Genomic DNA, 273,160 nt, shown 5'->3' with positions numbered 1-273,160 from the left:
GTTATATAGTTATTTGAATCAGCTAGCCATACCTGGGAACCAGCATATGATTTTATGTGTTATTAATCTTAAATGAATAGAAACTGTTGGGGATGCATTCCTCTGTCACAAAACAACACCCCCAAAACTCACAAAAGGCAAATCCAGACTCTAGATTCCTTATGAGAATCAATAAGATCCTTTTAAGAGGTTAAAATCAAGCTGTGAAACACATGGTTTTGGCTATAGATAAATGCAGATAGCATGCATTTTAGGTGCTTTCAAATTCCATTGCTAATTTTAATGCTTTTATAGAACTGTTTCACAGTGAGATGTTTATTTTTATGTCTTAACTGTTGTGTAATTGAGGAGAAGCTCTTTTCTATCAATTGCACGTGTACTGCCAGACCCTCTGCCCAAATCCTACAAAGGAGGAAACCTAAGCTGGATGTATTCTTCCCAGACAAAAATCCACCCATGTGGGGTGTGTGTCTATGTCCTCCAGCCCATGGCTCTTCAACCTATGTAAAGTGACAGATTATATTTTGTAGATCTTTTTAAAATCCATGGACAAGCTTATGGAGACAATATGCTGGTCTTCAGTTAAAACCAAATTAAGTTAGTTTAAACTTCTTATGTAATTTTAGTGCTTTACTTCTTTTGTCCTATTTGCTTGTGTGCTTGCCTGGGAATGCAAGCATATCCAATAATATCCAATAATCAAATATGTTCATATTTTGTTATTTTACTTTTTTTAAATCCAGACTATGTTCTTATGCCTAGTGATCTTTTTGCTACAATTAAAGAGCCACTAATATGCAAGTGCTCTTCTTGTCACTAGAGAAGAGAGGCTGAGGAAGGCTTTGTGTTTTCCAGGCACTCAGGAGACAATGAGTTGGGACCCATCATGGTTGCTTCAGAGACATCTTTGTCTTTCTCTAGTGAGCTGCCATATTTGAGAGTAGGCTGAAAAAAGAGGTCCAAAAAGAATCTGTCCTGAAGTACCAATATATGTGTAATGATTTCCCCCTTTTGCTGCCTCTTCTTTAGGTCACAAGAGCACCATATAAGGAGGCTATTTGCTCACTGATTACTATTAATATTTGAAGCTTCTGCAGGGGGGGGTGGACTAGGTGATCTCTAAAGGTCCCTTCCGATCCCTACCATTCTATGAATCTATGAAGTTTCTCATTTCTGAGCTAGCAGCTGTCAGAATCTACTCCTTAATCAGCTTTTAATTACTGATGTCTGAATCATAGTATAGCTAGATGACATCTGATAAGGTATAGATCAAATTCCAGAGACAGGCAATTTCTATCATTTAATAAAAGATCCCAGTGACAGATCTTGCCCTTTTAGCTACCTTTTTATTGACACCATTGAAACCTTGCCCTGTAAAATGTAAACCAGTACTTTCTGTTATGGCCCTAAGAGATGCACTGTTAGCTTAAGAACACAGGGTAAAGGCTTCCTTACATTAGTCTCATGAGTGCAACAACACTAAGCACTTTATGGCAACAGGGAAGAGCTCAGTTTCATTGCAAAGTGGAAACACACTGGCAAACAAAACCACATTCCTCTTGTAGCAAAGAAGTGCTTTCTTGTGATAGCTACCAAGCCAATGGACTTGACATGGTAAGGACCTTTCCAGAACAAACATCTGTCTTCTTTTTACAGTCCCTGTGATGCACAGTGATGCACTTCCAGAACAAAAATGCAGGCAGGCAAAACTCAAAAGCTAGTGCCAAACCCTACAAGCATCTTAATTTCACAGACTCAACCAACTGTTAGATTCCCCTCTAAGTTCTCATCTTTCTGCAATTGATCTCCTTCAGACGCTTTGCAAGGCATAGGATACTTTACTGCGTTGTTAGATTGTCCTGCCTGTCAGGCAGAGCTGAGGCACAATGTGAGCTAATCCCTTGTTTTCTCCATATTCAGGGCTTGCAGGAAGGCTCTGCTATGTGGTAGCACTCCTGGAGAAAGAAGGGTAAATTCCCAGTGTCCATTCTCCTTTACACTCCCAGAAGGGGATAGTCTTGTCATTTTAAAAGTTAGACCCCCAGCCATAAGAAGCCTTTAGTGTCCTCTGCTCTCAATAACTTCTGACATGAGAGTCAAAATATGTAACAGGGTGAGCAGTGCTGTTTCACCTTTTGTCAAGAATTAATAGTAGGATGCTCGAATGTTTCTTAAGTTAAATGATAGGACCACAAGTGATGATCTGAATTGCAGATGGTAATGGTTCCTTCCTCTCTGATTTGGCTTTGATAGTTGCTTTGATGTAGAAGAACTGTGAGCTTAATTTACATGACATTACTCCCACTCCTATCAGTCTGTTGATGAGCTATCTTTATTAAATTTTTCACCATTTTGGGATTATTTACATACTTCCTGATTTTATAATGAGATCCTGCTTTACTACACAGGGAGCCTACTGATGAACATCTGGTACCTTATGAGTTTTGATACTCTTAGCATGGTATTTAAAATTTAGCTCCTGTTACAAATTATTCCCCTCCATCAGAAATTACTCCCATTCTTAATTGATGTGCAATGGCTTGTTGGGGAAATGGCAACTGGAGATGATAAAATGAGTAGAAGGAACAAAATGAACAAGTTCAATTGCTGGTTTTGCCTTTTATCAACAGAAACATATGGGATATTTTCCAAATCAAACATGAAAAGAAATATGTTTGTGTTTTAACAAATACTCTTCTAAGTTACAATGTTCAATTTTATTCTAACTCCAGCTTCCTTCCTTGATTTTCTATAGCAGAATGTCTTCTGAAAGAAAGCATTTTTCAGTATAAAGAAGAACCAGTTTTTGTCCAGAAAATAGATCAAGGTTTTTGAAACTGTTAAACATGAAATGCACACATTTACTATTCTTATTTTCATGAATTGATGCAGTTATAACATTGTATGATTTTATTTAGAATACCATGTGTCATCACTCACTTTCCATGTTCTGAAACTTTTTTCTCTTATCCTCTAGCATTTTGTTCAACTTTGGTTTTAGGCAGCACAGTGAGAAAGAGAAAAACAATCCAGATTTGCAAACATAAGAAAGATTACCTTCAACATTTTGGGGTTTTTTTTTTAGGATCAGTTCAGGAGATGAAGTCTAATTTATTCCCCAAAATAAACAATCCTAGGTGCTGTTCTAATTTGATGTGCAGGCATCCCCTCCCTGAGACTGGAGTGAGGGGAGGTGCTAGCACACTCAGCACCAAGGTGTAACGCTGGTTATGTTTTGAGGCCTCCACTGCAATTCAGCTGGCAGTGAGCGTGTTACTTGTGTAATGTGCAACCTATTAAAAACACCCACAAGAAAGAGCTTATTTCGCTACAGATGTAGACAGGTATCAAACCAAAGATTCTGGTCAACTGCACCGAGGAGCTACAAGTTTTCTTTGGAAGTGGAGGCAAAAACAATATCATAGAGCACTCTCTACCTTTCAGAGAACTCTTTTTCACAGCTTGCCATCTTGCCCATCCTTTAAGTTAGATTATCTTGATGATGGTGAAAGTCTGAAAGTGCCCCTTACTAATGAGGTTCTTCTTGCTGGAAAGAATGTACTGGACTCACTCTGAAACTTCTAAAAATTATGCTTTTTTCCCCCTTATTTTAAAGAGCATACCCTTAGAGTTTACTGAATCATGTAAGGCATTCTAGGAGTTAGATACACAGAGTCAAATCAAATGTCAAAAGAATTACACCACTAGCTTGTTTTTAAGATGTCTGCTTTGTGATCTGTAGAGCATGTCCTTGTACAAGTAAAAAACAGTTTATCTGAATCTCTAAATGATACAATCATTTAGCCCAGATGATTTATTTTGATTGGAAATATCTCCTCATTTGCCTCCCTCAATGTAATCGTTAATTTACAATTTGAGTGATAATATGTGGCTAAACGTTAATGTTTCAAACAATTTCTGCATACCTGCAAGGTCTATAATGAGCAGCAGGTTCTGTAATTACAAACAAGACACTGTATAAAATAATATCTTTTAAAATGCAGCACCTTTTAGATTGTACCATTTCTTCTTTTAAAAGAACGCTGGGAATTTTGAAGGGTACAGCGAGAGAATTGCTTCTTATTTGATGAATTGAGTTTATAATAATATGGCTCCAAAGACCAAATAAAAAATATCTGAGATGGCAGAAGGCAGGATATTAATGTACTGATATAATCTGGATAATAATACAACATGTTCCCGAACTTAGAGTTTTTCAGAAACTTTGAGAACTGAAGTCACTGTTTTTCCGGCATCAAAAAGTTACAAAGTCCATTTTCTATTTTAAAAGGTGTACTTAAAAATATGTGATAAATGGACATCCACACTTGTGACTGCATTGCCCTGATGAAGCTGCAGGGTGAATACATAAGGATCAACTGTCTTCCTGAGGGAAAATTCCTCTGGAAGGAATAAGTGGGCCTGCAGGACTCAAGTGGCAGCTCCACACCTCACAGAGCAGGAGCCAATGATGCAAAAACCTCCCAAAGACTGACTGCAATGTATAAACAGCTCAGCTGTCCTCAGATGCCAGAACAGCCCTTGAGGCAGCAGGAAGCTTGTGTTGGTGGCTACATCAGTACATCAAATAAGAAGGTATAAAGTTCCTCTATGTCACCTTTGCCCTCTTTTCACACCCTCAGGCCAAGCACAAGTACAAATTTGTTGGTGCCACATGTTCCCTTTGTGGCTGAGTAATACTGAGCACGTTCCAAAAAAATCTCTCTTTTCACTGTTCTCAAGGGTTAATTCAATCAACAAAACACAATAAAAGCTGCTGAAAAGTCTGGAGCAGGAAGGAAGCTGGCTTACTGCTCCTTGGGTTCCCATGCTGCCAGGGAAATAAATTGCCATTTTCAACAAGGTGGCTCTAGCTGGCTTAGAGTTTATCTTTCTTTTATTTTTTTTTTTATCAGTGAGAACTGATATATCAGACCTAAAAGCATGAGCCCTTGTCGTGGGAGGAGGAGGGGGCAGGAGAGTTCCATTGCTGATGCACTCATGGTGAAAGGATGCTCCTTTGAAAGTGTTATCCGTCTTGGGTGATTGCTGCAGGGTGGAGTAAAACACTCATCCTAAGCAACCTGGTTACAAAATTTCCTTTAATGTCTATAAGGACAGGAATATGGCATTTTAATTTCCAAGGAAAAAACCTGATGGATATTTTTATATCTGCTAATGACACCTTATATCAACTTCTTTCATGCTTCCCAGCTCCCTTGTTCTACCTGGCACTTCATCTTGTCTATAGAAAGGACTTTTAACACTTTCCCCACATGTCTTATTCACCTTTGTATGGTTATGCTTTACCTTTTTTAATTTTTTCCTTTCTTTCCTGTATGCAGTTTTTACTTTGTACTGTTCAGTTGATTTGCTTAACAGGTAAGTGTTTTAAAAAGTGTGTGTGTTACACTGAAACACATTTTTCCATGACCTAGTTGCACTGGTCACTCCATATACTGCCCTCAGTCTCTGACTGCTGTCTAAATGTTAATTAAAAAACAGTTCAAGACAATAGTTGAAGTACAACTTAATTATTTTTAGATGTCAGGCTTTATTTGAATGTAGATTTTCCTGATTGTGGGTATGAGTGAAATGCATGACAACGAAGCAAACAACACCGATTATGCTTCAACCTTTCAGTTTCTGTTCATCTCTGTGCTAACACACAGGCCTGACCTGAGGATGCAAATTCTATGAGAGGATGATTTTTGAAATCTATTTTAACAACTACTCATGCAAATGCCTAATTGTTCACAGGATATTCAAAAGTGTGTTTTAAAAGATACAAGCTAAAATCCCGTTCTTTCTACGAAAGGACTTGTTCCTTTATTCAGCAGATTTTTATACAGTGTAGAAGAGCAATGTCTGCACAGTATTTGTAAGTTAGACCTTTGTTTTACTGAATATTATGTGCCTCTGGGACAGGAAGAAAGCCTGTGCAACAGGTTTCTGCTCCCTTGCAGAACAAAGTAACGTGTTCAGACAAATTAACTTGTCACGACGGGTTTTGCTTCGTCTTCCTGAGAGGAGGCGGAGGGGTGTGGAGTGCCATAATGCTGCCTCACTTTTTCTCAGTGGACCTCTTTGATTTGTAGCTATTTGAATGGACTTCTCCTTACACACGTGGTGTTCGCCCTCCGATCTCTGTGCATGTAATACAAGACTATCCTTCTCCTTGGAGCAGGTACAGCCAAAACAGACAGCTGTTTAGATCTCCCTGGCAAAGCATCGCATCGGTCTCACTCACACTGGATGCACATACGTGATCTTCTGGCTGTCAAACCCATCTGTTGGGATGGCATGGTGCCTATTCTCAGCCTTATGAGATAGATTCACTGCAACACAGATACAAAGCAAGCATTCTATACAGAGTGGCAAATGGTGTCTGTTTTATGGGAGAAGACACCTTTGGGCTATTAGCAGTACCATATGTTTATTTATTGTGTATGTGTGTTATATAGACATGTCTCATGGGCTATGTGGATGCAAAAGACACAAGTCAAAATATTTGCACCTGGAAGCATGAAAATAGACTCCCAAGTGTATATGTCTATGTAGATATATACATATATATACAGACACACATACATGCATGTGGATCCATCCTGGTTTTGAAAGAGCAGAATACATTGCAGTCCCCTGTATAAGACCTGGCAAACACTCAGACCTTCTGAAAACCCATCCACTTGAAAATACACACTTGAGAGAGATCCAGCATGGTGTTCTTCAGCAAGACATTCTCCTTTAGCCTCCTGGTTCTGTTTATGTCGGTTATTTCTGATGCTGCTCTGTATAAGAGAATGCCATGTGGATGTGAGTCTTTGAAGAAACAGGCTCTGTGACCTAAGCACTCTCAGGTAATTCACTGTGTGGAGAGCACTGCATTTATTTGCTTCAAAATTGCTTCTACAGCATCGCTTCACTGGGGCATGGGCAGATTCATTATAACCACTCTCTGTGGGCTCTTAGTGTGAGGTCTTCTGACTTCTGGCTCTGTGTGAGGGTGGGTAGGCATTAGTTGGAAATGTGGGCTTAGTGATGGCAGTGTGCTGGCAGCAGAGCAGCAAGAGGTCTTGTTTATATCCACAGGGACAAAGGTCCCTTTGTGGGAGTGCAGGGGCTTCAAGAAACACTGTTGTCATCAGTTATCTAGATGTTATAATGGAAGATCTGCCACAACACCTACAGTCCCTAATGTCATGTACTTATATTTTTTTGATTATTACACTAAATCCTCTTTGTAAGAGGATTTAACTCTGACTCAGTGAGAGTGTCTGTACACCACGCCATGTAATAAACACGGAAAGTTCTCTAAGTACTATTAAACTTTGGAAGGATATACAAGAGCAACAAAGTAAATGAAAATCCATCCCATACCTTTTGCTGCATATTAATGGAGAAATTCTAATTCTAATATGAATGCCTATTAGACCTCATAGAAATCTCTGAATTCCTGATTATTTTAAGGAGTCCTTTTTGAAACACATAGAGGTCTATTTATAGCCTCAGCATTTATTAGGGGCTACTTCTGAATAGAGGACAGCTACGGTCGGTCACTGGTACTATTCTCAAACTTTTCTCTTTTCCAACATTCATTTAAAAGAAGAGGTTTATTCATCTCTGCAGTTAAATTCAGCAGGGATAGCTGCACAGGAGAAGGGACTGAAAGCCCCAATTCACTTTAATTTGTCTGTTTGCTTACACTCTGTATTGGAATGCAGTAGCAAACAGCCAGAGATTTTTTTATTCATGAACATACTCTTTGAACTAAGTACATTTGAAAAGAACCGTTTAGTTCTCTAACCATGAGTATAGGTTCTGGTTCCAGTTAAAGACAAGCAATGAACTCTATCATAAAGGCATTGTGGAATTAATTTTTTTTTGTGGGCCTCAGTGTGACAGAAAGTGGAAATTTAAAATTCTATGATTCATATCAAGGAGGCATTGACTCCTTTTTGATGTAGCCACTGGGGCTTTGCTCAGAGCTTGCTGTCAGACTGAACTGTTCTGATGGGCCTGACATTAAAACAAATGTTAAGTCTGAGTGAATTCAGTCAGGGCTGGTGCTTAAATGTTTTGCAGAATCATGCTATTCATGCTATATCATCTACAAAACAATGACATCTTAACAATGGAAGTGTGTGGCATTTTTAGGAAGCATGTGTTGTTTGATAATCTCAGGTACTATGTATATATATCTATATCCATCTCTATCTCTATCTCTATCTCTATCTCTATCTCTATCTCTATCTCTATCTCTATCTCTATCTCTATATATCTATATCTATATCTATATCTATATCTATATCTATATCTATATCTATATCTATATCTATATCTATATCTATATCTATCTCTATCTCTATCTCTATATCTATCTATCTATTCTACAAATCTATCTACAAATCTGTCTACAAATCTATCTATAAATCTATCTTTGTCTGTCTTATAGTTCTAGTGTAGTTTTGTTTCATTTTTAGAAGCAAAGAATTCAATTCTTTGTCAATTCAGAGGTCACTGTCTCCAAGAAAGCCCAGAAGTGTAACTTGAAAATACAGTATTTTTCTGAGTACACACTCCTAAGTCCAGGAAGCATCATGAAGGGACAACAATTATCTATCTCAGTCACCCCTATGTTGGTATATCCACCGTGAGCCTGGCCACAAGCAAGACCAAGTTAATTACATCCATGGAAAGGTATATATCTCCTGGTATATGAGAGCGGAACACATATCTCTTAATTCTAATGAATTAAAATGTGAAAGAGACATTTCTTGATGGCAAAGTTTGACCAAACAGATGGTATGCATTCCTTCAGAATTAGCTTAGTTGCCTTCACTACAACTTGTTGGAATCATAGAATCATTTTGGTTGGAAAAGACCTTTAAGATCATGGAGTCCAACACTAACCCAACACTGCCAAACCCATCACTAAACCAAGTCCCTCAGCACCTCAGCTATAAGGTTTTTAATTCTCTCCAGGGATGGTGACTCCATCACCTCCTTGGGCAGCCTGTGTCAGTGTCTAACAACCCTTTCAGTGAATAAGTTTTTCCCAAGATCCAGTCTAAACCTCCCTTATGCAACTTGAGACCATTTCCTCTTGTCCTGTCATTTGTTACTTGGGAGAAGAGACAAACCACCACCTCTCTACAACCTCCTTTCAAGTAGTTGTAGAGACTGGTCATGTCTCTCCTCAGCCTCCTCCAGACTAAACACCTGCTCCCCACCAGACTTGTGCCCCAGACCCTTCACCAGCTTTGTTGTCCATCTCTGGACACGCTCCAGAACCTCAGTGTCCCTCTTGTAGTGAGGGGCCCAAAACTGAACACAGTATTCAAGGTGCAGCCTCACCAGTGCTGAGTACAGGGGCATAGTCACCTGCCTGGTCCTACTGGCTACATTATTTGTGTGACACATTTTATTAATGTACTTTGAATTTTAACAGAATAAATGATGGAGGAGAATTGCTATACAGTGTAGCAGGCATGAAGGATGCTGGAAGGCAGGAGAAAAAAGAACAGGTGGCACAGAAAAATCATTATTTTCTCTTTTTAGCCTATCTTGATAATTGGGTAAGAAATAAGCCCAACAAAATATCTATCCCTTTGGACAAAGACAATCCTTACGGTGGTAAAAAGGGTGATCTAAATTACACCATTGACATAAATGAATCAATGGAGTCAGGATGAAGTGTAAAGACTGTATTTTATGACTACTAGAAATCTGCAGTGCTGTTGAAAAGGTAATAGCAGATACTGGCAGACAGGGTCAGAAAGAGCAGAGCAATATGATTAGTGCCGGGAAAGAAGGTGAGGTTGTCCAGGAGCCCTACATAAAAGCAGCATGCCCATGAAAAATGCAGACTGGGATAACTTCCTCTTTTACTGTCTTTAGAGAATCAGCTTGAGGAAAAGAGATAAAGTACGTAAATTTCTTTGATACAGAAAGGAATGTTTCAATGTTGAAAAAAAAATAGCCATGTTAGGAAGCTGATGTATGAGATATTTTATGTAAGCTATTATTATTTTAGAAGTATTGTCTGAATAGCTGTAACTGCCTTTGCAGCATCACAGCTAAGGGCCTATCACAGCTCTGAAGATGACAAAGTTCCTCTTCTTCAGAAATGTGGAGTTTCCTGGGATATCCCACTTGAGCTCAGAAAGGTCAGACAGCCTCCAACTGTAGCCTGAAGTCCTTGCTGACCCTTCGGTCTTATCCACTCATTTTGAATAGAGATAGAAATTACATATTTTGGGGAAGGAGGGATCATCTAGAGGAAGTTATGGTCAATGACTTTGGGGAGTGTGTGTGGGTTTCCTTCAGTTAATTCACTGAATACACTATATGCATCTAACATATAATTCTGTTATAAAATGAGGAGTTGTTGATGGGTTTCAGCAGCTTTCAGAATTGGCACCATGAATTTTGCAAGGAACAGTAAAAGGAAAAAGATGAGAATATTGACCATCTTGCCAGTTAGGGTAAAGAAATATGATCTGGTTCAGTTAATAAAAAACGGCATTTAAGCAGTCAGTGATTTCTTTCTTACCTGTATCTTTTCTCTGAGATGTTTCTGTTCTGCCTCTTATCAACATAGTAAAATGCCAATAACTGTTTCTCTCTTTTTCAGAGAAGTCAATCACTCAAAAATGTTTGTCTATAGACAAACAATTTTAAGCATATGGCTTTAAAAAGTCCACTAAAAAAAGGGTAACTTTTAGAATATAAGCTACTATGTTTTCTACATTTTATTTTGCTACTTGACATCATTTGCAGTGAGTGACCTTACTACCCATTGCTAGCTTGACTTGTATTTTATGTCAATGTGAACCAAAGTTTCTATTCCAATACTCTTGTTAGGTAAATGTTTCCAAAACAGTCATAAATGCTGTTGGTCAGGCCTTTCTCACTGTTTCACAACACTGTTTTTAAAGTCTGAACTAGAAATAGATGTATCATCACCTGTTCTGTTTTCTCTGTATTTCTCTTCAGTGATCAGTCATGAGAAATTACAGATTGTCTGATAGAAAATTTAATTATTAGCATTTCTAGGTTTGTCCTTTTCCTTACTTAATACCTTTCATCTCTTTCTAGAGGAATCAATCTACTGTCAGGACAGGTATCTGGCATCACAGCAAACACTAAAGCAAATTTGTACTTTAAAACAAGTCTTGAAAATAGTTTGGATTTTCTCTCATTGTGAAGGAATTTCTTTCTGTTTGTGATTTCCTGCCATGAAAGATTTCATGCAGATAATGGCTTTCAAAGAATGCAATTGCTTGTGCAATTCAAGACGATGGCTTACTAGTTTTTTGTTTCCTGTTCCAGCCAAGGAACAATAAGGAAAGCTTAACAGAAGCCTAGCAAATTTTGGACTGCTTTATCCTTCTGTTGCTGCAAACCAGAAATAATCTACTATAATCAAATGTAATTTGTATGAGCTCAGTCAAAATAGCTTTTTTATTTACTGACCTGCTTTCTGAATCTTGCATGTTACAGATTCTCAGAATACATCAGATCCCTGGGTGGGGCTTTGTGTAGTGATGGGGTTTCTAGAATGGTGCTTCTGGTCAGACTGACACACAGAGCCATATGACAGATGTCAGGCTTCAAAATCATTCTGTTTTACAGTATATTTCTGTCAGTCAAAAACACTGCAATAAAATTTTTTTACTTGTACAGTCAGTGTATCTATTGTCAGCTTTATAAATGTACTACATATTGGTATTTTCATACAAAAGGACTTAGAAATCCTGAATGGTTTTGTATTCAAAGCCCATGTTCCCCTCAGTCTGAGGTATTGCTGCCCAGTGAATAGTTGGACATGTGCACCGAGAGGACAGGTGTACTTCTGGAAAATCAAAGAGACTTTTGAAAAGTAATTACCCATGAATTTCAGTTTGGTATTAGGGTTTCATGTGAGTTGCTCATCAATTCTGCAGCCTTCAACTCTTCATTAATATTCAAGAACATTTATACAACAAATTATGGCCTCTAAACATTTTATATGAAATGTTAATATAACCAAACGTCTATCGTTTGTCCCCAGGTTTTATTCTGTGAACATGAAACATGCTGTTCTATTTAGTGGAGTGTTTTATTGTGATGACAGTAATTTCCTAAAGGTATACTGGCATTATTACTATCCATTTGTATTCCAGACAAATAAAGAAGATCTTAGTTGGTTAACAGTAAGGAATGAATATTATACTTACCAAGACTCAATTTTTATTTTCAAAGCAGTCTCAGTTCAGGGAATAACAAATTATTCAAATAGAAAATCAGAAGTGCTGTTAATAACAACAACAACTATAAGGCAAATTGAAGGAACAAATTAACAGATAGAATAGTGGAAAGAATCACCAGTTATTATTCTATAAGCTTTGTTTTGTTCTGGTTATGTGCTTTGCATCAGCAATCCTGAGTACTTGAGCCTGGTGAAATATGCACATTAACAGTAGATTTTCATATTTTTCCAGCTTTCAGGAAAAAAAAAATTCTGGAAATACAAGCTGTAAAGAGGTTTATACACAATTTTACCTTTTGAGGCAGTGTTTTTATGTTCTCAATATAGAAAAAGGTCCTATGAGTGTGGTAACTACATATCAGCAAGTGTTTGATTTCCAGTGTCTTTACAGTTTTGTGGTGTGGAGCATCTCAGATGTTTTCCTTTGAATGGGAACTGTGAAAGATGTGAGGAGGGAAAACTTTCCTTTTCAGCTGATTTTGAATCTTTTATTTCCTCCTCAAATGATTTCCTCCTGTTTGCCACAAAACATATTCTAACAAAATTTCCTTTAGCATTAGGCACGTAGCAGAGGACCTGCCCATCAGCTTTCCTTTCTGCTGGTTTTCACAGACTCCTCTCCTCAGGTCCTTCCGCTGCCATATCCACACATTTGCTGAAGGGAGAAGCTGTGAGAGAAGGTTAAGGGAATTTTTCACTCCTCACACAGTCCTGGAGGAGCCAGAAAGAGGTGTGAGACTGCATAGCCAGCCAGCAAGGGTTTCTATTTGAGCTCCAAAATCTTCTGTGCAAAGGGAGAAGACAGCAGGAAGCTTGAGTCATTTGCTGAGGGACAAAGCAGCCATAGCAGGGGAAACAGCTGCCTTTGGCTGGCTTTCCAGAGGATATAGGAGAAACAGGGGAAGAGTCAACCTAGAGCTTGTCCAAGTGCTAAGTAGATTTACTGAGGAGTCTGAAAGTTCAGGATTATTATTAAGACCCTCCCAGTGGACCTGGCCTAATTGTAGCCTGCGTTATACTGGTTACCATCACTGGTGGGTGCCATGATCTAGAACAGAGGCAGGCAGGACGTGCACATCTGCATGCTGGGAACTAAGAGCTGCCTGCATTCATATTAGTGTTTATTCCCTAGAGAGTCAGCTCATCCTTTTATTTGGAAAGACAGTTACATGTTATAGTCATTATAGGTGAAAACTTGCTGGTAAGCATAGCGTGTTACACGAATCACTGACCATAAATTGAGTTTGCAAGCAATGCTTTAAAGGATTTTTTGCATTAAAACTCACTGTTTTCTAAACCCATAGCTTTCCACAGTATTTATCTTTGAGAGCATCCACATTTCTCAAGGAAAGTTGTGGAGTTAGAGTCTTAACCTTTGTGTTAATTCTGTTACACTAGGGGAATTCAATGGCCGCATCTGAACGGCTTGTGCTGAGCAAAGCTTTCAGAGTTCTGTCCTCTGCTCACTGCCCTGCCTGTGATGTCTGCACAAGGTGGTTAGGGCAGCTTGGCAGCAGCTGGTCTCTGATGGCAGCTCCAACCTCCTGTCAGATTAGAGAGGAGGAGGCTTCTGGGTCAGGAGATGCAGATGAGCATATCTCAGCACAGAGGGATTTTCTACCATCATGGTCAGACAAGGAAAGGGATCACAGACTAAACTGGTTTGTGTTGTATGCACAAAACATCGCAGACGTTGGTGCAGTTTATGTTCTATTAATTTTACAAAGTATTAATCCAAAATGTCTCAACCCAAACTGTAATTCCCAGTGTGCTGAAACAAGAATTGAATTTACATTCTATAACCAGACCAGGTGAATATGGAAACTGTATGATAAGTTTATGAAGAGCACAAACTACACAGCTATTTTCAAACCAGTGTTGCATAATCTCACTGAAGTATATCTGTTCCTTTGATCTTAAACAGCCTGTATGGGATGGGAATCTTCAAAGGATGATTTGATTTTGAAGGGACCTCCAGAGCTCGTCCAGCCCAATGCCCTACTAAAGCAGGTTCCCCTCGAGCAGGGGGCACAGGAAAGTGTCCAGGTGGGTTTGGAAACCTCCTGAGAAGGAGACCTCACACCCTCTCTGGGCAGCCTGTGCCAGGGCTCCGTCACCATCAGCCTCACAGCAAAAATTTTCTCTTTATGTTCAAGTGGATCTTCCTGTGCTCTGGCCTGTGCCATTACCCCTTGTCCTGTCATGAGGCACTACGGAAAAATAACAGATCCTATCCTCTCAACGCCTGAAATTAAGGATTTATATGCATGGATGAAGTCCCCCCTCAGCCTTCTCTCCTCCCAGCTTAACAGCCCCAGGTCTCACAACTTTTCCTTGTAAGAAAAATGTTCCTGTCTCTTCATCATCTCAGTAGCCCTCCACTGGAGTGTCTCCAGAAGTTCCCTATTCAGCAACAGCCTCTCAGTGACCTGTTGCCCTGCCTTTCAAGGCCGAAAGCTGATTCACCTCAAGTCTTTTGTAGGTCTCAATATTTTTGGTGAGTAAGAGAGTCATGTTGGCCCCTTTCCCAAAAGATGCTTTAGAGCTGTCTAGGGGAGGCAAATTGCATATCTTCCATGGCCATCAGAGGCAGGGCAGCATTCCTCTGCTCACAACCCTCACCCATCTGTCCCCCATCAGCTGGAGGATACTAAAATAAATTGGGAGTGGGCCGATGGAGAAGCAGTATTAGAGAAGATATGTTCTCCACAGGAAATGTATAAACAAATATTTAGGAGATCTAAAAATACAAACAAAGAGGCCTCTGTGGCACAACAATGAACCTTAAAAAGTCTACAGCACATGTTCTACATGTAGTTGTTAAATAGGAAAGCCAAACTGCTAAAGTAGTTTTAAACAGCCAGAGCTATAGAGCCTTCAATCTCAAGGTAGCATCCTTAATGTCAAGTTTCTATACTAACATCTAGCTCAGATTTTTTGTAGGCCCTTCTGTGTAAAACAGTGGTATTAGTTACATTAGAAGTATTATTCCAAAGCTTCTAGTAAGAACTTCCTCAGATTTCTGCATAGTGTTCTCTTTTGGCCTGGCCTTTGTTACCAACAAAACATTAGGCTTACATCTGTAATATTGTTCAAAAAGTTTTGGGAACACTGATAGAGATGACTGTGAGTTGTGTCTAGTGTTGAACACTTGCAAACTTCCTACCTCAACACCAGCAGTCCTGCTCCCTCACTGTATTTTGTTAGTAAAAAGTTTGTAAGAAGCACAATGTGGAGGCAGTGCTACATTTTTACTTACCAGTATTTAAAACCACCATTTCTCCCAAATAAAGCATACAAGTAACTCATATCCTGTTGCTCTTGCTCTGCCCAAGACCTTCTGATGTTTATGACTCTTTTTCCATGTGCTGAATCTTTGCCCAGTTATGTGTCATGAGCAGACTCCACTCCCTAACAGCCATGGCCAGAGATGTGCATGCGAGGAATGAAGTCACTCCCAGTCATCACTGGTCTCTGTGGCACACAGCTCTTCATATTTCTCAGGCCCAAAATCTTGTTTTACACTATTGCTTTCTGCCTTTGCTATCCAAACTAATCCTTTATCTGTGCAATAACTAACCCGTAGGATTTTAATTATCTACTTCATGAAAAGGTCTTTGACAAGCTTTTTGAAGAAATTATAAGGCAAAAGTGCCCTAAAGACAAAGTAAATTAGGAGCAGCTATATTTTTCAAAAGCAGTATCATCTGTCAAAGATGAAGTCCTTTCTGTGACTGTATGTGAATTATCTCCAGTTAAATTCTAACTTTCTGGGGAGTTCTTAAGTTTCACTCTAGCTGGTACTTTGTCCTCCTTTCTTTGTTCCAGTATGACCTTTCTTGGCAGCAAAGGACTGAGATGTTAGTGATGGGATTTGTTAACATGGTCACAGCCAGGTAGACATTGAATTTCTTTTTCTTCTGTTAAAATTTTATCCATTTCATTTTTTTAAATGCTTTCTTTAGAAGCTGGAAAACAATCACATGCAGATTCTTATATTCCATAACATTAACCACTCCAGCTACCTGACAGTTTTCCTAATTGAAAGGATCTCCACTCCTCATGAACAACACTGTTTGATTTCAGGGCTTCCTCTCATCTTTCTCAGCATGGATGCTTTTGGATCAGTCTTCCAGGCCCTCTCTGCTGCTCCCATTACCACATCTCCTTCCTCCTGGTGTTGGTGCCTCCTTTGCAGAGAACCAGTGAGAAGAGACAAAAGAATGTATTCCCACAGCATTCCTGCTTCTCTGAATTGTTATCAATGCCTCACACTCCTTCCATATCAAATTTACTCAGCATAGCCCAAACCTCTCACAAAGGGCATGGTGAAATCAGTCACTTGTTCTGCCTTCAGAAAACTGGAATAAATGTTTCATTTGTTGCTTTTTAAGAAGAGTCTGGATTTATGACTCCAACAACAGGTTAGTTTCCCTTTCTCTTCTTTAAAGCATGTTTCATGGGTAATCTCCCTGTCAGCCTAAATTTTCTTCTCAAAAGATCCTGTCTTTCTGAGGTTGCCCAATACACCTTCTATTTCCTGTTGCCACTTCTTGCCCTTTTGATCTGTATCACAGTTGTATTTTCTCTTTATGATTACTGCTTAGACTTACTGTGTCATTTTCCTCTATATTTATTTTTCCTTCTCTGAGAAATACATGTATGCTAATTTTTATTACCTGACAGTCATGCCCAAGGGAATATATTTTTATAATGTATGTTTATATATATAGATGGATTTTTGATAATGTTAATCCCTCTGTAAATTACTGGTTTATCTGCAGGTAGAAAATAAAACAGTTCTGCGAGCTTAAATCACCCAGGCAAAAAATCACAGAAAGATAATAACTATTCAGTTTATGGTGCTTCCTGGCAACTCATGTGGGATGCTAAAAGACACAAAATGTTCTTTCATTTCTTTACCTTGGTTATAATCATTATTGGGATGGGTAGTCAGTCTTTTCAGGCCTGCCATTTCACCTCCCTGGTTGATGGAGGAGCAAGAGAAACCAGGGAACTCCTCAAGCTGGCACATGGATATACAGGTCCGTGCTGGGCTCATCTTCTTTAGTTTTGCTTGAGAGATTGCCTTTCCAGAACTATAATAACATATTATCTCACGTCAGCCTCACAAATGTGCCTAACAAGTTACAATAAAACATAAAGTAATTCCTCCCATAATCAAGGGTGACCATGGATGCCTCAGATGAAGATTTTATCATAGCTATATCATGTTTTGTTAACATCATAGATGTGGATAATTGCTGTCTTCCTCTGCTATAGAGAATCATCAGTCATGATTGCTTGATGATACAACACAGTGTGAAGTCTTCCTTACCTTGGCTACTTTTTTTGACAGTAGCTATAGAGATCCTCTGATCTGAGTGATGCACGTAAAGGTGAAGTGAGTAATATCACCATCATCTTTCACAAATCACTGGGATTGTTTTCATAACTAGTATATCTTGATTTTCTGCTTGGTTAATAAATTGTCATTTGCAGTGTCATAATCTCACTGCTTGAATTTAAAATTTGCTTTCTTATTGCCTCAATAAGGATATTACCATATTAGTGCAACATGTTGTAGTTTTGTGGTCTGTTGAATGGTTGAACTTCCTATGAATTTAAGATTACTTAAAGGAACATCTCCGAACCTTGCAGGCTCAAAATGGAATCACCTTTACAGAGAAATTACCATTTTTAAATGATTTATCGATTACTGGATGAATAAATAAACAGAGCCTTCTAAGGAAAGGCCTTTGCTCTGGCAAAACACTCCTGATTGATCTGCTGGGCAAACAAATAGCAAAAATTTAAATGCAATTCATTGTAATTTGTACAATACTTGTATTGTACTGCAAAAAAAAAAAGAGTAGATTTTGGACTTGTAGTCGTGGTGATAGAAAGTAGTCTCAAATGTAGAATTTCTGCCAGTTAGGATTAAAAGTGTCCAAGTATTTGAGATTATCTCCCCCTCTAGTGGCCGGTTTATGCAAAAATAGAAACCCCGAGATAATCCAGATTTACTATCCTTTTTTTGGGGAGCTGGTGTCATAGAATCATATAATCATTTCAGTCAGATAGAAGATTGTGTTTTTAACAATCTGAAATTCAAAATAGTTTTTAGTACAAATCGCTTTGGATACCAGTTTGGTCATATATTCTGTTGCCAGTTGAGCTGAGGGAGCTGGTGGTGGCAAGAGGTGGCTGCCCAGCAGGTGCACCAGAAATTCCTGACTGCCCTGAGGGTCAGCATAAGTGAGATGGCTGAGAGGAGCTGATTAGGCGAGAGGCAGGCTTGGGTGACTAAGATGAAGTGTCGAGCAAATAACTGATGTGACTGAAGTCACAAGTGACACAAGACAATTAGGGCACTGAAGTGACTGTAGTGACTCAGGTGTTGTGAAGGCTGAGGCTTTCTTAGACTTTTTTGGATGTACATGCCTCTATAGACTCCTATGTACTAAATATAAGTGCTTAATATGTTCATGAAAAAGGATTACCTAATGACATGACTCTCAGTTCTGAAAGTCTGACATTTTTGTGCCTTTGTCATGTTTCAGCACAGATTTAAGGAGGGGAAGTCATGTTTAGTCAGCTTGACAGCCTTCTATAACAAGGTGACTGGTTTGATGGATGAGGGGAGAGGATATTTTTATCTTGACTTTACTACAGATTTTAGTTAATGGGACTGTCTCCCATAAATTCCTCAAAGGCAATTATGGGCTAGACAAATGGAAAGTGAGATGGACTGAAAACAGAGAACTGTCAGGCTTAGAGGGTTGTGGTTGACAGCACAAAGTCGGGGTAGAGGCCTGGCATGAATGCTGTACCCCAGGGGTCAACATTGGTCAAACTCTGTTTAACGTCTTTGTTAGTATTCTGGGTGATGGGACAGAGTACACTCTCGAGGAATAGGCAAGTGATATGAAACTGTGAGGAGTGATGTATCAGATGGCAATGCCACCGTTCAGAGGCATCTTGCCAGGCTGGAGATATAGTCCAACAGAAATCTCCTGAAGTTCAACAAAAAGATTAACCAAGTCCAACACTTGGACTATACATGGGGGAAATAATTCAGCAGAGAAAACCAATTACATCCCAGGCTGTGTTAGGAAGAGTGTCACCAGCAAGTCAAAAGAGGTGATCCTTCCCTTCTGCTCAGCCCCGTGAGGCCATATCTGGAGCACCGTGTCCATTTCAAGTCTCCCTGGTACAGGAGGGTTATGGAGACAGTGGAGTAAGTGCATCAAGGGCCACAAAGATGATGAAGGGCCTGGAGCAGCTTTCCTGTGAGGAGAGGCAGAGAGAGTAGGGACTGTTCAGCCTGGAGAAGACAAAGCTCAGAGGGATCCTATCAATCTCTGAGGGGAGGATGTGAGGAAGGGGGAGCCAGGCTCTTTGCAGTGGTGCCCAGGACAAGAGGCAATGGGCACTGAAACAGGAAATTCCACTAAAGCATAGGAAAATTTACCTTGGCAGTGATTTGCTCAGAGATGTTGTGGAGTCTCCATCTATGGACATATTAAAAGCTCAACTGGACATTGTCCTGGGCAGTATTTTCTGGCTGACCCTGCTTTGAGCAGGGGCTGGACTAGATGATGTCTGGATATCTCTTTCAGCTTCAGCTGTTCTGTGCTCCTGTGTTACAGTGGCACCTTCAGTATGCTTAACGATACTGAAATTTCAGTGAGGTGCCTTTGCTAAGATATGTTTAAAAATAATAGTATAGAGAGTACTAGTGCTAAGGATGAGCAGAAAAAAAATACAGAGATATTCATAATAAGCAAACTGTGGAAGAAGAAATCTAAGGGATTCATGCAGAATGAGCAAAGGAGAAACAAACAGTGGGAAGCCTAGGGAAGACCACAATGCTTACTACATTTTTCTTTGGTCTTAATAAAATGCTACTTATGACATGAGTGTAAAAAAATAATAGAAAGAATAGGAAAGCATCAGATGAAAGAAATACTGTGAAATATTTATATCATTTAGAGCTATTCAAAACAACAGGAAATGAAATATACCTTTGAATGCTGAGAACAATCTCCCAAACAAGGTCAATGTTTGGGAAGCACTAGAAGCACAACTTAATGATGGGCAGTCCCAGGGTCTTAAAGAATATCAGTCTCAGCACCTTTCCTTAAAAATGAGAAGCATCCTCAAGATTACTGGAACAAATTATTATGCCATCATTTTCCAATAGTTCAAAGGACAAGAATGGGAAAGAAAATGTACTGCAGGGATTTAAATAAGATAATTCAGGTCAAATCAATCCAATTACCTTCTCTGCTAGTTTTGCTGCTTGACAGGCAAGAAGTCACCTAGTGGGAACTAATACCTCTAGCACACCTCATTTTTAGCAAAGTTTCTGACACAGCTCTCATAGTTGATTTTTTTGTAGTTAATAATCTTTAAAATAAGCAAGACAGATGTGATCTAAATTACTATAGTGGAGGTCAGCAATGCTTTGAAAGACTGTGCTCAAGACAAGCTGTAAATTATTTTCAGAGAAACTCTATGAAGGTACTACATGAGGTCTTAAAGGAGCCTGATTTTCCAGGACACTGTAAGCAAACTGAGAATTTGCATTCAAATATAGTACCAGGCTGGGACAGCTGATCCAGGTGTGGATCAGAAGATGGGATTGAAACTCAAACTAGTTTTCATTACAGAAGCAGAGCATGAAAGAAAAACTCAGAAATTCTGTATAAGTATTTAAGATAAAAGTATTTAAGTATAAAAGAGAATAAACCTCAATACGCAAAAATGTATCAGAAAATGATATGTGAGATCCCACGGGTGTCAAAGTGAACACTGAAACAATCCACACTAAAAAGAATATTGCCTGGCAGTGCTTTAAAAACGTGTGTACAAATCACCAGTAGAAAGCTGCTCTTTCTGCTCTGTGGCTTCTAAGGCCACTGGAAGAGTTTTATGTCCAGTTTTGTGTATCGTATTTTGGCAACAGTACCAACAAACTGGAAAATCACCAAGAATAAAACTTATGACTTCTGAGGAAACAATTAAATAAATAGCTTTTAGCTCAATTAACTTCTTTCTATGTGAGGAAAAACAGAGGGAAAAAAAATGTTTCCCACTTTGGAGGGGGGGAAGAAAGGAAGTAGTTGTGAGAGGCATAGCTGCCTAGCAGGGTTAATCCACAACAAGCACATTAAGAACGTGATTATAAAGGTCATTTTTTTCTGCTTAGTCACTAAAGTACAGAGGAGGAAAAAAGTATACTTGGAAGTAACAGTTGCTAGTAAAAAAATAATGAAATATGTAAATGAGACCTGAACCATGATCCCTGGGAGTTTTGTGTAGTCTCTGCCTTCCAGAGATTTAAGAGTAGGTCAAAAATTCTGTTAAGGAATGTTTAGGAATTGTTGAGCCATGGAATTTCTGCAGGTCTTCTGCAGCCCTGTATACATATGTTTTCAGAACACTAGCAGGAGGCTCCCTGGTCCAGCGTTCAAATTACATCAAAAGGAGCATAAAAGACCCACATTCCAAGGTGAAATACCTACCTCAAGCCTAGGCATTTGGTTTCTTGCACATTTCTGTAAAGAATTTCAGGTTTTCTTCTCCTGAATTATCTGTGCTTTACTCCTAGTATTTAGCTTTCAAGTTCTCTTGGATGTGTTGACATAGATTCTGGGTGAACAAAAGCCACTGATGCCTCAGAGTCAGGTTGTATGTATTTAGTCTGTCCTTCATGTATATTTAATCTCAGGTAGCTTTCAGTACTTTTGTATATGCATTATAACCCCTTTTCCATAGTACAATTACCACCAACCCTTATGTTCTGTCAGAAGATCAGTAGAAAGAGATTTCCTTTGGGACAAAGTTGTTTATGGACACAATGAAAGTCTGATTTATAGATAAATAACTGATATATCTAACAAAGTGTCGGCAAGCTGTTTGTTTTTCACTGCCACACTTTAGAACTAAGGAGTACTGGAAACTTGATAACAAAGAGATTCTCTGGTCATTTAAGAGGACAGCCCTCACTGTGTTATCCAATTAAGAGAAAGATGTATTATGTGCATCTGTAGCATCCAAGTGTATTAGATTTCATTGCTCTTTTGCCATCCAGATAAAAGCACAGTGTTTGAAGCTTTTACTGCTTTTGCTTCCCCTGGTAATGTCAAGTGCGGGGGCTGCATAAATCCATGCATGTGAGAGTTGCTGAAAACGACATGTTAAAGGTGAGATTATTTTGGTATGACTTGAATACTGAGACTGTGACCTTTCAGGTCTCTCTCCCTAAAAGAGAAAATAAAATAGGGTAGCTGCTGGGGGATTTGGGACAAATATAGGAGAATTTGGGTGTCCTGTACCAGTCTGGGACTTGTCAAAACTTTGTTAGGTTCTGCTTGCGTACCGCATTACCCCGAATGCCAGAGCGAAGCAGGGGACCCCGGGGCCCGGGGCCAGGGCGAGCCAGGGCTTCCTCGGCCGGCTCAGCGGCAGCCTCCGGCATCGGGCAGGGCTGGATGCCCCGCGGGTCTGTGTAACCCGGGGGTTTCGGCGGCTGTTTCGCTCCACACGCGAGGAGCTGGTCGCGCCGATTCCTCTCTAGCGACAACTTAGAGCGATTTCCCAGACCGGAGCTGCAGTTTCCATTGGAAGCCGGGACTGACCACGGCCTGGAAAGGGAAGTTAAAAAACCAACCATCCAACGGCGGGGGTGGCAGCCCCTCGCCATGGCAACGGCGCCGGACGATGGAGGCAGCGGCGGGGCAGCCGCCGGGCCGGGCCGCCTCCGCTCCCGCCGGCCCCGGCGCCCCGGGACAGCCCCCGGGGAGCGACAGGGACGTGCAGGTGCGGAGCCTACCAATCCCTCTCCCCCTCCCAAAATCAAGCGAGGAAGCGAGCGCGGCCGTGGGCGAGCGTTTCAGGGCCCCCGGCCGGGCGACAGCCGGCTCCGCTGGCTGACGGCGGCCCGTGGGGGAAGGAATCCATGCTTTGAGTGGGGGTCTTGCGGGTCGAATGACTTTCCCAGCGCTTGAAACCTACGTGGGAAATGAAGTTTTAGAGCGGCTCTTATTTGGTAACTTTTTCCTCGTAAGATTTTAAAGGGATGGCGTTCGAAGGTCGTTGACACTTAAGTACCCGTTTTGTATAGCACAGCAGTCCCTGGTTGTCTCTACTCTTCTGAAATACCTCTATACTTTGACAAAAGCAGATAACAAGGGGTCATTTCCCTTTGCCGCCTCCTCTGAGAAGTTACTTTTATCTGTGCCGATATTCACAAACTTGTGTTGTTTATAAACAAAATGCGTGACGTTGTTTTTTTAAGAGAGCGATTGTTTTTAATGTGAAGCACTTGACTCCTGGTAATACGTCAGGTATGAAAACAAAGTTCTTTCAGTAACAATGCCAGAGACCCGCCATAAAAGAAGAGGAATAATAATATAACATGCCCTGACAAATCCTCTTTCCTTCCTCATGTTGAATGTCTGTTGCTTTCAGCTCCACTCTGTTAAATATTTCATGGCTAGTTTCATTGAGTCAAAATATACTAATACAGTTTTTTCAAGTGTTAACATTTAATGAAACTTTTTTGAGGAGTATTTATCGGCCCTTTGTTTTGACTGAGTCCTCAGTGTATTCAAAAGCAGGAAAATTTGCAGCATGGTCTCTTGCTATTAAGAGCAAATAACTTGGTTAGCTTTTTTTTCTTTCTGGGAGGAGTGAGCAGTTAGTAGATTGAAGGGATGGCTAGATTCCATTAGATTTCCATCATGTTAGAGCAATATAAATGCACCTCACTCTTAACGTTTGCAGTGGTTTCCAGGACACACTCCAAACCTGATATTTCTGTACGACTACAAATGGAACAAGCTATTGTGCTTAAGTCTTGTAAGGGCAACTTGTTTACCAGGATACTTATCCTACTGAAACATAAAACTTTAAGGTCAAGAAAGTCAGCCTAATGGTGTGCTAATATAATCTATAACAACATATGTTTTCATAAGAATATATTATTTGGGTTACAAAAAATTCATTAAGAAAATATGATGAATTAGTTGAAACGTGGAGCTAAGGATAAAACTCAAGCCAATATCTCTTTATTAACACTCATTTACATTTTGGTCATAACATCATTCAGTTGACAGTTCAACTGCTGTTTTTTCCTTTTGCTTTTGTGAATATGTGGCTGTGAGATGAAGTAGACAGAACTTTTTTTTAAAAAAGGTGTATTCTGATTATTGTTATCATTTAACTGCTTCACTGACTGGAAACTTCTATTCTTGTGTAACTTGTGTAAGTCCAAGTCTTGTGCAAGTCCATGTTACTAAGTATGTGTTTCTTGTCTGTTTTGTAGAATAGGGCTTGGTAATATAACTTCTCAATGGCCAAGACTATTCTAAGTTTTAGAAGCCTGTCTTTTGCAGGGAATGTGATGTAGGAAGATGGAGATGAAGGAGAATTCTTTTCACACTTAAGCAGCTCACAGTTTAAGCACCAAGGATGAGAAAGCAGCTGTGTTAGGGTGACCTTACTGGGAATCTTTATTAAACAGATCAAAGTAGTATTTGTTAACATTTTCAGTTCTACTTTAAATTTGGGGTTGCTGAGGCACAGTAGTCCATGTGGAAAGAAAGATTCCCTTTCTACTTCCTCCCCAGTGGATGTACAGTGGATTTGTAAAAGAATAGTGGGATAGATGTAATGAATGCCTCTCCTGTATTGGCATTTTCACAGGACAACAAAACTAAGACACTAAGAATTGTTCACTACCAGGTGTAGAGCGGTGTAGATAAAGCATTTGATGTGTCAAGGAAAAAAAAGGAAAAACATTTGATGTATCATTGAAAACAAAGGAAAATGTTTAAGATGGTGACAACTGTTTGGCAATAACTATGTTGAAAGAAATAAAATGTACTCTTCTCCAATAAAAGATAAAATTTCAGCCTAATTCTATATGCCATAATTTTGGTGTTGTCCTGATGGGCAATGATCCTTAAACTGTTAGTATTTCTGTTCTGAAACCAAAACAATAGAGAAGGGTCATTGGGCTCAGCTTCTGCCAGAGGCAGTTTGCTGTAAGCCCCAAAATTCACATGCTGCAGCAGTTATAACCCAACAAGGCATTGCTGAGGAAGATCCTGCATTCACCAGTGTACATCAAAATGAACAGGGGCAGAAAGCTGTGTAACTGTGTCTTTCTGAGGAAGCATGGGAAGTTACAAGGAGAGATGGTTCAAGGTGTGGAAATGGGGAGGAAAAAAGTGGATGAAAAGGTGGAATTGCTTCTTTCATGGGAGTTGAAGACAGAAATTTCCTGACCTTTGTGCTTGCATTTTCTGAAGCAATGCTTGGATATCTTTGAGATTAAAAAGTATCCACTTGCTACCTGGTTGCAGACAAACTATTGGATACAGTTACCGAATATCAAAGCAGGCAGCAAATTGCATGAGGCAACTGTTACTGTGGTATAAAATGGCTGTAGTCAATAATGACTGATGATATCTAATCTCCTGGAAGGCAGGAAAAGCTGCTTTTTGTTTTTTCATCACCAGTAGGATACAAGAAGTTAAAAGAATATGCAGCAATGGAAAGAGGAACCAATGTGGTAGCATGAAAAGTACAGGCAGATTTCTTGAACTTTCTAACAGACATTTCTAATCTGAATAAAACAAAAAGCCAAGCATGCTGTCTTGTCTGGAATATGGTGACAGTTGAGCAATATATCAATATGGATTTAGCATTTGCTAAATGTATTTGGACAAAGCATGACATCAACTGTTTAGATAGGAAATGTTTCTTCTTAGTCACTATCAGGCTGTGGCTGGTAAAAGGATGTCACAAATCCCTACTGATTTGACTTTTCAGTAGACAATATAGTTGAAAATGCTGAATAGACACAGAATATGTTTCCAAAGAACTGTGACTGTTAATGAAGGTGTATATCATAGTTACAATTAATAGAAGATTTTCAGATAAGGAAGACCTCTGTTGCTTAAGCTACAGAAATGTGTCGTACTCAAAACGCTCACTTTAAAAATGATAACACTTCATGACAAATAACAACTGTGTACTACAGAAGCAGAAAGAGGTTTAGTAAGGCTGACAGCTACAGGGCATCTTGTCCAGCCTCCTCTGCTCCAAATATGCAGGGGTGAGATGGCAAGCTGAGGAAGCAGCAACTGCACAGTCGCTGTTGCTCAGCAACAATTCCAGCTTTCTGCTGTGTGTATGTATGCAGACAGTGGCAGTGGTGCTGCTTCCAGAAAGGTCTTGGTTGTTGACAAGAAGTAAATTCTATCTGATACAGTTGGAAGGTATACCACATAGGCATGAGCAGCCCTGAAAGCCCAGGATATCTTATAGCTTTCGTCATTCCTGTGTAGTTGAATGGTTTCTGCATTTGTTTATGTAATACTGAAATTTGAAATCTGTACTTAATGCAATGTCAAACTTATGTAAAGGGCAATGCTGGATTATTGGCAAATACAGTTTAGTTTCTTTTCCTGGGTTTCTGGGTAGACATTTAAAATACCTGAAGGGTGGTAGGATGAAGACATAAGGTTGAATAGTGGAGTAGAGGACACGCTGGTTGCCCTCTGGCTTGGTGCAGTTGGACTGCTGGTGGAGAAAGGCTGCAACTGGCCCAGTGTAACTACACAAATGACACCAGTGGTCCTGGGAAATAACAACATGATTCACGTGGTGTTGTGTTTCTGGGATACCCAGTGGATTGTAAGGTATTGCAAGTAGTGGATTAGATGTGAACAAAAAGGCTGAGGGCAGAGAATGGCACTTGTCATTGCTTATGGGTAAAGAAGGGCAGGCTGAGTTACACAAGACTCATTGGGTGCTGTTGCAGGACAAAAACCCCTCACTCTTCATTTCCTCAATATTTTGAGTACAAATCTGCCCTGAAGTATATACTCTGTTTGTACTCAAATCTATTTTCAGTTGGAGCTATCCTTCCTGCTTGGCTGAAGAAGGAGAAGGGAGGTGAAGATGTCAGAGGTGTTCAGGGCTCAGAGAAGCTGACGACACTGCTAATGTATCAGGATGAAAAAAAAATTAGTAGTATATAGTATAAAGAATATAAGAAACTTGAGGTTCCTGAAGCAAGAATGTTGAATGTTCTAATGAATCTTCTAATCTATATACCACAACAGGTTTTTGTCTAGTGATTCCCACGCTGTTCTTGTATTTTACAACCATGAACCCAATAGTGTTGTTTTGGCAGCTTGAAACATGGTCTAAATTGCATGTTTTAGAGTAACTTAAATGATTTTACTTTTCTTAGCAGAACACAGGAGAAGCTGGTATTTCATTACTAAAATATGTGTCTCGAGCCTCTGTATGGTGGATTTTAGTTTATAAAAGAAAATATACCAAGCTTTTCCATCGCACATGTGAACACAGCAAATTTAAAGTATCGTCAGATTTTTCCCATGTAAAAAAAAAGTGGTTTATTTAGCAGACAATAGTGGTGGAGTATCCAAGCTACAGCTGCTAAAGGATTAGAAGATCTTAACTTCAACATGTGATCAGGTGCCAAAAGTTGGAGGCAGTAGGATGTAGTTTCTGTTTCATCACCATTTCATTCCTAAAAATTTATATACCAAAACCATTTTAAACTTCCAGCTTGGAGAGAAAAACATAAAGCCTGTCCTTTTTGAATTGCATCTAGCACATTTTAAGATAGGAAACTGGAAAATGTGGAAATCATTACTACTTATGAACATTTCTAATGACCATTAGGTTGAAAAAGAAATAAAACTTACTTCCTGCTTTGAGCCATTTTCTGTTTTCAGAGTTCTTGACCTCTTCAAGAAAAATGCTTATTATGTGTAATTATTATTACAATTATCAATTGGTAATTAATATAAATTAAGTTGAGAAGCACAGAACTCCTCTGTATTCAAGACTTTCTTTTAATTTCCTATGAAATTTTGGCTATGTTGAATGAAAGATGTATATGTGAGAATTTCATATCAATGAGGATTTGTAGCTGACTGCATACATTGGCCCCAGGAGTGAAAGATTTTGTTAGGGGTGGGAAATAAACATCAACAGAAGGTTGAGGGGGAAGAAGAGAGTGTGCTCTCTACCTCTGCAGAGATGGGTCCCAGCTGAGCTGGTGCCTGTGTGTGCAACATTTGGCAATGATAAAGATTCTGCTGATGACTGTGCCCTGTCTTTTCCTTGGGATGTCTTGAACTTCCTGTTGATCTAACTGCTGATTGGGGTATGCTAATCAAATATACAGGTTGCACATTGGTTGTTAAATCTCTGTGTGTATGTACTATCCAGTAATGTTTTTCAAGCAAAATTTCAAAGACAAAAGGCAAAGAAAGGAAGAAGTGAGGATTTACCAGGGAGAACATCTTCTCATGAGAAGCACATTATACTATTGGGGTTTTCAGGTGCAGGCCAAGGAGAGTAACAGCAGGAGAGCAGCAGCACTAGGATAAAAAAGGAAAAGAACCTATCATGGAGGCTCTGGAAGGCATCTTGGGTGCAAGGTCACAGAGCTGCAGGCAGCAGACCTTTAGCCATCAGAGACATTAAAGCACCTTGAGGTACCATACACTAAGATGCTTTTTGATTTGTTAGAATTTAAAGCCTGAATTGTGCATCTACTGAAATACATCAGGGCATTGTTACAGCCTCAAGGAAAATGTGAAATTCATGTTAAAGGTGGTAGGGTTATTGTATTACCCTCCCAGATGATACCAACTAGCCTCTGGACAATTATTTAGCTGTGGGGAAGAAGTTCCTACTAGAAGCCAAGAAGCTGGAGTTTCATGAGTGTTGGTTTAGCTGCATACAGACAATGCAGTAACTTCAGGGAAAAGCTTTTGGAATCTTGTTTTCTCAAGAGAGCTAAGTAGAAGAGGAATCCTGATACAATAGTGTCATGGTTTAAACAAATGGTAAGTTGGAGAACAGCCTGCAAAAGTGTAATAAAAGCAGTTATCTAAATCTTGTGTCAATCAAATAAACAAACCTCCAGAGGCTTTAGAGCAAGAAATGCCTTGTTAGAAAGAACCAAACTAAAAAATTTTACTAAACAGAGAGGGAAAAAAAATGAGTTACACTGCAGAAAATAGATACAATTTTATGGCCTGTGATTACTACCTTTTTATTATCCCAGAGAAAGAGAAGAAAGTGTGAAAGCAGACACTTTTACATTGGCTATTTGGTAAGCATTATGTTTTTCATGACATAGCTGCTACTACCAAGACTACTAAAACACTACTGAGAGTGGTTTCTGTTATTGGTCAATGAACTGGGTAGCCATTAAATATACTTAGTTATTGCAGCTCTGTTTCATCAAATTTGTATCAAACTTAAATTATAAACCAAATATCTGGAAATAAAGGGAATCTTGTTTGGTGGCAAATAACTATGAATTGTATAGACTGGAAAATGAGTAAGACTTTCTTAAAGTCTACTTGCAAGTAAATGTTAATTAAGAAGGTCATAACCTTATTAAATAAAGAAAAAACCAAAACACTTTCTCCTTCCCTTCACTTTCTAAATTTTCTAATTTATGTGTTGAAGGAATTAATTTCCTTTAATTGTACATGTATTGGTAAATTATGGCTAGGGAGATGAAACACATGTTTTACTTGCAATGTTTCAAAACAAAAGACTTTTTATATGAGCTAGTAATAGACCTGAACAAATATCTCTTTCTGGGTTACTGTGTTGTTTCTATTTTTAGCTAATGCACCTAGCTCTTTTCAAAGATAAACTGATAGGGCCATCTCAAACTAAGATTAGTAGGTGTTATCCAAAGGGCAGCTGGAGGTTTAAGTAACTTTTAAATGACTGGAAAAAAACCACCAAGCTCAGCATAGCTACTGGGCTGTTCTAATGAACATGTTGTTTATAGTGGAGTGATAGAGTACAATGGAAATACCTTTTTTCTGGAAAACTATAATGGTATAGATATGTTGTGCCCAGGTTTTTTGCATCCTGATTGCTATATAGTCCAACTTTAAGGTTTACAGTTGGATTTGGTGACCTTAAAGGTCTTTTTCAACCTAAACGATTCTATAACTTACCCAAGACGAGTACAGCATGTCTTAGCTGCATAACTGGCATCTGTATCCACACTGTAAGATGTGATTTTCTTGTGACCTATAGGTCAGATGAGTTACTCTTGTGAGCTCAGTGCAGCTGTGAGTGGAGTTTTAAAAAGCTTTAGAGCAATTAAGTTCAGCTGTATCGGAACAACTGTAATAGCTGTTGATTGCACAAAAGCACTGTGAAAGATGTGGAGTGAAAAAGCCTTGATTCAGCACAAGTAATCAAAAACTTTAAAATGTTTATATTACTTATTAAAAGGACATAAAAATTCCATCACTGGAATTATTTTACTTCTATGGGGATCCAGTTATGTTTCTGGTGCTGGCTACTGAGCTTGAAATAGATTTGGGCCATGGAGCAACTTGCAGGGCTTGAACCAAATGCTCTTGTGTGATTGCTGTTTATAGTCAGATAAAAATGGGATTTTTTTTTTTTAATTGACAAACCTTTTGCTGGTTATTCCATGGAAAAATTTCCAAGTGGACACTTTGTTACTCATACAAAGCTACTCATAAATACCCCAGGTTAGTACAATCAAGTTTTTATTTATTGATTAATCTCTTATGTGGTTTGTGTATTAACAAAACATCAGGTGTGAGTCTTCAAGGCTTATGTTGCTAAACCCTCTTCCAGGTAAAGTAAAAAGCAATAAAACAGAAAATATGAACTCCTACATGACTGTCTTCACTTAAAAGGGTAACAAAGCAGCTTGTAGGAAGCAGTTAATATCTGTAAAAGTATTTACTGCCTCAGAAAGAGATGACACATATAGTTAGCACACTGATCTGGCAAAATTATGTCTTGATAGGTTGCATAAGGTGAGGAAGCAATTATCCTTCCAAATTTAAAGGCAACTATCTATAAGTTCAGTCTATTTATTACAGGTATATTGCTAGACTGAACAAATACATTTTTTTAATCTTTATAGTGATAACTTCAGTGAAAAAAGTTGCATTTTTCACGAATTTGTACTCACCTAATTTGCCTAAAATGGGAATATTATGATTTTAGAAACTTGTGTCCTGAAATCTTCTATGTTAGATATGATGTCTTCTTAGGCTTAGTGAAAGAGAGAACTAGTGATCCAATGTTAAGACCCTTCTCAAATGTCTCTCATTCTGTAAATCAGCATACTCCAGAGTTACAAAAGGTGGTTAGTATTGCTTAGACTATAAGTTGTTTGAATACCTGTGAAAGAGGCGATATGATCCAAACCAAACCTCTAACAGTTCTTCAACCCTTGACCGTAAAGTTGTTGCACTACTTCTCTGGAGAGCTCTGAAAACAAAAAAGCAACGTTTCTGTAAGGCACAATTGTTCAGGTTGGCACAGCCTGTTTACATCCTACTGGAGAGTCCATAACTTCCAAACCTGAAGCAGACAGAATGGAAACACTTCTTGACTTAGCACTGCATGCTACAGATGATTAGGAATTATTTACATTAATAATAATGATAAAGCCCATAGTTATTTAAGCTCTTTTCTTGAAGGTAAATGTTTATTTACTGTACTGAAATTCTGCAGATGTCTGAAAGGAAACGTTTCATAGCTTTCTAGAAAATATAGAGCAACATCTTCTACTAGTATTGAATTGTTGACCCCACATGGCATGTGACAAATACAAAATTACAACTTCTGCACTTGTGCTGATTAAGAAGCTAAAGTTTTAGTTCTAGGATGGATAGGGATGTACATACAGCCTTTGGGATAGTGTATTAACTTGTCTGCAGAATAATGTGCATGCCAGAAAGTGAGATGGTCAATTGTTATGAACAGTGAACAATGTATCTAAAGGAGGTTCCTGCAGAAAGGATGTTTAGACTGTAATAGGAATAGAGACATATATTTCAGCTGCTGTACAGTGTATAAACCACTCTGATACAGTAATTCACAACAGAAATTTTGCTATCATGGACCAACTTACCTTTGTATAGAATACAGGTGGGTTTATATAGTGTTATTTTTTCCTTTCCATTACTGAACATTGAACAAGGAAGATGTTTGCAACTGATTAAAAAAAATAGTATTTTCTTAAATTCCTCCTGACTTAGAAATATTTGCCTTGAGTTTTGGAGGATTTAATAGAGAAACTGTATTTTTGATGTAAAAATGAATGAATGTCTGTAATACAGAACATGTAGTTTGATGAGAAATGATATAATCAAACTTAATGCTAGGGCATTTGTAGTGAGCTAAGTGGGCAGACTGCTTCTTGCTCCATCAACAGAGATAACCAACCTACAGGGAAGTATTTGTGAAAGGTCTTTATCTAATGCAAATGGCCAAAGTCTCTGGACTTGGAGTATCAAGTAAAATCACTCAAGATGTTATAAAATGTACACGTGAATATGCAGCTTTTTTTACGACTAGCTAATTTTCAGAGATCATCTTATTAACAGTAATCTTCTAATGGTTTTGGAATCAAATGTATGAATATCTTCATCTAGATAGGAAAAGCCTTGCAGAGCAAATGAGACAGCAAACACATCCCCCACCCTCCCAATATTATCTGCTCCAGGACTTGTGTTCTGTGTTGTGATTGCTGGCAAGCTGCTTAGAAACTTTTCAAAGAAGTTATGATTTATCTCAGTTATATCTTCTCTGCTGCAGGATTCTAATTTTGCAGCTTCTGATAGCTGTATAGAGAGCAAAGGGTAAAGCAGAATGAGATATCCAGTTGTTTCAAGAAGGGTACATTATGAATATCTGGAGGTGGTTACTAGAGGTGATTTCACTGAGGCAGTGAAACAATATGACTTGGAGTCCTAAATGGATTGAACAGATTAGATAGTTGCAGTTCTAGAAAGGCAGGTCAGAGCACATGCTTAATTCATTGTAAAACCTTATATTTGATGGCTTATATGCTTTTAGTGTTGCTGTTTGGATCTGGTGCTCAGGTAGTGCTACTTACCCAGCTGTGTAGCTGTGACTGCTTTACTGAAAATAGACATAATGTTAGGCCTTTGGTACAAGAGGCAAGTGAATCCCTTTCTTGGGGACCAAAAGGAATGTTAACAGTATTTTTACTATGAAGTATACATAGTATCTGGAAGCATGGTTAACTTGCTCATTATGAATCTGTGCAGTGTTTTAGTAGGCAGATGGCTTGGATTTCTTGCATGGAACTGCAGGATTTGGATTTTTTTTCCCAAGGACAGGCAACTAAACTGCAGTTTGATGAAATTCCAAAACAATCCTTAGGCAACTGGAAAATCAGTTAAGCTGTATTATAATTTAGGTCTTGCAGAGGTGTGACAATTTTCAAGCTCCACTTACCTTACACCAGTTACTGTGAGAAGTAACTATTCATTTTATTCCTATCCTCTTCTTCATAACATTTGATGGAGTTCTTTATCTCTGCAGGGTCATTTCCCTTCTGCTTTTCCTCAAAGCACTTGACAATGGATCTTTATGAAAGATTTTTGCAAATCCGGGTCAGGTTGATCAATCTTTTTACGCTAATGCTTATTAACCCCTTCAGTGAACCTCAGCAGTTCACGGTGAGTGTTTTTCCTTTTCACAAAAACCTTATTGACTTTTCCTTGATAAATGAAATTACTTGAGCTACCCCTTAATTCTACTCTTTATTCCAATACCTGTTATTTTCCTAGTCAGTCTTTTCTCATCAGTTGTTTTTCCTTCAGCTAGCCCTGAAAGTGTGCATTTTACAAGCCAATGACCAGTCCTCTGATACCAGCGCAGAGTATATGTCACTGTAAGTGGTTTTGCTCTTTGAGCCCCTTCAGATTTTTTGAGTGCCTGCTCATCTGATGCATTACTAGGCAGTGATTAAAACAAAAACCAAAAAATGATCATCTTATAGACTTGTCTTCTGAGCCTTAATGTGTTGCTGTTTAAATTGGAGGTTCCTATGAAGGAAATATTGAATGCATCTGTAGCAAAACTGTATACAAATTTAGTAATCATGTGTTGCATTCTTGCACTATTATGATTGTTTTGGAAGCCATTCTGAAAAGTTCCCTAATTCTGTCATGCACTGTGAAGGAGATCTCATTATCAGCACTTGATATTTCTTACTAGCTGTTATTCAGACTGCATAACCTTCCCTTATCACATCTTTGTCTAAGCTATCAGAGCTTAATTTGTCTGGATTTCCCTCATATCATTGTTATTCCAGCTTTTTGGAGGATACCTTCTTGCTTTTACTCTATTATTTAGCTATGCTAGCTGGATTATCCCTTTTCTTGTCTTTCTTGGTAGAAGCTGTGCAGTTGCTCTGCATTTCCAGCATGATATTCTTAAATAGTTTGTGTGTTGTCTGTAAAGATTTTACTCTTTTGACTGCTTCTTTACCTTTTAGTAGTTCCTCATTTTAAAGCACCATTTATTTGACACTGTTAGGTCTTTAAAAAAATTTGTTAGTGCTGTGAGGTTGTTGAATTTTGTATTTTATTCTCTTCAACATTAGCATTTTAAGCCTGTTATTGTATCCTTTTAGGGCCAATGTAGGAGTCATTTGACCTCTGGTATGTTTTTTTTTTAATGATAAACCTTATATGACTGATAACAATGTTTAAAACATTTAGTATCAGCATCACAATATGAGATGATATTTCCCTAGTGTACATGGAGACAGCTGAAGTTTCTTACTGATACCATTCCCTGCCACGGGAACGTCTCTCTTCACTGTCAGCATGTCACAGTCAATACTTCCATCCTAACCAAGTAGTCAGTAATATCATATGCTATGTCTATCTTGTTTATGACTAAGTCTTCATTCTGTTTGGCTCTGCTTGGCTTGCTGAATTGATTGAACATTGAGCTTTTACAGAAATGTAGGCTTTTCCATATCTCCTGTATAGTAAATAACCTTGACGTGTGGCATAAGGTACCAATGATACCTTCTTTATGCTGCGTTTCTAGTGCTGCTGTTATAACAGTATCTTTATTCAAAGGTAGCATCCCAGTTCTTCCAACTTTGTTTCTAAGACTTCTCCTGCTTAGGTAGAAGCAGGTATGTACTTGTTTTAGTTTTCTTTTTCCATCCACTCTGTTCAAAGGGACAGTATTTGTTCCAGCCATTTGCTATGGTTTGCAGTGTGGCAGGTGGCAACCTCTGCTTTATTGCATTAGAATTCCCTCTACTTCATGCAAGTGATATGTATTTTGAGACCACATTATAGCATTTCCTCAGGCTAGGTTTAAAACTACCTCTCTGATCTTTTTCAAGTGTAAAACCCACGGAGTTTACCTAACTTATGTGCTTCAAAACCTTTCCTTTCATTTCAAGACTGTCCCTAGCTTCCACTGAATCTGGACCTTGTTTCTCTTCTGGTCTTCAATTGCATGTTAAGAATTTACCACACTCTTCACTCTGCATTGCTAATGGCACTGGCAACATTTGAGTAGTGTTGGGAATGCTTGAAATATGCTACAAGGTAGCATGTTTTTGGCTTTGAGCCAAAGCTGATGTGCACAATGTATGATTCTATGAATGTCCACAGAATTGGTAATAGAAAAGGGCAGAGGAGGTGTGAGATTCTGTACTTCCTTAAAATGGGGAATTTGTTACTTGCATGGTTACTGGAACTGAAGATGTCTGTACACGTCTGTCTTGGTAAAGAGAAGGCTAATTGTATATCTGTCTACTTAATATAGTCAGTGATTTATCTTTATATATTGTTTTCTTGGCAGTGGATCAATTAAACAAGAAGAGCCTGAAGAACAAATTTCTTACCTAAAGCAGGACAGGGAATTACAGTAGGACTTCCTACATGCTACATTAATTCTTTAAGCTTTATGCTTCTCAATCTTTCACCGTAAAGGCAGCAAGATAATATTATTATAGGTTAAAATCTTGATCATATGTATTACCTCAACACACAAGTAAGATGAAGGAAAGTGATATTTTTCAACTATGATAGCCTTTTTTTTTCTTCTTTTTTTCTTGTTAGAGCTGATGTAAGACATTAGGTGGCTGACAAATTGTACTCATTAGGTGTTTTAATTGAAATATCTACTACTGTAGGAAATTGCTATATCTGTTGAAGTTTTAGTTTTTGTCAGTGAAGCAGTTAAAAATCCTTTCCTTAAAGGCATTAAAGGCTCAGTGTTATTTGAAAGCAGCTCAAGGTAAGGAAGTCCACTCTTTGCTTTAGTTGTTATTACTGCAGTTGTATGAAGCAAGGACAGCAGAACAAGATATGCTTTTCTTTTAAGTCCCTTCACTTCTACTCAGCTCAGATTTTCATCTGTGATTTGTGAATGATCATCTTCATAAAGGACAACTTCAGCTCTCAAATTTTATGCAGACTTTTTTATTATTTATGCAGTATTTATTTTGTGGTCTTGTGAAAAAACAAGTGTGAAACTAACATACGCTTTCAGCTTTTAACCACTAGATGGTAGCTAACTACTATCTGTAATTACCCGTAGTGCAATAATCCTCATTGCTGAAGCTGTGCAGCATAACACTACCAAGAAAAAAGTCTTTTGACATTGTGGAGTGAGCTTTCATAATTCCTAAACTAATATGACAACTTAATATTTTAATCTGAAAAGTTTTTCTCTAATGCAGTTGATTCTGCACTTCATGGTTTTACTGACCTGCATAGTAGTGACTTATCCCAGATCTGACTTAACTTTTTGTAGGGTGCTGAAAAGGTATCCACAGACAGGGATGATGCAACATCCAGGGATGATGTTGAAGAGCACAGCCAGCCCTGTCAAACCACCTTCCCCTCACTTCTTCCCTCTTCCTGAGCTCAGGACCCTGATCCTGGTATCTTTACCTCCTCCCCATCATGAGCAGCACAGAAGGGCAGGGAATGGGAGTTTCAATCAGTCTTTTCTCAATGGCTCCTGCAGCTTGTCTTGCCTAAGGGCAAGTGGACTCCTTGCCACCCCCTGCTCCACTGCAGGGTCCACTGCTGCAGCTCCTCTCCTCTTCCTGTGTGGGTCTCCGCAGCCCGCAGGCACCACAGCACATCCTGCACCACAGCCGCTGCCTCACACGGTCTGTCGCCCATCTGGGCACACTCATCCAGAGCTGCTGGTGGCTTTCAGTCCTACTGTTGCTGTCCATGGGTTGCCTTCTCCCTGTGGGCTGTAGAGGGGTGTCTGGTCTGGTACTCCTTCCTTCCTCCTTCTCTGACTTTGGGGGCCACACAATTGCCTCCACCTTGTACCACTCCTTCAACCTCTTCCCCATCTTAGGTTGGCCCAGTGGGGCCAGAGGTGAATCCAATTCAGAACTGGGAGAATTTTTGAAGACTGCTTACAGGGGCCACCGTTGTAACCTCCTCTCCCTGTTAGCAAGCAAAAAGCAGTTCCACACATCCCGTGACACAGGATCCCATGAAGGACTTCCCTAGAGGAAAATAGGACTGAGAAAAACTGTTGTATCTGCAAGAACAATATCCTCAGAATGCAAGGATGGACCATTCAGTGCTCAGAAGGAAGAGCAGGTCTTGCAGAAGGCCAGCATGGATGAACATGGAAATGGGAAATGAGAATGGCTTTTCTATGTACACTGGCAGCAAAGGAAAATATAACCCCACTGCTCAGCGGGACAGGAGACTAAGTAACAAAGAACATGGGAAAAGCTGAAGTATTCAGTGCCTTTTATTGTCTATTTTTGTGAGCTGGGTTTGCCCTCTGACTTTGTAGGCCTTCAAGCCTTCTTGCAGAGTGTATGGAAATGAAGGATTACCCATGGTAGCCAAAGATACTTCAGCATTTAAGATACAGAGATACAAAGCACTTAAGGCAATTAGATGTGTGGAAGTCCAGGGGAGCAGATAAGGTGCACCTGAGGGTGCTGTGGGAGGCAACCAATGTCACTTTGAGCCCTCTCTCATCTTTGACGGTCTGGGGAGGTTCCCAATGACTGAAAAAAAGAGACAAGTGTTACACTCATCTTCTAAAAGAAGAAAAGAGAAGATGCAGGAAATGACAGACTGATCAGCTGCACCTCAGTTCCTGGTCAGGTTAGGGGCAAACTCTTCTGGAAGCTATTTTATGACATGTTCAAGGCCCAAGAAGATGACTGCCAACAGGTAGTATCAATTTATTAGTGTCAACTCCTTGCTTTCTATGATGAGATGGCTAGCTATGTAGACAGTAGTGCTGCTTTTTTTTGTTTTGAGTTTAGCAAGGTGTTTGAGGATAAATCCTTAGAGTCTGACTGGTGACATATTGACTGAATAATGGATAATTTGGGTGGAAAATAAGCTGGATAAGTAGGCTTCAAGCCATACCAAGTCCAGCTAGTGGCTAGTTGCTAGTGGTGTCCCTCAAGGACTAATAGAGAGGCTAATACTAGCTTAGTGTCTTTACAAATTACCTGAATGATGGAACAGGGTGCACTCTCTGCAGGGTTGTTGATGATAAACCAGGAGGAGAGGATTATATATAGAGAGGTGGGACTGCTATTCAAATAAACCTGGACAGCCTTGAGAGGGGCTGAAGGATTCTGTTCCAAAGCAAGTTGAATGTGAGCCAAGTGTAATGCACATCACAGCAAAGGATGCTGACCACAGATAGAGCTGAAATAGCCAGCACGTTGACAGAGCAAGTTCATCAATGGGTCATCAAGACAGTTGGGAGGCCAGAGTATGTGATGTATGAGATCACACTTAGAGACTTGGGTTTGTTCAGCCCTAGGAAGAAAAGGCTAAGGAGAGATCTTATTGCAGCCTACGACTGTCTAACAGGAGAATACGAAGAGGACAGAGGTGAGCACTTCATGAAGGTGTATGGTAGTAAGAACCAACATACACAAGCTGGAACACAGGAGATTCCAGTTAGATGGAAGCAGTAATTATGTTGGGTAGTCAAACATTGTTATAGTGCCCAAGAGATTGTGGAATCTCCATCTTTTGAAGTATTCAAAACTCAACTGCACATCTCTGAGCAAACCTCTAATTGTTCTGAATATATCCAGGGATTGACTCAATGTGCAGTGTTTAATAGCATGTTTAACTGTAAAGTGTTCAGAGAAAGCTCTGGCTGTTTACTTTTCACATTGTTTTTCTTTTGTTCTTTCTCTTTCAGACATTTATACACAATCAGGTTTCACTATAGTAGATGGGGAAAATGGTATGGAAAATTTGGATAATATGAAGAAAATGATTCTTATTCAGTGTGATTTTTGTCAACACTGGGATTGTTAAGTGATTTTAGACATGATTCACATTGATGTCAGTGGAAGCAGAAATATTTAGGGGCATTCTAAGCCTGAAATAGCTGCAAAAATTTATTGTTTTTCTTGTTCCTAACATTGGATCATTAGTTTGTTTTTCTTGGCATTTTCAAGAGGACATCAGATTAGATTCTGTCACTGAAGTGGAAAAAAATAAAGCTATTTTGAGAAGAAGAAAACATTCCTTGCCAAAGAAAAATTGCTGTATTAAGCAACCATTGTGCAACTGAAAAAAACCCTGAGACTACGTGTAATTGCATAAAAAATATGAATAGAAAACTTGGTAATTTAGTAGTCTGTAGGTAAAAGCTATTTGAAAGCTACTTGACTGTTGCTATATATTTTAACAATCCTGTGTGACAAGGAAACAAAGGTGTCTGTTGATATGAGGATTACTTAAGAAGGCTAAACACAAATCAGAGAAGCAGTTATAAAATTGACTTTTGCCAATGGTTATGTTGTCCTTGAGCATGACAAATCGTATCGAGTGGTGTTTGTATATAAACAATATCACCTTAACAACACTGGGGTTGGCTGCAGTACTATTTCAACTCCTAATCTATAGGCAGTAAATTCTGGTGGTTAGAGACTTCTAGTTTCTAAAGCAGACCAATTAAGTTTTCAAGTAATTTAAATGCACATTAGAACTGAATTGTAAATACAAAGCTCAAGTTAATAGCTGCCGCTTTTTAGGTCCTTGCTGTAGTTTCTATAGGTTTTTTTTTTGTGTAGGTATTCCAATAGATAAGGAATGAAACAAATATGAACAGAAGGTTAGGGGGAGAGCGCGCAATGCTGAATCGAGAAGTTTACTCCTTGGCTTAGGCTTCTTGGTGAAAAACAGTACTTGATGCTTGTATCAAGTAGCACAATGTTTAGAGCTGGAAGAAAGCAACTTTGGAAACAGAGCATTGACAGAGTTATAAAGGTAAGTAAAACCTGAATTTTGGGCTGGATTGAGACTAGTAACCATATAGATTGAATAAGGGAGGGGGAAAGTATAGAAAAATGTGTGTTTTAAAATGCTGTAAGTGAATGATGTTGGTTTTGCAAAACTTTCTAATTATATAAAAGTGGATAAAGTTTGCCTTTTAAAGCAAAACATATTTGCAATAGCTATTTGTCATGAGAAGTAGTTAATTTGTGTAACTGATCTTATAAGATAATTGCTAGGTTATCAATCAAAGCTTGGTTGCATGATTTGTTTTGAAAGGTAAATTTACACTGAGAGATATTTATGCATTTGACTACTGGTACTTATATCTTGTCTGGATTGTTGCAGTGGTCTGGTAATGGTATAATGTCACAAATGTTACATCTGCACAATAAAAAGCCTGATGATAGATCTGGCAAGAAACCAGGGGTGGGCTGTGCCACCAAGGAAAGTGAAAGTTTAAGTTTACTCTTCCCATACTTTTAAAGTGGGAATAGAATTTTGAGGACAGTGTATAGCATTAAGAAACAAAAATAAAATGCAGATGTAATTAAGACCCTTAGATTATTTTTAAAAGCTACTTATTTGAACAAACTCTTCCTGAATTGTTGTAACAAATGTGGCTCAGATTGATGTTTGAGATGCAAGAGTCAGCTAAGGAGACTGCCCTAATTCTGTAGGGTATGTGGTTTTTTTTGGAAGGGAATGAGTAAGAAGCTGTAAGAAAGCAGCATGTTTGAAAAGTGTAAAATAGTTTGCATTTTACTTTTACAGGGTGATCCATGAGCAATACTTATGCAATATAGAAGCAAGTTAATGGAGAGATGGAGAAACACCATCTTGGTTAAATAAGTTTTGGATAAGATAGTAAATTAAAAATAGAACACTCTTGCTTTTGGACTCTTTTACTATTGAACTTCGCAGTAAAGTTCAAGTGTGTTGTTCATCTGTAAGACTTTTATCTGAACGTGTCTAAATTCAGTGATGCACACTATTCTGACAACCAAATGCATCATTTGCTGGAGAAACTGTGTTCAGGAACAAGTTTTAACTTGTACAGTTATGACTTGCATACTAAATAACATTCATGCTAACTCTAAATAGAGTGTCTGCAGACACATCAGCAACTGCACTCTGTAATGGAGAAGTTGGCAATAGTCAATATTTGGTTTCCAAGGTGGCTGTTTTTAATGAAAGAACCCTGACATCTCTGACTTCTGATCTTTTTGCTCTTATAGTAGTTAGAAAACACTTTTTTTTGGTAAAAATTAATTCCCATTTGTTGCTTCAGGTTGATGGTGTGATGGTTATGGTTCTAGGCATATATTAAGGTTGATTTAGATCTTTCCCTTTATTCTGCTTCAGAAGATATCTACTGAAATTGATTTCCCTTGCTAAATTTTTGGGTTTTAAGTATTAGAAATGTTTAGGCTTTATGCAATGTAAAACAATTAATTTATTATAACCAGATTAACCATCAAAGAAAGACTTTTCAGTTAATTAGTTTAGCTTTGGACTTTCCATCTGTTGTGGGATTGTCTTATAGTGTTTCATACCTCCATAACTAACTAAAAGGGGGAAGAGAAACCCAAAATGAAATGTGGCTGTGTTGTTGTTCTTTAAATGAAGAAGCAAGGTAAAACTGTACTATATAAAACTTAGATAGTCCTTCCAGACATCTTAGTGAAAAAGCATTTATCTCTTATACATGTTGTTCCATCTGGATCCTCCTACATCCTGAAACAATATGAGAAGGCTTTATCGTGTGACCTTGATGGAAATTGCTGCTGATACTTTTCAGAGTTTGCATTTAAGTGTTACTGCATGCACCAGCAGTTCTGCTCTTATCTACGTAAATGATAGCTTATGTGTTTTTAGCAATCCTTCTATTTTCAAATCATACTCTTTCAGTGTACTATTAAATGATGTTTGTTTGAATTACATAAACCTGCCTAGTTTTTAGTGACTTTTTTTTTTGTACAGATACTATTTAGGGATATGTAATTCTGCAGGATGTAAAAAAATGTACAAAAACTCCTGGGTCATGATTACATGGCTGGTTTGAAGCAAGACGTGAGGGTAGTTAAAGTTAGCATCTAGAAAACCAAAGACTGAATTTTAGAACAGATTAGTGAAATCTTTCATTTAATTTCTGATCAATACAAAAGGATTGAAGGCCTGAAATGCACCTCTCTACAACAATTGTAAAAGAAATAAATCTGGAATAGCAATCTACTTATTCCTCCATGAAAATTTGCTCATTTATATCTGACCTTTAAAGATGATGAGGTGTGGAAAAAGGGAAGAATAAGAGGTAGAAATTCACAAGTTTCTTTCTATTCCCAAGATTCCTAATCCTAAGTAAAGATTATCTTAAAGATCTATTCTTTAAATATTATACAAAAGGAAATTCATATTTAAACCAGTAACCAGTCTAGCTTCTGAGTGTTTTAAAATATTTAAATTAATGATTTGATAGTCAAAGCACTGAAAATTAGGTTTCTTCTACTTTTTTGGGACAACTTAATTCTGAAGATGAGGCAGAAGTGTCTTCTAATGTCTGGAACAACTGAGAAGTGAGAATTTGTGATTGAGGAACACTAAATTTGAGGAGAAGAAGTTCTTAGAAATGACAGATCATCAAAGCATGGGACACATGACAGGCAGAGTGTGTTCTTGAATTGTGTTGTAATGACTATCAGGAAAAACATGGATGCAACTTGCATTAATTAGAAAGATATCCACCAGAACAACTCAAATGCCTTCCAGAAGTGCTATGTGATAAATGCAAATGAAAGTCTTCATAAAACTGTAACCTTACTATCTAGTTAATAATTCCCTATTTTCTTTAGGTACAATTCCCTAAGTGAGCTGAAGTTAACTAAACTTTTGAAATTTTGTGACATGAACCAATGCTCCAGTTACTGGAATTAGACATCAGATATTGCCTAATGCTGTGTGAACATGATAGTGGACAGCTATACATGATAGTATCTTACAGAGCTTAACAGACTGCAATTGAGGGATTGGAAAGCATTAAAAAAAAAACTGAAAAAACACCAGAGTGTGATGGCCCAGTTTGAGACAAATGAGGAATATGCTCATGATTTCAGCCTACATGAACAGAAACTCATAGAAGAAATTGAGGCTGTGAACATATTCAGGGCCATTGGTTTAGGTAGAGTTGTGAACTAATAACCAACGCAAGGCGAATACTTTGTGTAGTAATGTATTTGGAGTTCTATACTGGAAGCACAGCACAGTACAGAAATACTCTCTCTATAGCCTGAGTAAAACAAAACGAGCTTTTTGCTGGATTAAATAAAAGCTATCTAATTGGCATTGGTTGTATTTTTTGTTGTATGTTAAAGGTGCATTATCAGTTGTGCTCAAATGACTAAACCAACAGTTTTAGGACTCTAGTGTTATCATCTAATGTGAAGCTGATTCAACCCGAAATGGTTGCTTTTTGTGTGTCTGACTAGGAGGAAACTTACTGTGTTGATTTGAGAATATGTAGGAAAGGTCAGTCCTGTGACTGGACATTTCACTTCTGGGAAATTGGAGACAGTGTTAAGGAATGTCAGCATAAAGTGCATGTACAGATTATTCTGCTACTGCATTCTCCAGGCATATCTGTGTAAAGAACAGGATATGTATATTCATCTTTCCGTGGAAAAATGTGTCTAGTGCATTCAGCAATTACAGAGGCATGATAGGAATTACTAGTTGACCAAATAGTTGAAAATTCCCTCAGAAAGTGGGGAAGATATTTACATAAGGATTTAAAGTATATTATGGAAGTCCTATTGACTCTGCAAAAGCCTGTGGATAAACCACTTGTGCATACTTTATAGAGTTACTAGGTTTTTCATAATCACCAGGGAAATAAAGATTGAATTTACCACCAGTGAAACATAATTCTAAATTTCTTTGGAAAATGAAATGATATTAACTCTTGTAATCCTCAAGCACAATAATAACAGTAACTGTTCCAGAAGGCTGTTTTGTCTATAATGTAATGAGTTGTATTACATATGGGAATTCAATTTAATTAGAAGAATAGGCATACTGCTTGAAGAATGGTATAATAGCTATAGTTAAGCGCATCTGTAAACACTTGTGTACCTTGAGGCTTGTGGTTTGTTTTACTTCTCATTATGTTAAAGAGCTAATGTACAAAACCCTAACTTCCTCCAGCAGCATCTGTCTTTATTATAGAATGCTTCCGATATCTTCCATGAATAACAAAGATGGGGCAGAATCCTGTCTTGACTTGGTCATCTGTGACTAGACTGAAAAACTGAGACTAAGGTCTTGAGGTGTTGAGGATAGCTTAGAGAATGATGGAGCCATACATACAAAATACCTTCTTAATTTGTTTTCTACACAGCCCTTCAACAAATAAATCATGTTGTTCAAAAGACTGATGATAGAAACTTTGTGTTAAATCTGAAAATAGAATACAGTAAGTCAACTGTAAAATCGTAATGGGTCGCTTCTTTGAATTTCATTGTGTGCCATAACCCATAAGTATGGAAGAATGTAATGGCCTGTGCTTTTTAAAAAAAATGTCAGAATTTTCTTTGGTTTAATCTTTAAAATAGATTGTGAATTATTCATTGTTATCTTTGGTTTTTATAACAGCAAAAACTCAAGGAAGAGAGGGAGGCTAAACGTGCTCGGCTGGATGGTAGGCACGAATATCTCCTGGATATTGTTGCCTCTTGTGTGAATCTGGATAAAGCAGAAGTAGAAGATGCTATTCTTGATGGCAACCAGGTAATCTGATGAATTTGACAGCAAAACCCATAGGGTGCTTTGGAACTGGTCTTACTGTTAAAGACTTGGTGACGTAGTTGTCAGACTTTGTGTCTGAGATTACTCAAGTCTTCTCATAAAAAAGGAAATCTTCTCTTTCTGAAGAAGAGGAGATTGAGGGGAGATCTTATTAACATTTATAAATATCTAAAGGGTGGGTGTCAGGAGGTTGGGACATCCCTCTTTTCTATAGTAGCTAGCAACAGGACAAGGGGTAATGGGATGAAGCTGGAACACAAAAAGTTCCACTTAAACATAAGAAAAAACTGTTTCACTGTTAAGGTGAGGGAGCCCTGGCACAGGCTGCCCAGAGGGGTTGTGGAGTCTCCTTCCTTGGAGGTCTTCAAGACCCACCTGGACATCTTCCTATGTGACCTGATCTAGGTGAATCTGCTTCTGCAGGGGGATTGGACTAGATGATCTCTAAAGGTCCCTTCCAACCCTGCCATTCTATGATTCTATGAAAAAAGTACTTCTCAGCATTAATTTCAACAAACGTCCTTAGTTTCAGAAGCTGTTGTTAACAGTATTGTTTTTGAAATGGATTAGAATTTCTACTTTCCAGTGGTTACAGATAGTACAGCGAAACCTGTGACTATATTTTGTCCTGGATCCACAGCGTGGAGTCTCTCAATTCTTGAATACATAGTACATGTAGGTTCAAGAAATATAGATTTCAAGAAGACTTAAGCAGACAGGAAGTAGATCTTGTTTTAATCTCTGACACTGAAGTGAACATGATTGTGTTTTTATTGTTGTTGTTTTCTCTGATGTTCTCTCTCCGTGTACCTTCAATTTATGCATTCTCATATCAGTGCTGATACTGTTGAGAAACAGTGAGAGTCCAGTGGAAGACTACCAAGGTAGTGAGAGACATAGTGCACGTGAAGTATGAGAAGAGATAGAGTAAGAGTGAGGAGCACTCAACTAATATCCTGAAGTTGCTTGAAAAGTAATTATAAAGATGGCAGAGCTTAACTCTTCTCAGTGGCTGCAGATGATATGACAAAGGTAATAGCCACAACTTTAAAATTGAACATTAAGAGACTCTTCCTCATCAGGAGGGTGATGCAACATGAGAATAAGTTAAAGTGAGTTGTGGAATTTCTATCCTTGAGGTCTTTGAGACTCAGCCTAGGCAAAGCACTAGATGACCTGATACAGGAGGATATAGGAAAACAAGCTGTGTAGAACACTGTTATGCAAGTTATAAAGCAGAACATGCTTCAGCCTTTTTGCATTCTATCTCTAAATGAGTTTTCTGGCAAACTATATTGCTGAGAATAACTATCAGTTGAAGAAAATATTGCCAACTGTTAACACTTGGAAAGTGAGAAGTGTAATAGTTGTTTTGACCTCATCTTGGAGGACTCAGCCAAGATTTTCTAGAGTAGCAGTTTATGTGGTCTTGGTGTCACTGAAGCCTGTTATTAAATGGAAGATGGATAAATGCATCTGTCTTCATGCTGATGGGGATCCCTTAGCCTTTTTCCTGCACTAGGAAGCACAAATGGTACCAGCAAATGTTTCTGAAGAATTTCAGAATTAGAAGCCTTTCCCTCTGGAAGACTGGTGTGTAACAATGACTTGTAGATCTAGAAGAATAATGTTTTAAGACAGGATTTCCAGTGTTGAAACACTGATCAGCATGCTAATATGGAGCAATTAACTTTCTTCCCAGGCCTGTATGGCCTATACATGAGATCCTGGACTGCATTACAAATACATTGTTCAAAGATACTTGATGGCAGCCTTAAATTGATGGAGAACTGTGAAATCATCCTGCACTTGAGTAAATGAGGAAATGGCTTGGTCCCTCAGTTTGAGAATCATGTGACCTGGCTATATAAAATGTTGTTCTGTTAATTAGGTCTGTGCTGCTGAAGGACGTGGCGACTAAGTAATTTTTTGGCATGTAATAAGTGAGCCTCGTGTGAATTTGTTATTGAACAATGATAATGTGATGAGTATTTGTCAGCCCTTCATGTTAAAAATCTAAGCCAGTTAAGCTTTTCATAGGGTATTCTGTGCACAATGATCTCACCACCATCTCAAACAGCTAGAGCGCATTGACAAATTCCTGGCCCCCCGAGGTCTGCGTCATCTCATGTTCTACTATCAAGATGTGGAGGCAACTGATACAGGTAAAGCAACTTAGGTTTTCCTGCACCATGTGCCTCACAAGTGTGCAAGGAAAACACAGATAGTGACGTTCTTATAAACTGAGGCTTAAGGCAAGTAAAATTGGGGGGAGGGGTAAAGCCTGGTAGTCTAACCTGAGTTCCCCTCACCCATCCCTAAACTGATCAGATGAGCCTACAGTATGACTGCAGTGGCCTTTGGTCTTTGGGATGTGGTGCTAGATGGAGGCAACATGGAAAGCTGGAGAGAAACAAACAAAATCCAAGCAAGCAAATTCATAGCAACATGTGTATTGGGTGAATAAGTAAAAGTCCCCAAAAGACTATGGGCACTGGAGGAAAAAAGGTTAAAAACATGAACTGATGGTGAAGAAGGCAGGTAAGTGTGAGCTGAACTGAGTGGGTTGGAGGCTGCCTTTTCCCACAGCAAAGTAGTTGTACTATCATCACAGTGTGCAGCTACAGTGGGTACTGTACATTTTTTCTTCTGTTGGAGCAGAAGGGTGCCTACAAAACATTTTGTGTCCTTGCAGAGCAGGAGACTGTACTTCTGAGTTCAGGGAGATATACTCCAGTACTCTAAGCAGTCATTTTAAAGTCTGATTTTGTGCCCATCATCCCATGCAGACTTTTTTTGCAATGTTGGTTGAGAATGGCACTTTTAATGTGTACCTTAACTTCCAGCATATCTTTTCTAAAGAGGAAAGCCCTGAAACAACTTGCTCATCTAGCTTCTATAATTGCTGAAGTACAAGGATAGAACAAGTTTATGTTGCCAATAAATCAAATTAATAAAATTCTCAGGGTCAGGATTGTTTTGTTGATGAGAGGTCTCCAGAGGTAAACTAATACAAAGACTTCTGCAGGAAGGGGAAGGAGGGAACATGTGAGTGGCCATCTGATCCAAAGTGGGGATATCTAGGACAGATGATCGTGTGCCTGGTAGGAAAAAGTGCACGGGACCACTCACTTTTTGAAGTTTTCTGGATGTTAGCCTGTAACTACTGATATTAGCAATTCACTTTTTGATCTTTTTGTTTGTGCAATGTCTCACTTAGATGTGTATGATTGCAATTTTACTGTGAGATAACAATAGAAAACTAGTAAGAGAGAAGTAATGTGGCCAAACCTGCAGTTTAAGAGAATTATTTTCCCCCCCTATTATATTTCCCCTGCTACTACCTCTTGGTGACTCTTTAAAAGTGTTACTGACAGCCTAAACTTGTGAGCTGCATATTCATGTTGAGGAAAAAAGAAAGGACAGGAAAGTCCCTTGTAGCTCCCCCACCTTTTTTGTCTTGTCTTGGTTTGGTTTTGGTTTTCTCCCAAAGCATCCATTGTGGCATCTCTCTCCTTGTTTCTATTTTTTTGTGTGTTAGACTTATAATTACATGTTTTTAAGGAAAGACAGTTGATAATAACTTTTCTGAGGTAAACTATATTTGCTGAACTTGTGTTTTTTAAGCAGTAGAGCATTGTCTGCAATGGCATGGCAGCCATCTAAGAGGACCTTGAGCCTGTACTTTTGCTTAGAAGGAATAGAAACCAAAAAAATAACAGAAATTAAAGGCTTTTTATGCGAGAATGGCCAAAGCAGATAAAATAGTTCTTACTGTGCTATGGGGACTCTGGATACTGTGTACTGTCTGTGAGTAGTATTGTGGGGTGGCTTCAGGGGACAGGGGCTCAGAGGTACACAAATAATGACTGAACTGTTTGCTTATAAAACTTCTGTTGGAATAAAAATACTAGAGTGTTTTTTAAATGTTTCTTTTATTTGAATCTATAGAGTACTTCAGCCTTCCAGGAACAGGAGTAAACTCCCATTTGACGAAGAAGAAGAAACCTAAAGTATTTGTGACAGAAGGAAAAGAAGTTGCTTTGACTGGTGTATGCATTTTCTTCATTAGATCTAGTCTTTTTAAACCCATCACAATTGAGAATATCTATCAGGTGAGAGTCTGTGGCTGCTGATTGCTGTACATAATCTTGTTTAAAATTCATTTTCGTCCTGTGATATTTGCTCTCAGCATGTAAATTCACACCCTTTGACATGGAGGAATGAGGAAAAGGACACAGGTTGGAGGGGAGTAACATTATCCTAGCAGCAGCAACTTCAAGTGTATCACTTGAGGCTAAGGAAGAAAATTTATGACAATCCATAATGACAAAGAGTAATTGGTCAATGCCTGCATAACAAGCTGTTAAATTTCAATAAGTACTATCAAATTCACTAAAAATGACAAAGAAAAAAGCTTTTGTTTTTGTGAGTGTATATGTAAATAACTTTTTGGTGATAGACTCCTTAAATCTATGACAGACTGAAGTGAACAAAGCTGGATCAAATGCCCCAGTAGCAGGGAGCACAGAGTAACATGTAGGGAATTCTACAGTGTTAGACAAACTAATCTAAAGTTAGTGCTAAAGTAAGAATGATAGACTATATAATAATTGAATGTTGTGGTAAACTTTCTATAACTTTCTATAATTACATCTTGTAAATCAGACTTCTTCACAAATAATGGTGTAGCCCATGCCGATAGTAGATAAAGCCTTAGAACTAGGACAGACAAGTTGAAAAGTAAAAATTATGTGTCTGAAATACACTTAAATACATCTTGTTTGATGTTAAATTACATTGCTGAAAAAAATGATTGTGGTGCTTCCTAATGAAACAAAAAATAGTTGTCAGATTCATGTAATTTAGAATGTCTAAAAGTTGGACAGAGGTATTCTTCCTGGACCAGAATCTTTGAGCAAGTCATAATTAACTGTAGTTGACAATTCTTTTGGTATCTGAGCCCTTATGTGCATTGATCTCTGCCTATATATGTGTGTGTACATATATATTAAAAAGAGAATTTTGATAGCTTTAGAAGTCGTAGACTAGAATAATTTTTACTCACTCATATAAATAGAGCTGTATAAATAGAACTCTCTTGTACTCTCATATTTTGGAAGTGTTTTAGATCTCTGTTTCCTGTTTTATATGACAAACTGTGACCCTGTGCAAATCTTGCAGCCCCAGGTAGCAAGAACTGTGCTGCTATTGCTTAAAGAGCACCTGTACACACTGATAACTTTTGAGATGATCAAGGCAATAAGACTGGAATAAATATAATGATGTCAATATTTTGTTTTCTTTTGTAACTTGTGTTTCTTTTCCAGGAAGTGAACTTTAGTATGATGAATGTAGGTCGAGATGGCTTACTAAGAAGTATTGAGCAACTGATATCAGAAATCTTCATTCCAGCCTTACAGACTATGGACCATGGCTTGGCTGAACTTGGTGATCCTCAACAAGCTTCCAGTATTAAGCACAACTTTCTTTGTTCACTTGAATCTTTTGTTAGTATGCTAGCAGGAACACAGCAAAATCTGTTGGAAAAGGTAGTGTGTTTACATGGCAAATGGGAACTGATCTAACTGTGACTGTTTCTTGCTCTGGAGCTTTTGGATTAACTGCTGTTGTGGGATACTCATAGAAATTGCTTTTGTTAAACTGCGGAAAAAATAACACCTTTGTCTATTGCTGTCAGTAACTTGTTTAAGGCTGATCTGTGGCTTTAACAGTTCTGCTTCGGTTCTTGTTTGTTCTGGCATCAATACTTTAGAACTATTAATGACTTTCCAATGGCTGTGGCTACTCATCAAGAATGGTTAATGTATGACAATCAGTTTCTTTCACTGTTAATTTCTACTCAGCCTTTGTGAAAGAAAGGGCATGACTGTACAACTGCCAGACTGGTGAATTTGGATACTAGAGTCTAGTTCTGACTCAAACCAGTTTAATTTAAACTGAGGTGGGAATAGGAAGTGAGATATCCCAAGTGAGGCATCCAGTTACTTTTAAAAGTTCCTGGATTTTTTGTCATGAACATTTTAGTGTCTCAGGGTTTTTTTTTAAACTTGTATTTTAGATCAATCTGAAGAAATGTGAAACATATGATCTGAAAACTCTAAAAGGACCTTCAGATTACCTGATGGCTGCTAACAGCATAGATACTCTCGAAAGAATAGAAGTCTGCATGAAAGGATGGACCAAACAAATTGAACAGGTGATACACTGGACAAATACGAAATATCTGCATATTGGCAGATGATGAGTTTAATCCTATTGGCATAGAGTTACCTTTCCATAAAGTTAGGTGTGATCACTTCCTGTATTTTAAAGTACTGTTGGCATGTTTTGTGTGCTTTTACTTCTCAATGAGAGCTTTTCCCACCTACTAGTAAACAGAGCATGCATAATTGTTTGGCAGCTTAGTCCCCTGTTTATGATAATCACCTGTTCTTAAGGTAGAAAACAGTGATTCCCAGTGGATTTAACAAAAGCAAAAGAAATACAGTAATTCAATGAACGCTATTCTAAGTGGTCAAAATTGTACTTTGAAACCTGCTTTGCAGGTTATTTGCAGAAAATGTAATTGTCTATAGTAGTGCTCTTGAGATACTGCTCCCTCTTTAACTCATTACTGGAAAGGCCAAGCAAAATTAAGATCTCTTATGTAAGGTGGTGGCTAAGTTAGGTCATTAATCATGGGAGGTTAATATTAGGAGTTGAATTCTGAATTAATCCATGCCATCCACGCAGATAAAAAATATTAGCTTAACTTACTAATATTATGGTATGACAAAAGATTCTTGCAGAAAATGACCAATTGAGAAAGGAAGCCGATGACCTTGGACCACGAGCAGAACTTGATTACTGGAAAAAGAGATTGGCAAAATTCAGCTACCTTATGGACCAGCTGAAGAGCTCAGATGTGAAGGCAGTGCTTGGAGTACTCGCTGCTGCTAAATCCAAACTGCTGAAGGTTTCTGTTTTAACTTATGACAGATGTTAACACTAGAAATGCTCTCTATACCCTAGCTCATTTTAGTGATGTATGTAACACTGCTGGCAAGGAAATTATTGAAGAATCTTCAGCTTTTGTTTTCTTCATCCTTCCCTATTTCTCTCTTTGAGTAGATAAAGTTTAAATCTGGTTTAATTTATTGGGCAAAAGATTGGGAATCTCCTTTTGTTTATAGGCTGATAAAGTCCTACATCCACATGGCTTCAAAGAAGCAAATACTTTGAATCTTTGAAAAGTTGATTATTAAATCAGAAAATTGTATTTATGAACCGAATAAAAAAATGAACTGAATTTTAGAAATGAGGGATGTGTTTGTGTTTTCTTTTCATATTTAATGAAGAGAAAATATAAACATACACATCATTTTTTAAACCTCTTTTTCATGTTGTTGCAGTATCTGTCAAAAGTGCTTGTGGTGTCATCGTTTCTGGTATTGACCCATCAGAAACAGAAAAATAAGTGAATAAAACAAACAAACCATCTTGGCTCACCAAAAAGAGAGATATATGTAACAAATACACGGTTGTATCTTCATCAATCCATCAAGCAAAAATAGTCAGCAGATATCTATGTATTTTACAGCAGCCCTGACTTGACACTATTGCTGACAGTTTGTTGACTTGAGTAGTCTGGGCTAGTTATTGAAGCAAAATTAGGACCTGTTGCTCATCTTGGATAAACAATTGTAACACTGAAATAAGAAATCTCTGCTTTCAAATGTGTTAAAAAGCTAATGACAAAACAGAGTGATCTCAAACCAGTTTTTCTGGAATGTGTGGTTTTATTTTCTTTTCAACTTTTTGTCCTTAGAACTGGCGAGTGTTGGACATTCGCATCACTGATGCAGCAAATGAAGCTAAAGATAACGTGAAGTATCTATATTGTCTGGAAAAATGTTGTGACCCATTATACAATAGTGATCCTGTAAGTAGAACTTCTAAATTCTTAAATCTCTCAAGACAAAATGCACAGGTAGTATTTTAAGCATGCATCTCCAGTTCGAGACTGGGTTCAGTTACCCTAAAAGTGACTCTCCTGGTTTCAGCTGTGATAGAATTATACTTTTTTCCTATTGACTGGTACAGGGCTGTGTTTTGGATTTATGCTGAAAACAAAGTTGATAACAGGAATATTTTAGTTATTGGTGAGCAATTCTTATACAGTAGCAAAGCCTTTTCTCCTTCTCACATTGCCCAGCCAGTGAGGAGGCTGGGGGTGCACAAGAAGCTGGGAGGAAGCATGGCCGATTTTCCTGGTTCTCCTCCCCAACTGGCCAGACAGGAGTACATGTGAGCGAGCTCAGTTGCTGCCTGGACTTATACCATAACTGTGGCCTACTGGGAATTTCTGGCTACAAAATAAAGTACTGTTTTCCTTGCTGTGGTATCTATGAAACTTTTGGTCTGATGATGAAGCTAGATTCTATTACAGGAGGAAGAGAATTACTTGTGATTTTGTTTTTTAAAGAAAAAAGAGGAATGACAGTGAACCTAGTGTTATGCTAAAGACAAAGACTGGGCTTTTGTCTTTGTGTTGGTAGTCAGGTCCTGCTTAGCCTAACATTTCTAAGGCAATTTTCAGCTTCTTGTGTTAGGGAAACATAAATATGGTTATGTAAATATTAAGGTGTAGATGTAAATCACCTTCTCATACTGTAGAAATGGAATGATGCAGGCATGACAAGTAGTAAAAAAAACCAACCAGCCTAAAGTATAGGATAGGAGGAAAGGTTCTCATTGTCCAGTTTTTACTAAAGTAGGTGGCAAACAGTTGCTTTTATTAAAACCAGTTTTACATCTGACTGCCTGTGTCTTGCTAGTCAGAGAAATACGACATATATCCATGAAGACTCAAAGCTTTGACCATTCTACCTACCTCTCTCTCCATACTTTTCCCAAAGTGAAATCACTTCCAAAGAGCACTCTGGGCAACCGTGGTATGGCTCTGTTTGTTTCCCTTTACTGGACAGTGTTAGAACAGTGTGTGCTTTCAGTGTTTCTCAATCTGATATTTGAGTCTCACTAATGAAAGGGTAGTATGATAGTGACATAAATTGGCATGTTTGCTATTGGCACTGTGCAAAGTCTGTTGAACTTGGCCTGTTTTGTGCTCCTGATACTGGCTTTCACCAAGGAGGAAATGATGCCAACTTCAGAGGTTAGTTTTGAGAGGATGTAGTACTTGGGGTGGAAGCTATTGTGGCATGCCGTGTGAAACTCTTACCAATGTTTACCTGTAAAATGTTGAGAACCAGTTGTCAATAGAGTAAAAGTGTCATTGCTTTGGAAATTCACAGATGAGGGAGGAGCTGTCTGAAAAGTCCTTGGCAGGACTGTGAGGGTTTTGAAATGACACTTCTCTTCAAAGTATTTATCAAAAAGCATTTTTCTTGTACACAAAGCCTATGGTGAATTCTCTCTCCTTGAGGCTGACAGGGCTGTTTCTCTCCCTCTGTCCCTCAGTCCCTGCTGCTGAGCAGAGTTTTGCCTGCTCTTCCCCAGGCTTTCCCTGAGGCACTCGCCTGCTCTGGGCTGAGGAGCTCAGTTGTGCCCTGTGCTGGAACTGGCTATGTCTGGCACCTCCCCACCAGCACCCCAAAGAACGAGCTTTAAGATCAGCTTCACTCAGGCAGGCACTTCATCTATTACATAGGATTTTTTACCATCTAAATGTCAGTACTATAGGAAAAGTGTTCTTCATAGTTCCTTTATTCAAATGAGTGCAATGAGGCTTTTAATGTAATTTGAAGACTCTTTTTATATGCAAGCTGACATCAGGTTTAGCAAAAGAGTAACCAAACACACTTTTTTTTTGTGGAAATAAGTGGTACTTCTGAAGAGGCCGTCGTCTCTACCAAATTTTACCCTCTGACCAAAATTCTTCCAGTGAACATCCTAGTGAAAATTTTCCCCCAAGCCAAATTGTAGAGCTTGTAGGGTGAAGTTGGAGACCATAAGTCCTGCATTCTCTAATTAGGTGTTGAGCTGAAAGAAGTACTGAGGAGAGTTCAAACTATTTGTTCCTTTCCAGGTATCCATGGTGGATGCTATTCCAGGACTCATAAATACAATTAAAATGATTCAGAGTATCTCTCAGTACTACAACACGTCTGAAAAGATATCCTCACTGTTTGTGAAGGTTGGTGCCACAGTGTGAAGGGAAATTTTTCACAGATTTCTCTGTGTTATTGCTTGAGTGAGAAACAAAAAGCACAAAGGGATGAAGCAGTTGAAGAGGCAGCATTTTGGTCAATTTAATGCTGCTTTTTGAATGTGTGGCGAATTGGAAATAGTGATAAAGCTAGTTCAGAGTTAGAACTTTACTGTCTGTCATTTGGAGTTGTAAGAAATTTTTCAGGCTTCTTGAAGATCAGGGCTAATCTCAACTCTGATGTGAATGGATGGAGGAGCTAATTGTTACAATGAGTTTTACCTGTGGTGAGGTGATTTTTGCAGAATCAGTTGTATTAAACTTATATAGCCCTTAAACCTCTTTATGTTTGCATAAAGAAATGGAGTCGTAAGGACAACCTTTTCTTTAAATTATTACATTCTCACAAGCCCTTGATTTTACCTTTGCTTTCAAAAGTGCCAAAGTCTTATGATTTTGTAGTCCTCAATGTCATTTCAAGCTTGCTACAAGCATAGTTAATCCGCATTTTGGTGGTGCAATCGTCTGTAGACTGGATATTGCAAGGAAGACAGTCTATGTGGCTGGTAATTAGTATTGCTATTTTGCATGTTTTAGGCTGCTAGAGTCAGAGGGATGGGATGAGACTGAAAGAAGGGCTAGGTCTGCTTTGTCTTGAAATACTTTTTTTTTTCACAAAGTTAAAACTGCTTTTAGGTGACCAATCAGATGATCACAGCATGTAAATCTTATATTACAAACAACAACACAGCCACCATCTGGAATCAACCTCAGGAGACAGTTATGGAAAAGCTACAAGCAGCCATTAGACTTAAACAGGTAGGTGGGAAGAGAATGTGGAAAGTAGAATATAAAGTGAGATTTAGAGGGGTATGATTAGAAAAACTTTCTTTTATAAGAAGCAGCAGTGTTACAATGAAGGAAAATGAAGAACTGGAGTGGGAATCTTTGTTAGATGTAACAGGGAATTTAGGCAGTGTCTGTTGACCTCCTGCAAGCAGGATTTTGATGGTTAGCCTAACTTAACTATGCTCCTTATATGAGAATTACTTGGATTTTCATGTCAGAGAGTCTGAATGAAGTTTCTTCTCATGTGATCAAGGTTATGTGATGCAAATGAAAACAGAGAGAGTTACTGAGCTGAATATATTCCAAAGACACATGGACAAGCTATACATTTAGAAAATGTAATTTAAGGAACTGAGAAGAATTCAGCTGTCCAAGTTGTGTAGAATTGTTGGGAAGATAACTGTATTTATTTTTGCAGACACTTCCATGATCATTTTGAGGATTCTTTGCCCCACCCACCCCCATTTTATTTCCCTTTACAACATAGGATAATTCAGCTTGGAAGGGTCCTCAGCAGATATCTAGTTATTATACCATCAGCAACAGGTTTAAAATTTGTATGTTTATATAAATATATAAAAAATTACTCAGTTACTGCTTTAAATATGTGGAAAAATTAGGGTTTTATTTGACTCTTATTAGTTCCAAAAGCTTTCAGCAAGTCAGTAGATTAAAACTTAAAATTTGAACCCCTAAGAACTTAGGAAATTCCAAGTCCCGTGTGTTAATGTCTCCAAATGGAATTATTAATACCTGTATGGGATAAAAAATAATGAACATTGTATTTTAAAGAGAAATTACTCTTGCTATAAAGCATTTCAAGCACCTCTGTTGACTGTGATGACTAGTCTGTCTTTGGGAAAGTTTTAATTTTAGTATGTTTGCAATAAGGTTTGTGCCTGTTTAACAAAGCAGAATGAAAACTGGAAGCTGCTGTGGAGCAGCATTCTAGCTTCAGAATGGCATTTGTGCTGGAAATTGATTTTGGAAGCATAATTGCTTAATCAAACTGCTCAACACACGACCATTATTTTCAGTTTCCAAAAACTGAAATTTGGATTGTCATCTTGGATATTCAGTAAACTCATCAAGCTGTGCTATACAGTGGAGGGAACAGAATTTCACGCTACCTAATGATGGAATGTACAAAACCATACATATGCAGTTCATTTTTTGGATGAAATGTGTGATCATGTAATACCATTCTTTGGTTGGTTTTCAAAGATAAATCCTGCTACTGTCTATGATGTGTATGATTGTTTATGGGTGAAACATCTGCTTGATATCAACCTAGGATAATACCTGTGTGCATAAATTTTGTTCTAGCTGGTGACAGTGCCTTTTATTCTCTTCTTTACATTCCTCTTTTAAATCCTACTCTGTTTTTTAGGAGTATCAAAACTGCTTTCATGAGATAAAGAAGAAATTAGAACAAAATCCAGCTGAAAGACAGTTTGATTTTAGTGAGATGTATATCTTTGGAAAATTCGAAACCTTTCATCGACGTCTCATAAAGATAATAGATGTGTTCAATACTGTGAAAACCTACTCAGTTCTACAGGAGTCTAAGATAGAGGGATTGGAAGGAATGATCACAAAATATGAGGTACACAGTATGTTTTGGATATCATGTCAGTCTGACTTGAACTTTAAACAATAAATCATTATGAAAATTAGAGAAGGATTTATCAAGAGAAGAATTAACTCTGTAAGTTGTGCTGAAATTACTGGGTAATAGCAATGTAAATGCTGTGGAAGTGAGCAGAAAAGATGGAAAGAGACAGGTGGACACGTGAAAGAGCTATGTTAAAATCAGAGTTGCTTGAAAAAAACCTTTTGATGTAGTAACAGGAGTAACTGGAGCCATAGATTTGTGTTATGATCAAAAGAAAATGTGAGAATAGTAACATTTCTGTCTTGACTAATGTTTTACTACCTGTAAAACTGAACTGTGACTGAAATTACAGACAGTCTTCGTCTCTTGCCCATTTTTCTCGGGGTACCTGATCAATGCCTGCCAGTAATGCTGTCTTCATTGCCATAGTGATTGGTGCTTGCTGAAGTCAGATTTTCCTTGTAGCTTAGAGTGAAGCAATCCTCAGCTCTATTTCTGTGCTGTATAAATACAAACAAGTATAACTGTGATTTCTTGAACTAATTTAACAACCCTCAAAACCAAACAAAGCAACCAAAAAACCACTCAGAAAATTGGACTTTCAGAATTAGCAGAAATAACAGAATATTGAGCTTAATTCCAGCAAAATAGGTTTACTAGGTTTACATACTAACTGTATTCTAGATGTAGAGTATGGTAAGGAACTTTGTGTTTTATCAGGGAATAAAGACTTAATTGTCAACTGGTTATTTTTGGGGTGAGGGAGGCAGAGAAATGACTTAGCTGCTTTACTCTGGAAAGTTCTTCAAGTTCAGACATTTTTTTTAATAACAGTAAAATCCTGTTGCTTACTATTCAGGTTTCTTTTCTGGTCCTTTTATGAAGAAGGAATAAGAACTGTAGATTGCTTTTGTGATACAGTGTGATACACACGTGATAGACGTCTACCGTACGATACACGTGATACAGTGGCAGTGCAGGCAAATGTGGCATTGTAATTTGCTTCACCCTGTCCTTGTCCTTTTTGTTGCAACCATGAGTAAATCACTTTAGTTAACTGTAGGGTAAAATGTGACTATTCAATGCACCATCTGGTTTGATTCACTCCCTGTTTCAGTCTGGGGTTTTGATTCCAAGACTCCATTGTTCATAGTAGCCAATTTATTCTCTTCCATAGTCTTCTGAGAAGAAAGGATAGCTTGATCCAAGACTATTCCACATGAGCAGGATAAGTGTGGGCTGCTCTAAATTTTGCTTTCTTCACCAAGAACTGCTCTGTAAAACTGTGCAAACAGGCTTCTCACCAACTTAGATTAGCTGAGGATTTTCAGATCATGCTATGAAGATACTATTTTGGTAGGCTAAAACACATATCTCGTTTATTTGGGACATTTGTATTTGAAAAGCTACCTGTGACCATTAGCTCAGGCTGTGATACAGTCTGCAAACTCTGCACAGATATGCTTCATTATTGACTGCAGCACTCAAGTCCTGAAGTAAAAGCTTTGTGGGAGACCTAGTTAACATGAAATCAATTCCATTTGGGGGTGAGGGGGAGGCAGGTAAGGGGAAATTGTCTATGCTTAGGTAGAAAATACTGCATGGGAGGTTCTGGATAGTCTTCATAAAAGACAGAGGGTGATTGTACTTATTTAACAGTGACAAAATTGAGGTACTAAATAATTTGCCATTGGACCACAACTGTAGTTATGTGATTGCTTATATGTCTTCAGAAGTTTTTACAATAGGAAGTTATTATGTTGAAGTTCTTTATGTTTTACCAATTAGTTGCTCTCTATGATTTCCCCATTTTTAGAGGAAAAGATGGAATTTTTATTTACAGCAAAACAATAAAACTGAAGTTCAGTTGACTTATAAGAGAAAGGTAGATGTCTGCTGTGCTGAAAATACATTGAGCTTTGTAGCTGTTCTGTGTAAACTACTGGGATGCTGAGCAGTGGTAGAACTCCATTAACTGTACAGCTGATGGGAGATGCTGAAAGTTGTACTTTCTTTTGAGTAGACAGCAGCTATGTAAGTGAAGCAAAGAATAACAAGGCCTGGGCTGGTGATGTGCTGCATCTTACTGTGACTTTTCAATAGTCTGTTTTTCTATGGAATCACTTAAAGTCATGGAAAACACTAATGTGAAAATATCTTTCTGTGTTAAATTTTGTTAACTCAGAAATAATGAACCTCTGCATGAGATAGTATTTAATGGGTAAGAAATGTGTTGGAGGAAAAACAAGACTGAATTTTCTGTCAGTTCTAATTGACTTAAACCAGAAGTAAATAATAGAAATGAAATTTTTATGGCCATTACACTAACTTGTTTCTGGCAAATATGTAATTTAAGTAGTTTACTTATATTGCTCGGCAAATGCTGGTAACTAATATCAAAGGTAAAATGTGAATGTGCTCAGCCTGGTGCAAAATATTTTAGTATGGTGGGTCTTTTTGATAAGACAATTTACTTTTGGTGATAACTTTCTTTTTTTTGTGAAACTCTTCAGAGTGTTGTTAACATCATGAAGAAAGGGAACTACAATTTCTTGGATCAACGGAAGACTGATTTTGACCAAGACTATGAAGAGTTTTGCAAAGAGATAAGTGACCTTCATGTGAGTTTTATGGTTCAAATAATAATTTAATTTAGTGATGAAAACAAAAGTACCTCTAGTTGAGTTTTCACCAAATGAATGATGCAATTCTGAAATGGAAAAATTATGCTAATGTATCTTCACTTCAAAAGTTACAGTTATTTTGTAGCTTTCAGATCAGTTTCATGAAACATACCAGAAAGGGCCTTTCTCAACAAAAGGATTTTTCATTACTGAACTTTATTTGGAAGTTGTGTTAGCACAAATGACACAAAAACAGATGATTTTATTGATAGCACAAATAAGTCAGATAATTTCCCAGGGTTCTGAAATCACGAGATGGTGAGAGGAAAGGACAGCTGTAGAAGAAAAAATTAAAAAGAAAAACTTGGCTTGCTGTGACTGCCAAAGAGGTTAGCAAGCACTCTGAGGGCTCTCAGCATGGTGGAATATTTGAGGGTAGAAAAACTTAGGCTGGTTGCACAGCTACACAGGGAACTTGGAAAGAAAATGTCTTTCAAGTTGGTCCTATATTGTTTAATTCCTGATGGAAGGAAGAAAGGGAAAAATGATACTTATTGAGGTTAGTTTCACATAAATTACCTTCTAGTACAATGCATGATAAATCCTGTCAAATAATGCCCGACATTTTTGAGATGTGCACCTTACATGGTTCTCTGCTCTGTAATTATTTGCTGTCTTTCAGGGTCAATTAAGACTTTTCATGGACGTCACCTTTGAAAATATCCTGAACACTGAAAAAGCACTGAGCATGTTGAAGAAATTTGAAAGGTACTATATCCTATCTAGATTACTAGAATTCTGACAGGAGATGGAAATAACAGTTTGAGGATAGTGGAAAGTGAGGGGAGTGGAGCAGAAGGCATCTCCTTAAACATAAACAAAAAACCCTCCAACCTCCTCTCATTAAACTGTTTATCTCTGTTAAGAGATGTCCTCTCAGCAGTGTTGATGAATAAAAGCTGTATCTTATTTGTATCAGAAAATGCAAAATATAAGTGGATTTTGAACTTCATGTTTCAAAATTAACATAAGCACAGGAATACTTTCTGACTGTTAGAATATTTGCCTTAGCTTTGTCCTTGAACAATGACATTAATTTGTTACCACAGTGGAGTTAGGAGAGAAAGTAAAATGCTTTCATTAGGAAACAGTGAAATTCATCTTGATAAATTCATTGTTGTAAAGCAGCCTCAGTCTTTATTGCATCAATTTTCTTAGAATTTTCTGTGTAATGGAGTAGACTGTTAGTGGTGGATTGGTTACAGTTTGCTGCACATAATTTTAGCACAGTGTTTGGAAACAGTGGCAAAACAGAAAATGTGTAGACTTACTTGCAAACTTTTATCATCTGGTCTAAATCTTGGTTGCTCAGAATGAGATTATGACAACATTTGTTCAAGCTTCAGTGGAAACTCTGCCACTAAAGTAGTTATTTCCCAAAGAATGCAAGGGAATCTGGAATGACTGTATTTTCCAATAATATGTCAGAAGTATCAAAGGAACCTTTTTGATGATTATTACTTTTCTAAGCAGATTGCAAATCCCAAATCTTGGCATTGATGAAAAGTATCAACAAGTACTTCAAAACTATGGTCATGACATCGAAACGGTCTGTAAGATCTACACTAGACAGAAGCATGACCCTCCACTGGCTCGTAATCTGCCTCCAATAGCTGGTAAGATCTTGTGGGCACGCCACCTATTCCATAGGATCCAGGAGCCCATGGAGGCTTTCCAGAGGCACGCGACTGTTCTGCAAACACCAGATGGCAAAGGCATAATCCGCAACTACAACAAAGTAGCAAAGGTTCTGATGGAGTTTGAGGTGATCTACCACAGGGGATGGCTTCAGCAGGTAAACAGGACTATTTTGATTAGGATGTTTCTTTTAAAATGAATGTTTGTTGTTGGTAGACTAATAACATCTGGCTTTTCTGACCAGGTTGGATTCCTTTTTTTTTCTCAGATCTCAGTGATCCACTGAGTTAGAGCAGTGTGAAGGAATCTCTGGTTAATAGCAGTAGTTAGGTATGCTGAGCTTTAAACTTAGGATGAGAGAAGGAATAAAAAAAGGTACTTTAGAAGAAAGTGTGTCTATTGATAAACACTACCTGTACTGAGAGTGTCTGTGCAGTGCCTGTACATTATAACTAAGAAGTTACAATGGAAAATATTTATTATGGAAATGTATAACAAAAGTTCAGTGATAGCCTTAGCTGCCTCTTTGTCATAGAATCATAGAATGGCAGGGGTTGGAAGGGACCTTTAGAGATCATCTAGTCCAACCCCCCTGCAGAAGCAGGTTCACCTAGATCAGGTTGCATAGGAACATGCCCAGGCGGGTCTTGAAGACCTCCAAGGAAGGAGACTCCACAACCCCTCTGGGCAGCCTGTGCCAGGGCTCCCTCAGCTCACAGTGAAATAGTTTTTTCTTATATTTAAGTGGAACTTTTTGTGTTTCAGCTTCATCCCATTAACCCTTGTCCTGTTGCTAGCTACTATAGAAAAGAGGGATGTCCCAACCTCCTGACACCTACCCTTTAGATGTTTATAAATGTTAATAAGGTCACCCCTCAGTCTCCTCTTCTCCACACTAAACAGCCTCAGTTCCCGCAGCCTTTCCTCATATGAAAGATGTTCCATTCCCCTGATCATCTTGGTGGCCCTGCACTGGACTCTCTCCAGCACTTTCCTGTCCCTCTTGAGCTGAGGAGCCCAGAACTGGACACAGTACTCCAGATGATGCCTCACCAGGGCAGAGTAGAGAGGGAGAAGAACCTCCCTCTTGGTTTAATTACAGATCTGAAACACAGCGGCATCCAAACTGCTATGAAGAAAATTAACTCCATTCCAGTGAGAGTACAGAGTCATTTTGTTTCCCATCAACCATTTGCTAAGGCAGAATACTTTGTAGCCTGAGTTTACTTCAGAAAACATGGTTTACCTGAAGTTCTAAATCTCACCTGATGGATTTTGCCCTCTTTGTACATCTCTATACTTCCTCTGTACATTTGTGCTCTCTGAATGCCTTCATATTACTTCATATGGCTTCTGCAGGGACTACATTATAGCATTGAAATCTCTGCAAGTTTCTGCTATTTTATTGGGATATTTTCCACCTCAGTTTCTTTGTTGACATACCGAAGAGTAAGTTGTAGAAAAATTTGGCTCAGCATTTCAAATTTCAAAAAAGAGGATCAGGATTTCCAGATTATTGTTTTGAAAGTGGGGGCACAAATAGCAATGCATCTGCCTCCTCTTCTTGGAGCTTAGCCCCAGCTTTTGTACCATGTGTACCACTCTTGTCCAGTGTGAATATACTAAGTTTTCTTGACTCTTTCTTCCCCTTTCACACTCGTATTTGCCAGGAAAGTTTGAAGGATCATTGGATTGGATTGATACTGTAAGTGAGAAAGCTTGTGCCAATTTGGTATATTAAAACAGGACAAGCGACTTCAATATTAGAGATTGTTATAATATACTATATTCAGGCTGCCTTAGCATCTGCATATATGTTATTGATGATTAATCTGGTGTTAACTATCAGTTGGGGATTAAGGGACCTGAAGAGTACTACTTCAACTGTTCTTTCATTATAGATTATGTTTCAGCTACATCAGATCTAAGTTCTGTTGGCCTCTATGTAATTGAGCCTCCTCCTGGGCAGTAATGAAACTTGTCATGGTTGTACATAGAAATGTCTTTGATTTCAGATGCTTATTCTGGTAACTTGAGAAGTCCATCTTTGATTTCATAAGTTCTTCACAGAGAGCTGGTATGGTATTTGTGTAACTCATGTTTTATGAAAAAGGAAGATTTTGGCTCTTGTTTAGTGTTTCTGTCTTGGACTTAGTTTCTGATTTGATGCATGTACTGTGCTGGATACCTCCATCATTTCAAGCATGCTAATGGTAGGTTTCCATGCATTGTACCTGCTGTGGATACCCTTTCCCTGCCTGGAGACTTTTAAGCTGTATTCCCTAACTGATCTATAAAGACTAAGGAGGATGTATGCTTCTTATGAGACTACACCATCTTCTTTGGCTAGATGATTGACCTAGTGATTAAATTTTCTGATGTGTAGCATGTTTTGATGGAGCAGTCAAGTACATTCTTCTTTCATCTTTTACAAAATGACTGTAACGTTCAAGGAATATCCCCTGAACTGGTGCCTTTCTTTGCAAAAGCATGATGATCTGTGATCTGATTCTGATCTATGCTAAAAGCAAGGGTCTAGTTTCTGCTATAGCAGTCTATTGGCAACCATCTAAACTTCCAGAGCCTGCTCTGACCTTATACTCATTAGGTGGGAATAAGGGCAGGTTGATTTCAAGTTTGTGAAATGAGCACACATGCCTTGAAAATACATGGAAAATGTATCTTGCTTTAACACTGATGCACTTTTCTACCATGTATGGCAAAAACTGTGACTACTGTTCAGTAGTCTTCTCTCTTGGCCACTGGAGTGCAGATGGATATGGACATGAGTATCACAGCACACAAGGTGGAGCTCCTGCTCTACTTCTGAACAAAAGAAAAACGAGGGGGGGGGGGGGGAAGCGGGGGACAAGCGTCCTGTGGGAATACTAATGCAACAGAAATAGGGCTGTAGCTCCTACTACTTTTTATTCTCCTGTATAGAGGAAACAGTTAAGCTTAGTGACACTTTCTGGTCTTTCTGAATATTGTTTTCCACTTTTGCCTGTTTGCTACTGGATAGTTACCACCTTGTTTATCCACTTTTTAAACAGCATAAAATTGAAAGACAATATTTTTGAGCTATAGCCAATAATGTTCAACCTGGACATACTAAAATAATAAAATACCAGGAAATATGAAAGTTACTATAATTCTGTGGCAGTGTTAAGATTTGTGCCTTCAGTGTACCCTTTGTTTCTCTTACCGATTGTTGTTTCCATAATAATGAAAACTGCATGAAAAGCACAAATGAGAAAGGAAGAGACTTATAGTGTGAATAATGAGTCTGAAGTCCAAACAAGAGTGCAGTAAGATTTTCTGGTGAGCTTTGCAGAAATAAACTCATCTCCTGTTTAAGGCAGCTGTGCAGAGTGACTTTGATCCTAGTGGGCAGAGCATGACAACTTCACTGGCAAAACTTGATTAGGCGATTTCTTGAAAAATGCTGTGCAAAGTGTCACAATAATATGTGATACAGCTGAAGCAAACAGTGCAGTCAACTGTGGTTTAGACATTGAAAGGAAGTGCAAATGTTCAGTGTGTGTTCTATTAAAAAAAAGAAAAAAACTACACTGAAAAAAATCAATGGGCTATTAAGCTACTGCTTAAAACCAAGCTCCACCTCAATATAACGTGATGCATGAAATTTGAGAAAGGAAATAAAGGACAATCAAATTATGTCAGCAAGAGGACAACTGGAAAATAGGAATAACAGCCAAGATTTTCATGTAGGAAAGTTGTCCTACCTAAGGCATGACTTAGAATCATAGAATCGTTTTGGCTGGAAGAGACCTTTAAGATCGAGTGCAGCCTTTGTCCCAGCCGTATCAACCACTAGACCGTTTCCCTAAGTGCAACATCCAACCGTCTCTTAAACACCTCCAGGGATGGTTTCAGCCAATTTTTCAGTGCGTGGTGGTCTTATGAATCCTCTCCCTTCCAATCACAAGGAGAACAAATGGCATTCCAATATTCAAATAAGGTAGTTAAGCCAATAGTGGGATTAGACCTCCCTTTGAAGAATTTAAAAAAATCTACAGTAAACATTAGTTTAAGTTGTCCTAAAAATTTATGCAGAGGCTGGATATAATTGGGAGTTTCATTAAGACTGGAGTGCTGCTGTATGTTAGGTAGTAGAAAACAAGTGAAAGGAGCAATGTGAATAAGTTTTATTCAAAAAGTGTCTGAAGCATTCAAGAAAACTTTTGTACCTCGAGAAGGTTGTGTGCAGCCTTATTGCTGAATGTACAATAAGTTTTAAGGATGAGAGTTCAGATTTAAGAGGATTGAAGAAAGAAAGTCATAGAATCATAGAATCACAGAATCACAGAATGGTAGGGGTTGGAAGGCACCTTTAGAGATCATCTAGTCCAATCCTCCTGCCAAAGCAGGTCCACCTAGATCAGGTCACACAGGAACACTTAGCTTTTGATGATGGACTGTGGAATGAATGCAGTTTATTATAGCTGAGAACCAGCAGGAAAATGTCTATTGGATAGAGAACAGTTAATGTGACTGCTAAGCATTTGAGTGCATATAGATTGGATTAATAAAATTTCATTTTGGTTTATCCCATATCAATATTTGTCAGTAGTGCCTGATTTCAGTGTCTGTCAAAGTGATATTTATGTCCAAACCAAAGTATTTCATTGTACTGTCTTGTCTGATCAGAAATGCTGACTTTGTTTCCTGCAGGTTGAACTAACTGAAAGAGGACTTCAAGCACCTCTCTTGGTAAAAGATCCAGAAACAGGAGAATTATTTGTGAATTTTGACCCTCAAATATTAACTTTAATCAGAGAAACAGATTGCATGGCTCACATGTGCCTCGAAATCCCACCACTTGCAAGTGTTATTCAACAGAGCAGAGACTGGTATAAGAAGATTATCAGCAAGTTACATGTGGGTTTTTTTTAGTATTTTATTTATGTGGAGTGTACATTAAGATGTCTAGCTTTTAGAAATACAGAAGAGAAAGAAGGAAGATCAGTTATTATGTATTAAGAAAATATTAGCTAATCTATTTTTTATCTCTATGGCTGTCTTGAGGCAGTCTCTTGGCTTTGTGTTTTCTGTGAAGCCACTTCAAAGATGCATGGGTTTAGGGAAGCTCTGCAGAGCTTGTGAAAGCAATGAGGATGGGGAGGAAAGGAGGCTTACAAGATGTCTTACTGTGTTGCTTACTTTCTAAATAATAAGCAATTGATCTCTTACCCAGTATTGGAATCAAAATTGGACACGGTTGGTTTTGAGAGGGTAGCTGGGTGGAAAGAACAGGTCATGTGCCTTCAAAAAATGTGAAGCATCCAGCAACTAGCAGCATAGATCCTGCATCAGTTTTACACAAGGTTGTTTGTGGAATAATCTAAAAGAGCAGCTAAAACTTTCCTTTCTCTCATTTTGTAAATTGTTCGGATCATTTTGTCTGCCTATGAGCAGGCAAGGTTCTCAAGATGAGGATTCAAAGATAGGTGTCCAGAAAACTATTAGCTCCAAAGGGCTGCTTGATTCTGAAATGAGAAAAAGTCATATTGAGTAATAAAGTTATTGCAAAGATTGTTATATGCATGTGAAAAGTGTGAAAATGTATTAGTAGGTTAAAGATGCATTAGAAACCATACAGCTTATTAAAGTTCTGGTAAGACTGGTCTAATAAAACTGCTGAAAAGTTCACTTAGATGCATTTTTTTCCCTATGGGCTTTTTGTCTCCTGGTATATCCATTTAGCGATTGAAATTTGCAAGCGTTTTTCTATGTTGTGGTTTAGTCCTGGTAGCAAGCTAAGCATCATACAGATGCTCACTCACTTCCTCAGTGGGATGGAAGAGAGAATCCAAAGGCTAAAAGAGAAAACTTGTGGGTTGAGGGAAAGAAAATTTAGTTGTCAAAGTAAAAATTGCATGTGCAAGCAAAGCAAAATAAGGAATTAATTTATTACTTCCCATTGGCAGGCTGGTTTTAGTCATCTCCAGGAAAGCAGAGCTGTATTACCATTATTTGGGAAGAAAACCACTGTAGCTCTGAATGTCCTCCTTCCTTCTTCTTCTTCCCTCAGCTTTTATTTTTAAGCATGATGCCATAGGTATGAGATATTCCTTTGGCCAGCTACTGACTGTGTTCCCTCCCAGTGTCTTGTGTGTTCCCAGCCTACTTGCTGCTGGGGTGCTGTGAGTTTTAGAAAAGACCTCAGTGTTGTATGGGCACTGTTCAACAGTAGCGAAAACATTCCAGTGTTACCAGAACTGTTTTGGTCACAAATCTAGAATGTGACACCATGTTAGCCACTATGAAGAAAGTTAACTCCATCCCAGCCAAAGCAGTATAATCTACAAAGATGATATTCCATATGAAGTAGTACTTGCATTATTATAAAGAACAAGAAATAATGAACTTACATAAAAAATAATTGACCAAACAACTAAATTTTTAAAGAATTTCAGTGATGTACAGCCAGAGGAATTTTCTTGATTTGTGATTAATATGTGTATGTCAAGATGTTCAAATCAATGTATGTGAACTAGTACTTTCATTCTCTCTTTCTTTCAGTCGATGCTGGCAGAATATAAAAGAATTAAACTGAAAATACAACACCCTATTGAACAACTGATGGCTCCTCGGTTAGCAAATGTAGATGCTGCCATCCAGCCAGGTCTGATATTTCTGACCTGGACATCCTTGAATGTTGAGAAGTATATTAAACATGTTTCTTACAAGCTAGGTAAGTTACTGTCATTATTTTATACTTGTTTATTTTTACACAAATGCCAGTTATATTATTAAGCTTATGTCATGGTTTAACCTCAGCCAACAACTGAGCACCAGGTACTGCCTGCCTCTCCACCCCATTTCAAGGGAGTAATAACTGGACTGAATTGACACTGTCACTACTCATTAGCCTTTCATTTTAACCTTTTTTTTTTCTTAACACCAATCTCTTTAAAACTAATGCAGACACATCTTGGGCAACAGCTTTAGGAAACAGATGAGCTTGCAGTCTTTTTGAAAGATTACCACAAGATTGCACTGAGATGGATGTTGTTTCTGAATATACCAAGATTCTTTTGCTTCAGGTTAATTACTACATTAAACAGATTTGTTTTTTTGAAATTCTATATGTAGTTATAGTGAGAATTTTCTTGAGTTGAAATGGAAAATAAAAATGCGTTTTAGCTGCTGACTTGACGTTACTCTCAATTGTACTCTGAGTAATTCAAGTAGTTTGAGAATGGAATGAGTACTTCATTGCTATTTCATTTTCAGCATTGGAAGGCAAACTGCTATTAAATTGTGAAAATTCTAATGATTGTTTTCTCCTAACTATTATTTGACTTCTAACAATTTTTGTTAAAGATACGTTTTATTTACCAGAAGTTTCTGTTGCTGATAGATTCTTCAAGTGGTAACTAATTCAAGCTGTAGGATAACTATCTCTGGACCTCAATTCAATTTTAATGTCTTTTGTGTTTGAAAGGAATATACTTTTAAGCTCATTTTATATAAATTGATAATATTTTGTCTACTGTCTTTTAGGATATGGATAGCATATGGTATGCAAAAAATTAATTACTATTTCAGTGGTGAAGCTTGCTAGAAAAGTTTAGATGTCTGAAGTAATCTGGTTAAGATGCAGCATTCATATAAAATGGAGTATGAATAGTTTGCTGAAGTAAAGATTTCAGCAGAACTCTGCACAGACTGTTGTTTCAGGCCTTTATACTTGTCTTGAATCTTCTGTTTACTTCAAAAGCTGGGCTGGAGTTGTTGCTTGATCAAGTGAATGACTTGGTTGAATTTCGAATTGATGCCGTCCTTCAAGAAATGAACAGAGTGACACTCTGTAAGTTGCCAGAAGATGAACCACTGAGCTGTGAGGAATTTCTCCAAAAGACTAAGGTTATTAGATAAATGTTTCATAAAAAAGAGCTCAATGACTTTGAATCAAGATATTTTCCCCCTTTTTATGAGATGAAACCAGTGTGGAGGTAACAGAGCATATAATGGGAAACTGAAGTAAGGAGACCCTCACGTCCTTGGCTGGAAACTTAAGAGGGGATAAAAATACCAAATGCAAAAAAGTCTGAGCTAAGGTGTTCTTTCCTGAGCTTATTAATGTTAAGGCAACTACTATATGGCATTTCTTTTAAGCTTTGATATCCCTCAAATGTCCTTCCTCTCTCACAGTGTCTTTTTAGCCATTGTTACTTGTTAGTGTCTTTAAATAAGATTCTACATGGGAAAGTTTAGAAAATTAAGGAGCACTTTTTTGTGGGAGTGCTTTGATAGAACTAGGCTTTAGAAACATTGATTCATGGCATTAACTGTGAATGAGTCATGACATCTAGGAAACAAGCCACAACAATTTTGAAAGATATTTATGATGTTTTGTTTAGCACAACAAGGAATCCAACAGTCAACAGTTTGGAACAAACCAATTTAAAAATAATGTTGTGTATTGATCTTGTTTTTCACAAATCTGAGGCCTTGACATTTGTCTTAATAAAGGCAGCTATGACTGTTAAATAGTCATAAGGACTGGGAAGATAAGAACATACGTTTGTTTTGGTTTTATAACAGGAGCTCTGTATAAAAGGTTCTCGGACTTTACATTTAAAAAGCTCACTGGTGGAAGATGCTGTTAATGAGCTGATTCATATGTTACTTGACACTGAGGTACAGGTCAATAAAGAAGGTAAGTCAGTTGTACCCACTGGTGAAACAAGGGGAAAAAATACAGGTAAGTAGATTGTGTAGTAGCTTTGTGATTATGTTTCTTTTACATGCTGATAATATGTGTTGGGGGATATTGTACCTTATCTGACTGAAGTATCAATATATATCTAAGAGCTGAAGACTTTTGTTTGAATTTGCCTGGATAATGGATCATCTAACAATTGTTTATCATCTGCAAAAGAAGTCCATATTATCACTTTAACTTGTGTGTTGAAATGTTAATGTCACAGAAGGAGAGACTTAGAGGCCTTGGTTAATTGCTGGGCTTCCTAGAGAAAGAATATGAAATATAACATCCAAACTTGTTGATAATCATGCCAATTTCTACTGAGTAGAGAAGGTGCATAGGAGTAGGACTGTAGAATTTAGTTATATTTTAGACACCTGTGGAGATGTTGCTTTATTGTGTTTTCAAATCCTTTAAGTCACTTTTTCTAATGAGCTTTATGATGTTTCAGCACCAGATGAAGAAAGAAGATCAAAAAGCTTGAGTTCCTCCCACAGTTACAGTGCGATATGGGCTGGACTGTCTCCTCCAGCAAAGAGGAAGAGGGCAGATGTAGAAAAGTTGGAGGAAGATGTCAATGAACTGCTTTCCTACTTCAATCAGTGTAATATTGATGCCCTTTTGAAAGTCACTCGAAGCACTCTGGAGACCATACGGAAGCACATTCATGCACCTTCCATGATCAACTACTTAGGTGGCCATATTGCAATACTTTGCTTTCATAGCCTATAAAAAGAAATATGTAAATGTAAGCCTATTAAAAATAAAAAAAACAAAACAAAAGTAAAACAAAAGGAGTTTGAATAAGATGCCTTGTTAAATCATAATTGATAACGTGGTATATTTCCAAAGGAACTTATTTTTCTGTGAGATTAGGAGTGTGTCACTGTGATGCTCTTTCTCCTAGGACTGACTATCTTGTTCTGAAGCCGGATATTTTGATCTGGACTTGATAAGTGGTTAACTGTTTCACCTTGACTTTTACATAAAATTGTAAGAAAAAACAACAGAGAAGGAGATGTGTTCTCTTTCTCTAACTGATTGCTTTCAGGTCTTTCTATACATTTCTATACACACATTTAAGTGTGTTCTCTTTATATACTTTAAAGAAAAAAATATGAAGACATTTGTATTTGTTTTCTGTAGCATATAAGGCATAAAATATTATGAGATTCTAAAGAGTTTTTGTGTCCAGTTTAACATTCTGACTGGGAGTAAAAGCCAGAAAAAGTGTTCAATTAAATAGAGTTTATTTGCACAGAACAAGTTGAAGAGGAGCTTCATAGCACTGCTCTAGTGTTTCCCAGTTGTCTTGGGAATCTCAACATTAGAATACATATTAGTTTATAGCATTGCAATGCCTGGTTTGATGTCTTGAAAAAAATGTGTATGACCTTGTTTGTTTTTTTCTTCCTTTTTGTTTAGAAAATCACAGTGCTTCTAAGCAGAAAAAAAGTGCTCATCCTATAATTAGGACTAGCATTAACCTAGCTATCCCTAACATCATCATGACACCCTCTTTGGATGAGGTACAGCAGACTCTTAATAAAGCTGTAGATAGTATTGTGAAAGTAATGAAAGGAGTTGGACAGTGGAGCAAGGAGAGAATGTCTAAGGTTTGTGTGTTTTTAACAGCCTTACTTAAAACTGATGTTTCAAAACTACTGGAAATGGACAATGAATTTTTCATTCTTCCCCAGAAGAAAATGTTAGAGAGAAAAGTGGCCATGTTGAACTATGAGAGCAGAGACAGTGATTCTGATGATGGAATGAGAGAGACTGGAAAGAAAAACATCTATGGTAATGATAAACTCTGACATCACTCAATTTAAATGTTAGGTAAATGTGACATACAGAATGCGTTAAAGGATATTAAATAAAAAATGCATTAAAGTGGTAGAATGAAGACTTAATAGATTTTAAACTACCTCAAGGAAGGAATAGGATATCATAACAATGCCAGAGCTTATCTTTCTGATTAGAAACCAAGCTTTCCTGAAGATACTTGTATTTGTGTGGATTTGAGTGAGTAGAATTTTTTGTGCTTCTCAGAGTTACACTGCTTTGGGTTCTACCTCCAGCAGGTGAAAGCTGTTAGCGTATCAGCTTCAGCAGCAGTGTAGATATTGTGAATGAGTTTGAAAACAATTATAGTCACTATTCATACGCAAAAGATCTTTGATGATTTACCAGTGTGGGTTGTAACTTGGCATGTTCAAATGGCATCTTAAACCTTGTGCTGAAATTCCTTTAATAAGGATAAGTTGAACTTAAGACTTGGTATTGAATAGAAATGCTTATATAAATTGCAGTATTGATGGAGAGAGGATTGTATTTAAAGGATTGAATAGACTAAAATTTCTAAAAAGAATCACAGAATCACAAGGGCTGGAAGGTGCCTCAAAAGATCATCCAGTCCAACCTCCCTGCCAGAGCAGGACCACCTAGAGTAGGTCACACAGGAACTCATCCAGGTGGGTTTTGAATGTCTGCAGAGAAGGAGCATCCACAACCCATCTGAGCAGCCTGTTCCAGTGCTCCCTCACCCTCACAGTGAAGAAATTCTTCCTTGTATTTCTTTGGAACCTCTTGTGTTCCAGCTTGTACCCATTGTCCCTTGTCCTATCATTCGACATCACTGAGAACAGCCTGTCTAGGTCCCTCTGTAGGACTTTCCTTGCCCTCAAGTAGATCTACGCATCCACCTAGCTTCATATCATCAGCAAACTTACTGAGGGTGCATTTGATCCCCTCATCCAGATCACTGATAAAAATGTTAAAAAGAATAGACCACAACATTGAGCCCTGGGGAACACCAGTAGTGACTTGCCAACAACTGGATTTAAGTCCATTCACCGCCACTCTCTGGGCTCACTCATACAGTTTTCCACTTAACACAGTGTATGTCCATCCAAGCCATGAGCTACCAGTTTAAGTCTTTCAGATTAGCTCAGAGGCTTATGGAGTCTGTTTAGGTTAACTCCCTCTTATACATCTAAAAAGTAGGAAAATAATACTAGAACTAGCTAAAAAAATGAAATTGTTCTTTCAAAACTAAGAATTTCTGTTACCTGAGATGAAATAGGAAATGATGATGAGTTCAATCTTGTGGGCATTTGCTAACTAATAAATCTTCCCTTTATCTTTCTTCCCTTTTGAGAAGTGACTGTGATCACCTTAGATTTCACATTAATTTGTATTTCAAATTGTCAGTTGTGATCTATCCCACATTATTTTTGAAAAATAAGATAAAGATAATAAACTTATGAATTTATCAATGTTGACATATCAGTAAAATTACTTAGCTGAAGTGGACAAGATAGACCTTGGGGAGGGGTGAGAGAATAGGAAAGATTATATCTGAAAGATTGGAGGGAAACATGTTCCAAATTTGACAGAGTACCTAGATTAAGCAAGTTTCCTAAACTGGAGTGGTTTATGAATTTGTGGGAATTATGTTTGCCACCTAGACTGCAAGTTCTCTTTTTGACTAATAAGAATACTTAACTTGAAAATGCATGTTTATTGAAAAATGAGTCATTAGTTTTTGTCTATAGGAATTTACTTGACCTAAATATGTGTGTTCTAAGACTGCTTTTGTATTTGAATCTGCCTTTATAGACAGCCTGTCAGATGCAGCATCACTCAGTTTGTCTGATTCGGTGCAAAGCCAGAACTACTTCAAGAGCGTTTCAGAGAACAAAGAAATTATTAAATTAGTATCTTTACTCAGCACTGCTATTAACTCTACAAAAAGGGTGAGACAATTGAGATGTTAATTTAATATGACTATCCAAAGGATATTAATGTATTACTTTTACTATCCTTGGGCAATAAAGTGGAAACTGCCTTGCCAGGTTTAAAGTTTTGATTCAGAGCCTTGTAACTTCAGTGGTACTAAAGTATAACTAACAGAATGATGTACAGGCTTGTGCTGAAGTCTGAGGTGCAATCAGTAATGGTAGACAGTTATCTTGGTGTTTTGGTACTCAGTATTTTGTATTGGGAACTTTTATCATTTAGCTTGGTTCAAATGCCTGCAAGCACTATGTTTATCATAAGTCACAATGTGGATTATCTCTAGTAATAGTCACTTCTTATTTGCTTATGTAATTAGCTGAAGTGATGATGATATAACTTCAACGTTTTCAACTCCTGAGAACCGGAAAAAGAACTCTGTTTCACGTTCCTCAAATGATGCTCAACTCAAAGATACCTGAATTGGGTGTATAATTTAACATTAACATGACCAATGTCATATATGTTACAAAATTTATCTCATAACTTCATTATTTGAGAATGAATTGAGTTACTGCTGTTCTTATGAGGTTGTGCCATGGTTTCCATTACTGTATCCTAGCGTCAGGGGATATCCTGTGTCCTAGCGTTAGGGTACTGTATCCTAGCATTAAATAAGTATTTCACTTCCCACCAATTCCTAGGGTTTCATTGACTTAAGAATCACCTAATTGGAAAATAATGATTTGACAAATTGAATGAGAAGCATATGGTTCCTGGCAAGGCTTGTGATTGGTAATGAAACTTGCTTTAGTGTAAATTTACCAACAGCTTTTTGTTTAGTGGAACTATGGAGTTCTTAATGTATTCTAACAGACAGATACTAAGAAATCACAGTTATGCTGTACATACAATGCTGAGAGTCTTTCTTTTAACTTCTACTGTGTTTCAGGAAGTTCTTACAGCTTTGGAGAGTTTTAGTTGTTACCGCCATATATGGCAGAGAGACAAGGAGGAAACTATTGATGAATTATTGAGGGGAAATCCATTACTCTATGAATTTGAATCTGAAATTCTACATTTCCTAGACTTGGAGCTGAAAATCAATTCTGAGCCTGAGTACATCTGCGTGGGAGCTATTGCACTGTACACTGGTAGAGTTCAGCTTTCCACTTCTCTCTAGGGACATATACTTTCTGACTCCTGCAGGAAGGAGAGGTGGTGTTTAGTTTTGGATGGATGAGCAAGGTTAAAGAAGGAAAATAGAAAGAGAGAGAATGGCTGTTTGTGGTTTTGGCTGTAAAGGCATAGAAACAAAACTGTACACAGAAGGATATCTGAGTCTCAGCTGGAGTTTCTTCCCTCATCTAGTTACTTCCACTCGTTTATGGGATTGATGATAAATGTTTCCCTGACCTTTTGTCACTAACACCCATTGGCACATATTTTTATGAGGATAAGATGACACAGTTATGTACCTTTCTCCTTGCCTGGTTGCATGTAATGAGACAGCCAAGAGGCCTTCTATTTAACATAGTTAGCTAAGTGAAACATGCGTGGTGGTGTCAGTTCCCTTTTTGCCATGAAATCCAAGCCTCGAATCTTACTTTTTTTGTAGCTTAAGTCAGGAACTATGATAGATTATAAGAAATGCAGGCAACTGATATAGTTTGCAGTGGATGTGAAATCTGAGGAAGAAGAATGTTTTCTTCATTAGGAAAGAGTGTCAACTAAATGTCTTTCATTATATTGTAAGGCAAAGAACAAGAGAATCCAGGTGGCTTTTGAAACTCATTGGATGCGAGGTAGTTCTAGTATTCAGCAAACCAAACAGATCATCCAGTTATGAGATCTAAGCATGGGAAGAGGCACTGTGTTGAAAGGAATACACACAATCACAAAGAAATCTGCACAGGAAATAGATAGGTAGCAGTTGAACTTGTAACCAGCTACAATTTTATGTACTACTTGTGTTGGTATTGATTTTTTGAGTGTTCTGTTGAGAACTGTGAGGAAGACATTTTAATTTAATTACAGAGCTTTAGAGAAATGGACTGGATTGTCGCAAAATTGGGCAGCAACTCAGAAAGATTTCAATTTTCTATCTACATGTTTGTCACTTGATTCCACTAATGCCACAGATAAGGCTTATGAAAATTAAATGGTTGATGGGTCATTTGATTTCATTAAATACCAGATCAAACTGTTTCTTCACCTTCCATAATCAGACTCCTACTTTCCCCCTCCACATATTTTTTTATAGATTAACTTTTGAAAACATTTTAGACTTAGATAACAATATTAACCAATTTGTTAATTGGATGGAAATGTGTATAATAATAACTGAACAAGATAACAAGTATGGAATTGAGCCTCATCTTTCCAGTAGGAAAAGATGATATATTCTCAGAAGATCAGGAGGAGAACCGTCCTGAATTGTAAGCAATCCTATAAACCTATGAACCACTCAAAGATGTCAACATGATTTTATCTTCTCTGTACGTGGATAGTTAGACTGAAAAAACAGAACTGGGAGTGAAAGATTAAAAGTGCATCTTAAAAGTTATCTAGAATATTTAAACATCTATTTATTATTCAATGTTTTTAGCTGATTTGAAGATAGCACTGAGAGCAGAAACCAAAGCCTGGGTGACACTGCTGGGGTGTCATTGTAATAAGAAGTACCGAACACAGATGGAAGCAGTTTTCACTTTCATAGAGGAAACTGGCAAGAAGCTAAATCGCCCCATCAAGGACCTGGATGATATAAGAATAGCCATGTCAGCTTTAAAAGAGATCAGAGAACTACAGATCTCCATAGACTCCCAAGTTGGGCCTATTGAGGTAGTTAATGGGAATGTTGCATGTATGGGTACAGTTTTAACGGAGCAGTTTTTTTCTGAGCTGAAGCCTAACGGTGCACTTTGAAAAGGTGTGATTTGATATGTGACAGACCTGTTATCTTCATGCAAACCTTCTTTTTGAGTGGAACTCTGATCTTGACTAATGTAAGCCTATAGAAGTGAGAGGTGGTTTAGCGAATAACTGAATAATTTAGGTAAGAAGTTGATGAGAATATGGATATTTAATGCAAAAAAGCATTGGTACTTTGTGGAAGATGTCTGTGTATGAAAAGCATTGATTTTCCTCTTCTTATTGTTTTTTAGTTTAGCCTACAGAAAGGTAAAAACTCATGTTAGGCAAATTGTATGAGAATGTGTGAGAGCAATTGATTTGTCAGTTATAACATGGGTTGAAATAAGTATAAAGAAATTCACTTCCTTGAAGTTCGCTTACCAGAATACACTTGGTGAACATATGACAATGTAGGAGCTTCTGGTCAAATGGCAGAATTAAAACCAGAGAGTAACTATTTCTCTGCATTACTGGCCAGAGTATGGCTTTAAGCATACTGCAGTTTGGCAAAATACACAATTGACTAGACGTTCCTTAGAATATTTTTTTCCCCTAAGTCATGTTAATGGTTCCAGTTGCAACAGATTAGCTGCAGTGACTTTTGATGTGTTTCTCTAATTATTTTCTGTTGAAAACATGAAGTAGGTCTTAAAGATCTTTATGGAATTAAAGCTTGAAGGCCTATGCTAAGATGCTTTCTCATGGCTTACCTCCTATAATATTCAGCTTGGGTCATAGTAGATAACTGAAGGTATGGATCAGAAAAATATTTTCATTAAAATGAAACAACCATCTGTAGACTGAAGAAGTATTTTAAATGGAAATAGTTTTGAGGGAAGCAGATTGCACTGGGATAAATACTCTATCAGAAAGCAAAACACTGTGAAATGTAAGGAAAACTAGATAATTTTCATTTTGATATTGCCTCTAATTTGACATTCATTTGCTAGATTTTGACAATTGCAGTGCAAAAAGGACAGATCTTTTTTTTTTCCCCCCACAACAAAGAATCTGTCTGTTAACATTTTAAAATCTTAGCATACATATGTTATTTCATATGTCAACGTATAAAATAATGTTTGGTTACCTATTTGTGTGCCTTGATCCAACCTCCTGACAGGAATCCTATGCTATGTTAAGCAAATATAATCTACTTGTGGCCAAGGAAGAGACAGAGAAGGTGGATACTTTACACTACTCTTGGGAAAAACTGCTAGTCCGTGCAAATGAAGTGCAGAATGAGCTTGTTACTTTGCAGCCAAACTTCAGAGGAGAGCTTATTAGCACTGTGAAGACTTTTACTGAAGAGTGTGCACAGTTCTATTCAGATTATGATCAGGCAAGTGTTTGTGGTATATTGTCTTAGAGGAATTTTTGAGGAGCAGGAAAAGTTTGTGGACCTGATTAATAGGATGTGCCTCTACTGCCTGAAGAATATTTTTATTCTTGTTAATGCAGTGCTGTGTTTCAGTACAAGGCAGGCTTTAGCTATCTTTTGTATGTGACCAAAGTATGTAATGCCAGTAATTAGCTCTTGAAGATTAAGACTTGAGACATTTAAGGCTTATGAAAAACAACTAGTTAATATGAGCAAATGTAAAGATTTGAATTAATGAGAAATTATGTTACAATGTAAGAAGCATTAGATTTTGGATATAAGTACAAATGACTCAAGCTCTTATATTTCTTCTCAGTAGAATATAAATGAGCCAAGCTGAACCAATCTTGTATCATCTTCAAAGTAATGCAGATTTTTACTTTAAATGGAGATATCATTGCCTATGTTTTACAGTAGTATGAAAGCTTCTCTTTTTAAAAGATAATTAATTATCTTCTTTATTAATATGGTTATTTTTTAAAATAAAGTACTTGTTCTAGTAAGTAACTGTGTTCTCTTGGCTTAGTTGTTATCTGATGTAGGGATGAGATCCTGCACCTGCAAAAATGTTTGAGTTTAGCAGTTAGAAAACAATGACTAGAATAAGTTGTGGCTATTTTCACCCTCTAAAGTCTCTATTTACTTTATTATTTTATTTTTTTTTTAGAATGGGCCAATGGTGGTTGGTTTAGAGCCTCAGGAAGCCAGTGACAGGCTTACTATGTTTCAGGTACTGTTAATTCTAAGATGTTCCTTAATACTTATTGCAAATAAACTAACACCTGAAGGCTCTGAGAGCAAATTGGAGTAGTTAAACTAATTTTCATTGATAACTAGGGTTACAGATTGGGCAAAGTCTGTTATCCTCAATGAAAGATAATTGACATTTTTTTCTATTCATTTGTGAGGAATTCTGGTTAAAATTAGGATTTTAATATCTAAGAGAGAGGCTGCATGTATAATAAGTAATAATAATTGGATTCAAGTATTCAAATGAGAGTCTACTGTCAAGTTTAATGTATTTGGCTATAGGCTGTTACTGTGTTCAATATTGTGTTTTTTTCCTCATGAATAGAATTCTACCTAATCTTCGCCTCTTTTTTTCCCCCTAAAATATTATTCAAGATATTCATTTGAACTGACTATTTTTCCTGTTGAAATGTGATTAATTTCTATTCCTGTAACGATGACTTCAAATGATTTTCCTTTTCTCATAATGCTGTTCATTTGGCTTTCTACTGTGTTGCCTCAGCTACAATGTAATTGACAAATTTTGTTTTGATTTGCTGCGTAAACAGTAGTAATTCTTACTTCAACCCTGCAATAAGTTACACAGCATACATGGAGAGGTAGAATTTGTTGCATCCATATTTCTTTTCTTTGCATGTCATACTCTACCTCCACCTGTAGCATTTATTGTTCTGTCACTGTCACATGGAGTAAACGGCCTCCCTGCAAACTTCTAAAGATGTAGCTCCAAACTAACTAAAAGTTATTGTCCAAACTGTTGTTGATGTTGTAAGTGATGCATCTAGTGTTTACTAAATTTTAATCACTAATGCAGCTCTAACCATGATGCTAGATCTTGAATATGAACTTATTTCATTTAATTTAATCCTTTTCTCTGTCTTTCTTAGAATCGATTTGATAATCTTTTTCGGAGATACCTTACTTATACTGACGGGGAAGATCTTTTCGGTTTGCCTGTTACTCGGTATCCTCAGCTGCTTGAAATAAAGAAGCAACTGAATCTGTTACAAAAACTCTATGATCTATATAACAGTGTCATTGGCACAGTCAGCAGCTACTACGATATTCTTTGGTCAGAATTAGACATTGGAAAAATTAACAGTGAACTTCTGGAGTTTCAGAACAGGTGAGAAACTGCTGTTGTGATAAAGATGTCTAAAACACTTTTGTTCTGAATTATGATTATAATCCACTAGCACCAATAATCATATCTGAGCATGTATTTGTTCACTGAAACATGAAAAATATGAATTTTAATTGAAAAGTATATCCATTACCAACTTCACAAAATAAAGGAGCCTGTTTAGACTCTAAATGTTGAGAATTATTGTTCCTCAGAGAGCTTCTTTGTTAATTAAAATGAGATTGGAATATATGTTAAAAATGCTATTTATTTTGTTCATGAACAAAAATTTCACTTGTTTGCTGTAATATTCATGAGAGACAGATTCACCCTAGATGTCTAAGGCAACTTAATGAATTGCTGAATAGATTTCCCACAAAATGGGATACCCTGCATGCATACAAGATGAGCTTTTCATCAAACAAGGAATCAAATGATTTAAAGAATTAAACCTGCATGTTCTGAGGAACAGAGTTTTTTTTCTAGAGTGCAGAGCATTGCGTGTCATGAGCCTCATCAAAAGGTGAAATCAAGATGTAAAGCAGTTCAATTGTTTTTAAAGGTTGCTTGGAGAGAGTTTATTAGAATTTTGCAGCTACACTCCTTAAGTGGAAGTTGTAGATGCCTGCCCAGCTATGAGTCAATGAAATAGACTGGAAACAAATTTTCTCTTATACAGAATCACACAGAGCATCTTCAATATACAGGTAACCTGAATTTGGAAGGTATGTTAAAATCATATGTTGTGATGAAATGGGTAACAGAAAGAACGTTTCAATCTGTTTGAAAATGGTCACATGATTTCTGTGTAGATGCCGTAAACTTCCTCGAGGTGTCAAGGAATGGCAGGCTTTTTTTGACCTAAAGAAGACCATTGAGGACTTCAGTGAATGTTGCCCTTTGCTCGAGCGAATGTCAAGTAAAGCAATGATGCCTCGGCACTGGAAGCAAATTACAGATCTCACTGAACACAACTTCGATGTGGAAAGTGAAATATTCAAACTGAGGAATATCATGGAAGCTCCACTATTAAGATATAAAGAGGAAATCGAGGTATTGTGTATGAAGAAATGGATGCACCACACAAACCAGTCTGCTCAGTATAGGAGTAACAGTAGTAAGCAGGAAAGCAGAATATTTCTAAAGAAACAACAGAGAAATGGACTATTACTTTAACCTTCTGTATAAAATAATAACACCTATTGATGTCAGCTTATAAAAAATCTTGATCCAGGAGCTAATTTGTAAGGGTGTTTGCTTTGCAACTTCAAAGATACAAAAAGTAACCATATCCCATTTTTCTATTGTATCTAGCAACAGGACAAGGGGTAATGGGATGAAGCTGGAACACAAAAGGTTCCATTTAAATATAAAAACCCCCTCTTTTACTGTGAGGGTGAGGGAGCCCTGGCACAGGCTGCCCAGGGAGGGTGTGGAGGCTCCTTCCTTGGAGGTCTTCAAGACCCGCCTGGACATGTTCCTATGCGACCTGATCTAGGTGAACCTACTTCTGCAGGAGGGTTGGACTAGATGATCTCTAAATGTCCCTTCCAACCAGTACCATTCTATGATTCTATGATTATTCTTTTACTCCCCTCAAAGTTGACCTTATCAATACATGGTATACAGATTATTAGCTATAGTGTTTGTATGTCTAGATATTTCCACTTTATAAAGTGGAAGGCTCGTTGGCCTTACAAGGGTTAAAGAAAATAGGTTTGCATACTGTCAACTTGAGCCATTCATAACTTGTATTAATATCCTATTTATTTAAAAGGATATCTGCATAAGTGCTGTGAAGGAGAGAGACATTGAGCAGAAGTTAAAACAAGTGATAGCTGAATGGGACAACAAAACATTTATTTTTGCAAACTTTAAAAGCCGTGGGGAACTTCTTTTAAGAGGTGACAGCACATCAGAAACAATTGCTACCATGGAGGACAGCTTGATGGTTCTTGGCTCTCTCATGAGTAACAGGTAACAGGAAAATTGAGGTTGGGCGTGATGGGGGAGAGAGAAAAATATTAGCAAGTGGCTTTGTTTTGTTGAACAAATATTGCACAGAAGAGAAGGAGAATAAATACCTGGATAAATACTGAGATCTTGCTTACCACACGTGTGGATGTAGTTCAGACTTCCTGAATAATCAGCTGGATAGTTTTTGTCTGTGCAGGAATATGGTGATGAGCATAAAGGGGAACACTGCCTGACTGTGTCAGATGTACTACAGGCATTACAGGCACTGCTACTCTGCCCCCTCTGACAGATCTCTGCCTTATGCTGAAGGTGCTGAAAATCTCAGTTAAAATGAGCTCGGTTTCTTTGATTTCATGTGCCAAAGCCTGCAGATAAAATAAGGAACACAGAACCTGATCATCAGGCAGATGTTCAAAAGGAAGAGTTCAGTTTATAAGCACCTCTAGGAGTTTTGCAGCTGTCAAGATGTTGCATAGTCCCTTTTAGAAACCACTTTACCTTAAAATGAAATTGAAATCTTGCACTTATTCAGCTTTTGTTGGATCAGAGCTGTGTGTACAAAGCAGCAAGTTAGAGCTGATTTGATTTATAGGTGCTAACTAGCTGGATTGAGTCAAGTATAGTTTTTCATAGTTGCACTTGGCAAAGATACATGTAGTGAAATGATTCCTTATCCTTATGAATAATGTGCTGGCTTTCAAGAGACTTGCTTCCTTCTTCAAAAAAAGCAAATATCTTCTTTTTCTTATAGATACAACACTCCCTTCAAGACACAGATTCAGAAATGGGTGCACTATCTTTCTAACACAACAGATATAATTGAGAACTGGATGACTGTGCAAAACTTGTGGATTTATTTAGAAGCTGTGTTTGTTGGTGGTGACATAGCAAAGCAGCTTCCAAAGGTTTTCAGACATGCTTTTTTTAGTTTGGCTTTCTATGCTTTAAGAATAAAACTTGTGATGTCGTACTTGATGCAGTAACATAAACTTCAGTTTTCTGGTACTTAACAAAATTTATCTTACTAAGGATTGGGTGAAGCATTGAGTTGGAAAGTGATAAAATTTTGTGAGGCTGGTGGTATTTTTATTTCTAAACTGTAAAATTGTTAACCAGTAAGTAGCCTAGTAGTAGCCTAGCCTAGTTGGGCTAGCTTAGTTTTACCTACCACTAGCCTAGCAGCATCTAGGAATCTTTATCTTAAACTTTCCTACATAGCTTTTCAAATTAAAAACTGACTTCACTTTTTAGAAAAAAAAGTCTTCAGGTTTGAAGCATGCAATTCAAACATGAATTTTCTGTCTTTTACTGTAAGACTGATTGAAAGAGTAAGTAAATAACAGACTTGACAGTCAAGTATAAAATAAGCTGCATTGTGTAAGCGGAAAGTTTTATGTTTTTCTGAGATGAAAAATCTTTAGAATTTGGACATAGGATTAATAGTGAGAAGGATATTGGATGCCAGTTCTTCAAGCAGCTTCCTTTTGTCTCTTCTCTCATCCTTCCTCCATCTCTTGTCTTCCACATTGATCGTCACATTTCAACAGGAAGCAAAGCGTTTCTCTAACATTGATAAATCCTGGGTGAGGATCATGACTCGAGCTCATGAAACACCTAATGTTGTTCAGTGCTGCATTGGAGATGAAATCATGGGACAGTTGCTTCCACATTTACTAGAACAACTTGAAATCTGTCAGAAGTCACTTACAGGGTAAGATCACTACAAGACCACAATCTTGTGCAGATGGTTGTGAAACGTGTAACTAGGTAAAGGGCAATTGCTTGACAACTGTCTTGTGGACTTTACAAAGACCATGCTCTTTCTTAAAGAATTTGATTGAATGAGGAAACAAGCTAGCAGAATGATACAACATCTCCAAAGAAATTGCTAAGAACTCACTGATCTGTGTTTAATTTGTGACTAAGCTGTCTCTCACTGTCTCTGCTGAAACCAAAGTTTGTGGCAGCCTAAGTTCAATCCAGAAGGCAGTCTAGAGCTGCATGATCTATTTGGACTTTTCACAGATCTGGGAGAAATTTGGCATGAGACCCAAATAGCAAGTAACAGACATAATGTAAACCATTTTATTTAGCTTTCTTTTCTTTTCTTTTTACTGGGGCTTACATTATAGCAAATTGTAGAAACTTTCCATGAAATGATTTCTGATGCTAAAAGAGTTACATCAAAACAAGTGCTTAACACAGAGGTATGGTGGATAAGATTTGTTGTCATTGTCACTACTAAACCCCACAAAGATACATTGTGAGAAATTGTGTCTTTCAAGAGGAAAGGAGGAAAATATTAACCTAACTCACTTGCCATTTAACTCCCTGCCATCATTTTTTTAAAAATGTAGATACCTGGAGAAAAAACGCCTTCTATTTCCAAGATTCTTTTTTGTGTCAGATCCAGCTCTCTTAGAAATTCTTGGCCAGGCATCAGACTCTCACAATATACAGGCACATCTGCTGAATGTCTTTGACAACATTAAAACTGTCAGGTTCCATGCAAAGGTATGTACTTCCTGCACCTTGATGTTACATTAATAATACATGATACTTGCTAAATAAGAAATGTGTAGGACAATGTGTAGGACATAGAGCTGTTTTACCAAGCTCATCAACTATTTGATGCTGCATAGGCTTTCTTCATTTAAGATATAATTTTCAATCCTCATTTCTATAATAGGGAAACCCTATATCAAATAACAAATGAAACAGATATTTGCCCCAGTCCTTAGGTTTCTGAAAAAAACACCCAGGTACTGAACTTTCTTCTCTGGCTTAACATAGACTATCATCCTCTCAGATAAGCTTCTGATTCTTTATGAGCATATCTGTGTCTTAAGATGACCTGTATTCATACTTTTTCATTCATTTTTGGATTATGTGTAGCTAGTCTCTCACCCCTTTCTGGTTTATCCTTAATATTCCTACAAACATACTGACTTAAGAACAATTTCTTATAACCTTTAAAAGAACAGATGTCAACAAATGGGTTTTTTTCCCCTTGTATGTACATTCTTAGAAATTCATTACCTCCCTGTACATTTGAAATGTCTTTGATCACATTGCTTCACTTTTGTGTGTCCATTATTTCTGATTATAAGGCTATACATTTTCTTAGTATATCAACCCACCAGTAACAGGGGAAGGTTTCCTTTATTGTGATTGTAAAGTGTATGTTATCACTGAAATTAAGTGAAATTCAGAAACTGATGATGTATTGGTCTTTGTCTACTTGATCAGATGACAGTGTTATGTTTAAAGCCTTTCTGCACACCAAAAGTAAAGATTTAATTGTTGTTAAGAGATTGGTATAATGTATTAGTTACCTGAATAAGTTAAATGGAGTGATGATGGGGAAATGGGACAGCTATGGTAAAGGTAACAATAAATCTATAAACACAAAATGCTCTTGCTTTGCTTTTGTTAGATATATGATCGTATATTGTCGATTAGCTCACGAGAGGGTGAGACTGTAGAGCTGACTAGACCTGTAATGGCTGAAGGTAATGTGGAAGTTTGGCTCAATTCCCTGTTAAAGGAATCCCAACTGTCACTGCATCATATTATTCGTGAGGCAGCTGCACACATCCAGGAAACTAGTTTCCAGATGACTGAGTTTCTTTCTACTTATCCAGCCCAGGTAGTATTGATAAATCAGTGAAGAATGTTCACATTGATGTGTTTTTTTTCTTTCTTGCAATTAAAATTGTAACCAGTATCATAATTGGACAACTAACATTTAAATGTACCTAAATCACCTCACTCTTTTAAGTTACACTTTACATATCTGAAGCTAGAAGAAACTTACCCTCAAGTTCTTGTTCAAAAATACTGCTCAATGAAATAAATCAATGCAATGGAGCCAACACTGTTTCTTTACGAGTTTAACACTTGACAACTGAAGGAAAAGCAGTAGAATTATATGTTTATTTATATGTTCTGGAAAACATTATAAATTGCTGAAGATTTGGAGCTGAGGGGAAAGTATTTTCTTAGTAGAAGCTTTTTCACTTGTGATCAGGAATGTTGGAGAAAGAATAAATAATTTGTGAGTTATTGAAAAAAAGAATTGAAGCATTAATTATTCATTGATTAGATGTTAACTGTATTTTAAAAGTATATTAATTACATATAGTATTTATATATATCATAAATTATATTGAGCAGTTGTCTCAGCAGAGCACTGTAGGCAATATCCAGAAGATTGAAATGTAGACTTAATATGTGTTTATGAAAGAAGTAGGGCTACATAAAACAAATGCATGAGTTAAATGTACTCTGTGAGTACATGAAAAACTATATACAAATAATAACAGAATCTTTTTGTTAGTTTATCTGTGTCTGTGAATGTACACTTTAGGTGAAAAAGAAAAGATAACAAAGCCTATATTTTTATGTTTCCCAAGGTTGGGTTGTTAGGGATCCAAATGATTTGGACCAGAGACTCGGAAGAAGCTTTAACTAATGCCAGATACGATAGAAAAATTATGCGAAAGACAAACCAGTTTTTCCTGGATCTTCTAAACATGCTGATAGATATGACAACAAAAGACCTTAGCCCTGTTGAACGAGTGAAATATGAGACATTAATAACTATTCACGTGCATCAGAGGGACATTTTTGATGGTCTGGTAAGTAGTTGAAGTATTTACAGTGAGTTATAAACATAAAAGAATGTGAAAGGACAAGAAGAAAATATTACTACACCTATGAACTCTCTCTTAAGCTAAACATTTCATTATGTGTCCTGGCATATTGTAAAAATAGTGATGTTGCTTCAATCCATGTCTTGTTTTCCCTCAAGTAACTCTGTTTTTCCCACCCACAAGCAATAGCAGAACTTTACAATGCTTTGTGTTGGCCCACTTAAGCCAAATGCCTCTGTTGCATTATCACTTTGGCACTTCTTTTTTGTCATACATTGTGGTTCAAGTAATTGTAATTTTTCCGGACTATGCTGTGAGTTTCAAGGAATATAACAGAATAAGGTAGTACAAGAGAAAGTTTAAAGCTTGTTGAAGTTGTTCTCCCCTCTGTTCTAGTTTCAATAGCATACCTAATTATTACTTAAGGATTTATTTGTTCACTTTATACCTTCACACGCTGCCACAGGATAATAAAATTAGAAAAATTAAAGCATTTACTGCTTAAAAAAATTAAACTTCAAAGCTAGCATACCATTTTATCTATAGGAGGCTCTGGACACGACTGAAATTAAGCTGAGGAAAGAGTTACCGAGTTTTAACTCATTGCTGATAGGCAGGCACCTATCTTTTTATTGCAACAGTAACAGCAACAGTATGTAACAGGTTATATAATAATGTATGTATGTATACATCATTAATATGTATTAGCATCAGTAACCAGGTAACTGATGTAACCTGTTGTTTCTAGTTATAATCATCTTATGTAAAATATAATGGTTAGATATAACCTGCAGGACATCTTTTTAGATGCTGTTTTAATATTCAGTTGGTCAACTTTGAATTACTCTGAGCTCTTTTGAACTTCTTATCTAATACCTGTCTTGAAATATCTTTTTTGCTATTTTTCCTGTATTTTCATACAATTGTTATGGCTTGATTTAAATCAATTATTGCATTATGTGCTTCATATTCATAAGCAAAAATGGAGTAGTAGGGACAAGTAAAAGAAATGTCAGTTTTAACATGAATTGAACTACTTTTGTTTGAGGGTTAGGGATTGTTCATTTGTAAAAGCCTGGAATTCCTTTGCCTTAGTATGTGATTCAGAGACAATGCTGCTTTTGCAGTACTACTTAGATGAGATAACATAAATGCAAAAGAAAATGTTACCATGAATACCCCAGCTTCTTCCCCTCCTCTTTTTTTAGTGTTGTATGCATATCAAGAGCCCTACAGACTTTGAGTGGCTGAAACAGTGTAGATTTTATTTTAATGAAGACTCTGATAAAATGATTATTAAGATCACTGATGTGGGTTTCACATACCAGAATGAATTCTTGGGCTGTACTGACAGACTTGTCATAACACCTCTTACAGACAGGTAAAAAACTCTGATTTTATTGCTTTATTCATTGACACCAAATCTAGACTTTTATAAGATCAATATAGTAATCCATATTAGATGCAAATTAGGTTTCTGCAGAGTTTATCCTTCACAGTCTTATCAAAGTCAGTAATTTTACATTGAATACATGAATATTTCATAATTAGTACAGGCTAGTATAGCTGAGGAACAGATACATCCAACAGAAACACATAGAGAGATACAGGACAGAATTCAGTGTTTACAGGCAAACTAATAAAAACAACTAAGGAAGAATAAACAGGAAGTTTTACTCAACTGCAACAGGCTATAGATGTTTGATCTAGAAAAATCTTGAAAGGATTGCAGTCCTGCTAACGAAGAGGTCTAACTGGCATAACTCATAGAGTACTTTATAAGCTATCATTAGAAAAATAAGGACATTGGATGGTTTACTTGTTTGCTTGTTTTAAAATATCCATCAAATTCTAGAGCTTCTCTTTCAATATAATTGCTAGCTGGGATTTTGCTGCAGTACATGTAGAAGTTTCATTTATGAACATGAGATGCACTGTATGATCAAATTTTAAAGGCAGATAGAGAAAGGAAAGGTTAATTAATTGTCTTTCACAACTGTCGTCCATGTTATAACATAGTTCAGAACTCATTCAGGTAAAGTGATTCGGGATCTCAGCTAACCAAACAAGATTAGGCAGCATTTCTGTATCTGTTTTCTTCTGTTCTCGTGGTTGTTGATTATTGAGGATTATCTTTTCTTCCACTTTATGTATGAGGAGATTAACCTTAATATTACCTGCATCAGGGGCTGAATGAGGAGTTTTCCTGCTTTCTAATTTAAATCATAATTAGAGACATGTCAATTCAGCAGTTTCCTTGTCTCCTTAAAACAGATTTCTTTATGTAACACCCTTGACTAAGTTCATCTGGCACTATACAGGAAAGTGTGTGCTGCAGCCCATGAAATGATGATAGCCTGTTGCCTTTTAGATGTTACATCACTTTGGCTCAAGCTTTAGGCATGAACATGGGTGGAGCACCTGTAGGACCTGCGGGAACTGGAAAAACCGAAACCATTAAAGACATGGGACGGTGCCTCGGAAAATACGTAGTGGTCTTCAACTGTTCAGACCAGATGGATTTCCGAGGACTTGGGAGGATCTTCAAAGGTAAGATGTGAACCAAAGGTAAGATGTTGTGCAAAAGGATCTCACTGTATCCTGGAGTGCATTAAGCACAGTAAAACTAACTGGTCAAAATAAGTGATTGTCCCGCTATACTGAGTATTGAAGTGGCCTCACTTCAAGTACTGTCTGCAGTTTTGGGATCAACAATGTAAGAAGAGTAGAAAAACATTATAATGCATGCAAAGGAGAGCAACAAAGATGGTGAAAGAACTGGAGTTCATGACTTATGAGGAATGACTGAGTATACTATATTTGTTCAGTGAAGTGGTGCCCTCAATGCTTTATATGAATTTCTCATGAGAGGAAGTGGAAGGAAAGGTCTCACTTGATCTCTTCTCTCTAGTGTCTGATGGTAATACATGGCTTAAAGCTGCATCAGGGGAAGTTCAGGTTGGATATTAGGAAAATTTTCTCACTAAGAGTGTGGTAAAACACTGGAACAAGCTCCCCAAGTAAGTAGGGCCCCAAGCTTGTCAATGTTCAAGTAGTGTTTGGCCAACACTCTTAGATATATGGATTAACTTTTAGGTAGTCCTGTGTGGAGTCAGGAGTTGGACTAGATGATCCTCATGAGTCCTTTACAAGTCAGGATGTTTTGTGATGATATGATTTTATGGACTAAGTGAAAGTTACTACACTTAAGAGAACATAGGCCAACACATAATCAGCAGGTGGTTTTAATGTTTTAATAGTAGAAAAAAAATAGTATCTTGTTGTAAATGTAAAAGACATTTGCAGGACTATCACCAAGAAACAGAAGTGTCTGAAAACATAAGATAATTTATTAGAGGATACAGAGAGACACTTAAAATAATCAAGAATTGCCAGTACAAAAATCAAAAGCACTGAAATTTATTGCTGAATTGGTAGTATGTGTTGGATTCTGATTTCAGTGTTTTATCTCCTTTAAATGTCACAGTTCTTAACCATTGAACAAAGTGCATGAATAGCACTATGGATATATATATGTTAAAAACAATTGCCACAGGTCAGTTAAAGAAAATTGCCACAGGTCACTGGAGTTAGATGCAGGCAAAATCTTTTCTTTAAAGCACCTGAAATTGATAGCTGTTAGTCATGGCAGATGTTGAATTAAAGATCAAATAGAGGTCCTTGACTATTGTACTGTTCCATGTGACTGTGGTGATGATGGCTTTTTCTTAAAATTATTTTCCTCTATATATCTGAGGAAGAATGCAGTTCTGGCACAGACCGATCCCTAACTTTTTTCTACGTGAAAGCAACTCTATTGTACATTTTAATCTGTCCAACAAACTACTGACAACCCATCATATTTTCATAGATCCATTACACAGATTTTTTGGGGGGAATAAAGAGGAACAGGAAAACATTCGAGACACTAGGAGAAGGAATGGAAATTGAAGAATGTAATATTGCAGACAAGCTTGAGAACTTTTGGAACTTTGTGAATTCTAAGAATGAAATTCTTCTCCTTGTTCTTTTTCCAGCCCTCACAAATAAACCTATTTCTTTCCGTGGGGTAGATTAACCTGATCCCTGGCTTATGGATTGCACTAAAAAAGTGTTACCAGCATAATGGTTGGATGCTTAGCTGCTTTTCTCTTTGAAGGTCTTGCTCAGTCCGGCTCCTGGGGTTGCTTTGATGAATTCAATCGTATTGATTTACCAGTACTATCAGTGGCTGCACAGCAAATTGCAATTGTGTTGACGTGCAAGAAGGAATATAAAAAAAGCTTTATTTTTACTGATGGAGATAATGTGGAAATGAACCCAGAATTTGGCATCTTTCTTACTATGGTAGGTATTCTGTAATTTTCTAATATGCTGGTGATGATCATACAGTAATTGCTTCTAACCTGGTATGTTAAATGTACTTGGTAACTCTTACATCCCTCAGCTCTTAGAACTCACTGGTAGTTTGAGAACATCGAGCATCACTACAAAGACAGTTTACAAGTTCTTGTTTAAATGACATCAAGCACATGCAACTAACAACTGTAGCCAGCGTTCTAAATATAAGTCATCTCAATGTCAGACTTCTTCTGCATGCTGCATTGTGGTTCCCAGAGTATGGTTTTTTGTGACAAGTACAGAAATATGGCCATAGAGTTATAAATAGAAGTAGCCAGTGGAAAACAGGACCTGTAAGACAAATAAGGATATGAAGTTTTTAGGTGGAATACTTTTCGTACCTCATGGATGTAAGAGAGGCTAAAATGCTGTGGAAATATGGTGGTAAATCTGCAGGACAATTCCTTTCTACCTGTGATCTAAAGCAAAACCAGTATTTTTATCTAGCCAGATACACTTTCCTTTGCTGTTTCTTCTGTTTGTGCAAGGTGCAGCCAACTTCAAAACCTATTTGTCTCTCCAGAATCCAGGATATGCTGGACGGCAAGAGCTTCCCGAGAACTTGAAGATCAACTTCCGTTCAGTGGCTATGATGGTTCCCGATCGTCAAATCATAATTCGTGTCAAACTGGCTAGTTGTGGTTTCATTGCTAATGTTGTATTGGCAAGGAAATTCTTTACACTGTACAAGCTGTGTGAAGAACAACTGTCAAAGCAGGTGATTATTTTCATAGGAGGAAAAACTATTGAAGGGAAAAACTATATATGATGTCACAAATTATTAGCATCCTTGTGAAGAAAATGGAAAAGTTCATGTTCAATAAGTAAGCTAAATGACACTTTCAGTTTAGTTGTGCAACCCTCTGCTGTCCTGGGGGATTAACTCCTGCTACAGCTTACCTATACAAGACTGGGACTGTCATTCAGAAAACTACTTATTATCAAGATCTAGCTTTAACAAATGATGGTGACTGAGGCAAACAAAGGACTTATATATTGGTTAGTTTTATAGAGTGGATTGAGAAGCATTTAGTTTGTGCTGACTGTGCCAGTTTCCAAGGTCCACAGAGAATTCACAAGAATTATTTTGGTTCAAAGACTTGAGAATACATTTCTTTTTTTCTGTTGTGCCTTACAGTTTAACAGTTGGTAGCAGAGGTGGGGAATGAATGTCGGATGTTAGAAGGTATTTGTGTCACATGTACACTTGCCATACATAGCCGTATCTTAAATGATAAGTACGAATTGTTTCATCCTTGTTAACTCAGGGAAGACTTCCCCAGATTTTACATGTCTTCTAGGTGCATTATGATTTTGGCTTGCGGAATATCTTGTCAGTGCTACGTACATTAGGAGCAGCAAAAAGAGCAAATCCCAACGATACTGAATCTACCATTGTCATGCGTGTGCTGAGAGACATGAACCTGTCTAAACTAGTAAGTTTCAAGGGTCTGATGGAGTAAGCCGCACTTTGGAGATATGTGGAGTACTTTTTGGAAATGCATTTTAAATCTGTTAAGATGATCACTGGAAGACTGAATGTGGCCTTCAGACTGAAGCTAGCTTGGAAATGTTCCATTCTCTGGATAGTCTTGGGTACTGGTTTTGGTTGGGCTACAGTTAATTTTCCACGTATTGCCTTGTATGGGACTGGGAAAGGAGTGAACGAGGGACTGTGTGGCTCTTGGCTGCCTACCTGGCTCAAACAACAATCACCTTGAATTGTCCAGATTTTTTCTTACTTATTTCCCCTGACACTTATAGAGGTAAGTGACCAAATACAAGTCTATGCAGTAACCTCTTTAGAACCTTTGACCTAAAGTATCTTGTCTCTCTTTTGAAACAATCTGTTATTTATATTAGTGAGTACCATCTCATGTGTCTTAAATTGCTAACAAAAGTTCTTATATTTCTATGATATTTCACAGAATCATAGAATGGTAGGGGTTGGAAGAGGCCTCTAAAGATCATCCAGTCCAACCCCTCCCTGCTAAAGCAGATCCACCTAGATCAGGTCACACGGGTCTTTTCCATACCTTAAGCAAATAATTTACCATTTGTGTAAAAGTTATTACTCTAATCTACTTTAATAAATTCAGCCTTTATATTGGTGATTTATTTTCAATAACTTTTGATTATTTGAAGCATCATATGTTCTCCCTCTGCTGTGTCCTTTTCTAGAGTGTTTAGCACCTAGAGGCTTATTGTAGATGGCTCCTAATGTTTTCAAGTATTTCTTTAGCTGTGTAAGAGTTAGGGATTAGTTTTTAAGATCCTAGAAGAAATAAAATACATTTTAATCTGTGGGGCTTTCCCCTCTCCCTCCCCAATTTTCACTAGATTGATGAAGATGAACCGTTATTCCTGAGTCTAATCGAAGATCTGTTTCCAGATATCCAGCTTGATAAAGTAGATTATCCTGAACTGGAAGCTGCCATTGACAAACAGGTAATGTTTCTCTTAATCTGTGCTCTGTAGCATAACTGTCATGATGTGACATGTAAGAAAATTATTGGTGTTGAATATATATCCACTGGTAATAATATGTTTTACTTTTTGGAGAAAGAGTAAGCCTTTCCATAAATCTTTATCATTGGCATACTAGTATTAATCTTATTATTAAAGATGCCACTGAATTGTGGTTGTGGCATCCTGTAGTTTTCTTGTGAGTCATTTGTAGTAATGAGTTTGAAAAATGTGTATATATACAGCTGTCTTATGTGACCCAGGATTTAATATTTGCATCCAGTCTAACAATCAGACCATGATCTTGAGAAAAGACTTACCTAAAAATTATGTTTCCTCTAATTCATCTCCCACTGGAATATTTCAATAGGACCAAATTAAGAACATCAGTGTGATACAGAAGACTAATGATATATTCGTACTAAAATGATCACTGCTAGTAAACTATCCTCCAAAATGTCAATAATTCCTCATCTGTTTATCTAACAGTTAAATGGAGAAATAAAAACACTAAGAAAAAGTCAAAAAACCCTCAAAATTTAAAAAATTGGAAAAGAGAAGTACATTTTTGAAGAATTTGAGTATATGACTTCATTTACTTAAATTTAATATGACTACACACAAATAAAGAGATCTGCTTCTGACTTTCCTAACAAAGAAGAGTTGAATCATCAGCTAATGGTTATAAAACTGTTTTGCTTTCTGTAGTTTATACAGTTGGCCTTAAAAAAGACTCACAAATGAAGCTTTTATTAGGAGAAACTATGGAGAACTTGAATCTTTTAAATTCTTTAAATGCTTTAAATTCTCATTTTCTAATAAATTAAAAAGAGGTCTTAGTAACACAGTCTTCATAACCCTACTGTCAGTGATCTGTGAAGCCACACATAGTGCCAACCATTTTAACAACAAAGCACTATCACTTGCTTTTAAGTAAGGTATAATGTCAGACTGTACTGAAGCAGTGATGGAAACAAGAAGAGCTTTAGGCACTGTAGTTACCTTATGTGAAATAAAATGTGTCAAAAGTTCAGATCCAGAGATCTTGATGCCTTTTTAGTGCCATGACAGCATTTGGAGATTTTGTTAGCTTGTTCTGGCATATTTTTCTTCTGTTGCTAAAACTTAAAATCTTGATAAACCAGAAATGGTAGGCTGTCTTGTTTGTCTTGGAAGGGAATCAAGATTTTATTGGATGAAGCTCTTTGCTGTGTTTTCAGAGCTGTAATGACTTGATGCAATGAAAACAGCTAGGTTAGGACAGAATCAAGTTCAAGAGGCCTATTTTTTGTTAGGTAAGAAAGGCAGAAGTTGAGAAAATATCATAATGAAGAAATAGTCATTAGTTGAAGTGTTTTGCTATGATTATATCTTGTGGTGGGTTGATCCCAGCTGGCAACTAACTTAACACCCAGTCACTTGCTTACTTTCCCCCAGTGGGTTGGGGAAGAGATTCAGAAGAGGAAAAGAGGAAAAAAAAAATCTCATGGGTCTTGATTGAGACAATTAGATGAAAAAAAGGAAAAAGAAGTGATGCAAAAGCAATCACCACCAGCAAACTGATGTCCAGCCTGTCTCTGAGGAATGGCTACTCTGGAAAAACTTCTGGTTTTCTATCTACAGGTGGAAGAAGCTGGACTTGTTTGTCATCCTCCTTGGAAATTGAAAGTTATCCAACTTTTTGAAACCCAGAGAGTAAGGCATGGATTGATGACACTAGGACCTAGTGGTGCAGGAAAAACAGCTTGCATCCACACTTTAATGAAAGCCATGACAGGTGTGTGAGTATTTATATTGTAAACTTAAAACCACATTCTTTCTTCACAGAAAGCCTCAGTTACCTCACTGTGCTTCACATACTGCTGAAAGAATCAGTTTTTGTGCTGTGATACTAATTATTGTGGTAGTATCTTTTAAAAGCTTAAAAATATCTGACAATCAAAATAATATATTGCATATGGTGTTTTCCATGTTATTACACTTATATCAGAAGGTCTTATTCTAGAAACATTGAGAAAGAGGAGTACCATTTGAGTAGACAGCTTGGACAAGTGATTAAAGCATCTCTCAGGTTTGGCTGAGGTAATGCTGTGAATTTCCCCTAGTCATAAGTATTTAGTCCTTTTTTTTAAACAAAATTCACAAGAAAGTGTTTATATCTGCAGCATAAAATAACTAGTATCATTTATGACTGCTGGGAGATGGTTCCTGGTTTATTCAGTATAAAGTCTTCAAGGATATTCATTTTGTGTCCTGGCTGGACACTTGAGGAGTCTGTGTTTTTGTCCTCTGTGTTTCTAAGCCAAATTATTGGTGTAAGAACTTCTGTTTGATCTTAACTAAAAGAAGAGCTCATAACTGGGGGAGGAAAACCATCTCTTTTGAGGTAAGCTTGTGTCTCATAAACTTCAGTAGACTGCTTATGCAATTTTAGAGAGATGGCTATTTTCCATAGACAAAGAAAAAATGATCTCATCCATGCAGTACTTTAGTGTGGTTAAGAAACACTGTAAGCTCTACACTGCACTTTAAATGAATGTTTCATTTAGGGAAAAAAAAGCAGAAAGAAGAAATAGCTGCATTTATACTATTATCCTATATTTCTGTAGCACTGAGATGTGAACTACTACAAAGATAAAGCCGCCACAATACTTCTTTCAAGCTGACATAACCTCATGAAATGTAAAGCTATGTGATTTGCCAGATTTCGATCTTATTACTGGCTCCTGATTAAGTTGTAATATTGTTTTTTCTAAAGATGCCTGGCATAACACTATTTTCAGTATAAAACCAAAACATGATCCCATGCTAGCTACTATGAAGAGAACTCTCCTCCATCCAAAGCTGGTACAATGCACAACTTCTTTTAATGGTGAATGCATACAAACCATACATTTGAGTGTAACGATTTTGAATTATTTCAGTTCTCTGCCTGAAAAGAAATACCAAAACTAACTGATGATCTGCCTTCACAGATTGTGGACAGCCACATCGTGAAATGAGAATGAATCCTAAAGCTATAACTGCTCCTCAAATGTTTGGTCGTCTTGATGTGGCAACAAATGATTGGACAGATGGGATATTTTCGACACTCTGGAGGAAAACTTTAAGAGCCAAGAAAGGTATAATGAAAACAATTCCCTCTAAAAGAAAACAAGTTGCAGGACATTTCTCTAAAGCACATTAACAGACTTTTTTATTTTTACACTTACATGGAACCATTGGAATATTGGTGCAAGAACTTCTGTGTATTGTATAGTCTCTGTTCTAAATGCTTTGTGTTCAAACTTTGTAGTATAGCAAATGCTGTTTCACTGAATTTGCTGATCCTTCTCTTTCAAATGATAGGCCCTTGTATAGAAGAAATGTGGAAGGTAAGGGTCAGTTCCCCAAACACTGGCATACTATGAAAAATGTGATGCTCTTAGGATTTCTGCTTGGTCTCCACTTTCCATACCAGAAGGGTGTGAATCTTTTGTGTCATACCTGCACATACCATAGTCTGTCTCTAATGGCTTCAGATAATTCCATTAAGACAATCAGTTTCTTCTGGCATATACTCTTAGACTCCTATATTATCTGTTATTTTGGATTATAGGAGAACACATCTGGATAGTTCTTGATGGTCCAGTTGATGCAATTTGGATTGAGAACCTTAATTCTGTCCTGGATGATAACAGAACCCTAACGTTGGCAAATGGAGATCGGATACCTATGGCACCAAATTGCAAAATAGTCTTTGAACCTCATAATATTGATAATGCTTCACCAGCAACAGTTTCAAGGAATGGGATGGTATTCATGAGCTCATCAGTTCTCAACTGGAGCCCTATCCTTGAGGTACAATAGCTAAGTGAATGTTTATGTGTTGAAACTTTAATGGGTTATTTATTCAACACTTCACTGTTATTCCTTTGAGACCTCGTTTTATGGCTTTTGCTGTGACATTGCTTTTACATTGTAGAAACTTATTGGTTAGTGTTTAATATAACAATGTTTCTGGTAGCTTATACTAAAGTGAATAATGTAATATTTTCAGGAACATAGTCAATATATAATGCTTTTAAAAACATGGATATTTTGCTTTGGGACAATTTTGTAATTCAAGGTATTTTATACCATTGAAGAAAAACTCATTTGTCAAAATACCAGCTACCTGCCAGCTGATTCAGGAATCTAGAAATCCTCTAGAAAATATAGGTGCTCTTCATATTTCTTAAAACTAATTGCAGTGGAAATTAAAACCAGAAATAAAGTCAATGCAGCACGAAGGTACAAAGTTTTTCGATTGATGTTCTTGCCTGGTTGTCTGTGAAGGTTTCTAAAAGAAAAATGTCTGAAGACACAAAAAATGGTTACTCTCTCTCTGACATGGTATGAATCTTTAAAAAAAACAGAACTTTATAGATGTGTTTTGGAGTGAAGAACAGCGTATGACATGTCCAAATTTCCAGATGATTTATGAAGTGATTCTTTCCTGTATATGTCACCTTTCATCTTCCAAAAACTAGGAAACAGAAATCCCTATCTTAACTGAGTTCTGATAATGATGTACTGAAGGATACATTTAGAGACTTGAGCACCTTATGGGTTTTTTCATGTAGCAAATATCTTGGACTGTAGTGGGTCTGGGATGGTAGTGATTTTCCACAGCAGCTCTTGCAGTGCTGTGCTTACTAGTTGATATCAATATTATGACTATTGCTCACACAGCATCAGGGCTGTCCCTCCAGCATTCCTTCCCCCACCTTCACCAATAGCTGTGGGTGAGCACAATTTTGGGAGGGACCACAGCCAGAACAGCTGACCCAGGCTGACCAAGGAGATATTCCATACCATATGACGTCAGCTCAGTAATATAAACTGGGAGAGAGGAGCAGGAAAGGGAGGCAAGATTCATTTCTGGCCTTCCAAAAGCAACCGCTACGTGTACTGAAGCCCTGCTTCTCGGGAGGTGGCCGGACGTCGCTGCTGATGAGAAATCCTTTTTTCATTACAACTGCCAGTTGTTTCTGGGATACCCTGTATCACTGCTAGGAGCTAATGTGCAGAATAATACCTGTCTTTTCTTCAATATCCATGTTTAATGTTCAGCAGGACTTGTGCATACTAGGGTAAAGCTTGACCTTCTGCTAGCCAAACCCTGCCCAACTGTCAGGGAATCTGGCCTCCCACATAGAAATAAACTTTCTGTGCTTGTTGGGCCTTTTGAATTACTGGAGTTGAATTTACTGAGGCTTTTATTGAGAATTCCATTTATTTTTTTTCACCATGCTTTGTAATAGGGGTTTTTGAAAAGACGCCCCTCCCAAGAAGCTGAGATTCTACGTCAGCTGTATTCTTCATCGTTCCCAGACTTGTATCGCCTCAGTGTTCAGTGTCTGCAATGCAAGATTGAGATGTTGGAAGCCTTTGTGATTATGCAGAGCATTAATATGCTGGAGGGCCTTATCCAACCTAAGGTAGTGTAGATTATTTTAAATTTTCTTAAATAGTGATAATTTTATGTCACGAGTTTATGTAGAGAGGAGATTCTCTGATGACTTGGAATGTAAGTGAGGATATGTGTTAGTAAGGAATACCTTCTTTTTCTTTAGAAAATAATAGCTAGGATGTGGCCTCTCTCACATTTGAATATGATGTTAAGGACTGACATGTAGCATGCATCACATAGCAGTTCCATTCTATGATTCTATGATTTTTTTCTGTGTGAATTGTAATCATTATAAACTAGAGCTGAAACAGCTCAAATGCTGTAATGGGTAATTAAAAGTAATATTTACACAATGCTTTTCCATAGTTTATGGTCTACTTTATATTAATTTTGTCTCTTAATTGATTAAGATGTCAGTAAATTTAAACGTGATTGAAGCCTTTTAACTTATGTTACTAATGATTATTAAGTAGAAATTTCATGATACTGAAAATAAAACCGTGACTCAATCCTTCAGGAGCAAGGAGGGGAATTGACTCCAAAATACCTGGAAAGGCTGTACATATTCTCTCTTATGTGGAGCGTAGGAGCATTACTAGAACTGGAAGACAGATGCAAAATGGAGCACTGGCTTCGAAATCATGCAACAATAAAACTTGATCTTCCCTGTATCCCAGAAGGCAGTGAAGATACCATGTTTGATTATTATGTGTCATCTGATGGTCAGTAACCCAGCTGGGTGGTATGGGATAAAACTGAAAAGTAATTTTAAAATTCTGCTTCTTTTAGAGAATTAACTCAAGTTATTTTCTAGCCTGTGTTTGTTTGTGTTCCTTTGAAAGATTTATTGTACAGCTAAAGTTTACTGGTAATGTTGTATAAAGCTTATATATTAAAAAACCCCTACCATAATAACACAAATATATATAGAATATATAAATATATATATATGTTAAAAATAGAAAAAATTTATAATGTTTCCTGTGGGAAATCAGAGTATGGATATATTGCTACAGAGCTGCATGGACTTTGAGCTGATGAATTGTGAAGTGAACAAAAACAAGCCTTATCCTTGTCGTAATTTGTGTAGATAAGAAGAGTAAGCCTCTTGGATCCAACTTCAGAGATTCTGTGATTCTATGGTTTTGGTTTGAATTTACAGAGTGGGATTACTGTGTGTGAGACAGAGGGACTGACAGATGAGTTAACTTAATGGAAAATAAAAGATGCAATGATGCTTTGTGTTTCTGAAACGTTCACTTTGTTGTTTTCTTATTAGGTGAATGGATGCACTGGAATACATGTGTAGAAGAGTATGTATATCCCAGTTGCAGCACTCCAGAATATGGCTCCATTCTTGTGCCTAACGTTGACAACGTGAGAATGGATTTCCTTATTCAAACCATTGCGAAACAGGGCAAGGTACTTTTTCTATATGTCACATCTAAGTAGTGCTAACAGTACACATGATAAAGTTTTTTTAATTACAAGAGAAATATTATATTATTGAAAAGGATTTGTTTTCCTTTTAAAAGATCAAAAGGTGCTTACAGGAGCTATGTTCGTGAAAATATGCCTAAAGGCTTGAATACTCACTGCTTCCAAAGTTTTTTGTCTTTCCCTCATCCATCCTTTCCGTAGTGGAAATAACTGTAATTACAGCTGAGATCATGTAAGAACAGAAGCATTTTTTTCATGTAGCTGTTGGAAAGGGGGGACAGCACACAGAACAGTAGAGTGCCAGACTGCTGATATGAACTCTGCTCACATGCATTAAGCAAACCAAAACTATGTTTGATAAACAGGATATAGTAAATAACAACAATTGATGTGTTTCAATTACTGAAGCTCTGGACTACATCCTTTTTTAAATAGCCAACACCTTTTACCAACAATCTGTTTGTTAGTTAAATTGTGCTGACTGACATAACCATTACCTGCAAATATGTTTAACTTGCAAGGCCTGCAAATGTCTCAGACATGAGCTGTTTTACTTCTGCGTGTCACCTGTTGAGAATTCACTTTACATAACTTTTCTAGTTTCATTTCATTTTAAAAGCTAAATGGAATTACTGAGGCTTTGCCAAGACTCCCAGCTCTTGTATTTTGTCTTATTTCACTGTTGTCTCTGTCTAGGCTGTCCTACTAATTGGTGAGCAAGGAACTGCAAAGACGGTTATCATCAAAAGTTTTCTGTCAAAATATAACCCTGAGAGCCATGTAGCTAAGAGTTTGAATTTTTCATCTGCAACTACCCCATTAATTTTCCAGGTACAGTAGTCATTTACTTTCTAACATGATGTGACTGGATCAGAGATTGTTCTGAAAATTTGCCAGGAGGATGCTTCTAAAAGTAGTTTATTTAGTTGAAAACAGATGCAGAAACACCAACTCAAAAGGACCATATGTCCTAATAAATGATTTAAAGGACTTCTGTAAAAACCATGTTCCCTTCAACTTCTCTGGTAGTTATCAGTCTATTCTTGGGACTATTACAATTCTGTGCTTATTGTTTGCTTCATCACATTTCATGTTTTTATGTTGAACGTATAAGGTCTCACTAATGGGGTAGTCGGTGACTTCCCTCAGATTTCACTAAAAGCCATGAATAAAATAAGTGCTACCCACAAGAATGTGTCATAATAACTGTGCAGCCTGCAATTTAAATTTCAGTAAATTAAATTGCTCATTAAAAAAACGCCACTTGCAGTGCAGCTGCTCTAAATAGAGTTACGAATACTTAAATCCCGAGCTGTACTGCCTGTCCAAATTTCTATTGGGCTACTTTGAATTATTTCAAGTTTCTTTAACCTACTGGCAATACACAAGTGAAATGTTTTTAATCATTCTAATTTTAATCATTCTAATTTTAATCATTCATTTTTACCATTCTATGATTCTATGTATTATCTAAACCTTCCTAAACTTCTGTGTAACCAAGCCACAAACATGTTTAAATGACTGAAACATATACAGAAGGAAGGGCTCTTTGTAACTATGCTGATAATTGCTTTTTTAACAGCGTACAATCGAGAGTTACGTGGACAAGCGCATGGGCACAACTTATGGTCCGCCTGCAGGCAAAAAGATGACGGTCTTCATTGATGATGTGAATATGCCCGTAATAAATGAATGGGGAGATCAGGTTAGTTTGTAAAAGAGGAAAGTAGACACTCAAATAGTGATAGCAAATGGGTTGTGTGGAAAATAATTAAAATGCTGTGAGTGCTGAGAGGTAAGAAGTGACTTCTCTGCTTTAAAACAACGATTATGTACATTGGCAAGATTGGTCTGAATTACATTGCTTTGGAAAAGGTTAGAGTTTCTAGAGAATATAGTCATAAAATGGCATGTGGGATGTTTTCAGCTGGTCAAAAGGAAAGGCAGGGGTTTGATTTATGGATAAGGAAAAGGAACCTTGCATTCTTTTATATGACAGCAATTCTATGTTTGCAGTGTGAAAAATTTTGTTTGTGATGGTTACATAAGGAAATTTCATCAAAATAATCGGTGGAAAATGGTTTGATTAGAACAAACTGTAAACTTTGTGTTAAAAGGGAGAAATGTTTCTGAAGCAGCAGTATTCAAAATTATGCAACATTTAAGAGTAAAAGTGTTGAAATATGAAGGATTGATTCTAAGCTAGGGATTTCTCTCTGCTCCTAGGATGTTTGTCATTAGAGGTTACCAATGAAAAGGGCAATCTAACCATGCTTATTTCTAGCACTATATTTTTCTCCTGAAAAAAATAAGTAGGGCTTTTGGGGAGAAAATAACGGTATACTCTTTATTAGGTCTTTCAAGTACATAATTATGTCTTATATTTCATTTAGTTGTGTATATAATATTCTGTTATATAACATTTGGTTATTTTACAGGTCACTAATGAGATAGTTAGGCAGCTGATGGAACAGAAAGGAATATATAATCTGGAAAAGCCTGGTGAATTTACCAACATTGTTGACGTTCAGTTTTTGGCTGCCATGATTCACCCAGGGGGAGGTCGCAATGACATTCCACAGAGGCTCAAGAGACAATTTTCTGTGTTCAACTGTACTCTGCCTTCTAACTCTTCCATTGACAAAATCTTTGGTAAAGGGAAATTAGTTTTGTATTCATCTCATTTTTGAAAATGATGGTTGATTTTTCTTTATCCCTCTATTTGTAAACATTATGATGGAAATTGAAGCTCAATCATTCTCTGATTTGCTTACCATCTCATTTTCCTTCAGTAATCACTCTCCACTTGTATCTTCATTAATCTGTAAGGTTTTCAGGTGCAGTCACTTAATCTGTTGGGATGCTAAGACATTAGGAAGAATGGTATGAAGACCATTCCCAGTTCTAGTGACAGTGCTGGAGATTTGTTAAGGTGCTATGGGTGCTAAGAATCTGTGACTAATGACTGGTCTCAAAGAGCAGACTACCTATTCAAAGGCTATGGAAGCTATTTCAGTAGAACATTTTGAACAGACAGTGAATTAAGAGCGCAACACTCACTGAGCTGATGGCAGAATGATGTTCAAGACCAAATGAATCAAGATTTGAGTAAACCCTGGAAAACCATTTCAACAAAATAGAAAAGGTTTTGGGGATTAAGAAATGAAGTTTAAGAGGATTGTAGCACTTTGTGTTATGCTAGTGTGTCTTAGAAAAATCTTTCATTTGGTGCTTTTTTTTCCCCACAGGTGTAATTGGAGAAGGGCACTACTGTGGTGAGCGAGGATTTTCAGAAGATGTGAAGAAAACAGTAGCCAAATTGGTTCCAATGACACGCAGACTGTGGCAAATTACCAAGCTAAAAATGTTGCCCACACCAGCCAAGTTCCATTATGTCTTCAATCTTCGAGACCTCTCAAAGATTTGGCAAGGAATGCTGAATACAACATCAGAAGTGATCAATGAACCAAAGGTAAGTGCAGCAAAAAAAAGGTTTTGTTATAATTAATCTACAAAGAGGATGAAGAGTCTAATTTCTTGGCATTTGAGCTTGCTTTATAAGAATTTTGGATTAAAACCATTCTTCAGTGTTTTTTTGAGGCAAAGATGTTTTAGTCCAGCTTTTACAGTGCCAACATTGTTTCATATCTATAACAAACCTGTTTCTTCTGACAGAGGAGGGTTGGCTTCTCTCCCCTTGCTCTTATTACTGACAAACGCTAGTTTATTTGAAAGAAGTGAACAAAGAAAATTGAGAAGTAATGAAATTAGTTTAACCCAATGAAAATGTGTATGTCTTGTTTAAAAAAGAAATAAACACTTCAATTCTCTCCACTTGTGTATTCAGGCTTTTGGTCCCTGTCTAATATAAGTCTAACAAATGATTTCTGGCTTATGGTTTAAAAGCAAGTAGTAGTGATAAGTCATGATGACTTTTTTTTCCCATAGTCCATCTTTCTTCCAGAAGAACTCACCACCTTTTGCATCATTTATATTTTTATTGTTTTAAGGAGAATTCATTTAGTGTTTTGAACATTGACACATGAAGTATTCAGAAAGACATGTTTATGGTAGTTATGTATTTGGATTATAGGATCATTTCATGTTCCATATACTTTGTTTGTTGAATAAGCTCCTGGATTCTGCTACATCTCCAGTTTAAATTTCTGCATTGATTTTAATTTATGAAGCTGAAAATATACAATAAGAAGATGGTTACATGTATATATAGTCTCAATGAATGTCTTTTGGAGGCTAATAAACAGTTGCTAAAAATCTGGTTCTATGTATTTACATATTAGTTTTGAGACTTGACATCTTAGAATCTATCATTAGTATGAAGTGCTCTAGGCTCAAACAAGAGGTCTTCCAGGAGTACTACTACTAGTAATACTATATTAAACTAGTGTTGCTAGGATTAAGAACCAGGTAGGTTTTTCTTCTGCACTGTATGACCAAACCAAAGGGCTTTAAAAGTTATTGAATTTGAAGACGTAGTAATATAAATTATATATATATATACACATATTTGTCTAATTAATTTGACTAAAGTATTGGGAATGACATCTGTGTTTGGCATGAAAGTATTCATGCCATGATGCTATTATTTCCATACCTACTTAATTACCAGTTAAAGGAGTGTTTTATCAGTGTGTAAATGTGTTTTAACAGGTATGGTTACGATTTTAATGCCAGGGAAATAAAGTCTTAATTTGGTAAATATGCTTGTTTGACATGCTAGATTAAGGCTTCTTGCAGTTAACTGAATGTAAGCTTAAAATGTTATTGGGCAGAATAAGAAACTCAAGATACCTCTCCTGAACAAACTCCAAAATACTACAGTTTATTTTACAGTGATAATATGAATTTTAAATAAACAAATTGATAAAAGCATGGCTTTTAAATTAACATGGCTTTACTGCAAACCTAGTGTGACTGAGATGCCTTTTTTTGTTTTGCTTTTATATAGGTCCTGATAAAACTGTGGAAACATGAATGTAAGCGTGTCATTGCTGATCGTTTCACAACTTCAGAAGATGTAAACTGGTTTGATACAGCTGTGGAAAAACTCATTGAGGAGGATTTTGAAGGAACAAAAGCCTTGCTGGATTCTGAAGTTGACACATTCTTTGTTGACTTCTTAAGAGATGCACCTGAAAGAACTGGTAAAGATCTACTTTGATAACCATGGGGATAACAAGAATAGGGAAGGAGATGCTAATAGAAAAATGTCTTAAAACATCACAGAATCACAAAATCTCAAGTGTTTGAAAGGGACTTCGAAATATCATCTAGTCCAACCTGCCTGCCAGAGCGGGACCAGCTAGAGTAGGTCCCATAGGAACTTGTCCAAGTGGGTTTGGAATGTCTCCAGAGAAGGAGCCTCCACAACCCATCTGGGCAGCCTGATCCGGTGCTTCCTCACCCTCACGGGGAAGAAATTCTTCCGTGTGTTTCCTTGGAACGTCTTGTGTTCCAGCTTATGCATTAAAAGTGGTTATTTTAACCAGTGACTTTGAAAGCAGTCTGTGTTACCAACAGTGGCACATGTTTATATTTATGGGATTTCTAAGTCCAAATTTATATCCATGTTATCTGTATAGGACAGCATTGCTTTCACTTCCATTGATGTGGTAGATAGACAAAACTGTCAAATACTGAGCTTGAATTTATACTATTCTAAAATGATGAAAAAAATGTGGTATGAATGACTTGAAGTGATGAGGCTGCAGTGTTAAAGAAAGAGTAATACTCTAGCTACCATCCTCTAGAAAAACCTGGTGAAAGAATACCAGCTCTGAGCTAATCCAGTACTACTTAGGCAATACCTGGTACATGATTTTGTAACAAATGAGTGTTATTTCGGAATCTCCTGAATGCTATAAAACTTCTTGAGTTACCCATATGGCTTATAACAGTGTCTTTGTGTAGTTTCAATAAAACACTGTATCACTGACCTTGCTAAATGACCTGGGAATATTTTTTTAGTTAATTCAAAAGATCAAACAATAATTGTTTAGGTTCTGAGGAAGGTAATGATTTAAGCCATCAGATGATTCAATTATCTGTGTTCATGTCACTGTAATGGTGGACAGTGGATGCAATGAAAGGTTGACATGAGTGGTTAAATGCCATTTAAGTTTCTTCTTGGATAATTGAAGTATTCTGAAGGCAGTGACAAAAGGATAGTAACGAATAGAAAATGCTTGATTGGAAGGAAACAGAAAAGCAAACTGATATGAGCAAGTAAAATACATGCTTAAATAACCTGCTGTATTGCAGAAATATGAAGAAGACTGAAATATAAAGTCAGAATCTGTACTGAAAATGTACAGAGTGACCTTTGATGCAAAAATTTGAATCCACACTAGAAAACATTACATTGGTCTGAAAAATAAATGCATAATAGGCTTGTATTTCTCAAAATAATGTGCTTCCTGGTGACAGTTTAAATATACCTGCTCTGTAATGGCCCTCTTTTAGAATAGGTATATTTTGTCCTCAATATGTTTGTCAGAACCTTTCCTGTTTTGGCTTTAAGTGAAAAGGTGAGACAACATCACTATTTCCTCCTTTCTTTTAGGTGAGGAAGGATTGACAATTCCTGTGGCTTTCAGATCACTTCATGAAACAACTTGTGTGCCATTTCACAGTGACTATACTATTTTAGGGGACATAATTATTTTTAGTAGTATTTTTTTTCACTAGTGCAGTGATTTAATCAACTTAGACGTATTTTTTACAAGAAAAACACATATTTGCAGTTTTTAACTGCTATCTCTATTTATCTTTGTTCTCTGATATATCCAAGCTAATTTCAGTTTGTCATCACCCGGGTTTCAGATGTAGAGGAAGGAGACTCCTTAGTTTCTGCTGTTTTTTCCTTGAGAATTAAGCAGCTGAACTTACAATTTCTTGTAGGCAGAGTAGAGGCAGCACACTTGTACATACATGCAAGATGTAAAGTCATGGATTATAAAACTGGTTTTGAGTGGTTAAAGCGACTCCTATTTATCTTCACTTGCTCATCCCCATATTGAGCCTTCATCAATCATTTAAAACTGATAAGGCTTTGCTACTTTTTGTTCTAGATGAAAAGTCAGAGGAAGTTCATTTAGATCTTCCCAAAGTCTATGAGCCAGTTGACTCCTTTCATCAGCTACGGAATCGTTTAAATATGTTCTTACAAACATACAATGAGAATGTCCGTGGTACTGGAATGGATATGGTTTTCTTTGAGGATGCTATGATTCATTTAGTCAAGGTACCGTCTTATTGGATTGCCATTTGTTCTTATTCACTTGTTCTCAGTGTCTGTGAGTGAAGGTATCACTAATCAAGGTAAATAATTTCTAAAACTGAAACAAGTAATTTACTGGTAGCAAATATTTTGTCTGCCACTCTGTGACTAGGTATTAACAGTCAACTTTTCTGAAAATGCACTGGATGGAACTAATTTTTTTACATCTCTTTTATATCAGGTGGGATCATGGTCCTAACTATTTTATTTCAACCTTTCTTCTTGTGAATTCTTCTGGGAGCTCTGCCTCTCTTTGGAATGAGTAAAGTGAAATTCAGATAACGATGTAATTAGTTGCTTATGAAGAATCCTTCATAAGAATATTCAACAAGAATAAATGTAGTCCAAACTTCCTTTCTAGATCTGTAGTATGCTCACTTCTTTTAAAATTCCTTTCGATATGGATTGGACCTGACCATATTTTCTTGTGTAGCAAAACTTGATGGGATTGTCCACACAGAATAGCCTTCATATAAAGAGGAAGCTTTTTTGGTTTTTTTGGATGAAAAATATACTGTTTCTAAGTTTTAAAGTTATCTGTATTTCTTATCATTTATTAAGAACTGAGTACTGGATTGCACCATCCTAACACAAAATTTCAATTTAGTTGAAAAACACATTGCATCTGCAAGTTTCAAAATGTTTCCATTTCACAAAATAAGTCCCTTTCTTTTAAGGTCTTCCCTGCAAAACGGATTTCTTTGGGAAAATTGTTAAATCTTTGTCACACTTGCCAGCCAGCTTCTGGCTTATTCCTAGTAAAAAAAATCCCAACTATATAAATTCTGGATTTTGCCCTCAAATATTAATTTTTAAATTTGTTTTTGTACAGAAGACATGTAATGAGGAATCTTTTCTTGGTAAATACCTGACACGTTTTCTTAGCTTTCATTTGGCATCTTGGATCTTATATTCCTGAAAGCAGCATTTACAACTCTGCAGGTCTGAGCTTTATGCATTAGCTAGGCTGGAGATAGCTTCTAAGAGAAGGCTAGATAAACACAGTTGAAGTAATGCATAGTCTGAGCTGTCATACTATGACGTGAATGAGTTTAAGCTGATGAATATCTTGAACACAGAACAAAGCTTCCAATGTACAGTTTCTGTACCTCTGCCTGGGAAAGATCTAGGATCTATAACGGAAGTGATCAGCAGTATTCCAAGGCTGGAGTGCAAAGCTATTGTTCTTTCTCTGGTTAAATACAAAGTATACTTAAAGTAAAACTCTATCCTTGATTTTATCTTTGCTATAAAACATCAACCTATGAAAAATAACAACTTAATTGCATTCAATATGTAAAAGATATGGGTTTAAAACTGCAGGGAACTGACATAGATGTTTTAAGCAAGTTGGAAAAAAAGGTATGCTAGGGAAAAGACAAGTAAAGAAGTATACAGGCTGCTTATTGGTGTGATGGAATTCTAGGGACATCAGAAGAGTGGTCAAAATAATAACTAGAGCCAATACTCTGTGTTAGTGCTTGTATAGAGGAGACCAGTTGCTCACTAGCTGGTTAGTATTACCTTGCTTTTGAGAGACAAGGGATTGCATGCTCTTCTGGAAATTAATGTAGGTTCTTCTGTATACTATGAGTTTTTATCCATGTACAGCTGATGGCATGTGGAGCATATTTGTCTGCTGTGCTTAAAGGCACATCTTCCCAGCATCAGGAGATATGGTCTGTTTTCATCTTTCTTATCACTACGTTTTGGCTGTGGACAGTGGGATTGGTGCTGCATGCACTTCACAGTCAGTGTTGATTTTTTTTTTTTTGCTCTGAATTTAAAAGGGTTTATTTGTTTTCATTGCACTGTCCTGAACTGAAGGGAAATATGGAGCAGTAGGTAACAATTACCTTTTGCTTTAACAGATAAATAATGAAATGAGAAAGAAAGGGTGATCTAGTTGGGAGATGTTCCACTATGAATAATACTCATGCTGATATTGTGCATTTTCATAATCAAGTAAACTAGAAGCTTAAAAAGTTTGATTATAAAGGCAGTATTATTACATACTGCAGAGAATACTAGAGATTGTTTATTCTGAATCATAACATGCTTGGGACAGTCTGTCTTTCTGGCCATAATGAAAGGGGCCTGGAGAGATGAGTCTTACTGAAGCTGTCCAAAAGGTATGTTATTGGCAAAAAATAGTATTTCCTTCTCAGTTTTAATAATCAGTCATATTGTGATACCACATCACTAACAAGTCACAGTTTTAGTTATGCCTTGTGAAAGCATGAGGTGCAATTCTACTGATGATTGAAAGGTCACAGTGAACAGTTAATAGTTATATAGAATCCTTTCATTAAACCTTAACATTTTTATTTGTTCTGCTTTCTAATATAACTTCATTGCTGCAGTAGCACAGGATTTTTGGATGTGTAACTTTTACTCATTGTAGCAATAAATGCCTGTGATCTTACACAGATTTCTCGGGTGATTCGCACTCCTCGTGGAAATGCTCTTTTAGTTGGAGTTGGTGGCTCAGGAAAGCAGAGCTTGACAAGACTGGCATCTTTCATAGCTGGCTATGATACGTTCCAGATAATGTTAACAAGGTGAGGATTAATTAAAATTAACTAAAGAAATACTTTGTGTTCAAACACTTTCTATAAATAGAACAGGCTCCCAGTCTGTGCAGTGGGAGAAAGAAAAAGCCTAAAGCAAGGTGACCACTGTTGCCTAGAGTGGAAAGACATGACAATCCTTTGAGACTTATGAAATTTGCTTGATTTTCTACAAAAAGTCTGAGCTTTTACAATCTTTGGAGTAGTAAACTCTTTTGTGTGTTTCACAGAACGAGAGGGAGTATTGGCAGTGCCATGTTATCTTCGCTCTGTGTCTTTACACAGTACCTAAAGCTGTACTGAAAGTATTTGTAGGTGATATCTACCCATAACACCTTTATTGATTTATTGTGATATTTCTTGTAGTATTTGAACTAACACCTGTGTGAAGAGGTGGAATACTCATCCCTACCCATTAATTTGGTGGCTCTTATGTATATGTTAGTATTTTGACAGCTTTCCCAAGTACATCTTGCCTGCTCTCATACTGTTCAACCAAATGTGATTTTGTTTGGAATAACTCACAAAGCATACATATAACAAAATTCAAATCCTTTACTGAATATTTTAGAATGAGTGCCTCCCAAAGCATTTGTACAACAAGCCACTGGTCAGGAAGTGATTTGGTCACTCAAATAAGATGTCATTGTAGGGAAGTTAATTATTTTAATTCTTTTGCAGCTGTCTTGGCTGCAGAAGAAACTGTAGATTCACATGAGGGAATACCTCTTGGTGATGATCCCATCAGAGGGTCTATCTGAAATTGGAATGATTTTAAGAGAGATTACAGTACAGTTGACAAAACAAATAGTAACAAATTGATGGATATAATTCACAAAAAATGATGAAGCCACTATATCATTCACAAGGACTTAGGAAGGGAAAATATTGAATTAAGAAAACATTGTTCAGCTTCCTACTTAAACTTGCTTTGGCACCTGAGGATCATAAGCAGGTTTGTATAAAGCCTGTGAAAAAAAGAATCCTGTAAAGATCTGGGGAACCTGTACACATGAAGGCTTGTAAGCCCAATGTGTGCACCAGAGGAATTAAAGAAACCATCATGAAGAACAGATGGAGTGAAGATTTGAATAAATGTGATCTTGGGAAAGACTCATCAAAGATTGTGATAAACCATAATCCTTTCTTACAAAACTCCTTGGAGATCTCCAAGAGGATCAACAAGCAAGTGGAGAAGTGCGATATAGTTGATAAAACCAAAGTCAGTGCTTTTCTAACCTTAAGTGTTGAAACACATCTAATAATTTGAACCAGAACATCTCAGTGAAAAATTTTTAATCCTTCTTGGACAGAATTGGTTGTCGTTTGCTAATCCCAAATTTTCTGTTCTATGGGTTTATAGCGATTTTAGTTGTTAGATCTAAAGTGATTTCCTTTAATGCACCAAGGCAGATGGTAATTGTATTACTAGCTTAAAGTGTATAACTTAAAGTGTTTTTTTCAAGTTGTTATTTTTTTTAAATATTGAGTAATAAACTGAACAACTCTTCTAATCATTATTTCCCCCTGCAGCTGAAACAGAAGGACATAGAAGATTTATGTCTTCTCTGTGTCCATTTCTAACCTTAGTGGTGTCTTCTCTTGACAATTATGATACCTCTCATGAAACCCAAATAATATCTTCCTAGTCATCAAAGAAAAAAAGTAAAAGCAATGTTTCCTGAGCTCCTCGCTACTAATGAGGAACTATTGGATAACTTCTGATTTTTTTTTAGATCATACGTGAGATCGTTATGGTTACACAAGAAACTCTTAGTAAAGTTGCACACAACCACTTTAATTCCCAGGGGTCATCCCAGAAAACTCAGCTTTTATTGTACTCCTTTATCCAGACAGAGGGATTGTTCTAGTGTAACCTTGTGTATTAGGTTTGCATGGCAAGGTTTTAGTAGCAAGGAGGCTACAGCGATTGCTTCTATGAGAAGCTACTAGAAGCTTCCTCCATGCCCAATGCCACTAGCTCTGAGACAGACCTGCTGCTGGCCAAGCTCATCAGTGACAGTGGCAGCACTGTTGGGATAACATGTTTGAGAAGGAGAAAAACAAATGCTGTGCAACAGCAGCCGGAAGAGAGGAGTAGACTGTGTGAGAGAAACAGCTATGCAGACATCAAGATCAATCCCCACCACACCTTGTCTAATAATTTTTATGCTTTTTATTCTCTTTGCTGCTGCTCTTTTTGCAAAACTGAGAGTGCCACCGTTGGTGAGGACTTTCGCCAGAAGGGCCAACTAGTTTGAGTTTTTTAAGTGGTCAAGAAAATCCAAAGAATCTTATTGCATCCAGCACATGACAAAATCCTGTGAGAAAACACTTGTCTGGCTTGTCACTTTTTTTAGCAAAAGATAAATAAATAGCGTAAGACTTAAGGTTTAGCTTTTTATTGTTGTCATTTTTGGCTGTGGAGCTGAGTTTGTCTTTGTAAAATTTTTATTGATGTGGGAGGGGAAAAAAGAGAGCAGGAAAAAGAAGAATGGATTAGGAATTTAATGTGAGACTTTGAAATGAAATATGTCTTCTTCCTAATCTAAATGAAAATTTCTGGACTTAGCCACATTTTTGTTTTAAATTCCAAGAATCTGTTTCTTACTTAAATTTACTTATTTTTTTTCCTTTTAACTGGAAGGCATTTAAAAAGAAATATATAAATGTCCTTTCTCCTAGATCATACAACACGTCAAACTTGATGGAAGATCTGAAACTCCTGTACAGAACAGCAGGACTTCAAGGCAAAGGCATTTGTTTTCTTTTTACTGACAACGAGATCAAAGATGAGTCTTTCTTGGAATTCCTGAACAATGTTTTATCATCAGGAGAGGTAAGGTGCCTTCTCATAATCATTGTTCTGCTTTTTACGTTTTATAACTTTGAAGTAAAAGTAACTACTGTATTTGGATATTCTTTTATATGTCAAGGGGCACACTTTCACAAGCTGCAACTCAAATATTTTTATTGTTACAGTCTTATAACAAATGGAAACAATCCATTATACTAGGTTATAGTGAGACAAACCTAGTGTGGAACTAAAAATGAACATCATTACACACAGAGAAATTGTCTAAGTCAGATCCTTTTAAATGGTTTCTCAAGCTGTTGAGGACATAGGAAAGCTTAAGAATGAACTGAAGTTTAACAAAATGGTCTGATAAATTAATATCTCATTAGTGTACACTTACTTTTTTTGTATGGTAAATTTATGTCCAGAATGGATGAGATGGCTTTGCTGTCTGTCTTGTAAAATTTCTAGTTTAAAGGACTGCAGTGAGTCCTAATAACTTCAGTGTCTGAAATGTATGTTTCTTCCTGTAATGCTATGTATTAAATGAACTTTCTGCTACATACTCTATTTTGGATTGTCTGATAAAGTGTGAATAAATCTCCCTTTTTCTCAAAGGTGTCCAACTTATTTGCACGTGATGAAGTAGATGAGATCATTAGTGACCTCACATCCACCTTCAAAAAGGAATATCCACGGAGACCTCCAACCAGTGAGATTCTGTACGACTACTTCATGACTAGAGTCCGTCAGAACCTTCATGTGGTTCTTTGCTTTTCACCAGTAGGAGAAAAATTCCGATATAGAGCCCTGAAGTTCCCTGCTCTAATTTCTGGATGCACCATAGATTGGTTCAGCAGGTGGCCTAAGGATGCTCTAGTGGCAGGTAAGTGGAGGTTTTGTCTTTGCAGATATTCAGTTCTCTGACCATTGGTCATGAAATTGTTTTAAATGCTTTGAATTTTACCAGCACACTGGCAGATGAAATTTAGTCTGTTTCAAAAATGAATAGAGATGCTTTTTTCTTTAAAGCTTGGTATATTAAACTCTTGAAATATTTATAACAAAGGGAAGGTTTTGAACACAGTTTGAAGAAGAAATTCCCCTTGAAGGTTGCTTTTAGGTATTAGTAAAGAAAACAAAGTATTACTAAGGAAAGAGATTATTAGTGACTGTGCCTATAATCAGGGATAGAGAGAAAAGCTTTAAGTACCCAATGTCCAATTCAGAGAGAAAAAGCAGCTGCACACTTTGAAGGTGACAAAATACCACATCACTGACTATACTTTCTACTGAGGAATGTAGAATAATGTTAAGAACGTGACAGTGGAGAGTGAAGAAGACGGGTTTCTATGTTTTATATTGCCTTGTCTGTAATCTAGGAGTTTTTCTTGGATATTTACTTATATTTATGTTTTCCTTTCTTTCCTAAGTATCTGAACATTTCTTGTCCTCATTTGATATGGACTGCACTGCTGATACAAAGAGGGAAATCGTGCAGTGTATGGGCTCATTTCAGGATGGAGTGGCAGAGAAGTGTTCTGATTACTTTCAGAGATACAGACGTTCTACGCACGTGACTCCCAAATCCTACCTCTCCTTTATTCAGGGATATAAAACTATGTACAAAGAAAAGCAGGCTGAAGTGCAGACATTAGCAAACAGGTAAACTGTTCACTTTACTACTGTCTTTCTGTAGTTTTCTTCCTCAGATAGGGCTAGTCTGATAGGCTGCTTTTCTTTGAATGGCTTGTCTCTTTTCACAGCAAAAGGAATGTCAAAGAATGACAAACCTTTAAGAAAGACTCAAACTAGTTTATTTCACTTTGAAACATTTTTTGTCTTCAAAGCCAAATAGAGTTATGAATCTGTAGTTACTCCATGAGTGAAGACTGGTAAAACAGAGAGGTCTGGTCCTGTTTTCTACTTTCTGACACCTCATATGTACCAGATTAGTTCACTCATGTCAGTTTCTTTCACATCCTTTTGTTTTGTAGTCTAAATTGCTTTGGCAGGTGTTACTCTTTATCTGTTCTCCTGTATTTGTTTAGCTAAGTATTGCTTAGCCTTTGCACTAGTAGGCTCTGTAGAGGCTACTTAGACTTGTCTGAAAAGACCAAAGCAGGAATACTGAAGGGATATTTTAATGCTGAATGGGAAAAGCATAACCTAATGATGTTTTTCTGTTGCTCTTTTTTTGGTTATTCTTGATTTCAGTATTTTGATTTTATTGGTGTTTTCAATATCCTCTTTATCAAGAAATAGTGATTTGAGATATTTCTCAGGATTCTAGTGACCAGAAGATGCTTTCTACTCGATAGAACGATCTTTTGAGTTTCAGGTTAGAATTTAACGAGGACATTGACATACATGGAACGAAAGTATAGGATTTTAATGCATGATGAGAGAATACTGTTTGAGTTAGAAGTGGGGCAAAATTTCAAGCCACAGACTCTTTTTATGTCATTCTTTATTGTTCACTTTATTGATTCTGAAGACATCAGACACTTATGTGAAAGTTCCTGTACAAGTTTTATTTTTGGTGTGAAACATCTTTTGCTAGTGTTCGTTCTGACTGATGTGATTCATTCTATCGATGGAATGATTTGGAAACTGAAGTGTAAATTACATAGGGGATTACATGCTTCTTATTTCACTTTTTAACTCCAGAGTGAATACTGGACTGGAAAAATTGAAAGAGGCCTCTGAGTCAGTGGCTGCTCTAAGCAGAGAGCTGGAGGCAAAAGAAAAAGAACTTCAAATTGCAAATGAAAAAGCTGACATGGTATGTAAAACCTTCAAAAGTGCACTGCTGTTTGATTTTCTTCCTCACTTTATTTCTCATATTTTAAAAAGATTAATCAAGTAAAAAGAAGTTAATTGTTGAGGAAAAAGGGGGATCTTAGAAACTTACAAAATATGATGAAAGTGATCTCGTTTGAATTTTCTGGTTCTGGGATTCAACAGATAAAATTTTACAGCAGACATGAATATATTCTCGGTTTAATATTTGGCATGTGGGTTTTCTCACATTCTAGGTATTGAAAGAAGTTACTGTGAAAGCACAGGCTGCCGAGAAGGTGAAGGGTGAAGTTCAGAAAGTGAAAGACAAAGCTCAAGCTATAGTAGACAGTATCTCAGTTGATAAAGCCATTGCTGAAGAGAAGTTGGAAGCTGCTAAGCCTGCTTTGGAAGAGGCAGAAGCAGCCTTACAGGTTAGTTCCTGAACCATGTATAACATTATTTTATTGCTTAGAAGATGAGCTCCTTTGAAAACAAATATGAGACTGCAGGTACATCTCATAACTCATAAATTGATAGAAAATATATGCAAATAATTATACTTCTTTTGAAGCTCTTTGGGTTCAGTTTTGGTGTTTTGTTTTTCACCACCTGAGCATCAAATTCCCAATAGTCTCTTTTTCAGAAAAGGACAGATTTTAACTTTCATTTGACACTGAACTTGGTATGTGATGTACTGCAGGTTGATGTCAGACCAGTAACTGTATATTGATACTGTTATAAAACAGTTTGTGTACAATGAGTACACATTTCCATGTAAAACAGATAGAATTCCAACCAAATCTAAACCTCCTGTTTTGTTTTAAGTTTTCACCAATGAATTGCATCTTGAATAAATTTGCTGATCCACTCTGTAGTGGTTTTGCCTGGGCCAGTTTTTGGTAGCAGAGGGGCTACAGGGGTGGCTTCTTTAAACAAAGAGCTGCCAGAAGCTTCCCTTGTAGCTGATAGGGCTAATGGCAGTCAATTCTAAAATGGACCCTGCAGCTGACCAAGGCCTGGCCAATTAGTGATGGAGGTAATGCCTCTGGGATTAACATAATTGAGAGAGGAAGGAGTTGTTGCACAGATGCTGAACTGCAGCAGCAGAAGGGAATGAAAATGTGAGAACAACATTTCTGCAGATATCAGTCTGTGGGGACTGATAAGAAGGAGAGAGAGGAGGTGCCCCGGTACTGGAGGAGAGATTCCCCTATGACCTGTGATGACACTATGCCCATATCTTTATATGATGAATTATTAATGACTAAAGAAGACTAAATGTTGCTGATCTTGCATAGCATTTTAAAAAAAAGTCTGTTCAGATGATTATATGAGAACGTCCCTCAAAACTTTTCTGTTGTGAGCAGCAGTAGTAAGATTTGAAGTAAACCAGGGAGCTGGAAGCAAGGGAAGGAGCTGGCATCTGCGACCTGATCTAGGTGAACCTGCTTCTGCAGGGGGGTTGGACTAGATGATCTCTAAAGGTCCCTTCCAACCCCTACCATTCTATGATTCTATCTCAAGAGATGGAAAGGAATGAAGGGAAAACCTGAAGAACAGAAAATCCTCAAAGGTTGTTATGTGATTTACTGGAAGGTTTTCCTTTCCACTTGAGAGACTTCCAACAGTTATGATGGTTAAAGGCTATGGTGACATTCCTTTAAATCAAAGTATTAAAAAGCTAGTAGGAATAAATTTTCATGGCTGTTTGCTTTTCTCCCAGGCCTGCTTCTAGAACAGGAATGTTCCCAGTAAGGTAAATCAGAAGGGTGCAAATCTGTATGTGTATCAGACCTTTTCCCTGGTTTCCTTGATTAATCTTCATTTGCCAATGAATAGAACATATTTTCATTTCTAGACTCAGTTTCTGGTCAACTTGCATTTAAAAAAACTCAAAGGGCAGAATTTCAAGATGTTTCTGTTTTGCTCTTTGTTTTGTTAAAAATGTGCATAGTATCAAATTTTTAGATGCTGCTGTGGAGGTGTCAGAGCAGAGTAACTGTTAGGAGGTAGTAGTGGGAATCTGGTTGGAGGGTCCTTTTAGCTTCATGCTTTTAGGACGTAAAATTCTTTCCAGTCGAAAATAACATGAATAGTATTTTTTTCTCCAGTATATAAATACTGTTGGTGAGCTTGTGCTCTGTGTCTTATTAAAGAAACAATAACAGTAATTTCTTTACCCTTTGTTTAAAATTCACAGACAATAAAACCTGCAGATATTGCCACTGTCCGCACCCTGGGTCGCCCTCCTCACCTCATTATGCGGATCATGGACTGCGTGTTACTGCTCTTCCAGCGGAAAGTGAACAACGTGAAAATCGATCAGGAAAAATGCTGTACCATCCCATCATGGCAAGAATCTTTGAAACTGATGACAGCAGGGAACTTCTTACAGAACCTTCAGGTACTTGGGCAACCTTCTTTTTGATATTTTTTTTAATGTAAGCAAATAAGGGACAGGATTTTCCCTAGTGTTCAGAGGAGAACAAATGTGTAAGGGGAAGAAGACACACAATAGATCTGAAATCATAGAATCTTAGAATGGCAGGGGTTGGAAGGGACCTTTAGAGGTTATCTAGTCCAACCCCCCTGCAGAAGCAGGGTCATCTAGATCAGGTCTCATAGGAACATGTCCAGGTGGGTCTTGAAGACCTCCATGGAAGGAGCCTCCACAACCCCTGCTAAGAGCTTAAAAATAAGTATGTCATAATGAAACAAACTTGAATCCTTCTGGCAAAGTCAGGTCATAAATCAATTATAGTTTCTCCCAAGTAATGCAATGAAATTACTTTCAGTGGCAAATGATTCAAAGCTTTAAGAATTTGTGTTGAATAGTCATTACTTATCTGTTTCATTAAACCAGATACCTAACTTTTCATTAATTTTCAGCATTGCAGCTTTTGCAGCAGCTTGCAAAATTAAAGTTGATTATTGGGTGTGCAAAATCAGGGGTGGTTTTTTTTCTTGTTTTTTAAGTTTGGGATATTCAGCTCTGGGATGTCCAGGGACATGGGAAGAATAACTGGTGAATAAATCCCTGGTCATAATTTAAACTAATAATATTATGATTAATCTAGTCAGAATAAATTGTACCTTGTCCTGCCTCACTGGATATTTTTACCTCTAATTTATATATTATGAGTTTACTTAACTTGTCTCTGGTCCAGTGGGAAATCACAGATGACAGGCTTGACCAGCTTTGTATGGTTAGTAATGCCATGGATGCCCTTGATGCAGTATTCGCATTGCATCCACTCATAAGGATTTTCACTTTACTGAGGGCAATCAACGTTTCATTGCTTGTACATAAACAAACCTATCTATGCCTCAAAGTACTGCTGCTTTTCAAGTTCAGTAGTGATGGACTTTCATTATACCTTGTAAATAAATATGTTTAGAAGACCAAACTTGGATAGAATAATTGTCCATCAAAATAAATTTGAGGGAGAAAACTGAGATCATTTAGGGTTGAAAATTGACCCTCTCTTCTTTCTAAAAGAAAAAAAAAAAGGCTTCAAAATTAATTCTTAAAATTGAATCACACTCCACTAATGAGATAAGGTAATTTAAGGAGAAGACAACTGGCTTACTCTTGGAAAGGATTGTTCTGTAGAATGCATCTTCATGAATCAGAGCTAAGCTCTTCCTTTTATTTTTGAAGATTAAGTTACTCAGTCTTAAGAAAAATGGAATTTCAAGCAGGATATTTGTAACATTTTATTTAGACAATTAACGGTGTAACAGTAATAGATAATGTAAGATAGCAAAAATCATGAATGGAGGCAAACATTTTTGCATTTTGTTAGAATATAGAGCAGAGTGGAATGACTTTGGCAAGCTCTCTAAGATACGTGAGACAGAGAACTTCATATTAGCTGTTTGTGAGCAAGTGCTGATCTTGGTAGTGTTTTGTGGGTGCTGAAATACAAATGTGTGTAGTTTAAATATATTACATATGTTACATATGTATATTGTACTTTTTTAAAAGCAATTTCCAAAGGATACAATTAATGAAGAAATGGTGGAACTTTTGAGCCCTTATTTTGAAATGGTGGACTACAACATCGAGACAGCTAAGAGAGTATGTGGCAATGTTGCTGGCCTTTGCTCATGGACCAAAGCTATGGCTGTATTTTTTTCCATCAACAAAGAAGTATTACCTTTAAAGGTAAGTCTTTTAATCAGTGGGAGGCACACTTTGCTAATTCTTCTCCCCACTAGTGTGCACTTGTGGATTTCATAGGGTAGAAACATCAGCTACCTTATTAAAACTAGTGAATGCTCTTGTGGGAATTTACTATCTTGAAAATAACAACTCTACAGTAAATATATATTTCCAATGTACTACTGCTTGTATGTTGTCAAAGCTATGAAACAGATTGTGCAGTTTTATGCTTTTGGGTCTCTGCTGAATGAGGTTGAAGGAGCAGTCATCTAGTTTAATTCACCATTGCAATTGCTTTAAGTATGAAAAAACTTGAGATCTGGTTCTTTTACTGTTCTGAATCTCACTTCATAAAATCATAGAATGTGTAGGGGTTAGAAGGGACCTTTAGAGACCATCTAGTCCAACCCCCCTGGAGAAGCAGGTTCACCTAGATCAGGTCACATAGGAACATGTCCAGGCGGGTCTTGAAGCCCTCCAAGGAAGGAGACTCCACATCTTGCCTGAGCAGCCTGTTCCAGTGCTAATAATAAGACTGTACAGAGATTCTTCAACAGTGTTATTTAAGGACAGGCAGGCATAAATAGTTTTTAAAAGGTAAGAGTGAATATCAGGAAGAACATGGTCAATCATCCTTTGAACACAGAATACCTTGTATATATAATAGGAGCAACCAAGTATGAAGTCAGATTTGTAGTTAGAGATAATATATTTCATTAGATAATATATTTCATTAGATATTATATTTTATTACATAAAGCATATTGGTTGGAGAAATTAAATAGGCTTCTAGTGGCACCAGTCTTTTTTTGTAGGCCAGATCAGGCTAACTTTTGTGTCAGATGAAGAATGGCTGGTATTCCCAAAGGATTTCTAATGACTTTTTCCAATTGATGTTAGAACAACTGTTTAACTGCAGCTACCTCTAATAAGAAGTCAGTTTGTTCTACAATTAAAAAAAGAAGTTTTAATCAATGATGAAATTTCTGGAGAGCAGTTTGATTTTGAAATGTAGTACAGTAGAACTTTTTGAGATACATGATAGCAAATGCTTTGAGGTACTGTGTTTATGAATACTGTTACCTTTGTATGCTTCATAGGCTAATTTAGCAATCCAGGAGAATCGCCTAACCACTGCTATGCTGGATCTGCAGAAAGCTCAAGAAGAACTGGGTGCCAAGCAAGAAGAATTAGATATTGTGCAGGCAGAATATGAAAAAGCAATGAGAGAAAAGCAGGTGAACTCTTTATAGAAAAGAAGTTGCCACTCTTATAAAGAAAACTTAATGCATTCTCTCAATGTCACTATTATTCTTCGGAAAGAATGCTGATGGACAGAGGATGAGAGATACTATTTGGATAATAGCTCTTTGGATCCATCTCTCTCCTTTGCTACTGATCCTCACCTCTGCCCCAGCTTGAATTATTTTTTTGTATGCCAACATGAAAGTTAAGAGCAGAAATATTAAGAAGTTGAATGGTATTTATGACAGATGTTGATAATTTGTCCTGATACATTTCTTCCATCCCACTTTCCATCCTTCTCTGGACAGTGCTATGCTTAGGAATATGTTTTGAAACTGTTGTTTAACTGCTGGTTTAATGAAATGCTGAGATTTTTCTGGTCCTATCAGAGACATGATCATAATCCATATTTCTTGTATGTGTGTACGGTTTTCTCTAGACTTTACTTGAAGATGCTGAGCGTTGCCGTCATAAAATGCAAACTGCCTCAAGTCTTATAAGTGGTTTAGCTGGTGAAAAAGAGAGATGGACAGAGCAGAGTAAAGAATTTGCTATGCAGACCAAGAGGCTAGTGGGTAAGCTTTTGTCCACACCTTTGAACTGAAAAGTCAGTCGTAAAATAACTTGAAAAAATCTAAAACACATTAGTACTCTGTATAAAAGTAGAGTTCTTTTCCAGTTTGAATCCTCCATTCTTACTTTAGAGGTATAAAATCCCCCAAAACTATGGATTTGTGAAACTTAGGAGGGCAATTTTGAAGCTGATCAGATGAAAACTTAGTATCTCCATAATGTTATATTTTATACTTAATTTTAAATTTAATTAATAATTGTAATTGTTTTGTTCTTAATTGATTCTCCTAAATAGAGGTCACTTTCTCCCCCTAAAATATTGGTTAAGCCCAATCTCATGATTATGCAAGGAAATGATGGAATTGGAAGTTTATGAGTAAATTTATTCTGCTGTGTCCTGCTTGTGCAGGATCTGGTATTTGGAATAGTATTGTGTGTGTGCACATGTATTGGGTTGATCTTGGGTGGCTGACAGATCTTGAATTGTAAGAATCTCTTGATTCTTACAGTATTGTTGTAGGGGAAAGTAAACATGGCATCTACCGAAAGGTAGCATTGTCTTGCTATGTAATGAGCCTTGGAAAAAAAAGGTTGGTTTGCTGTCTTTGTGGGTCAAAGTGTGTTTTTCAGTTATCAGCCAAACCATAGAACAACTAGAGAAGAAAGCAACTCATTCATGAATTGAATTGGCAAAGTTGCAATGATTTGGTTTGTTTTTTCTCTCCTTTTTCTCTTTAAGGTGATGTGCTCTTGGCTACAGCTTTTCTGTCCTATTCTGGTCCTTTTAACCAAGAGTTCCGCAGTCTACTATTAAATGACTGGCAAAAGGAAATGAAAAGCCGGAAAATCCCCTTTGGTACCAACTTGAACCTCATAGAAATGTTGACTGATGCTCCAACTATCAGTGAATGGAACCTGCAAGGATTACCAAATGATGACTTATCCATTCAGAATGGAATCATTGTTACTAAAGCATCTCGTTATCCTTTATTAATCGATCCACAGGCACAGGGTAAAATTTGGATTAAAAACAAGGAAGGCAGAAATGAACTTCAGGTAATAGGAATGCCTGTACTTTCATAATATTTAGAAACTCTTAGCAAATGCCTTTTCTATAAAAAATATAAAGGGCATCTGTGATTTGCTTTGGTAGATTTGAGTATGGGTGGAGATGAAAACATACATTTGAATCTTATCAGTGACTGGGGAATAAGAGCCCTAATCTTGGACTTAACTGTTGCAATTTGAATTAGGGATGTTATCCATGATAAAATTGAAGGTGATAAAAGATAAAAGACTTTCTGGTCTAGGTGCACTCATGGGATATCAAATCTTTAAGAGCTCTAAACTCCTTTGCTTCTGCTTTCATAGATGGGAAATAAAAGTTCATATTCAGTGCGATCTGCAAACATGGTACATTGATGCTGCCTTTTATTGTGGTCACAGTTTTTGCCTTAATCCTTGTCTAAGCAGAGGATCACTGGCTTTGTCAGTAATTTAAATACAATTAAATAATTTATAAACATAAACCAAGTGGAAAATTTTGATAACTTAGCATACTGTAATACATAGCTCTGTGATTGTATTTTTAGATCACTTCTTTGAATCACAAGTATTTTAGAAATCACTTAGAAGACAGCCTTTCTTTGGGAAGACCTCTTTTGATAGAAGATGTTGGAGAAGAACTTGACCCAGCACTTGATAATGTTTTGGAAAGAAACTTCATTAAAACAGGTTTAGACAGCAAGGTAAAAATAAAACAAGTGAGAAAACAAGTGGAAAAACAACTCCCCTTCCCGCTTAGCCTCAAATAAATAACTCATAATAAGTATATAGTATTTAGTAAGTATATCACATATGTACTTATTATATAAGTGTATATATAGATATTTAAAGGATAGGTACTTATATAGTATAAGTTATATAGTCTATAGCTATAGGAGATGGAACTCATCTTTGCATTTCATTAATTCTAATATGGAAAAAGTAGAGTTTAAATTTAAGATGACAAATAGTCAATATATTTAACCTGTGGAGTTCCTTATCCCTTTGCTTATGACAATTTCAAAAAATTGAAACAATCTGTGAGTCAGTTACTTAAAGTGTTCCATAGATGTTCTCAATAAATTCTTTGCATCAGATGTACAATTTAAAGCCAAATTTTAATACCTTTTAAACAGAAAAACATAACCTTTGTTTCTATATGTTGTGTCTGAAGAGTGTGTCCTGGTTTTTAATATCTCAAGACTTCTTTTATAATGTTTTTCTTCAGGTGAAGGTTGGTGATAAGGAAATAGATGTTATGAATGGCTTCAAACTTTACATTACTACACAACTGTCAAATCCAGGTTATTCTCCTGAAATTAGCGCTCGAATCTCCATCATTGACTTTACTGTGACCATGAAAGGTCTTGAAAATCAACTCTTAGGCAGAGTCATTCTCACAGAGAAACAGGTAAAAGAATTAATTGTATCTTTCTTTCTGGCCATATATCTTACATTTACCTGTAAAAGGTTTTACTTTCACTTCCAATTTGTTACTCTCTATTCCAATATTACAGGTTAAGATTCTAACTCTATTATGATGATTATTAATATAACCTATTCATGATGGATTAAAAACTGGCACAGAACAAATGGACTCATTCAAGTGCAAGTTTTTATTTTTCTTTATTTTTTCAGCTGTATCATATTTACTTTATATTTTCTTCCTTTATGAGTGATAACATCATGAGAATGGCTGATGGAAAGGAAATAATCTGGAATAAAACCTGATGTTCTTTACATACTGTGGAGCTCATGGCAAAATAACCTGGTGCAAAGTATTCAGACTTAGTTACTTCCTTACCCCCAGGCAAAAAGGGATAACTAGCTATTTTGACATTACAGATATGTTAGTTGAGGAACATGCTACCATACTCTGGAGGAAGATGTTTGGTATCTTTTAAACTATTGGACACCTAATCCCTGTAACTATAAGGTCAGACAAAGATGAAGTCAAATGAGACACTATATATCTATGATGCTGTATTAGTAAATAAGGTAATAGTTGCAATTTACCTTCACTAGATAGGAGTTTCTTGGTGTTCCCTTATTGTAGTGTGTGTTGAGGTTCTCTCATCAACTTCCCTCACCTCCCCCTCAGTGTGAGATGTTCCTCGTTAATGGCCTCACTCTTGTTATTGTCAAGTAGTTGCACTTCATTTCTGATCAGTCCATGGCTCTCATGAGAGAAATCATAATCATTCTGTGAAGTCTTATGTTTTGTCAGACAGCTTCATTGCACTGCTATTTTAGCTCCTACCAGTGACAGCTTGTCAACCCACCATGTGATGGAATTATCACTGTCTGTCTGAAACACACTGTGATGTGTATATTCACAGAACCTCATGCCAAACTTCACTTCTAGGCCCTACAGTATGGTGCCTCCCTCAAGACAACAGTCATTTTATCAGAAAATTCCTCCAGTCCTTGCAGTTGCTGTGTGCCTGCTTGGAGGACACAGAGGAGCAAAGAGCTTAATTTTTTTCAAAGGTGCCAAGTAATGAACTCAAGTTGAAACATGGGAAATTCTGATTAGATATTGGGGAAAAAAAAGATATTGCATTGAGAGTGGTAAAAACCTGTTCTTCAGGGTTTGTATGTACATTTATATTCTTTTTGCCATTCTACTGTCTCTAATATAGTTCTGCATTTAGAATGTACAAGATTTAGAAATGCAGTGAGGAATAGTTTACAGCACATCATTGAAAGATTCTGCAAAGTCTGGCTTCCCATTCCTTTCTTTTTTGATGTGGCCGTTGTTAGAATCTGTATGTCATACATGTCGAAGAAGTAATTGATTATTGATAAGAACATTGGTACTGATTTCTTCTTTTCCACCAGAACGTTAAACCAATTTGCAAGTTGAGATGTGAGCATAAGGTCAAAGAGTAGCTGATATATCTGTAAAAATTTAGTTCTACTCTATTTCTTGGAATAACTGGATTTGAAAGTCTTTATGGATGTCTGAATATAGTATAATTTATTATATATCTAATTTATGATTGTTTTTCATACATTGACTGTTATGCAATTTGACAAAAACCCTGCTTATTTATTTAGTGTCGTAGAAACTGATATGTCAGATTAGTAGCAGAGTTATATTATACATGAACTGTTTATGGATTTTTGAATTTTCACATTCATATTTCAAGACTCATGGTGGAAAAAGACTCAGGTTTTTTGTAAAGAACGATGCACTTGTGAATCATTTTGTAACACAATAATATGAGCTGTCTAACAGCTTTTATATTTTCTGAATATTAACAAGATCTAACATTGTTTGGTATAGCTTTTCAAACAAAGTCAACTTGTGATGGCAGTTCCAAAAAGCTGAATTTGAAATGACATTTCTGGTGCAAGTTCCTTGAGTTTATGTATATGGTAATTTGGTTTGTTTTTTTTTCATCCTTGATGTTACCACTGGAAATTTTTGATGAAAACATTCAACTGTGTACTCTTCTTGATCTGCAAAAAAGTATTTTAAAAGATGTATAGATGGATTTTTTTATTAGGATTTTCCTTGAAGGTTACTTCACTTGCTTTAGTTTTGGTCATGTTGTTTTCAACTTTTTTATCAGGTTCTCGTGAGGAAAACAGCTGTCTCTTTTTTTTTTTTACACTCTAAAATATGTTTAATCTTTTAAATTGGACTCAGCAAAACATGACATTCAATTTGTCTCAGACTGATTTCTCAGCATAATTATCATATTTAATTGGACACTAACATTCTTTTAATGCTATACTTTTAACAATTGTTTCTACTTCATCAAACTTGCATAATGCTTGTCTTACTTCACAATTGCTACCTGCTTTTTTAGTTCCATTAGGCATCAGTTGATTGAAAGGGAATTAAGTATAGTTTTCTTGTCTTTTTTCATCAGTTTTTGTCAGAATCTTTGGAATCTGTATGCACATCTTCTAACTTATATGGCATTTACGTTATTTTATGGCTATGTTCCCAGTAAATCTTTTATACATAGAATCATAGAATGGTAGGGGTTGGAAGGGACCTTTAGAGATCATCTAGTCCAACCTCCCTGCAGAAGCAGGTTCATCTAGATCAGGTCGCATAGGAACATGTCCAGGTGGGTCTTGAAGACCTCCAAGGAAGGAGCCTCCACAACCCCTCTGGGCAGCCTGTGCCAGGGCTCCCTCACCTCACAGTGAAATAGTTTTTTCTTATATTTGAATGGAACTTTTTGTGTTCCAGCTTCACCCCATTACCCCTTGTCCTGTTGCTATCTACTATAGAAAAAAGGGATGTCCCAACCTCCTGACACCCACCCTTTAGATATTTGTAAATGTTAATAAGATCTCCCCTCAGTCTCCTCCAGACTAAACAGCCCCAGTTCCTGCAGCCTCTCCTCCTATGAAAGATGTTCCAGTTCCATGATGATGATGTTTCAATATACCTTTTGTACAGTGATAAGAAACTTAATCTGATAATGAATTGAAGGTGATTTTGGTTTTTATTCTAAATTTCCTTTTCAGTTAAAAGGATATTCTTTATAAGAACTAACTGCTTGAAATATTTAGGAATCTTAGCAGAATATAAGAGTGAGAAGACAAGTTAAGAATGTAGGAAAAATAAAAAAATCAGTTAGAAAAACTGTAATGGTGCTGCAAATCTGTATAAATTGAGACTATTCAAATTGGGAAGTAAAACCTTTTGTTAAGTCTTGGGTGGTCTCAGGTTCATAATGCCTCTAGGTGCTATGTGAGAGGTGATGTATTTCTTGATGTCCATTTTTCCTTGGAGTAACAGCAGCTGGTCTGATGTCCTGAACCAGACTTAGGTGGAGTGAACATACAGCTTCCAACTTGAAATACTTAAAACTATCCACCAGCTTTTTGTAAAAAGTGAAGGAGTACTTCTGTCAATGTAGCTAATATTTCTACCAACTGGCTCCCTTATTGTTGATTAATAAGATTCTTATCATCCTTATCTTAGACTCTTAACCCATCCATTCCCTTTTTATTTCCTTTTACATTTGATGCTTGATTTGTTGACTAAGGATGTTCATTATTAATGGGACTGTATTTTCAATATGATGTTTCAGAAACAGAGCATAAATGAGAGTGACATTAGATGGAGTGAAGTAAAATCTTATGCATGGCAAGGTGTTTGCATTTGTCTTTTTCTGAAAGAGAAGAGAAACAATTGCTCTTTGAGTTTCTGATTGTTTTAGGGAGTGATATGATCATGCTGCACAATCTTTGTTCAAGCAATTTAATACATCCTTATACAGCAGGTTCAGAAACTTGGCAATAGACCTGCTGCCAGAAATACCACTGGAATTCTTTCCCCAAATTAGTGCAGTTACTCTTGACCCTACACTCTTTTAGTAGGATTAGTACTTTAAAAATTACAATACCTGGGTTTATTTTATTTTTATTATTGATTACTCTTCTGTTCTCCTAATATTACTGTGTATTCCAACAGGAATTAGAGAAAGAGAGAACAGATCTTATTGAAGATGTGACTATGAATAAAAGGAGGATTAAAGACCTAGAAGATAACCTTTTGTTCCGACTTACAAGCACTAAGGGTTCTTTGGTAGATGATGAGAGTCTAATAATTGTATTGAATAATACTAAGAAGACTGCTGAGGAGGTAACACAGAAACTGCAAACTTCTGCTGAAACTGGGATACAGATCAACTCAGCTCGTGAAGAGTACAGACCTGGTGAGTGATGATAGTGATGGTAGACAAATGACTGAAGCATATGGTTAAAGCAGCAATACTTAGAGAAATGGTTGTATGAGATCAGGAATACTGTAATGGGTGAGAAGGATCTGTGTTTTCCTACAAGCAAAATGAATCTAGGAAATGTTGTATTGAGCTGTGGTGGAGAAAACAGTCGACATTCTTGTGGAATTTATAAAATTAAATTATCTATTATCTCCCTAGACTTCTCATTGCTCTGTATACAATTATGCTTGTCACAGAATCACAGAATTGTAAGGGTTGGAAGGGATCTCAGAAGATCATCTAGCCCAACCTCCCTGCCAGAGCAGGACCACCTAGAGTAGATCACACAGGAACTCATCCAGGTGGGATTGGAATGTCCCCTGAGAAGGAGACTCCACAACTCATCTGGGCAGCCTGTTCCAGTGCTCTCTCACCTGAACAGGGAAGAAATTCTTCCTTGTGTTTCTTTGGAACCTCTTATGTTCCAGCTTGTACCTGTTGCCCCTTGTCATATCATTGGCCATCACTGAGAACAGCCTGGCTCCATCCTCCTGACACCAACCCTTTACATATTTGTGAACATTAATGAGGTCACCCCTCAGTCTTCTCCAAGCTAAAGAGCCCCAGCTACCTCAGCCTTTCATCATAAGGGAGAAGCTCCACTTCCATCCCTCTAGTCTACTGGGCAAGAAAGTTAGGGGGGCTTGGTTGTTCTTTCTTAGCTACTGAAATGTTGGCACTTTGTATGGGCTGTCAATGAGAGGAGTCATTAGGATATTTAGGTAACTGAGTTCAACATGCCACAATGTGTGTATGTTCAACATGGTGGCATTCTTTATATATGGTACAATCATAAATGCTTTTTACATCTATTTGGATTAATGCTTTGTTTATCCTGACATAGATCCTGAAGTTATTATAATCAGCACATTTCATCTGCCTTCTCACTTTTAACTGACAGACGAAAGCATGTGAAAAAGTGGAAAAAAACCCAGCTCTCAGAAATTATGTGTTATAGCTGCATGTTAAGAAATATGTAAAATGTTACAGTTAATGTACCAGAAATCATTGCAGATTTTATAAGACCTTTATATTTAAAACTAAATGACTGCTGAAAGTAAGTTAAATCAGTGCTGGATAAGTTAAATCAACATAGCTAATTTGGCTTTCATATGACTCCTGACAAATTCTGTAAAGAGAAGTTTGTTCGAATACTCAAGGAGTACTTCAAACCATCCTTACTTTTTGTACGTTTAATTGATGAACATTGCAATGTACTATCCAGACGCTCTCTAAATATGCTCATATTTGCAAACTACAGTAATTACAGAAAGGTGAGATTTTCTTTTTCTGATGTATAAATGAGGATTAAAATAACATTTTCTTTTTCCGGCCAATAAGGAAGGAAGCAAATCAATGGTCTTCAGTTAGCAATAGTATTAAACTCATTGTACTTGTAGAGAGTTAAAGATTTTTGCTCTGCATTTCTACTTTGAATACAGTCTTGTTTCCTGTCCTTCAGTTGCGACTCGAGGTAGCATCTTGTACTTCCTTATTACTGAGATGAGCATGGTTAATGTGATGTATCAGACTTCACTTCGTCAGTTTTTGGGGCTTTTTGACCGCTCTCTAGCCAGGTAATTTAGCTAATAAGTATCATTTGTATTTACTGAATTCTGGAGTTGGTTGTAGTACAGTAAAGTTTTGTTGTAAACTAATGTTAGAGAGTGTTGCTTGTTCCAATCTTGACAGGCATAGTCAGTTTAAATACCCATAAGCTTTTATCTGTTAGCTACCAAGGCAAAGAACTTTCAAATGCAATTACAGTCCTTAAAAATTAGGCATTAGGTAATTAAAACCCATTGTACTGTGTTGATTTTCAGGTATGCAAAAAGGCTTGATTAGAAAACATTCTTTTTTGTTGTTTCCTCAAATTCAAAGTTGTTGTGAGCTTGCAGTTTGATATTCTGTGTGTTTGTGATGTTATTTTTAATTGTTTTGATAGTTCTGAAATATGTGGGTTTTTTGTCTTGTACACAGCATTCTCTTTAATAAAGCCTATGCAAATCAACATTCAACTGCAGACCTTTCTTCTAACAGGTCTACCAAGAGCCCTATAACTAGCAAGAGGATTACTAATATTATTGAGCATATGACATATGAAGTATTCAAATATGCTGCCCGAGGACTCTATGAGGAGCACAAATTTCTTTTCTCGTTATTACTTACATTGAAGATTGATATACAAAGAGGCAGAGTGAAGCATGAAGAATTTCTGACACTTATTAAAGGTTGCAACTACAGAACAATTTTAAGTAGAGCTGTAGTTATATCTCCTAGCCAAACTGCTGTTTCCTTTAGCTCATAAGAAGCCAGTCAATTGAAAAATAAATGTTTGTTGTTCTTTTCTGGTGCCAGACAACATTGTATGGTAGCTCTAATTTATAACAGCACACTGAATGTTGATAAATGTGAGAATTTAAAAGGAAAATTGTGAAGTATCCTGTCAGTTGATACTTATGTCTACTGCTTGGATACCACCAGGTGTGTGTTTGACTTGTTTAGTAGAATAATATTTTTGCCATCTTTTAGTTTATTTGGTAACTGCAGGAAGACAAGTAAGCAGAAAGAAACAGAAAGCAGTGCTAACAATTTGAAAGAATATCAGACCCTTAACTGAATGTGGCCATTTCATGGCTTTGTTCTTAACTGCATGCAAGCACTGTTTATCTTCACTTGAAAGCTTGGAGTAATTTTGTAGTACGTTTCCAAGAAACTTAATTTTCCAGGCAACATTTATTTATGGATTAAAACTGTTAATTTTTCCATGGTGAATCTTCAGAATTCCTTCTCCCAACAAGCATTTATTTCCAGGCACATTGCACAGAAATAGCATATTCTCAAAAGAGAAACTCTTCAAGAGAGACTAAGGTTCATCATAAAAGCAAAAGATATAAAAGAACGAAAACCCAGACTATACTTTATCAAAGAAGCATGACTTGATAAGGCAGAAAAACCATGTAGCCTCATGATTAAAAGTCTAAATTCTTGTAGCCTGTGTTTTCTTTTTATTTTGTGTTTTCTGTCTTATAGCTTCGCTTGAATTCCAAAGAATTCCAAAGACAAGTGTACATATTGGCAAAGTTATTACATTATGTATTGCAACAAAAAATCAAAGAAAAAAGTCATTGAAATTAAGCCTTTTTTAGTTTTTTCCTCTGTAAGATCAAACTTTTTCTTTTACAGTAAAAATAGATTTAGTTTGTAAGAGGAAGCTATTACTGATTTAAAATAATGATGTTTTAAAGTAAGGAGAAAATTAAAATTTGAAGATAGATCTACCTAACCCAGAGTTGTATTTATTATCATCTTTAGTGGTTATGTAGTCTTCCTCCAAACTGGAAAGACTTAGTCATGTGAAGGAGTCTCACACTACCTAGTTTACATTTTCCAAATAGGTTCTGGTTTGGTTTTTTTTTTACCTGTCTATTGGGTGTCTTCAGCAGTCCCAGTTATATTGAATTTCTAATTCCTTACAGGTGGTGCTTCACTAGACCTTAAAGCTTGTCCTCCCAAGCCAGCTAAATGGATTCTGGATATGACTTGGCTGAACTTGGTGGAGCTCAGTAAGCTTAAACCATTTTCAGATATTCTTGATCAAGTAAGTAAGAACTTTCTAAAATTAATCTCTTGTTTGACAGTGATCATCTGGTAGTGATCAAGGCATGCAGAAGGAAAATGTTTAATTTTACAGAATAAATTAAAACTGTCAGCAGATAGCCACAGTTGTGTCCTCAACTGCTTAGCACCTGCATTGATAAAAAAGCTTAAAACTCCACAGGAAAATGAGAAGAATATTTCATACACTAAATAATTATAGTACTCTCAGATTGGGATACAGCTTGATATTATCCAATTCACATAATGCAACTGGAAACTTTTTCTGCCTTTTAACATTTCTTACATCGTTGTTGTGCTTTCTTACGTTGGGTTTTATAACGCTCGTTCTGATGTTTCCCTGATTACACAGAGTAACAGACGGGGAAACACTGTTCAGTAAATTCCACACTTGTGGGTACAGTCGTAATGGGTGCTAAGTGTAGGGTAGATAATGGAGTAAGTAAATAGCATTTGGTATATACCTTCTGTACAGTCATGTGAAGAGCAAATATGTGCTTAGTGTTCTCAAAGTTATGTCTGAGCATAGCTGTGTTCTGACCTTGCCATTATATCATCAATGGAAAATACTGAGTAGTAGCTCACTTATTTTTTTGTCAGAATCTGAATACTGAAGGGCATTGTTGCATTCTATAATTTTGTACTTACAGTCTGAAAGCTTATGCTCTCCTTTTTAAAATAGCCTTTCTAAATCTATGTACTAAATTTGCTAAACAAATGCCTGTGTGTGGATTAGATGTCTCTGATCCTCATTATAAGTTTGTGACCTAGTGGCAGTTGAAATGTGACTTGCCTGTTTAGTGAGATTTACTCCTTTGATATATGTAGATTTCCAGAGCAGAGAAACAGTGGAAAATCTGGTTTGATAGTGAGAATCCTGAAGAAGAACTGGTTCCTAGTGGCTATGGTCAGTCCCTGGATTGCTTCAGACATCTGCTTCTTATCAGATCTTGGTGTCCTGACAGGACCATAGCTCAGGTACATTTATAAAAGCCAACGTTTCAGTACTTGTTTATTTAATGCTAAACTTTTTTTTTTTTGTAATGTAACTTCAGTGAGGGTTTGACACCATCTTCCATAACATCCTCATAGGTAAACTCAGGAAGTGTGAGTTGGATGAGTGAGTATTGAGGTGGATCAAGAACCATTTGAATAACACTGCCCAGAGGGTGGTGATCGACAGCACAGAATTGAGTTGAAAGCCTGTGGTCAGTGGGATGTCACAGGAGTTAGTTCTGTCTTATTCAACATCTTCATCAATGACCTGGATAAGGGGATAGAATCTACTCACCACAAGTTCCCTGATGCAGGGATGCATCAAGAAGAGGGCACCCAACAGCTTGAGGGAAGGTATCCTACCACTGTGCTCTAGTAAAGATGCATTTGGAGTACTGTGTCAAGTTCTGGGCTTCCCAGTTCAAGACAAATAGAGAACTTGAGGGAAGAGTCCAGCAGGAGGACACCACGACAGTGAGAGGAATGGTGTATCTCTCTGGATATATATCTGAATTTATCCAGTTCTGCTTTATCAGTTCAGAAGGTATTTTTGACTGTCTTTGCTGACGTTACTGGAATTGTAGAAGTGTCTTCATGTTAGGCTGAAGTAAAAACTTTTCATCAACTCATTTGACTGAGAGAAAACAAAACACAAAACCAATTTGATTGTGGAACCATTAGTTAGACCCACCTTAAAGAAATCTATATAAAGATCTGTTCAAAGTTTTTAATTTAAAGCCATCTATTTAGAAAGGAGGGAAATATAAAATCAAACTTTATAAATGTTTGGACCTATTTTTAAGGAAAATCAACCTCTAGGAGCCTATTTTTAATCTTTATGTTCTTCACCAGTGCAAGAGAATAACAATTATGCAATTGCTAACGATTTCAGAGCAATGGTTGGCAATTTACTGAAGTCAGAATGCATCACTGAAAGTATGGGATTAATTTTATGGATGGAAACCTCTAGACATTGTGACTTGATTCAGAGAAAGTTTCAGCAATTATTGTTGTAACTGCGGTTAATAGAAGGTTAAATGCTACTGTATAATGAAACTTTCAGATGTGTCCCATGTGTCTGAAATGGATCATGCAAAATTAATTTCTCAGTTTTGTTAATGGAGGAAAGACACACTTTCATTTCACGATGGTTTTATGAAAACGGATAGTTTATCAAATGCTAAATGCTAAATAACTTTTGTCTCTGAGAAGTAACCCAGAGGTATTAAGGGGAAGATTGGTCTGCAACAGTGTAGTGGCAAAGAATACAAGATCATTTCAGACTGTTTAAAAGAGATTTTTTTCTATTTCTTAGTAAAAAGGAATAATAACCTTGCAATTTTCAAGATAGTTTATCAAATGCTAAATGCTAAATATCTTTTGTCTCTGAGAAGTAACCCAGAGGTATTAAGGGAAGATTGGTCTGCAACAGTGTAGTGGCAAAGAATATAAGATCATCTCAGACTGTTTAAAAGAGACTTTTCTATTTCTTAGTAAAAAGGAATAATAACCTTGCAATTTTCAAAATGAATATGTAAGGAATAACAGAGATACTCTTTACCAGTCCTTCTGGATCTTCTAGTTAGTGACAGTTATTTTCTTCATTACTAGTGTTCATTTATTGTTTGTGTAACCATGAAGGTGGGAAAGACCCAGCACATTTGAACCATATTTTCCATTCTTTACTCTTCTTCAATATTCGGAAAGGAAAGTTAGATTTTAAGGTTAGGAGTTATTTGATTTGATGGAGATGCCATCTTTAAATCATAACAAATTTTCTAAAGGTTGAGTAAGGTTATTATTTTTATTATACTGCAATTTTAGGTATTATAGATAACAATTCATGTAGATATATTTAATAGAATATTTTTAAAGATTTAATGAGTCTTAATAAAGCTGTAAAAATGACATGTTCAGACAGCATGATTTGTTAACATATAAACACACTTTTGTTGTATATTTGTACTTCTGGTAGAAATTTATCACAATCTTTGCTGTTCAGTTACCATATTGATTGTATTTCCAATGGGAAATAAACACTATTAAATGATTTACTCTTTTTAATATAGGCAAGAAAATACATCATTGACACTATGGGGGAAAAATATGCAGAGGGAGTCATCTTGGACTTGGAGAAGTCATGGGAAGAGTCAGATCCACGTACTCCTCTCATATGCTTCCTTTCCATGGGCTCTGATCCTACAGACTCAATTATTGCTTTGGGAAAAAGACTGAAGACAGAAACACGTTATGTATCCATGGGCCAGGGGCAAGAAATCCATGCTCGTAAACTTCTGCAGCAGACGATGGCTCATGTAAGAGACAAAAATCAAATGGGTTTTTTTGTATCTGTATTAAACACTTAGGAATGAAAACTGTGTCATTAAATAAAGTTGTTTAGTAGTTAATGCTGATGCAAAAATCTATATTTATCTGTATGAATAAGTGTCCTAAGCAACAGAACTGTCTTTTCACAATCACTCAATTGCCTATAACAAGCTTTTTGATACTGTGCAGACATTAGTGATTTTCATATATGTTGAATTTTTTGTTGTAAGTTTTTAGTTTAAGTGATTGTTTGGATTGCGTGGATATTAACTTCATGAATATTCTTCAACCAGAATTTCACAACATTTTTTCAGTTTTGTATTTTTAGTAATGCAAACTTTTTTTTAAATGAAGTTGGTTAATTCCAAATATACTATTGACAGTTATCATAGAATCGTAGAATGGTAGGGGTTGGAAGGGACCTTTAGAGATCATCTAGTCCAACCCCCCTGCCGAAGCAGGTCCACCTGCTTCTGTTATGTAAGTTATATAAGCCTGAACAAAAGAAGTCTATGTAGGAAAATATTTCATATTGCTGTAGTTTGGATTGGGATGGGCAATCTGGTAGCACAGGCATTTTACAAGTGAAACATGTAATAATCAAAGAACAACATTTCCTGTATGAGAGAGAAAAGTTGAGATGTTCCTATTTAGCATACTTTGCCCATCAGGTTGTAATACTGCTATGTCTGCTGATGTGAACAGGTTAAATTTGTACTCCCATGTTAAGTATGCATATGTGATTATTTTCTAAGCCTGTGACCCATATGAGGAACAAGATTTAGTGATTTGCTCTATGGAGTTACTTCTGAGCTCCCTTTTATAAGTCAAGTTTTTTCAGCACTACAGTCATGTGTATATATATATTTTAAACATAGTGAAATACCAAAGATAGGCAATATTGGAGAAGACCAGATTGGACAAGTAAGGGCCAGTTGTTTAGATGATAAAACCTAACAAGCTCTAGAAGGAGCAGCCTGCAGCTTAGCTCACATAAGCCATATTTCAGAGAAAAAATACTTTGTTAATTGTACATGTACAATTGCACACTGGTGTCTGTACATAGCCTATACATGAAGTGAAATTATTAATGTCTTGGCTTTGATTTGGAGAGTCAGACATGAAAGATTGACTGTGGAGAATTTATTCCTTTAACAGTTCTAATAAGCACTTATCATCAAAATGTAGCATGTTTATGTATTTGTAATCAACATTGATAACTTTCTGTTCTGTTGTTTTAAACCAGGGAGGTTGGGCACTTCTGCAAAACTGCCATCTTGGACTTGACTTTCTGGATGAGTTGATGGACACTGTAATAGAAACAGAGACTGTCCATGAAAGCTTTAGACTCTGGATGACAACTGACATTCACAAACACTTCCCCATCACCCTTCTTCAAATGTCTATCAAGTTTACCAATGAACCACCACAAGGTCTCAGAGCTGGACTAAAGAGAACATACAGTGGTGAGTAAAGATTTAAAATGAAATTATGCTCATCATTGAATGCTCTGGAGTTATCCTGTGGTCACGTTGTAACCACTGACAGTAGGTGTAAGCTGGTATAAGGAACTGATCACAACAATGGCAGGACGCATCTTGATCTTTGGTTTGAGGTAGAGGCTGTGGAAATTAAAAGGAAGAGAAGATATGCTGAAGTTCTGTTTCTAGAATTAATTGGATAGAAAAATAAGAAAAGCCTTTTCTCTTCTCAAAGGTTGACTTCTAATTTCTCAGTTCAAAGTGTTTACATTTTTAATGATTATGATGTATAGAATAAAGGTCAAAGAGTCTATGTGGAAGGCAATTTAATGTGAATTCAGCCATTATTAAATTGTGAGGGTTTTTCTTGAAGTTTACTCTTTAAAGCAGCTTAATAAGATACTGTAAACTGTCTCCACCATAGAATGCTTTGTTGGATAATAATTTGCTCTTAGAAGAAACAGTCAGCTGAGTATCTCTAGGAGTGCTGACTTAGCACTCATTTGAAGTATTTTTGAAAAATACTATTGCTGTGTTTCTTATAAAGCCCCCTTACAATCCATAGGTGTCAGCCAGGATTTGCTAGATGTCAGTGACATGGTACAATGGAAACCAATGTTATATGCTGTAGCCTTTCTACACTCCACTGTTCAAGAAAGACGCAAGTTTGGATCTCTGGGTTGGAACATACCCTATGAGTTTAATCAAGCTGATTTCAATGCTACCGTGCAGTTCATTCAAAACCACTTGGATACTGTGAATTCCAAGAAGGTAATTCATGTTATTGTGTGGAAGGTGGAAGGAATCACGTATAACTGAAACACAAAAGTGATTTTAAATTATTTCATTTCTTTCCACAGACATTCAGCTTTCCAAGTATATATGTCTCTAGAGCAGCAGACTTAAATTAAACTTTTAATCCTGTGCATGTTAATTTTCTTTCTTAACCTGTACATGAAAAAAGAATAAAATCCCTCCCCGCTGTCTACTACAAAAACTTCAGAGATACAAACCTTAGAAGTATAGCTCTTCTTTTCAGTGCTAATTGAGACAGTTAGAAATGGCCAATTGTATTTGAAATATTATTTTGTTTAAATTTGAGTCAAAATAGTAATATTTGACCCCTTCAACCTGTCTAAGAAGCATAAAGAAATTAAAAGTGGCTTTAAGTTACTATATAAGAATTCCTCTTCATTCCTCACTTTCCTGTGAGTAATTGTCACATAGAGATCTGTGGCAGATCACTTTGTGATTGATATTTTAAGTGAAGTTCAAAGCATGATTGAAATATTCGTGTATCCATCTTGCCCAGATTCCAGATAGCTTCTTGAATCAGTTTTCAAAGAATTCTATTTTGAGATGTCCTTGAAGATGTTCTGGGAATGTAGGGTTATAGGGGAAAAAAAGAGTAGCAAGAAACTAACTTCATTCCAAAAGAGACAGAGAAACAGGGCTCGCTATATCAGCTGTTATTACTAAGGAAGATGTCAATAGGTGAAAAGAGGATTAGCTAAAGTTTGTGCTCTTTGTTTTCCTGGTTTTAGGGCATCTCTTGGAGTACTGTTTGTTATATGATAGGTGAGATCCAGTATGGGGGCCGTGTGACAGATGACTATGACAAAAGACTCATGAACACCTTTGTAAAGGTTTGGTTCAGTGAAAATACATTCAGTCAGGAATTCAGCTTCTACAAAGGATACAGCATACCCAAATGTACTCTGGTGGATCAGTACCTGCAGTACATACAGGTTAGTAAGTGAGAGCTTTTCAACACAAAAAAACCCAGTTCATTTGTTTCTCAGATGTTAGTGAGTCCCTGTATTTTGTCTTCTCTTCTGACTATCTATGTTTTGTCTTTTAGTCATAGATTCCTAATTGTTTTCTAACAGTCTGCAAATCTATTAATGACAACTAATGCTATTATTGTCATGACAGGAGTCTTTTATTTTTCATGTGTTTTGCTTGTGGGATATATATTAGATATATATAATAGAGAGGGCAAAGAAAGGAATCCAGACATTGGGTACGACCTCACAGAAATGAAAAGTGTGGCTATATGAAAGTAGAAGCTGACTATTAATATAGCACATAAAGGTTAAAACTGAATTTGTTGCTAACCTTGGTGTGATTTGGGCTGTGATGTGACAAATAGATCAGAGCAAGTTATTTGCCCTAAGACTGTTTGAAAAGATCTAACCTCTTATTTTACAAAACATTATGTAGGTGGGTTTTTATTTTGTGTTTGTCACTTGGTTTTGTTGTGTGGTGTTTTGCAGGTTTTTTGTGGGTTTTTTTGGTGTTTTATTTTGTTTGTTTCTTTTTTAAATAATTATCTTTTAAACCCATCTCCAGCTGTGCTATTTTTGTATTTTACTATGTAGAGTCTTCCTGCTTACGACACACCAGAGGTGTTTGGTTTGCACCCCAATGCTGATATCACTTACCAAAGTAAACTTTCCAAAGATGTAATGGACATCATCCTCAGTATTCAGCCTAAAGATAGCTCTGGTGGAGGAGGTGAAACCCGAGAGGCAGTCGTAGCCAGACTGGCTGATGACATGCTGGAAAAGCTTCCTGCTGATTATGTACCATTTGAAGTGAGTTAATGAAATTGTGTCAAAAAAACATTTGCTCCATTTTGCTTTGTGTGGATTAAAAGAAAAGTAACAATATTACTTCTTTTCTAAAAGCAGGTCTGAATTCATTCACAGGTAATACTTCAACAACATTTCTTAAAGAAGTCTGACCAGACTCTTAACTTTTATAATGAAGTCACTACATCTACACTGAAGTGTACTTCAAACTATTAAACCACTTAAGGCTTAAGCTGTCATTTGCACTGTGGAGTGGGACAGGACTATCAGCTTTTAACTAAGGCTTTTGACACTGTAGAGAACTGAGATCATGTTGCATGCTTCTAAAAGTATCACAGCTTTGTTATGTGTACTACTTTGGGATTCAGTTTGCATCCTGAAGATATTTTTAGGTTGCTTTCTTCAGTGAAGTGAATGTTGAAAAGCTTGTCAAGTGATAGGTTTCATTGATTGAAGCCTGGTGCTACTACCTCAGGATCCATATTCACACATAATAGCCTACGTAATTATATTTGTAATGGACACCTGCTGCCTTGCAGCTATTTGTTTTCTGAAATGGCAGCTTTCCTTCTATTTGTTGGAACAACTCTCAAGGTGAGAGTGTTTTCTTACAGTTAGAAAACATTTATGGATGACTATATACATGAACATTCCAATCTGCTGTATTCTGTATCCCCATCCTGGAGATTACACTTTAATTGAGTGTTTGGATGATTTGTGCTTCTGTGTCTTTCTACAGTTCTAACTTCTCCTTTAGAGTCTTATAATTTCAGGATACTGACATTACAGTTCTTCCCAGGTGGGGCTGGTTATGAGCTTCAAACTTGCTTGTAAAATAGTTAAGGTTTCCTGTATTGAGGGATGCTGACCCTTTGTGTGCCCTTCTATTGGTGCAAGCTTAAAAGGAAGTAAAATTATTTATATTGGTAATAAAACATTTGGAACACTTTTGTTATGAAATGAATGTGAGTTATCCCAACGTCTCATAAGGAAGAAGTTCACACCCATGTATGTACTTAACAGCTTCCTGAAGTAGCCACCTGCTCATCTTAACAGTATGATGTTTTATTAGTTAAATAATTTGCCTGGCACCTCCTTCTTGAGGACAGTGAAATCATTTATCCTTAGTCTTCTGCTACTTTAATGGAATTTAGCATGGGAACCTGATACAAGAAAAGGTATCTTATGAAAGCTCACAGTGCTGAGCTATGAGAAGAAGCAAGGAGACTTGTACAATCTAGCACCATCTTTTCTACTTTTTACACAGTCATAAGTTTCCCTTATGCTTATATATATAGACTCTCTGCAGGAACCTCTGTCTTATATCTGTTCTATGTTTTCTGTAGCCCATTTTTCATTATTTGATCTTCCTTCCCTCAAATGGCATAATTATGATAATGTATTTTATCTGAACAAGTGAGTTAATGTATCTGAATTTGGAATGCTGCTTCTCTAGCAGCCTTCCAAAAGTTTTCACTTTTTGAAGTTTCTGACCTACTGTTTTTTTTAAAAGCCTGAAATTTATGACTTTCCAAAAGGCTGAACTAGATGTCTCAGATGTGCAAAGGATTGCAATTTGTTGAGTTGCTCAGAAGGGTACTGCTTAAGCGATGGATGAAATCTCCTGATAGCTGTTAGTCCAACTCTCTTCAAATTCTACTTGACATCTCCAAGAACAGATATGTGTTTTAATAAAGACATATATTATACAATATCGTGGTTAAAATATATTTAGCCCTGTTAAGTTTACAAGAGGGCTGAGCTCTGATCAGAAATGACAAATTGAAATTTCATTTGTGTTAATAACAGTGAGTGTGGAGCACTAACCTCTTCCACATGGTGAAAACTATTTAAATTCCTTTTTGTGCAGCAAAATACTGATAAACTCAGGTTACACTTACTACTAAGAACAGAGCTGTTACTCTGTGTAGGATCCAGTACTGATTATATACAATTTTTTCACCAATTTCCCCATAGGACCATATTGCCTACAAAATTGCTAGTTATGACTAGAATCATTAATTTTTAACCTTTACAAGTTGATTAAAAATATATTAGCAGATTTTGCTGGAATGCAAGACTGCCTGGCATTGTGATAGTTCCCAGGCAACCAGGCTGCTGATAAACAGTGCTACTATACTGAGGAAATCACTCTTGGTTGGTTTGTGCAAAGGAAACCTTGGGAAGTGTCTGTTGGAATTAAAGGGAAATGGGACATAGCCTACATGCCATTTAAATGACTTTAGCTCATAGAATGGTATATAGATTAAATAATGACTTAGGCTAAAAACATAGTAAGTCTCAGCATCATAGATTTCTTTTGGAACAAATTCTGTATTCTTCTGTTACAGAGAATCATATAGAATCATAGAATCTCAGAATGGAAGGGGTTGGAAGGGACCTTTAGAGACCATCTAGTCCAACCCCCCTGCAGAAGCAGGTCCCACCTAGATCATGTTGCACAGGATTCAAGAAAGATGCCGAACTGACCATTTAAATTCCTAAATAAAAGTATTGTGCCTTAAAAATTGTATTGAGACCTAACCTTGTCATAAAGCCACTTTTGTTTTTTACTTCTGTTGAAGAATCTTTGGTTTTCAATCTACAGGTAAAAGAGAAACTAAAGAGCATGGGATCTTTTCAGCCTATGAACATATTTTTGCGACAGGAGATTGAACAAATGCAGAGAGTTATTTCTTTAGTTAGAAGCACTCTGACTGATCTAAAACTTGCCATTGATGGGACAATTGTTATGAGTGAAAATCTGAGGGATGCTTTAGACTGCATGTATGATGGAAGGATTCCTGCTAGCTGGAAAAAAGTAAGTGCACATCATTTGCTTTTTAAGGAAAAAAAAGTTAGATTATTTCTGTAGAGCTAGATTAAATTGCTTGAGATACAATTAATCAGGACTGTGCAACTTCTGGAGTAAATTTTGAGCTATATATTTTCATTTATAAAAATAAAAATAATTTGGGAGGTGCAGGTTCATATTGGCGATATAAAAAGCTGGAGAGAAAAGAATAATTTAAAACATGATGAAGGTTTGAAAAAATAGCACCAACACTATTGGACTATGCTATTGCTATTTTTTGAGTTTAAGAATCGTAGTGTCACAGAATAGTAGAGACTGAAAGGGTCTCTGAAGATAGTTTAGTTTAACCTCACTTGTGAAAGCAGGATCAGTTAAAGCAGGTTTTCCCTGCTCTCCAGAATCAAGAGTCCACAATCTCTCTGGGAAACCTCTGCCAGTGTTTGATTTCTCTCAGAGTAAAAACCAACCAACCAAGCAACCAACTAAAAAATGCCTCAAGTTTAAATGGAGTTTCTCACATTTCTTTTTGTGCTCATTGCTGCCCGTTGTATGACTGACACGGACCCGACTCCATCTTTCACTCTCCACACATGAAGTATAAACATTGACAGTATCTTCTCTGAGCCTTCTCTTCTTCAGGCCAAACAATCCCAGTTCTCTCAGACTCTCCCCACAGAATTTGTTTGCAGCATCAACTGGAGCTGTTGAAGGCAACTGATAGAAAGATAAACGGGGGCGTTTTTTTGTGTGTGTTTTCTTGTTTTGTTTTTATTGACATACTATTTTCATGGTACAAAACCTAGACCAGAGCACATGCTTCACAGCACAAATATGATACAACTATTCAAAATGAAAAATCATCATAAATCTTAACAGAGTCCAAGCCCAATTTATCTTGTTTTTGTTTCTAGAAAAAGCCCAGTTTTGGGGAGAAGTCCTATTATCTCTATGCATTGACCCGGGCTTTAGAAAGACATGTATACAATATCTCTTCCTAGTTTACACAGCTATCTAATTTTGCAAAAGAATGTCATTGAACAGTTACCAAAGGAACCATTAAGCATGCCTAAAGGGAATGGTAGGCATGAATTTGCACAGGGCAAGAATTTGTTCCAGGTTTCAGTGAGACACAACATTTGCCATTTATCAGGTTAAAAGTTAAGATAAGAAAAAATGGGCTTTAAATATGCTTTGGTAATATTATGTTGTTTACCACCTTGGGAGGAATTATTTTCTTGACATGAATACTATGTTTTAAAACTCTTGAATATAATTTAAAAAACTGAATGTGTTGTTTATTATTTTTAGGCTTCTTGGGCTTCTAGTACACTTGGTTTCTGGTTTACTGAGCTTCTAGAAAGAAATCACCAGTTTCACAATTGGATTTTTGAAAGCCGACCGAACTGCTTCTGGATGACAGGGTTTTTTAATCCTCAAGGATTTTTAACTGCAATGAGGCAGGTAAATTGTGTTTCAAGTCTCAGTCTGCTGCCTTCTTTGATGTACTTTAAAAAAATAAAAAGTTTTGTGATGAAGACTGAGTTCCTCACATGGCTCCACCGTGTCAGCAGGGAAGATATGTGACTGCAGAACTGTCTAACATTTCCTGAGGGATATATTCTTCCTATGCACATAATTTTTCAGTATATCAATCACTAGTGTGTGAAAACATATTTTCCACTTTGACAAAGCTTCATGTATATAGAGGCAACCTTACAACATCTTTAAGGTAAACTGGAGAAGTAACGTGTCATGTTGCCATTGAGATATCCCTGAACAGAGATGTGAAACACATTATTTTCCTTCTTTCCCTTCCCTTTTGATCTGTGTTGTGTTTACCTGGCTGGAGGCTTGCCAGGGCAGCTATTTGAATTAGTCTTATATTACATTTATGCAGTTCAGTAGTTGGTTCACTGTTCTCATGAAGTGGGAAAGAGTTTTCTTTATTAACGTATACTAGGTATGAAGTTTTATGTATTTGTTAATACATATGTATATCTGTTGACTTGGTGATTGTGTTGGTTGGTCAGCATGTTAGTAGCATTTGACAAGTATGCTACTTTGTACTTTAAAAGGAGGCAATTAATACCTGTGTTGGTCAGCGTAGATGGACACATTGGAGACAGTAATTATCTGGAATCTGTACAAGTGGGAAAGAGTACTTAGGTGGGAATCCAATGGGACCTCATAAAAACCCTGAATTTTGGAGGAGAGAAAGAAGATCTCCTCTCTTGCTATGAGGGAGTGTAGTCTTCATTTGTCAAACTGAAGTTCTAATATGTGATCTACTAAAATGACAGCCATATATCCTTGGAGTTACATCACAAGACTTTTCTTTTGAGAAACCAGTCTTAAACTGGACTTTTTCTTTTGCACTCAAACTAGTGGAAAGAGTTTGGTAGCAGGATCTGAAACAGTTACAATCAGTAGAACCTTTCTGCTTCCTGAAAAAGAGAATATAGGCACATAACAACCTCATGTCCTAAGTAAAGACCAAAGTGACTTCCTGGACTTTGCTATGTGGTAGAAAAAACAGAAATGGGAAAAAACAAAGAGCCAGAATAATCACTGAGCCGTAACCCTTCTGCTAATTAACTGCACTATGGCACAAAAAATTATTTCAATTACTTCAAAGAAAGATCATGGAAAATGTTTGCAAGACTGGGATAAAACTTAGGTCTGGCATAACTTAATGGCATGGGATTGTAAGGGATTGGCTGAGATTGAGGAGTGTTTTCCAATGCACTAACTAAATGACTAAATTTGAAGTGTATGTTAAATCTAAGCATGTTTATCTTCAAGTGTTCTCTGGGGTTTTTTGCAGTCTCTTTATGTAGCTTTAGAGCTTCGTGGACTCTTACTCATTGTTAAGAATATGCTAAATGAAGAGTATAGGTCCAGGAAAAGGAAAGGAGCCCCAGAAAATACGTAGCACATTGTGGATTCTGGTTTTCTCATTGGTACTGCTATACTTAGCACAGGCAGTTAATGTCTTCCCTTAAAACTGTGAAGTTTTCATATTTGCAAAAGCCAGTTACCATTGACATTCAATGTGTGTCACTTGGTGTGGTCTTAAGACATGGTATACAACAAATAGATTGAAAATCAAATATATAGTGGATAAAGTACTGAAAACTTTCTTGTAGTACTGTACCATCACTATTTTAGAGAGAACTGTAAATGTGGATATGATAAAGAGTTGATTTTTTGTTTAATTGAAGAGGATAAGTTGTGACCATACATACATGTTTCTAAGAAATGCTTGGAAAAAATTGCTCTGTGCACATGAAAAAATGTCACCTCCATACTTTCATCTGTTTTGGGCAGGAAATGACCAGAGCCAACAAAGGATGGGCTCTTGACAGCGTAGTGCTGTGTAATGAGGTCACTAAATGGATGAAGGATGATATCACAGGCCCTCCTTTGGAAGGTGTCTATGTGTATGGGCTGTATTTGGAAGGAGCTGGTTGGGACAGAAGAAACATGAGACTGACTGAATCTAAGCCCAAGGTGCTTTTTGAGATGATGCCAGTCATAAGAATATATGCAGAGAATAACAGTAAGTAACTGCATTGTGGAAGATCTAGTTTTGATCTAATTCAATGTAACTTTTTATTCAACTATATATGGAAGTCTTTTGGGCTTTAGGGATTTCATGAGGCTGTTGCTTTTCATTGTGTAGATAATGGATCTTTTTCAATGTGGGAGACTTCCCAGTCTTCCATATAAAATTAGCTTTCAGTCTTCCTTGATAAGAGGTACTTTCCCCCCTAATATTCAAATAGATCTTTACCTTCTGTGTTGATAACTTTTTTAATCCATTACAGATGAGCTGCTCTCTGCCTCTTCTGGCAAGCATGCTTGCATTCAGTTTTCTGTTGACAATATATGTCCTATATGTTAGGAAGATCAACGTTTATGTACATAAACTGTGCAGTGTCTGTAGCCTCTGTATCCTAAACCCAAATAACATCTTTTCTGAAGTCTCTAAATCCATGTAATTTATATATATATCCATTTACACTTCTTGCTGCATCCAATTTGTGGGTACTGATGTTGAACCTTAAGCCTACAGCAATTTCAAGCTATACATGGCCTTCAACTGGCAATACCAGGGTAACTAATCAAGTAAGAGATTGTGGTGATGGAGAGATGTGTACTTCTTTTGTGATGGTGGAGAGATGTGTGCTACTGAACTTTGATTCAATTTTACATTTGGATTCTGCCCATTCGCTTAGGGCCCTGTTTTTTCAACTTTGTTTCATTGTTTTCACTATCTATTTTGTCTTTTCAGCTTCAAAAGATCCACGTCTGTATTCGTGTCCAGTCTACAAAAAAGCCGTTCGGACAGATATGAATTACATTGCTGCCATAGATCTTAAAACTCTTCAGCCTCCAGAGCACTGGGTACTGCGTGGGGTAGCACTTCTGTGTGATGTCAAATAATGTTAAAAAACAAGTTTTCTAAGAGGTATTTTCTGATTTTAAATGTAAGCATTCATCTGTAGTTACATTACAATGGATCCCTTCTGAAAATGTGTTTTCTAAGGCATAGACTCCATTATGGTATTTTTAGAAAATTATTTTCAATAAACCTCTACAATAGGCTTATAAATGCTAAATCTTAGAGTGGCATTAAGTTTGGTAAATTGAAGTAGTATATTTGTCTTGACAAATCATGATGAGTATGTAATATTGTTATTTCCCTATTGTGTGCTTAATTTTACCTTGAATAAAGATTAAATGACTTGAACGTTGTTACTTTTCAGCAGTAAATATGTTTGTATGAGGGCTTACCTTTCAGTAGCTAAAAGCAAAGCTTTTTGTGTGTGTAGCTATGGAAAGTTAAGCCCAGTTACTCATTCATATTACTTAATCTCCCTTAAGATTATGTTCCAGGATTTATGTCCTGGTTGGTAGTTTCTAGTTTGCTTGCTGCCTGAATAGGGAAGTTGAGACTGGAAAAATGCCACAGCATTTTCACCACTTGGAGAACAATTTCATTGTGGTAGGTAGGAAAACAAGCATTTAATAGTTGCCAGAATTCCTTACTATCTGATTCAAGACTTATAAATATGTAATGGGTAGGAAGAAAATATTTCCATAGGAAATGGAATTTTTTCTGTAAGAAAAGGGATTTATTCCCATGCCAGTACACCAGATTTGAGTCAATCTTCAAATTAGTTTTTCAGTTGGTAGTTTTATCACATCAATTTTAGCTTTGTTTCTGCTCTAGTTTTGCAATGTTGTGATTTTGGTTTTTTAACTTGTGTTGCAGCCTTTTTGTTGTCTCAGCTAGACACGTAGGAATTTCTTTTCACACAGGAATCAATGTTAAGTAAGAAATGTTGGCAGCTTCTTTAGTTGAACCCTATTGGCTTCACACATCAAGAACGTTTATTTAATCATCAGAAATCCAGTGTATTTTTGTTGCTGAGTCCGATAGCTCATGTATCTTAGTGATCCACAGTCATTCACAATAACAGGCACTGCAGAAGAGGTGTGTCTGTCCAACATAAAGGCTGCAATGGAGAAGCTGTTTTCAATTTTATGTCAAATCAATACATGACATTTGAAGGATGCTTTGATTAGTTTGTTAAACAATCATGCTAAATATATCTCTTACCTAAAGTTAATATTCAAAGAAATAATTAAAAAAATAAAAATACAGAATAATTGTCTTTGCTGAGTCTTTACTAAAATATATTCATTCCTACAGTCAAGCCAGTTGTAAAACTTAGGTGGAACATTGACTCTGTTTGAAACTCTAGTTGTACAGGTCTGTATGTTGTCTTTTCATCTTGGAATATTTTTTTGCTCTTTTTAAATAACTCAGTGAAACAAATTAAATGAATGAAAATCTCCTTTAGGAAATATTTTAATATTGTTCTCTCCTGGACCTTGGAGCATCATGGTCAGACTTCCAGGAGATCCTGTAGAATCTAATTGGAGTTCTGAGTTGCAGCAGATTTGTGTCTTTCACCAAGACCTTCCCCTCTGAAGGAAGTCATCCACACTGAGAATTTTCAAGCCACGTACAGTTCAAATGCTAGCTTTCAATCAGTGGATTTCTTGTATGACTATCATTGTAGACACAATGGAGATGTCAAACCCATGGTATTAGTGAGTGAGTGAACCATGTGCCTTTTTTTCAGTGTTATTTTTTATGTGAGTGATAGGGGAAAGAGCAGTTCCCCAAATAAATGGACACCAGTGATCCTATCTATGCTAAAGACTATTAAACTAATTTATGTTGGAAGTCACTGCTATTTCTCTTCTGTTAGATCCATTTAAGATGTTTGTCATTAGCTCTTTAGGTGTCTTCAAAACCACCAGCAGGAATGTAATGTTGAGGCAAAGGAAAGTTAAATGAAAAGCTCTTTTGAGATATAGCATCATGTTAGGGGCTAGAGTACATAAACCTGCTCTCTCAGGGGTTTTGCCTGGGCTGAGAGACAACTTGATGCAGCTGGAATCAGACCTGCTTCATTACCTGCTTCATCACTGATCTGTGGCAGACTCTGGTTAACTCCATCAGATCAGGCTCTACCTTTCTGACTGCACTTTCTGGCATGACCTCAGATCTACTTTGTTATTATAGCCTCATCTGGCAGTCACTGATATGTAACCTGGTCCTGGCTGCTGTGACAGATCTGTTCTGCTTTTTTGTTCAGGTACTGTGGGACTATGCCCTTGTCAGAAAGGCCCTTGCCCTGCCTACTCTGACGTGACTCTTAGCTCCCAGCTCCACTTTCCTTTCTAAGCAGCTTTCCCTTGCTGCTCCCTGACATGTGCCTTCAAACAGGTGGAAAAATGAACTCTTTCATCTTCATAAAGGAAATAGCTATTAACATATTTATATGGAAAAGACCATCAATACAATAATGAGCCCTGACACAGAACTGGATGTACTTTCTCTATGTTTTCCTCTGCTGTTGGTACAGAATGGATTATTCAAGAAAAACCATTCACAGGCATCAGTTGTGCTGTTCTTAAGTATACAATGCTATAAACTTGAGGATGTGGAAAAATGCACGATTCTAGAAGCTATTCCCTTCTTTTCCTAGTGACATTTGGCATGATAAGTCCATGGATTTTGTAGAATATTTAGAAACAAATGCTAAACATATTTCTCATAGAAATTAAAGAAACTTTCTTGAAGACCTCCAAGGAAGGAGCCTCCACACCCTCCCTGGGCAGCCTGTGCCAGGGCTCCCTCACCTCAATAGTGAAATAGTTTTTTCTTATGTTTAAATGGAACTTTTTGTGTTCCAGCTTCATCCCATCACCCCTTCTCCTGTTACTAGATACAATAGAAAAAAAGTGCTGCCCCAACCTCCTGACATCCACTATTTAGATATTTGTAAATTAGTGAGCTCTCCTCTCAGTCTCCTCTTCTCCAGGCTAAACAGCCCCAGTTCCTGCAGCCTTTCCTCGTATGAAAGATGTTTCTGTCCCCTGATCATCTTGGTGGCCCTGTGCTGGACTCTCTCCAGCAGTTCCCTGTCCTTCTTGAGCTGGGGAGCCCAGAACTGGACACAGGACACCAGATGAGGCCTCACCAGGGCATCTATTCAAATGAATAAAGAAATGTATTCGTTATGAGGAGGTGGTGTGCCTGCCTCTTCAGTCTGATTGAGGCATTGCTGATTGGATGCATTATAATGAAAATTGGTACATTTTGTAATGTTTTTGTTGATATAAAATTAAAATGTGTTACCTTGCCCCTAATGCCACCTGTGTATCGAACTACAACAGTTACTGAGAATGGTGATGTTGTGCAGGTGCTGGATGCTAGACACATTTATACTTTTCTCACACTAGAGAGGAAAGTTTCGACATACATTGTGTTTTCAATTACCGTATCACATCATGGAGGCTTGTGTTACCATTCCAAAGTGTCTTCATTGTGTGGTAGATTCCAAGTGCTTATGGCTATAATGAAAGCAGCAGCGTTTCACAGTTTATGTTGAGGAACTGGAGACATCTGGAATTTGGATGTAGTTCTCAGTAAATTTAGTTACATCAGATTTTTTTATTTTTCTAGTGTTGGTGCATTGGGAGCCTGGAAATCAGGTATGTTCCAAGGATTAAATTGTTGCTATTGCAAAAGGCCTCAACAGTAAAAAACATAGCAACAGTACAAACATCTTTAATTTTAGGCAGTTCAGGGCCTTGGTGCATATTCCTGTATCTTGAACCTTGCAGGTTTTACAAGCCAAGCTATGGCAACGGGACAGTCGATAAAAGCCATCTTCTTGCTTTTTCTCCAGAAGAAAATGTTCCTTGCATTAAGTGGAGATAAGAGAGATCTGAGGAAGGATCAAGGCAATCGAAACAAGAACAAGGCAGTTTCTGCCATTCATCTTAACAAGGTTAAGGCTAAGGGGTGAAAGCTTTTGAAATAAACCCAACTCTGTTCCTGAACCTGTTTGATAAAATAATCTTGTCTGGTCTGTTTCTCTTCTCTCTTTCTTTTTTTTCCCCTTCCAGTGGGAATGTGCTATTTCCTTGATTAAAATATTTAAAGCGTAATTATTGTTGTAAAGGGTAAATGTAGAAGTAATAATTTTGGATATATCAATTACAGTTAATATACATCTTCTTGATTGACATATTAAATGGTCTCTTTTTTTCATTAACTAATTACAATCATTTGCAACCTTGGCCAAACCAAGGGAGTTATGAAAAATATTAAATCTATATTGAGTAAAAACATACTTTTAAGACAAAGAAAAATTGTTTTTGCACTAAATGGAAGCTTTAATTTGCCTTTTAATGACAGAGATTTTAATCTGAAATTCAGCAACAGAAAAATCACTAAAGAACTTTAAGGATGTCGTTTCTTGCATTGTGTTTGCAAGGGAGTTTACTCCTTGCAAGGGAGTTTGAGTCTGAAACATATGATGTGATGGTTCCTGGCCCGTAAGTCAGAAAGTTCAATTAAATGTGGTTAAGTGTGTGCTACAGTTATAGACAATGAATTGCATTTTTCAAGAAGCTGCTTAAACATTGAGGCTTTGACTGAAGTCTGGGTCTGAAAGCTTAAATATACTGTTCCTGATACAGTTACAAAAACTATATGATATTTGTGCATATTCTAAGATCTTTAGTTATCTAAGCCAGGTATTTCAGAAGGACAGATATTAAATTCTTATAGAGAAACCTAAAAATTCATGACCAGCAGCTCTGAAATGAGAAACTTACTTTGCACTTGGTAGCAGTATGCATTCTACCATTTTTTATGCAAGACCAAGGATCGTGACTTCTTGGAGCCATTTTCCAGGTAGGTAAAATGCAATCTGATTCTCTGTCATCACAGGTAATCTGCACTTGGCTTCATTTGTACAATTTCTATTTAAAACCTAAGATTGATTTGTTTTTTTTAGTTGGTTTTGTGTCCACTGTAAGTGGCAGAATTCCTTGATGTCAGAAAATGCTGTTATTGTCTCACTAATGCCTGTTTCCTAGGCAATGTTAAGCCACTTCTGTGAAGCTATCTCATATGAAATTACCATTCTCCCAAACTAAGCCAAGGATAAAGTAACGTGTTGATACTATTGTAATGATAGGCTTAGGTTGGAATTAATATTGAGACAATAAGGAGTTGCTTGTAGTTTACATTTTGCATTAAAAACAAACAGCAAAGAAACCTTTAACTGGAACTTACAGGCACGGAGGTATTCCAGATAAATATGTGAAGCATAGAGAGGGAAAGATTGCAGTCACAACCAGTGGCAAGATTCTCTGAGTCAGTCATCCTTGTAAAAGAAATTTAGGCTGAGAGAGAAAGAGTTTGACCATTACTTCTTTCCATTGTGCTTGCTTTCTCTTTTACCTAGCACCTTTCCACATTTTAATATCCCTACTGCAGTGTTCTCTGAGTTGATATGTGACTCAGCACTGCTGAATCACAGACATGGCCATAGAAAATATTTTACTGCAAGTAGAATGAAAAGAACAGCTGCTGTGTTACCGCTTTTTTCTTTCTAGGAGCTTGTGTGCCTGAAGCTGTTGGAGCCAAGGCTCGCTAGGTGTCAGCAAAGTAGTCCAGAAAAAAGGTTTTTCTGAGAGTTTAAAAGGGGAAGTGACAGTTAAAACTTCATGCATGCAGCAGAAATGTAAAACCTAGAAAACCAGTGTTACTGTGCTTTCTATGCCATTAGCTCTGTTTTATTTCATAGACCAAGTGCTTTCTGGGCATTTAAAGTATCACGTGTGTTCAGGGAACACTGACTATGTGCTACATTTCAGGCAGTAAATGAGAGAGGCTATGAGTTAAAAAAGTGATCACTCACTGAACTTTTTAAAATGCCCTGTCTTCTCAGGCATGAGGTGTGCATTCTGTCATGGGTAACTTTCTCTTCATTTCCTGTGTTATCAGGTTCCATAATTTCTTCTAAATTTCTTTTGTGTTCCACTGATTAATAAATATTTCTATATTTTTGCTGGCTTCCAGCTAGCTTTTGCCACAGATGGCATCTGCTTTCACACTCAAGGCAATTATGCTTGCCAGCCACTCAGATGTCAGCTTCCATTGGTATCCTTCATTCTGGCCAATACTGGGCTCAGTAGTGGGTTTTAATTTTATCCCTTTGCAAACATTGTTTGATAGATCAGTCTTCCTCAGAACTTTGCTTTCCCAGTGACTTCTTATCATTTTGGACTACTCTTAGGGATGTTTACAAAGGCTTGCCTTGCTGCCCAAACAGTTCAGAAAAGCCTTTCTATAACCATCACAAAATTAGCCTTACTTGGAACTACCATAGCACTAACCATAGCTTGCACCTGGAAACAAGCAGCTTCTTCTGCATGGTATATGACAAAATACAGCTGATAGCATTCACATGCAGGGTGCACAGTTGCATGTGTTTCAATATAAATGCTTTTATGTCTATAGGAGAAGTATGTATTTTTTTAAGATTTTCATAGAATTATAGAATCATTTCATTTGGAAAAGACCTTTAGAATCAAGTCCAGCCATTAACCCAAAGCTGTCATATTCACCACTAAATCGTGTCCCTAAGCACCATATCTATATGTCTTTTGAGTATCTCCAGTGATGGTGACTCCAATGCTGTCTGCCTGGACAGTCTGTTCCAATGTTTGATAAACTTTTAAGGGAAAAGATTTTTCCCTCATATCCATCCTAAATTTCCCTTGAGGCCATTTTCTCTTGTCATGTTGCTTGTAACTTGTGAGAAGAGACCAAAACCCACCTCATCACAAGCTCCTTTCAGCTAGTTGTAAAGTGAAAAGGTCCAGAGTCAACATCCCTCAGTACTTCTTACAAGACTTGTGCTCTACATCCCTCACCAGCTTTGATGCATGTCTCTTGATACAATCCAGCACCTTATTGTTCCTCTTCTAGTGAGGGGCCCAAAATTTAACACAGTGGCACAGATGTGGCCTCACCAGTGCTGAGTACAGGGGCATAATCATTCCACTGGTCTTGCCAGCCACACTTTCTGTTACCAGCCAGGATATCATTGGCTTTCTTGGCCACCTGGGCACACTGCTGGCTCATGTTCTATGTTCAATGTCAATCAACACTCCTTCAGGTCCATTTTAACTGGACAACTTTCCAGCCACACGACCCTAAGCCTGTAGCTTTGCATAGGATCGTTTCAGCCCAAGTGCAAAACCTGAATCTCCCCAGTTAGCCAGGACTGCTGAGAAATGATGGAAAGGGGCTTGGCGAGCACTTCCACCAACTCCCTCAGCACCCTCCAGTGGATCCCATCTGTATGTCTAGTGGTGTGGCCAGGTTGCTAGCCATTTCCCCTTGAATAATGAGGACTTCTTTCTGCCCCCCAACTATGTCTTTCAGGTCAGAGGGCTGTGTATCCCAAGAGCAATAGCTCCTACCGTAAAAGACTGAAGCAAAGAAGGTAATAAATACCTCAGTCTTTTCCTTATCTTGTGTTGTTATGTTTCCTATTTTGAAATACTTAGTGTATGATACAATCTCAGATACCTTTTTTTCTTTATTTCAAAAACTATCTGCTTTGGTATTTGTGTAGAAGCAATTGCAAAGCTTCTTAGGCAATTGTCTTTGGTAAATGGAGTTTATTTCCGTATTTATTTATGGAACTGATTCAGCCTCTACCTAAGCAGGACAGCATCTAGATTTGCATATTGAGAGGCTGAAAAGTTCATCCTCTGTGTCTGATGAAATTGGTTGTTAGACATGTGTGATGCTATATGGCAAGAAGTAATAATCTCTGAAGCTCAAGGAGGAGTCTCGATAAAAATCAGTTGGCCAAATCTAAGGCTATGCAGTGTTAAATACAGGCTATGAAACTGTTTACTGTTAGGCTTCTGCAGATGTTGATGAGGGTGTACCCTCTAGTGAAGTAAAGCACTGAATTTAACTATTATTACCTTCAGATAATTCCTGGTATTTAAGGCTTTAAATTTACTTTTAAAACCACAATTTTGAAGATACTGCTCTGCAAGATTACTGCAATGTTCAACTTCTGCTGAGTTAGATGTAACTGATCTACTTAAAAGCTACAAGTCATATAAGCTGTGTTGTTAGTGGACTAACGCACATAGGACAGAGAATTAAAATTGTTTTCTGCCTTCCTTGTATCTGTAACATTTGTCCAGAAACTGAAGAAATCCAAGATGCAATAACTGCTCTAATGGAAATTCAGTAAAGAAACATCTGAGTTTTCTGCAAGTTGATGTTTCAAACTTTATCTTTTTTTAACATGGGAAAAGAAGCATATTTGTTTTGACAAGAATAATATCTATGTTAAAAATAAGCAAATAGTGTGAAAAAATAGTGATGAATTATCAAGAATTTAAAAATGATGTGAGCTTCAGTTTCAATTATACAAGAGATGGAATCTTCTAGGTCTTAACTTAGCAATTAAGCCTGTTTTCTTTTTCTAGCTGCACCCACTTATAAGGGGCACATAAGCTATAGTTGATGGCAGAAGTTATTTGGTACTTCATGCAACATACTGCTTTTGCAGTTGCTAGTATCTTGGCCAAACTTTTACAGTTGGGAATGAAACCATAGTTTACGTGTGTAGTGCAGAGAGTTGTTAGGGCTGTTGTTAGCATTTATGACTGATTTAGTCTTCAACTTTCCCCTGACTTTATCCCCAATAATTTGTAGTGACTCCTTGAGGATGAGAAAAATTTCCTTGGAGTCCTGTTTTCTCAGGTGCCCTGTCCACGTGTAGGAGGACAGAGGTACCAGCTGAGTGGGGAGCAGCTAAGAATGTGGAGAAGGAGCAGAAGACTAGGAAATAAAGCCAAGATTGGCATATCAGAGAAGTAGAAGAGAATATAAAGAAGATCGAGAGTACAATTAAAAGCAGGTGGGAGTAAGGGAAGAAGGAAGGGATATGAGCTGATTGGGAGATGTAGAGGTTTAAGATTTGAGAACAGGGAAGAAGATAACTAATAGAGATGAAACAGCTGGAGACATGAAGTAATGAAATCAGCACAGGAGTCTTGAAACTAGAAGAATCATTTGCAACAGCTGTAGGCTTCTCTTGCAAAACATGGCCTTGCACCAATGATTCCTGTATTTTGGTACTAAATTATTGGAAGAAGAGTGGAAGTGAGACTTAGCAGCTTAAAGCCTTTTCCCCCATATGTTGGCATTTCTAGATGGTTAGTCACCCTGTAGTGTTTACTCTGTTTTGTAGTCCCAGTTGGGAACCACTGATAAGCTACATATGTTTCTCTCCTTTTTCTTTCTTTCTTTCTTTCTTTCTTTCTTTCTTTCTTTCTTTCTTTCTTTCTTTCTTTCTTTCTTTCTTTCTTTCTTTCTTTCTTTCTTTCTTTCTTCCTTCCTTTCTTTCTTCCTTTTCTTTTCTTTTCTTTTCTTTTCTTTTCTTTTCTTTTCTTTTCTTTTCTTTTCTTTTCTTTTCTTTTCTTTTCTTTTCTTTTCTTTTCTTTCTTTTCTTTTCTTTTCTCTTCTCTTCTCTTCTCTTCTCTTCTCTTCTCTTCTCTTCTCTTCTCTTCTCTTCTCTTCTCTTCTCTTCTCTTCTCTTCTCTTCTCTTCTCTTCTCTTCTCTTCTCTTCTCTTCTCTTCTCTTTTCCCTTCCTTCCTTTTTCTTTTCCCTTCCTTCCTTTTTCTTTTCCCTTCCTTCCTTTTTCTTTTCTTTTCTTTTCTTTTCTTTTCTTTTCTTTTCTTTTCTTTTCTTTTCTTTTCTTTTCTTTTCTTTTCTTTTCTTTTCTTTTCTTTTCTTTTCTTTTCTTTTCTTTTCTTTTCTTTTCTTTTCTTTTCTTTTCTTTTCTTTTCCCTTCCTTCCTTTTTCTTTTCTTTTCTTTTCTTTTCCCTTCCTTCCTTTTTCTTTTCTTTTCTTTTCCCTTCCTTCCTTTTTCTTTTCTTTTCTTTTCCCTTCCTTCCTTTTTCTTTTCTTTTCTTTTCCCTTCCTTCCTTTTTCTTTTCTTTTCTTTTCCCTTCCTTCCTTTTTCTTTTCTTTTCTTTTCCCTTCCTTCCTTTTTCTTTTCTTTTCTTTTCCCTTCCTTCCTTTTTCTTTTCTTTTCTTTTCCCTTCCTTCCTTTTTCTTTTCTTTTCTTTTCCCTTCCTTCCTTTTTCTTTTCTTTTCTTTTCCCTTCCTTCCTTTTTCTTTTCTTTTCTTTTCCCTTCCTTCCTTTTTCTTTTCTTTTCTTTTCCCTTCCTTCCTTTTTCTTTTCTTTTCTTTTCCCTTCCTTCCTTTTTCTTTTCTTTTCTTTTCCCTTCCTTCCTTTTTCTTTTCTTTTCTTTTCCCTTCCTTCCTTTTTCTTTTCTTTTCTTTTCCCTTCCTTCCTTTTTCTTTTCTTTTCTTTTCCCTTCCTTCCTTTTTCTTTTCTTTTCTTTTCCCTTCCTTCCTTTTTCTTTTCTTTTCTTTTCCCTTCCTTCCTTTTTCTTTTCTTTTCTTTTCCCTTCCTTCCTTTTTCTTTTCTTTTCTTTTCTTTTCTTTTCTTTTCTTTTCTTTTCTTTTCTTTTCTTTTCTTTTCTTTTCTTTTCTTTTCTTTTCTTTTCTTTTCTTTTCTTTTCTTTTCTTTTCTTTTCTTTTCTTTTCTTTTCTTTTCTTTTCTTTTCTTTTCTTTTCTTTTCTTTTCTTTTCTTTTCTTTTCTTTTCTTTTCTTTTCTTTTCTTTTCCCTTCCTTCCTTTTTCTTTTCCCTTCCCTTCCCTTCCCTTCCCTTCCTTCCTTCTCTCTCTCTTTCTTTCTTTCTTTCTTTCTGATAACCTACCCCTGTCCAGTTTCCCAATTTACTGTCATTTGCCTTTATAATTTAAAGCTTTTTTTTTTTAAAGCAGACATGCCCTTTTTACTCAAATAATGTATTCATTGTTTCACTCAAAACTTTTTTCTAGAGCTTTTTTTCTAAAATGATAGAACCCAAAGCAGTGAAATGGCCAAGTGTAAGCATTTAAAATGTTTCTGTGGATTTTCCTTTTGCTCCACAGCTGTTGTTTCTATGGAGCAGTCACTGTTGCTATGTACTTTTTGTGGTTGCCAAAACAGGACTAGCTGGGTCAACAGGCTCATGGTGTTAGTGGGGAATAACATAATTGCTACTTGATTAGAGAAGGCGTTTTAGAAATTGCTTTCTGAATTAGAAAAATCCCTGTAATGTTTAAATTTCTCTTGCAATGGCATAATCATGAGTAATTAACTAAACAAGGCACAGTTAATTGTGATGAGGTAACAACCTTTATATTGGAAAAAAAAGTTGAGAGAGAAGTAAATCTGAACAGTACTCAATATTGTGGTGTCCTGAACTTTACTACTACTCAGTGTGCACTTATGCACATCAGTCTAAAATCGCTAAAGCAGTGAAGTGGTGATCCTTTAATTATTTTAATCGATACCATACAGGCAGGCACTAATGAAGTTACCTGCCATAGCTTAATAAACTTGACTAAAAGAACTCACTTTCAAGCTGTGTTCTCACGGGTGCACTCAGATGGATGCACTATCACATAAAGGGCATGCACATACTTGATATGCTTTCAGGTAGTGTTTTGAGTCATGAAACTTTTAACAATTAATGGGTTGTTTTTCACAAGTATAAGAGGAAGAGAAAGCAAAACCTGGCACGTTGCATCCTGTTCTCCCACTTTCTGTACTGTATTAACCGCTTTTGGCCACATGCATTGCCAAATCATCACTCTGAGAAGTGCTGAATGTAACTTATAAACTAGTTAAGAAGCAATATTGTGCTGCTTATTTCTTGTACAAGTTTTCTTCACAGTTCGTGGAATTTCTAAGTCAGATCCCACTGCCTTGCAGCTTAGAAAATGCTTGAGCATGAAACTGAATTTTGTCATCTTAAATATCATGCTGACAAAGTGCCTTAAGAAAATTCCTATCAGAGCCAAGACAGAATGTAGTATAGAGATGAAACAGCTCAAAGGTGAGAGGAGTTCATTTGCACTGTCAAGTGCTGCTGTGGCTGAATTCTGACCTCCATACAGGGACAGTTTCAGCCTAGTAAAGTCCAGGATGCTAAGAATTTCTTGTCAGCAGAAAGAATTAATGTTTGCAGTGTTCATTTTAGTGAAGGCTTCTGCAAATACAGATTTTTCTCTGGATTACCAGAGACCACTGTTTCTGAAGAGAGGACATAAAAATGTAGCACTTCAGAGGACATGAAGCAGATTCTGAAGGGTAAATATGTCAGGGAAGACAGTGATCATAGCCCAAACCGTTTTAGTTAAACAGCAGGATGAAAACTCATCTGTTTGCACACAGTCAAAGTTTTAGGATAGAAATGAATGTGTAAGGTCAACTATGAATAACAGAGTTATGGAGTATCAGCAAAGGAATTGAAACAAATGCTCACTGGCAGCCTTGCCAGTGTGCCATCCTGCACCAAACGTATAATGAACTCCTGGTGATGCAGTGATAACATTGTACTAACATCATGGCCATCTGAGGATAGTTATTAAACTCTGAACATTCCCTATTCATTGTTTATCATTTTCTGTTTGCTTTGGGCCTAGATGTTGATTACAATACTACAACGTGACCTTTAGATATTTAAGATGTAAAATTTACTACATGACTTAAACATTTAGTAGTTCTTTTTCTTGGAAGGAAAGGTAATATGGACAAGCCTGTTATCATGATGCATGTGATTAAATGTGTTGCCAGAAGAAGGTTTAAAATATGCTATAGGTTTATGGGCCAAATAAATACACATAGCTTTAAGCTCCTGTTAACCAAGAGATGACAGATATTTGTTTAGAAAGTTAGAAAATCTATGAAGATACAGATTAACTGAAATCTTGATTGAAGAGAGACCTTCACCATGTATTATAACAAGAAAAATTGAAGACACTGTGAAAAAAAGTGAATATACACCATTACACACTCAGCATTCATTAGAAAAACTGAGACCACTGTCAGGACATGATCATACTTTGATAAAAGTGTGCTTCAGAAAATACTTGAAAAGAATAGAAATTCACAAGCAATGAAATAAATCCTGAACTAACAATACAGAAGCTAAAGTAAGGTCAGCAAAATATCTTTCACCGTTAGGTAAAATTATTGCCTTTTGGAAATAGCAGTGTCCTGGGGAGAGTGATAATGGCAGGGTTATGCACCTTTATTCAGAGTGATTTTAATTAAAATGGAAACTCACATACCATTCTTGATGCCAGAAAGATTTTTTGCTTTATACCTAACTTTCCACTTGTGATTGAGACAGAGAATTTGAGACAACAGCATTCATACTTCTGGTTCATGGTTTCATCTGTTGGCCATGTGAAACTACTATCTTTGGTAAAATTACCTTCAGTACTGTTTTTTTAGTCAACAATATCTTCATTATTGAATTACTACTCTACTGAGGTGCCTTTCTTTGATCATAGCATCACCATGCATCACATTATAATGTATAACTTCACTTACTATGTGCCAGTTCATACTTATTATATCCTTGCCTGCTTCTACACTATGAAACTACAGATATTTCTTGCTCATCTAACAGAAACATATTTCTAAGTTCCCCTGAACACTGGTGGAAACTTGTCCTCATTCAAATCTCTCTTTTGAAAGAAAAATAGAAGGACAAATTGGGGAAATACACTGACACAGAGAGCTGGTTAGAAACAGTTTATAAGGGGAAGGAGAAGATTGTCAAATTCCAGTTTCACAGACATTCAATCTTATTGCTGATGTGTCCTCATCTGGTGGATGTGATCGAAGATGTCACTGATGATATTTCCTGGTGAGCTGGTGAAGGATAAAAAGCTGCTGGAAAAAAAATAATTTAAAATTAAGTTAATGAGCTGTTTATTTCATAGAATCATAGCATGGTAGGGGTTGGAAGGGAGCTTTAGAGATCATTTAGTCCAACCTCCCTGCAGAAGCAGGGTCACCTAGATCAGGTCACATAAGGAGGTGTCCAGGTGAGTCTTGAAGACCTCCAAGGAAGGAGCCTCCACAACCCCTCATTTTTAAACTTTAGAAACAAAGAGAACTCCTAAATCATTGTTAGAATCAATGCTGGACAGCAAATGTTTCTCAAACTTGATATCACTTGAGGTTCCCTTTGCTAGATTTTACAGAGCTGAAATTAGAATAGCTGAAGTCAGTACAAAGTTAATCAGGGTCAGATGAATGGATAGAAATAAACCACAGTGCCAGGGACGCAAGGAAAGAAGGTTTCCGTTTCAACTGACTGTAATTTTATGGTTGTTCTCTTTTTTTTATCTTACCTCTTTGAAAAATATACCAAAAGAGACAGGGCAAAAACTAAATATTGTGAATCTGCTACTAAAACCACATAATCTCAGGAACCATCTTTTTTTGTTTATTTGTATTAGAGACTTACTGTACACGAATTGTACCTGAGAAATCAAAATGCTTCTCACTTGATGTTTCTGAAAACCTTTCCCTGCTGAAGCCCTTGTACAATTTGAGGGGAAGGCATGTACATTTACCCTCTTTGATAAAGATGTTGTGTGTACATATTTTTCCTTTCTATCCTAAAATGTCACAGGAAGTGAAATGTGTGGGGATAGATGCCTGTTGAGGCAATGTTGTAATGATGCACTTTACCATTATATAGTGAAATTATTAGTGCATGGTATTCCTCCCTACCCTCCTTCAATTCTTTTGAGATATTTGAGAAATAGAGATGGTGGATTTTTCCTGGTGGACACAGTTATTTCTGGGAATCTTAACAATGTGGGAAAGCTATTGCAAAGTCTTTGAAAAAAGAAGCATGAATCCCTTCTTAAAGGGCATGCAATGGGCAAGAGGAAATGTAGGCAGCCTGCCAGATTTCAAATCAGATGTATTTGAATCTCTAGAAAGGAAAGGAGTGGGAAATGACAGTATTTCAATTAATGAGATGTCAATACCAAGCAGGAGTACTTTATATTCTGAAAGAAATCTGTTTGTTGATAAGATGGGAGGTTTTAAAGCAAGTTGGGACCCTATGTGAGTTGAAGAACCTGCACAGACTGTGAAAGAAAAGACTTCAGTGATGTTTATGGCTGTCTCAACTACGTGAATTCTGCTTTAGTGAGGGGCTGTAGAGAGGGTAGAGCAAAGCAAACGAGGGCTTTAGGAAATATTATCTATACTTTAAAAAACTTTGACTGCTTTTTAATTACATTTGAAGATGTAGAAGTAGTCATTCAGAGGGCATCATCCTCAACAGAAATACCCTAGAAGCTCAAATCTAGAGTTAGGAAAGTTGGTGACTTACTTCCTTAATATGACTTGTTTTATTTATTAAAACAAAATGCTTAATTATCTGTAGAAAAATGTCCTATCATTTATTAAACACTGATAGGAAGCTTCATAGTTCCATTCAAGTAACATTTTCAAAAGAAGGGAATTAATTATTTTCCCTTTATTTAAAATTATTTCTGTGATCAAAATGATGCTAAACCTAATTGTGCTTGAAAAGGATATATTTCAACAATGGTAGGGAAGATTAAAGTATGTGATAAATGTGAAAGCTGTTTGACTAAAAGTTTGCTAAACTGATAAATTCCTGGCCAACACTGATTCTTTTTCTTCGTTTCTATTTGTCCTTGAAAAGCATGAAGTTGCTGTATTAATTTATCAGCTAGTTTTGATCAGATTGATTAGGTAATAACAACTCTGGATGCTACTGGTGCATTATTTAGATCCTGTGTAAATAAGTAATTCATCTCAGTTGAAGATTTCTGGTTTAGAAGCTGAATATTGGCAGAATACGGGTAATTTTTAGGGGTTTTTTTACAGTCATTTCAAACCACAAGATTTTAATCAGAACTGTGTTGTTGATAATATCTGAAAAGGGTTTAGTTTTAGTCCATCGTGGTGATTTACTTTTGGTTGCATGTCGCAGAACAAAAGTGATTCCTTATAGAGTCATAAATGTTTAGTTCACCAGGTCAAAGTTTAAAACTTTGCTGATACTTTATTTCACAGCTGTAAGCTTGAGGAATGAAAATAAGAGATTGAAGAGAGAGATTGTTGCTCTGATGGGGCTGGATTTAAAAGCTTTTCCTATGTAGACACTCATTTCTATCTCCATATCTTGCTACTACCAGCTATACACATGAAATGAGCACTTCACAGGGTTCCCCAATCTTGACAGTAATCTTTTGGCCTTATCTTTTGGAGATCCACTGCAAAACTAACACAAATGAAACTTTTTTTAAAAAATATATGATTTGGCTTGCACAGTCTTGGACAAAATGCCTTTGAAGGGTAACAAAGAGAACAAAGAAATACTAGCAGATGTAAAATGTAGTTAATATGACTATTATATGGAATTGCAGAAGAGTAAAGGAGAGATATAAAAAAGGTTAACACATATATACAAGTAACTCCAAGTAGATTCTGGGTGAGCAAGAAGCCAACATATTCCTTTAAGACATCAAAATTACATTGCTGACTTTGAAGTACACAAGATGCTGACATCTTGCCATAGCCTTCCAATCATTATGAGACTAAAGTGTCCAGCTTTAGGACCCTGAGAAGCAGGGGAAGGGTGAGTAGAACACTAGGAAAGAGTGGAAATTATAAGGTGCATGTGTGTAACAATTTCAATCAAGTGATTTCCAAAAGTATGACAGTGTGCTATTATATTTAGCTTAATGGCAGCACTGATTACATACAAGTCTGATTTGGTACACCAAACTATTGAGGGTGAAAAATGAACAGGAAGAAAATGAGCAACGCTCTTCCTCAAAAAAAGTTTGGGGTATGAGCAGGATTCTACAAATGGTATTAAAATTCCTTTTGCTCTTTATTTTTGTACTATTGTCTTTTGTACTGTAAATTGTTCATTGACATCACTGCTTTTCCACCTTTGAGTATCTCTGTGAAGATATCTTTTAAAACTCACTTTCATCATTCTTGAGAGCTGGAAAACATTTTCTGCACTGTTAAGTGCTCTTAAAGAAGTAATGTCTTGAGAGAAGCATTTTAGAAGACAGCAGTTTCTGACTGCTCCTTACTTCCAAAAGCTGTGGAAACAGTCTGGTAATTGCAACAGCAACAGCCCCAATTTTTGTGAGATGGTGCTTCATAGTCTTTCAGAGTTTATGTTACTGTTATAATTAAACATGGGAAAGAACTGAAAAACTGATGTATTGTTATTTTTTTCTCTTACATTTCCTTGTATATTTCAGATTACACACATGGTTTTTTTAGAAGATTGTGGGTTCAATTAACAATCCCCAAAAGCTTAGTTTAAACGTCTTGGTTAATAGGAATGCCAATAAGTTCTTTACTGCTTGTTCTACTCTCCATTTTCTACCTTTCCTCTACCAAGTTATGCAAAAGTAGCCAGAAAATCTTGCCCTCTACACAGGAGTGGAAGACTTCTAGTTAAGTATTGAAAACCTCCACAGGACTGAGCATACTAATGGTGCTGCCTGTCTAACCACTCCTAGGGTGGTGATTGCCACAGCCATGCTGTGTCTGAACACAGTGGTCAGTACTTGAATCCTAACTTTCAGGTCCTCATTGCTGGTACTTCTTCAAACTTATTAGTAACTTTAATATCAGTCTGGTTGATTGTTTTGTAGGCACAGACCCCTCAAAATAAGAAGTATTATTTTATATAAAGATATAAGATGTATTTTACACAAAGGACTTGATTCTTTTTCCTTTGAGTATGTGTATGATAGACCCTGTATTTATAACACAGTGTTTTTATTCACATCCTTAGTTTTGTTTACAGCTCAGGACTGACAGTTTTTAGAGAAGAAACTGGAATACTATCATCAAGGTGGCGGATGTGTATGGTTCTTACTGTCTGTCAAAGCTAGAGAACGTCTGAAGCAAGCTGAAGAAATGTAGCAGTTGGAAGGATAAATGTGTAAAGTAACTCAGTCCTGCATTTGAGAAATGCAAAGGTATCCCTTGTGCTTTGGACAAATGAGAGAGAGCAGAAGCAATGCAGGTAGCAACTCACCGTGTATTTCACATTCCCACGTGTCAGATTCTGCATCCTGGACTTTCATTTGCTGGAGTGCTCATCCAGCTTGGGAGGGACAAGCAGTAAAGATGCACACAAGACTGCTAGCAATTCTGGAAACACTAGTTTCTGAATATCTAAAAGTATGCTTATAAATTGAATAGAAAATCATGATAAATCATTAAATTTGGATTTAATACTTGCTTTAATTCTTCATTTAGAAGGCAAGAACTTAATTTTATTTTGCTTGCAAATTAATTGTTTTTAAGACAGATTTTAAATACCATTTAAAAAAATCTGTATGTGTGTTCATTAATAGATTTGTCACTTACTACAGCAATAGTCACATGCTGCATGGTGAAAACTACTCAGTTAAAAAAGAAGTAAAAGTGTAGAGATCGTAAATATTGTTGCTTCTTCAGTGAAACACATACTTGGAATTAAACTAAAGAAAAGATAATATTTTGAGACCATACTTTTCAGGACCAGGAGCTTGTATAATGTGGCTAGTATATGCAATATAGTATATTATAGTATAATCCTACTATAGTAAAATCCTATATATCCTATAGTATAATCCTAGTATATGCAACTGGATAAGCGGGATGTAGCAGGATTTCAATTTTCAAGTTTATTTACAGTAAAATTCAATTTTAACTTTTTGCTTCAGAAGTTTAAATGTTTTAAACACTGTATTTCAATCAATTATTAACTATTGTAACTTTGATGTAGAAGTTCCTTCTATTTAAACTCATACACCCCAAAACACCAAACTTGATGGATTAATAGGTCCTTAATGAAACTAAAATGCTCCCTCTAAAATGAAATACATGTCCTTCTTGCTGCAGTTTTTTCATTACTCTGTTTCATCAGTAGAGGTGAACTAGATGGTCTTCAGAGGTTCCTTCCAACCCTGACCATTCTGTGATTTGGAAATTAGCTTTTAAGCTTTTGTTGAGAAAAAAGCACTAGTAGAGGAAGTATTTCTAAATGAATGATCAAAAGTTGTTTTCACTAAACTTAAAACTACTTTTCTTTGGAGTGGTGAGGTTTTGGGTTCATGTTGAGGAAACACCTGAATAGATTTTGTAAGGCTTGATGTTCAGGTGCTTGCTGGTGTCTCTGATACAATGCACTATTGAGAAGTTAACGTGTACAACAAGGCACAGCACCTAAAAAATAGGTAAGGAATAGCAGCTTGGACTAAAGTATATACATTAGCTGTGGCTCTTATAGATATGCACTTGATTTCTTCTGGAGAAAAAGTTTAGGAGATGTCTTTGAGTTATGCTGATATTTACAACTCTAACATTTAAATTCATGAGATGCAAGGATTTGGATTGGTCAGTTTCACTACTCAAGCTCTATGGTAAATAGCAGCAGTTGGTAGTAAGCATATGTGATTAATCCTGATGGACCCACCACTACAGACAGACTCTCAACCTATTACAATTGTGTAATCTCACAACTGCTGTGCTGGTTTTGGATGGGATAGTAGTTTGTATGGCACTGTGTTTTGGATTTGTGACAAAAACTGTGTTAAAACACACCAAAGTTTTAGCCATTTCTGAGCAATGCTTACACAGAGTCAAGGCATTTTCTGTTTCTCAGAAAGCTCAGCCAAAGAGTGGGCTGGGAGTGCACAAGAAATAAATAATCCTGACTACCATTAATATTTCTCCAATATATGGATCCTTTTTTTTTCCTCTGCTCAGCTTGGTCAGCCAATGAATTCCAGGAAGAGCAAGTCAAAAGTTAGCACCAGACAGAAGGGTGAAATATCATTACATTCACTTCAATACCAGCACATATTGATGATGCATTCAGTTTATATCCCATCTGGAAAAGTAAACTATGGCATATTCCACTACATATGCTTCAGCAGTGAAATGTATCCATCTGCATAGCTGTACATACGTGAAGTCACTATAACGTCTGAGCAAGTCAAATTGGTTGAATGAGTTCCAAAATTCATTCGGGATAATTAGAAACTTTTTTATGACTCATAAGTGAGCAGCAAGGGGAAAGCAAGGATCATCTCCTTTAGAGTGCACAGAGAACATGTTAATTAAAACAATAAACTTTATAGTATAGATTGGAGATAGCACTTTAACATACTGCTAATACCTAAGTGTGAAGGCTGCACAATAATTTAGAGGTGGCAGTTTCGATTTAGTATAACTCTTTGCACAAAGAGATAGTGAAGAAAGTAATCAATTATCTAGTGCTGAGGGTTACCAAACAAGGCCAAAGGGACAGCAAAAGGCAATGAATGCACAGAGGGAAAGACAAGTTTGCAAATTTAAAGGCTTAGATGCAAGTACAACAGAGTAATGATGTGTGCAGTAACGAGAATCAGATGCTACTGACATAAGCTTCTTGCTGTTTGTGCCACAGAACATTGATACAGGTGGTGTTTATTTGTAATGATAACCTCAGTTGCCATAAGGAGTAAGAGAAAGTTTGGGATAGTTACCTTGCTCTCTCTTTATAACATACACATTAAGCTATTACGAGCATCACTGATTATTAAATCAGGAGTGAGATAGGGATTTTTAAAAGCTGGTGATTAGTGCTGTGATTGAGCATCAACTGCAGTGGTTCATTAGATGCCATGTATGTGAGTGGCTACATGAGTGGTTATGTTAAAAAGTTAGGAAACTGCTGCATTGTTTCATTTTTAGTACAAGGATGTTGAAAACACTCAGTCTGTCTTCTAGACTAATCACAGAAAAGCCTTCATTGAAGTGGCAGCAAAAGAGCAGCTTAATCTTGGCTACGTTGTTCTGATGCAGCAAAAAGCAAGCAAAAGGTAGGAGTGAGACTGAGAGGTTAAACTCACTTTAAATCAAGGCAGAGTGTGAGGAAATAGTTCTCACAAGTTGACTTGGCTCTTCAGTAGCTTAATGTTTTTAACCATGTACTGGTGTTTTGATTTCATCAGAGCTGCCCTATATTTACTTGTCTTTTGCAAGGTTTCATTTTTTCCCTTTTCAGCATCAGTAGAATATGAAGAAATGACCATGACTGGGGTAAAGCAGGTGATGTATTTCTTCTAGGATAGATGTAATTAAATGGCAGAGATTCATAAGTAAAGAAGCAAGAACATTTTGCAAGTTCACAGAGGCTCCTGTGGCTCTCAGAGCTCCACCATCACTTCAGATAGATACAGCTATAATCAGTTCCAAACAGATAAAGCAACCTACAACACAAAATGAGCATTTTTGTTCAGTAGTAATAAAACATGCTAAAATAGAAAAGCATGTTATGTATTTAAGAAACAGCTTTAACAGACACAGCATTGTCTCTTGAGTCGTGTGGAGCTCCATTTCAAGATTTATTAACCTCAGAGCTTACATATCTAGTTCAACAAGCTAATCTAAGTGAATGAAATCCCTCTATAAGCATTAAGCTCCTGACTGAACACTTAAGCTTGTAACGCTGGTGCATGTTCACACATCCAGAACACACAGGCTGACTGCTCTAAATATCCTATCTTTGAATCAGAAGTTAAAAAATTCTGCCTCTGTCGTTTGATTGTGTTTTTGAAGCTAAAGAAAAGTACTTTGTCAGTATTTCAGTGTCGTGCTTTTGACTGATGGAGATTATCCCCTTGTATTGCTTCTACCCACTACTGCAGAAGAAAAGTGGCTTTACCTAAGACTTAAGCAAAAATCTTTCCTTCTCCAAAAGAACAGAGGATGTGTTTAGCCAGGCCTTTTAAAAATGATATATTGATGCTTTTCACTTCTTAGGTAACACCAAAAATGAGACATATATATTTTAAAATGAAACTCAAACATGAGAGTAAAAAATAAAGGGTTATCATTAAAAAATGTTATAATTTCCTAATACGCTGTCAATAAACATAATAAATATTTCAAAATTACCCAGCAATGAAGAGCTAAGGACAAAGTCTGTGCTTTACCCTATTCCTCACAGTTATATTTGCTTTAAAATCCTGCTCTTTCAAAGTGTCTCCTGTCAAAGTGTTTTTATTCATATGCAGATGTAGGTGTCTTAAAATATATGGCCAACAGAGAGTACAGTGATTGGATAAATGTTATGTTCCAGAGCAGGGCTAGTGAAGTAGCTTCAATTTACTGTCAGCTGGATAACCATTGCCTACATCTATGTAATTCATTTCTGAGGATTAATTATTTGCTTTATTTTTTGTTGGTTTTTTTAACCACCACTGATAATTACACAAATAATAGGCAAATTTTTAAAGTAGCAAACAAAGCAAGAGTGTAAACTGAAGTTAGGCAGCTGTAGATGAGTAATGACTCTTGCTTAATTTTCTAAGGATAAAGTTGGAGAAGTTTGAAGTATGGTGTGTCAACAGCAAGAAACATGACTTCTGCCTAGTCTCAAACAGAAAATGCATTTACCCTCTCCAAAGATCTGGCTTGGTGTTGAAATACCATGAACTGGCACTGTGATCCAAATATCCAGCTTTTGCATGACAGAAGATCTTTAACCTGTTTTGAAGTTGTGTTTACCAGTGAGATGTGTTAAGCAGTACTACAAAAAGTAGATTTATAACTTTTTCTGTAAACTTTGTCAAAGTTTCTCTTTCAGGAAGCTGGAGGGAAACTGGGAGAGCCTTAATGACTTATCAGCATTTAAAAGATCCCAATGGGTTTATAATCCTGACTGCCAGGCCCTACCATAACCCTCCCTGTGGAGCCCCCAGTATTCCAATCCCAGGGAGCCACCAGACCCTGAAATGCCTTGACACTGGGAAACATAGGACTAACCTTTGCTGGCATAGATAAGACCTTCAGCAGGAAGGCAATGGCTCCCTGTTCAAGCTGCTTGTTAGGAGAGCAGCTTCTGAATTGGGCTGTTGGCTGTTAAGGAGATTTAAGTGGCTGTGTTGAGTCGCTTCAGCAGCACAAAGCCCTCTGGCTGTTCTGAATTTGACTTCTTTTTCCCACCAATAACTCAGTAAGCCAGATCATAATTGTCTGTGAGTTCTACTTGCATTTAGGCTGAGGATGAGGAATCTCAAAGAATTATCAGTGCTTTGGATCAAATAACTGTAACTGGGAAAAGCACTATATATACATTATGGCTAATCACAGACTTCAGGTAGTGGATTACAACTTGCACTATACTATTGTTGGCTGGTTTTGTGTGTGTGTGTGTGTTTTAAGCTCCACATTAGTTTGCACTGGGAATGTACATCTTTTATTAGAGTTATTGGATTTTTAAAAGAAAATTGCCACAGGTTATCAGTAACACTGATGAGAAAGGCTGAATTCATAGTGTATTCTTCTGGGACTCTGTATCAAGAGAGCTTTTCCTGAATGTGAAGAAAAGTCATTTCACATAATAAAGTTGGCACCAAGCCCAGCTTTTTTATGGAGGTAAGGTAAGTGGAAATCAAGATACAGGTATATTTTGTTCAGCACATAGCTTTCCCACCCCCCCTTTTTTTTCCATTCTATATATCAACTGCTAATAAAGTTATTAAAGATAATTCCAGTCCCTTTACTAAACCAGGTTTTATTTGAAAGCAGAATGGTCTGTGCTCCTGGGAGCAATTTGGTATTCTAAAATGTCTTTCTCTGAAGTGTTTATTGAAATGGAGAAATTATTCCCCATATTCTCTCCATTTGGAATGGAAAGCTACTCTAATACAGCAAATGACTCAAAGAAATGAAAAGTGCAGAGCAAAACAGTTTTTGATGAAAGCGTGGGGGAGATAGATAGTAGAATTATTTTGGGAGATGGGAACATGAAGTGGAAGTGTATGAAGAGATAGAAATGACCACATTTTTCATTGGTGGGTTAATGATGACAATTTGAAAAGTCGTTGAGGCCTGTGACATGCAACACTTCAGGCACCTGTATGCTGGCCTTTCTGTGGATCAGAGTATCTAATTCCTGTGGAGAGAGTATCTAATTCTTCCACTTCTTGAGAAACTTAGCTGTAGGGTAGTGAGATTTGAAGTCTGCTGAGTGAGTTTAGGAGAAGGACTTATAAACAGCAAAGTATTGAATTCTGTGTTAATTTCAGATATCATCTTCCTTATTGCTTAATCTTACACCAAATGTGAGATTTCCTTGTTTTTTTATCTTGAAGTTGGGACTGTGATTAGATGAGCAAGGAGCTGCTGACATGCAGAACAACTGAGATTGTTTTCTGTCTCTTTCTATCCATAATATTTTTATCCTATGACAAATGATAATTTGCAGTTTCTGGAGTACTTCAAGAAAGAGCTGTAGGCTTGGGAGTCCTATAATCTTGAGGAGTTTCCTTGTATTACCTTTCCGTCAGGACTTAACTGGGAGCAACGAGGGATAGGTATAGATTTTGAAGATCTCTAGTAAACACAAATTTGCACTCCTACTCAGCATCTTGAGAAAGATGAAAGAGATACTGGTGACATAATTTTCCCCCATCATCACCTCTTGAAGGGAAATTAAACAGCTTTGTAGAGGTCTCTTCTTTTTTCATTTCAATAAATGTAGCAGTAAGATAAATGGGCTGATCTACAAGGCAAGCTATTGCTTAAAACTTTGTGATTGTCAGGTCCTGTACCCTCCAACTGGCACTACCTTTTATTCAAGGTATCACTTGCACAGAGATGTAGCTGGCCACTTGTGCCCAGCTAGTTGCTGCTGTTGTGCTTGCTTTATCACCTCTTGCTGTGCTCAGCTAGCTTCTTGGACAGCTCTTTGCAATACCTAGTCTTCAATTATTTTGTGTTAATAACAGCTCCTGTATCATACAAGATCATGTACAACCCTGATAATCTGCCCCTGAAAAAGAAAAGCCCTACTTGAAAGAAACCTCATCTCCTCCAAAGCACTTCCCTTAAACAGGCTGCTTTTCAGTTTGATTTTTTGTCTTTTCTGTCTGGAAGCTGAATTATAGATAAGGGCAAATATTAATCCTAGGCATATTGGACATACTTAATTGGCTCAGATATTCATGTATCTGTACAACTATAAATCTTAGTGACAGGTTCCTTTTAATTTAAGTTTTTAAAACTGAAAGTTCCTCAAATATAGTAAACAAAACTCTAATTGCATGTTTCAAACCTGATCATTAGTCTCATACCTTTCACTTTTATGTCATCGCAACCACCTCAATTGAATTTCTCCCTTCTTCCCTGGGACTCTACATCTGACTGTTTTTCTCTCCCAGTACTCTGTTACCAAGGTTATATATATGGTTTTCTTAATGTTTCTCAGGAAAATGACAAAGGCTCCTTCTAAGCTTTCAAGAAGATCAATGACATAGCTATGCATGTTTATAAGCTATGATCATCACTTTTAGAACAGGATCATATTGTGTTTGAGGAAAAAAGTTTAAAAAGAAAAAGAAAGGTAGGGACATAGGCAAGGGCTTGCTCTTATTGGTAGATTAATGGAGGTAAAAACTATTCTAGAACTAGGCTGGCTCAACATGACATCAGACACTGGATTTTCATGGAAGTTAAGTATGTTGTTATTTGCAATTTTACAGGACAAGAATGACTTATTAATCACTTCTAAATTTTCCTGAAATAAGGCTTTATATTGTTACCTTGAGCTATTTTTTCAATGACATATATTACTGAAAACGTGAAGGATTACAAGAGTTACATGTTTTGCCTAATGCAAAATATAATGGAATGAGGATGTGAGACAGCTTTTGAATATTATATTATGAATATAGCATGATACTAAAGATATTTCAAAGATAATAGGTTGTTTTTTCATGTTTAAGTCCATAAGCTTATTATAACTGATCAAAGTTAGTGCTTTCAAGATTATTGCATCGATTTAAGGATTTTCTGGAGAATAAATTGCATTACGAGTGGCTTAGGTCTAGAAAAAAAAAGCATCATTCAACTTGAATGGGAAAGAAAGTTTAGAAATGCAATTTTAAAAAATGTTATTGATTTTTTTTTCCATGAGCTTGGGAGATGTCTCTGAATAGTAGGGAAAATCAGGGAAACAATATGGAAAACTTTATTATCCATGGGAAATAATTGAGTCAAAATTTGTAAGATTTAGGCAGATTTTAATGGAACTAGGACTGCATCATTCATGACAGCAGCATAAGTGAGACATGGTTAGCTGTATATTATGCCTGTAATAAAAATGGTTAATAAGAGTATTGAAGACAATCAGGAAAATTTAAGTAACCTCAAGTGTGTTTATGTATCTGTGTATTGAAGATGAGTGGAAGTTAGCTGAGGACAGCTGTGTCCTCATGACCTCTTTTTCAGTCAGTATCTTCTTGTTCACTGTCACAATGACAAATGAAAACATTTCATGGCAGCAACTGTCAAAAGCCCTCTTGTGAGCCCTGTGTTTTCTTTCTATTTCTCAGTCAACAGCTGCCATGAAATATGGGTTCATATCAGTAAGCTACAACACTGTGATCAAATGGGCTAGCTGTTAGTCACTGGCTGGTGGCCATTTAAATGGTGAGTTATGGGTTTTAGTTGGCCATTTTTCACTGAAAGAGGAAATAAGCCTCTCTTTATAGGCTACCTCATACTACAAACATGGAATATTTATTTGTGACATAAGAGCCTATTGAAACAGTGCAGTGTGAAACTCACCCGGAATGAATGTGCTGGCTGATATATAAAGGTCCTTGGGTTTTATTCTGCTGGCTATGAAGTTTCCAGCAACTTTGTCCTTCCTGGCATCCATATTACTTAGAAAAGGAATGTATGCATATTTATTACTGTGTAAGGTACTATTCTCAATAATTAGTAGCTGCCTGCCATCAGAAGTTTTTCTTCTATTTCTTCCACCCGATCCTCCATCTCTTCTTCCCTGGACCTTCATTTAATGGAAAATGAGCTAATGCATTTCTGGTCATAAACAAGCAGGGCTGCTAGGTGGCATAAAATTCCTCAGGGAATGGAAGGTGTGTGCCTAGCATTAGTGATAGTGTCAGTATGTAAAAGAAGTGAATTTGTAGGTTGTCCAGAACATGAAATAAGAAATGAATCTACAGTATAACATAAAGAAAGAAAAACAACATCTGGAAATTATTGATCTCATTTTTCTTTGTATTATCACAATTTTTTTCCTGTTGAACATCCAATGAAAATCCATGTATATTCTATTTTGATGATGGTCAGTAAATTGAAGAGAATAAGTTTTAATAAATAGAGAGTAACTTCATATCAGCCAGTGTTGCAGAAATAGGTTAGGTTGTTATTGCTCATCCACTCTCTAGGCTTAGAAGTTTTGGAGGAGAATTCAGCCTGTCAGATTTGTCCCCCTATCTCTCTCCCTTGCTAGTTCCTTCTCTTTGTCATGGAAAAGAGTTGAATATTATGTTAGCAACTTTTTATTTGTTTGTTTTTTTAAGAAGAGACTTGAGAAAATGGATTTTTTTGCCAATAGTATCAAATCTTCAAATCAATGTTTGTTATTTTTTTAAAATTTACTTGTAGATTGATTTGTATCATGTGGTGCTTGACAAAAGCTGATTTATGGAAAATCAAGCCACATAACACTTTGATCGATTGAATCATATCACAGAATGTTAATAGTCGGAAGGGACCTCGAAAGATCATTCAGTCCAACCCCCCTGCCAGAGCAGGATCATCTAGAGTAGGTCACACAGGAACTCTTTCAGGTGGGTTTGGAATGTCTCCAGAGAAGGAGACTCTACAACCCATCTGGGCAGCCCCTTGCAGTGCTCCCTCACCCTCACAGTGGAAGAGTCTTGTTTTGATGTGAGAGATTTGGACTGAAGGCTTGGAGTTTTCACATTAGTATTTACATTACTTCGTTATTTCTTTTAAACAGCGGTGTTGGGATCTTGTTTGTGCTTGTATCATCACACATAGTCAAACAGGTCCAACTTTTCTTTCATATCTGAATCTGCCCTTGTCAGTGGGAAGGTGATTTTCTAGCCAAAGTATCAAACTAAAATTGTATAGTTTGATAGTTTTAATCAGTCTTCAAATTTATTTTAAGGATATCCTCTATAAAAGCTTAACATTATCTCCTTCCCTCATATCATCCATTAACCCCAAAAGAAAAGCTGATGATGAGAACAGTATACCAAGTTAGTTTATGCCAATTTCAAGAACATTCAAAATCTGCAAGCCCCAAAAATTGACACAATCGACTTCACTTTTGGTCATGTTGTTATTTAGCCAGCTAAAATTTCTACAAACATCATTCAGAATATTCTAGTCCTGTGATACTGAGCTAATGTCATCTCTAATGTAACACTACATGTGAGTCAATGCAGATCCCAAACTGATCATCAAAATCAAAATGGCAATAAACAAATAAGTATCACCTGGAGCTCTGCTGTACATCATCAGTCTCCAAGATAGGGGTGATTATTTCAAGCTTGACTAAATCATCAGATCTCACAGTTAGTTGCCAATAGCCCCAGTACCTTCATGGAGAGTCCACACAAATCCTAGAGACAAAAGATCTTGCATATTTATGCAAATTCATAAACACAGTGCTTAGTCATGTTGCCAGGTTGAGCTTAGATTAGAGAGAAAAGAAGCCTCTGATGGATAAATCATCATGATTCTGCAGGATATAAAACCCTTCAGTGTTCATTCAGGCTAGGAATGGGATTTGTGGGATGAAAAATGCAATGCTGACCTTGGTATTAGAATAAAGTTAGAAAAGCTTGAGACAGGCCTTGGAGCTATGTAATCTGTTTCTGAAGACTTTTTTCTTGTGTGTCAAAGAGGTAAACTGACTCATGTAACTCAGCCTGCTCCGTCTGGGAAGATGCACTTCTCGTTGCCATCACTGGTATAGTTTTTCTCAGCAGTTCAAGGAGAGATATTTTTGCTTTCAGTCAAAAGAAAGTCTTGATACCTTTTGCTTACCTTTAAAATAGGGAGGAGGCACAAGGGAAGAGTGAAAAAGGAGAGGTATACAAATTGATCTTTATAACTGAGAGTCAAAATTACAGGTTCAGTGTCACTCTGGCATTAATTCAAGCTGTAGTGTAGTTTGTGTATCTCAGCCAGTGTACATTTTAAGTCATGTATTTGTCTGTGTATGTGTAATTTGCTGAACTCATCAAAGCTTTATATAATACTGCTGTCTGGATTGACCCAGCAGAGAGCTTTCACAAAGAAGTTTCACTTACCAGAAGACTTGGGAGGAAGGAAAGGCTTTCACTTCTGTCTTTTGGAAGAAGTTCTGGTCAAACCACAGACATTTTGAGCACTGAGTCTGGGTTAAACTGCCTGTTTCATTCCTGTTTTTAACCATACCATTACTCCATGGCTTAACTGCAAGCAGCCAAATACAAGTGCAACTAAGACCTTCAGATAAGTATATATGACACACATTTTTAAAGAGTTACACTTTTTAGTATTGTTAAAGTCTTTAGGCCTTATTAGCACTGAAGACAGTGTGCATTATATGAATAAGAAGTTGTCACCCACTTGGATTTCTTTTCATCACCTTGAAGAAATAGATGCCAACCTACTGTCTCAAAATTCTTAACAATTTAGTCAATTCTTAGTCAAATCTCTACCCTTTAGTTTCAAGTATTGAAATGCCAGTCTGTGGCAGCAAATCTCTATAAAAATACCTTTGCCAGATGTTTAAATTTTTGTTACTAGCTAATGATTTATGTCTTGTGGAAATGTATTATTTACTAGTGTGTGAAATTATAGTTCTTATTGTAACTACTTTTAGATCCTGTCACAGATGGTGACGAATGAATGGAAAGTAACAAATATGGCAACCATATTTAAGCAGGAGCAGTGCAGGGAAAGGGATTGGAACTGTTAAGTATAAAGTAAGATGGAAGAGAGAGGAGAAAAAGAAACAGTAGTAAACTGATTAAATACACACAAATGTAGATTGTGTGAGACTAATCTGTCATTTGTCGAAATGTAACTGATTATCTGGAGGAAAGAGATGTGATAGGTCTGAATCCCAAAGATTTCAGTAACTCATATGCTATCACAAAGCTAAAGTGTTTGTTGAAGCTCAATGACATGCAGGCAAGTTGGTGCAGGTGAGACAATATGATACCTACTGAAAAGAGTATGTGTCACATTTGAATGTGACTTAAAAACCAGAATTCCTTAAGAACTGTAGGTTGATCATACTAGGGAGAAAAAAAAAATTGGGAACACGTTAATCAAATGTGTTGATTCAATAAAGTTAGACAGCTCATGTATAAAGAAAGGGACTAGATTTTAGACATGATGGATTATCTGTTTTTGAGGAACAGAACATTAGAAACTAGATGAAGCTGAATAGTATGAAATCCCAGGTCATTCATATGGAGTCGAGGAGAATTTTTACTAGAAGCAGGAAGCTTGTAATTTGGAAATAAGGAAAAACATCAAACTCTGTGTGCACTTATTCAGTTACCTATTGAGTCAAATTGTCCATGTGATCTGTGTTTCCAAAATTTAATTGTATCAAAATTTAATTATATCAGAAAAATTGTTTCCAGGAGAAGTGGCAAAGTATTAATGACATTCTGTAAGGCATTGGTGGGAGACCTCATCTGGAATGCTGAAAAAAATGAAGTTGGAACCCCTTCAGTAAAGGTTTAGAGGGATGGAGAACCTGAAAAAATATGGTTATTCTGTCATTTGGGAATGTGGCTTTGGTAGTAATGTACCAGTTAGTACAAATCTTAATAGTGTCAGAGGTAAGAGTTGTAGAAGCATCTCAGAGTTCAGGATAAAGAAAATTGGCCAGGTGTTAATTCAGTTTCTCAGACAGCTTTACAGCCCCCACTGATCTGTATGATCAGGTATAATTATAGTCTGGAAATTGAAAATGGTTACCAGCTATTTGGCCAGATGGATTAATGACATCCTTTCTGGTAGGAGAAGAGGTAAATGCTGAATCACTTCTAAGACTAAACATGATCAGTTAATGAAAACAAAATTCTAATGTTTTGCCTTTACAAGAGAGAATTACACTTACTGGACCAAAAAGTACTTATCATTCCTTTGTTTGTGGTTTGTAGGATAGTAATTTGGCTTCATATATGCACCAACTAGTAAAATGACCAGAGAAGAGAAAGATATTCTTTATCTCTGTGGGTAGTCAACTCTTACACTGTACAAAAGATGAAAAACACTCTGGTAATGTTGCACTTCAGAAATGCAGTTTTACCTGGTATAGCAATTTCAAACTTCAGCTTGGAAGTATTGCAGTAGATTCTTTTACTGATTTTCCAGTGGGATACTTTTCATAAGCATTTTGTAATCATTACAGATTTCTACCAAGATGATGCTGAAACACAAATTAATCTCTCTAGGGTTATTAAAAACAGAAACAAGCTCCAAATACTGTTCCACTGTTTCTGAGAGACAGAATGTACTGTTGCATAACAAAAGAAGGAGAATAATGCTACATTGGGCACCTAAGTGTACCCTCTAATTTGGGAGACTGTGAGCATCTTTAGATGTTACAGTTGTAAGACTGTATAACTACCATTTTTCTCACCCAGCTTTTAAGTTTTGATCTTCAATCATTTCTGCTGTAGCTGAAAAAGTTCCAAACAGCCCCTTTCACTTATGCCACTGGTTATGCTAGTGTTATCTCCAGTCACTCAGCTCCAATGATTTGGACTCAATCAACAAATTCTCACCTTCACCTACCTTTGATGGATCATCAACAATATGAGCTAGAGTAGCCACAGTCATAAAGTAGATTCTACACTACTTAAGATATATGAGGTTGAGGGCAAATTTAGTTAGACTTAAACTAATAAAAGGGGTGGCTAGGTAAATAAAGTGCTGAAAACAGTTTTATTTTCCATGGCAACAGATACAATGCAGCTTCTGAGAATATAATGCTGAAAAAAGAACAAAACACACAAAAAAATCCCCCGAAAGTAAGCAACCAGGGAGAGGATGGCTGTATAGCAATAATCTCCGTGACATTTTTGTCAATCTTGTCAGTTTGAATCATAGGGTTATAGTTGTATTACAATTCTCTGATGTTAATTAAAAAAAGAGGTCTTTTTGTTTGAACTCTGCAAAGATCTGTAGGCTTGATAGTGTGATTTAACAAATCATAGTGAATTTTCCTCTCTCAGTTGCTGCTTCAAATTATACAGTGGAAGAACAGATTTTTGTCAAACATACCAAATGTGTCTCTAGGAGTAACTCAAACTCTGAAGTCCAGCTATGTTATCTTTCATTGCATCTCACAAAGTATCTTTTATTGGACAAGTAAGAGGTTTTTTGTTTCTTTAGTTTTCTTTTAAAAAAGAATAATCCTCAAATAGAACTAAAATGTCTTTTCAGAAAACTTTTAATAAATGTAAGAGGTATCAAAGGTTTTACAGAGTGCTACAGCTGGTAAATTTCGCTGATGTTTGCTTGTATAAGCCAAATATTGAACCTGAAGGTGAAGTCCTTACTCTCAAGGCACTGGACTGCTGTAAGCACTCTCTTTAACATGCTCCTCCTTTTGTCTGACCTTCTCTGTTCCATTGTTTCCAGCATATTCAAGTCCTGCCTCTTCTTAATTCCATGATTGCAGATATTTTGCAATATTCTAACTTTCACCTACACTATTTCTTCACAAATTAAGTTGCATCTTCCCATCTTCACAGTTGGCTTAACTCACACTTAACAACCCATTTTCCCTCATCCCCATCACCTCAAATTCATGGATATTCCTCCTTTCTGTTCATACTTGCCAATTCCCTAACTTTTTCAAAGGCATTTAGCATTTTCCTTCATATTAAAGCTTCGTATGTGTCATTTTTTGCTTCAGCAGTGCTTCATTGAGAGGGACAAGTAAACCACTAAAATGCATCTGAACTATAAAAATTTTCTAATGTGTGTTTTTTAAAGTTCAGAAGGATGTGCAAGTTTGACAAGACTGCAAGCAACTGAGGACTGATACATGTCTTCATATCATATGTCAGCTGTGACCAAAGCATTGTGAGATTGTGCACTGTATTTCAGCTGTAGTCAATGTGAAAATTAGTTAATCGTGTCACTGATACTCACAGCTGTAGTTTATTCCTTATGTTTTCCTAAAGGCTTTATTGTAGTTGAGAAGCAGACTTTTTTTTTGTGGATGCTGGATAGAGTTTTTCCACAGATGTATCAGTCTTAATCACTGAAGATGAGATCAGTTGTTGTAGTGATATACATTTGAGAGATCTGAGAGCAAACACATTGTGGTTCAGGTATTTCTGTCATAGTAAAGAGGTTAGAAATTGCTACTGGTTTTAGCTTTTTCTTCAGCTGAGACACAGTAATGGTCCAAGTACTTCTAACTTATTAAATCAATGACCTACAATGAGAGAAACGTAACAGCCTTTTTGTTAGGAAAGGTCACTCAGTCTGTTACAAGGAGCTATCTGGAAATAATATCTTCCTTAGTTATAACCATTTTGACCTTTCAGTTCTTCTCTCCATAACTATAGTTGCAAACAAATTACATTTTAGCCAAGGAATATTCAGGTGCTGATTTCTCTTGTGATGAAGCCAGTATTCTTAGGAAATGAGACACTGGCTATTTTCCCACATTTAATTTCATTTTGACATTGAAGGAATTAGAGGGGTGAAAGACTAGCCTGTGGCTTGCTAAAGGAGAAGTAACTGTCCCTTTCTAAGAATTATTAGCATGTTAACCTTAAGACTGCGAGGTAGCACTGTGCTCACCACTAATACTGCAGTTAGAAATCTGGTCTGGAAATGTCTGTGAGACAGAGTTGCCAGGTGGCTTTTTAACAGTTGCTCCCTGAATGCCTTCACCCTTAGTACTATCAGCTGGAAATCAGAGGTGAAGGTGTTTTCTACACTGCTCTAGAACCATAGAGATGGAGGTTCTGTTAAGAACGAAGGAAGCAGGATGGCTTTTACAAGCACTGAAAGTGAAATGGATTTATTAGTGATCATTACTGACTGAGCCTGCTGAGGTAAAGAGCATAGAAACCCTTTACTATCCATTAATTGTTTCACCTGATTTGAAGTTGTAAAAATGTCATTTTACAGATTCTGGGCATTCAGTTGCAAGATGCCCAGATGCTGTATACATCAATGGATAGCTCTTTAACCTGCAACAGTACTACATGGTTTTATTAAAATTCTCTTCACTGTACAGGTATAGAAGGAAATCAAAGAAGAAATTAATTCCCTGATCAAACAGGAGGCAAAACTCCCTAAGGGGAGAGCTTTTTGGTTCTTCACATTTGGGTCATAACAACATTTTACGTTTATTTGAAATTAGGAGGAGACTCTTGTAAATGATGGGTCCAACTTTGGGTTGATATTGAGTAGAATAATATGGAAAAATAATGCATCCAATTTATATTTGCATGATGTAATATATAGGAAACATTATCTTTGCTCTACCTAAGGTGTGTTTAGCTGCAACAATTTTTTAGGTCTTTGGTGAAAAAATTCATGGGTGCAGTTGCAATGAAGAACAATGGGATGTTTTTGTATAACCTAGTGTTTTAATTTACTTATTCCCTGTTTCTGTGTGATATCAAAGGGTTAATTACTGATCAGTTTCCAAATAGAAAAGGGAATTTATCAACTGAATGACCTATTGGAAATAATTTTTTTAAAGACTTACTTTACAATCCAGTGGGTACATTAGTGGTGTCCATTTGATGTCCTTACTTGATGATCTTTTGGTTTTTGCTTAATTTTGGTTTTTTTCCTATCTTGCTGACTTGGCACTTCATGTTACAAGCTGAATACTTCTTACAGCCAGCACCTTTCATGAATATAATCTGTATATATACAGATTATATACAGATGAATATAATCTGTTTTTTAAGGACAAAAATGGAATTGATTTAGCCACAAGTCACACTCAGTCCCTTCAGGGAGGCAGTGAGAGAGACTGCATTTGGTGAGTGGAGGTTTCTTTCTGTCACTCCTTCTCTCATGCCCTTTTCCTGCACTCTGGTGTGAGTCCTTCATAAGCTGCAGAGCCCATGAGTCTGTGGTGCAGCAACTAGAGAGAAAAGAGGCCGTATACATTGTGTATGATCAGTGTATGTGATGTTTTTATGTCTCTTTTTGAACTGTTGGTTGGATCTCATATGTAATATGTGCAATGGGATCTCAGCCAGCGATTTCAGCACACCACATACAGGTTTAAATAAGGAAAGTATTTTTTTGAAAGCTTCTGCATGGTTTAAACACTCAAGTTTTGGAGGAGAAATAATTTTTTTAAAGGTTTTGCTGCAGATGTAGCCTCTAGCATACTCATGTTTTCCTGAGGTGTTAATTTCTTTGCACAAAGAAAGCTTCATGCAAAGTCAATTCTTTCACATTATTTGTTAAACTTTTCCATGGTCAGTTACTCATCTCTTCCCCTGATCAGAGTTTTCTGCTTTGCACATTAAGTATTATACCTTATTACATTTCCATTTGATGCATTTAGGAATGTACTAAATCCTTTTTAAATATCTGTGTAATATCTACCAAAAGTTTAAGCCATTGAATCACTAACATGATGAAAGTGGTTCTCCTCTTAAGTGAGAAACATCAAGAAAATACTTTCCTATTTTAAGTTTAGATCACACTGTTGGGAAAAGCAATTCATGTTTTAGAGTGAATTGTTGTACTTAGTTCTTGGTGAGACAAAATTGTTATGGACACAACCAATGCAAGATTGCAGACAGAACTGTAACCATTGACATTAGGGAAAACTGTCTCAGCATGCTTCCTTAAAAATACAGGTACTTTTGGTTGAATAGCTGCTTTTTGTACTCCCCATTTCCAAGGCTGCCAAATAATCTAATGGGTGAAACAGAGTTTTACTGGGGAGCAGAAATTTGATGTCTGAGAGATACATAGGAATTATGACATCATTCTTTAATTACTAGTGGTTAGCAAGCCACGCCAAGTCAGCAGAAGCAAACTCTGCTGATGATGTGCCTTAATCCTTGTCACTTTTGAGAACTGAGGCTGTAGTGCTTATTACGAAGCAGAATAAAAAACATCAGAGTGAGATTAACAGACTGTCCTACAGCTACAAACTATTGTCCATTTATCTGCTGGGTGTAATAACAACTTAGAACAAGAATGACAGCTGGATTTTACCCTTTCTGTTTCAATCTTGTAAATGACAAGTCATTTCAACTGTTTCTTTTAAGTGCCACAGCATGTGAGATTTTGAGATAATTGTACTTTTAGTATGCCAATGTGGTTGTTGAGAGAGAGAGGAGGGGAATTAAATGCATTCTTCTAATGAAGAAAACCAAAGAATATTGCTATTAACTTCCAATTAATTAGTTTTCTAAGACAGATGGAGAACCAAAATGGTGCCAGATAGTGTAGCTAACCCTGCTCCCTATTCTGTGACTTGCTGATTTGTCAGTTAAGAAGCTGAGTATCCAAATATACTTTTTCATGGCAATTTTTATTGAATTGTGGAGCCCCAAATTAACAATAATTGACAGAATACAACCTCTTAAGTTCAGTATGTAAACTCAACTTTCTAACAGACTCTTTCTCCAAGTTTGATAAATGGACAAATTGGTTGGTTTAGTAATCAGAATTTACAGCTCTTTGAAATATGTCAAAAGCAATCTTGTTACCCAAAAAGGAGACACCCATTGAAATGGAAGGTGCATGCAGGAGTAGCATTACATTAATCCTTAGTGTTCTGATTAACATCTCTGCAGACTCCTGCTTTTTTGACTGATTGTGTAAATGGTGCCCAGTGCAACGTCTTTAATTCTCCAATTAAAATACAGCAATTTCTCTATGTAACCAATACTATTAAGAGGAAAATTATTTTGATTTACAGAGATGTTATAAGCATTCAAATTACAGAAAGGTAGTGGCAATAACTTTTGAAAACACATTTTATTGCAAGTTCTTATCTTATTATACTCTAAAATCAGATATGAAGTGAAGCAGATCACCTTTAGCATAAACAGGGAATGGACTTATCTTTACATCTACTGTTAAGTTTTTCTTTGGAATAGGCATTGTCAGTGGTATTATACAGTGTAATGTAAGAATCATTAGTGCATTATGACAGAAAAAGGAATGCATATTGGTATGATATCTCAGCCCAGAACTAAAGCTCTTCTGTAGAACTTTAAATTTTGGTGGAGGAAACGTACCAAACAGTGCTTCAGTAGATGATATTAGTTACAATTTCTTTGACTGGCTAAACACAGATTTTAATGGGATTCTCATTTTGCCTTTGTTATCTACTGTACATGAAGCAGAAAAAAACCAGTCTTATAACTTTAGAAAATGAACATTTTATTTTGGTTAAGGATGGTTTCTGTGAATCTTATTTCTGAGGTATTGTATTACTGGATAATGGCTGAAAGTCTGCAACTATGAACTTTCCTTGCATGGAAATAAGGATAGAAAGATTTCAGTTACTATTTCTCCCTACTCACAGAATTTCTGTTGTAGCACAGAATACAGGCTTCATTTATGCTGTTAGTTCACATTCAAGCAGGTTCAGTGTTTTGTAAAATGTACACTGTGCATTCATTCCTCCATAAATTACTGTCTACAGATTGGGGAGTTTTTTTGCTACGTTACAGATAAATCTCACTGATATTCCTATAATGTCAGTTTGTGGTAATATTATGCATCCAAGAGAAATGTAAATATTATTCATCTATTAGTCAAAAACCTTGTTGTGCATGAACATCACCCACTCAGTGAAGGGGCTGAGCTGTCAGATGTTTATTTTTCGTGGTTCTAGAGTCAGTACCATAATGAACTGAATAACTAGTGACATGAGGAATTACTGACCTAACTGAGCCTGTAATCAGACATTAGAGAGTGCAGTAGCTGGGAAATTAAGGAATTGACTTGATTAGGCCTATCTGAAGGTAGGTGTGGAGTTTAAAGCAGGTCAAAAGTTTTTTTGAATCTCAGAATTGTGTGGTATGACAAAATCCAGTGACTTCTAATAGATGCAGATAAGTATCTCGGAGTTGCTGATTTTCCATGGCAAGGCCTCACAGACCTTCAATTGCACCACTACTCATTTAAACTCATTCAGAGTAGAACGGCCAGTTCTCCTAGTCCATCCAATCTAATGTTTTAAAAGCTCAGACTGTCAATCCTATAGTATTCCCATGGCACTTTCTTTTCCCACCTTCATGCACGGGAAAAAGCGTACTTGGACACTTTAAACACTTGATGTCACACATGTTTTCCACCTTCCACTTTTCTATTTGTGTAGTATGTCAACTTTTTCCCACTCTTTCAGTAAGGTGTAGTCACTTTTGACAGCCTGGGGACTCTAGCACACACAAGTTATACTTTTTTTGCTTGATATCTGACTCTGGATGTTGACACCAAACTAACACCAGGCTTTGAAATTAAGGTGTTTGAAACTAAGCTTGTCAGTCTCTACATTGACTGAAGTTGTATTGCTCAGGCTGTTAATACTTTCAGTTTCTAGTGTAATCTATTTTGGGAAAGTATGACAGGCTTGATGTAATTTAAAGCTGAACAAATAACTCTTCTACTCATTGAGATAACTGTCTGAACTTGAATATGCATGTGTGCACTTGAAAACTGTTAAAATCTTGGGGGATGCTGACCTCTAGAATGACTTGTTTTGCTGATTTGGACTTTATGCTTATAACTCTCTCTGCTGTCTTCCAAGTCTTTTTTTACTTGTTGCAATGGTTGCCCCTGTTACAGAAGAACTGTACTTTTAGATATGATGTCCTCTTGGGTGTTGCATACTGGGATTAAAGAATATCTCCACTAACTGTAATTTCTCCTTTTCTCCTACTGACTCCTCCTGATGATAAAATAAAATGTTTCTTGGAGGTAGGCCAGAAGTGAAGCTGACAGGCCCAGAAGTTTCTTGGTTATAAGCCTTCAATGAATTTCCAGGCAGAGTGACCGCAATGCAGTAGAGCAGATCCTTTTGACAAGGTCAGACTAGTATTCAGCAGAATGCAAATAGAAATCCTAACTCAGCACAGACATATCTCACTCTATCACATAGAGTGCAGATGTTTTTCAAGACCATTCACTATTTTTATGGCAAATATAAGTTGGGGTGTGTATATATATATATATGTAAGTATATATATATATACATACATATATATAAAAACTTGGCTATAGCTTACATTATACATTTAGTTTCCTTTATGAGGTAAATTACGAAGCTGGAAACACTGCTTTATCCCTTTGAGTGTTACTGTGAGTTGGTATCAGTTTGCAATGCTGTCTTCAAGCTGTCTGTGTAGTAGCGGTTTGAAAGGTATCCTATGAGCCTCTGTATCCCCATGATGTGTGTAAATGCTAGTTTCTTTCTACCTGTCTTTCAAAGATGAGATTACCACACTGGTGCCTGCAGCAGAAGGGTGGTAATAAAGCATTTCTTTCTGTCACTAGTTACCACTACTGTCATTTTAGGAAGTCATGTTGATGTCACTTCTCTCTCTGCTTCTGCTCTGTGGATCTCAGTTACCACAATGCTCCTCACAGTGGATCATATATTTTTCAGGAGATGGTATGTGAAGCCCTGCCTTGTATCAGATTCTGACCTAGAAATAACCTTTCAGTGTCTGCAGACATTGCTCTTTGGAGGTGGAGGGCAGCAGGGAGGTTGGACTAGATGATCTTTCAAGGTCCCTTCCAACCCTTAAGTTTCTGTGATTTTGTCATAGCCAAATGGAAGTGGGAGGCTAAGAAATAAGCAGAAGCCTGCACATATCTGAAGAAACTTGCTGTGGTGTTTGGACCAGTATTTATTTTCATTTTTTTTAAATGTGGAGATTCTTTCAAGGCTTGCAAAGCAAGGTGTGTGTAGTTCCTGGTGGTGTCTTCTGCCTAATTTTCCCATCTGTAAAACCAGGGCCTCTGACCTGCTCAACAGCTTACTGCAGTGCTCAGAGAGAGAGCCAGACACATTTGCTTCTCTAGAGGAGAAGGGAGAACAAGGGAAGATAGTACTAAAAAGGACATGTGCAAAGATGAAAAGACAGCAAAAGAAAGATGAAAATTAAGAGGAAAAAGATCAGAAAAGGTGAAAGTAAAGACTAGTAGACACCACAGCTAAAAGTGAATTGAAGAGTAGAGAGGAATGTGAGATGTGGGCTTGGAAACATGCTACTGAATGAATATCATATGCTTGAGACTTCTCTTAGTTTCCTTTTACACTGAAGTAACCGTAGGAATACTTTCTTCTGGTAGGGTGGGACAAATATAGCCAGGCAGGGTCAGAAGGTGATGGATCATTCTGCTCTGCTCCCTCCTTCCTTCTGGGGAATTCTTGGAATGAAATTTCTTCTTTTCATGTGAGAATTTTGTCTGCAATGGAAACTCTTGGGTTTTTGTTTTTAATTTAACTCCAGCTGTGTGCCAAGGGGTGATGTAGCCTGTGTCAAGTGGGGGCATCCTGAAACGAAGCAGGTCCCATAGCAAACTCTAAGGGTAGGTACATACCTATTATATCTGTTGTCAAAGAGGTGAGACCTAGGCTGTGCCTATATCACGTATTAGGTAAACTGTAAATGTGTATGAAATATTTCTACTTCCAAATGATCTGAACTAATATTCATACAGCTTCAGTAGTAATGTTTTAGTTGGAAACAAGGAACAAGTTTACTGTTGCCTTGTATTCCCAAAGAAAACAGCATTTCAATAACCAATAACGTATAATAAATGATTCTAGTATAGAAACAACCTGCCCTGCTCAAATTCAAGTCAAAATAATGCTTCTGGGTATTGAGGATGCTGACTCATTTATCTTTGTGGCTATGGAGGTAATTTTGAGAGTGAGAAGTCTATGTAACCTGTCACAGTGTTTTGACACCCTCATTGTAAAATTTCTTCCTTATATCTAGCCTGAAACAACACTAATTTGATGGCCATTAGAAAGATGTGTATTTTTCCTGGAAAATGTTTACAGTTGTGAATAAAAGTGCATATTGTCAACATTGGTTAAATACATCCTTTTCCTCACAACCCAATAGGTCAAGTACTATGCCTAACAGAATAGGTTACATGTTGTTTTCATTATTTTTTCCCATCTCATCTTCAGATGAAATGCAGTGTTTTCAACTTGGGTAATTAGCCTCAACTATCCTGTCTTAAACTTTGGATAGCAATTCATCTTAACCTTTATTGTTTCCCTTTTTAATAACTGTAGACAAATATATGAAAGGGACTCTGTAATTTGAATCCTGTTTATGAGGATTTTGCTTTGTGATTATAAACATCTAACATTTGTTGACTCATTTCTGTTGTTTCAAGATCATCCAGACATCGTTACCTTCACCACTCAGGGCTTCAGAAATAAGAAGTCTGGAGCAGATTAGATTTGCCTCTTGCTTTCTCCTCTTGTGTGCTAGCCATCATGCTTAACATGGAGCTTTGATTACACTTTGGAAGTGTCTAAAAGCAATGCAGGCTCTAAACACATTTAAATGTGATCTGGATGCTCAATTTCATAATTTAATTTTGTTGAGAAAAGAGAAAAACAACTTTATACTTCAAATTTTCAGCTGGATCTGTGAAATTAAAACTTAATACTTTTTCTAGTGTGTTTGTGAGACTCTGCATAGTATGTTATAGCCATAATGAAAAGAAATTTCAATCAGAAATGCATTTGATTCTGTGGAATGCCTTTTGGCACATTTCCACTTATCAATTGATTTTGATGACCTGCTCAATGATTTTGCTAAAAATTCTTATTTTTATAACCATTAGAATTTATTTTGTTCTTAAAATATTATAATGCTAAGTGGTGTTTGCAGCACCCTTCTTGTTTGTAAGCTATAATTTGACAATTGTTAAAAAAACCCTATAGAAAAACAGTTAACTAGAAAGACTTGCTAAAATTTATGATGTAACAATCTTGGAATTGTTTTTGGTTGAGTTCACATGTGTTTTTCACTTTTGAGTAACTTTTTTGTTTGGTACACTGTCTTGATAGCCTGAGGTAACTGACAGTAATTGTTTGCTCTATCTGCTTCTATTAATTATGTCAAATATTGCAAACTTTCTCTTTGCTTAGAGCTAGTGAAGACTACACAAGGCTTTTCTTGGACAAGAGTATTTTCCACTGATGGAACGTGTCAGTTGTGCTTGGACTATTTGACATTTTTTGGGCTTAGTCATACTGTGAGGGAAATAAACCTTTAAACCAATTGCAATTCCTTGTTCTTGTTTAAAGAGTCATTAGAATTTCTATGCTACTATTTTATTTTTTTTTAAATAAATCTGCCAGTTCATGAGGGTCTGGTTCAGGTTTTGAATATCAGCGTTAGGTTTCTGCAAGTTGCATCTTGGGAGAAAAAAAATCTGTTTATGAGCACTATCATGAGTTGTTGGGTCCTTGTTCTTATTGATATTTTTCTGGATATTGGAGGAATTTTGAGATTAACTGAAGAGCAGCTTTTTCAAGATTTAGAGCAGATAATTTGTGTTCTTTTTTATTTATGGAGATGATGAGATGTCTGTTCTCAAAACCTATGTTATCTGTGAGAATTTGACATTCAAGAAACCAAAGCTTTTATGAATCTGTGGTGGGATTCACTAATTCACTTTTGGCTCCTGAGAGGTAAATGAAAACAAGAGAAGTTTTTCCCATGTTTTTCATAACTTGCAGTTTCTCATTGTTGAATCTGACACTGTTGGATTTGGTTCTTTAGTTGTCTTGATCTCCCAGAGCTCCATTTTCTCATTCAAAATCTTGCAATAGTTTATGTTATTACCTGATCATTCTAATCTTGTCAGCATGACTTTCAGACATGGATACTTATTTACACTCTAGTTTAATTAAAAAAATATTAGACATGCCTCTAATCTGGGCAAAAGTGCTTTTGGACTTCAGCTGATTGCTCCTATTTAAGAAATCTAAGGCCCAAGGTACATTCCTACCTAGAATAAAAATTTCTTCTTCTACTTTCAAAATCTTCTGTTCAAAGAGACAAGGCAAGTGTTAGAAGATTTTGAGCAGGACTATAAAGTGCTAATTAGATTGATCAGCAATGTTAGAGACTTTGTGGCATCATGTCGGGGGCGGGGGGGGGGGGGGGGGGGGGGTGATCTTTTAGGCTCCTTTCCAACCTGCTTTAGTTTTCCTGTCTGTCTGATCTACCTTGGACAGAGTCCCAAGACCTTGGCATCTACTCTTAAGGCTTTGTGGTGGAGCATTAAGGGTTTCAGGTAAAAGCAAGCCATTTTGCACATGGTGTATATTAATTTGCAGAGGAACCGAAGCATCCTGCTGACCAACGTTATCTATATGTCTCTGAAAAGCCCTTGTTCAAAAGCTTGCTTTTCTGGGGTTCCTTCACCTCATTTCAGACAATCAAATTTTATTTATAGTACTTAGAAATTTTATTTTCATTTAAATCTGGAGTGTTTTATAGACTCATAAGGTAAGCAAAGCCAGGAAAGTTATTGGAAGTAATGGTAGCTGTAAATTCACTCACCTGGGACTAGCATAATAGTGGATTCCTTTATGTCACTGTTTTACAGGACACCATGATAGACCAAACTATTTGCATATGTAGAAAGATAGAAGTTGAGCACATACAAGGCTTTATAATAGCCATTAAAGGTTATGAGATTTCACACGTTATATTTGTGGTACTTCAGTAATTCTCTTTACATTTAACTTGATTGTTTCATTTCTTGTTGCACAATATAAATTCCAGGAAGAAAATGTAGGCTGGTTTTCTTTTTTTTTAGTATGGACAATAATGGAAATGTAGATACATATATTCTTTTAAAAGAACAGATTAAATGAAAGTGGTAGAAGAAAATTTCTTTATCAAGAAACTGCCAAAGCACTAAGACTAAGAAACTGCAGTTTGCATACTGAAGACAAAGAGCCAGAAAAAGGATTAACAGTTTAGAACCTTCAATTCTACCAAGTATTTTCAGTAATGCCATATATTAATTAATCTTTTTTTTTCCCTGCAAAGAGTTTTTATATTTTTAGTAATTTTGAAGCAATTTAAAAGTGAGAAAAATGTAGAGCCTCATCACCCTGGCACTGGGGTACCTAAATGTTTATTTTCCTGAAATATGATTACACACTCCATCCTATTTTCTACAAAAGCTGAGGGCATTGCTTGATATTCTCTGTGCATAAGTGGATATAAACATATTTGTACATACAAATATTTTAATAAATGCAATACCTATTTGTGTTTTTCATAACAAAATAGTGATAATAAACTGTGGTAATGAAATATCAGATTAAAATAATAATAAATACTTTCGACTCCTAAATGTAACTATACTGAAGATCACTTACTAGTCACTCATTTGTAGGTTTGAATTTCCATAATAGCTTTTCTCTGTTTTGTTTTGATTTTAATGAAATATGTATAGTGCCCTCAAGCAAGAGGGTATCCAAATGAGGGATGACAAAAAAGCCTCAGCTGTGTTAAAATGTGAATGAAATTAAACATTAGGTCAACACTTCAAAATATTTCTGTGTACATGTTTCCAGGCAGCTTTAGGAAAAATACAGCATCTTCCCAACTGTTGCTTTTTACTATTGTATTGAAACAATTCCTCTTCAATTATGTGTAAATATTTGACTACACTTTTATACTGAGTCTAAAATTGGAGGATAAATAACAGTTGATGCTTCTCCTTATAAGCATTATAAGCCTAGATACTTTCCTTAACATCATACATATTTAAAGCACACTTATTCTTTATATATTAGAGGAAAAATATCAAGGATTTAGATAAAATTTATTGTTGCCTAATCTACCATTATGAAATACAACAGGTTAATTAGAAGTTATGCACTTACAATAAGGTGATATGAACTAGAAAATCTGACTGAATTACTCTGTGGCATGTATGGTGAGTTACTATCTATCTCACAATAACTTATTTCAAAATAAAGTGAATAAGGATTGCTTTTGACAATATTCTGTTGCAAACTTGCTCCATTCCTAGTAATGAATCCCAAGGAATTCTAGGGTTTGAGGTGCAAGTTAGTACTTGGACAACTGTTTTCTAAGGTCTTCCAGAAATAAGTAATAACTATCAACAGTTCATGTGCCATCATATTGGATAGAGATTTAAACGTTTTGGTAGTGCTGAGGGACCTCAGAAGCAGCGCTTTATGTTTCCCTTTGTTCAGCTTGAAGAGATTCTTATTGACCTGTTTCTCCAACCTATGGAGGTCATCTGAATGGCTGCAAAACCATTTGATGTGTTGAGGACTTCTACCAATTTAGTGTCATCTGCAAACACGCTGAGGGTGTACTCGCTCCCAGCATCCTGGTTACTGATAAAGAGATTAAACAGTATTGTCCCCATTAATTACTCCTGGGTCACAGAACTAGTGACTGACCTCCAGCTGAAATTTGTGCCATTGGTCACCATCCTCTTGGCCGTGTAGTTCAACCAGTCTTCAACCCACCTCACCATTCACTAACTTAGACTTCATCAATTTTTTGGTGAGAACTTTATGGGAGACAGTGCTGAATTACCTACTGAAGTCAGGATAAATGATGTCTACTCCTGTCCTCTCATCCATCATGCCATTTATTACATGGTAGAAAGCTATAAAATTCATCAAGCACAATCTTCCCTTATTGATCAGATTTGTCTGCCTGTACAACTTCAATTTCTTTCTCCACCTATCTTTATTTTGGTGGAAGTAGAAAGGTTCTTGTTCATTATATTTGTATTGTTTTCTTGAGTCTTTTAATCAAAACTATGAGTTTCACTTTAAAGTAAAAACATTGAACATGTAAGGGTTTACACTATTTTCTTAAAGCTAATGGATATCAGTGAAACACTGTAAATACAACTACCTAGAGTCTTAAATACTATCTAATAGAAATATGGATTAACTGATTTAATGGTATTAAGTGAACCAATGGCAACTTCAGATAACAGAAGTGGTGGAAATGAAGATGGTACTCTGAATTCAAGTTTTGTAGATATTTTGGTGCAATATGAAGGTTGCAAGTCAACCATCTGATTTACTCTGTTTTTCAACCTATGTCTGCTTTAAAGTAAAATAAAATTACTGAAACTGGAAATGGGCTGAGTGGCAGTACAAGAGATAATATTGGTCTCATTGGACTAGGAATGTTACCTAAATTTTCACTTTACTTGTCTTATCAAGGAAATTTGTCAGAGACATGAAAAAATAGTATGTTAATAGTATTCATCATACAGATTTACTTAGAAATGAATAAAAAAATAAAGGAGCTTTTGGCAAAGAAATTTTACATATTAGGTAGATCTAGGAATGTTACATCACAGCTGAACTGAAATATTTGATGTCATAATTGACCTTTCTGCTTCAAAATTATTTGGTTTTATCAGAACAAAATGCAAAGAAAGGGAATATCTGTCAATCTTCTTCATTTTGTGTGGCAAATAACATGCACAAATAGAGAGTGAAGAGTCACTCATTTAATGGCACCATTACATTGGACTTTCTGTTTTTTATATATCTGATAGAACTACAGAATTGTGAGCAATTATCAGTTCCTGCATTTATGTGACAAAAGACAAGGCCTTTTATTTTGAATGGTTTTATAATAATGTATGCAAGTTAAGATTACTTTGGGCATTATTTCCTTTAAATTAATATGGGTAATTTGAGATAATTTAAGTCTTTAAAAATGTACAGGACTATATTGGCCTGTTAACAATAACTGGAGCCTCGACTGGAAATTTAGAATGAAAATAAATCAAATCATCTGCTCCAGCAGCATTTTTACTTGTTGCTCCCTTGAGTGGGTTTAGCCACTGTTATCACCAGAATAACTAGATTTTCCTCACCTAATAATAAATTGTGAATATCTTTAAAGAATCTGCAGCAGTTTTGATTCCATATTTTTTATACAGAAAACACAGAAGAAGCATGTGACATACATGAAATTAAGAAATTTGTCTTAAAATATGGTAGTCTGTGAACACTGAAGTTTTACTTTCATCATTCAGAAAATTATGTGAGTATTACATATTAACAGTCCTACAGGTGACTATGAAACTTCCAAAATAATATTTGAATATAGAATTTCCTAGCTTTGGCCTTAAAATGGGTACTGAATTGAGTACAATGAAGATAACAGCTTGTGTTGCAACTGAGGGTATCAGAATTGAAAGATGTGATTAGGAAAATGCATCTGTGATCATTCTGAGAATCATTTCATTTCATATCACTTTACTCTCCTGATAGGAAAGGATGGTGAGGGATGGCACTTAGTATAAAACACAAAGCTTGAGTTCTTAAGGTGCATATTACCAAGTGGAAGTTCATCAATTTTTAATAAGAGAAATGAATTCAACTACAGGTGTTATATTAAATCCTAGGGTGGTGTTTGATTAGTTTGTGGAGGTGAATCTTTGATGTGCTAACCTGGAATCACAGGATACTATTTGAGATAGAAGTGCTTAGAGTGTTACTTAGGTGTTTTTTAAGAAATGAGGAATGATTTGATGCATCTGACGACAATCTTTCTACTATACCTTAACATGTTAAATTGCTCATCTTAGGAGATCAGGGCTTTTTGTCTGGATTAAATGCTTGGAGTTGGTTTTGTTGTGTGGGGTTTTTTTGTGGTGTGTTTTTTGTGTTTTTTTATTCAGATGGTTTTGGAGTTGTAAAGTAACTGCTGAGGTGAACTGAGAGATAATTGACCCTGTGAAAGTGAAAACCACATAAAAGAGAGTTTCTTGTTTTTTCATGCAAACCAGCAAAGCAAAAAATGGAATCACAAAAAAAATGCTGTCCAGTAGGATCTTAAAGACATGTCAACTACCTTGAAACTCCTGGCAAATGTTATTTAATGTATTTTAAAATCTCTAGCATTTGGAGACAATGCTATCTGATTCCTAGGAACTCATTTCAGTGCTCCATATTCTTTATAGTTGTTAGTATGTGTATATATTAATTTACTCAAAATCCCAAAGAATTAACATTTAATTTTGACTACCCCTTGTCTTGTTAAGTATAGCAGTTTGTATATAATGTTCTCACCTTTTCTTACAATATAAAAATTCTTTCTTAGAGGCCCATATTTTCCATATGATGCGCAGAACTGGGTACAGTGTTCTACCTGGGTCAGCTTCCAATAAGCAGCATGAAAGATAACATGAGAAGGCATTCATATACTTTTTCTATGACTTTCTCTTAATGAAGGAAAAGAATCATCTTCTATGCAAGTGTAGAAAATGTTTGTTTATGGGAAGGCCATCTTTAACAATGTCCTTAATGAAATACTAACACATTGACGAATTAGACATTTCTGTGTTAAAGAACGTAAAAAGTAAGTTTTAATCATTTTTTTAATTAGCAGAAATGAGAGTAAGGAGACTACATATGCAATAAAGAGTTTCAATAAGTGACTAATAAAAATGTCTTGTCCTAGCCTATCTGACCACTATAGTCTCTCTTTGGGGGGAGGCATGTAAAGTTTGTCATCTGAAGTAGTAATGCTTTTTATAATGTCCCAATGCCAGAATAGAGGATTAAATCAACCTGATTCTTGTGTCATTCATACTTTTCGTGGACTTGAAAGCTCAAGTAATCCTAAACCCAAATTTACAAAGTAAATTTTGCTAATCATTGCACAAGTCCTTTGTATAGCAATGAAGTAAGGAAAGGGTTAGTGTGATTAGAACAAATATTTCTGAGATGAAAACCATAGGCCTGTGCAGTTACGTTGGCCTGTACCTTTGAAGAGGTATCTATGGAAAAGGAATAATTCTTCTGAACTATGAGTTAAGTGAATTTCTGATGAGAATTGTGCTTGAGGGATATTGTTGCAGGGGATTGTTCAAATATAATTGAAAGGGAAGTGATACAAACATATCATGGTCATTTGTAAATTGCACGAGTGCAGGGTAGAACAATGTGCTGGAAGGAGTGGCCACTGGCATTGTGGCATCTGGGAAATAACAATCTCCTCTCTTCCACAAAACTCAGGATGAATTCCTTTTTCCAAAGTCTGTTACAATAAAATATACCTATTCAGTTAGAAGATAAAGAGAAAACTCTTAAGGAAAATCATATGCTCTTTGCTGGAGAGTGCTGCTTTCTACTGACAAACAGCAAAAATCTCTTATTTCCTTTCCATTCTTTCTCTGAAATTGTTATTTGCTTCCTTGTCTTTGAAAAGAACACAAATACTTGAAGGGCCTTTTCCAACTCTGGATCATTTTCTCCCTCAAACAATTTCATCACATCTCTTACTTGAGTTTTGTCACTCCTCATCCACCTGCTCTTTTTACACATCCATTTTTTTCTTCTTTTTATTTCTTTTTCTGACAGCCTGTTCACAAGAACATCTTGTAACATTGCTGCAACTGGAATATCAGAATTGCTCAGGGAAACTATATATTTGAATTCTCAGAAAGGATGGCTAGAAAAAAGAACAAACTTCTGGATTTCTTTAAGAAAGAAACTATCACATTTTAACATGTAAAACTTTCCTCTTAAATTATTACAAACCTGAAAATTAAAGGTTATGCAGTGGCACATTTTGATACATTCTAGAAGATCAAATGTGCAAATGCATCTGTTTTCCTGCTTCTTTAAGCTCTCAGAATGCATTCTGCAAAGCTTTCTATTAGTGCTGGAAATTTCTCTGGTGAAAATTCCTGTGATTTTTTTTCCTCTGCTCATCGTGAAAAAAAGTCTGAAATTCTTAAAATTATTTAAACAAAAAAATGGCAAAACCAAGCTTCTGCCATAAGGCCTTTTGTTGTTTAAATGTTACAAATTCTCCTTCTGGAACTCAGCATGCTGCTATTCTGCTGTTGTTTCTGTTGTTGTGTGCTTTCTGACCTGACTGGCTTTGCCATGTAGTCACTTAAACTTATTTTGCTCATAGCTGAAGGCTAAGAGATTTTAACTCTGCGCTGAAAGTTTGACACATCATTGTTTTTTCCACATCTGCTCACAGTAAAATGAATCTCTGCAGCTATTGTGTAATGAGAAAAACATGTTTTTTATTTCAATAGTTTTGTTTTCCCTTAGAAAAAGAGTGTAGCTGTTTCATATTAATGTAGTTCTCCTGCTCTGTAGTCCTTTGGTCTATTCCTGCTTGCTTTGCTTCATGTTTCTGATCTGAAAGCTGTCATCCTTATTCCAAAGTGGCCACCTCCAGATTTTGCCCAGATCTACCAGTTAACAAGATGCTAGCTACCAGAGAATTATACTAATGGACTGTAGAGAAGTGTGTGCATAATCAGAGTAATAGCTAAGCTGTTTGGGAAAGAATGCAATATTTACAGTTACCAGGGAGATCACCTTGTCCTATGGTGTAATGGAGCAATGCAAAAAATGAAGATGCTGCTGAGCCTGCACTGTGAAATCAGAGAAAAATCTCTAGAACAGTCCATGGAGAGGCATAAGCTAACAAGTTCTGTGTTCAAAAGCAGGAAGCTTAGTAAAGTTGTACTCAAACACCTGTTCTCTAATAGTTGCTCATTAACTTCACTGCTATAGAAGAAGTGATAGCCTTACAGGGTAGAACACCTGGTTTAAGACAAAAATAGCTTTTCATGTAAAGGAATATGAATGCAATTATATGACACAACTTTATCTGGGAAAGGCAGCTAGGGTGTTTACATGGAAAAACTTTCCTTTTGTACGGACATATGTGTGAAACTGGGTTTTAAAAGAATTTTAGAGTGAAAAGATAGACTTTAGCTCATAATTAATGGTAGTAGTAAATGATTTCTGATTCTAGCCTAAGTAATGGAGTTAGCATGAGTAAGTGAACAAATGCTTTTTCTTCTTGTAACTGAGCCATGAGCCATTAGAATTATGATGTGCTATAAAACTTAATTAGCATTAAAGTATTCTCTCAGGTGATATACATTTTAACAATCCCATATTAATAGTCATATCCCACAAGTCCATTACAAATTTCATAGTTTAATTATCTCTTCTCAGTGTTTAGAACCTGTCTGAAATGTCCACGGTTTGGCAATGAGTGGCAAATTCATCCTGGTTTTAGTAAGTTTCTGCATGAAGTGGTTTCACATCCTGTTAATATCTGTCTAAATTTTGGCTGTCTAGGCAAACAGATAGTCAGGAGTAGTCAGCATAGAGTTAGAAGGCTAAATCATGCTTGACGTAATTGCTTTCTACGTCGGAATGAGGAAGGGGAAGCAGAAAGTGTATTGCATGCATTATACCTTAATTTCAGTTAGAATTTTTACACCATCTGCCACAGTATTTTTACTTGCAAGCTCATGAAATATGGACTGGAGATATGCATAATTAAGTGAACAGAATATTGGCTATGTCTTTATGTTTAAAATGTAGTACTCAGTGAATCTGGTTGCTGGTAAGAAGTAGAGTGATCAATGCTGAGTCCCAGGTCACTGTATTATCTCCATCACTGACCTCGGTCATGAGACAAACTGCACTTTGATCAGATCTGTGGATAACAGCAAATAGGGTGAAATGACTGACGTATCAAACAGTCAAGCTCCAGTCCAGAGAAACCTTATGAAAATTGACAGTCAGACCAACAGAAGTTTGTTAACTTCAGCACAGAAGAAATGCAAGGGTCTGTATCAAGGGAAAAATTAATGCATGCATTACAGATTGGGAAATAACCGGCTGAGAAACAGCCCTGCATAAAAGGACCTGAAGATCATAAAATCATAGAATCATAGAATGGTAGGGTTTGTAAGGGACCTTTAGAGATCATCTAGTCCAACCCCCCTGCAGAAGCAGGGTCATCTAGATCAGGTCACAAATATCCTTGTAGAGGCCTAGCTGAATGTGAGTCAGCAGTGTATTCTCATCTTAGGCAAGGCAAACCATACAATGGGTGAGTGTGGTTAGTGCATTTGAAGGGAGTGATGCTACTTGGCACTAGTAAAGACACACATGGACTACTGTGGCCAGGTTTGGTTGCCTGCTTCAAGAACACTGTGAAGCAGCTGGAGAGGGTCCATTGCAGGACTACTACATTGATGTGGTGTACATATATCCCATGAGGAGAGGCTGAGGAAAGTGAGCTTATTTAGTCTAGAGAAGAGAAGCCTTGAAGGATAGCCTACGACAACTTCAAAGTGTGAGAAAGATGATAGACACAAGTTCTCCTCTTCAGTAGCAGGTGATAAACAAGAGACAGTAGACTCAGGTTGCACTTTTGGAGGTTCATGTTGGACACTAGAGGAAAATATTTACACCAATAGAGTAGTGGTACAAGTAGTGGTATCTTGATCCTAAAGCTTTCTAAGATTGCTAGATAAAGCCCCAGCTGAGCCGAGCAGGAGATTAGACTAGAGACTCTAGACTTGCCTTGCAAATAATAGTTTTAGGATTGTATGAGTTTCACTTCCATTACTACTACTTCACCCAATGACAAAAAAGTGTTTTTAAAGTTTATGAAGAGAGTTGATTCTGCCTACTGTATTGCTAGGCAAGGTTAGCGTACTGTTGAGTCATCAAATGAGGGATAATTTTCTTTTAGTTGACAAAACATTGATCATAGTTCTGATTTGAGATCCATTAAATTAGCAATATTTTTAAAGGCCTTTTGTAACCAAGGTTAACGTTAAAATCAATAGGTGGATCAGCTAACTCATCATATTGTTACCCTTTTTCCACCTCTGTCAGTTTTAGGTCATGTTAAACCTGAATTACTTAGTAAAGTCACAATTTTGACAGAAGCTGTGGAATGTGTAATGAAAAAAGTGAAAAGTAAACCTAATTTTCCTCAATGCTTTTGGTAATCATACTGAGATTTATGGGAATGCAGAGAGCTGTCTTATATCACCTGGGGCCAACGATTTTTTTTCTCCTCTTCTCTAATAACATTTGCAGACTGAAGATTTTCTGTTCTCTGATTCTCCAGTGACAGCAGTGACAGAAGTGGTCTTAGTCCTCATAATGTAGTTGTGATAGTCCCTTGATGGTTGTCTGATTGCCAATTAAGTTTCACAACTAGAATCAATAATGTTTCACTTAAATATAGACAAATTTAAAGTTTTCTGAGAGTAATGTCATGTTGTGTCTATGCAATAACTTACGCCAGAAAGTACTGGAACATCCTATCAAATTGACTTAAAGTGTTATTTTTCTGAAGCTGAACAGCTTTTGCCCATGGTTATTCCCTTGACTGTGTTTTTAAAGCTTTGCATTTAAAAAAATGAGGTTGTGTGAGGGCAAAGACAGAAAACAAAGGAAAATTCTTTTGCAAACTCTTAAACTACCAATGATGTGGTTTCTGAAGTTGTTTCCTGACTGTAAGAATCTACTAGAAATATGGAATTACAGTTCCTTGCAAAAGTCTTTTTAGAGTCACTTCTCACATAAGAGAATCTATAGCATTACTTCCAGGTGGTGGGAGATTTTATTTCAGTTTCTTCCTCGTTCTAGAGGTAGCAATATATCTCATCTTAAAAGAATGTCCTGACTGCAAGAAGAGTTGTTTTTCTTGGTTTGGGCTCTGTTGGTTTTGCAATGCAGTTTTCTCAAATTGTTGTATTACATTTCTGCCTCATCTCATAAAATGCCCATAGCTCAATGGTAAAAATGAGTGTGATCTAGATTGATTGTTAGGGAATCTTCTCTGGAAGTGGGAGACTTGGATGAACAGTTACTTATTGATCAGTCATATAACATGGAGCCGTATCACTAGGAAAGCTGGGCAGTTTCCTGAGAAGAAGTTAAAATTCTAATCATTTTTGTCAGTGAAAGAAACCGGTCTGGATCATGTATACATGTCTGCCCCTGTGCTCTTTTGTGAATCAGTCTTTCACTTTCTTTTGTTAAAAAAATGTTGACATTTTTAAAAATAAAACTCAGTAAGACAAAGGGTTTCAACTTGGCTTCAGTTTAAACCTACTTTCCAAAATACTGAAGCACAACTTGTGGAGGCTCCTTCCTTGGAGGTCTTCAAGACCCGCCTGGACATGTTCCTATGCAAGCTGATCTAGGTGACCCTGCTTCTGCAGGGGGTTGGACTAGATGATCTCTAAAGGTCCCTTCCAAACCCTACCATTCTATGACTTTATGATTCTATGAAATTCAATTGTTAAGGAAGTGTTTTCTCTAGGTAGAGTTGTGCTTGACTCTAATTTTTATGCTTTTTGAATAGAAATCTGTCTTTCTTTAAAATTGAGATTTGCCAGTGTTTTTAAAACTGGTCAGAGTCCATTCTGCCTCTTTCCTACAAGTTCCTGTTACACTTAAAATGAGCCATGCCTCTGCCAAGATGGATACCTACCTTGTAAAGATAGATAAAATCTGTGACAAATAGATCTTTCTCTCCTGCATGCCACATATTCAACCTGGGAAGCTGTAGATTCTTTTCCTATGTCTGCAGAGTAGGGGAAAACAATAAACTAAACCCCCTGTCCCATGGAGGGTTGCCTTGTGTTTGTTCTGCTTAATAATTTTTAGCTGTTTACAGCAAGCATTCTATTAAAGGGTTGTCAAGCAACTCTTGTCAACAGAGCAATTATCCAGATGTAGTGCAGTAGATTCTCTTTAGGCATCTTCAGGCTGGTTTCCAGTCTAATAATTTGACACCGATACATCCTATTTTGTCATTTAGAGGAATACTGACACTGAATTAGCTACCAACCTCATGAAACAAAGAAACTGTTAACTTTCCTGGGCCCATGATGCACTACTCACTAAAAGCTTTGTAGAAAGATGAAGAGTGCCTAAGAATTCAGTGAATATTGCTGTAAAACATATAAAACATGAATGTGTAAGATAGTGCTTAATGCTTTTAAAATGCTATCAGGGCAAACAAAATTTCAATTAAAAATTACTGACATTTATATAGATGTAAAATCAAGCTTTGAATAAGTGGGATGACAAAAGCTTTATTTCATGGTCCAGGAGAGAGAGTCTATGGATAAGATAAACAATTGAATAAATGTTTGGATGTCTTTGCTGTACAGAGTACTCACGTATTCAGTTACTCATCTCTCCAATTCAGTTAAATATTCAGGTTTCACATTTACTTACTAAATAAGTGAAAGTAAAAAAATCAAATTTGTATGAAAAAGCTCATTGGAATTCTACTGATGGTGATATTATTATAGTTAAATCCTTGTAGAATTGGTATGTGAGAGAAAGTCTAACTCATTTGTCCTGAGATGAAGTGTTTGAAGCCTCAGATTCTATAGACTCACTCACCTTCTTCCTAAATAACAACCTTTTCTTCCTGGAAGGGATTGTTATCATGATATAGATAAACTATTAAGCTCTGCAGCAGTAATTAGATGTATGTATAATATAACTAGTCATAACAACTTATAATGAAGACACAATTTGATTTCTGGAAAGAAGTTTTGTACTATGTAATCAGAGTACATATCAATACATATCAGATTTCTGATAAGTAAAACAATTCTATGTACAAGAAAAAAATACAAACATTAATATCTTTAACAGTATAAAAATGATTTTGCCTAGGCGATGTAAAGTTTTACATAGCTATGCAAATAAATTCCCTAGTTTATTGCTAAAATTGTCTACATTTTATTTCTGAACCTTTTTTTGGACTATTTATTTAGCCTAGAATCTACAAACTGAAAAATGCATATTCATACCACAACTAATAAGTGTGTAGGCTTTGTGTTTCACAAAGGAAATGGAGGAAAAACCTCTTTCTATGACTTCGAGATGATTGCTAGTAGTACCAACAAGGGACCAGGCAGTTTTTTCTTACATGAACCTCAAACAACTGTGGAGACAAAAAAGTTCCTTGAATTGTCATATTAGCTTCCTGCTTTTGGTGTATAAATATCTTTGCACTGATCCTTTCCAGTTATTCTTTATTCTTGAAGCATATTTTGGAATAGATGAAGGCTGGAATTCACAGGTTTTATTACAGGAGTAGTAAAATAGATCTGTATTTCTTCTCATGCTTTTTCTTTTTGTATTTTCCTTTTTGCTTTTAGTTTTATTGCCTTTCTTTCTTGGGAGGTTACCTCTATTGAGCTGCTTCAGACTAGGCACCTGAGCGGGATTAAAGGTTCCAGGTGTTATTTTATGTTTTAGTTTTGCCAGTGTAGGTGATCTCCTTGTCCCTTTAGAAACGATCCCTGTAACTGCTTTTGTACAGATGCAGCTTTATTAAGACAGGGAAAAAACCTCTCAAAACAAACAAAGCAAGCATAGTCTTGGCTTTCTGATACAGTTCCTGTCTTCTTTTTGGGTTGCATGCAGACAGACTGAGTCTTGTAGTCCCTTTACAGACTCATCAGGTGGCACTTACAGCCCATGTTTCTATGAAACATCTCTTCCCTTTGTTTCAATATAAAACATATTGTTTGGATCTGGCTTATTTATTTATAGGGATGCACTAAAAGAAGTATGAATAGCTAAGAAACACAAATCAGTTGGTCATCTAATTCCCTTCCCATGGGACAGGATGCTAACAGCCCCTAAAATCACTTAATTAGACAATGATACATGCTGTGTAGTTGTCACTTGCAGTATCTGAAGCAAAAATAACACTGAAGCAAAAATTTCATCTGTACTGACCCTTGTGTAATTGTACAGTTCAGTTCTTCCAACTTTGATTAATAGCCATGACAGCAGAAGTTTGGCCAGAAAGTTAAAACTAGTAATAACGGAGCAATTTTTAAATCTACCATCCGTGTTCTCAAAAACCGTCACTTAAGATGTGTGTGTAGTTTCCATTGAAAAAGCTATGAATTATACTCATAATCCAAAATGCATAATTAAAACAGGTTTGATTCTATAAGACTAGGGAAATGTTGATGAACCCAACAAAAAAGGTTATTGGAAAAAGTCACTTAAAGGCCTGAACTGCACTTTTAACAGATGAATAGGCAGATATTTTCCCTATTTCATGCATTCTGTGTGTTTTGGAAAATTATAAGCAGTACTGAGAATGTTCTAGACTTGCTATGTTTTGAAGATAGGGTCTTTTGTCAGATATTGACCCTTTCAGAGTTCAAGAACTTATTGATTTGAGAGGTCTAGAAAACCAGAGTTCTTTGCAGGCATTTATTTGGTGGAGTTCATTTGCTTCACTTTCATCCCTCCTCAGATTTGAGTACAATATGAGCGTTTCATCTTTTTAAAGATGTTCACTGATTGTATTTTCATTTGATTCTTTGTTATCAAGTACTTTGAAGCTGCTAATTCTAACTCCAGTAAGAGATTTGTGTCCATGTGGAGAGTGAGGATAGCTGATTAAAATGACCGGTGATTAAACAGTAGGCATGAAAATCAAAACTGTATTTAAACCCTACTCTCTAAATAATAACCTTCTCAATTTTTAATAAAAAGGATCATTAGCAGTTGAATGAAATGGGTTGAAGAAAATTTTAAGGCAGTCATCAAAATATTAGCAACTACCACAAAATTTAGATCCAACGTCTGCAAAATACTTCTTTGTGTGTTCTGTGTTCAACGTGATGGGGATGGGCTTTTGCATCAGATGAATGTTTGTACTGCACTAACTAAGGGAAACTGTGTTTAAACAGGAAAGAGATTTTCTGTGAGACTAATCTATTGGAAAATAGAAATGAATAGAATAATTCCACTGACATGCTAAATGTGATGAAATCACCTGCATAATGATGTTCAGGACACTCGCTTATGAATAAATAAACATTTTTCACAGCTACATCCTCCGTTGCTGAACTTTAAGTTCTAATTTTCAAGGGACTCATATAAAGGTGAGACTTGGCATGGAAAAGCCTGCCTTTATTTGTGTGTAAAATTCAGGAACTTGAGTTACAGATTAGGGTTTGCATGCAGATGGCTAACCCTGACCAGCAGCACCACTAACAAGGTAACAACATGAGGAATTTCAGGATGCTGCAGATTACAAAAAGAGGGTGTTGTTTGTGCAGATGGCCCACCCTGACCTATGGCATCACTAACAAGGCAATGACATGAAAATGTCAGGGTACTGTAGACAACAGAATGAGGAGGGGTGTTAGCTTAATGGAATGAATAACCAACATAAAAATTTAACAGAGTATTCATGTAATAGATACCAGACCATGCTGGAGAATCAAGTGAACCGGGGCCATTGGGGAAGGTGAAAAAGAGGCATGCTCTGTATTTGGGAGAAAATGGAGGTGTTATCTAGAAATTATTTGAGAGGCAGGAGGAAAAACTCTATAAAGTCAAGCAAACCTTTTGATCATTGAGGTTTAGAAGTCCCTGCTGAGCAGCTCTGTGACTGATAAGTGCAGCTTGGAGTGAGAGTGAGACAATAAATCTGGTTTTGTTCCAAGTGTACTTGTGACTTAACTTCCAAGGTTGGGGACTCTGGCCTACTGGTGGCAAGGAAACACCTAGAGGAGACTTCTTGCCATCCTAACACATTGATTTTATAATATCTTGTAATTTTTCCTACCTTCAACTTAGGCATCAGTAATCACTAGGCAACTGTCTAATATGCTAAGAACCTTATCATCTGTCCCCTTGCTAGTATTTTTTGTCTTTCCTGCTGGTATCAATAATCTTTTTTCTCAGATTAATTGACATAATCAAAGTAAACTTTGAGCAGTTCTTCTCAACCTGTATTTAGCATTAGATGTCCCTTTTTTTATTTCAGACTTCCTAAATGATCTGTGCATTGAAAAGCAGTCTTTAGACAATTTATTTGGTCTTACAATATTACCTCTTCCCATATGTCTTGAGACACAAATCCTAATGTACACATAATCTTTGAAAGCATCCTTTCTCAACCCAAGCTCTGTGGACTTTTCCAAGTTACTTAATATGTTAAGACAACATAACAGACTTCCTTTTTCCTTAAGTACCATGCCATTAAGAATCACTTTTGTTTCCTCAAGTTTACTCACATTTGTGGACAGTATAGCCCAGAACTGGGATTTAAAAAGATGAGATGTAAGGATAGGGGTGTTAAATTTTGCTATTAATTCAATTTATGCTTTTATAGTTTATAAAGTAGTACTTAAGTGTCATGCAGTAAGAGAGCTCAGTGTGGGAGACCACAAACTTTTGGGGTGAAGCTGATCTACAAATGCTGCCAGTTTAATCATTAGGCTAGATTAAAAGATGCTTGGACACTACTGCTTGAACATATGTAGGCTTGTTATACAGTAGGAATTATAAAGGTTATAAGTTAGTTTAAAGAGTGTTTGGGTGGGGAAGTATTTCTGACAGAGGGTTTTCTTACCAGAGCCAGTGATGTAGCGAATCAAGCTACTACTTTAAAATACCGAGAGGATAAAACTTCCAGAATGACTTGAAGTTACTGATAAGATGAGAATAGGAAGGTAACAGATTTATGCAATCTTACCAAAATGCAGGGATTCTTTCAACATGACATTGTTGCTTGTCTTGAAGCTTGTCTCTCAAAGATCAATTTCAATGCAGCTTTTTTGGATTTAGCAGTTTTTCCTCCTGTATTTTCAAGATTTAAATTGTGCTGTGAGACAAATCCTGAGAAAGTACAGGGGAGTTTGGTGTGTAATGTGAAGTACTTGAATTTTAAAAAGATTTATTCTGTTCTGGAAGAATAAGGTTTTTTCCTTGCTTCTATTAGTGTTGATGTGCAATCTATATAATAGGAAGCTGTATTTCTCATTGAAAAAAATTCATTTGTGTTAATGACTATGGAAATAAAGACCACTTTCAGGTAGATAAACTGCAGGCTTTGTATGGGAAGTTCCACCTGTGTTTTCTGCACAGAAAGAAGCTCAATATTCAGCTCCAGAGTGCCATCAAGTAGAGTGATAAGAAAGGTCATAGATGAAGTGTTCATGTTAGGGGTTTAAGAGCAGAATTCCACCTAAAAAATTACCCAGTTGTTCATAGCTAAAGGTTGAATGCATTTCTTACTCTGAGAAGTCTGAACTTTTCAGTCAGTCTGAGCATGCAATAGGTGAAAAACTGAAGGAATTCAAAGCAATGCAGGTTAGATTTCTTGATATGGTGCATTTGAGGGCTGTTTATATTAGAAAGCTTGCTGCTAAGTTTTGTAGGGCATATTGTGAATATACTTGAACCTCATTATTTAAAAACTCTTAGAAAAACTCCCTCTAAAAAGAGAAATTAAAAATCAAGCCCTAATAAGGATACTTTTCTTCACAAGACAGTTTCTTTGGATAATTCTGGATATGTATACAAGAAGACAGCTTTCTGTACAGTTCTGAGCATTAGGCATCTACAACAAGATGTTAAGACAGAAGTGGAACACATTTAATAGAGAAAAGAGCAACAGTGAAGTCAGTTTTGACTAGTGAAAGAATAGAAATGATCTTGGAAGAAAAAAACCCCAAACAACCCCTTAAAAAATTGTTTTGTCCACAAAATTCATAAATGAAAATAATCATAGAAATACAACAAAACCAGTAATTTCTATTGAACTAACGTAGCAACCAGCTGAGCCTTGAGTAAAATGTATGGGATGCAAGCCTTGAAAATTCTCTTCTCAATTGTAGCAATTGCAGCCTAGCTGATGTAGCTTGCCTGAGGATGTTGATATGAACAAAATAACCCTGCTGGAGTGATAGCATTCACATTTGTATCTAGTAAAGGAATGTAAACACTGAGTATCTGCTGAGAGGACATTAGGAAACAGAAGTATCCTTCCACAGTAATTCTCTCCATCCAAGCCAATAGAGTACATTATAACTTTATTCATCTTGAGAGTTAAATAAAATTATATAATAAATGACTTTTTTTTTGCACCTGTTGTTCTTGGAAATAGCAAACAGAATGCCTGTTCTTTCTTGATCACCATAGAATGTGTAATATTTCCTCCTTCCTCTGGCTTACCTTCTTCCTTAACAGAAATGAATACTTATATTCTGTTTAAAAAAGTCCATTAACAAAGTACAAAGCAGGAGAGCATCCTGCTTAGTTTTTTTTTACAGGTCTTGGCTCCTGTCAGATAAGGAAGAGACTGGATGCTTAATCAGGATATGAATCCTGGTGTCCTCAGATGTTCTGGGTGGTCTATGACAATGAACATCAGAGGACTCATTTTCATCACTGCAGAAAATTAGCAATGTAATGTCTATTGTTCTCCAATTCCTCACTCATCACTCTAGAAATGTAATCCCAGGTGTCTCGTTCCCATGCAAGCAGATGTGGAAGCTCATAAACTGAATTGCAACCTGAAGGAATGAGTTATTCTCAGATCTTTTGGTTGCCAGGGAAACTACATTCTCAGTCTGTGTATGTTTACAATAGCCTCTTTTCCAAAGCTGTCTAAATTTCATGTTGTGGCACTTGGGAACAGATTAAGACAGAGAAATAGTAATATGTGTCTACTAAATGTTATCATTGATTTCTTAAATAATATTTACAAAAATAGATCAAACATTGTGTCTCAGAGCATGTATGATTTCAAAAGACATGTGACAAACCTAAGAAGTATATAATATACGTTTTTGATCCTTTTGGCTACTTTCCTGCACTCCACTTACAAGTCTCAATTAGAGTACAATTGCGTATGGTCTGAATGTCTAAAGAGATACTTCTGAACAAAAAGTTGCTTCAGGAAAAGCCATATTTTTCTGTCCTCCAAAGACAGTATATTTTTCCAAATTCCTGTGTGGCACAAAACTAAAATGGTTGCCATTTGAAATATGCTTTATCAGTGGAGACACTATAGATCTAGGGAACTGTCCTTTATGTGATGGAATTTCAGAATGTCTTTATAATAGTTCAAAATCTTGGATGGTGGCATTCCTATGTACATCTCACCTACCTTGGCTAGAATTTAGGGCTTTCTTTAATGTACTAGTATCCTATTTTTCCTTTGAGGATCATAAGGTTACATTTCAGACACTGAGAAAGTCCAATTTTCAGACAAATTAACTTATGAAATAATTTTCAAAATCATAATTCTAAAATGCATGTGAATAGTGACATAGTATAGAATTTGTACTTGTTCTCTGTGGACACAACTTATGTGATGGCCTGCCTGACTGTTTGTGAGTCAATACTATTCTCCAGATTCAGTACAGCAAAAGAGGTTGTCCTGTGCCAGTATGTGGTGTTCACTCATGCTATTTCTAACCATTTTTCTCCACAACTGCAACAGCCTTGCCTGCATTATTTCCTCCTGGGCAGTGAAATACAGAAACATTTTCTTTTTGTTCTGTGAGTCACAGAATCACAGAATGGTAGGGGTTGGAAGGGACCTTTAGAGATTATCTAGTTCAACCTCCCTGTAGAAATAGATCCACCTAGATCAGGTCACACAGGAACTTGTTCAGGTGGGTCTTGAAGACCTCCAAGGAAGGAGCCTCCACACCCTCCCTGGGCAGCCTGGGCCAGGGCTCCCTCATCTCAACAGTCAAATAGTTTTTTCTTATGTTTAAATGGAACTTTTTATGTTTTAGCTTCATCCCATTACCCCTTGTCCTGTTGTTAGATACCATAGAAAAAAGTGTTGCCCCAACCTCCTGACACCCAGCATTTAGATATTTGTAAATATTAATGAGATCCCCCTCAGTCTCTTCTTCTCTAGACTAAGCAGCCCCAGTTCCTGTTGCCTTTCCTCATAAGGAAGATGAAGGTAATGGCTTACCATCACTATCTTTTTTTTTGAGGGGGTACCTTTTTAAAATGGAAAAAAAACCCCACAATTATTGGACATTTTATTTATAAAGGCATAGCTTGTAGGAGCTATCTGGAAGACATTCTGCTGAACAGAGGCTCAAAATGATCAGTAAAAACGCAGACGATGTAGCAGATCCATCACATTTCTTGTCTCTGAATTATTTCTCAACAAAATATATTATCATTAATAAAATATTTGTAGTAAATATCTTAAACAGAAGAATACAATTCTCAGGAGTGGCACTGGAACAGCAATTCACTAAAAATGTGAATCGGAATTGAAGTAGATTTAAATACTCTGTGTTTACAACCAACAGGAGTCAGCAGGAAGGGAAATAGGCAAAAGGTGAAGCAGTGACAAGAGCTGTGTTTTGAAACACTCAAGTTTGAATAGTGTTCAGGTAGCTCAGCAAAGATGCTATTATTGAAGTTAAGGGATTTGTTATTGGCATTGCAAAAAAGGTAGTGTATATTCCATGTTTGCAAAAGGAGTATAAAGAAATCATGACATGTATATTAGAAGACTGAAAACTGTACAGTTTTAAGGATCTGGACACTGACTGGAGTTTAAGTTATGCTAGAATTTTGAATGTATTGTACAGACCATAATCAATCAGTGACAAAATAGATGAAACATCTGATGCCCAATGATGCCCTGGTTCTGCCATTGGTAAAGTGAATCCAAAATGTAACTATAAAACATTATAAAATGATAGAATTCAAGCAATAATCAGCAGTTTGGTCTGGATTAAAAGGTATTTACATGCAGTGTTAGTTACATTGTATTGTGTTTCCTGGTGTTTGAGGAGAAAAGAATATGCAAGATTTAGTGAGTCTCCAACAGCTTTTTGAGGCAGACAGCATTGCACAAACAGGTATAACTGAGACACAGCCCTGTTAGTGCAGAGGAGACCTTTGAGTGAGTCAGTAGACACTTGTGCATCTGGAAATGATTGAAATATAAGTTTACCAGGTGATCTGCTATTTCTTCATTTGAATTTGAAACCTGGTACCCAGTAAACTGATTTATTAGAAAAAATCATGCTGAGTAATTGTTATGAGATTAATGGCTGAATCAAAATAAAGCTGAAATTGTCCTGTTATTTCTGCCTGGCCAAATCAAGAATCAGTTAAAAGATTTCATTGATGTAGTGATCTCAGAACGTGACCTTGGAGGACAATTATACAAACACATCTTGCTAAAATACAGTGCCAATATTTTTAAGGAATTTGAGAAATTGAATGAGTTTATGGAGGAATCGTGTAGATACCAATGTGGCAAGTATTTAGAAAGCAAAACTGAACCTTGCACATTGGTTGCCTACACATGTTTGAAGCTTTACATTGTATTTGAATGAGGCAAGAAGCTCCCCCAGGAGCTGAGAACAGCAGCTGTGATGTTGTGCAGAAGCTGCTGATAAACAGAGCTCTTATCTGTGCCATTATGCTGGTTCTGTGGTGGCTGTGAAGAACACTGTGATTTAAGTGAAGCACAGATGAATGAAACATTATTGTATGTTTTATTTCATATTTTAAGGGAACTAAAAAGGTGATTTGAGAGTAGAAGCTTAGGTAGGTCAATTGATATTAGAACTATAAAACTGCTTCTGCAGACTGCATCGAGGAAGGGACATGGTATTTGTATTTCTGTAATCTAAGTTGATGGTGGAAAGAAAATCTTCATGCACCAGATCGTTGATGTTAAGCAAATATTCAGTACTTTGACTGCTGAGTAGTTGAGCCCATGTCACTTGCTACATTGATGCTCTATGCTGCAGCCTATTTGTCCGGGTAAGAAGCCTGATTTTCTGAACTTTAACTTGACTAATCACCTGAATATCTGGCCCATTTGAAGAAAAACACCTCCTCAATTGCAAATTTGCATTCATATATCCATGAAAAATTGTTTTCAAAGCCTCTCAGTACTGTGTCCCTACAACATCCCTCAAAATCAGAAGGTGTAGTGCATGACTAAATTGCTATTCTTTGTTGAAAACAATACCTTTTCAAACCACATTCTTTCATCGCTTTCTCTGCCTCATCCCTTCCCCATTTTCAAAGTAGTCATGATATTGTAATTTGAAGTAAGTAGCTCCTTACTAAGGGGCCATTTCTTTCAAGTCCCATCTTATAAAGTATATGATGTTATTAACAACTCAAAGTCTGGCACAGCTTGGCACAGCTTTCCTTGATTTGTAGGTATGTATTTGCCATTCTGTTTTCCATCACTGTGTAAATTTTGCTTGGACTGCCTCATTTATCTTACATAACAGACTAAAGTAGTGAGAGCTTGCAAGAAAAAGGGGAAATGTCTTCTGGGAGCACTGATTTGATAAAAAAGAATGGTTTTCTCTGAGCACTTCTAATTTATAAGCACTTGAGTGCACCTAATTCCCTGCCAAAATACACACTTTCGACTCACAGAGGAATTGCACAGACCAGCTGTCAGTTTGTCTCAGCATATTCTCTTCTGCTTTACTGAAATACATACTTCCCTTTTATGAAGTCGGCTACTTGCAGTATAGATAACAATAACTATACCTTCTTACTGGTGAATCTCTTCTGACTTCTCCTTTAGTGTCTTTGACTGCTTTTGAAGTGGTTAGAAGGTTTTATTGCCACATGTTGGGACTTTTTCTTTTGTGTTTTTAAATAAATCATCATTGTTTTGAAGTGGATTACCTTCTTGCAGAAAGAAAACTGGCCTGTGCCATATTCCAAATTTTTAAAACAGACCTATGTGACCTGATCTAGGTGGGACCTGCTTCTGCAGGGGGATTGGACTAGATGATCTCTAAAGGTCCTTTCCAACCCCTACCATTCTATGATTCTATGATTCTATTGAAACAAAAATTTACTGTGGCTTTTAGTATTTGACAAACAAATCTTATGTATTTCAAAATAGTCAACTAATTAGTCATTGTCATTTATTTATTGTCATCATAATATGTCTATTACTAAGTCATACCCTGAAGTTAGCTAAAATATCACAACAAGATGAGGGAGCTGCAAAATTTTAGTTAAATCTTAGTGTCATGAAGACTGTAGTTTCTGTTAAACTAATATTTTTTTATACATTTCACACATTTTTGCACTCTGATTTTGTTCCAAAAGCAACACAACAACATATTTATACTCAGGACTGCCCTAATAAAAATATTTGTGCTAAAAGAGAATTTCTTCTTATGTTTTTTTTCTTCTTGGGACGATACTCTGTAGCCTACTGTTCTAAGTTGGATCTCTTGGTTGTTTACCTCTTCTATAAGGCAGTGCAGTTTCCTCTCTCTGCTAGTGCTCCATGGGAGGTATGAACTGACTTTGCTACACATCTTGAGAAGAAGGACAGTCCTTTGAACACCAAGGATCTCATACAATGTCCTGTATACATGAAAGCTTTGTATTGACTGCTAATGAGAAGCATGATTTTCTTTATGCTTACATTGAGTCCATCTTGAACCCAATATGACAGTTCGGTGCGATGTTCTTGAAGTGTTGTGCAGAAGGTGACTATCACGTATTGCTTATTTGTAGTTGAGTAGTCAGTTAATAGCTTTCATTACAACTCTTGTCTTTCCTAAGTTTGAAAAACCATGATTAAAATGAAGATGAAATGCTTTGGCAGAGAGTAGGACAAGCATGGAAAATTTCACTACAGAGATCAGACGGTCTGCAAACAGCCATCTGTATTACTTTATAGGCCAGAAACCATCATGAAATAGCCACTGTTATTCTGCTTTTGAAAGACATAATTTACCTTTTTACCACAGATACGATTTTATTCTTTTTTATCAAAGAGGAAAAACCAAAACCTACTCATTGTTCAGCTATCTACTGTCAAACCTCAAATGTATTTAATAAATACCAGCCCCAGGTGTACAGTGGGACTACTATGTTTCTTCTGTTATTTGCTTCAGATTAGAGGCCTCTGGCTTGCTTTAAATAAAAATTTTAAAAGTCAAGTTTTACTCTGAGAAACGATAATCTAATATACATCACAGATCCCTTCAGAGGAGCCTTTGCTGAAACCTCTGTTATCCCACCTCCTATTGAGAGCAACAATCTGTACACTGTGTCCTTTTTCTCTGGTCTAATGATACTTGATTGCTCTTTGCTCATAAAAAATTCAAAAGAATGTTATCATTCCAGAGCGAGATGCTCCCCTGTGATTTGAGCATTTTCCCAGCTGGAATTCAACATGATTTTGAGGCTACAGATTTTGTTTGTAGGCATCAGAAGGAAAATTCTCCATGTACATCCATTTTAGATATAATCTTTACCAAACACAGTAGCGGTTTTTATAGTAGTTATTTTCAGATTTTTACCAACAAACAGAAGCTTATGTCCTTATATTATAATATATTAGCACCAAAATTAATCATTGTTGTTCCTGAGGTGAAAAATATAATGCAGATATAACAGTAAAGAAAAAAATGTAATAAATAGTAGATATTATTTTCTATTACTCAGGAACAACTTGCTTCATGTTCAACATATGCTTAATTATTTTTGTAGAAGTGGAAATAAGTACTTGTTTATTTAAGCCTAACCCAATTTAGACACCCCTTTCCCTTTCCGTTCCCCTTCCCCTTCCCCTTCCCCTTCCCCTTCCCCTTCCCCTTCCCCTTCCCCTTCCCCTTCCCCTTCCCCTTCCCCTTCCCTTTCCCCTTTCCCCTTTCCCCTTTCCCCTTTCCCCTTTCCCCTCCTTCCCCATTACATGTTCTGTGTACAAGCCTAGTCCAACTTCATGTTACCTTATCCTGAAATCTTTCCTGTCTTTTAATGCAAATCTGGTCAATCTTCATGGAAATTTTTCTAGCTCCTTGACTGGGTCATCACACAAAGCTGAATAATTTGATATATTGTGAATGATCTTGTTATTTTATCAGGATGCAGACAATTGAGTACTGAGATGTATTTTACCGACAAAAGCCAGAAAAATACCGTGCTTGGATGATTACTCTGCTATAGGTTGAACTAAGTTTGTCTACAATTTTCTGAGACCTTTAGGAAAACTTGAGAGAGGTATCTGGTTTCAAATAAGAAAGAGAACAACTTGTAAGAAAATTCTTAAATGAGTTACAAGATATAAACATTGGGAAGGAAACGTTTTGTTTTGTTTTGTCTTTCCCAGAGAAAACGGGGGTGAAAAAGACAATGAAGAAAGTTGTTAAACTTAACTTCAACTGAAAATTTCCAACAAACTGTAAAGTAGTAACCCTGTACTCTGTCCCTTTGCTACTGTGTAGCACTGCCTTTTGCAGGAGTTTTTTACCATTCAGTACCTGAAAGGCCATTTGGTAAGCTTCTGCACATTTTCAGCAGGATAAATGTGTTACAGGGCTGAACCCATTAACTATCACCCCAGTCTCTCCTTGCAGAATTGATGTGTTGACACAGTTGGTAATAACAAATGTAAAATTACTGAGCAAATTGATCATGTTTCTAAGGACTTCACCAGCTCATCTGTTTGGTTTTCTTTTTTTCTACTGCTTTGAAAGTGACTGTTGGAGCATTTGCAATAATTGAGTCAGTCGCAGAGTTTGATTTCAATCCAGTCATATGAAGGAAAAGTTTTCTGAGTAAGGCTTTATAGTAACACATATCTTTAAGTCATCTAATTATTTATATAAAAAAAAAAAAAGACAAAATCTTATTGAAATTGATTTAAAATTATCAAAAGTTGTTACTTGTTCTTAACACTGCAGAATCTTCTTCTCTGGAAAGGCTAGAGATACACTTGTGTATTAGAAATCTGGCCTCCATGGGATGTGAAACAGTGATTTACTTTTGAGTCAGCCAGGATAATACCAGTGTACTCCGAAGGCATTCTGTTATGCAGAGACTCTTTTCATAATGCTTCATCCTTTATGGAAACTGCATTGCAAGCTCTTGATTTGAAGGTCAAAAATACCTTTGACTCGGGCAAGGACAATATTAAGCTAGGCAGGTCAAAGAGCACAGTATTATCTTTGTAGTTTTGCAGTGAAATGGTTAACTGAGTTGTTGAGATTTCAGACATGTTTGTGGTTAAAAGAAAATGAAGTATGGATAATCTTACCATTTATTCTACTCTGGATGGTGTAGAGTGATGAGAGATCACTTTGAGAAAATGGAAAACAATGGTATTATTCAATGAACTGAAATGACTTTATGTGTCAACGTAACTGTGTAAAGTGCTTTTTCCTTGAAAAGATCTGAAGCTTGAAAGCAAAAGCTCGAGCAGCTCTTGTAGTCTACTTCTGTGTACACTTGCTTCTATGCCTTTTGTATTCCTCAGGGCGCTTAGACTTTTTCAAAAACCAAACCAAAACCATTCTACTGGATCAAAATGAAGCTGAATCACATCAGAGGTAGACAGCCATTTCCCTACAGTAAGCTGTTGCCCTGCTGCAGTATCAATGTATTGTGTGCACAGAGTAAATGTGCATTTTTAGTGATTTTTTCCCTTCCATTTTGTGTTGCTATGTTTGAGTGAAAGGTCACTGTAAAGATACTGAAATAGATTGCTTTTGTAATACAGAAACTCAAAGATGGTATGTAGAGCTCCCAGATTTCACTGGTTTAGAGTGGATCTAAAGCTAAACCCATAATTCTAGTGGGAGTTTTCTTGCTTGAGGTGATTTCTTCTGTAAACAACTACTTTTATAAATATGCTGTAATTCCTGAAGAAAAAGAATTGTCTAGAACTGTGAAATTCTGCAATATGTTTTCTAAGTATTTTACTTTGGTACAGGGATGATTTAACTCTGTCTTTTAATTCAACTTTGTTCTATAATGGAAAAGTTTAGATGTTGTTGTTGTTGTTGCTGTTTGGGGGTTTTTTAGTTTCCTTTCATTTTGATTTCTTCTGACAAAATATCAAGGCTAAATGAATAGAATACACCCAACTTAGTTAACAATTCTGCTGATAAGCTTCTGGATAAAGAATTCAGATCTAGTGAGGCTTGGCAGAATGAAATTGGAACCAAGAGCTCACATCCTGAAATTCTTGTAGATTAAGATGATCTAAGTAATCTAATAGTTACAGTATTTCACATTGCGTTCAATACAGACAAAAAAAACCTCCTTCATAATTATTTCTATAAGATATAACTGTATTTTTCTCAACTCCTAAATTCTAAGACAATGAAATGAACAGTTCTCAGGGTCAGAATACTGAATGAATGCCTTCTTTACCTTTTGTTCAGATTAGCTCAAATGCACAAAATTGTCCAGAGCAAATAGACATTTTTCTCCATATTTTTATTTCCTCCCTCAACCTGCAGGGTTAGTTGGGTGGATAGGAATTAGGTATCTCAGATAATGATGGAACTGGAATCATTGTCAAAAAATGCTGGTACTGCACTTGTTTCCTACTACATCATGTGGGAATTCAATGGATAAATGATACTTCCATCTCAACGTATTTTCTTTCCCAATATACATTTTGACAGCCAATGGGAGGTACAGTACTGTCTGGGAACAGAAGGATTTTGTCTTACAGTTGGAGTGGGTAATTTTTAGGAGTCAATCTGACTTTAGCTAAAAGTTAAAAAATCCTTGATGCATTTGGGATCATAAAAGTCACAGAAGTTGAGGTGCTAGTAACAGAAGTGTTTGCAGGTACTGACATAAGCACATCCACACTGGGGACTAATTATTTGCAGATTTGTCTGCTTAATTCTGGTTGCTTCTCAGAACAATAAGAGGGACTGCATCCAAAGCTGTTATCTTTTCAAATACAGTACTAAGAAGCAACCAGTAAAAAATGTCCTATCCTAAGGTCATTCCTATTCTGTCATCCTATTCTAAGGTCAGATAACAGCTTGTGAACTTGAATTAACTGATTTGAGCTGAGATAACCTGACTTGAACTGACTGCATATGTGCTGTCATCACATGTCAGATTTTAAATGCTATGGAAGGTTTTTCTAAGATGCAAAAATTGCTGGAAGATGATTTTCAGCTACTAAACTGGAAAAAAAAAAGCCAACCTCCAAACCAACTATGTAAGAGTGAGCCTTTCACTTAGCATTCCTTCCTTTCTCTGGAAAGTTATATATGATGTAGGAATTACGCTTAAGGTTTTAAAATGAAGTTTAGCAAATAAAAAATGGAGTTTGATCTCAGTGGAAATGCAAAACACAAGCATAGATAGCATGTGCTGTGGCAGAGCAACTGGATTTTCAGCCTGGATGCTTGAGAGTTGTCTGTTTACAGTAGTATAACTAACTGCCAGTTGTCCTGGCATTTTCTCCTGAAAATCATCCATGCATTTCATTCCTTCTCGTTGCCTCTGTGTTCTTGTATTTTCTGCCTAACTTTAAACCTTTAAATATATTCTAATTTTGTGTCCTTTTTTCCATTCCCTTTCCTTCAGCCTTTTCTGTTAGTCATGATTAAATTATGAATTCAGGGGGAATATTGCTGCCAAGATGCTTTTCACTTTCTAGTCTAGATATGAATACTGTGACACATATAAATAGAGGAGTTTCCTAAATTTATCTTTAGCATTAGCAAGAGGAACTTTACAGATAGCCCTCTTTCAGGGCGACTAGCTGTTTGATGTGTCACACCCTTGCTTTTCTAGCTGTGCACCAGAACATGTATTCTCTGCATATTAATTTCCCAGTATGAACAGGGTTGCTGTGTGCAGCAATGTAATTTTCTGTCTATAGTAACAAAAAGGACTTCCCCTCTGTAGGGCTGCAGTACTTCTATGAGGATGAGGAGAGTGTGTGTTAATTGTAGCTATCACTTGGCTTGATGGATCAGAATTCCAGCAAGAACATTGGTTGACTGAGGAAATTTCTTGCTGCTTAACTCTTTTCCTTCACCACTCAAGATTTCCAAAATAGCCCTTTGAAAAAAATAAATGAACATAGGATGTTGTTTTTCTTCTTCTGCTTTGTTCTACAAACTTTTTGATACTGTTTTTCTCTTCCAGATCTTCTGGTTTACAGCATCGAAGGATGTATAATCAACTATTACATAGTTTTTACATTGAAAATATGTGATGGTCTCTGCAGTTGATATTGATAATACAACTTCATACTGAACTTTTTGTCTTGGGTCCTGAATTGTTAACGTGATGCTTTTGACCAACCTCTTATCTATTTCACTATTTGAAAACAGAGATAAAGGAATATATTGACTGCTTCAACTTGAGTGTTGAAGGCTATCAATGTTTGAAGCTTAGTTGTGTAACAAACAAGCTCCCAAAGCTCCTAATTATTGCTATATTAATGATTATATATATGAAATTATTTTAAGAATAGCATTCTTACATTAGTCAATAGTCATAGACAGTGCAGGGGCTCTAGACCCCCTAATTGCAGTACTTCTCAGTGTTGTAATAAAGCACTTGTGGGACCTAACTACATAACACTGTAGCTTGCTGTTATGCATCAAACTGGGCAAGTTGTTATATGTCTCTGTTTCCATCAGCAAAAAGTCAAATATACTTTCAGGACTTTCCTAACGATCAGGCACTATTGTGTTTGTAACAGTAAAACCCACAGTTTGATATTGAAGAGACTGTTTTTTTCCCAGTATATTGTTCTTATTCTGTGTTTAAAAAGCTGCAGAGCCAACACATTTTGACATAAATGTGCTATTGCTACAATACTTATAAAAATTATAGTTTTAATCACTTATAATAATAATGTAATAAAATAATTTCTTTTTTCCATAAAATAGTTTATTCTCTAAGCAATTATTAACTGTACTCTCCTTCCCCATGTAAATCCTCTGATTAATATTTATGAATAATTTTACACAGAATGGTGTTTCTTCAATTTCCAGATTCTGGATTGGAGGGTGATAACTGAAGGAGAGAAGGGACTAACTACAATCAAGGTGTTTTGGAAAGTGTCTTTGTGAAAACATTAAGGAAACACTTGACTAATTTATTAATGACCTGGCACTTTAGGAAGAACCACTGAAAAACTTCCATAAACCCCCCACTTTCTGATTGTGAAGAATGTTTTGATGGGAACTGCTCTGGGTTTGGCTGGGATAGGGTTAATTTTCACAAGATGCTGGAAGGGGCTACGGCTAGAGCAGCTGACCCAACCTAGCCAAGGGGATATTCAATACCATACTGCCCTCATGCTCAATATATAACAGGGAGTTGGTTTGGTTTGGGACTGAGTGTTGGCTTCGCTTCATATATTCTTTTATTGTTATTGTAGTTATTGTTTCTTCTCTCCTTGTATTATTCTATTAAACTGTTCTGATCTCAGCCCACAAGGTTTAAACTCTCTGATTCTCCTCCCTGTTCCCTCTTTGTGGGGAGTGGCTGCTCACTCACTTCGGTGGTACAATGTTTCCATCTGGACTTAGACCATGACAGGATCATATGTATTTTTGTCTCTGCTTTTGGGATAAACTGGCCAGCCTCCTTGTTTCTTAGCTATCATGGTATGCTGCTCCCTGGTGCTGTCAGGGGGACAGAAGAGTCCTTCCAATGTTCTCTTTCCCTTCAGAAACTAACTACATAGGGATCCAGTTCCTGCCTTCTAGGTAGCTTTCTCTTCAGCCTGCTGTTTTACAAAGAGATGGCTCTTTAATGAGTTAGAGTCCTGAGCTGCTATTTCCATGAGTCAGTTACTCCATATAATAAGTCATTTGCATTCCATTATAATTAGTCTCACTATGAAACTAGTAATTAGCTGAATTTCATATCACTGGTGTGTTTGTATAACTACTTCAGGAGTTTTATGACATGAAAAGTGTATGTACTGAGACTCATAAACTCGGGGGTGATTAATATCTCCTTATCTCACCGGTTTGTCCAGAAGGAATAAATCTGTCCCATAGGAAAAATGCCCTGGCAAGCTAAGTGATAATGGAGTCCAGTTGCCCAGGCAGTTATTACTTCAAAAATGTATCACCAGTACTTTGTCAGGTGGCCTTAGATTGGCAGGAAATTCATAAGTCGATATCCTGAATATATCTTTCAAGGGCATTCTGGATTATAGGAAAGTCTGATGGATGTATTTACATGAAATAGAACTCCAGCAAACATTCTTGAAGTTAGAGGTTACAATCTGGGAGACAGTTCCAGAGGGAGATATACTTTCTGATGAATCAAACTTCAGATCTAAGAAACACCGAATTCCTCTTGTCAGCTCATAGCTAAATGAAGCACAGGAACGACTTTGTGAATGAAACTCAAAGGTATCTAGTGACATGTGTTTTCGCTTGACTACTTCATGTCCATTTTTTTCAAATGGAGTGAGTTAGTTTCTCAATTCCATGTTTTGGAGAAAAAAAAAGACATTTATGGTTTTCATTTGTGTATTTTCTTACATGAGAGCACTTTCTAGAAAATTGTCAAATAAAAGAGTGTTCTCTCCCAGGAAAATGATAAGCAGCACAATCCTGTCCTTTGTACAGCTAGGACTGGTGTCGCTTGTGCTTTCAATGTCAAACTGCAAGAAGAACCTGGCCTGCACATTGACAATGTCCCTTCCCCTTCTTGGTAAGCAGATCCCATTCCTCCTAGAACTCTTTGAATTGTCTGCAGAGAATATCGTGTGATCACAAGGCTCAAACCCCTCCCTGTCTGGGTAATACACTCGCTCTGCCTGCACCCTCATTCTGTACTGACAAGGATGAGGAGAAAGCAGCAGGTCCTCTTTCCTTTAGTCCTTGGGACTCTGTTGTCCTGCTTGGTCTTTACCGGCTTGTGTTTATCAGAATTGTTGGTGACCATGTCAAAGAGAAAGGTGGGCTGGATCAGCCTTGGCAGTCTGTGAAGTGCTGGGCTTTGACTCCAGGCAAGCAGCAAGCTTTCTGTGACTGGTTTTCAAGTCAGCAGACAGGTGCCACAGTGTCCTGCAGAAAAGAAGTTTCATGATACTAATACCGTCTCCTTCTTCTCCCTAAAGATTTTACTCTGTTGAGCAGAAGCTGCCCTGGTTCTCTGTTCCAGAGACCCTTCCTTGTTCTTCCCATCCTTTGCCAGAACTCCTTCCTTGCCTCTTCTTTATCTGAATTTTTCCTGGTGAGGGGTAAACTATTGCCTGTCAGAGGAAATCAGATTCTTTCAAATATTCTGCAAGGAAGATTTAACGTTTAATGCAAAATTTACTACTGTAATATATTTTATATGATACAGCAATATATAATATAGCAATTGCAATATATAGTTGAATCACAATATGAACATTCTCAGTGTTCTCAGTCACTGGTAAGGTGCACATGAGTTAAAGTCAGCTCAAACCTGCTGTTTTTTTCAAGGATTGTTTTGTTATTTGTCCACTTTTATACCTTATGTTGGACTGAGACATGTACACACTTTCCCCTCCAGACACCAGGCTGGTCACGCACTGGGGAGACATTACTCTCTACTAATTATCTCAGGGAAGATTGTTTATGCAACCTGATGACCCGTTGGAGCAGCTGTATATACAAAACAAAGGTGACTCTCCAGTCTCCTTTGTGTTCAGATAAGGTCAGCTTGCTTTTTAATTGATGGTCATCCTTCACATTCTTCCTCTTTGCCCATAAACTATACCTTGAGCCTATCACACCTGAAAAGCAATAACTGCTAGGTAGTAGGGAAATTGTTTTAGTGTGCAGCATGTGTTTAGCATCTACTCAGCCCCACCCACAAAAAACCACAATGGTTTCTTTTGGCATATTATAGATTTGGCAGGCAAATGACAGTGAAGGTTACATTCGTCTTTTCTCTTTCTGTAAGGCTTTTCTTCTTTATGTCTCCTGGATGGTGTGTGCAGCATTCCATGGGTTCTTTTTACTGTTGCAGCAGTTACAGTCAGTGGAATAGTTGGGGCTTCACTTAATTGCAGATGACTCTGTCCCCTTTGTATTTGCTATATTTGCTGAGAATGTGGAATACCATCCAAGTACCAACTAAGATAATCTAAGGTTAAGCAAGCAGATGTAAGATGTTTTACAGCTACTATTTTGTACATTACTTCTGGCAATGACAGCACTGCACTTAAAATTATTGTAACTAGTATAGTCTTTTAATTGCTATTCCTTCATTTCTCAACCTGAATTCAGGCTGCTCACATCTTTAGAAGTGCTTAGAACCAGCAGTGCCCGAGCAAGGCATATTCTCACATACCAATAGCTTTTTTGACAAACATTTGGCAGAGCTTGCTGGATTTTGGGTTGTTTGATTTTGCCAAATCCTAGCCATTCAAAACTAGGGATTTGATGTGGGTTGCTACTGTGTTTTTTAACTATATAAGTTGTGATGGGCTTTTGATGGTGTGGGAAAATGAGAAGGGGGAACAGTCTGAATGGATCAGTGGCTCAAATGAAGTGACATCATGAGTGTGAGGGGAAGGTACTACTTGTAATTTCTAAGGAAAATTGCCAACAGTAATGTACTGATAAGAAAACTAAGGTACAGAGTTATTAATTATCTCTTTTCCATTGGTTATCTGTAGGAGAATCTATCATAATATAATATATTAAATATATAATATGATATGCTGTAATATGCTATGCTATAATATACTATATTATATCTGATTATTCATGATCTTGTTATTTATTAGTGTCTATAGATTTTTTTGTGATATTGCAACTATCTTGAAAGTAACAGAACAGAATAAAAATAAAGATATTTGTAGGGAAATAAGAAAGATCTGAAAACCACATGTATTGAAAAATCTCTATACGACAGTTACCAGGGTAATAGGTAAACCTGAAAGAAAGCTTTTCTGGATTCAGTTGGTGCTGTTCAGATCTCAAATTCAATGCTTTCATGAATGTTGAATGGTTTCTATGGGAGAACTTGCCTTAAGGCTGTCTCACTCACCAAAGTGGCAACATGGTGTGCAAAGTGACCTCCTGACCATAGCTGATAGCACAAACAACATCACTTTGAAATTTTGCCTCTGGGGAAGTTATAATGGTTTCTCAGAGGATTCCTAAAAGTAACTTTTACTCAGCTTCTTGGCCTGACTCTCTTAAGGTGGTATCACCCACTTCATCTTAAATTGGCCTGCTGGAAGCCCATGTGGATGTCATTTACTGGGTTTTTGTTCTACTGTGGTGTTCATCTGGGAGCTCTTTGCAGAGCTATACTTGTAGAATTTTTCTGTGTTATCCGCTGTGTTTGTGTAGCTGAGAAATGACTCACACCTCTCAACTGCAACAGCTGTTAGCTGGCCATAAAAAGCTTAAGTATATCTTGCTAGATTGGAACCTTAACACGTGCAAACTCATGATTGCAGTTGCCAGCAGAGTGCTGTGCAATAATGGTAGCACAGACAGCTTGCTCAAAAATGTCATCTTACGGCTGTAGCCTTCCTTCCACCATACAGCTACCTTCTACATGCTGCTATTGGGCATCTTTAAAGCTGGCACAATACTGCATCTGAATTCCTCAGTTTAAACATTTTTACAGCTGACTGCTGTACCTGGCACTCTCCTAGCAGAGGTCTCTAACTCCTTGTGCATGTCATGGTCACTATTATGAAATAACTGTCAGGCTCTAGATGAAATAATGTACTGAATAAGTCTTTGTTAAACAATTTGACTGAATGCAAATTTTAATACTATCAGTATTTATTGATTTGTTTTTGTGAGAAAGGCAAGTTGTCTCAGTAGAGGATTGAATATCATGAATAGGAGGAGTCAATGTGGATTCACTAAGGGGAAATCCTGCTTGACCAAGCCTTCTATCATGGCAAGACTGGCTGGCTAAATGAGAGGAGAGCAGCAGATGTCATCTACCTTGACTTCAACAAAGCCTTTGACACTGTCACTCATAACATCCTCATAGGAAAGCTCAGGCAGTATGGATTGGATGAGTGGATGGTGAGGTGGATCAAGAACTGGCTGAGTGACAGAGCCCAGAGGGTGGTGATCAATGGCAGTGAGTTGAGTTGGAGGCCTGTGGCCAGTGGGATTCCATGGGATCGGTTCTGGGGCCAGTCTTGTTCAACATCTTCATCAACGACCTGGATGAGGGGACAGAGTGTATCCTCAGCAAGTTCCCTGATGACACCAAACTGTGAGGACTGGCTGATTCACCAGAGGCTGTGCTGCCATTCAGTGGGATCTCAACCAGCTTCAGAGTTGGGCAGAGAGGAACCTCATGAGGTTCAACAAGGACAAGTTCAGAGTTCTGCATCTGAGAAGGAACAACCCCATGCACCAGTACAGACCTGGGAGTTCTGATGGGCAGCAAACTAAACTTGAGCCAGCAATGTACTCTTGTGGCTAAGAAGGCCGGTGGCATTCTGGTGTACATCAAGAAGAATGTGGCCAGTAGGCTGAAGGAATTCCTCTTCCCCATCTACTCTACCCTGTCCAGTTCTGGGCTCCTCAGTTCAAGAGGTACAAGGAAAGAGTTCAGTGGAGTGTTACCAAGAGGATGAGGGGTCCTTCCTCTAAGGAAAGGCTTTGAGACCTGGGGCTGTTTAGCCTGAAGAAGGCTGAGGGGGAATCTTGTTGACACTTATATACCTAACGGGCAGGTGTTGAGAGTATGGGGCCAGTCATTTTCTGTAGCATCCATCAACAGGACAAGGGATAACCGGCACAAGTTGGAACACAGGAAGTTCCTATGGAACTTGAGAAACTTTGCTGTTCAAGTGAGGAAGCCCAGGCAAAGACTGCTCACAGAGCTTGTGGAGTCTCCTCTGAAGATTTTGTTCTGTTGAGAATGACCATTGACAGCGTTGGTATTTTATAGGTTAAATAACTGTAAACAAAATGTGATGGTTGATCTACATGGAACAAGGAGCTTTTGAGCTACATGTGTTTACAACACAAATCTAAATATGAAACTAGACCCTGGCATTATGTCGTTCAAGTTTTTGTTTTCTGTTTTATTTTCACTCAAATAATTCGTAGTTTCATTGTCTTAAAACTATTATTAAGTTATTATTGTATTTTCTTTTTATTTTCTGAACATTTGTAATATTTTCTTAATCAAACTGCTTTCAGCACTAGTCAAAGGATTTTTTTTGAGTGCTGTGGATGTTTTATTTCATTGAATGTAGTGAAACAGAATTCTATCAATCTTTGCACCAGTGTGCTTTCTTTTTGTTGTTGTAAATCTGTCTATATAATGCTAATAAACTGAGTTAGACATAGGATCTTACTTGAATGAATCATAAATATTATATGTTATTTTAAGTATGGTTATATATTTTTTTCATGGAGCCAGTAAATACTCAAATGCTGACTTATGACACTTCATCTTATTTTTATAACACTATTTTCTTAAAAAAAAATCCACTATGAAATAAAAAATATGTAAAATAAGTTGTTAATTTGCTTTTGCAGATTCATTTTGAGGAACCATTTTCAAGCCAGAAACTCTGTCTGTACTAGCAGTAAAGTATTCCTGGATGTGGTCATGAAATTAAATGTAAAATACCTTCTTACAATGTCTTTTTCAACCTTGGAATAACTTAAATAAAGACCCTTAGCTGATTGTAAACTGTAAACTTGTGTAACTTTGGTAATACATGTTCTATCAAAGAGTCAGACTCCTCAGCAGTGAAATGATTATCCTGATCAATAAAGTAAATTAGGAATAAGAGACAGAGTGTAAGAGGAAGATTCTGGGTAGGACAGTGAATTGAGTGCTGGAACATTAGTTGTTTGATCTTGCTTTTATACAAAACCTGACAAAACTCAAAATAGAAATGCCAGCATTGTCTTCTGTTGAACAAATTTTATTTCTAATCTTAAATAAATAATCATAGCTAGACAAACCATAAATCTTACACTGAAAAAAACTCCCCTGAAGTTTAATAGGACTTAATGTGATTCTGCAGTGCTGCAGCCAGAATTGACAGCCTTCGTGAGCCCCTTCCAAACTTGTGGCTGAAGAGCTGTGGTGTTTCAGGTAGATATGTCAGAGGTATGAAGCTTTTGATAGGGTCAATTTGTACCTACTGTAGCACCAAGGACATACAGGAGGAAGAGTTGCCTTCTCAGCTACACCTTCCACCAGCTGCAAGGTTGACATAGTGGTATTTAAAGTGATTGTGGAGAAAAAATATACAGTTATTTAAAGTTATTTGACTGTATATTAAGCAATTTAAACACAAACACCCAGGAAGGATCCGAGGCACAGTATCACCTAATCAGTGAGAATGGATATCAATTTATCTTCTCCTACAGTCAGCCAAGGGGTGGCCAGGCCACTGTTCCTGGTGTGAAAGGACAGAAATGCTCTCCCTAGACTACCTTTTAAACTGACAGGGGTTAGTGCTTACAGTGGGGATAAGGTTTACTATGGGTTGCAGCAGAAAGAACTAATTGCAATGGGATAATGATAATTTTTGGGATTTTATGGAAGGGGATTTTGGGGATGCATGTAGTGCAGTATATTATGGGATGCTTAGAGGAAAGAGTAAAGGCAGGGGAAAGGTGGCATCCAGGTATACTGGGGAGGAATAAGCATGGATAAAGTAGAGATAAGAGGGGATAAAGAGGTCAGATTGTGTTTATACAGCTTGCTGGTCTCTAAAATTGTGTGACAGTCCACTCTATGTTCTGTAAGAGTACACTCTTTGTCCTCTGTTTATGAATCTGTGAACACCATTGAATATCTGGATACTTCTGAATAGCTGATGCTATCTGAATAGCTGGACTAGAAGATAAGTGCAGTAAGAAATCTGAGTACTATCCACTAAAAGTGTAGCATGGGATTGAGGGGTTTGAAAGTCTAAGGTACAACTGTGGGACCCCAAGGTATGAGTGCCAGCCACTGGATTGACTATGTCCAGCACTAGCTACCTGACAGATGCATACAAATGTATGTATGTGCATGTTGCAGCTAGCAAACTACAGTCCTGGCCTGGCTGGAGAGGAAAAACAGGATCAAGTCATCCATTATTGAGGTTTATGTGAGTTCTGTGTTTGTGTGGGTGTGGGTACTGGTATTGCACTCTGTCTGTCTCAGTCTGGTCAGCTGGTCATAGTTACAGTCTGTGTTGGGGAGTGTATGTGTGATTAAACCTGTTGGGAATATGCACTCGGCTTCACTGCATCTTGGAAACACAGAACTGCACCATCCTCACTGGGACATGAAAAATCCCCTGGGCCCAGTCCTCAGTGGATATAGTTACCTGTAACAAAATACTGGACTTCTGAAATGAAGGAAGAATATAGAAATGAATGGAGTGGTGACTCAAATATATTCTTTAAACCAGTCAGAGTTGTTCTGTGACAACATTGTTAAAATTTGGAAATGCATGTTGCTGATAGGAAAGAATGTTTTTGTTCCTATTGAAACTAATGGGATCAGAAACTGCATTTAGAGAAGGTGATATCCTTTTTGAAAATGATGACCAAAAGGGGAGAAATAACTGAATGCGGCACTTGAGAATCAGGCAACATTATTCCTTGATGTTTCAGTGAGAAATTAATTTAAACAAGGTATGATATTAATCTTAATTTTTCCCCAATATGTGTAGGGTTATGCTAAGGAGTTGAAACTTAAGTCAATTATGGAAACTGGGTAAATGTTGTTAAGTGTAAGAGGTTGTTATCAAGCAAGATAACTATCAACTAAGACAATGCACAGAAATGTTTGTGTATCAGAAGTTTAAAACAGAGATGAAAGACTTATTAATGGTAAAAAATGGAAAAAAAATGTGATTGAGTCAAAAAACAAGTCATAAAAACCTCAAACAAATCTAAACTCCTGATAATATGTTGGTATCAAGTATATGATGATCTGCTTTTCTGTGCTTGAACAGAAACTGTGGTAAGATATTGAATGACAAAGTCTAAATGTAAGTATGATCTGCTGACCTTCACATTGTTAATACCAGAAAAATATATAGTTGCAATAACTGTGCTTCAGTAAGTTAACTTGCTCATATTCAGGCTTATGCCTGAATTGTCATGGAGAGTTGTGCAGCAATGACAGGATTAGAGTACTGTTTTTTTCTCCACCTAGGAATTCTTAGAAGTCAGAAGAATAAACGTATACAGAGAAAGCTACTAAAAAACACAATAAATTGATACAAGATCCTCTCACTTTATTAAAACTGAGTAAAAATACTTGCCTATGTGATAGCTGTAAATTTTGAAGATCCCTGTAAACAATACACTGAGATTTGAGATTGATTTGGTTGAGACTGGTGTCATCCCTAATGTTGCACAGGTTTGTTTTCATGAATAGCTGAGGCTGTTCTCTGAATTTCAGACTCAGTAAATGGTCTGGGCTGATAGACAACCCAACATCATTTTGTAAAAAAAACACCCAAAATTTAGAAGCCTTCAATCTCTCTAGAGTATTGTTTGAGAGAGTTTCTTCCACGGTAGTGGACATGAAAAACTAAGATTGTATGTCTCAGGAAACACGAGCCCAGGCCAAGAAATACTATAAATATGTACATTGTTGATACCATGCAGTTGATGCTAGCTCTGCAGTACAGATGAAAACAATACCTGTATGTCAATGCTGAATTCAAGGTACCATTCCCTATACAAATCAAGCAGGATATGATTTAAACAGAGAGCTGATTTAGCCTCTCACAAACTAAAAGTTAAGTGGTAGCTCTATCTCATTCCTTTCTTTGAGCAGCTGCTTTCTAAGACTGGAACTATAAATGCTAGCTTACTGAAACCAATTGTAAGACTCCTAACACATAGTACTCAGAACCTCTCTCTACCTAGACTACAGTGAGTTTTGCAGGTCCATTTGATCATGAGATTTTAAACCATTCTGAAACTTCATTACATTTTTTCTACTTGTGCCATTGCAGTGTGAACGTGAGATTTCAAGCTATAAAAAAGTAGGTTTTAGCTATTGGACTGAGCAATGCAATCATTAACTAAACAGTAACAGACTTTTAGACTTATGTATACAGCACTAGATGGAGACATAAAGCTGGTCAGATGACAGTGTTCTACACTATAGTTTTGGCAAAATATTTTTGCAGTGATTTTGTGAAGCCATCTATGAGCTGTGAGTATTATTATTTACATGTAGTTTTGTTTTTCAGTGAAATTATTTTCTCTTCTATAAAGAAGTAAAACAAACATTATTTAAATGGAATAGAGACATTAATTATCAAGGCCTATGCAGGCTGTTTTGTTGTTAGACAAATAGATGCTAGAGAGATTTGCATGTGACTTAACCAAGGAACTTTAGACATTCTTATATTCTTTGGAGTCAAGATTATCAGACAGTTTATCAAGGCTATTGTGTCTTTAAATAATTTTTGTCCAGAACCAATCTTTGATTCTTCAGAAATAACCTAAGGTAAACATTGATGGAACAAATGAACATCTTCAGTATTAGTCACAACTTCCTCAAAGGAATGTTATGAAAAATTAAACAGTGGTAGTCCTGGTTAAGAATTTGCTGATAAAATGTAACTATCAGAAAAGGTAGATGATAAATAACAGGGCAGAAATACTCTGACTGTTACCCTAGCTTCACAAAGTCATGTTAGGAAAGTGGTGGAAGTGCTGGGAGATATTTCCAGGTCCAAATGTGTCAATATATCTTTGATATGTTTACTATGGATAATTGGAGCCATCAAACTCAGGAACTACAGGAGAGCTTTCTGTTTGATATACCCAGCACCAGGGGCTATAAAACTATTCTAGTTAATATAATATTCTTATCCTGTTTATAGCTTTTTATAACTGAACTTTAGTGATATTTTCATTATTGGAGTCTTGGACAAAGTGAAAATAAAAAAGCATAGCAGTTTGCCTAAGAAACTATAAGAACAGAAAAAAGTCCAACTCCTTGATATGTAGAATTTCAGTATTTCCAAGATTAAGACTTTAGAAAGTCTTGTAGGAAAGCAGGCTTAGGTCAGAACAAAATCACATTAGACATTTTTACTGTAGATGGAAAATTCTGTGATTTTCCCTCTTTTCCCAATTTTAACTTGTACTAGGTTTGTGGAGAGGGGTTTTTTTTTTTTGGTAGCAGAGGAAGGGCTGCAGTGGTGACACCTGTAAGAAGCTGCTCAAAGTTCACTCAACTCTAAATTGGACTCACCTCTGCTCAAGGCTGAGCCAATCGGGTACCTCTGTGATCACTATTTAAGAAGGGAACAGGTGCAATGAGAAGAGAAAGTAGTAAGTGTGAAGAGGGAGAGATGACTGTATGAACACTAAGGTCAGTGAGGAAGAAATGTGTTTGGTGAGATGGCAGACTGTCTCTCTTCAGTCTGTGGAGATTAACATGGAGTGAAGCCAAGAGGCCACTTGCATCCCATGGACAGGTAGCAGTGCCTGAGGTAGGCTGTGACTCTGTGGGAAGCCCCTGTCGGAGTAGTTGGTTTCTGAAAGATTCAACCCTGAAAAAGGCATCTATGCTAGAACAGTTTGTGAAGGACTGAAACCCATAGAGAAGGCTCATGTTGAAGGTATCTCAAAGGTAGAACTCCCCTCCCCATCTCCCTTTTTAAAATGATATACCTCTTGTCCTCTTCTGTTGCCTCCAACTCTTAACATGAAGCTGAAACTACCAACCACACAAAAAGGAAAACTATGACTTTGCAAAATGCTAAGGAGTGCTGTGGCAGTTATTAGTAAAGGACTTGAATGGTATGAGAAAAGTTACCTATTTGTCTTTGTAGTTAGTTGGGAAGCTGTTGTGGAACTGTAGTGTCTCAGTGTGTATGTGAGTGCAGAAGGGAATGAATACTGCAAGAATAGAGCTAAGAAGCCTAAAACATCTGCAAGAACAATTAATTACAGTTCATGTTCTTTGAGGGGGAATCCCATGGGTACAGGTACACTTAACAGACATGATAGAAGTATCAGTATATATTAAAAGTGAATTAGATATTGATTATAACATTAATGATGCCTGACACGATACTTACTCTGTGCATCATCTTTTGAGAGTTTCCCCTACTTCCTTCCTTTTGATTTCATTTTTAAAATATTGAGTACATACACTATTTTGGCCTTTTTTTCTTGTTTTGCCTTGATATGTTATTCACAAAGTCTCACTTCCCAAGCTTAACATTGATGTTGGCTACTTTCCTTGTAGTGAGACAACACTACAGAGTGTGCAGAATACAGGCTATAGTTTCTGAGCTATATGGAGTCTTAGAAAAAGGACTCTATTTTTCACCTGTGAAAAGAGTGACCTAATTAAACATATCAGCAATGACAGCGGGTTTGAATGGCTAGTGGAAGAGTTTTATTCTTCGTTTCAGTAATTCCTTTGGAATTAATGCTTGCCTCATAACCAGAATGGACCCAGTGAGGGAAAGTAAATTGCAAGTGTTATTCTGCCTTTTCCATATATTTTCACAGTCAAGACATGCAATATTTTTTTCATAATCTTTGCCTCTATCAAAATAAGCAGCCAGGTGGCAGTTGGTCCATGTTAGCTTGAGAGGGGGGCAGCAGAGGTCAGCTTTTAATATCTGAAAGCTTCCTTTCTGAGTAAAAATAAATTTAAAAAAAAGGGAAAAAAGAAAGCAGGAAAACCCCCCAGCTAGCTATTATTTTAAAAAAGGTTTTCACAGGGATGTTAATGCTTTTTTTGCTGGCACTGACAAAAAAAGAGAAGAGGCTTAGACTATAGGAACCATGACACACAAACTAGACTGTCATTGCTCCTGCCAGATTTTCTAAAGAACTTTATAAGGAGAGTGTAGAAAAAATAGTTTCAAACAAATGTTTAGAGATAGTTGTTCACATGGAAGTTCACTAAGGGCATGTTCATAAAAGTAATCTTTCTTTCTATCGGGGAAAAGATTATACGCTTATTTTTGTTCTCTTACTATTGAGACTTTTCTCTTTTAGGTGCTACAGAGATATCTCCTTTCTCTCTCCTGAATGACTACTGGTTTCTACTATACAGTGGCTGTTCATTGCTTTTACAGCCATGGTTGTCTTTCTTGGGCAGCTTTTGATGTTGGTGGAATGTATGAATTTTTACAGGTTAGCAACAATCACAGCTGAAATCTGTACTGGACAGGGCCCCTCTGATGTAGGATGTATGACCTGTTGATTTACTCATGATGCCAAAACTCTTATTCATAGTAGTTTTTGTACTGTTATGAATGATAAAGTTTTGTTCCAGTAGTCAAAACAAAGTTACAGTATGCCTGTGTACATATACAAGTTTATATGCATACCTATGTGTGAGAAACTGTTTTCTGGTCTTAGATTCTGCCTTGCTTTGTTGGGAGTTCTGCATTTACACCTGGTAATTGTTAAGATAATTTAATGACTAAGATACACAAGTACGCAATATGTTGTTTTCATTTTCTGTTTTATTTTTAATGAAGGAGTGGGACACATCATCTGTTTGAATTCTATTTCATTTATTTCCAAGGGTGTATTAATGTTTTAGTTTTGTCTTGTTACATGGGACAATGCAGCAATAAGCTAGAATTATCTCCATTGCTGGTATCGTAGCAGTATCTACTAAAACTATAATAGTGGTGTCAAAACTTGATCTGATTTGGGTGGGTTCTTTTTTGTTTTCTGTTCTTTTTCTTCCCCCCTAGACTTCGTCACCTTTATATCAGCTAATATTTTATCAGCTTGACTTAGCAGTATTCCCAGTGTGCATGTCTTCTATGAATGGAACTAGGCATCCCTTTGCCCCTCTGAAAGGAGACCAAAGTGACCTACTCATGACAGTAGCTGTCCCTAGAAAAGTGAAGCAAGAAGATATGGCTCTTTGGCTGGTGCAGCCTTACAGTTTCATCTCTTGTCAAGAGTTTACTGCAGTGTGTCAGCTCTAGATTTGGGCCTTAAGGTATAGAAATCGACACTTTCTCTACAGTTACAGTCATTTCACTCCTGAGATTACAACAAATGTCCTGAGTTTTGTGTCTTTACTGATGGGTATGTTAAAAAAGCCACTTATTTCATAAAATGAGCACCCTCATTTTGTCAGCTGCCTGCAAGAATAATTTATGTAGGCTTTTTGATCTTTCTTTCTGAACATGGAAAGGTCACTGAAATTAACCATTTTGATATGAAATACTGCTTTTTAGTCTATCAATAGCTAGGGAAGGCTCAAAGCTACTTTTCATATTTCACAAGGCACAATCACTGCTGTCACATCTTATGCACCAACACTCTGCCTACCTTTTACAAAAAGGATAAGATTATCTTGGAAGGAGATTTGGTTTTTTTTTTAGGATGAGATAATTAGAAATAATATCATATCTCTTTCATGTGAATGTTTAGACATTCATCATCCTTGAGAAATCGTCTCCTTTGTAGGTCATGCATGTCTATGGCTTTAACTTTGGTGACAGAATGGCTGGGAAGCAGTGAATAAAAACTTCAGCTTGATGTTACATGAATAATACACCCACTTGAAAGGTGGGAGCCTTCTTTCACAAGGCAGGAAAGAGTCAAGACAAGGTGGCAGGAAAAGAGATAATACTCTGATGCTCTTAATCCAAGTGGAGAAGGCTGCACTTTACTGCATAGAGTATTTACGTGGCAGTGGTTGGAAGAGTTAGGAGAAATAGATGATAATGTAGACAGTTACTGAAGAACTACCTAAAAGAAGACCTGCACTATTTCTATGCACCTGTTACAAACCTGCAGGTTATGTCAAGCAGCATTTATTGACTCCAACACACTTGTTTATATTTGTAGATATTCCTTTTAGGATGCTGCATGTGAACTCTTTAGCTATATTCTAGTGGAGTTTTGGGTGTCTTTTTATAAGATAGATGAATATTTTCTGTTTCCGCGTCTGCGACTTCCTATCTATGACTTAAGATGGTGATTTTATGTCTGCAGGGAGAGACCCACTGTTTTTTGTGTGCAAAAGGTGTGTGGAAGGATTATCTAATACATAAGTAGTAAAGTAATTCCTGTCCCATTTGGTATTTTCAATTCCCAAGCATTTCATAGGAACATCAGAAAAATACAATGTATCTGGATAACTGTACATCACAGTGCATCCAGAAAGGATCAGTTGAAAACCTTCCCCTCCTTCTTTTTCTTAAAAAAATTGTCTTATTTCTAACAATTCTAGTAATTTGTAAAATTCAAAAGCTTTGCATATACATTTGACTGGAGCTGGCTTCATGTGGTGTACCTGATCTCCAAAAAGGTTTCGCCAGGGACAAGTTTCTGTTGAAATCTTAATTCTTTAAGGTAAAGTCACATACTACTGCTTGTTAGATAAGATTCCTTACACATTGTTTCCTCTTGTCACCTTTCACCATAGTCTTTTAAAATAAAAGGTGGAAACCATACAACCAACTTCAAATGCAGTTGCCAATCACCCTAGGTTTCCTTCACATCTACCTGCAAACAGGAACTTGCAGATAATGGAAAGGCTTTTCTTAAAAATGTTTATTAATTCTCAATCTCTTTATTTTCCTCCACTGCCAAACAAACAATTTATCATTCTACCAGGCCTGTTTTTAGCTTTTTCTTTCAGTTTATTAACAGCCTTGAAGTAACATAAATCTTGCAATACTGTGTCACAGCTACTGGGCTTTTGAACGAACATAGATTACAGCAAGAGTTCTTGGAGTGCCCAGAGCCACTGCTAATCTTTACATGAACATTAATGATTCCCAGGGAAGCTCGTATATGAAAACCTTTGCCTCTCTGCTTAGACTGAAGAAGAGGACCATCCTTAACATAAAATTGGGTGACATGTCCTAGAATTCCAAAGCAGTGGAATACCAGAGGTGGCACTCTGATACCAGGAGATCATGCAGATGTCACTTCCACATTTTTTTAACATGAGTAGTTTATTTGATTGTTAGTTTGTTTTATGTGTTCTTGTGCAATACTATTTTATAACATACTGGCAGTTTAGGAGACAAGTAAATACTTAATTTTGATTGCCTCACTAAGTACTTCCTCTCTTACTCTTGCAGAAGCCTTTGGTATGTAAAGATACAGCTTGTGAAATGCAGATAGACATGTTCTTTCCACTGGAAAGGTAAGGACATACTTTCACAGGAAATTGTTGTTTGGTAATAGTGCTGTAGTTCTTCAACCTCTGGGAAAGATGAAACACAGTCTATATTATATTATTTATATATTAGTATATTGTAAAAACACTGACTTTTGCAAATATTTTATTTCAGAAGAGTGTAAGTGGCCATGTATTACACAGCAGTTTCCCTAAAACGTGAGGAATACTAAGTAAAATTACAGGGGAGAATTTCAAAAGATTAGGTCCTTGTTTACATGACATATGATGTCTAAACCACACATAAAACAATTTCTGTTCCCAGTTTCTTTCCTTTCCCGTGTCCTCCTATCTTTGCATTACACCAGAGACAATATCCTTTCAATATTTTTAGTTTTTCTGCCTTGAACGTTTGTCCATCCATTTTCAGTCCCATTTTTGTGAAACAAACTGATTTTAAGAAAGAAATCCCAAAACTTCTGTCAAATGAATGGTAAAACAGATGATGGAGCAGCAACCACTAGCATGTTGTGGAGAGATAGCTAGGATGACAATCATTTAACACAGATCTGCTGTAACCACAGTTCAGTTAACCATGCCCTTGGGCAGGATTATTCATTGAGTTTAAAATATCTGGAAGGTAACTTTCCAGAAATGCTTCAGCAGTGTTACTCCTGCTGTGAGGCCCTTTACTCCTCAGTGGCATCATCTGCTTCCTAAATGTCAATGCAGTGTTTGACTGCTACCCGTACTTTGATTCTGTACAGCATTACTCTATAAAAGCTAAAGGTTACTGTTCTGCTGGTGGAAAGTGTCTGAATGATTTGCAAGAGCAAAGCTAAAATCATAAAAGGAAGAAACTCAATAGATCAGGGGATGCCCTAAGACATAGTGGTATAAAATTAATCAAGGAAGCCATTCTAGCCCTGGCTCCCTCTCTCCACCAAAAGAAAAGTCGGGGGAAAAAAAAAGAGGAACAACAAAGAAACCCCTTCTTTATGAGACTGTTTAAAGTGTTTTGAAGATACAGCTAAATATTCTTATGGTAGGATATCACTTTCTGCAACTCTTCTAAGTCTTGTACTTAAATTGCTTCTACAGAACATTAGTTTTGTGTGGATAGGTAAAGATTTGTGTGTGTGCATTTCTGTGGTTGTTATTTGTTTGAGTTTTTTTGTTTGGTTATTTTTTACACTGAATCTTTTAGGTTGTTACACAGGAAATGCAAGTTCATTGAATCCAGTGACCTAGATATTTATAGAACTGAAGAGCAGACATTAATGTAAAAATTAGCTGATACAACGTGAACAATTTCAGCAGCTATTTCAGTCCACGCACGTCTGATTATGGCAACAGAAAATACACTTCTAGCTCTGCAACCAGCAGCCATGTGGAATAATAGCTGTAGGGGTCTGCAAGAGAAATGGTGTTACAATATGAAAAGTTTTCTTTTCAGCTTTTTGGCTCATTTATATTAAGCTATAATTCCCTGAGGTGTCAGGAGCTGAAATTGGATTGTCTGGTACAGATCTGAGGTGAAGCTGTTGGGGGCTTATTGGAAGAACAGTTTTTCCTTGTGAATGGTAGTGAAATATCAATATTGCATATTCACATTTCAATATTGAATGAAAGAAGTTTTCTTCCTTGCCTCTGGTCATCTGTGTCAGTAGCAGTTAAGATATTCTACTAAGTTACACTAATGCATCCATAAATGTTGTCTCTAAAACACTTCCTTGGCAGTCATCTTTTGAAATTCAATCTGAAACTTCAAAATTATTGAAAGAAGAAAGGAAACTCTTTAAGTACTTAAGTCTGGAGTAATTTAATTGGTAGCTTCACACAGAGGAGATATTTCCTATATATAATTTCATGATTAATGAAGAAAAGGAAGAAAAATGCTACTATACTTTAAATTGCCTCATTGTCTCCACTGCTTTAATTTTATACAGAATTACTTATGGCACACAGAGGTACTACATGATTTTTTTATTCTATAAACATGTAAATGGCTGTGGTCTACCTGGTGTACAGATCACTGATACAGGAACTTGCATGTAAGTGACTGTTTTTGATTCTAAGTTCTCTACTGTATATAGGATTTAAGAGTCATCTTTTTCAGATACTATGTACAGATTGTCTGTCTGTCAAGCTGAGTTTCCTTCCATGAAGTCTCCCTGTATACTTTATTGAATACTTAATAAGGCAAATCATCCAGTGTCTGACAGACTACCTGTGCTGTGGTAACGTATGCAAGCCAGGTCTTTGTTTCTCTTCCTTTACTCATTTACTATTCTGTCTCAGCAGCTGAACACAAACCTTCCATACTGCTGTCCTTCAAATATAGCCAGTCACTTTGATCTGACTAATGCTCAGGTACAATAAACATGAGAATAAACATCTTCTACCAAGAGACTCTTCATCAATACCTATTGTGCATGGATGTGAGCTAAGCAGTGGCTGATTTCATTGTTGCCCAGCACTCTGCACCAGCAGAACCTCCCCTGCAACAGTCACTGCATGTCCTGTGCCTTTTAAACAACGTGCTAAAATCAGAGCAAAACTATTTAGCCCAACCAATATCTAATTATTATACAATCTTCTCATATTTTAAGACTGTTTCATCCTTTCCCTTATTTTTGAATTGTGTTCTTCCTAGAAATACCTTTGCAACAGCACCTTGCAAGGCTGACAGCTAGAGATGAAATGCAGTGTTTGATTTCTCACAACATCTGACATTCTGTGCAAATGCCAATGTGCCTATTTGAGTTTGCTTAAGAATGTACCTTCTCTCCTTTCCCCCCACCCCTGAGAATATGCAGGATGATATTTAAGAAAACATAGCACTTATATTAAGTGAACTTACAGGTGATTAAGAGCGAAGAGAATGTCAAGAAAAGGTTAAGGGCTAAAATGTTCCTTGTTGTATTTCTACATTTTTTTCAGTAAACTCTTCCATCATGTTCTAATAAAAACCCTGCTGCATAAAACTTGGTTTCTGACATTCTTTGTGTCTGTTCTTTTTTAGAAAGAATAAAAATATTTATTCATCATTTGTTTATTCCTTAAAGAAAAGTAGTTTACCTGGAGCATGTTTGTCACTTTCTTTTGATAAATGGATGGTGTTTTGCCCTAAACCTTGAACCTCTGCATCAGCCAGAGCTATGGGTTTCAGCTTCCATGTGTGCTTCCAGGCTGAAAAATCCAGATTTAGTCACCTGGAACAATCTTCTCCATAGTTACAAAAGCAATCTGTAGAATGTGAGAATTATTTTCTCAAGAAGAAAGAGTTAGTGTTTTTTCACAGGAAATCATGGACTGTAGCACTGCAGATTTTGATAGTTACAGGTGGAATTTTTTACAGCACTGTATTAAAAAAACCCATAAAAACTTTTAGTGAAAGTGCATAATCAAATTAACATGTGTTGTCTATCAGCCTTCACTCACAGGAATAGTCCTTTTTCCACCATTCTCCCTTTTTGGGAATTGTGTGTTCCTGACCTGACTCTTCCACTGCTAGTATTTATCTGCTGCCATGGTGAGCTGGTGCAAGATGTTAAAGGGAAGAAAGGTATCTCTTTTTTGTAGGTTTTGTTCTCCATCATTTATCTTCCAGGACTGGCTTGCCATACAGTGAAGTTATATGACTATAAAGAAAATAGAGTGAGTTCCTGACAGGTGCAAGATCACCACTTTGCACATCAGCTACCTGCTAGGTTTGTTTTGTGCTACTGCAAAACAGCACCTCTGTGGAAAGCCTTTCATTTTGCTGATGACTTAAACCATAAATTACCTTTGATTAATTCTCCTCCCACTCTACTCTGCACTTGTGAGACCACATCTAGAATATTGTGTCCAGTTCTGGGACCCCTCAGTTCAAGATAGACAGGGAGTTGCAGAAGAGTGTTCAGCACAGGGCCACAAAGATTGGGGGAGTGGAGCATCTCCCTTATGAGGAAAGGCTGAAGGAGCTGGGGCTCCTTAGTTTGGAGGAGGCCTCATTAATGTTTACAAATTTGTTAAGGATGAGTGTCAGGAGGATGGAGCCAGGCTGTTCTCAGTGATAGAACAAGGGGCAAAGGATACAAGCTGGAACACAAGAGGTTCCAAAGAAATACAAGGAAGAATGTTTTCACTCTTAAGGAGAGGGAGCACTGGAAGGGGCTGCCCACGTGGATTGTGCAGTATCCTTCTCTGGAGACATTCCAGACCCATCTGGATGAGTTCCTGTGTGACCTGTGTGGTTCTGCTCTGGCAGGGGGGTTGGACTGGATGATCTTTTGAAGTCCCTTGCAACCTTTAAGATTTTGTGAATCTATGGTATTGCAGTACTCAGATTTTTTTTTTTAATTTAATATTGATCAATCAAGGCAGTGATCTGGGTTGATACATGAAGAATTTTCCTAAACATTGCAATTACACCTCCTGAAGTTAATCAGAGCACTAAGCAGAATAGTAGTAGCAATTCCATTTCATTTAAACTGAATGATGCATTTTCTTCCTCTGAAATCAAGATCACTGATGTTTTGTTTTCAAAGTAGAAAAATATCCTTTTAGTAGTGGTTATTGCATCTCACCTGCCTCACTTTTCATACAAAATTCAAACTGATGAGGCTAATATTCTGCAAGGAATAAAAAACCCAACAAACCAAACTTTTGAAACTGTGTAGTAGTAATACTAAAAAAAAATTGTGAATTTCAATAAACCCTATTTAAAAGGTACAAGTTAAAAAAAACACAGACTAATTTTATTCTACTTATTGCCAGAAAAGGATAATAGATACAAATAGATAAAGCATTTCAGAGAGAACTAAATTACCTGATGATTACCCTTTGAAATTTGTTGTGGAAAAGAACTGGAATCGATATCTCAATAGATTGCATGGAAATACGTGAAGCAGAAGTAAACTTTTCTGCCATGTGCCCAAATATAAATTCACATTTATTATGCAACTGACATTAAATCACACTGCATTAGTCTCTCTGCTAATGTCCCAATGGTCCTTTTATAACAACGCTTTTGGAACAGGCTACCCAAGAAAGTTGTTGAGTCCCTATCCTTGGAGATATTTAAAAGACATGTAGATGTGGTGCTGAGGGACATGGTTTAGTGGTGAGCTTGGTAGTGCTGGGTTAAGGGTTGTACTTGATCTCAAAGGTCCTTTCCAACATATACGATTGTATGGTTTATATTAATTTTGCTATCTCTGCTCTCACAGCAGTGATTATCTCCTATATTTCTATAGTTTTTACCCTGTGCTGAACTCTGGCTTAATAGGTAGAGATCCTGATACATCTAGAAAGTACTTTTGACATTTAGGGAGTTTGGGTGTAGAATTGAATGGTCAAACTTTCCCAGAGCCCTATTGTTACATACAATGGTTCTGGGAACATTACACTAGATGATTTCTAAAGGTCTCTATCATTCTATGATAATCCCATAGGCAATTATCCAGTCCTTGATGTCTATGTGGATTGCTCTAAATCACTAAACTACAATTTCCACATCACCTTAGGAAAAGAACTTTCCAAAACCTCAGTAGGCAGACATAAACATAATTTTTTTTCTTGCTTAATTACAAAAAGCTGAAGCATGACATTAGATATTACATCTTTGTTTTATTGAACAATCTCAGCACTTATTCTAACTTGACCATGTTTTCAAAGATCTAGACTATTTCTTGGCAAACAATACATTACTCAAACAAAAATGCTACCTGCTACTCCCAAAAAAGAAACTTTAAAAACCTTCCTCAGATATCAGCTTCTCGTGAACTACAAATCACATTGATTTTTGTCCCTTTCTCCTTGTTTTGTAAGCAGTTAAAATGGGTGTGTGCTTACATAAATGTTTTCTCAGTAATTAAGCTAGAGGAAGCAAGATTGTGCTTTCTTTTACTTTGATCAAGTGTTAGACTTAATTGCTTACTGAATGGACTGATATGGCATTGCAATTTAAAAGGAAGATTATGAATGGGGCTTTGACTAGTATCTTCTGGGAAATGTTCTGAAAAAAAATAAGCCTTGTAGTTTGTGTCAAGTGTTAATGATTTGTTTTTAAGAGTAACTTTTTTGAACCCTTGTGATTAAACTAGGTCTAAATAGAGGTAATATCACTAATAAGGAAAAGCTAGGCTTGCTATAAATGTGACTTTCTTCTTGTGGATGGGTTATAAACTTTGCCCAGTGGCTGGTTCTGCTTCAGTAAATACAGATACTTTAGTTGCAAAGGAGTTTTCATCTTCTTTTTGCTTGATAGTTGATGAAGCCCATAGATTCTGGTGAGAGGCAAAACTTGTTTTGTGGCTGTATATTGCATAAAACAGTTGGAGTTTTATGCAAAATATAATGCTAAATTTTCCCAAGGGAAGGGAGGGAAGAAGAGATTTTGGGAGGGAGAGAAGAGATTCCTTTATAGCCATCTGGCATAATATAATTTGCTAAATAATGTAATTATTCTGTCCTGGATTGTTTTTCAAGATTGCAGGTGCACAATATCTCAGAATCTTGTGACATGCATGCTGTGATATAGCTCTGTGTCCCCACTGTTTTCCTCAGCACTTGTTGCCTCTCAAACTTTTTATTGCAACATATGGCTGTCTGATGTTAGCATTTCACCACGGACAACATAATGAACTTCCAGCAGTCTATTGCTCCCATAAGCCTCGTGCTAGCTGAGCAGTAGTGAGTCTTACATAGACTTACATAGCTACATATCTATCTTAAGAGGAAAGTTATACCACATTGTTTAGGAGTATAACTTTCTAACTTCATCTTTTTCTTTTGGAAAAAGGGACAAAAAGTTCCATGGAGGAACTGAAATCTCAAGATTAATCATGGTCATGTGACTAGAAATGAGGTAGTTATATAGGTTTTGTAAAATTGTATACATTTATAGAAATAAATAGGTTTAGCCTGGAGAAGACTGAGGGAGAACTTTATCAATACTTCCAGATACTTAAATAGCAGGTGTCAAGAGGATGAGGCAAATCTTTTTTTCTGCAGCAGCCAAGGATAGGACAAAGGGTAATGGGTACATGGTGGAACACACGAAGTTCCACTTGAATATGAAAGTGACACAGGCTGCCCAGGGAGGCTGTGGAGTCTCCTTCTCTGGAGGTTTCCAAACCCACTTGGACGTGTTCCTGTTCCCCCTGATCCAGGAGAACCTGCTTTGGCAGATGATTAGACCAGATGATTTCTAGGGGTCCCTTCAAACCCTGACCATTCTGTAATTCTGTGAAATGAATCAGAACATTGATACTCATTGATTATCTCATTTGAGCAACTGATGATTTGGAGGAACGTTATCATGTACTGCCTGGGTTAGGAAAGTGGTCTGAAATTTTCATTATTTCAGAGATGCCATTATACTTTAAAGATAGTATTCAAGTAAAGCATAACTCACAGTTGCACTCACATTGCACTTCAACTTTCAGCCACTTTCATCCTTTAGAAAACTAAAAATGAGACTGTTAGAAATATTCTAATGCATGCAAGAGGAAGGATCCACATTAACAACTGAGAGTAAACGTTTCAAGGAGAATCCCCTCATTCCTTGCCTGGCATTTCCTAAAGACTCAGTTTTTCAGTACAATCATCAGAAATTCAGTATAATATTGTTTGATATTTTAGATAAATAAGACTAAAAAATGTCACTTGTCCATTAAGTCCTATCCTCTGTATGTAGTCATCATGTTTTATATGTTTATTTTTGTAAATTTGTTGATGTCCTCAAAAACAATGGTGTATTTTGCTATTGCTGCTTCCCCTGGAAGTCTGTTCCAGTAACTGTGTGCTCTGATGGTTAGCAGGGAAATACACAGCATTTAGTCACACTGAATTAACTGTCAGACTGTAAAGACTGAATTAACTCCTTAATGGTTTATTTCATCTGTGTAACAACTTTGCTCTGAAAGCATGAAAATCATCATGTGCAACTTGAATGCTAGAGGGAAATCTAAGGATGTAGTCCAATGATGTCAAAATTTTTTAAGCATAACAGCCTAAGTAGTTTCTATGAAAAGGTCATTGAGCTGCAAGTAATATGAGTAAACAGGTTGCCTGGACCACTCTGGACCTTTTGTACTGTGTAGGTAATAAAAAAGACATTGGAAGCTGTTGCTTGAGGATCAATTCAGGCTGACTGATTCAGTAGATAAGGGACAACATTAATATTGGTTTCAATGGCAGAAGAAGAGTCTTCACTTCTGAAAACAAATGTTCTCTCATCTTACTGTCTTGTGATTTGTATGAGCTTTGGGGAGTGATGTCTACAGTGACACAAATGATTTAGTTTATGCTAACTATATGCTAGTGTTGACTATTAGTAGTACTGATCTAATGAACAACTGAGAAACCACAGCTGCTGGTCTCCCTTTCTAGTGTCTTGAAGTGCCAGATAGAACTTTTGTGGACAACTGAAGCCAGAAAAACTATTATGTTTCTTATTTCTATAAGGGAAATAGTCATTGGAATGATTGTGAAATACCATGTCCTGATGAATCTCATTCAGTTACAACAAGTGGTGCTCACTAAATAGTCTAGGGGTTATAGGGAAAGACTAGGGTGATGGAAAGACTTTGTCCTCACTTTCTCCCTGTACTAAAAGTAGTTTATAAAAGACAAAGAGCATAAGGAAGATATTTGAAACTAATAGTATAGTAAAGTTTTAAACTATTGTCAGAATCTGACTAAATAGAAAGACAATGGGGAGTATAATGGGACTACCTTATTCTTGACCATGCTTGTCAAGGCAATGGACACCTTTTTCTTCCACACCCTGCTATTTTAGTTGCCTGATAGCCAAGTCAAGTTAGATATGCTCTCTGTATGGCCTTGATGTAATGAGTTGTCTGAGCAACAGCTTTCCAAAGCCTTGATAGGCACTTATCACCTTCACTTGTGTGATGCTTTTAAGCTCAAGCTCTCAGCACTGGCATCTGCCTGAGGAATGCTGCAGCTGTGCCTGTGTCTGCCTATGTGTCTTGCTGTACCTTGGCTTTCTGGCTCACCACAGACCTCTCTGGAGATTGCTGGACTTCAGACAAACTTTGATACCATCATCTGGCTCACCCTGCTCAGCTTCTGTTGGTACCAGAAGTCTTTGCCCTGAGTTTGTTGCCCTGACAGATTCCATCACTCCCAGCTGTTGGCTCGCCTGTCTTTACTGAGCTTCCCTCTCCTGCTACTCCCTTCTGATAACTGTCAATACATTCTTTTAGCATAAAGATTCTCAGTTTTACGTCACGTTGGAGTGGTTTGCTAAACACGGGATTTTTTTTTATATTGCATAGTTTTTCTTCAGTGTTTTACAGTTCCACAAGAGGTGCTTATTGATAAAATAAGTCTATTCCATCCCCTGGTATTTGAGGTCAAAGTCCACCGTGTCTGATCCTCTTCCAATCATTTAATCAGGGTGTGAGATGAGTACAAAACTGTTCTTTTCTTAAATGCTTTGAAGAATATTGGCTAGCAAAAGAATGCATGTTAGAAAATGGATGTGCTTCCAATTATCCTAATGGACTACAGTGCTCCACAAAATTATTAAGATAGTCACGCATGCTGATGACTGTGTCCTTGGAGCAAAACATGCAGTTGATTGTCAATAAATTGACATAACCAGGAGACAGCTAGTAGTCAATTTATACATTGGCCTTTGTGAAGTAAGTTGTATATGGATCCATAATTATAGCTGGAACATAGAAGGTTAAAGGAACTTGCAGATTAGGCTACTTTGACAGCAGGTTATTCAGTGATACACTCTCATAAAAGGCATTACAAACCCAGAACCAATGACTCTTTAGTCAATGTTGAGACAAAAATTAGATTCAGTATTACCCAAACATGAGTCCACTGTTTAGGTGACAATTTTGCTTTTGGTGTTGGTATTCATAAATGGCTATTAACTGTGTTCAGAATACATGCTGTTTTATAATGTGGCAAGGTCTAATCTGCAGCAGTTACGTTTTGGAGTGCTGCAGGCTTCTAAGAATTGAAATCCTTACAGTCACGGTATAGTTTTGATGAATTTGGCATGTATTTGGAATGAAATCATTGTTCTAGTCCAAAAGATATCTTTAGAAAAGAATAATATATGAATGTAAGTCAGTGGAGATGCCATTTTGGTTTATAAATAAGGAAATTAGGCAATATGAACACCACAATGTTGTTTGTTTATTATAGATATGTAAGAATACAGAATACATTAAGAAAAACATTTAAAACTGGGATGTTTGGTTGTTTTCTGTTTGTTTAGAAGTGCCTATCTTTAGTTCTGGTCACCAGTCTGTTGGATTCTAAAGGCAGCATTTTCTGTGCAAGACAAGTGTGTAGACTGCTAATACTTGTCTAGTCATCCTCAAGAACAGGTGTTTGAAGAAGAGACTAGATTGTATGTCAGCGTCTTAGATCCTTGCACTTTCATCTTATGATTTCTTCAGTTGTTTCCTTAAAAACTCCTAATTACAGATTTTTTAAACATCATTCTTCCTCCTTAGTCTTACTCTGTCCTACGTGTTAGGATTAATGTTGCTCCTTTTCTGCCTCAGGTATTCAAACACTGGACAGTTGTATAACTGTGTTATCTAGAAGTTAATGCCATCACTTTACATACCACCAATACTAGGAATATAGTAGTGCAGTGTTGGTGCAACGTGATGCCACTGAAGCACAGTATAGAAAGGTGAATCCAGCCTTTCTCTCACTCTTCTCAGGAGAAAAATAATCAAAGTGGAGGGATGGAGTTTTTTAAACAACTAACCCAAAATCTGAAGCCCAGCAGAATGAAGGGAAAGATTTTATGCTGTAATTGCTGAAAAGTGAATTTTGAAGATGAGACCCACATGACAAAACAAAATCCAGAGTGTGTGGCTGAGGTTAGAAAAAGAGCAATTTGAGAATGAAAAATGAAGATACACCAAAAGTTAGTTATTAAAAACCCCCAAACAATGTAAGCATATTAGAACTGCTCTTTCTGCGAATATGTGAGGTTGTTCTGATCTTCCTGCAGGCTGTCTCTAAGGCAGTCATCCTCACAGATGCAGAGCAAACATCTATGGGAATGCTTTTATTGACATGCAGGTTCTTAGTATAAAATAGTATAGTTCAGTGCTCAAGAGACAGGTACAGGTATCGCTGTCCAATGTTAAGCCAAAAACTAGACATTAGAACACAGTGCTGTACAAAATCTGATTTCTTCACGCCATAAAGCATTGGACTAGATGAACTCTATAGGTCCCTTCCAACACCTACCATTTTATGACTCCATGAAAGCATCCTTTGCAAATGTCTGCTCTCCTGAATGATTGCCCACCCTGTAAAGACAGTCAAGATTTAGTACTGCTTTTTCATATGACAATAATTAAAAAGAGGAGCAATGCCCAAAACACATCTGAATTTAGTTTCTCTCAACAAAGTGACTCATTCTTTGTGCTGTGATGGGCATTATACAAGCAATTAAAAGTGCCACCTGTAGCCTCTAGCAGAAACTGATGTTACTGTTGACACCAAGGACTACAAGTCTTAAAAGCAACTGAAACTACTCAAAATTTCAGACTTGAGAGAAATTGGAGAACCTGTGTTTAACTGCTTGTGGCAAGGAAAAACTAAATTGAGGGACAAGAATGAGCATGAAATTTTTGTAGATGAGAAATTATATTCATGGATTTTTGGGCTACCTCCGAGGTCATCAAAATCCTTGCACTCCAAATAGATATGTCCTGGGAGTGCAGGCAGTCAGTAAACTCCAGGGTCTGTTTCATACAAAAAGAATGTATCATAAATTTTCTTGTTGCCTTGCCTTTTCTCACTCTTAATCTGGTCTTAATTCCAACTATTTTAAGAAGCTGTTTTCAAACACATGCCTTGCTATACGGATTTATAGTCCCAGAAGAAGGGAAAAAGTGAAAGACAAAAGCGAAGATTTCCAGAATAGGAAGCAGCATTCACAAAACATAGTCTGACCAGACTCTTCTCTCTTTGGCACGGTGTATTGCACAGTAATTTGGGCCTCACCATAATAACAGCCCAAGATAATCAATACTCACTAAATGCAAATCTTGTTATGCAATTATTTTAATTTTAGAAGGCCCATGGACAAACTCTTAGGAATACACAATCAGTAAAAACAAAGGTTAGCTAGAATAAATATATTTCCTTGCCTAGAATAAAAGACTTGCCATTAGTTTGGTTATATTAATGACAGTTATATTTCACGACGATTACTGCTTCAAAAACTGTGTGGGGCTTTTTCAGTAAAGACTGTGAGCTTGGAGAGCCAAAGAGATACATAAATAACAGAGTAACTGTTCTCCTTAGAATTGCTTCAGTTATCAAAATCTATTTATATTGTATAAGACTTTGCTTGGTTAAACCTGAGTAGAGTTGGTAATGTAGTGTAGTCAGGTTTCAGAGGATAATTAGGTACCCAAGATCTTTCTAACATGTAAAATTGGTGTCCAATGCTATTTAGAAGGCTACTTGCAACATTACTCTGCTGCAATGCTAGTACAACTATTTTTATTGACTGTTTAAAATTATTAATAATGGAATTCCTTTGTTTTGTAAGAGCCTATTCCATAGTTTTTCACTTAATGCAGAATACCAAGTAGAGAAAATGACATCTCAAAGTGATGACTACAGTTCTATATATCTTTGCTTCATTTTACTTTTATCTCATGTCCCGAGAAAGAGGAAAAAAAATCACATTTTTTTTCTGCAAGATTAGATTTCAAGCAGGAAATTCATGCCTTGTTAAAAAGACTGTGCTTAGATCACCATTTCTGCAGATTCGTGTCAACATTTAATCTATCAAATTTATTTGCACAAAGGATGATGAAAACAAACGCTGAACTTGCAAAACCATGTTATTAGGAAGTGATTATATTAATTGGACCATCAGATGTTTATGTGTCAGGCTTCTTCATTTATAATGGGAAAATTAGATCAGCTTTGAGGATATCAGCTTTGAGGGTAATGGAAGCCTGTATAAAGTGGAAGATTCATGCTTTCCTTCTTTGCTGAAATTGAAGTGTATATATCACATAAAGTATGATATTTTAGAGAAAGAAAAGAACTTGGTTATTCAAAGAGCCATGTCCTCTCTAGAACAGGATTTATTCCTAATTTTTTTTCTGTACTTAATGGTCCTGTTTGGGTCAGATTCATGATACGAGCAAGAAGCATCTATGCTGGCTGAAGCTGAATGCCAAAAATTGCAATTGAACATGCAGCAGGTGAGTGTAGACATACTGAAAATAAAGAAAGCATGAAATATTAAGGCCTAGCTGTTCATTCTGGCCATGAGTGATAGGAGATACCTGTTCTGCAAACACTAGGCTAAACTGTTCACTGTGTGTAAATTGTTTATGAATGTTGCTCCCCTGTACTCTGAAGCTGAATAATAAATACATAAATAAAGCTCTCTTAATATATGTATCCATTCCAGTTATGAGAGAATTCTCCAGGTAGAGGAAAAAAACCCCATTCAACCCCTAAAACCCCATGAAAATCCCACTCCCCTCACATTTAGTACAACATTTAGTACATATTATGAATGAGGACAGTACTGCAAAACAGCAGACTATCTGATTATTTTCTCAATGTTGTGGTCATTCTGAGTAAAATATTTGATTATCTTGATACTGGAGTGTGAGTTCTTTAAATAAAGTATAGTACTAAACCATTTAGGTGGGAGGCTTACTATACCTCTATAATTATAAAACTCATGAAATGGTTTAATATTCCTATTCCAAATTTCATAACCATAACACTTGCAAACTTACTAATTGATAGCAATCAACTGATGCTTTAAAATTGTTTACACAAGAATGTCTAATGAATGTTTAAGATTATTAACACCACCTTGCAGATGATAATAAAGCCTTAATAAGGCTGTGTACACTTAAGAAGTCTTGATAAGATTGCTTTTTCACATATACTGTATGTTTTTGCTGTAGCCATAGAATAAAGTTAAACAGACATAAAAATTCATTAGTTCACACAAAGATCAAGATAACTGAAACAGAGCCATTGCCCTGAGCATACATCAAATTAATGAAATAACACATGAAACAAACCAACTTAAATATATTTTCAGCCTCTGTTTTCAGCTAATTCTCCTAGCTGGGGGAATCAGAATGTAGGGGGCAAGTACTGATGCATACTGAGCAGGGTAAGACTGGATTACATATTCACTTCAAAGAAAGGTAGTGAGAGACAGGGAAATGTCTTAATCTGGAGTTAGAATTAGTGCTAACTTCCAGTGTTTCGAGACAGTTATTCATCCACACTAGTGTTGACTGATGTTGATATCCATCTCTTTCACTGTGTTTATTTTCCAAACGGTTTGTAAGGGCTGTGTGATCTTCCTTCACTGTGTTTATTTTCCAAACGGTTTGTAAGGGCTGTGTGATCTTCCTTCTGTCAAGTTTGCAAGTTTCCCACTTCTTCCAAGGAACATTCATCTAAAAAAAGTTTCTTTTGGCTGGAAAACACTTGCACTATTACTCTGAAAATCAATGAAATGGTGTATGATTACAAATCCTATTATGCAATACCAAACTCTGCCACTTTCATCAGCTAATGCTCGATGTCCTGGTGAAGTGATGAAGACGAGTTTGGTGCTGTTCTTTCAGCAAACAGTCTGGCCATTTTGTAGAAGAAAGATCATTAAACTCAGCACTGGCAGGAAAAAAATTACAATAGTCTTGGTAAACGAGTAGATTGCAGAAATTGCTTCTATTCCTTTTAATATTCCTAATCCTTGCTATTTTCTTTTGATTTTTGAGTTTTACTGGAAATTCTGGGAGGTGAAGTGTGGGAAAGGAATGGTTGCCATTGACACAAACAGAATATTTTAATTTTTAACCTGTAGATATATACTAGGGTTTGTTACTGTTCATATTGCTACTTATTCTTTCTTTCTCTGCATATGGTTTTCAAAATGTTTGCGGAAGAAGAAGACTTTGATTAACAAAAAAAGCAGAAACTGAGCCATTTTCCCCTTATGTATTTTTTCATTTATCCCCCATATTTTATCTATCTTCAGAATTCTCATAGTTTGACATAGGTCGTGGTATTTTTCTATTATTCACTCACTTCAGTGAAATTGAATCTTTTTTAGCAGTGTTACCTTTGACATTAATTCTGTTGAACTGCATTTTTATTACACATATTAACTCTATTTCTATGTTTTCAATCAGAAGCACAGTTCTGTGAAGCAGTTTGTAACATCTGCAGGTCTTCCACTCATCTATCACAGAAGTATTTATTCAGCTATACAGATTTTCTTTCTTTCTTCATATATTGCATAGGAAAGGCTTTCTAAAGTCTTACCGTTTCATGAACACCACTTCAGCTTTTGTAGCAGTATATGCAATTCTTTTCAGCTTTTCATTTAAACTTCTGTATTTATATATAGCCATTACCAATTGGTTTGGGTTTTCTTTTTTTTTGGCTATTAAATCATGCTGTTTCCATTGGAAATGAAGAATTTAAATTTATGCTTTGTACACATACTTCCTTCTTCACATACAGACCTTTTCTTCAATTTATTGCTCCATTTTAAAACCTTTTCAGTATCTTTCATTAGTAAAGTACATTATAAAAGTCACTGAAAGAAATAAGTTGAATGGTATCTCAGCAGGCCATCTTTACCAATCCTCATCATAAAACCAAGGCTAGCTTCACAGTTAGATCTATTGTGCAGGATGTCATCCAACAGAGCTTTGAAAATCCTCCTGGGTACAGGTTTCAGAGTATCTCTCAGCAACCTCTTCCTTCGCAACTGTGGAGAATTATGTTGGAATACTCCTGATGATGTAAACAGGACATGCAACACTTGCACCTCAGACTTTATCCTGTAAATATTAAGGGTATGCAGCAGTAATAGATTTGACTCTTTTTGGAGTTGCTGTGTTTCATGCACAGGATGTTTTTTCTTGCTTCTGAAGAATAAACTTGGATGACGTGCATTTTATTGCTCTCCTGGTGTAGCAGCCAGAGAAAGGATGTGCTGTCTGTCTGTTTCTGTTTTTGTGTGTGTTAAAGAAAATGAAACATCTGCTAAGAGTCTGATAGTGGACATACTGCTCTGCAAACAAGAGTGACATTTCAGCAGGAGAAGCGTTTTATATGTAAGTGAATTTAATGATTGTGAAATTTCTGATGTGGCACACACAAAGCTTATGCTATCATTAGGTTAGTTTTCTTGAATGTTAATGTGCAGATATTAATGTCAGTGGGCAGATGAAGATGTGCTATGAATGAATTACTTCTGAATGATAGAGGGCTGCCATTTGGACATGAATCAAGATTGATTAAAGAGACGGTAAGTTTTTTCTAGTCTTAAGGGAAAGGGAAAAGTGCTGCATATCATCACTCACTCTGATGCTAAATAGTCTCCCAATAGAGCTGTAAATGATGAAAACATCAATGTAGAGCAGTGTGAATGAGTTATTGATGCAGACAGCTCTCTAGAGAAGGTATAAGTAAGGCTTCCCCTATTGTTTTACCTGCAAACCTTCTACTCAAAGCTGAATTCTGCCAGTTCTGAGCTTCAGTTTCTGTTAGAAGTGATAGATACTGAATTCAATTATAATTATTCTTAAGAACATAATTTTTTAAATGTCTGATATTTTATTCTTTATATGTGTTACTATTCTTTTGGATTTTCTTGTGTTAGTAGATAACTCATTAATTACATAATCTAGGTATCTCATTAAGTAGTTAATGCAGATAATACACTATTTAGATGAGATTATACTCACTGCTGCAATTGTTACCTCCTTGGTTATGACTGAAGTGTCAATTTTACTTTTTGCAATCAGGTAAAGTATTTGGTGTTATTTTGCCATCTTTGTGACAAACAAATGGGTCTGCCTTTCAAGAGGTCATCACTCTTGTTGGGAAGGCAGTTATTGAACTTATTTTTCTTTTTCTGAAAAGGATTGTGGCTGAGCAAATGTTTCCTTAGGCTACTATGTAAAGCCAATAGTAATGGAGCTCTGAGTCACATTTTCTCTATTGTTTTTATAAACTCTTTAATGGAGATGACACAAGAAGTTTCCAGATAATGGAGTTTTTATTGTTACTATTGTTTTGAGCTTGTTTCTCCCTTTGTAAATTGCTGTCTACCTCCCTCACTACTGGATTCTGCTCTTGGTGAAAATTAATCTCCAGAAATTCAGACAAATGAGCAGATCAGAACTCAGTTTTCTGTCTGCAGCACTGAAACACACTAAATCTAGAAATGGAACTGAATATACAACTTACTTTAGGTATCTGCAGTTCTGAAAATACCATAAACAATGAACTCAGTCCAGTGAAAGCATTTTTATAGTTCTATAAGGCCATGAGATTTACTCATGTATAAAGGTACCGTAGAAATTGTCATTCATTTGCACCGAAGAAATGGCATTTTCTTACGGCTTTTAGGGTTATAAGATTATTCTTGCAAAAGAACAAATGAAGTTTGGTGGGAGTTTGTTATTAATGTATACATGTTCAACTTGAGTATAAACTTCTATCAAGATATCCTAGTCAGTAAACTGTTAACACATCTCCAGATATTTGGAAAAGCTTTTACATATTTGACCTTAGAATGTTTGTATTTGAGTGATACAGTGACTTTATGCAGAAGCATATGTTAGAGTTTTTAATTTTTATCCTATAAGTTCAGGATGGGTACAGATACACTCAGGTATAAATATATCTCTATATATATCAGGTATATATATATCTCAATGAACTTTTCAAATAATTTCTTAATTTCAAACATTTCAAATAGATTCTTAAACCATGTTTAATATCTGAATAGTGTTTTTTTTCATGTAGAATTAAAATGACCTCAGTATACTTAAAATGTCTTATTTGCTTATTTATTTTAAAGTAAAATGAGGCCACTTTAATTATTAAAAAATGTGCCTACTGAAAATAATCTAATGCAGATTAAGCAATCCTTTAAAATAATATTTACAGTAATTGGGATTAATTTTTGAGCATTAGAATGGAGATGACTACCTTATGAAAGTCTTATGCTTGTAAAGTAGTGTTATTGAGTGGTGGTTTATGAGTTTGTTCTTTAAATTTATGAAATAAAAGAAATATTTACATATGAAATTAAATTAATTCATCAACAATTTGAGTTAAGAATCTTAATACCTTTTAAAGTGGTTTATGTAAACAGTTCCTGAATGTATACTCATATGAAGAATTAAAGAGGTTTGAATTTTATCCATATTAAGTGATTTCAGATGTAAATAAATCTACCAACCATCTTAATTCTTAGTGAATTTTAACGCAATTTAAAGATTAAGTGATATTTTTCCATGTAGCAAAGTCGATTGACAGCAAATGTGTCAGTCTTAGCCACAAGTTAGCATTCTTCTCCTTGAATTAGGTCATCTGTACATATTGCATCTGTACATGCTTTTAGAAATGCACCACCAAAAATTTCTGGGAAAGCATCAGAATGGAACTGCCTTCATGATTTCATGAAACCCTTGTATAGGAGACAGTAAGAGCTCCCTGTACAATGAAGCTGATGGTGATAAATCCAGAAAAAGGTTCTGGAGCCTTATTCACACTGGCTGAATAATTAATGCCACTTTCATCAGTTGTTAAGGAAGTGACAGCTCCCAATACTCCTCTTGACTGTAATGAGCTCTTTGTAGAGTTTGATTTTCTGATTTGTAAGTATATCTGTGAATCTTGCTGCCTCCATACTTAGAAACCTTTTAATTTCTTCTCTAAATGCCTTTTCCCCTCTACAGACATTTGTTCACAAGCCAACAAAGTCTTCTGTCATAGTTCTTCTTTTCCCTGTTGTTTTTGTTTGTTTTAAATCCACATTTCAGCATTTATGATGCCAGCCAGTGAGTTGTGTTACTTTCAGGCATACCTCTACCATAACATGGAAAAGCACAGTGTGGTGACATCTGTACCAAGTAAGTGGCTGTGGCATGGTACAGCCCTGGCAAGATGCTACTAATTCTAAATACCAGAAGGTGCTTCTTTATGCTGGTGTGACTATATTGCTTCTGGTTCAAGGTTTCACAGTTTGGACTTTTCCATATCGCACTCAAATTAAAGATGTACTCTTCATCTTAAAAGCTCACCCTGACTTTTTGTTTTGAATAATAGACTGCCTTGTTTTGTTCAGAAGAAAAGGGTATGCTACACTAGCCAAACTACAGCTCTGAAGGCATTGTTTGTTCACACTTTGTTTCTTACCTAAGCTCTGCCACCAATGAGGTCCAATAATCTAGGAAGAACACAAAATTGACACTGCAAAAAGATAAGCTCTTCACCTTCACTCCAGAGCTTCTAACTGATGGTTAAATTGGTTATATTTTCATGAATTTGGATCACTAATTTATGAAGGTGACAAATACTGGAGCTAAGTAATAAAATTCTGTGAAACTCTTAATAATATATGTGAAAGAAAGGATGCACCTTTTGTATGTTTCACTGAATGAAAACATTTTTTTTCCCCCCTTTCTAAAGTCTCTTATTCAGACAGAGATAGATATGTTCCTATGCTTTCCAAACCCTAATCATTCATTACATTTGCTGGACCTACACGGAAATATTAAACACTGCAACTCATAACTTAAGAAGATTATTACAGTTTCCTAGATAAAATAGGTTAATTAATTCTCTGAGAAGACTAATGAGGCTGTGCTTTTAGTATAATCACGTTAGTTTCCTGACTGTGTAAAGGAGGTACTAACAATTGGACAACTGCAATAATAAATCCTCTTAGCTGTACAATTCTATAAAGTGCTAAATTTGTTAATTTTATGATTTCATGCTGGCACTCTGTGTTCAGAAAGTTACAAAATTAGTTTACCTGGGTGAATTAGATTTCATTCATATCAGCAGTGACTTCTGTTCAAAAAAATCACCTGTTAGTGACAAAGGAATTAATACTGTTTTTCTGGAAACTTTCATTCAATGCATTTAGTTCCATGGACTATTTAGTTATCTGGCTGCTTCTGATGGTCTAATTAAAGGCACAGCAGAAACTCATTAGTTCACACTGACAGCCCTAAGAAAATATATCCTGATTGATTTTACCTTCATTCCAGTGTCATTTTATGACAATAATTGAGATTTAGTAATATTATATTGAAGTTCTCTAACATTTAAGTCTTTACGAATCTATGACAATAAGACAAATTACATTTAACTTAACAAGAATTAAATCCTGCAGAACACCAGGCCAAGCCTAGTCATACCTGTAGTAAGTTTCAGATTGACTAGATTTTTATTTGCCTTGAGTACTTTGATGAAGAACTGAATTTAAAGCAGCCCTCAGTATTTTCAGATGTCTTTGAAAAGCACGCTACAACATTTTCACTTTTACTTATTTTGAGAATGATCATAGTTTTTGTTTATTTACAAAGCATATAAAGAAACAAAGCAACCACTTTAAAACCAATGCTGTAGCAACACTTGTTTTCTAAAGAGTTGGTTTGTACTAAATAACGCATAATAAACATCAAAATGAAATATATTCTGACCAAAACTCATCTTCTGTCTGATAGTGAACAGATATTCACAAATTATTTTTTCTTATAAGATAGTCCTCAAAAGCAGAATGCCATTTTAGGGTTTTAAATGAAGACATAATTACTGTCTAAGTTACATTTTTTTTATCCCTGCAGCCTCCATCTCCTACTTCTGATGGCATTTTTGTGAACAAATTTGTACTATTGCAGATGCTGCTGCATTTTACACGGAAACAGATGGAAATATAATATTACAAGAAGTTCTCCAGTGTTTAGAAAGATAGGAGTATTTTAATCTGGACAACTTTAATCCTGCAAAAAACAAACATAAATTTAAATTAGAAAAATAAATCTCAAAACCTCTACCAAAATAACATATCAAGTTTTAAGATGCAAATTTTATACCACAGCTTTTCTTCCCCATAGGTTAAAGAACAATAAAAACAACTTTTCAGGACCCCTTACTCCGACTCATCAGCTTGCAAGATGCATCCCTTAATATGTAAAGATTCTCTAGTAGTAAGTATTCATAAGCACTTCACTGGTATTAAAAACACTGATATTCTTATATATGAGACACATGTGCTTTACCTTTCCTTTTCTGCATTTTTATGATCTGTGACTGTCTCCTTCAGGATGAAATTCACTTTTGTTAAGTTTTATTTCCTTTTATATCTGAACATTGAAGAATGTTTCCTTTTCTTAATATGATAACATAGTCTTATTGTTTATCTTCTGATTCATACTTGTACACATATAAATATTTGATATTATCTATTATGAAATGTTAATCAACCTGTCTTTCACAATTCTCTTAAGTATGGTACTATTCTTCCATGTAAAAGCTGAGTCTGAACTTCTGATGTTAGTTATACTTAAGTATTATAAAGTCCTTCTAGTTTCTCATTCTACTGTACTGCTGTCAACAGTGTCAAGATTTCCCACAGCAATCCATCTGCATATTTATTATTGTATAATATTTCATTTTGTGACAGCTATGTTTATTTCTTAAATAGGTCTCTTCTATTTTAATATACCATGGTTTTCTGCATTACAAGAATTAACCGGAGTCCAGTGTATATGTCTGAATTTCAAATATAATGCAAGTTCATTATTGTTTGTTTCAACACTGTTGTGATGGAACACTACTGCAGCCAGCTAAATCTGTTCATTTGAAATTATTTGAGCAATTTTCATATTGATTAAGATAAGAGTATCTTTATGTTATTATCAGACTTATGAAAGTTATTGCTTCTGGAAAATGTTAAGCATATGATTAGCCGTATTTTCCAGTGGTTCATCTGTTTACCTGGTTATTCACACAGTAAAATCCTAGAATCTACATGGAAATCCTCAAGGGAATATTTTTAGCAAACATAGTTGTAAGACAGTGATACATTTGGAGATGTTAGACTAGTTTCACAATGTTATTTCATCTTCTTTCTGTATTACTGGTCTGTTATTTTGCAAAGCAGTAACTAGTTTCATGTAACAAGACAGAAGACAGACGTGGGAGTATCTCAGTTTTAACCTGCATATTTTTTATATAAGTTATTCAATAACAAGTTTTCATTCTAGTATTAACCTCTTAGAATATTGCTTTTATAGTTATCTCTCAGGACAGGGAGAAAAGATTTTGAACTGCTTCTTGAATTGTAATAGCAGGTATGAAATAAAAAGAGAAGACAAATTGTTCATGGTCAGCACTATAAAGTATGTCTTTCAGGTTGATGATTCCAGAAAAGCTTCTTGAATCCCTTAGCAAAGAGAAAATTGTTATATTGACACCATGAAGAAAATAAAAGCAACAAACTCCATGCTTAATAAGCAGAGTAATATTTTGGAGAAATCTAATGAGTCTCTTGGTTATTCCTTTTTTAAGGCTAACAGAAGACTTTTGGGTTTTTTTTTGAGATATCACATTGGGTTTGAACTTGCCAGCTGATGTTTTAATATGGAAAAGGATATTTCTTTTCCTACAGGGATTAATGTATTCAATTTATCATTGTAGTGCTATAAAATAAGCAATACTTTATTGTTTGTTTGTATCTTAAGTTACTTTCATTTTTTCACTGTAGCAATAAGCACTATCTATTTCAAGCTAGAAGTAATATCCAGACTTTAGGTATATGACAGTTTAAGGTCATAAGTGTAAAACTAACAGCACTGATGCTGAAACTTATTAAACAGAATTATGTGATTGTGTCAAAACAAAGCTTTCTAAGTACCATTTAAAATTGCAAGTTTTCTTTAAGTCAAATATATTTGATATAAATATAAATAGATGGTAAATGTTTTGTAAATAGTAATGGCATTGATTAAAAATCACACTTTTTATTACCACTTCAGATTCTCTGATGTTTGCAAATGTATGGAATGTCATGTCTTGTTTTGGTTTTTAATTATTTGGTGAAATAGTGACGTTACTTAATAAAGCTGAAAGACAGTTTTTTCCCAGTGGAAAACCTTTTATGGTTCACTGAGGATAATTTCTAGTCGTGTTACTAGGATTTATTTGCTTGACGTCCATAAAAAATATAGGTTTCAAACATCTTTGTAGGGAATTACTTTAAAGAGATATTACTGTTATTAAAGTTGAAGAGATTTAGTGGTATATTTTTATTATATTAAGAGGAAAAATGTCATTTGTAATGCACATTGAGAAAATCTTAGGATTGCATTATTCAGACCTTCTTAGAGTTATTCAATTGTGGTGAAACTGATCACTAGACTAAAATTTACATCTGTGAATGTGTTTGTTTAGTATAAGAGGGCGAGTCTAAATCAATTAAACTTTATGAGAGAGGAAGACTAGACAAAGTAACTAGTGCTTATATTTTGTTCTCCATGTTGAATTGAGATAACATTCCAGACACTGCTCTGGCTGTGCATTTGTTCTCAGCCATTTATTTTTGACATTTATCTCTTATTTACGATTCAATAAAATTATATATTGAAATCATCTAAAAAACTGACCTCAAGCACTGGAAATCAGGAAAAAAAATAATGTATGATACGTGCCCTCAAAAAGCTGGTTCTAAAGCATTCTGCAATAACTGCACCATGTAAACTATATTTACCCTCATTGGTACCCTCCGAGCACAAAGGCACACTAAAAGTCTTAAATTCAAGAAGCTTGTGTTTCAAAAAGCAGATAATTCTGAAAGATTAGTGACTTTTATCTTCCTACTTTATTTAGAAGGAGCTGATGAGACTGTTTATTTCTTATTCTTCAGATATGGCTCAGTATCAACGTTGACTGCGTGCAAATGCAATCTGTAGGAACAGAAAAGCATCATTTTTCTTTTTTCTGTGGCAACCTGGTACTTAACTTTATGTATCAGATCTTTATGGGATAGAAATCAGCAGAGTCCCATTATAATCTGTTGAACTATACTCCTTTACAGCAATTAAAACTCTAAGACCATATATCTTTGTGTGTGTGTGTTTGTGTTTCGTTCTGTCTTTAATTGCAATTTCTTTTCATTTTGTGTTTCTTTTCAATTCATATTTTCTTTCAGGTGCAAAGTGCAGTCAGTTTTCTTTTAAACTTCAGCTCCATTTCAGTCTTTTATGCCTTCCTAGAAACTTATTTATTACATAGTATAAATGAAATAGCAGCTCCAGGATTTCTCTTCCTCCAAATTGTAAATGTAGCAATAAAGCAAGTTTTTCACAGTGTGCCTAGGCATTTGTATGTCTACTACATAAAATTCTATTACACTTCCAAGATGTGATGTACACATATTTTCCTTTTAACAGCAATCTACCTTTCTGTCACTATAGCCCTTGTCACAGTCACTCATCTATTGTACTTTTTTTTGTGCACCAGCAATGCCAAAGCTAAGAAAGTATGTAAGTTAAAATCAGTAGGCAATGTATTAATTTGCCATTTGTCTCACATTGTTCTGTAATTCGGTGAGCAATCAGCTGCTTGGCAGTAAAACTTTAAGCACCTCTACATGCATGTGGCAGCTGTCTGATTTAAACTTTTAACATTGACGACAGCACCTTAAGATCAATTCTCTGCTGTGCTCAGATAGTAAGGTATTTCAGAGGGCTGGATAAACACTCAGTAGATATAATACGATGGTAAGTGTTTAGTAATCACCACAACAGCAAGATGTTTAAGTTAGCCAATATACATTTTTATCTGCTGCAGCTTGTTATTCTGAGTTCTGTAGCTACAGTTACATTTAGGAAGCTTAGTAAAGATTGATTTCTTTTTTTCCTCTCACTTTTTTCTATCCATTTTTCTAATGGACTCTCAGCCTTGGCATTTTTTAATGGAAACTCTTATTCTTATCGCTTATGAAGAATAATTTCCATTGCTGGGGTTATGTGCACACACCTATAGGCTGGATGATTTTTATTTTTCCTCACATATAACCTTTAAAATGTAGATCAAGTTATATGATTAAAATGGATTACGTGGCTATGTACAGAAATGAAAAAAAACCAACCCAACATGAAAACCCAACACCTGAAGGTTATCTAACTTACTTATCTTTTTTGCTGATGTCTATTTCCATTTCCATGTCTGATGCAGAAGGAAAACACGCATGGTCTGTGACTAAACATTCATTTTAATGCAGACAGTTCTAACATCTTTTAATCCATTCTGTAAGGACAGCTGCAGGAAGAAAGTAAAATCTATGGTTTACCTTGACTGAGTTCAGAGATAGCTGACGACTAATTTCCCTCAACACATTTGAATTGAAAGAGATAGAGTTAATATCACTTAACTTTTAATGCCAAATATATCTCTATCTGCTTGTCTGTTTTATTTACCACTATTGCACTACTCTTACATAGTCTGAACAAAAGGTCAATCAATATAGAGAAGGAGAGGGACAGTGGACCTGCATAAAGTCACTGATCACAGAGCAATGAATACCCTAATGAATGTATCTGCTGTAAGTGAAAGCATTTTTGGCAACATTGCAGAAGACGGCCTTTGCCCTCACCTCCATACATAGTTTTAAATTATTTGCTAATATATTGCAAGTCCCTAGGACTGTTGTTTTTTCTGTTACAATGTTAATGTTGATCAACTGACTGTAGGTTAATTATATATCATCAAGAAATCAGTAAAATGCTTCCCATCTGATTTGATTTAAACTACGTGAACTGAACAGTTTTTCTGTCATCAGAATTTCCTATGTGTCGTTACCACTGGTCGAAAAGCCAGGTAACAACTCAGTTTGCATAGTAACAAGAGTGAATATTCCTAGAAAATCACATGGCTTTGACACTAGCTCTTTTGATTCCAGTCCTCAGATGACCTTGTTGTCAGATAGCTTTTCCTAAAACATGTGAAACAACATACCAGTAAGTATCTTAAAATAACATTATTCAGATAATAAAAATTTAATATGTGAAAAAGCAGCATGAGGTAATGAATTTTAAATATTAAAATACTAATGGTAGAAACTTAAGTAATACACAGGAAATTATTTTCAGCATTTTCCAGCATAAGGACCGTGGCTTTACCAAGGACCAATATTCCTGTGAGAAGTATTCAGTTTCTCTATGGGTGTTATATAGCATTTTTAAAGCTTCTATCATGGAATAAAAATTTCATCTGAATAATGGTCATACTCAACCAGAAGAACATTTGATAAAAGCCTTGTCAGCTCAATGATTTATGTGTGTACTTGAATGTGATCAGCTTTTGCAGAGTGCTAATTAAGGCAAGTCAGAGACAAGATCTCTTAAAGAATCTGTAGAGTGTTGGTAGAACAGAACAACCTTCTTGCAATATGCTAAAGAACACAATCAACATGATTGCATGATCGATGGGAGGGCTGATGAAGATAGTCTCAATAAGTTATTATGTCCAAGAATTAGCTGCTTAATAACGAAAATCTACAGACTCTATGGAGTAGTTTACCTATTAAAATAAATCAGAGGCTTAAGAGCTTATAAAGTTTGTTCTAATTTCTTGAGAGTAATAAAATGAAAAAATGCAGTAATAACTAAACATATGATATTAAGCAACTTTGGACTGAATGCATTCTCTTTGTAATAACTTACATTATTCATATTTTGCTTTGTAGAGTATTTATTTAAATTCTATTGACCTTATAATCAGACCAATTGAATCACTGGATCCACTCACATGAAATCTAAGCTGAAGTACAAATAGAATTGCATACTCAAATGTTGTAATTATATGGTCGTTATCTCAAGGAGAAAATATTATAAAACTTTAATAAGTTGTCTCTTTTTCACTTAATTTAAATACATCTAAGTAAACAGATTTTGTGAGATGCTCATACAGAAGTCACCTATCATACAGAAATGTTGTTCTCATGATTTTACAGTAAATATAAAAAATGAGTGGGAGTCTGCCATAATTCCAATTAAAACCATCAATTTTACTTGTTGCTAGATACTTCAGGTAAAAGTAAAAAAATAAGATGCTGATAATAATAGCATTGATAGCAACATCACTCCAGCTCCTTCTCTTCATCCATCTTTTATATCACTATACACAACACCCAATTGCTATTTCATTGCTGAAATAGCTAAATTCAAAGTTTAAAGAACTAAACTAGGACCATTAAGTTGCTGGTGCTCTTTTTCTGGGAAGTAATAGATTATATAAAGTGAAACTTCTGTTCCTCAAGTATAGATTTATTTTCATTGATCTAATCTAGAGTGAGATTTTGAAGTCAGTCACTGCTTCTCATATTATGCAATATTAGGAAAATTGAAATTAATAGTATGATAATTAACATTACACTCAAAAATGTGTTATAAGACTCAGATATATGTATGAACTCAGTTAGCAATCCCTTGTCACAAATCATGGAAAATAGATGAAAAAAAATTAATAAACCATAAATATGCTTCAAAACATATCACTAAAAGTTCCCACAGCAATCTTGTGTTTCCATGTAGATTCCTTTGAAAGCTGTTTTCCCTGAGAGCCACCGTTAGATGAATTAAACAATTCTTTTTACAACCACATAAAAATCTTCCTCTCCATTCCGTACTATGCAAGTGGAAACATGGCTTAGCAGAGTTATTTTCCAAAACACATCATTTTTACTCAAAAGCTTTGAGCCTTGAAAATAACTTGAGCCATTCATCTGCATTAGCTCTTTTGTGACTCCATAGAGGCAGAAAACTAGTTCATAAAAAGATGAAGTGATGTGACAACTCTAAAGCAAGCTTCACAGGGAATACAACTTTGATACTTGCAAGTCTCAGTCAGTGCAAGCATAGAGTAATACTTTCAGCATATATTCATATCAAGTGGAAAATAATGCCTCTAATGATTTCCCAGAATGAAGCATCATTTACCTTCCCCATTATTTTAGATATTTACATTTTGAGGGGCATTAGTGGAAAGCTCCATTTCATGTCTTTGAAGATTATTTTCTTTTGACTGCTTTTAACATCTTACATCCCAGTGTTGTTTTATGTGGACCTCAATCATTGTTATCAGACAAGAAAACCTTAAAAAGTATTTTTAAATAAAAGAAAAATTGTGTTTCATAATGCTAATTGGACATTTGTATAACTTTAGCTTGTAAAGACATGAAAATCTCCTATCTCCAGTGAATTCAAGAACTTATTGAATGCTTTCATAAGAGCAGATTTACTCTTCCTATTGGGATTTACATAACTGTTTGGTATAATTATCTGCTTTCCTTTTGTGAGGTTCTATAAAGGAAATAAAACATCTTTTGTCTTTGGAGGCAAAGAACAAGTAGACAAAGCATTATTTCACTCCTTTAAATTCCATCAGTAAAGACAAAAAGCTATTAGACAAATTTTTAATCAATTGCCACATTTCATAATTGAAAAACGAAGATGCAGAGAAGGGAAATAAAACTCTGTTCCCATTTACTGAGTTCCAGGTTACTTTCTCCTTTGGAATAATGATTTTCCATCATGAGAAAACAATATTATTTAAACATGTCTTGATACTAAAATGATTGCCAAAGAATTAACATTTCTTTTAGACAGTAACAATTGAAATGCTAAGCACTGGTTTACACACCAACAGAAATAAGTTGGATAACAATTAAAATGACATAAAGGAAAATACCATTTACCATCACAGCTTCTACCAGTTTTCGAAAGATCATTAAAACTGAGAAACACAGATCCACTTATGAGCCATGTCTTCTCTGAAAAGAACTCTTGATGATAAAAAAATAATACAGAAAAACTTTCTCTCATGCATGATCTCCTTCTTTTATCTCCAAGAAGTTTAAGTATGGCTGTGTAGATCCATCAGAAATGACAACATTTCACATAGCAAATATAGAACTAAAGGAGAAAATATGGAGTGTGGCTCTTCAGAACAGGTCAGCAATAGTAGGGAATTGAGGACTGTCAAACACTTCATGATGTGAAAGATGTTATTAAAAAGTACCAATTTTTATTCCTATTATCAACCCTGTGGACAATGTGGACATGACTGTCACCACGATTTTCTCCTCTGCCTGAAGCAGCCTTGCAGCAGGGTCTGCTCTCCCACACAGTGCCCATCCTCAGTCCAGCAGAATATAAAAGTAAAGTTAAACATTCCTGGGAATAGCCACATTATACATCCAACATATTTTCATCCATTATTGAGATGACACAGAGAAAAGCCCAGCTGAGGCCTCAGGTTCCCTTACATATGGATTAATTGGCCAGGAGACATCTGAGCAGCTGTTTTCTGAGAGCACTAAGCAATGACAACTGAAGTTGAAATTGTTAGGGTAGCCAAGGTGCATAAACCCACAGCTCAAGAGGGTGGTCTGCTTCACCTCAACACATGTTTCTGTCAGTCTAATCTGCTCCACAGCTTTGAATATGGAAAGATGAAAGAGTTATGGGTTTCTCTAGTCCTGGGTCAGAAAAAGTCTCCACACAATGCCCAGAAAACCCAAAGCCTTGCCCAGATCTCAGCTACTTTATGTTTTCTCTTTTTCACTCTTCCCCATAGATCTCACCAGCTGGGCAGAGAAGGCCCTCCCTGGAGACACAGGTTTGGCATCTTGATGTGATTACAGTTGCTTGAGGAAGAGAGGGAACATGAGCAGTGGTTTGTGCTGATGGTCATCTTTTGTTGGCAAGAAAAGCAGCTCCACAAGGAGTGGGAGAAGTTTTCAGTCATCTCTTCTCCCACCTCCACTTTGGGTGATGAGGTAAGAGTATACCCACTAGCAAAACCTTCTTTCTAGGCATGCAGAAGGTTTCTTTCTAACACATAGCTTGTTTCCAGAAAGAAATATTGTCTCCTATGAAAGTTCAAAATCCATTTAATGTCTCCTTGCGTGAACATCCCATAGTAGCTTTCTCATTTACTGAAATAGTCATTCATGTTAGTTACCTAGAGAGAAAATGCACCTAATCATCTCTCTTGTGTCTTGTCAGAAATCAAACAGAACTGCTGCTGTCTACAGATATCTGTGCAACAGTAAATATATATTTATGGCTCTCAGAAAAAAACCCCACACTTAAGTACTTTAAAGAAAATAAACTCAGGCATTTTGATGATATTTCTTTTATGGGTGTGTCATTGCCCAAAATAACAGAATACTGTCATGCTTAAATACAGTCTTTCCATATTTTTCCCACAAGACCATTAAAATTAATGTCTCACATAGCTCTTTACAGAAAGCTGTCCTAACTTTTTACTTTAGAACAGAAAACTACTGAAATCTAGTTAAAATCCATTGTTAAAGGCTGACTCTTTTTAAGCAATGATAGGATTATGTAGCTAAACCACTTATTCCTAATCAGTTTATGTATGTCTTTGTTTGGTGCACATTTTTTTTTATAATCAGATATTCTATACAATATCTATGGACAGTGAAAGCAATGGCAGAACTAATCACTTTTCCCCCCTTTCACAAGTGCTGAGGCTTCCTGTATGTAACAGCCACGAGAACCAGTTTCCCAGAAGAAAGGGGCTGGAGCTTCAGCATGGCTGAGGAGGTGAGACTGCAGGAGAAGGGCAAGTACTGCTGGCTGTCTTCATCCTTCACCACAGCTTCCTAGCCAAGGTCACTCCATATATATATTTCTATACATATATGTATATATATAAAGGATTGCACTTTATATATGCTTACAAATTAGCCAGGATTCACATGCAGACAAGGTTAGGCTAAATTATATCAGGAACAACTTCAGTTTCATAAACTGATGCCAACTGGCTTCAGAAGTGTTGCACCGTTGCCTTAGGTGGCTTCAACTATTGTCTTGTAACAGTGTCCTACATATATCTCCATTCTCCTTCACCCCAGCTGCCCAAGGAGTGCTTTCTAAAGCCTGTATGTCAGTGTTTTTCCCTGCTGTTCTCATGCAATCGCTTTTGTGCTGTTATTTTCATGGCCTTGCACCAGCAGACCCCAGCAGTGTTGCTACAATAGATCTGTGGGAAATGATTGTCTCTTTCTCTTCCCCCTTGTAGCTTTTGCTTTGGTTTAGGTTGGCAATAGTATTCGTTCAGAGACCTTAACAGCCAAGCAGTCTATAGAACCTGCCCTTGATTCAAGCACGCTCCAGTCAGCAATAACAGCATCTCCCACCTCCCTTTCCCTCTCTCTCCCCTACTTCTTGTTTTTAATTTTCCTCAAACATACCTTCCCTGCTAATAAATCTTGATATATGTGAACTTGTCTCAAGCTTCTTTGTTTAACCATAAATCAGCATCATGTGGCAAAATGACATGAAATTGAAATCTGCTAAATTGTCACATGTCAAGTCAAGACACGGTGAATCACTTCAGATATTTTGTGGTATTCCAAATAACAGCAAACAACAATTTATCTCATCAACACTTGAATTAAAGTTAGAACTTTTATTGTCTTTTTTTAAAGGCTTGAAGGGGTATATTATGTCCTATGACACAAATGGATATCAAATGGCATTATTTGGCATTCCAAGAATAACTGTAAGGTGTTTACAACATAGTTTACTTACAATAATATTTGATCACACTTTTGCCTGCTTGTGTTAATATTTTAATTATGCATATAGAAAGTTATAAGAATATTGAGAAGTGCAGATAATGAAATGCTTTGTTATTTGAGGAATAGAAATAAATTTCAGGTACCAGTTTAGGTATAGAATGGAATACAAGTTTTCAGTTAACAGTATAATTAAGTAATAAATCTTGTAATGTTAATTTGTTCAACTTACATGCACAGAAGAGGCAATAAAACTGATTTAACTGTGTCTTTTGAAGACATTTTTGAATTGATTCACATTTTGTGATATTTACAAAGAGGAGTTAACCTTCTTGTCACTATCTATTAAGTGTGTAAATGTGTTTAACTTAATAGAGAAAGCTCCAAGTGTATTGCATGATACATGAGTTATATCATTTACTTTTTAAAAAAGGAATTGGAGACTTGATGGTAGAAAACAGAATTTTCAAGACAGTCTATGTGTCTGCTTTTCTGAAAAGGAATCTGACATCTTACCTTATTCCTGCCAGAGCAGTGTGCTCTGAGTTTGGCATATACATATGCCACATGGTAGATGATATATGGGATAAAGATTTAGCTAGACAGTCTTTGTCTAGCAATCCATAGTATTTCAACCATCAGTTACTTTAACTGCCATGAAAGTTTCTGCTCACTGTGCTCAGTTGATACAAACACATTTCTATAAATTAGTGACTATGTTTGGGCATTAGAAGTTCTACATCAAATATTTAGTAAGAATTAATAAATAGGTTTCTAATATCAAATATTTCTTGCAAAAGCAAGTGGAAAATAATCTTTTTTTGCAAGTCATGCACTGCTACCTGCCTCGTGTCACCTGCCCTGAGATTTAAAGTTTCATCTTTGTAGTGCCCAGCAGCAAAGCCCCCAGAACAAACCCTACACCTTGGTGTAGCAGTTTTCTTCCAGACCCACACATGCTGAAAGCAAGGCCTCTGTAGCTAGGCAGCTGAGGGAGAGTACTGTCCCAAAGGCAGTCCATATTGAGATTCAGTGATGACCCCACTAGTGACTCAAGATTCCCAAGGGTCATTGGCAAACTGTCTGGTTTTCTTTGCGTTAATTTGTTTATCCAAAACATCTGTAACCTACAGGATTCCTATCTGCTCCAGTTTCCTTTTGACTACTATCATTTTTAAAGCTTTCTGTGCACACTTGGCTACTCTTTGCTTTCAGTGGCAGCAGGAGTTGTGCCAGCCTATGCCCACACTGCAATCCAGAGGGATGAAGCTACTGAAGATTTACCTGGTTTGGTTTTAAACTAAGCAGCTTAGACATCAGACAATACTAACTTACAAAGCTGGATGGTTGCTACTGAAGTGTGGAAATCTGCCATAAACACATTTCAGAGGTTTTTACATTGTACTTACTCTAGAATAATGTTTTGAGTGCTAATGAGCATTTGGTGCTCATTAAGATGATCAGGAGATTCAAATTCAAATTGAATATCCGTACTGAACTAAGATATTCTTGTTGATGCAGTATTCTGCACTTGGAGTCAGAATGTGCCCATGTAAGTGTTTCATTTTAGGTAGTAGACTCCATCGCCACAATGCTTAAATACTAAGTTGCTTTTACCACATGTTCGTGTAGCATAGTTATAATTATACTGTTTTACACACAGCAACAGTTGAGAACAAAAAATTAAAGGTCATTATTGAAGTATAGTTAAGCTAGGACAGTTGAGTCAATATTTATATCCTAAAAAAACTGAATTGAATATGCAAAATGTTAACCTTCTAGATCAGACTTGTAATATTGCAAAACCATCAATGAGTAGCTAGAATAGCCTTGTTTAAAGCTATTTAAAAGAACAAAGTGACTGCAGGTCTGTACCACCAAAAAGGTTAGGTGTTGCTCAAGTATTTCACTTGTATTTTCAGGTATGTTCTCTTTTACCCTGTTTTATCATCAGATGTCAAGTTATCCTGGATAACCTCAAAGGACATCTGTGCCTGTCTTACAATGCTGCAGTTTTCTAAATGTGCAAAATGATTTTGAAGTTTTTAATAACTGAAGTTATAGTAATAACATGGAATTATTTATAACATGTCTAGTATTAATAATAACTCATAGTATTTAATATTATAATTTGATAATATTTTCTCTTAATCTCTAAATTTCTTTGAGAGCAACATACCAAAGACATTGCTAGAATGCAGAGAGAAATACTCCTACTGTATAACAATAGAAAGTATATATTTCAATAATATCTACATCAAACTAGGATTATTTTTACAATGTAACCTAAATAATAATGGTAATGCTTGGGAGAATAATTTATATTTTGATATTTATTATAGATGATTCTACTAAAATAATTAATCTATCCCAATATTTTTTGTCATTAGTAGTTGCTTTAAGTCTCTCTGTTATTTATTTATCCATCACTCACTCATATTTTCCAGTACCATCATTTTATACACAATATTAGAAATCCTAGAAAGAAGTTTCTTTCTCTTTTTTTTTTCTTTTTAAAGGATACTAGTAATATTTTTTTAATGTTCAAAACTAATTTCCTACCAGAATTCCATGGTTTATTTCATATATCATTTACAGCTTCCTTCATTTTAGCCCAAAATGCAGTATGTAGGTTATAAAGAAAAAAGCCAGTTGGAAAGCAAGATCCTTTTATAGTGGCCATGGTTTTGTTGAGAATGTCACCAGTCACACAATAAATATAGTTACTTTCTGCCTCAAGAACACGTCTAAGATTTCAGCAGGGTGTTTCAAATGGAATTGTTATTCTATAAACAGCTCACTGACATACATCAGAAAAGGAGAGAAATGAACAAGTTGACACTCTAATCAAACACTGCACATTTGTACACTGAAGCTACACAAAGCTCGTAAGAATACAGGCACGATCTCTGTGGAAAGGTCAATTACAAATCAAAGCAGTGTTTTGGAAACAAGAAAGAATGTTTGCAGTAGTGTCAGGAGGACTTTGTTAAAGATAAACAATATTGCATCACCTTTGCTGCTGAATTTGTTTCTCAAAGTGAGTAACTATACCAGAAGGTAAAAGTTCAAAAGTCGGCAAATACATGGAATTTTGTTAGCCTAAAGGTATGTCAAAAAACTCTCTTGAAAGAACCTTTCTATATGTCAGTAGTTCTGCATGTACATATCTGAATATCAAACTGATGTTATGTTCTAACACCTGGTATTCAAAGACTCCTTAATAGAAATCCTCCTCTTATTATCAGCTTACATGAACTAACCGTTGAACTCAGTTTTTCCAAGTACAGCTCAATGTTTCAACAAGTGTTGTGGTTTTTTTTTCATTATGAATAATGTTTCTTTGCAAACTCCAACTGGTTAGAAGACTGAGAGAAGTGGTCATTTTGGATATTTATTAACAGGTTCCTTTCATTGCATAGTTACAGGCAAATATAAACAATATTTAAGTAATAATACAGTATTTTGTTTCAGTGCATTCATTTGGCAGTCCAAGGTATATATGAGCTGCTTCAAAGGAAAACAAACCTGATTCTGTGGTTCATCCCCCCAAAAACCTCCAAAAGACCAAACTCAAAGACTGTGATTTCAGAAAACCAAGTCTTGAGTCTCATCTACTTAAGAAATCGTAGGAAGTACCCAGAGTTTCGAAGTTACTGAACATCCACTCATTCCAATAACTTTAACATAGTCCAAAGCTTCATAAACCACTAAAAATCACTTAATGCTAAATTACAGGTACAGATGTACACTAACCTGACATTTTCAATTTTGTCTTATTGAATACTTTACTAGTAAGCAACTTGGACCTCCAAAAACTTAATAATCTGTAGACATTGAATAAAACTGCATTCTGTTCCTTTAGTTTTTGATTACTTGTGATACTAATGAAATATAGATGAAATATTTTTACTAGGAATACAGCTTTATGGCTCTAAAGAAAAGCAGCAACGCTGTTGTTAATATTGGTTGACAATATACCATTTGATAGAGGTGGGTCACAGAAATGATCAGAGCGCTGGAACACGCTTGAGAGAGTTGGGGTTGTTCAGACTGGAGAAGAGAAGGCTCCAGGGGAAACCTTATTGCAGCCTTTCAGTACTTAAAGGGAGCTTACAAGAAAGATGAGGACAAACTTCTTAACAAGGCCTGTTGTGAAAGAATAAGGAGTAACGGTTTTCAATTTAAAGAAGATAGATTCAGATTAAATATAAGGAAGAAAGTTTTTACAATGAGGGTGGTGAAACAGGGAAACAGGTTTCCCAGAGAGGTGGTAAAATACCTGGAAACATTCAAGGTCAGGTTGTTGGGACTCTGAGCAGCCTGATCTAGCTGAAGATATTCCTGCTCATTACAGGGGAGTTGGACTAGATGGTCTCCATCAACCTGAACTGTTTTATGATTCTAAGTCAGGAAACAAAATTACTGGACAGAAACAGCATTGAACAGGAGTGTGTATTACGGAATAGATGTGTATTATGCTGCTGCATCTGTTTTGTTTCTGCTGGTGTACTAATGCACATTCCTCTGGACAGATAATACTGGAACTTAAATTGATGGAACCAGCTGCTAGAGTTTCAGGTATTTTAATGCTGCCGTTATTGTAAAGTCAATATCATCACTTCAGGAATTAAGTATTAAAAAATATAATAAGAGGAAGATGAATAAATTACTTTCTTTTTTGTCACTTTATAAATAAAGATGGAAACTGAAAAACAGATGACACCACAGATACTAAACTGATACTGGATTATATCATTGTGTTCATATACAACTCCAGATAGCCAAGCACTTTTCCAGAAGTAATCAGAAACAGCAATTAACCAGCCTTGAGAATAGTGTTCCAGGAAGGGAAAATGTGCTTAAACCAATAATAAACATTTTGATTTGTGGTAAAATTAATAATATATAAAAGTAAAAAACAGGTGGAAAGCACAAAATGTTACCCGAAAACTAATAGAGGAACAGAGAGGTAAACACTAAATGTCACAAATATAGAGAAATAACTACATAATGCAATTCCAGTCAAACACTTTACAGTAGAGATGTTATTACATAGTACATTACAGCAACAGCTTTATGAAGTGAAAAACTCTGCAGATAATCATAGTAATGTGCAACCTACTAGATAATTTTAACTGTTTCTAGTAATGCTCTTTTGCTAATGGACTCATGATCTATTGTCATCCATCTCCATTGTAAACAACTGCCCTGATACACTCTCCTCTTTGCACCTTGACCCAGATTATTTTCTTCTGACTTGTTTTTATGTCTTGTCTAAAAATAAACCCAATTTCTCTGCTATAAAGATAATTTCCATTCAGATACTTTCACTTGTCTGATCTATTTCAAATCCCTCATGTTGATCGAGCTTTTCAATCTCTTTTCTTTTTAAAAACTCTGTTTTAGGCTTATATTGCCCTTTGGAATGAAGCACTCTTTTATTCTACATTTTTCTTCTTCCAAATTCCTCATTAGTTAAACCATGCTCATGTAAAATAAATGGAATAACTATTTCTTTGTCCAGTCAATATTTCTTATACGGTTTGTTTTTCAAAATATGAAAAACATTATCCTGAACAAAATACAGAATAAGTCCCCACCAGTGTGGAAAAGCATAAAATAAATAAAAGTTATCATAAATCAAATGGTGAAATTCACTCAAAGCATTAGTTATCTTAAGTTACTAGAGCTTTTTGCATGTCTGCCTCCCAGCAGTTTCAAACCCACAAAAATCTATAAAAATCTATCTATAAACCCACATACTAAGTTAGTGTTTTTTTCTACCATTTTTAAGGAATACTTTGCACATGTCTTTCTGAGTGCACTT

General features: G+C 36.5%; 1 protein-coding gene across 1 annotated transcript; it reads left to right on the top strand.

Moving 5' to 3' along the window:
* Positions 1-40,356: 40,356 nt before the first annotated feature.
* DNAH5 (dynein axonemal heavy chain 5) lies at positions 40,357-147,700 on the top strand. The gene is made up of 79 exons (XM_061994820.1): positions 40,357-40,413; positions 45,067-45,201; positions 47,300-47,389; positions 49,173-49,334; positions 50,550-50,771; positions 51,302-51,439; positions 52,022-52,198; positions 53,051-53,164; positions 55,271-55,378; positions 56,087-56,209; positions 57,630-57,845; positions 60,368-60,475; positions 61,161-61,246; positions 62,012-62,333; positions 66,872-67,078; positions 68,723-68,894; positions 69,924-70,069; positions 70,751-70,910; positions 71,332-71,607; positions 72,339-72,529; positions 72,614-72,713; positions 74,547-74,671; positions 75,604-75,805; positions 77,260-77,495; positions 78,688-78,906; positions 79,613-79,675; positions 80,583-80,821; positions 81,631-81,871; positions 82,596-82,795; positions 83,547-83,700; positions 84,343-84,506; positions 85,153-85,309; positions 86,232-86,444; positions 87,211-87,435; positions 88,659-88,831; positions 89,822-90,000; positions 91,610-91,797; positions 92,375-92,569; positions 93,153-93,287; positions 94,192-94,299; positions 95,941-96,094; positions 97,293-97,439; positions 97,916-98,157; positions 99,603-99,779; positions 100,269-100,473; positions 101,031-101,173; positions 101,888-102,022; positions 102,774-102,896; positions 103,630-103,843; positions 104,440-104,663; positions 106,161-106,356; positions 108,283-108,455; positions 110,922-111,052; positions 113,747-113,900; positions 114,477-114,744; positions 115,292-115,523; positions 116,529-116,643; positions 116,897-117,073; positions 118,843-119,046; positions 120,631-120,810; positions 121,908-122,045; positions 122,492-122,627; positions 123,365-123,681; positions 124,218-124,373; positions 124,898-125,080; positions 129,113-129,356; positions 130,885-130,999; positions 131,463-131,653; positions 132,902-133,023; positions 133,869-134,018; positions 136,106-136,351; positions 137,611-137,830; positions 138,411-138,616; positions 139,390-139,593; positions 140,227-140,442; positions 143,048-143,260; positions 144,563-144,715; positions 146,582-146,813; positions 147,549-147,700. Exons 1-79 carry the CDS (start codon positions 40,357-40,359, stop codon positions 147,698-147,700), a joined length of 13,914 nt encoding a protein of 4,637 aa, XP_061850804.1.
* Positions 147,701-273,160: the final 125,460 nt, after the last annotated feature.

This window comes from Colius striatus, chromosome 4, assembly GCF_028858725.1.
Source record: "Colius striatus isolate bColStr4 chromosome 4, bColStr4.1.hap1, whole genome shotgun sequence".
NCBI classification, from domain to species: domain Eukaryota; kingdom Metazoa; phylum Chordata; class Aves; order Coliiformes; family Coliidae; genus Colius; species Colius striatus.
Note: the sequence above shows the minus strand (reverse complement) of the source record. Positions and strands in the feature narration are given on the sequence as shown.

Coding starts and splice junctions, on each gene's coding strand:
- DNAH5 (XM_061994820.1), top strand. CDS start 40,357: ATGTTTAGAGCTGGAAGAAAGCAACTTTGGAAACAGAGCATTGACAGA. Junction 88,832..89,821: donor ATAACACCTCTTACAGACAG/GTAAAAAACTCT, acceptor GTTGCCTTTTAG/ATGTTACATCACTTTGGCTC. Junction 116,644..116,896: donor CAAATGAAAAAGCTGACATG/GTATGTAAAACC, acceptor CTCACATTCTAG/GTATTGAAAGAAGTTACTGT.